Source organism: Rutilus rutilus (genome assembly GCF_951802725.1).
Source record: "Rutilus rutilus genome assembly, chromosome: 4".
Taxonomy (NCBI): domain Eukaryota; kingdom Metazoa; phylum Chordata; class Actinopteri; order Cypriniformes; family Leuciscidae; genus Rutilus; species Rutilus rutilus.
The window spans coordinates 36,818,702-37,101,951 of record NC_140212.1 but is presented as its reverse complement, the minus strand read 5'-3'; the positions used below and the strand labels follow the sequence as shown (position 1 = coordinate 37,101,951).

General features: G+C 39.8%; 5 protein-coding genes across 6 annotated transcripts; 2 read left to right on the top strand and 3 right to left on the bottom strand.

The window, feature by feature from the left end:
• Positions 1-17,129: 17,129 nt before the first annotated feature.
• Positions 17,130-20,793, bottom strand: LOC311289227 (uncharacterized protein). Its single transcript, XM_084407063.1, has 4 exons — positions 20,223-20,793; positions 19,998-20,048; positions 19,485-19,616; positions 17,130-18,861 (listed from the first exon to the last, which is right to left on the bottom strand). Exons 1-4 carry the CDS (start codon positions 20,761-20,763, stop codon positions 18,560-18,562), a joined length of 1,026 nt encoding a protein of 341 aa, XP_084263189.1. The 5' UTR covers positions 20,764-20,793; the 3' UTR covers positions 17,130-18,559.
• Positions 20,794-54,894: 34,101 nt separating this feature from the next.
• Positions 54,895-268,215, bottom strand: LOC311289228 (uncharacterized protein). 2 transcript variants are annotated; one of them, XM_084407064.1, is made up of 4 exons: positions 267,643-268,215; positions 56,527-56,577; positions 56,014-56,145; positions 54,895-55,385 (listed from the first exon to the last, which is right to left on the bottom strand). In XM_084407064.1, exons 1-4 carry the CDS (start codon positions 268,181-268,183, stop codon positions 55,084-55,086), a joined length of 1,026 nt encoding a protein of 341 aa, XP_084263190.1. In that variant the 5' UTR covers positions 268,184-268,215; the 3' UTR covers positions 54,895-55,083. The 2 variants fall into 2 exon arrangements, with proteins under 2 accessions (XP_084263190.1, XP_084263191.1); XM_084407065.1 differs by lacking the exon at positions 267,643-268,215 and adding an exon at positions 56,752-57,263.
• On the bottom strand, positions 107,995-108,968 carry LOC311290058 (uncharacterized protein). The gene is made up of 2 exons (XM_084408359.1): positions 108,901-108,968; positions 107,995-108,469 (listed from the first exon to the last, which is right to left on the bottom strand). Exons 1-2 carry the CDS (start codon positions 108,937-108,939, stop codon positions 108,158-108,160), a joined length of 351 nt encoding a protein of 116 aa, XP_084264485.1. The 5' UTR covers positions 108,940-108,968; the 3' UTR covers positions 107,995-108,157.
• LOC311289071 (CD209 antigen-like protein C) lies at positions 130,735-148,183 on the top strand (the record flags this gene model as incomplete). Its single annotated transcript, XM_084406830.1, has 5 exons — positions 130,735-130,860; positions 146,222-146,452; positions 147,544-147,686; positions 147,755-147,861; positions 148,054-148,183. The coding sequence occupies exons 1-5, from the start codon at positions 130,740-130,742 to the stop codon at positions 148,181-148,183; spliced, it is 732 nt and encodes a 243-aa protein (XP_084262956.1). The 5' UTR covers positions 130,735-130,739.
• LOC311289322 (uncharacterized protein) lies at positions 165,886-173,514 on the top strand. Its single transcript, XM_084407192.1, has 5 exons — positions 165,886-165,961; positions 170,812-172,131; positions 172,401-172,537; positions 172,655-172,770; positions 172,946-173,514. The coding sequence occupies exons 2-5, from the start codon at positions 170,823-170,825 to the stop codon at positions 173,070-173,072; spliced, it is 1,689 nt and encodes a 562-aa protein (XP_084263318.1). The 5' UTR covers positions 165,886-165,961; positions 170,812-170,822; the 3' UTR covers positions 173,073-173,514.
• Positions 268,216-283,250: the final 15,035 nt, after the last annotated feature.

Sequence of the window (283,250 nt, the reverse complement as noted above, 5' to 3'; positions counted from 1 at the left end):
GAAGAAACACATTAAATGGGAAATGTCATCATTCTCTTGTTCCATCACAAAAGCCTTTATAGGGGAAAACATTTAGAAACATTATGTGACGTTTATCGGTTTGCGTTCTATTTTTGTTATATACATTATATATGTGTGTGTGTGTGTGTGTTTGTGCAGTGCCGGCCCGAGCCTTTTGGGGGCCCTAGGCAGAATTTGATTTTGGGGGCCAACCACGCGGAGTCACCTGTGCTTGACGAATTTTGACACAAAATGTCACGCTATAATGTTATATTATAAATTAATACAATGAGGTTATGTATTAATAAAAAATAAATACTTAAAGCTACACTGTGTAATTTTTGTTGTTGATTCTTAGCAAAAAACACTTAGTTCTTTCAAAAATATATGTGCTCATTAATGTATATTTACTTATTTCAAGTAATAAAGTATTCTCGTAAGTTTATAATCTGCCATTGAAAGTACATACGAGTGAGGGGTTCGAATGCCGGTCGCCATGTTGCCCCTCCATCTTGAAACTACATTAGCCAAAGAGGGACATACCTGTAAATTCAAGCTTCGCCTTTCGCGCTTTACACTCAGTGACACCGTGACGAATGCGAGTGGGAGATTACTCGCGACTGCCGGCAGATTTGAAAGATTGCTGATGGAGGATCACGCCTATTTTTGAGGACATGTAGCAGAGTCGCCAAGGAAGCGAAAGAGAGAATTAAAACGTCAACGCAACAGGCAAATCAGCAAGACCAAAGTCAATATTGGAGTAACTTTTCCCAGATGGAAAGAGCTCAAGAGGAGCAAAGATTTTAAAACGGACGCCGAAGTTGCCTGCTTTCTTCTCGGCAGGTAATTCAGCCTATTTGTGTAAATTCTACGTTTTATAGTTGCTTGTCTAACCATAGCATGGTTGTGCATAACGCCACAACGACCTCTAGTATAACTTGCGTTACTTTTCCTCACGTCAATGGTGAAAAAGTATTGTTTACTTTGTAACATAAATCTGTGCTGCGACGGATCACAGGTGATAGTTTTAAAGGCGCAATTGGACGAAGTCGAACTGGAAGCCATGTTAATCTTGGAATAATGCGGCCACCGTAGGAGTTAAAACGCCCTCGAAATTGAAAGGAACAGAAACTAATATTCACTGGGTAGCCATATACAATTTCACCGCTAGATGGGGGAAAATATCACACAGTGTAGCTTTAATAAAAATGAGATATTTAAATAAAAAAGTTTTAACTTTTACTTTAGTCTTTTACTAACTCTTTGAAAATTCCAAAAAACAAACGGTCTCAAAACATCAAATAAAATTATTTGCTAAAATAATGACAAAACTGAGAAATCAGACACATAATAACAGCAAGGGTTCAACAATGACAATTATTACTGTCTCAATACAGTGTAACTGTCCTCAAAATCTGTCCTTCCTAGCTTTTCTGGAGGCAAAGTCACTGATGACATCATTGTATGGTATTGCTTGGCCAACTTTGTTGTTAATACTAATAACAGCAAGTCCTCTTAGGTGGCTTTCACTCTTTCTGCTGCGGTCCGAGCCCGAGCGCGATTGTTCACGTGGATATATATATTATATATTATACATACAGAGAGAAAGTATTGTTTATTGTACTCTTTTCTACCTTTTTAATTGGGACTTTTAGGAGTGTGTGGATTCAACCACGCCACGGCTATCTGTTTGGTGGGAGGAAATAAGTGACCATTGGACAGACACAGAATGGCTACTGAACTTCAGGATGAGAAAGTCCACATTCCATCATTTATGTAACATTCTTAGGCCCTTTCTCACTCGACAGGTCACAAGACTCAGAGCACCAATCCCTGTGGAACATCGTGTAGCAATTTGCCTGTGGCGGCTACAAACCTTGAGTACCGTTCCATTTCACATTTGTTTGGAATTGGTGTATCTACTGTTTGTGAAATCACACATGAAGTCACAGGTATTATTTCCACCCATATGCTTCCAAAGTGGATTAAAACACCTAAGGTTTCGGGACATTGTGAAAGGCTTCAGGGAACGCTGGGGATTTCCACAATGTGTGGGTGGCATAGATGGCACACACACAGACATTATTGCCCCATCTGAAAACCCTGCAGAATACTACAACCGAAAGGGGTCATGCTCGATCATCGTCCAGGCCGTAGTTGATGACAAGTTGAATTTCTGGGACATTAATGTAGGCTGGCCAGGGAGAGTGCATGATGCCCGTGTTTTTGCTAATTCCTCCCTTTACCAGAGAGGTCAGGGTGGCATGGTCTTTCCCAGCGTTACAGAGACAATGGAGGGGTAGATGTTCCACTTGTGGAGAGCTGGATTATCTCCCACTACAGGCTAAGCAGGGCACGGATGGTTGTGGAGCGAGCTTTTGGGCGCCTCAAGGGAAGGTGCGGTGTCTTCTTAAGAGGTGCGATAACAACATTATGTTTCTATGCACAATTGTACCAGCATGTTGTGTGCTTCACAATTTTTGTGAGGTACATGGGGAAGATTACCAGGAGAACAAGATGAGGAGCATGGAATGCACCATCCGATCCAAATGGACCACAGTAGCAATGCCATTCGAGATGCACTGGATAGGGGCCTCTTGGTGTTGTCATTCGAGGACAGTGTAGCTCACTCATATAGTGGCCTAAAGCAGGTTGAGGGGACCGTAGATCACACATGTACTGAGCTGACGTAGATGGAGGACGGTGCTGGTTTCTCATGTAGGAGCCCACTCCTGATGTAGATGAAGGAGATTGTAGCTGACTCATGTGAGGACCGATGGCAGATGTACGTGGAAGGTATTGTTGGTTACTCACAAAAGAGCCCATTGCTGATGGATGGGAACGTAGCTCACACATGTCGACACCTATGGCTGATGTCGGATGGCCAGCACAAAGTTCCCTAAAGATGTTGTTCATGAGTGTCACAAACATCTGAGTGGTAGCTGCCTGTTGTTCCTGCAGTGCTTTGTACCGGCACTCATCTGCCTCCAGTTGTGCTTTCATATATTGTGCTAATGTTGCACATTCCTGCCGGGCACGTGCCTGTTCTGCCCGCCTAAACTCCTCATACTGGACTTTTTGAAGATCCATAAAGGCATTTAGAGTATCAACCATGTCCTCTCCTTTCCTCTTTCTTTTATTTCCTCTGGGAATTGGGGTGTCCAGGTGCGGGCCCTCTTCTGGCACTGGTGCTTTGGCCTCTCACCTCATCTACAAAACAAAAATTAAACAAACTCAGCTGATGCAACTGCATTTATCAGGGTCCACCAAAGGTACACTGTCTTCTGCTCACCAAGGCTGCATTTATTTGATTTAAAATAGAAAAAAAAGAGTAATATTGTGAAATATATTTAAAATGTATAATAAATGTTTTCTATTTGAATATATTTTAAATAGTGCTGTCAAACGATTAAAATGTTTAATCGCGATTAATCGCATTAATGTCATAGATAACTCTCAATTAAAGCACACATTTTTATCTATTCTAAATGAAGCCTTGAGATGAAGAACCATATAAGTCCATATTTTCACATTTTGAATAATACTTTTTTTTTTTTTTGGACTGTGAACATTATATTATACATTTTTATTTTACTTGATGATAGACAACAGAAGCTTCCCAATTATAATGATCCCAGCAGGATCAGTAGCTTCATCTATGGAGACATTTGTGTAGAGTGACTACACAAATGTGCCTTGGCTGTAGATGTAGCCTTCCTTCGCTGATTTGAGTTCTTAATGTACTCAGAGTAACGTTCAGTCATTATGGCCAAACGATGGGAAAAACTGTAAAAAAAATGTAACACCATGAACTTTTAAACAAAAAATATTTATCAAATATCTTATAGAGAAAATGCAGATGTGATGTGTTAAATTGTGCATGTTTATGTTGGATGTTTTATTTAATTTAAATGTTTATTTATTTAAACATTCCAATGCCTGAAAATTACTAATTAAAAGTTGATAGCACTTTGAATAGGTTTACTTGCATTATTTTTCTGTTATATTATCATTATGTCAGGAACATAAATTAATCTTAATAGGTAAAATAATGATACTAATATACTTTATAATATATTTTAAGAAAGTAAACAAATTGTTAGTATATTTGCAATGTACTATTGAAAAGGGGAATCTATTTCAAATACAATAAAGTATCATTTTTTCATAAGCTTGGAACTTGCAGTAATTGGTCAAATTATGCGCACTGAATGTCTACACCGAAATTCAGATCCTGAAATAAATTAAATTAATAATGAATAATTGTTATTTGTACCGCTAAAACAGGCAGGGCTGCTACATCGGTTTTCAATGATTTATTAATTCTTAGAGTACCACGGGTCCTACTTGACCAATCAAACAGTGGAACAAAATTAATCTAAAGAAAATATGTCTGATTTCAGTATCCTAAAAGAAAACGTATATTTACATGTCTACTCTATAGCAACATTTAAGATTCAATTACTTACATGGATGAAAACTTTCCAGATGACCTTGACAAATCTAGATGACAAAAAAAAAAGAAAAAAAAAAAGGGCCACATTACACTAGGCACATATATACTGTTTAATTACATAATAAAAGTTCACTCACCACAAAATACATTTTTAAATCCAATAATCAGATGAGATGATCCTATACTTAACAATTATTTGTCTTTATTAAGCCATGATTAATGACTAACTGCATGATCTACATAGCTTTACTGAACCTAAACGCAAATATTTAGAATGTGACTGACAAATATATGCATATACTTACAAAGCCAAAGACGCACTGTGCTGTGGCTCTTAAAGGAGCCTTTGGGTGTAATTAACAGCTATTGACAAAAAAACAAGGGAAGGAAAATGTGAGAAAAAGAAAAACATCACTGAATTTGATTCAGAAATATTGGATTTACAAATCGAAATGTATTGATTGTTCATCAATGATCATTGACTAATCAATTTTTTTTTTTAAGAAGATGGCAAATCATACATGCAGATGACTGCTAGATTGATCACTTACAACGATCAGATGAAAATTGACACTAAATACAAAGAGAGAAAATAATTATTTTCATGCCATTCACCATAAAATCAATAAAAGCTGTTATTTATTAATATATATCAAAACATCTGAAAATGTCTAAAAGAAACTCTAACAAATAAAAGGAATATTAAGTCACAATACAACGTATTTTCATTATTGAAAATAATTTTACTTGAATATGATTCATATTTTTTTCCCTGGTTGTATAATTGTTGTACCCTTACTGTATTTTTTTATTATATAAGTGCAATTATTATTAATATTATAATCTCACACGGGTAGGCTACTGTATGCTTAGTCATTTCTGTCTCTCACTCATTCTCTCAATGTAAATAGAGAGAGCGCTTGCGCTCATAGTGCGTGAGAGAGGAGTTCACGCGCTCCTGAGAGAGCGAACTCCCGCACTTTCACGCAGCCAAATATTAGAGTAAAATATTATTAATAATTGTAAACTTACTTTAAAAAAAACCTAACGTTAACTTTACCAACATGAATCTGAAACGAAATAGGTTTTCTCAGCAAATCTGCTCCATATAGTGTGAATGACGTCAGACAGATATAACGGTATTAACGGTAATTAGCGGCGCTAAAAAGTGTACCATATGGGAAAAAAGCCACAAAAAAGCCACTGTTTATGAGAACAGTAGATATAGATGTGTACGTTTAAAATACAGGCCGTCCATTTTATACTTACAGTATGTATACAAAAAATACTTTACCTCAGTAAAACTCTCAGTCCAGCGATGACCTCTCATCCAAAGGGGAGTCCGGCACGTATCCCTTGCTTATATACCCTCGATCTGGTTCTTTCACGGTCTTTGCACTTGGTGTGAAATAGTAACGTTTATATATTTTTTTCTTTATTATTATTATAAGCAAAGTCCATTTGGATGGGATATAATAATAATAATAATAATCATTATTATTATTATTATTACTAAATATTACTAATTATTATTATTATTAGTAGTATGGCACATTTAATAATAAAAAATATATACTAAAAGTCAAATGTTTTGGTGTAACTTCAGTTCGTAGTATACCCATCAGATTTATTTAACAAAAACATGAACAAATACAAAATAAACAAAAAATGTATGTCATTCCAATTTTTTATATACAGTATAGGCTATTTATTGTTGTTATTTTAAATTTTTTTTTGCCATAATCCACCTCTCTCTATTTTTCCTCACATTGAAAAATCATGGGAACTCAAATATGGTTCTTCCATCACAACATGGAACATGGTCACTTCTCCACCCTTTGCAAAGCTGAAACCTCCTACTATTCAAGGCAAAATTGGCCTTTGCCATGTCATGCTGGTCGGCATTAGTAGGCTTCAGGAGGACTCCCTCATAGGTGTCTGTGTCCAGTACTGCTCTCAGCTTAGGCTCAGGTCTACAGTTGTGCAGAAATAGATGGATGGGTGTCTTTTTATTTATACTGAAGTGAAAACACACCAACACAACCTAAAATCAAACGATAAATTGTAGGATATATGATACATACCTTGACTTGTACTTTTCTATGACAGCCTGAGTGGAGGAAAGGCAGCTCTGAGCTTCAGCCAGGGTTGACACTGACCTCTGCAGTGACTTAGAGAGGTTGCTCAGTTGATAGATGGTGTCATGGTGAAGGCAGCAAAACCTGAGCACTCCACCATCCTTGCATATGTTCAGGAACCCCTTGGCTTTTGCCCTCAGAACAGCATTGATGTTCGTGGCCTCCTGGGACTACAAACAAAACAACATTATATCAGACAGCATTTAAAACTGATGAAGAGAAACATTAAATAATCCATCTACACTGCTGGTTTTAGTAGGCTATAAATTAACATACCTTCTCCTGTAAGTGGCGCACAATGCCAGCATATCCCCTGAGAAAATGGTCAAGTGCTTTGAAGAGATGTGGTAGCCACCGGGTTCCACCTACTCTGGTTGGCATCAAAGCCTTCATGTGGAGCTCCCTGAAGTGTTGCTTTAGGCTGGCCCTGTTCACTCCACTCTTATGATATAAGGTGTAGAGTCCACTCAACAGGTCCTCAACTTTCCTGGCCATCACATTTGTCCTTATTCTGAAAAGGCAAGCTCTAGCTTATGGGCCATGCAGTGGATCCCCAGCACATTTGGTCTGTCTGCACGCAGTTTTGTTACTACACCATTGTTTACTCCTGTCATTACAGATGCTCCATCTGTGGTGATTGCCACTAGCTTGTTTTTCCAATCATTGCTGACTCCACTTTCCATTATACTGCACACTGCTCCAGCTATATTTGTAGCATCTGGCTTTGAGACAGCTTTTACCCCGACAAAATCAACTTTGACCTTCCCCTCACTGGCACTCCTGACGTAGACCATTTCTTCTTCTATCACTGCACTGTCCAGGGATCCATCTGACATGACCGAGATGAACTTGCCATCTGATAATCTTGCCCTCATCTTTCTTCTCTCATCCTCTGCTATGTAGTGTATGAACTCTTTTGCCTGGTAGTCATTTGTGTATGTCTCTCTTATCTTCAAGCCTTTCTTCCTGTCCACCCTGAAATTAATTTTCGTGTAAATGAAGCCACTGTTAGCACCTACAACACCGTAGATTTCAGTGCGATTTTTCTTTTTCTTTTTGAAACCCCCAAACGTAAAGTTTCATCTGTGTCCATGGAAGTACTCTGAATCAAATTAAATGCACTGTTTCTAAAACAGGTAAATAGTAACGTTAATTCACTTACTCATTTCCATGCGAAGTCAGTGAAAGGCCTGCCCTTATTTCCGATGGCGTGGGCATTTCGAAAAAGTAGCTGCATCTTCTCCCAACTCAGACGTCTTCAATAAAGCAAGGTTTATGCCAGTGTGGCATGACGAAACCGCAATTAGTGGCACTAGGGCCTAGCTATTTAGAATAGAATAACTGCAGCTTTAAAGGGGCAGTACTCTATTTTCACATACATGACGTAACCAGATGAAAAGCTCAAAAATAAATTAAAACACATACAAAAACAATTTCTTTTCGTTTCTTTCTTTTCAGAAATATTTTTTCTTCTTGTTTTGTAATCAAATAAATTATGAATTTTAATAAAAACAACATAAATGAGCACTATTGTGTGTTATCTATTGTATCTCTTGTCCCTACTATGTAGCTAAATCACCTGTGCTACACAAAGCTCCGGTCTGTGATATTCAGACTACTCTGAGAATCCAGGGAGCCCCGGGACTATGACAGAGTAGTCACGGGCGAATAGCACAGCGTTTTAAATTGGGTTCCCACAGCATTTGCAACGAGAGAACGTTCTCGTAAGGGAACGTACTTGGTTACTTACGTAACCTCGATTCCCTTAGAGATAAGGGAACGAGTACTGCGTTGCCTTGCCGTGCTATTTCGCTCATATCAGGTGTTTCGCTTCAGTCGATATAGACCTGTCATATGGCAAGTTTTCTCTGAATTTCGAGTCTGGCAGGGCGCCAAGTGCTCCCATTGGATTGCTCACTCGCCATAGGTATGTGAAGTTCCCGCAGCACAGCCAATCAGCTCACTCGCTCTCGCTATGATGCTCTCGCTGTGCAGCTGCAATGTGTTTTAAAATAAAGTTTATAACTGTCCCACAGCGTTTGCAACGCAGTACTCGTTCCCTTATCTCTAAGGGAACGTCTCGGTTACGTATGTAACCCTCGTTCCCTGAGTAGGGAACGGAGACGTTACGTCGGATGACGACGAATGGGGTTTCGCTTAGAAAGCCTATCATCTTCGAGTATATAAAACGAGCCAATGGCAATGAAATGCCATGGGTCTGCGGAATTTGCATAGCGTATCTCCGCCCCACGCAGGGGGTATATAAGGAAGTGCGCGAGCAACATGCAGACTATGTCTTCGCTGAGGAGCCGAGACTGAACTCAGGCGTTCCAGCGGTACAGCGGAAGTGTCTACGTAAGCACGGTACTGGACAGAGCAATGCCAAGGCTGGGTCTGCCTCCTCCAAGGGCAGCGCTTGCAGGTTCACCACCTGGTCTCGAAAGGGTGTGGTGGGAACCTTGGGCACATATCCAGGCCGGGGTCTCAGGATCACGTGAGAGTTAGCCGGCCCAAATTTCAGTCACGCTTCGTCAACCGAAAATGCCTGCAGGTCCCCTACTCTCTTGATGGAGGCCAATGCAACCAGGAGCGCTGTCTTCATTGACAGGAACTTAAGCTCCACTGATTGCAGAGGCTCAAAGGGAGCACTCTGCAGGGCAGTTAAAACCACTGAGAGGTCCCAAGAGGGAACGAGAGGAGGGCGGGGAGGATTTAGTCTCCTCGCTCCTCTCAGGAACCTGATGATCAGGTCGTGCTTCCCCAGAGACTTACCTTCAACTGCATCGTGATGTGCGGCAATAGCGGCAACATACACTTTCAGGATGGAGGGAGACAGCCTTCGCTCCAACCCTTCTTGCAGGAAGGAAAGCACGACACTGATCGGGCATTTCGTGGGTTCTTGCTGTTTAGAAGAACACCAGTTGACGAAGAGGTTCCACTTCAACGCATAGGCATGTCTCGTGGACGATGCTCTAGCGGAAGTGATGGTAGCCACCACCGCTGGTGGTAGGGTACTCAAACCTACCTCGTCCCATCCAGGAGCCACACGTGGAGGTTCCAAAGATCGGGACGAGGGTGCCAGAGGGTGCCCCGTCCCTGAGAAAGCAGGTCCTTCCTCAGAGGAATTGGCCAGGGAGGTGCTGTCGCGAGGAGTACTAGTTCTGGGAACCAGGGGCGGTTGTGCCAATACGGGGCAACCAAAATGACCTGCTCCTCGTCCTCCCTGATCTTGCGCAAGGTCTGCGCAAGAAGGCTCACTGGGGGAAACGCATATTTGCGGAGGCCCCGCGGCCAGCTGTGCGCCAGTGCATCCGTGCCGAGCGTGCCCTCGGTCAGGGAATAAAACAGGTCGCAGTGGGACGAGTCGTGGGAGGCAAACAGATCTACCTGAGCGTCCCCGAACTGATCCCAAATCAGCTGGACCGACTGGGGATGGAGTCGCCATTCTCCAGCGAGAGGCCGAACTCGAGACAGCTCGTCGGCCGCCTGGTTCAGGTGTCCCGGAATATAAATGGCTCGAAGCGACCTCAGATGCTTCTGACTCCATAAGAGGAGGTGGCGGGCGAGTTGCGACATACGGCGGGAGCGTAGACCACCTTGACGGTTGATGTACGCTACTGTGGCGGTATTGTCTGATCGGACTAGTACGTGTTGACCCCTGAGCAACGCCCGAAAGCGGTGCAGGTTAAGGCGTACAGCCAGCAACTCGAGGCAATTGACATGCCAAAGGCGCTGGGGTCCTGTCCAGGAGCCCGCGGCAGCATGTCCATTGCACATGGCACCCCAGCCCGTGGTGGAGGCATCTGTTGACACAACAACATGCCTGGAAGCTCGTTCTAAGGGCACTCCGGCCCGTAGAAAACTGAGGTTCGACCACGGGGTGAAGGTCTGACGGCAGGTCGGAGTCACTGGAACTCGGAGCGTGCCGTGTTGCCATGCCAACCTCGGGACTCGATCGCGAAGCCAAAGCTGAAGCGGTCTCATATGAAGACCGAGTCGATTTCCATACCGAGAAAAGAGATCCTCTGCACTGGGCAGAGTTTGCTCTTCTCCCAGTTGACCCGAAGGCCCAGACGAGCTAGGTGCCGGAGCACAAGGTCCCTGTGTTCGCAATCCTGATCTCGAGAGTGAGCTAGAATCAGCCAGTCGTCGAGATAGTTCAGGATGCGAACCCCGTGTTCCCGGAGAGGAACAAGGGCTGCCTCGACGACCTTCGTGAAGACGCGAGGAGACAGGGCTAGCCCGAAGGGGAGAACCGCGTACTGGTATGCCTGCCCCTCGAAAGCAAACCGAAGAAACGGTCTGTGTCGAGGAAGAATGGAGACATGAAAGTAGGCGTCCTTCAGGTCGATCGCTGCAAACCAATCCTGTGGCCGTACGCATTCGAAAAGGCGTTTGGCCGTGAGCATCTTGAACGGCAGCCTGTGAAGGGAGCGGTTCAAGACGCGCAGGTCCAGGATAGGTCATAATCCACCGGATTTCTTCGGTACAATGAAGTAGGGGCTGTAGAAGCCGGACCTCATTTCGGCTGGAGGGACAGTCTCGATCGCACCCTTCGCCAGTAGGGTGGCGACCTCCGCTCTCATGATAGGGGCATTGCCACCGACCATAGTGGAGCGGACTCCCGCGAAGCGGGGAGGAGACCGCGCGAACTGAATCGCGTAGCCGAGCCTGATGGTTCTCGCGACCCAGCGGGACAGCCTGGGGAGCTCTAGCCAGGCCCCCAGAAACTGTACCACCATGCTGTCATCCGAGAACTCTGTGTGCTCAGAGATGAGTGAGTCAGTTCTGTCTTTAACCACATTAGGGTGCTGCCCGTCGAGGGACGAGCAGCGGGAGTGGGAAAACCAAGGATTCTCCCCCGGCCCTCCACCGGGGGAAGGAGCGGCCCTGCTACCGTCTCCTGCACAGAACTGGGTGTCATCTCTGAGCAGCCACCCTCAGGAGCGCCGCTTGGCCTGGCGTTTAGCGGGGCGCGGGGCTGGAGGGGGCTGTGACGCCTTCCTACGGCTTCCTCCACGACGCGACCCGGGAGCAGCGGACTGCTGGGGCCGATCGGGAGGGGCGGGAGCCGTAGGAGGGCGTCCTCGGCGGCGCGCAGGCTGAGGCACCTGTGCCGACGGCTGCGCTGCCGGAGCAGCGGGCCGCCGGGGCAGGACATGTTTTAAAGCCTCAGTCTGCTTCTGTGCAGTCGAGAACTGCTGGGCAAAGTCCTCGACTGCTCCGCCGAAAAGGCCAGCCTGGGATATGGGGGTGTCGAGGAACCGGGTCCGCTCGGCCTCCCGCATATCAGCCAGGTTGAGCCACAGGTGTCGCTCCTGGACCACACAGGTGGACATCACCTGACCCAGGGAGCGTGCGGTCACCTTCGTCGCCCGGAGAGCGAGGTCGGTGGCGGCACGCAGCTCATCAAAGAGCCCTGGGTCAGTCCTCCCCTCGTGCATGTCACGCAACATCTGGGCCTGGTAGACCTGGAGTGTCGCCATAGCATGCAGTGAGGAGGCCGCCAGCCCCGCAGCTCTATAGGCCTTCGCCACAAGCGTGGAGGAGAACCTACAGGCCTTGGAGGGGTGCTTAGGGTCGCCGCGGGAAGAAGCACTCTGAGGACACAGTTGCATCGCAACAGAGCGTTCAACCTGGGGAACCCCAGTGTACCCTTTGGCGGCCGCCTGATCGAGAGGAGGCAAGGCGGAGGAGGTCGCCGAGCGATCACGGGAAGACAGGGGTGCCTTCCAGGACCTCGTGACCTCCTCATGCACATCCGGGAAAAAAGGCATTGGGGTTGGACGCCGACGAGGGTCAGCGGCCGCACCCAAAAACCAATCGTCCAGCCGCGAGCGCACTGGACCAGGTGGCGGGGACCACTCTAGTCCAATGGCCGCGGCTGCCCGGGAAAGCATGGCCGTCAGCTCGGGATCTGACTCGGGCAATGCTGGTACACCCGAGGGTGGCAGCACAGCCGAGCCATCACTTCCCGAGGACTCCTGCCCACCTTGAGATGGAGCGATCGACATAGAATCTTCATCTGGAGCGCCGAATGAGACCCGCGGCAAGTCAGAGGACTGTACCGCGGTCACATTCGGAACACTCGCGGGTTGCACGGAGGTAGAGGGGGGTGTGGAGCGTGGAATAGTCGGCGCTTGGTTCCACACCGTCACCCTCAGGTCACCCTGGCCGCCAGCCGAAGTACCAGCTCTCGCGGAGCTCGTAGATCGGGGTGCGGATGAGGGGACTCTACTATACAGATCATTGAGTCTCGACCGTAACCGTGCGATGGGCATGTTCCCGCAGTGGGAACATGACTCATCCACAAACGCTGCCTTAGCGTGCTCGACACCCAGACACACAAGGCAGAGATTGTACCCATCAGAATCAGAAACTAATAGACCGCAACCAGAAGTACACGGGCGAGGCATCTTTAAAAAGACGTGCACCGTGTAAGCTCTTTTAGAAAGGAGATTTCTCCGCAAATGCTGAAGCGACCAGGGAGAGAACACACACACACTGGCAAATCACTGCACAGATAAGCAGGGAATGTGCACTCGCTGGAACTCGCTGTCACACCAACACTTGGAGAGAGGCTCGTCTCGAAGAGAAAGAGATGATAACTCAGAATTGGCTGTGGAGTGAAGTAATGAACTTGGCTCCGAAGCGAAAACATAGTCTGCATGTTGCTCGCGCACTTCCTTATATACCCCCTGCGTGGGGCGGAGATACGCTATGCAAATTCCGCAGACCCATGGCATTTCATTGCCATTGGCTCGTTTTATATACTCGAAGATGATAGGCTTTCTAAGCGAAACCCCATTCGTCGTCATCCGACGTAACTCGGAGTGACAACGAAAGGGAACCGAGGTTACGTAAGTAACCAAGTACGTTACTTTTGAAAGGACAAAAATAAGGTGTCAGTGTATTTCATTAGACTTAAACTTTGTCAGCTATAAAAAAATCTAGCATTTCCTCACGTTTTACCACTGATATTTGGTGACAGTTGATATGCATGGGCCACTGGCGATCGATGACAGTCCTCCCCCTCCTCCCCTGCCGTGCCATACCACACCCACTCCCCTCTCTTCTTCTCACAGCCACCACGCCCAATTAAGTTGCATTTTTCAAAAAGTTTGTGAGCTAGACTTGAGCTGAAAGAGGGGGGTTTCATGACCCTTTAAAGTTTGTTGTCATACCTTGACAGTTTCGACTGCTGACTCTGCAGTCATCTTCAGAAGCGCCACGTGATGTTGCTGTGACGTTCTACTGTGGGTGTGATATATTTAGTTTTTGTCACACCTGTGTGATGGACTGGTGATGTGTTGTTTTGATGTGTTGTTTTGGATGTTATGATCAGTGATGGATGAAGCAATAATGAGTTTTGGATGTTAAACAGTGTGATACATGGATTTTACTTGGACCTAAAGCATATTTTGTCTGTAATTCATGGCTTTCAATAGAAATTAGTGGCATTTTGCCATAAAAATAAAAAGGCCGTTTTCTCAAAATGATTTTTTTCTCACAGTCCTAGTGACGATTGTCCACTTCTGTAGCACCTTCATACACCAAACTTTAGTCGTATTCCTAACTATATTGTGAAGATTTGTTCAGAGGGATTTGTTGATATATCATTCTTGGCCTGATTTATATGACATTTTATGGCTAAAAATAGGCGGAAATCAATTTTTTAAGGCTATTGGCAGTATTTTCTGATTTACAGGGTAACAAAAGGGGATATTCATAATAGAGTTGAGCCGGATACTCGGCTGAAACGAGTATCCGGTACGGATAAAGCACTTTTGTCGAGTACGAGTATTATACGAGTAATACGAGTCAATATCTGTGCTCGGATTGAAAAAAAAAGAAAGTTATGTTGAGATTAGGGCTGGGCGATATATCAATATATATATATATATATATATATATATTTTTTTTTTTAATGCGATATGGAATTAGACCATATCGCATACCGATATAGTTCAAATTTGCGCTGTGATCCTTGCTCCAAGCAAGCTGCTGACCCGGAGCTCTCTGCACTGCTCCCCGCACCCCGCCCCTCCTTTTCCACTTTGCGTGCGTGTTTAGAGCATGTTATGTTATAACATGAAATAAAGTCTTTCACCTCAGAAAAACGGACTTTCTTGTCCTGTCAGCTGTAGTCGTAGCGCACACTCAATTGCACGCGCAAATGCGGCGTTGCGCGCTGTGTATCGCCTCACTGTATATAAAGTGCAAAAGAAAGTACGAGCATGCAACGCCGTTACGTTGTAAATTACACGAAATAAAAGTAATGCAGGTATGATTTTCATTCTATTCACCAGGAGCAGTTTCCATGTTTCATTAACAGTTCTTGTATTGTGTAGGCTATTCACCATGGTAACTGTCGTTTCCATATTAACCCCAAAATGCCACTATTTTTCTTTGTGTTATTTTTTATATTTTTAAATGACTGTGGTGGCTCATACCAACATTGTATTAACAAAAACTAGTTTGGGACTGCTATTTAATACCTTTAGCATAGGCCTAATGTTTATTTATTAGTACTAGTCTTTACTATTAGTCATATTCTTACAATTTATGTTAAGTAAAGGGGGACAGTACTTGTGTGTGTGTTAACAAATTTTGAAAAAAATAAAACATGAAAAATAAAAAATATTGGGATATATATATCGTATATCGAAATTCAGCCTAAATATATCGGGATATGACCTTTGGTCCATATCACCCAGCCCTAGTTGAGATGAAAACTCTTGTTCATTACATTTTACTTCATAATTGCAACCGCTTGTGTTGTATTCATTGTTGCAAAACTTGTTCTGTAGTTCGTTTGTTATCGTGATCAAAACCATTGATCTGAAGCTCAATGCTGATGCTGTCATGTAAATATTTTTTTAATCAGCAATAAATATAACAATTTCTGATCAACCCATATCAATTGCATGCTTAAAATAACATACCGGTTAAAGCCCCGCCCATTTTAAGACAACCCGACTCACTTCCGGGTTAAATCCCGCCCACTTCCGGGTTAGGCCCCGCCCAGTCCGAGTACAGATACAGATACAGATAATTCATATGGTTAACAGATACAGATACAGATACAGATAATGCTGTACTCACTCATCCCTAATTCATAATCCCCTCTGGTAATGTCTTTTCATTGAATATATCAACAAAATGCAAAAATAATTTTGAACCTTGTTTTTTTCAATGGTCAGATTCGTCACTTCAAAATATATGCGAATTAGCGCATATTTAATTGGATATATCCTTATTAGCATATTTAAACATAAAATTACAGAGAACTTGCAATACATTTTTTTCTCATATTCATGCGAGTAATCAGCTGGTAATGTTTCATGGTGATATCTCTAAGTTAAAAATGTTACCCTATTCACATGTAGTGTCTCGCCTTAATTAAACAGTTTAATTGTTCAAAACTAATGTAAAATAAATGTTCAAATGTTAATGATGTTCTACTAGTAATCAAATAAATGTTAACATGTACAATTTCAAATTTGCCCAAATAACATTGAGATTAGTAAGTTGACAACTAAAATATCTACATTGCCTATAAATAGGCTACTTCAAGTTCTTTTCTGTTGTTGTATTTAAAATAGCATAATTCTCAGTAGTTTTTGTTCTTTATGTTTCAATGTAATTACTGTGCATTATATTTACATTATTATTGTTACTCTATTTGTATTGTTACTTATTTTTTAATAAACTGTTTTTACAACTCTTATCTCGTGCTGACTTTTATTAACACATTATAGACTACTCATCTGTTCTAGACATACACTATTTTAAGGTACAATGGGCTACAGTCACACCTTAAGAAAAACAATACTTAAAAATACCATATTAATTTAAAATAATTTTCCGTATTTATATTTGACAAATATTTTACCTGTATTTTAATTAAAATTGCATTGTGGTAATGATTAATTGCTTGATTAAGTGAATTAAATGATTAAGTGAATTAAAGCTTTACGAAGAAATGACTTTCCCCTCAACTGTATCATAAGTATCATTATAATGTAATCAACACATTAGACACTAACAACATCTTGTGGTCAAAACATGGAAGAATCCGCCTTTCTCTCCGAGATGACCCAGCCATTTTTAGCCTATTTCATATAATAAATCCAAATAAAAAATACTCTTTCAAATATATTTTTACTTAAAAATGTTTATTAAATCAGTCTCTTTATAGGGGATGAAAACATTGTTAATAGCAAAATCCGTCTTGTGAAACGTATTGTAAAATACAACATTTAATAAATAAACACTGGGAAAGTCATTTAAAAAGCAGTTGTTTTCCACGGTAGGTGCATTACACTATTTTACTGTAATTGTAGTTGACTAATAGGGGCACAAACACATTTATACATATTTATTTCATCAAATAAACATTAGAAAATACTGCTCTGAAACAATTTGTGTTGAGAAGACCACTATATAATGACGTAAAAGTTGATGATGATGCCAAAAAGATTTGCATGTGCAGGGTAAGATTTGTGGAAGTGTACGTAAGATTGTAAATTAAATTTAAATTCATATTTATGTTTATGTCGTTAGCATGAAGCTGCAGTTTCACAATACATGAATTACACTTACAGTACAGTACAAAACAACAGTAAATGTTGCAAATCTTTTTTCTTACGCTTGAAACACAATTTACACCTTTACACCTGCCATTTTATAATCTTTTAACATACCATACCAACATTTTACATATGATTTTTGTGGCCCTCCAGAGGACTAATTGTTGATTAAACATGATGAATGTATTTATGATTATTAATGTCCTGCATTAAACACTTTCATTTAATCTATAAACAGTACTATTATTATTGTTGTTATTATTATTGTATATATATATATATATCAGTGGCGGCTGCTGGTCTTTCAAAGAGGGGAAGCTCATTTTCGGCCTACATCATAAAAATTGTCTATTTATTTAAACGTAAATTCAACGTTCCTTTTCAGGAACCAACTATCTAGTTGTCGTACCAACTAGGCGTCTTTTCCAGTGACTTGACCAGTGTCCTCTCAATGGCCAGCAGAGTTAAATATAATAAAGGTATAAATAATAATATAATATAGTATAATAATACTACTACTAATAATATATATTTTTTATTATCTTAATAATTATTTTTTAATTATTACTACTAATAATAAAAAGATATAATAAGTAATAATATAATAAAGGTATAAATGTATAATTGTTTGAAATGTATTATGAAAATTGGCTAGCAATTTCGACAAGCAAATACCAAGAAATAGTTTGCAGCAGTTTGTCTTTCGACTACACTTGAAAAATCCGTGATGGGACTGAGCTCGAACAGCTTCAGCATCAGCGACTTTTTATTGTATGAAATCGCTGTCAATCAAAAGGAGACGCAGCCTTTCGACAGACCCTCCAATCATCACGCAGAAGCCCAGAGTCCAGCCCAGCCCACTCCTCATTAACCCCAGAGACGCTGAGCGTCCGCGGGCGGGACATAATCACAGCATTTATCCAATGACTGTCTAGTTTCGAAGCACTGAAAAAAACTGTTCAAAGCTGCCCCACTGAAGTCAATGGACGCTGGGCTTCAACAGGGAAATGCACTGTGGCACTACGGGAATGTATGATAAGGAAATCGAGTCAGCCGACCTGCTATATGTAACTGATTCTGAACGAACTCGTCTTTGAGATGAACATTTTCTAACGCATTTTTAGTCAATAAATGTACATATTTGACCATTAATTTTTTTTACATTATAGGGGAAGCCGAGCTTCCCTAACAGTCTTAAAGAAATCCCCACTGATATATATATATATATATAACCCAGCATTTTTTTGAGTGTACAGTAATCTATTGCAAATTTCAAACACACACATTATACCTCATTAATACAGGTTCATATGTTAATGATTCTTCATGATTTTCATCTTAAATCATACACTGAAGGTTCAGAATTATTGGAATCACATTCTGCAAAGCTCCTGTTCTCTTAAGGGAAAAAGCAGGAAACCACTGAAAGTGCTGTGGTTATTCTGGTTATCAAATATCCTCGTGTCAGGCCAAAGTCTCACATAGACAACATCTCCAACCTCCAGGATCAACACAACTCCATTCGAGGAGTTTAACACACTCTGAGGCTGATGAGCATATGCCAAAACCATACGCTCTCCATTCTTATAAATGGCTGCACCTGCTGCAGTTGGTCCATGACTCACTACAGAGATTCTGAACATGTACGCTCCTTTCAGCGGGGCTATGAAAACACCTAAATCAAATAACAAGAGATACAGAATCAGCTGTTTCCTGTATTATTGTTTAATTATCAAGCACACTGTGTAATATTTTCAAAAGATGGCAGATCATTTCAGGCTGTTTACATGACAACAATGTACTAAAAATGGACAAGTTTTTTCTTTGCATTTTTCACAGACAGTCAAAACAATCCCCATTAACACGGATTCGTGGAAACTACTTGAAACGCTGTATTCTGCTGCCTGGCCAGTAGGTGGCAACATCACTTTGTAAAGAAACACCACGCACCTATTAGACTGATCACGTATTACGCATGACATCACAGTTTTCACAAATTCACGTTTTTGTTGTTTACACAGAGACGATAATGGTATTGTTTCCAAAAACTTGCACTCTGAAGCCCAAATTCAAACGTTTGCGTTTTCAGTCCCCCAATGAATGAACGTGTGAATGAACGGCCAAAGCGCATAAACCTGAATCACATACAAATTTTTACGAGTTTAATTGAAACCGGTGTCGTGTAAACAGCCCCTAATTCTCTTATACACATTACACAACTGCAGAGAGGTCTGAATGGAGCAGAAGGGTTTTCATTACTATAAACTGAGTTTTATGACTCATTTAATTGATCATTACCTGTAACTGGGTTGTAGGCGTTCCCTACGTTTGTGAAGACGTTCCTGTAGGTTAGTGTGATTTCAGTGGTGAAAGGACCAGTATGTCCACTGCCAGATTGCATCAGTGCAGCTGAAAAAGCTATTTCTCTGTCTGTTATTGAAAAACATAAGCAATATTGTGATATATTACTCTATTGCGCTGAGAATGTACAGGTGAAACTCGAAAAATTCGAATATTGTGCAAAAGTTTGTGTATTTCAGTAATTCAAATTAAAAGGTGAAACTAATATATTTAGTATATATAACTATATACATATGCATGATTATACTATTCAGATGGCTGACATTTCTGTATTTAAAATCCTTTTTTTTATTGTTTTCATATAAAATTCAAATTTTCTGAGATTTTTAATTTGGGGTTTTCATAAGCTGTAAGCCATTATCATCAAAATTATAACTTTTGCAGATATTCTAGTTTTTTCGAGTTTCACCTGTATAGACTGAATTTAACATAATTCAAGCACACTTTCACCTCTATTTTCCTTTCTCAACTCCACTTGACCCAGAGTAAGATTTGATATTTCTGTGAAGGAATAATGATTCTGTTAAATGACATTTACACTGATTATTGTAATAGATAACACAATTTACACAGTATACATTAAATTTTACACTAACATTTACACTATGCATCGTATTGCATTGGTGTTTTACTTTGAGGATCATTGATAAAAGAATGAATGTTTTGGTGAGGTACCGTCATTTTTCTTGTTCATCTCTTCCAGGATAAACGTCTGTTGTTCACTCAGTCGCGTCTCTAAAGCTCTGATGTTTATTTTCTGCTCTGTATCCGTGGCGGTCAGTTCTCTGATGTTCACTTTCTGCTCTGTAACTGTGGCGGTCAGTTCTCTGTTGATGGTTTTCTGCTCTGTAACTGTGCTGGTCAGTTCTCTGATGTTCACTTTCTGCTCTGTAACGGTGGCGGTCAGATCTCTGATGTTCACTTTCTGCTCTGTAACGGTGGCGGTCAGTTCTCTGATGTTCACTTTCTGCTCTGTAACGGTGGCGGTCAGTTCTCTCAGCGCTGCATGGATGTCACTGAAGCACAGATGGTAGTTTTGTTGGCTGTCAGTTGAAGCTTCATCTCTCAAAGTGTCTGTTTGAGGTGGATTCTGTCTTCCGTCCTCAGATCTGAGCTGTTGACTGATCTCATTCTCATTGAGTCCTCCATCTACCTGATGCTGTACGACACACACAAAGGTTTCCAACAGCAGCAGTAAACATACTAAACCCTTCATTCTTCACTGATGTTTGTTTCCAGCTCTTGCTCTGTCATGCTCACAGCCTCTCATGTTCCTTTATAGTGTCCTGATTTACTGTCTTTTGTACATGATTTACATTGCTTCAGATAAAAATGTAGTTCAAGTTAATTGTTAATCATAATCAAAGGAATGTTCCGGGTTCAGTGGATGTTTATCTCTATTCACAACATTTGTTGATCTCAACAGAAAATAACTTTGACTATATATATAATAACTTATATATATATATATATATATATATATATATATATATATATATATATATATATATATATATATATATATATAATTATTATTTTTTTTTAATAAGATCAGTGGAGGGATAATCACAGAAGCACACACCTCCGGTCGTTGAATGGTTAAAATCTCACACTTTAATAGTATTTATCAGCACCTAACAAAATAAAAAAGGCTTTGACTGTGAGGAATGATTACCTCAAAATGTACATCCATATGCAAGTTTGAGTGACTTTATTTGAATTAAATATATTAGCTATTATCACATGCCCGTGATTATGCTGACCTCTGGTATATTTCTGGCCTCTGATATAGATGGTCACATGACAGGTTTATCAGATTTATGTTGACAAAATGTTGCTGATGGATCAACTTGTTGAATCCACAAAATTCCTTTAAATGTCTTTCTTTCCTTGATGCTACTATACAACATTTACATATAATTTGAATGACATGTATTACATGTATAAAACATTAAATGTAATTATTAACCTGATTTACAGCTTTTCATGTACAAGAATGCCCTAGATTTTGGGTTTCCCAGTAACTGGTTTACAATAACTTGTTTTATGGTACAATAATGTGAGCTGTTGTTTTGTGGTGTGAACTTTGATCTTAACACCTTTAACCTTATTATTTATTATTACACGGCTCTGTGGAATACTTGATTCTGATTGGTCAATCGCACCATCCAGCGGTAAGTTATTCCCAGATAACAATCGCTGAAAACAGAAACACAGGCTCATCCAGGTTACTGAAGTCAGCAGCGCTATACGCTTGCTAGGAACAGTTTTTCTTTGTCGAAGTTTTGCATTTGGTAATCTTATAAAATATTAAAACTTAGTCCAATCAATATTTTGTGTACAGTTATTTAATTATGCCATCCAGTATCATGGACTCGCTCTATCGTTTCATACTAACGAAGCCGCTGCCATTTTGTGACTATTGTTTTGTACACTGTCAGATTATAAGAAACAAACAGGTACGATTTTAAAACAGTTTAATCTGAAATCAATATCACTTATCTCCATAATTATTTATGTGGTGAACTGCTGTGTAATAAGTAATATGAATGTGTACCGTATCTCTTAAATGTCTCTAGTTTGAACTTGCCGCCTTGCAACTGCTCTCTCCGTGAAGCTTTGCATTTAAAGACCTATTATAATATTTCAACTCAGATCAATATTTCAAGTAGCCGTGTAATAAGTGGGATAATGTACATCCAGCCGGTGGTTCTCTCAAAATAACCCCCCTTCAGTCTGATGGAAGACCTCATGTACATCACCTTGTTGGGGGTTTACATTTACATTTATTCATTTAGCTGACGCTTTTATCCAAAGCGACTTACAATTGCTATATATGTCAGAGGTTGCACGCCTCTGGAGCAACTAGGGGTTAAGTGTCTTGCTCAGGGACACATTAGTGTCTCACAGTGGATTCGAACCCGGGTCTCTCACACCAAAGGCATGTGTCTTATCCATTGCGCCACACCACCCCATAATTCTCAGTTTATTCTCAGGTTAGGTAAAGTCAGTCAAATCTTGCTGTCACAGACACTCATTCTTAGGGGCGGTTTACACGACACCATTTTCAGCAAAAAATGTATGCATTTGGGGCGTTTGTTTACACGACAACAGCGTTTTGGTTGCCTGAAAACGCAAACTTTTAAAAACGGGTTTCAAAGTGCGAGTTTTTGAAAATGGTCTCTGTGTAAACAACAAAAACATAAGTCTCTGAAGACGATGAGGTCATGCACGAGTATTACGTGTTCAGTCTATAGTGTTTCATCGTCATCTAATGGCCTGGCAGCAGATAACAGCATTTTTTGTTGTTTTCGCAGATCCGTGTGAATGGGGATCGCTTTGAAAATGGTGTGGTTAGTTCATGCGTTCATGACATCAAGGCTAGATTATTGTAATGCTCTTATGGGTGGTTGCCCTGCACGCATAATAAACAAACTACAGCTGGTCCAAAATGCAGCAACTCGAGTTCTTACCAGAACCAGGAAGTATGACCATATTAGCCCAGTTCTGTCAACACTGCATTGGCTCCCTATTAAAGGGTCATGAAACCCTAAACCAAATTTTCTGAGATTTTAACAGAGGTATGTGTGTTGAACAACATTGAAGACAATGTTAGCATCTGTTAGATTTAATAGTAGGGGGAAAATGGTCAAATTTTAGTTCTCTTACGAGAGGTCTCTCGTACTGCGTAATATCTTACGCTAGGGGGAAAATCTCTTTTCCGCGAGATATTGGAGCCAAAAATTATCCTTAATTTAGAAATATGCAGACATAGACATGCAGACATAGGCAAGACGGTTCGCGCGCCTATTGGCTGTCCTGCGGCAACTGCAGTAGCCTATCGAGAGAGGCCCCTCGTGACATCAGATCCAATGGGGGCGCTTCGCGCCTACTGCGTAACGTCCCGCCTAAACGGGCGTGGCTTGGGCCTATAAATACAGCTCGACAGGCTGATAGAATCTGATTTTTCATCTCTTCAGCGAAGCTCTCGCATCGCTGGATCCTGAGAGGAAGAAGCCGCGCCGTTAGAGAAAGCCTTCTGCGGGACGAGCCTTTGCATCTGAAGCCGCTGGTCGACAACTCGTCGCCTTCAGTCGCCGTTCCTGCTACGCTATCCAGTGTATTATATCCTTTTTCTCTGCTAGTGTGTGTTCGCCGCTGCAACACACCCCTTTTTGTATGAACCCCTGTCTTCAGACAGACGGAGCAGCTCTTTGTTTCGTTCAGCGGACGTTCTAAGGGACTAGCTGCGTCGAAACAGAGTCTATCCAGGTGGATAGTGGATGCTATAGCGCTGGCTTACACTTCTAAGGGCCTGCAGTGCCCGTTAGGTGTCAGAGCGCACTCCACAAGAGGCATGGCCTCGTCGTGGGCTTGGTCTAGTGGTATTGCCTTGCAAGATATCTGTATGGCGGCAGGCTGGGCCTCCCCATCTACATTTATAAGGTTTTATAACCTAGAGGTTCCGGCCTTGCAGGCTAAGCTGCTTTCGGTCTAATAAATCAGTATTGTCTGCCCCGATGCTATCGGCTCAGAATACTGAAACTGCTTGAGCGCCGCTCGCTTATCGATTAAATAACTCTATGGGCAGTGTGTAAGACCCATAATATTCATCAGTCCAGGCCGAGTTTTTCGCCCTGACTGTGTGGAACACTATTGATATAATTTGCTCCTTATAGGACACTACTTATTACGGGAATGATGCTGTTCTAGCCCCTCTTTCCCGGACTCTCTGCGAGTCACTGGTGATCATGCACTGTATGAGCCCCGGGCACCTGCCCTTGGGACTTTGGTGTTGGATCTCAGCACGGACGGCGTTTTACACTGTGTTCCCCTAGCATAAGATATTACGCAGTACGAGAGACCTCTCGTAAGAGAACGTACTCGGTTACTAACGTAACCTCGGTTCTCTCTAGAAGAGGGAACGAGTATCTTTGCCGTGCCTGCAACACGCTCTGGTTCGCTTCGGCGATGATAAACCAGATTCTATCAGCCTGTCGAGCTGTATTTATAGGCCCAAGCCACGTGACGCAGTAGGCACGAAGCGCCCCATTGGATCTGACGTCACGAGGGGCCTCTCTCGATAGGCTGCTGCAGTTGCCGCAGGGCAGCCAATAGGCGCGCGAGCCGTCTTGCTGCATGCTGCCGCAACGCGTTTTACATTATTTCAAAATTAAGGATAATTTTTGGCTTCAATATCTCACGGAAAAGAGATTTCCCCCCTAGCGTAAGATATTGCGCAGTACTCGTTCCCTCTTCTAGAGAGAACCGAGGTTACGTTAGTAACGTTTTTTTCCGCTATTTTCATCTTCTGGGTTTAAAATCTTCATCGTTTCCATGTCACAGGCTGTCACAGGCTCCAATGAGAAGACACTTTCTCTTAATTATTCATGACACCACGTGGATCTTTCCAATGACAGACATGTCAAACTGTGATATCGCGTAGTAGATGAGAGAGGCAATGATGGGATGCGCGTTTGTTTTCGTGTTGCAAAAAAACGCGTCTCTGTGAGCAGCCTAGGCTCTGAGATCTGCACACAAAAACAATTGGTTTCACCACCACTCAAAACCCCCAAAAAATAGTGTTCCAACCAATCACCGACAGGGTGGGTGTTGTGAGGTTTTGCAAAACCTCACCCTCTCAGATGCCGAAAAGCTGGTTCATGCCTTTGTCTCCTCTAGACTGGACTACTGCAACGCACTTCTCATTGGGATTCCTAAAAAGAGTCTGCAGAGTCTGCCCCCCCCTACCTCAAAGAACTTATCAACCCACAAAACACAACCCGTTCCCTCCGTTCCACTCACTCAAACCTCCTCCACATACCCAGAACCAGACTCAGGACAATGGGAGATAGGGCCTTTTGTACTGCTGCCCCACATCTGTGGAATGCCCTCCCTGACTCCTTGAGGGCACCTCAGTCCACTGACTGTTTTAAAAAAAGGCCTTAAGACATTTCTTTTTAGCAAAGCTATTGGTTCTTTTTTTAAAAGAACTGCTTATCTTTTTTGTTTTTAACCTGTAGCACTTTGAGATCTCTGATGAAAAGTGCGTTATAAATAAAATGTATTATTATTATTATTATTATTATTATTATTATCTCTTTGACCTAGCATACACATAACACATTATCAACTTCTATAATTCAATGTTAGGCTGCATAGATTAGATCAGCCGGAACCGCAAACACTTCCCATAAATTCTGATGTACTCGTTACATCATAAGAAGAATGGCGTCTATGCTAATATTAGTCTCTCTGTTTATCCTGAGGTTTACCGCAGTCCGCCGGATCCAGTCCGTATCCAGATCTGATGAAGGACCTGCGCCTGGACACGATGATAACACAGTCCTGAAGTGTCAACTAGTTTCTCCCCTGTGAAGGGCTCCTTCCGTTCCCTTTACCTCTGTTCAAATAAAACGTTGTCAAAATTATTCCAGTTCACATGGATACGCGGAAGCGACAAAAAAAAAATTGTATTATGAATTTTTAAGGCCAGACAAGTAATTTGGTGAGGTCAATTTGTAAAGAGACTACACGCCTGCGCACATATATATTCGAACGTGCATACCTATAGACTAAACACGCAATACACGTGTTCTCTGTTACTGTAATTTCCGGACTATAAGCCGCAACTTTTTTCCCACGCTTTGAACCTCACGGCTTAAACAATGATGCGGCTAATTTATGGATTTTTCCTGCTTTCAAAAATGTAAAAAAAAAAAAAAAAAAACATTCTGTGACGTGCTCAGTTTTTTGCCGGCATGAAGCTTTCATTAGACCAATGAAATTGCCGAATGGGTTAAGGTCAAACAACTTTTTAGTTTACTGTTTAGATTAAATCAAGCGCGCTCAAACTTCCTATCATTCTGATTACGGTAGTCATTTTGTCACCCTCATCATGGCAAAGACACAGAGAAATGCATATGATGCAGCTTTCAAGTTGAAGGTGATTGATCTGGCTATTGGAAAAGGAAATAGAGCTGCTGCACGGGAGCTTGGTCTTAATGAGTCGATGATAAGACGTTGGAAACAGCAGCGTGAGGAATTGACTCAGTGCAAAAAGACAACTAAAGCTTTCAGAGGGAAGAAAAGCAGATGGCCCGAACTAGAAAATGAACTCGAAGACTGGGTCAACACACAGAGAGCAGATGGCCGAGGTGTTTCAACTGTGCAGATCCGACTGAAAGCCAAAACAATCGCCACCGCAATGAAGTTTGAGGACTTTAGAGGTGGACCATCGTGGTGTCTCAGATTTATTAGACGTAAAGGCCTGTCCATCAGGGTACGGACGAGTCTGTTTCAGCAGCTCCCTCCCGACTACGAGGAAAAAGTTTCAAACTTCCACAAATTCACTGATGCAAAGATAGCGGAGCATTCCATTGGCCCGCACGACATCATAAATATGAATGAGGTTCCTCTGACGTTTGACCTGCCTCTCACTCGGACTGTCAACAGGAAAGGCGAATCATCCGTCACGCTGAAAACAACTGGGCATGAAAAAACGCACTTCACCTGTGTTCTGAGCTGCACGGCATCGGGAGAAAAGCTTCCACCGATGGTGATTTTTAAACGCACGACGATGCCAAAAGAAAAATTCCAGAGAGGAATTGTTGTGAAAGTCAACAAGAAAGGATGGATGACGGAAAGCCTAATGCATGAATGGCATACGGAGTGTTACGGCAAGCGACCGGGAGGAACAAGGCATTGCTCGTTTTGGACAGCATTAGGGCCCACATAACAGATTCGGTGAAAGAAGCCATCAAGAGGACAAACTCAATTCCAGCTGTGATTCCTGGGGGCACAACAAAGTATTTGCAGATCAGTGTAAATCATGCATTTAAGGTGGCGCTCCGTGTTCAGTGGGAGGCTTGGATGACAAGTGGGGAGAAATCCTTCACTAAAACAGGCCGCATGCGAAGAGCAACTTACAGTAGGTACTCAACCAGAATAATACTTTTACCGCCGCCGCTGCCGCGGTATTTTTATTGCGGCAGTTTTCGGGGGTGTATTTGCTGCCTTTGACCGCTAAGAGGCGCTACACTAGCAGACTTTGAAAAGTGTCCGTTTATTCTCTCTGTTGCGTAATCTGCCGCAGCATCACGGCTCATTGAGAGCGATTGAAAGCTGGTAACAGATAAATTCAAGTGAAAGACTCTAGTTAAACTGATTTATAATCACAATACTAAAATTAAATCGAAAAATCAATGAAAACCTTTCAACATAGAACATTGCAATGGAAACATATTAGGCTAATCTATGAAGCTTTACATGCTTACATGCTTTACATGCACAATACTTTACAGCAGTCAGACAGTTAGCTCAATGGATAAGGCAATGACACGAGCCTTACGGGTCTTCAAGAGAGCCGTGATCGAGTCGGTGGCCAATAAAGTTTATATCTTACCGTTCTCGTGGCTTATAACTCTTTATTAAAGTCAAGCGTCAGGCCTATGTTTAATTATCTATTGCACATGTTGTGGAAAAATTCATCTTTTCTTTGTATTTTATTTTCAACGATTTAACAAACGAATGCCATGCGTTCTTTGGCTGTATTTTGAGTTTCTTTTATGATATTGATACAGCTGCAGGGTGTGTGTGTGTGAGATTTCAGAGGTAAGGAGATTCCCGTGCTGGGGAGGGGTCAAGGGGGGTCCCTTTTGTTCCTTGTGCTGTGAAGGGTTCAAGGGGGGGTCCCTTTTGTTATTTTGTTTAGTGGGGGCTGTAGGAGATAGCTTTTGAATAGAACACTATAAAGTAGCTGGTCAACCTCTGCTCTGAGTCTCACTCCGCCTGCAGCTGGACTGTGGATGGACTGGGAACATTCTTGCAAGAATAAATATCTTTTAAGGACAATTTGAATCCTGATGTCTCTTATGCCTGATGCTATTTTGTTAGTTACTTGTTTTTGCCTCAACACACATTACAACATACATTTGCTAAATTCCAGTAAACTGATGATGATTGTCAGCCGATTGCGAAGAAGATGAAGAAGCTCCTCTAAATTATTTTTTTATGAATCATTCACGAAATTGAGATGACTGACAGTGCTACCCGGACATGGACGGTATTTTTCAAAACAGATCCATACATTGAAAAAATCGGAACATTTCAAGGTTTAAATAAAGCGCCTGAACAGGTTATTTATTTAGGCTAAAAAACAGAGTTGCAGTTCATTTTCTTCGCGATGGAAAATAAGAACAGAATCTTATTCTTATTTTAATTTTGTATTGCCAAAGAAATTGCAGCTAAATTAAACAAATAAAACAGTACAACACGAAAATACTTCAAAGCAACAAAACATGTATTTTTCTTTGCCCCTCTCGCAAGACTCCTTTGCCTGCTCCGACCTATTTTTTACAGTCTATGGCTCCGACACTCTACATATGAAAGACGGAACATTAACACCTCTGCACCCCCACGATAAAGCAACTTCTCCAAACCCCCCACAGGCTAGCTGAGTTTGCAAAACAAAACAAAGAGTTTGCCACTCATCGTGGTGTGCCAAAACACTTCATTATTAACTTCAATATTTCATTCAAAACAATCTCAAAACGCTTTGACATTTTGAAAAGCCGTGTATGCATTACTGCCACTGGAACCATGAACGCAACAGAATACTGGTTCTGATTTTATTGTTTGTCGTTTAAACGTCATATATATATATATATATATATTATCATTTGTTTTAACAGAACTGCTTTTGAAATACGATTGGAATTATGATAGGCTACAGAAGTAAAGTCATTGTATAATATTTGTTCCTTAAAATGGAAATGCGTGGTGATTTTATTTTGTAAATAGGCTATAAGCAAAAAAACTATGGTTTAGAACTAGACAAATCTCTCTGCATCAACAATAGACTATAAAATGCATTAATAGGCTAATATAAAATTATCAATAGTCCAAGTTAGTTCGGGATTCGAACCCGTGTCATCTAAATGATCGTAACGTAAGTTCAACCACTCGGCCACGCTTCACTCGATGCGACACGGCCTAACGTTCCAGTGTCTCTTCATTCAAATGAACGCGCCGCCGCGTTTGTCGAACACTAGCCTTGAACACTGGCCTTTAACACAGCCTTTTTCAACATGCCAGAATAAAACCTGGCTTTAGAACAATACATAGCGCCACTCGTCGTGGTGTGCCAATTTTTTTTTACAATAATTTAGTTTAATTTATTTCAGTGTTAATGTTTGAGTTAAAAAAAAATCCTCTACAAATTATATTAACACAAAGTCGGCTATAAGAGTCCTTTATAGGCTACGTAAAAAAGCAAAGGGCTTATGTCTTAACATTTAGGCTACTTTGCTTAAATTCGATACATTTATTTTCAGTAGGGCCTAATAAATTTGTAGGGATGTAATTTCAGTATGCTTTACCAACGCTATGTATTCAATTAAAGTTCCAAGAGGTCTGGTCTCTATATTTCCTTCCCAGCTGACACTAATATGCAAGTGCACAGCAAAAATCACAACTTGTGCTTGCTGCGAACGCAAGTTATTTAAGGTGTCTCAACTGTACACAGTCTACCCTACAGTGTGAATTCGTTACAAGGTTTCATTTAATTAAATTAATGTGCAGCAATTTGTACAAATAGAATCTATAGGCCTATGTTTTAACAGTTTTAGACCCAAATCTCTCTGCATTAATAATAGGCTAAATGCATTAATAGGTTCATATAAATTAACTCCTTGATTGTGCGGGTTTCGAACCCATGTTATCGAAATGATTACAACGTAAATTCTACCACTCGGCTACGAGTGTACTCAATTGATAAATGCCCAAACGTTGATTTCTACAGCGAGCACCGTTTGATTTCGCATATAACCTACGTGTGAACACGCTGTATTTTTAGAATAGTAAAAATAATCAGCTATCATTGCACCTCATTTATTTCTCTTTTTTTTTCATTCAATAGGCTTATGTTGGGAATAAGAGTAGCCTACTGTATGTTGCCAACGTCTACAGGCCTACAATATGAACTAGGCTACTAGCTAATAGGTCCATTATTCTCTTCTTGATTATAACTTTTGATTTTATTTTTTTCTGTCCTAAAATGTTTGTTTAATACATTTGTAGTATTTCATCCTTAGTGTTAATGGATATTAAGCCCACTTACGTTTCGAAACGCAGTTGCTTTCAAAATCCCGCTGTATCCCACAGTATCCCTTTGCGCCACCTGGTGGTCATTTCGCAAACAACTTTGAAATCCCACTGGAATAATTCTGCCGCGGTGATTTCGCCGCGGTGCCTGACGCGGCGGTAATAGGCAGTTTGGATGAGTAACTCCTGTATGGTCAAGTCTGCCAGTGGGTCCTGACAGCGTGGAGCATTGTCAAAAAATCCACTATCATCAACGGGTTTCGAAAGGCTGGACTGCTGCGTGTTGAAGAGGGCAGCACGACCTCAGCGGGGAATTTGCCTCCGGATGAAAGTGACGAGAGCGACAATGAAAACGATCCAATATCGGATTAAGCAATTCTGAGGCTATTCAACTCCGACACCGAAGGAGATGACTTCAGTGGTTTCAGTGCACAGGAGGAGGAAGATAGTGACCAATGACTTTCTTGGTAGGCTACGGTTTACTGCTAATTTTTTATTTTTTGTTACAAGCCGTGTTGTTAAAGCCCCACTAGGTAAGATTTCCGTTTTGGTCAAACAACGACCCCTACAGTCGCTGTGGAATACTTGCAATTAACGTTACTGTCGTAAATACCACTCACGCAGCAGTCTCTTCACTCACGGCCTGATCCCCTGTATACCGGTCCCTGTTCAGTCGGATGGAAGCTATAACGAGTGGAAATAAGGTGTGGCCCCTTTAAGAGCTGCGCGCGCCCTGTTGAACTGGCAGTCTGTATTGTATGTGCGCCTCGAACACCCCGTAAGCGGGTTGTTTCTGTTTGATGCTCATTCTTGTCCTATTTTTGTCTATCAAGTAATGCTGTGGACGGTAGAACATGTGACAGACAGTTACACGAGTTCGATTGGGGAATAAACACAACGCGTTACAAATCGTCGGACATCGAACAAGCACAGCTAGCCTCTGAAGATGTCTACTTATCCATCAACAAGAACGCCAGGTGCTTTTTAGCTCACACCAACCAGTGAAAGCTTGTCCGAGTGATGTACAATATAAGCAATATAACGTTATTTACAAGTCCAACAGCATGTGAGGACGTGTTGTGGGAAGTGAGGTAGCCTTTGCCGTAAAGCAGTCGAATTTTGTAGTTCTTTTTGTGCTGCTCGGGTTACTACCCGAAACCCGAAGTTTTAAAGTACGATTAAAAACGATACAGACCCCGTCAGGCTATGGCAGACGTGTCATTCAACCTATTTTAAGTCGATGTACCATCACAAGAGTCTTGGAAATATACTATGAAGGTTGAAAAGTTACCTAGTGCTGCTTTAAAGCCTATTTATTTTTGTTACAAGCCGTGTTTCGTTAAAGCCTATTTATTTTTGTTACAAGTCGTGTTTTGTTAAAGCCTGTGTAAAGTTCATTTGTTTCAATGTACCGGTAGGCACCTGCGGCTTATAGACATGTGTGGCTTATTTATGTTCAAATTAATATATATTTTTTAATTCAGTGGGTGCGGCTTATATTCAGGTGCGCTCAATAGTCCGGAAATTATGGTACTTAAATTTCGGTACTATACGGTTATCCGGACCACACGTGACCACGCGTAAATAATTTATCCGGACCACACGTGACCACACGTAAATTCAGAAATAGGTGTGGTCCGGATAACCGTATAGTACCTAAATTTCCTATTATCACTGTAGCTACTTTGAAACAATCTATATTGTTAAAAGCGCTGTATAAATGAACTTGACTTGACTTGACTTAATTATCTGAAAGTGTTTCTCCCGAACTTTGTTTACAAAACATAATTTTACGAGTTCACGCTTACATATAATTAAATAGAGTAAAGTTTATGCGTATTTGCCGTGCTGTCCGGGGGGGGAGGGCTCCGAGCTCGGAACCTGAACCCATTGTACTCCGCCAAAAAGCAAATGAGCTTGTTAATGAAAATCTGCTTGTGTATTACAGGTGCTGTGAGAGAGTCATGCCTCCCGTGCCGTCACTGATGACAACAGTGTGAAGCATGCAAAATGGTGGTTCAGCCTGGCAGCAGAAAGAGGAAACTCAAGGAGCCGTCCCACTGGCAGCATCCTGACCCAACAGAAGCCTGTTTTGAAATGTGTTCGTTTTGATTTAGTAAAATGTTTTCCATTAAATAAAACTGTACAATTTATGATTGCATTTAATTTTTCATTGAGCTGTTTTTATAGTTTTATTTTTACTGGTTAAAAAGGATGAATTTAGATTTTCAAGTTTTTAATGATTTGTTTTACTAATATTAATAGAGCAATCTAATGTTGGTCACTTAGGGTGTATTCACACCTGACTTGTTTGGTTCGATTGAATCGAACTCAAGTTCGTTTCCCCCCTTGGTGCGGATCTTTTGGGCAGGTGTGAATACAGCAATCGCACTGCGGACCAAACAACCGAACCGAGACCCAGCTGAAGAGGTGGTCTCGGTACGGTTCCAAACGAACTCTGGTACGGTTCGTTTAAGGTGTGAACATGAACCGACCCAATTGCAAAAAGCACTCCGCCTTTTTTGACAGGGTCAGATTTTTACTATGTAATTTGGGGTGATGAAATGCCTATAGGCTACATTAATCTGTGATCCGTCTGGACCAGCTGCCACACATTTCGGCACGCATGTGATTCGCGGATTAACTACTTTAACCATCATAGAGTGAAAGTTTATCATTTGGACGTGTTCAAACAATTTTAAACGCAAAAGAGGTGAAAATCGGGACTCACTCGTTACCCGAAGTGCGTACACGCACGCAGAGAGAGAGAGAGAGAGAGAGAGGGGTGCGTTTCAGACAGCGCTCGAACATCGAATTGATTCCTCTTTTGCGTTTCCTTGCCCTTGAATGGACACACATGCACACAAAAAAACTCGTCTAACCGTCTCGGCAAGTATTTTCTCGGTAATATGTCATAGTTGATGTTTGTAAAAAAAAAAAAAAAAAAATCGGTCCATGCATGTTCGGTCTTAAAGTGACAGCCGACACCCAATATTTCTACTGTTGTCTGTCATTTTTAATATTAATAAAATAACAAAATACAACTTTAAGAAAGATAAAACTATATTTAATTTCTTCAGTGAACAAATAGTGTTATTTTACATTTAGGCTTAATAATCTCTGTAGCCTAAATACTACTGTTAGACTTTGTAACTTTGTCATTTAGTATTTTTCTCTGCTTGTAATTTGTGTATTTGTTCTTATTTTATTACTGACTGTTCACTTGTTTTTAATAATGTTTGAACTTTATCAGTTAAGAGTCTGCTCTCTCCGCCAGAACCGTCTTGCAGCACATCTTCGTCTTCGCAAAATCCTAATTACAACATCCTATAGATGACATTGTGTCATATGATGCTCATTAGTTTCTTCATATTGCGTTTGTAGAGAATAACACCAAATCAGTAAAAGAACAAATATTGCATTACTAAATATCTTCATGCTGAGTCTGTTTTTGCACTTCCTGCTTTTCCCTGCTTGAGAATTCCTGTCCAATGAATGGATGACCTTAGCACACGTGTGGTTTTGTTTACAAATTTTGGTTCACTTGCAAAAAGAGCAGTGTGAAAGCGAACCGTACCAAAAAAAAATAAAAAATCAACATTGTATTTGGTCCGGACCAAAGCAAGTGAACTATCGGACTTTCCTGGTGTGAATACACACTTAGATTTTAAATATTTCTGTAGCTAGTTTGGACAGATTACTAGTTTTGAAGGTAACCAGACTGAATGACCCACTAAATTAACGGGATAGATAGATGGATACATATATAGGTAGATAGATACCCTTACGAAAAAGAAGTTTATTCAAGTGTTCTATTAGTATACTTCTTTTAAACTAAAAATAAGAAAGTATACTTTCAGTCTACTTTTTATATACTTCTCAGAAATATACTTTATGTACTTCTCAGAAATATACTTCAAATTGCACTTAAGTATACTTGACTTATACTGACAGAAACGTCTAAGTATATTTGGCCTATACTTGTTGATCGATATATACTTAAATGTATAATTAAGTATTCTAAGTATTCTTGGCTTGTACTTGTGTTTACTATTTTGATTGAGTAGCTTATTAAATACTTTTTTAAAACATAATATTACACACTGTTGTATAAACTAACATGTTCAGCTTTATATAGTAACAAACTTTCGGGTGGAATAGCTTATAGAGTAAATAAAATAAGCATGGAAAATAAGTTTATTCAAGTGTTCTATTAGTATACTTCTTTTCAACTAAAAAGAAGAAAGCATACTTTCAGTCTACTTTTTATATACTTCTCAAAAATATACTTAATTACACTTAAGTGTACTTGGCCTATACTTGTACTCAATCTTTTGATTGAGATATACTTAAAAGTTGAATTATTCAAAGTATACTTGGCTTGTAGTTGTGTTAACTCTTTTGATCGAGTAGCCTATTAAATATACTTTTTTTACATCGTTTTTCATATACAGTCTTATGAAACTTTAAGTTTCAAAATAATTAAAACATTGATATAAAACAGATATGTTTCTAATTCTGCGTATCTGAATTATTGTGTAGGCTAGTCCACTGGTGTACATAGGAATTTACTTTAATTCAACTTTTCCCCACATTGACTGATTTTTCCAGCTATCCATGTTTTCTCTGTTATACGGTAGGGGGCGCTATGACACATCTTCTAGTACAGAATCTCCAGATCAAAACACAGGAGAAGAAGAAGCTGAAACAAGTGATAGGAGATTGCTCACTCAAATGTAAAATAATGTGATCATCAAACATTAAACGGCTTGTAAATCAAAACTGCTTAATGTTTCCAAATGAAGCGTAACCCATTAAGAGAAAACGACTGAAGCTGTGGGGGTGTTGGACTCGATTTACTCCATCTGTGTTTGATCATCGTTCTGAATCTGATCAAGGCGTAGTCTTTGACAAAAATGTGATTTTCTCAACTATTTTGTTTAAAATGTTGCCTTTCTTTATGAAACTTACCGACATTCAAGTGTTGATAAAAAAGGATGCATGAAGCTAATAAAAGGTTTTTAAAATTAAAGTAGAGTTAAAGGTATTTTTCAAGTATAAAAAATAACATTTGAACATAGTAGTATAGGCCTACTGCAAGTGCAAAAATTGTATATAAATAGTAAACTATAAGTATAATGTTAAGTTCACTTAAAGAAAACTTGTAGTATAAAACGTAGTCGGTTACTAACGTAACCTCGGTTCTCTCTAGAAGAGGGAACGAGTACTGCGTTTTATCAAAACGCTACGGGAAAAGTCTCTTTTCACGAAACACTGAAGCAAAAAATTATCCTTTAATTTTCATATATGTAAAACGCGTTGCGGCAGCAGCAGTCAGCTATGGCGAGACGGCTTGCTCGCTCATTGGCTGCTCTGCGGCAACTGCTTAAGCCTATCGAGCGAGGCCTGAGATGACGTCAGGCCAATGAGGGCGCTTCGCGCCCTCCTCGCCACTTCCCGCCGAAACGGGCGTGGCTTACCTCTATAAAAGGAGCTCGAGAAGGCTGATTCACTTGATTTTGATCGCTGAAGCGAACCAGAGTGAACCGTACGCACGGCAGAGAACGCAGTACTCGTTCCCTCTTCTAGAGAGAACCGAGGTTACGTTAGTAACCGAGTACGTTCTCTTACGAGAGTTCTCTCGTACTGCGTTTTATCAAAACGCTACGGGAACCCCTTGCAAAACGCCGTGCGTGCTGGGATAAAAACACTGATCACCGGAAGCTATTTCAGGCACACAGTGCATAATCACCAGATTGACTCACACAGAGTCAGGGAATAAGGGTGGGAGCCTTAATTCCCTATACTGTAGCGTCGTAGAATAGACATGTCCACAGACGCAAGTATAACATCACATAGACAGGGTAGGGAACCTGAACTAATGTGGGAAATGTGGGTCTTACACAGTTCTGCCCAAGATAGTCGGTAGCGCATTGCGCATGGGTTTCAGTGGTCTGACTAGACGGCTGAACAGATTACACCGACAAAAGCTTAGCCTGTAAGGCGGGAACCTCTAGGTTATAAAACCTGATAAATGTAGACGGAGAGGCCCAGCCTGCCGCCGTACATATATCCTGTAGGGAAATCCCGCTGGACCAAGCCCACGAAGAAGCAACGCTTCTCGTAGAGTGCGCTCTAACTCCCAACGGGCATGGAATGCCCTTGGCAGTATAAGCCAGCGCTATGGCGTCAACTATCCATCTGGATAGACTTTGTTTCGAAACAGCCATTCCTTTGGAACGTCCGCTGAACGAGACAAAGAGCTGCTCTGTCTGTCTGAAGACAGCAGAGCGGGACATATAAGCTCTTAAAGCCCTAACAGGGCAAAGAAAACTCGAGTCCCCTTCCTCACTCGATGCCGGCAGGGCAGCCAGGGAAATAACCTGAGCCCGAAAAGGCGTGTTGAGGGATTTCGGCACATAGCCGTGCTTAGGTTTGAGTATGACTTTAGAGTCATTAGGACCAAACTCCAAGCATGCCGGGCTCACAGAGAGCGCGTGCAGATCGCCTATGCGCTTCACTGAAGCGAGAGCCATCAAAAACACTGTTTTGAAAGACAAATGTTTGAGGCTAATAGACTGGATAGGCTCGAAAGGGGCACCTTTCATGGCCGCCAGGACCGTAGAAAGGTCCCACATAGGGACTGAAGGAGGTCTGGGTGGATTCAGTCTCCTAGCTCCCCTGAGGAAGCGGATGACTAAATCATTCCTTCCCAGTGACTGACCCAGCGTTGAACCGGAGAACGCTGAAATAGCCGCCACATACACTTTGAGCATGGAAGGGGATCTGCCCTTATCCAACAGCTCTTGTAGGAAGGAGAGAACCTCCGTTACCTCACATTCGAGGGGTGAAAGGCTCCGAGCTGTACACCAGCCGGAGAAAACCGACCACTTTGAAGCATAGAGTCGCCTGGTCGACGGCGCTCTAGCCTCCGTGATGGTATTCATGACTCCCTCTGCGAGACCAACGGGTATCCGTTGAGCGCCCACACATGAAGGGACCATAGTTCCAGGTGTGGGTGCCAGATCGAGCCCCTGGCCTGCGAGAGGAGATCTCTCCTCAACGGCACTGGCCATGGAGCGATGTCTGCTAACTGCATCAGAACTGGGAACCATGCCTGGTTCTTCCAGAACGGTGCTACAAGCAGCACTGGGCATTTCGTTTTCCTGACCCGTTCCAACACCTGAGGCAGGAGGGAGATGGGGGGAAAAGCGTATAGCAGGCAGCGCGGCCACTTTTGGGACAGCACGCTGTCGGTCTTTGAAAAGAATGCGGGGCAGTGAGCGTTTTCGCGGGACGCGAATAGGTCCACCTCCGCTTTGCCGAATCTCTCCCACAACAGCTGGACTGTTTGTGGGTGTAGAGACCATTCGCCCGTAGGAACGTTGTTCCTGGACAGTCTGTCCGGGCCCACATTCAGCAGCCCGGGCACATGTACTGCTCTCAGCGAGCGCAGGTTGTGCTGAGCCCATAGCAGGAGGCGTTTCGCCAGCCTGTACAGGGGTATGGAATTCAGACCGCCCTGGCGATTTATGTAGGACACCACTGCCATGTTGTCCGAACGGACTATGACGTGTTGGTCCTTGATGTGGGGACAAAAACGCGTCAGCGCGTTGTGCACTGCCAGCATTTCTAGGCAGTTTATGTGTTGGAGCTTTTCCCGTTCCGACCATAGGCCGAAGGACGGTCTGCCCTCGAGCAGCGCTCCCCATCCCGAGGTGGATGCGTCCGTAGACACCATCCTCACCCTCGAGGAAGTCCCCAGGCTTACACCTGATTGGTACCAGTCTTTCGCCATCCAAGGCACCAGGGCTGTGACACAGTCCTGATCGACCTTGAGGCGTAAATGACCGGACACCCACGCTCTGCGCGGAACCCGCGCTTTCAACCAGAACTGCAGCGGGCGCATGCGGAGCAAGCCCAGCCGGAGAACTGACGATGCTGAGGCCATGAGACCCAGCATCCTTTGAAATTTTCTGAGCGGGGTGAAAACGCCGCGGCGGAAAGACATCGCCGCGCGCTGAATGTTCAGCACGCGCTGTGGCGACAGCCGCGCTGTCATAGACTGTGAGTCCAGAACTATACCCAGAAACGGAATCGTTTGGCTGGGGTTCAGTGAACTCTTCGCCCAAATGACCGTGATACCAAGATTCTCGAGGTGATCGAGTAAAATGGCTCTGTGCTCTATGAGCTGAGATCGTGATTGGGCTAGGATCAACCAGTCGTCCAAATAGTTCAGCACTCGCATGCCTCTGAGTCTGAGAGGAGCGAGCGCTGCGTCCATGCATTTCGTAAATGTACGAGGTGCCAGGGACAAGCCGAAAGGCAGGACTGTATACTGGTATGTCTGACCCTCGAAGGCGAATCTCAAGAATCGCCTGTGATGTGACGCTATCTGTATTTGAAAATACGCGTCCTTCAGATCTATCGACATGAACCAGTCTTCTCGGTGAACATGCGCGAGAATTTTGCTGGTTGTGAGCATTTTGAAACGGCGTTTCACTAATACTCTGTTCAGTCGTCTGAGATCCCGAATGGGTCTGATACCGCCGTCCTTTTTGGGGACTAGAAAGTATCTGCTGTATATCCCCTGTTCGCTTTGAACTCGGGGAACAAGCTCTATCGCCCCTTTGCTTATCAGTTTTGATATTTCGGCGCGAAGTAGGTGTGCTACATTCAGCGGAACCGAAGTTTCGACGCGCGCTGTGAAGCACGGAGGGCGTCGACAAAACTGTAGCGAGAAGCCTCTCTTTATAATGCCTAAGACCCAGTCCGAAACCCCTGGAAGCGCTGCCCATGCATCTGCATGGTTGGCTAAGGGCCGGATACAGAGCGCGCTCTGTTCGCCGTGCGACAGAACGGACTATTGGTACCAGTCTTTCGCCATCCAAGGCACCAGGGCTGTGACACAGTCCTGATCGACCTTGAGGCGTAAATGACCGGACACCCACGCTCTTAGCCCAGAGCGTGGGTGTCCGGTCATTTACGGTCATTTACGCCTCAAGGTCGATCAGGACTGTGTCACAGCCCTGGTGCCTTGGATGGCGAAAGACTGGTACCAATCAGGTGTAAGCCTGGGGACTTCCTCGAGGGTGAGGATGGTGTCTACCTGCGGCATTTGAGGCGGGGGGCGCGCTTAATACAGCGGGCGGAGCGCTCGCCCTCGACCTTACAACAGTGTTTGGCTGAGTGAGGGGGGGGCCGCGCGAGTCCCGTGGGACTCATGTGTGCGAGTAGATGTGGGCTGTGAGCGGGCACATTTACTGCTTGGGGCGCGCTGCTTGTGTAAGCAGCGCGCGCGCTGACAGGTCTCGTTTTTACAGTGCCCACGAACACTATGTCTATCAGATCACAGGCTCTCTGAGTAGTGGGCACTTTTACTATGTGGGGAGCGCAATCGACCTGAGTCGATTTTATTTGCGCGAGCCCTAAGTGCAGGGCTGTGCTTGTGTGTAGGGATGGGCACTGAGAAGTGGGCATCGACACTACATTTATAGCACCATCGGCCGTGGCCGGGACACCAGAAATACCGTGAGTAAGTGTGGGCGCGGGAGAGCGGGCAGTTACTGCAATGAGTGCACTGTCTGTCTGAGCAGAGTGAATGCACACAGGTTTCGTCTTTACAGAAACCACAAGGCATGCAGAACATAGTGTTTGTGGGCACTAGGCAGTGGGCACGTTCACTGTTGCGTGCGTGATCGACCCAAGTCGAATATATGAGTGCGGGCCCTGTGTGAAGGGCTGTGCTAGTGTGTAGGGATGGGCACTAGCAGTGGGCATCTTCTCTACACATATAGCATCATCGGCCGTGCTCGTGGGCAGCAAAAAACACGTCTGCAGTTGCCTCTCGGGGAACAAACAGAGTGATTTGCATTCGGCGGCATAAATATTTTCTGCCGGCCGGCCTGGGGTTCGAACCTCCGATCGCCCGCGTGCAAGTCTAAGAATCTACCACTGGACCACAGTGAAGATACATTGTCAAAGTCAGCGCGAGTATTATCCGCACTGGCGTTTGCTTGTCAGGCATGTACCACGTGCTTGTGGGCAGCAAAAAACACGTCTGCAGTTGCCTCTCGGGGAACAAACAGAGTGATTTGCATTCGGCGGCATAAATATTTTCTGCCGGCCGGCCTGGGGTTCGAACCTCCGATCGCCCGCGTGCAAGTCTAAGAATCTACCACTGGACCACAGTGAAGATACATAGACGGCATGTACCACGTGCTCGTGGCCAGCAAAAAACACGTCTGCAGTTGCCTCTCGGGGAACAAACAGAGTGATTTGCATTCGGCGGCATAAATATTTTCTGCCGGCCGGCCTGGGGTTCGAACCTCCGATCGCCCGCGCGCAAGTCTAAGAATCTACCACTGGACCACAGTGAAGATACATAGGCACAGTCAGCGCGAGTATTATCCACACTGGCGTTTGCTTGCAGGCCTGTACCACGTACTCGTGGGCAGCAAAAAACACGTCTGCAGTTGCCTCTCGGGGAACAGACAGAGTGATTTGCATTTTCAGAACGCCTGCAAAATGGCAGAATGTGAGAAGAGTGGAAATCGCCCAGATTCAGCAGGGCTGAAAACACTCCATTCTCTTTTGCCAGTGACGCGCGGGAACCGTAGAAACGGCGTTCGGTTGCAGGCAAGCGGGTACTACGCGCTCGCTGGATCCGAACCCCGGTCTCCCGCGTGGAGACACTATAATTCCACCACTGAGCCACAGGGGGATACAGGCTTTGAAAGCGGCGTCAACATGTATTCTTCGGCGTTTGCTGGCAGGCAAGCGTGTAACAGACTCACTTTCTGCAATAATATTTCCAGTCGCCGAACAGGGAACTGAGAAATGTGAGAGAAAAGAGTTCAGACCGACCAACGGTGGGACTAAGAACACTCTTTTCTCCTTCGCCGGTGAATGACGCGTGCAGAGGCAGGGTAGCTTTTCTTGTAACGTAAAGAAAAACTAATCCCGCCGTCCGCTTCCAGGAAGGGCAGCCTCGGAAAGGATGCCTGGCGAGTCCTCAGAGTCACCGTAGGCAATTGGCTCGGAGCGAGCGCGAACGCTGCATGAGAAGGCGTCTTGAAAAAGACGCAGCTCTTTTAGGGGTGAGTGTTGCAGCGAACACACACACACACAGAAAACAGAGCAATAGCAATAAAGGATATAGGCATCGGAAAGCGCAGCAGGTACGGCTGTAGAAGGCGGCGTTGGCCAGCGGCTTCGAGGGCTCGTCCCGCTGAAGTGCTTGCTTCGAACGACGCTTGCTTCCGTGATCCAGCGATGCGTGCGCTTCGCTGAAGAGATTAAAATCAAGTGAATCAGCCTTCTCGAGCTCCTTTTATAGAGGTAAGCCACGCCCGTTTCGGCGGGAAGTGGCGAGGAGGGCGCAAAGCGCCCTCATTGGCCTGACGTCATCTCAGGCCTCGCTCGATAGGCTTAAGCAGTTGCCGCAGAGCAGCCAATGAGCGAGCAAGCCGTCTCGCCATAGCTGACTGCTGCTGCCGCAACGCGTTTTACATATATGAAAATTAAAGGATAATTTTTTGCTTCAGTGTTTCGTGAAAAGAGACTTTTCCCGTAGCGTTTTGATAAAACGCAGTTAGAGAGAACTCTCGTAAGAGAACTACTAAACTAGTAGTTTACTGACAGTACACTAAAAGAAAACTTTCTAATATACTTGCGGTATAAAACTACTAAACTAGTAGTTTACTGAGAGTACACTAAAAGAAAACTTTCTAATATACTTGCGGTATAAAACTACTAAACTAGTAGTTTACTGAGAGTACACTAAAAGAGCAAAAATAATATATAAATGGTAAACTATAAGTATGATGTTAAGTTCACTTAAAGAAAACTTGTAGTATAAAACTACTAAACTAGTAGATTACTGAGAGTATACTTCAAAGTTGCTACAAGTATTAAAATAGTAAACTACTAGTATACTCATAAGTTCACTTGCAGTACAAATGAGAAACATAATTATGAACTAGTTGTGCACTTAAAGTTTACTACTGTTACACTGTTACTTTACTTTTATGAGTGTCTGCAGAGCTGTTAAGAGAGGTGGGGGTCTAGCTGCTCTTTTTAAAGATATCTATCAATGTAAGCAAATATCATTTGGGAATTACTTGTCTTTCGAATATCTGGGTATTGTGTTAAAAGGTGCTCCACGCATTTTACTTTTCATTATTTACAGGCCTCCAAAATACTCTCCAGCCTTTGCTGAGGACTTTACAGAACTGTTATCAACAATTACCTCAGAGTTTGACTGTTTTGCCATTACTGGAGATTTTAACATCCATATAGATAATGCAGAAAACAATATGGCAAAAGAAATCAAAAGTGTTTTAAAAACTTTTGATCTGACTCAGCATGTACATGGACCCACACACAATCGTGGACACACTTTAGATTTACTTATCAGTAAGGGTCTAAACATTTCATCGATTGTTATTAAGGATGTAGCACTGTCTGATCATTTCTGTATTTTCTTTGATATATTGATCTCTCCTGCCACTGAAGCTAGATCTGTGTCTGTCAAGAAGAGATGCTTAAATGAGAACACTAGTGTCCTATTTATGAAGGCTATATCCTTAACACCAAGCATATCTTTTGACTCTGTTGATTTTCTCCTTGATTCTTTTAACTCAAAAGTTAAAGGTGTAATTGATGATATTGCTCCTGTGAAAGTCAGGAAGAAGAGTGGCAGACAAAAAGCACCTTGGAGAAACTCAACAGCAGTGCAAAATATGAAAAGACAATGCAGAAAAGCAGAGCGCATGTGGCGGAAGACAAAACTTGTAGTCCATTATAACATCTACAAAGACAGCCTTCATGCTTTCAATATGGAACTAGGCAAAGCTAGACAGACTTTCTTCTCAAATATTATAAACAGCAATTTAAACAACACACGCACTCTTTTTGCTACTGTAGAGAGACTGACAAACCCGCCAAACCAGATTCCCAGTGAAATGCTCTCAGACAACAAGTGCAGTGAGTTTGCTTCTTTCTTCTCTGAGAAAATCAATAATATCAGAAAGGTGATCAGCACATCCTTGACTTGCGCTGGGGTCAGACAGATCAAACCACCTGAGAAAGTAGTTACTATGTCTGATTTCAAAGAAATTGATGGGAAAATTTTGGAAGAAACCGTACAGCACCTTAAAACATCAACCTGCGCTCTCGACACACTTCCCACATCGTTTTTCAAAAGTGTGTTAAACAGTTTAGAAGCAGATCTTCTAGAAGTGGTAAATGCCTCACTTCTCTCTGGGAGTTTTCCAAACTCCCTGAAAACTGCAGTTGTCAAGCCCCTCCTGAAAAAGAGCAATCTGGATAAGACCATATTAAGCAACTATAGACCGATCTCAAATCTTCCTTTCATAGGTAAGATCATTGAAAAAGTTGTCTTCAATCAGCTGAACAAATTCTTGAGCTTGAATGGATACTTTGACAATTTTCAATCTGGTTTCCGACCGCACCACAGCACAGAGACAGCGCTCATAAAGATAATAAACGATATTCGCTTAAATACTGATTCAGGCAAATTATCCGTGCTGGTACTACTCGACCTCAGTGCTGCATTTGACACTGTCGATCATAACATACTTCTGGACAGGCTGGAAAACTGGGTGGGGCTTTCTGGGATAGTCCTAAAATGGTTCAGGTCATACTTAGAAGGGAGAGGTTATTATGTGAGTATAGGAGACCATAAGTCTGAGTGGACATCCATGACATGCGGAGTCCCTCAAGGCTCAATTCTTGCACCACTCCTGTTCAACCTGTATATGCTCCCAATGAGCCAAATAATGAGAAAGAACCAAATTGCTTACCACAGCTATGAAGACGACACACAGCTCTACTTAGCCCTATCGCCTAACGATTATAGCCCCATTGACTCCCTGTGCCAATGCATTGATGAAGTTAACAGTTGGATGTGTCAAAACTTTCTTCAGTTAAACAAAGACAAAACTGAAGTCATTGCGTTTGGAAACAAAGATGAAGTTCTCAAGGTGAACGCATACCTTCACTCTAGGGGTCAAACAACTAAACATCAAGTCAGGAATCTTGGTGTGACACTAGAGTCAGACCTTTGTTTCAGTAGTCATGTCAAAGCAATAACTAAATCAGCATACTATCATCTGAAAAATATTGCAAGAATTAGATGCTTTGTTTCCAGACAAGACTTAGAGAAACTTGTTCATGCTTTCATCACCAGCAGGGTGGATTATTGTAATGGACTCCTCACTGGCCTTCCCAAAAAGACCATAAGACAGTTGCAGCTCATACAGAACGCTGCCGCCAGGATTCTGAGCAGAACCAGAAAATATGAACATATCACACCAGTCCTCAGGTCTTTACACTGGCTCCCAGTTAAATTTAGGATTGATTTTAAAGTATTATTACTGGTATATAAATCATTCAATGGCCTAGGACCTAAATACATTGCAGATATGCTCACTGAATATAAACCCAACAGATCACTCAGATCATTAGGATCATATCAGCTAGAAATACCAAGGGTTCACTCTAAGCATGGCGAGTCCGCTTTTAGCTATTATGCCAGCCGCAGCTGGAACCAGCTTCCAGAGGAGATCAGATGTGCTCCTACTGTAGTCACATTCAAATCCAGACTCAAAACACATCTGTTTAACTATGCATTTAATGAATGAGCACTGTGCCAATGTTAGTCCGACTGTTTGTACTGTATTTTATTTTGTATTTTTCTAAACTGTTTTAATTATTCTTATTTCTTTTTATTATTTTAATTTCTTCTATGTAAAGCACTTTGAATTGCCATTGTGTATGAAATGTGCTATATAAATAAACTTGCCTTGCCTTGCCTTGCCTTGCCTTATAGTACACTTAAACATATACTTTTATATACTTCAAGTGGGCCAATTTAGTCCCAAGCGGTATTAAAATAGTACACTTACAAGTTTACTACTAGTACATATTGACATTAGTATACTTACTACATAAAGTATACTTAAAAATATACTTGAACATTACTCAAGTATACTTCATAAAATGAACTTGAAGTATACTTTCATAAGTACACTCATATAGTGGCCTAAAGCAGGTTGAGGGGACCGTAGATCACACATGTACTGAGCTGACGTAGATGGAGGGGGGTGCTGGTTTCTCATGTAGGAGCCCACTCCTGATGTAGATGAAGGAGATTGTAGCTGACTCATGTGAGGACCGATGGCAGATGTACGTGGAAGGTATTGTTGGTTACTCACAAAAGAGCCCATTGCTGATGGATGGGAACGTAGCTCACACATGTCGACACCTATGGCTGATGTCGGATGGCCAGCACAAAGTTCCCTAAAGATGTTGTTCATGAGTGTCACAAACATCTGAGTGGTAGCTGCCTGTTGTTCCTGCAGTGCTTTGTACCGGCACTCATCTGCCTCCAGTTGTGCTTTCATATATTGTGCTAATGTTGCACATTCCTGCCGGGCACGTGCCTGTTCTGCCCGTCTAAACTCCTCATACTGGACTTTTTGAAGATCCATAAAGGCATTTAGAGTATCAACCATGTCCTCTCCTTTCCACTTTCTTTTATTTCCTCTGGGAATTGGGGTGTCCAGGTGCGGGCCCTCTTCTGCCACTGGTGCTTTGGCCTCTCACCTCATCTACAAAACAAGAATTAAACAAACTCAGCTGATGCAACTGCATTTATCAGGGTCCACCAAAGGTACACTGTCTTCTGCTCACCAAGGCTGCATTTATTTGATTTAAAATAGAAAAAAAGAGTAATATTGTGAAATATATTTAAAATGTATAATAAATGTTTTCTATTTGAATATATTTTAAATAGTGCTGTCAAACGATTAAAATGTTTAATCGCGATTAATCGCATTAATGTCATAGATAACTCTCAATTAAATCACACATTTTTATCTATTCTAAATGAAGCCTTGAGATGAAGAACCATATAAGTCCATATTTTCACATTTTGAATAATAATTTTTTTTTTATTTGGACTGTGAACATTATATTATACATTTTTATTTTACTTGATGATAGACAACAGAAGCTTCCCAATTCTAATGATCCCAGCAGGATCAGTAGCTTCATCTATGGAGACATTTGTGTAGAGTGACTACACAAATGTGCCTCGGCTGTAGATGTAGCCTTCCTTCGCTGATTTGAGTTCTTAATGTACTCAGAGTAACGTTCAGTCATTATGGCCAAACCATGGGAAAAACTGTAAAAAAAAATCTAACACCATCAACTTTTAAACAAAAAATATTGATCAAATATCTTATAGAGAAAATGCAGATATGATGTGTTAAATTGTGCATGTTTATGTTGGATGTTTTATTTCTTTTAAATGTTTATTTATTTAAACATTCCAATGCCTGAAAATTACTAATTAAAAGTTGATAGCACTTTGAATAGGTTATATTATCATTATGTCAGGAACATAAATTAATCTTAATAGGTAAAATAATGATACTAATATACTTTATAATATATTTTAAGAAAGTAAACAAATTGTTAGTATATTTGCAATGTACTATTGAAAAGGGGAATCTATTTCAAATACATTAAAGTATAATTTTTTCATAAGCTTGGAACTTGCAGTAATTGGTCAAATTATGCGCACTGAATGTCTACACCGAAATTCAGATCCTGAAATAAATTAAATTAATAATGAATCATTGTTATTTGTACCGCTAAAACAGGTAGGGCTGCTACATCGGTTTTCAATGATTTATTAATTCTTAGAGTACCACTGGTCCTACTTGACCAATCAAACAGTGCAACAAAATTAATCTAAAGAAAATATGTCTGATTTCAGTATCCTAAAAGAAAACGTATATTTACACGTCTACTCTATAGCAACATTTAAGATTCAATTACTTACATGGATGAACACTTTCCAGATGACCTTGACAAATCTAGATAAAAAAAAAAAAAAAAAAAAAAAAAGGGCCACATTACACTAGGCACATATATACTGTTTAATTACATAATAAAAGTTCACTCACCACAAAATAAATTTTTTAAATGCAATAATCAGATGAGATGATCCTATACTTAACAATTATTTGTCTTTATTAAGCCATGATTAATGACTAACTGCATGATCTACATAGCTTTACTGAACCTAAACGCAAATATTTAGAATGTGACTGACAAATATATGCATATACTTACAAAGCCAAAGACGCACTGTGCTGTGGCTCTTAAGAGCCTTTGGGTGTATGTAACAGCTATTGACAAAAAAACAAGGGAAGGAAAAGGTGAGAAAAAGAAAAACATCACTGAATTTGATTCAGAAATATTGCATTTACAAATCGAAATGTATTGATTGTTCATCAATGATCATTGACTAATCAATTTTTTTTAAGAAGATGGCAAATCATACATGCAGATGACTGCTAGATTGATCACTTACAACGATCAGATGAAAATTGACACTAAAAAAGAGAGAAAATAATTATTTTCATGCCATTCACCATAAAATCAATAAAAGCTGTTATTTATTAATATATATCAAAACATCTGAAAATGTCTAAAAGAAACTCTAACAAATAAAAGGAATATTAAGTCACAATACAACGTATTTTCATTATTGAAAATAATTTTACTTGAATATGATTCATATTTTTTTCCCTGGTTGTATAAATGTTGTACCCTTACTGTATTTTTTTTTTATTATATAAGTGCAATTATTATTAATATTATAATCTCACACGGGTAGGCTACTGTATGCTTAGTCATTTCTGTCTCTCACTCATTCTCTCAATGTAAATAGAGAGAGAGCGCTTGCGCTCATAGTGCGTGAGAGAGGAGTTCACGCGCTCCTGAGAGAGCGAACTCCCGCACTTTCACACAGCCAAATATTAGAGTAAAATATTATTAATAATTGTAAACTTACTTAAAAAAAACCTAACGTTAACTTTACCAACATGAATCTGAAACGAAATAGGTTTTCTCAGCAAATCTGCTCCATATAGTGTGAATGACGTCAGACAGATATAACGGTATTAACGGTAATTAGCGGCGCTGAAAAGTGTACCGTATGGGAAAAAAGTCACAAAAAAGGCAGAAAGCCACTGTTTATGAGAACATTAGATATAGATGTGTACATTTAAAATACAGGCCGTCCATTTTATACTTATGTATACAAAAAATACTTTACCTCAGTAAAACTCTCAGTCCAGCGATGACCTCTCATCCAAAGGGGAGTCCGGCACGTATCCCTTGCTTATATACCCTCGATCTGGTTCTTTCACGGTCTTTACACTTGGTGTGAAATAGTAACGTTTACATATTTTTTTCTTTATTATTATTATAAGCAAAGTCCATTTGGATGGGATATAATAATAATAATAATTATTATTATTATTATTACTAAATATTACTAATTATTATTATTATTAGTATGGCACATTTAATAATAAAAAATATATACTAAAAGTCAAATGTTTTGGTGTAACTTCAGTTCGTAGTATACCCATCAGATTTATTTAACAAAAACATGAACAAATACAAAATAAACAAAAAAATGTATGTCATTCCAATTTTTATATACAGTATAGGCAATTTATTGTTGTTATTTAAAAAAAAAATTGGCCATAATCCACCTCTCTATTTTTCCTCACATTGAAAAATCATGGGAACTCAAATATGGTTCTTCCATCACAACATGGAACATGGTCACTTCTCCACCCTTTGCAAAGCTGAAACCTCCTACTATTCAAGGCAAAATTGGCCTTTGCCATGTCATGCTGGTCGGCATTAGTAGGCTTCAGGAGGACTCCCTCATAGGTGTCTGTGTCCAGTACTGCTCTCAGCTTAGGCTCAGGTCTACAGTTGTGCAGAAATAGATGGATGGGTGTCTTTTTATTTATTTTTATTTATACTGAGGTGAAAACACACCAACACAACCTAAAATCAAACGATAAATTGTAGGATATATGATACATACCTTGACTTGTACTTTTCTATGACAGCCTGAGTGGAGGAAAGGCAGCTCTGAGCTTCAGCCAGGGTTGACACTGACCTCTGCAGTGACTTAGAGAGGTTGCTCAGTTGATAGATGGTGTCATGGTGAAGGCAGCAAAACCTGAGCACTCCACCCATACACAAAAGAAATATATTTTCTGGATATGTTTTGGAATATATGCACATATTTGAAATTGGCCCAATAAATATATTTCATACTTATATTTCATATATTTTTGTTATATTTCAGAATATATTTCAATGTATTTTTTTTTCTGTACGGGTCCCCAAAAGTGTCAAAAATATATGTGGCATATATTCCAAATACATTGAAATATATTCTGAAATATAACAAAAATATATGAAATATAAGTATGAAATATATTTATTGGGCCAATTTCAAATATTTGCATATATTCCAAAACATATCCAGAAAATATATTTCAAATATAATTCTTTTGTGTATGGGCACCATCCTTGCATATGTTCAGGAACCCCTTGGCTTTTGCCCTCAGAACAGCATTGATGTTCGTGGCCTCCTGGGACTACAAACAAAACAACATTATATCAGACAGCATTTAAAACTGATGAAGAGAAACATTAAATAATCCATCTACACTGCTGGTTTTAGTAGGCTATAAATTAACATACCTTCTCCTGTAAGTGGCGCACAATGCCAGCATATCCCCTGAGAAAATGGTCAAGTGCTTTGAAGAGATGTGGTAGCCACCGGGTTCCACCTACTCTGGTTGGCATCAAAGCCTTCATGTGGAGCTCCCTGAAGTGTTGCTTTAGGCTGGCCCTGTTCACTCCACTCTTATGATATAAGGTGTAGAGTCCACTCAACAGGTCCTCAACTTTCCTGGCCATCACATTTGTCCTTATTCTGAAAAGGCAAGCTCTAGCTTATGGGCCATGCAGTGGATCCCCAGCACATTTGGTCTGTCTGCACGCAGTTTTGTTACTACACCATTGTTTACTCCTGTCATTACAGATGCTCCATCTGTGGTGATTGCCACTAGCTTGTTTTTCCAATCATTGCTGACTCCACTTTCCATTATACTGCACACTGCTCCAGCTATATTTGTAGCATCTGGCTTTGAGACAGCTTTTACCCCTTGACCCAACTTTGACCTTCCCCTCACTGGCACTCCTGACGTAGACCATTTCTTCCTCTATCACTGCACTGTCCAGGGATCCATCTGACATGACCGAGATGAACTTGCCATCTGATAATCTTGCCCTCATCTTTCTTCTCTCATCCTCTGCTATGTAGTGTATGAACTCTTTTGCCTGGTAGTCATTTGTGTATGTCTCTCTTATCTTCAAGTCTTTCTTCCTGTCCACCCTGAAATTAATTTTCGTGTAAATGAAGCCACTGTTAGCACCTACAACACCGTAGATTTCAGTGCGACTTTTCTTTTTCTTTTTGAAACCCCCAAACGTAAAGTTTCATCTGTGTCCATGGAAGTACTCTGAATCGAATTAAATGCACTGTTTCTAAAACATGTAAATAGTAACGTTAATTCACTTACTCATTTCCATGCGAAGTCAGTGAAAGGCCTGCCCTTATTTCCGATGGCGTGGGCATTTCGAAAAAGTAGCTGCATCTTCTCCCAACTCAGACGTCTTCAATAAAGCAAGGTTTATGCCAGTGTGGCATGACGAAACCGCAATTAGTGGCACTAGGGCCTAGCTATTTAGAATAGAATAACTGCAGCTTTAAAGGGGCAGTACTCTATTTTCACATACATGACGTAACCAGATGAAAAGCTCAAAAATAAATTAAAACACATACAAAAACAATTTCTTTTCGTTTCCTTCTTTTCAGAAATATTTTTTCTTCTTGTTTTGTAATCAAATAAATTATGAATTTTAATAAAAACAACATAAATGAGCACTATTGTGTGTTATCTATTGTATCTCTTGTCACTACTATGTAGCTAAATCACCTGTGCTACACAAAGCTCCGGTCTGTGATATTCAGACTACTCTGTCATAGTCCCGGGGCTCCCTGGATTCTCAGAGTAGTCACGGGCGAATAGCACAGCGTTTTAAATTGGGTTCCCACAGCATTTGCAACGAGAGAACGTTCTCGTAAGGGAACGTACTTGGTTACTTACGTAACCTCGATTCCCTTAGAGATAAGGGAACGAGTACTGCGTTGCCTTGCCATGCTATTTCGCTCATATCAGGTGTTTCGCTTCAGTCGATATAGACCTGTCATATGGCAAGTTTTCTCTGAATTTATACCCTCCTGTCACGTCCAAATTGGCGCGCTCAAGTCTGGCAGGGTGCCAAGTGCTCCCATTGGATTGCGCGCTCCTGCTCACTCGCCATAGGTATGTGAAGTTCCCGCAGCACAGCCAATCAGCTCACTCGCTCTCGCTATGATGCTCTCGCTGTGCAGCTGCAATGTGTTTTAAAATAAAGTTTATAACTGTCCCACAGCGTTTGCAACACAGTACTCGTTCCCTTATCTCTAAGGGAACCGAGGTTACGTAAGTAACCAAGTATGTTACTTTTGAAAGGACAAAAATAAGGTGTCAGTGTATTTCATTAGACTTAAACTTTGTCAGCAATAAAAAAATCTAGCATTTCCTCACGTTTTACCACTGATATTTGGTGACAGTTGATATGCATGGGCCACTGGCGATCGATGACAGTCCCCTTTTTTCTCATTTTTTCAACCATTTTTTCTCACAGTCCTAGTGACGATTTTCCACTTCTGTAGCACCTTCATACACCAAACTTTAGTCGTATTCCTAACTATATTGTGAAGGTTTGTCCCGAGGGATTTGTTGATATATCATTCTTGGCCTGATTTATATGACATTTTATGGCTAAAAATAGGGCGGAAATCACTTTTTTAAGGCTATTGCCAGTATTTTCTGATTTACAGGGTAACAAAAGGGGACATTCATAATCCCCTCTGGTAATGTCTTTTCATTGAATATATCAACAAAATGCAAAAATAATTTTGAACCTTGTTTTTTTCAATGGTCAGATTCGTCACTTCAAAATATATGCAAATTAACGCATATTTAATTGGATATAGCCTTATTAGCATATTTAAACATAAAATTACAGAGAACTTGCAATACATTTTTTTCTCATATTCATGCAAGTAATCAACTGGTAAAGTTTCATGGTGATATCTCTAAGTTAAAAATGTTACTCTATTCACCTGTAGTGTCTTGCCTTAATTAAACAGTTTAATTGTTCAAAACTAATGTAAAATAAATGTTCAAATGTTAATGATGTTCTATTAGTAATCAAATAAATGTTAACATGTACAATTTCAAATTTGCCCAAATAACGTTGACATTAGTAAGTTGACAACTAAAATATCTACATTGCCTATAAATAGGCTACTTCAAGTTCTTTTCTGTTGTTGTATTTAAAATAGCATAATTCTCAGTAGTTTTTGTTCTTTATGTTTCAATGTAATTACTGTGCATTATATTTACATTATTATTGTTACTCTATTTGTATTGTTACTTATTTTTTAATAAACTGTTTATACAACTCTTATCTCGTGCTGACATTTATTAACATTATAGACTACTCATCTTTTCTAGACATACACTATTTTAAGGTGCAATGGGCTACAGTCACACCTTAAGAAACATTTTTTTTTTAAATACCATATTAATTAAAAAAAAAATTCCGTATTTATATTTGACAAATATTTTACCTGTATTTTAATTAAAATTGCATTGTGGTAATGATTAATTGCTTGATTAAGTGAATTAAATGATTAAGTGAATTAAAGCTTTACGAAGAAATGACTTTCCCCTCAACTGTATCATAAGTATCATTATAATGTAATTAACGTATTAGACACTAACGACATCTTGTGGTCAAAACATGGAAGAACCCGCCTTTCTCTCTGAGACGACCCAGCCATTTTTAGCCTATTTCATATAATAAATCCAAATAAAAAATACTTTTTTACATTTTTACTTAAAAATGTTTATTAAATCAGTCTCTTTATAGGGGATGAAAACATTGTTAATAGCAAAATCCATCTTGTGAAACGTATCGTAAAATACAACATGTAATAAATAAACACTGGGAAAGTCATTTAAAAAGCAGTTGTTTTCCACGGTAGGTGCATTACACTATTTTACTGTAATTGTAGTTGACTAATAGGGGCACAAACACATTTATACATATTTCTTTCATCAAATAAACATTAGAAAGTACTGCTCTGAAACTATTTGTGCTGAGAAGACCACTATATAATGACGTAAAAGTTGATGATGATGCCAAAAAGATTTGCATGTGCAGGGTAAGATTTGTGGAAGTGTACGTAAGATTGTAAATTAAATTTAAATTCATATTTATGTTTATGTCGTTAGCGTAAAGCTGCAGTTTCACAATACATGAATTACACTTATAGTACAGTACAAAACAACAGTAAATGTTGCAAATCTTTTTTCTTACGCTTGAAACACAATTTACAATTTTACACCTGCCATTTTATAATCTTTTAACATACCATACCAACATTTTACATATGATTCCCCCTCCAGAGGACTAATTGTTGATTAAACATGATGAATGTATTTATGATTATTAATGTCCTGCATTAAACACTTTCATTTAATCTATAAACAGTACTATTATTATTGTTGTTATTATTATTGTATATATATATATATATCAGTGGCGGCTGCTGGTCTTTCAAAGAGGGGAAGCTCATTTTCGGCCTACATCATAAAAATTGTCTATTTATTTAAACGTAAATTCAACGTTCCTTTTCAGGAAAATGCTCTGTGACCCTGTCGTACCAACTCTTCAGCTCAGTCTTTTCCAGTGACTTGACCAGTGTCCTCTCAATGGCCAGCAGAGTTAAATATAATAAAGGTATAAATAATAATATAATATAGTATAATAATACTACTACTAATAATATATATTTTTTATTATCTTAATAATTATTTTTTTATTATTACTACTAATAATAAAAAGATATAATAAGTAATAATATAATAAATGTATAATTGTTTGAAATGTATTATGAAAACAGAAGCCCGGAGTCCGGGCCAGCCCACTCCTCATTCACCCCCAGAGACGCTGAGCGTCCGTGGACGGGACATAATCACAGCATTTATCCAATGACCCTCCAGTTTCGAAGCACTGAAAAAACTGTTCAAAGCAGCCCCACTGAAGTCAATGGACGCTGGGCTTCAACAGGGAAATGCACTGTGGCGCTACGGGAATGTATGAGAAGGAAATCGAGTCAGCCGACCTGCTATACGTAGCTGATTCTGAACGAACTCGTCTTTGAGATGAACGTTTTCTAACGCATTTTTAGTCAATAAAATGTTAACACAATAGTACATATTTGACCATTCATTTTTTTTACATTATAGGGGAAGCCGAGCTTCCCTAACAGTCTTAAAGAAATCCCCACTGATATATAAATCATCTTAAATCATACGCTGAAGGTTCAGAATTATTGGAATCACATTCTGCAAAGCTCCTGTTCTCTTAAGGGAAAAAGCAGGAAACCACTGAAAGTGCTGTGGTTATTCTCGCTATCATATATCCTCGTGTTAGGCCAAAGTCTCACATAGACGACATCTCCAACTTCCAGGATCAACACAACTCCATTCGAGGAGTTTAACACATTCTGAGCTTGATGACCATATGCCGAAACCACACGCTCTCCATTCTTAAAAATGGATGCAGCTGATACAGTTGGTCCATGACTCAATACAGAGATTCTGAACATGTACGCTCCTTTCAGTGGGGCTGTGAAAACACCTAAATCAAATAACAAGAGATACAGAATCAGATGTTTCCTGTATGATTGCTTTATTATCAAGCACACTGTGTAATATTTTCAAAAGATGGCAGATCATTTCAGGCTGGTTACATGACAACAATGTACAAAAAATTGACAAGTTTTTTCTTTGGATTTTTCACGGACAGATGTTGTCAAAACAATCCCCATTAACACGGATTTGTGGAAACTACTTGAAACGCTGTATTCTGCTGCCTGGCCAGTAGGTGGCAACATCACTTTTGTAAAGAAACACCACGCACCTTTAGACTATCACGAATAACGCATGACATCACAGTTTTCACAAATTCACGTTTTTGTTGTTTGCACGGAGACGATAATGGTATTGTTTCCAAAAACGTGCACTTTGAAGCCCAATTTCAAACATTTGCATTTTCAGTCCCCAAATGAATGAACGTGTGAATGAATGGCCAAAGCGCATAAACCTGAATCACATACAAATCTTTACGTGTTTAATTGAAACCGGTGTCGTGTAAACAGCCCGTTATTCTCTAATACACATTACACAACTGCAGAGAGGTCTGAATGGAGCAGAAGGGTTTTCATTACTATAAACTGAGTTTTATGACTCATTTAATTGATCATTACCTGTAACTGGGTTGTAGGCGTTCCCTATGTTTGTGAAGACGTTCCTGTAGGTTAGTGTGAATTCAGTGGTAAAAGGACCAATATATCCACTGCCAGATTGCATCAGTGCAGCTGAAAAAGCTATTTCTCTTTCTGTTATTGAAAAACATTAGAAATATTGTGATATATTACTCTATTGCGCTGAGAATGTACAGGTGAAACTCGAAAAATTTGAATATTGTGCAAAAGTTTGTGTATTTCAGTAATTAAAATTAAAAGGTGAAACTAATATATTTAGTATATGTAACTATATACATATGCATGATTATACTGTTCAGATGGCTGACATTTCTGTATTTAAAATCCTTTTTTTTATTGTTTTCATTTAAAATTCAAATTTTCTGAGATTTTGAATTTGGGGTTTTCATAAGCTGTAAGCCATTATCATCAAAATTATAACTTTTGCAGATATTCTAATTTTTTCGAGTTTCACCTGTATAGACTGAATTTAACATCATTCAAGCACACTTTCACCTCTATTTTCCTTTCTCAACTCCACTTGACCCAGAGTAAGATTTGATATTTCTGTGAAGAAATAAAGATTCTGTTAAATGACATTCACACTGATTATTGTAATAGATAACACAATTTACACAGTATACATTAAATTTTACACTAACATTTACACTATGCATCGTATTGCATTGGTGCTTTACTTTGAGGATCATTGATAAAAGAATGAATGTTTTGGTGAGATACCGTCATTTTTCTTGTTCAGCTCTTCTAGGATAACATCATTTTTCTTGTTCAGCTCTTCTAGGATAACATCATTTTTCTTGTTCAGCTCTTCCAGGATAAACGTCTGTTGTTCCCTCAGTTGCGTCTCTAAAGCTCTGATGTTCACTTTCTGCTCTGTAACGGTGGCGGTCAGTTCTCTGTTGATGGTTTTCTGCTCTGTAACTGTGCTGGTCAGTTCTCTGATGTTCACTTTCTGCTCTGAAACGGTGGCGGTCAGTTCTCTCAGCGCTGCATGGATGTCAGTGAAGAACAGATGGTAGTTTTGTTGGCTGTCAGTTGAAGCTTCATCTCTCAAAGTGTCTGTTTGAGGTGGATTCTGTCTTCCGTCCTCAGATCTGAGCTGTTGACTGATCTCATTCTCATTGAGTCCTCCATCTACCTGATGCTGTACGACACACACAAAGGTTTCCAACAGCAGCAGTAAACATACTAAACCCTTCATTCTTCACTGATGTTTGTTTCCAGCTCTTGCTCTGTCATCCTCACAGCCTCTCATGTTCCTTTATAGTGTCCTGATTTACTGTCTTTTGTACATGATTTACATTGCTTCAGATAAAAATGTAGTTCAAGTTAATTGTTAATCATAATCAAAGGGATGTTCCGGGTTCAGTGGATGTTTATCTCTATTCACAACATTTGTGGCACTATGTTGATCTCAACAGAAAATAACTTTGACTATATATATAATAACTTATATATATATATATATATATTTATTTATTATAATTATTATTTTATTTTTTTAATAAGATCAGTGGAGGGATAATCACAGAAGCACACACCTCCGGTCGTTGAATGGTTAAAATCTCACACTTTAATAGTATTTATCAGCACCTAACAAAATAAAAAAGGCTTTGACTGTGAGGAATGATTACCTCAAAATGTACATCCATATGCAAGTTTGAGTGACTTTATTTAAATTAAATATATTAGCTATTATCACATGCCCGTGATTATGCTGACCTCTGGTATATTTCTGGCCTCTGATATAGATGGTCACATGACAGGTTTATCAGATTTATGTTGACAAAATGTTGCTGATGGATCAACTTGTTGAATCCACAAAATTCCTTTAAATGTCTTTCTTTCCTTGCTGCTACTATACAACATATACATATCATTTGAATGACATGTATTACATGTATAAAACATTAAATGTAATTATTAACCTGATTTACAACTTTTCATGTACAAGAATGCCCTAGATTTTGGGTTTCCCAGTAACTGGTTTACAATAACTTGTTTTATGGTACAATAATGTGAGCTGTTGTTTTGTGGTGTGAACTTTGATCTTAACACCTTTAACCTTATTATTTATTATTACACAGTTCTGTGGAATACTTGATTCTGATTGGTCAATCGCACCATCCAGCGGTATGTTATTCCCAGATAACAATCGCTGAAAACAGAAACACAGGCTCATCCAGGTTACTGAAGTCAGCAGTGCTATACGCTTGCTAGGAACAGTTTTTCTTTGTCGAAGTTTTGCATTTGGTAATCTTATAAAATATTAAAACTTAGTCAAATCAAAATTTTGTGTACAGTTATTTAATTATGCCATCCAGTATCATGGACTCGCTCTATCGTTTCATACTAACGAAGCCGCTGCCAATCTGAAATCAATGTCACTTATCTCCATAATTATTTATGTGGTGAACTGCTGTGTAATAAGTAATATGACTGTGTACCGTATCTCTTAAATGTCTGTCTAGTTTGAACTTGCCGCTTTGCAACTGCTCTCTCCGTGAAGCCTTGCGTTTAAAGACCTATTATAATATTTCAACTCAGATCAATATTTCAAGTAGCCGTGTAATAAGTGGGATAATGTACATTCAGCCGGTGGTTCTCTCAAAATAAACCCCCTTCAGTTTGATGGAAGACCTCATGTACATCACCTTGTTGGGGGTTTATTCTCAGGTTAGGTAAAGTCAGTCAAGTCTTGCTGTCACAGACACTCATTGTTAGGGGCGGTTTACTTGACACCATTTTCAGCAAAAAATGTATGCATTTGGGGTGTTTGTTTACATGACAACAGCGTTTTGGTGATCGAGAGAGGCCCCTCGTGACGTCAGATCCAATGGGGGCGCTTCGCGCCTACTGCGTCACGTCCCGCCTAAACGGGCGTGGCTTGGGCCTATAAATACAGCTCGACAGGCTGATAGAATCTGATTTTTCATCTCTTCAGCGAAGCTCTCGCATCGCTGGATCCTGAGAGGAAGAAGCCGCACCGTTAGAGAAAGCCTTCTGCGGGAAGAGCCTTTGCATCTGAAGCTGCTGGTCGACAACTCGTCGCCTTCAGTCGCCGTTCCTGCTACGCTATCCAGTGTATTATATCCTTTTTCTCTGCTAGTGTGTGTTCGCCGCTGCAACTCACACTCTCATTCTAAAAGAGCGAGCGTCTTTTTAAAGATGCCTCATACCTCCTGTGGCTTGTGTCGAGCCCCACTCAGCGACGGGGACCGCCATGTCATCTGCGTTTCCTTCCTGGGTGAGAATCACGCACCTCTCGCGCTCGCTGACGGCTGCTGCCCTGACTGCGAGCTGATGCCCATGGTGACTCTGAGGACTCGCCTGGCATCTTTCGCCGAGACTGCACCTCCGCCCGCTGCGGTGCCGCGCCGTAAAAAGCACCGTGCTCAGCGGGTCCCGGAACATCCTCCAACCCGCAAAAGCTTGCCGGTTCGCCCGCCAGCTTCGCCGCGGTGCAGAAAACATCACAGGCCATGAAACACTTCCTGCCTAAGCGCTCCAGCTCCGCAGCAGGCCGCTCAAAACAGCCGTCTGCTCGAAGCTCCCAGCCGCAGCCTCCGCCCGCCGCCGCTTCTCAGCGTCGACAGGCCCGGGGACCCAAGACCACGCTTTCGCTCTGTTGGCCTTCGCCCCCCTCCACGTGGGCCCCGGCCTAAGATTGTGATAAAGCCCGAGGCCCCAAAGTCTTCCTAGCCCGCCTAGGAAAACGACGGTGTTCAAGTCCTGCTGCGGCCAGACTTCCACCAAAACTTCTCGCTCGTTCAGTTCCAGAAAATGCGACTGTTCCAGTGTATTTTGCAGAAAACAAGCCGGTACCACAGCCCGTTTGCCTGCACACAAACGCCGTTTTTACGGCGACCCAGATAAATCTCATAAAGAGTGTAATTTCTGGTATTCCGACCACGGTCGATGGTGTTATGAGTGTAGTAAAAATGCCCACGGCCCAGTGTTCATTCCAACACACAAGCACAGCCCGCCACATTCCAGGGCTCGCACACATAAAATGCGCATTAAATGTAGTGAATGTGCCCAGGACCCAGTGCCCACAAACACTACACACTGCTCTGAAATCTTGGAGAGCGACCGACTGGTACCGGTCAGGTGTAAGCCTGGGGACTTCCTCGAGTGTGAAGGTGGTGTCTACGGACGCCTCCACCTTGGGATGGGGAGCGCTGCTCGAGGGCAGACCGTTCTTCGGCCAGTGGTCAGAACGGGAAAAGCTTCTACACATAAACTGCTTGGAGATGATGGCAGTCGACAAAGCGCTGAGGCGCTTTTGTCCCCAGATAAAAGGACACCACGTCTTGGTCCGTTCGGACAACATGTCGGTGGTGGCCTATATAAATCACCAAGGAGGTATCAGGTCCGGAAACCTTTACAGGCTGACGGAGCGCCTCCTGGTCTGGGCTCAGCACAATCTGCGCTCGTTGAGAGCAGCGCACGTGCCAGGCCACCTGAATATGGGACCAGACAGACTGTCCAGAAACAATGTTCCGGCAGGAAAATGGTCTCTACACCCGCAGACAGTCCAACTGCTGTGGAAGACATTTGGCAGAGCGAAGGTAGACCTGTTTGCGTCTCAGGAAAACGCTCACTGTCCAGAGTTTTTCTCCAAGAGCAGGGATGCGCTGGCCCACATCTGGGCCCGTTGCCCGCTCTATGCTTTCCCACCCCGTCACGCTCCTACCTCAGGTATTAGAGCAAATCAGGGAAAAGGAATGCTCAGTGCTACTTGTGGCTCCGTTCTGGAAGAACCAGGCTTGGTTCCCAGTTCTGATACAGCTGACAAGCACTGTCCCATGGCCGATACCAGTGAGGAGGGACCTCCTCTCTCAGGACGCGAGCTTCCTTTGCCCAGTCAGGGCATTAAGGGCATATGTGTCTCGCTCGACTGTCTTCAGACAGACGGAGCAGCTCTTTGTTTCGTTCAGCGGACATTCTAAGGGACTAGCTGCGTCGAAACAGAGTCTATCCAGGTGGATAGTGGATGCTATAGCGCTGGCTTACACTTCTAAGGGCCTGCAGTGCCCGTTAGGTGTCAGAGCGCACTCCACAAGAGGCATGGCCTCGTCGTGGGCTTGGTCTAGTGGGATTGCCTTGCAAGATATCTGTATGGCGGCAGGCTGGGCCTCCCCGTCTACATTTATAAGGTTTTATAACCTAGAGGTTCCCGCCTTGCAGGCTAAGCTGCTTTCGGTCTAATAAATCAGTATTGTCTGGCCCCGATGCTATCGGCTCAGAATACTGAAACTGCTTGAGCGCCGCTCGCTTATCGATTAAATAACTCTATGGGCAGTGTGTAAGACCCATAATATTCATCAGTCCAGGCCGAGTTTTTCGCCCTGACTGTGTGGAACACTATTGATATAATTTTCTACTTATAGGACACTACTTATTACGGGAATGATGCTGTTCTAGCCCCTCCTTCCCGGACTCTCTGCGAGTCACTGGTGATCATGCACTGTATGAGCCCCGGGCACCTGCCCTTGGGACTTTGGTGTTGGATCTCAGCACGCACGGCGTTTTACACTGTGTTCCCCTAGCGTAAGATATTACGCAGTACGAGAGACCTCTCGTAAGAGAACGTACTCGGTTACTAACGTAACCTCGGTTCTCTCTAGAAGAGGGAACGAGTACTGCGTATCTTTGCCGTGCCTGCAACACGCTCTGGTTCGCTTCGGCGATGATAAACCAGATTCTATCAGCCTGTCAAGCTGTATTTATAGGCCCAAGCCACGCCCGTTTCGGCGGGGGGGCCTCTCTCGATAGGCTGCTGCAGTTGCCGCAGGGCAGCCAATAGGCGCGCGAGCCGTCTTTCTGCATGCTGCGTAAGATATTATTATTTCCCCCCTAGCGTAAGATATTACGCAGTACTCGTTCCCTCTTCTAGAGAGAACCGAGGTTACGTTAGTAACCGAGTACGTTTTTTTTCGCTATTTTCATCTTCTGGGTTCAAAATCTTCATCGTTTCCACGTCACAGGCTGTCACAGGCTCCAATGAGAAGACACTTTCTCTTAATTATTCATGACACCATGTGGATCTTTCCAATGACAGACATGTCAAACTGTGATATCGCGTAGTAGATGAGAGAGGTAATGATGGGATGCTCGTTTGTTTTCGTGTTGCAAAAAAACGCGTCTCTGTAGGCAGCCTAGGCTCTGAGATCTGCACACAAAAACAATTGGTTTCACCACCACTCAAAACCCCCCAAAAAAGTGTTCCAACCAATCAATGACAGGGTGGGTGTTGTGAGGTTTTGCAAAACCTCACCCTCTCAGATGCCGAAAAGCTGGTTCATGCCTTTGTCTCCTCTAGACTGGACTACTGCAACGCAGTTCTCATTGGGATTCCTAAAAAGAGTCTGCAGAGGCTTCAGTACATCCAAAACTCTGCAGCTAGGATCCTGATGAGAGTGTGGAAACATGAGCATATTACCCCCATTCTTCACTCACTCCACTGGCTTCCCATCCCCACCAGGATTGAGTACAAGGTTTCCCTCCTCACACATCAATGCATCCATGGACATGCCCCCCCCCTACCTCAAAGAACTTATCAACCCACAAAACACAACCCGTTCCCTCCGTTCCACTCACTCAAACCTCCTCCACATACCCAGAACCAGACTCAGGACAATGGGAGATAGGGCCTTTTGTACTGCTGCCCCACATCTGTGGAATGCCCTCCCTGACTCCTTGAGGGCACCTCAGTCCACTAGAGATGCGCGGTTGGCGGTTACAGCCGCGGACTCCGCGGATAAACCGCGGATTGGGCGGATGACGTGACGAAAAATAATATTTTAATTAAATTCGGGCGGGTGGCGGGCGGTTGAACCAATCAAATGAAAAATATATGTATACACAAATCAACGGATGGCGGGCGGGTGCGGTTTTGAAAATTGGTCAAAAACGTTGGTGCGGCTGGATGGCGGACGGATGATGATTTTTGTGATGCGGTTGCGGATGAAATAATAGCCCATCCGCGCATCTCTACAGTCCACTGACTGTTTTAAAAAAGGCCTTAAGACATTTCTTTTTAGCAAAGCTTTTGGTTCTTTTTTTAAAGAACTGCTTATCTTTTTTGTTTTTAACCTGTAGCACTTTGAGATCTCTGATGAAAAGTGCGTTATAAATAAAATGTATTATTATTATTATTATTATTATTATTATTATCTCTTTGACCTAGCATACACATAACACATTATCAACTTCTATAATTCAATTTTAGGCTGCATAGATTAGGTCAGCCGGAACCGCGAACACTTCCCATAAATTCTGATGTACTTGTTACATCATAAGTAGACTGGCATCTATGCTAATATTAGTCTCTCTGTTTATCCTGAGGTTTACCGCAGTCCGCCGGATCCAGTCCGTATCCAGATCTGATGAAGGACCTGCGCCTGGACACGATGATAACACAGTCCTGAAGTGTCAACTAGTCTCTCCCCTGTGAAGGGCTCCTTCCGTTCCCTTTACCTCTGTTTAAATAAAACGTTGTCAAAATTATTCCAGTTCACATGGATACGCGGAAGCGACAAAAAAAAATATTGTATTATGAATTTTTAAGGCCAGAAAAATAATTTGGTGAGGTCAATTTGTAAAGAAAGACTACACGCCTGCGCACATATATATTTGAACGTGCATACCTATAGACTAAACACGCAATACACGTGTTCCCTGTTACCGTAATTTCCGGACTATAAGCCGCAACTTTTTTCCCACGCTTTGAACCTCACGGCTTAAACAATGATGCGGCTAATTTATGGATTTTTCCTGCTTTCAAAAATGTAAAAAAAAAAAAAACACATTCTGTGACGTGCTCAGTTTTTTGCCGGCATGAAGCTTTCATTAGACCAATGAAATTGCCGAATGGGTTAAGGTCAAACAACTTTTTAGTTTACTGTTTAGATTAAATCAAGCGCGCTCAAACTTCCTATCATTCTGATTACGGTAGTCATTTTGTCACCCTCATCATGGCAAAGACACGGAGAAATGCATATGATGCAGCTTTCAAGTTGAAGGTGATTGATCTGGCTATTGGAAAAGGAAATAGAGCTGCTGCACGGGAGCTTGGTCTTAATGAGTCGATGATAAGACGTTGGAAACAGCAGCGTGAGGAATTGACTCAGTGCAAAAAGACAACTAAAGCTTTCAGAGGGAAGAAAAGCAGATGGCCCGAACTAGAAAATGAGCTCGAAGACTGGGTCAACACACAGAGAGCAGACGGCCGAGGTGTTTCAACTGTGCAGATCCAACTGAAAGCCAAAACAATCGCCACCGCAATGAAGTTTGAGGATTTTAGAGGTGGACCATCGTGGTGTCTCAGATTTATGAGACGTAAAGGCTTGTCCATTAGGGTACGGACGAGTCTGTTTCAGCAGCTCCCTCCCGACTACGAGGAAAAAGTTTCAAACTTCCACAAATTCACTGATGCAAAGATAGCGGAGCATTCCATTGGCCCGCACGACATCATAAATATGAATGAGGTTCCTCTGACGTTTGACCTGCCTCTCACTCGGACTGTCAACAGGAAAGGCGAATCATCCGTCACGCTGAAAACAACTGGGCATGAAAAAACGCACTTCACCTGTGTTCTGAGCTGCACGGCATCGTGAGAAAAGCTTCCACCGATGGTGATTTTTAAACGCACGACGATGCCAAAAGAAAAATTCCAGAGAGGAATTGTTGTGAAAGTCAACAAGAAAGGATGGATGACGGAAAGCCTAATGCATGAATGGCATACGGAGTGTTACGGCAAGCGACCGGGAGGAACAAGGCATTGCTCGTTTTGGACAGCATTAGGGCCCACATAACAGATTCGGTGAAAGAAGCCATCAAGAGGACAAACTCAATTCCAGCTGTGATTCCTGGGGGCACAACAAAGTATTTGCAGCCACTCGAGATCAGTGTAAATCGTGCATTTAAGGTGGCGCTCCGTGTTCAGTGGGAGGCTTGGATGACAAGTGGGGAGAAATCCTTCACTAAAACAGGCCGCATGCGAAGAGCAACTTATGGTCAAGTCTGCCAGTGGGTCCTGACAGCGTGGAGCATTGACAAAAAATCCACTATCATCAACGGGTTTCAAAAGGCTGGACTGCTGCGTGTTGAAGAGGGCAGCACGAGCTCAGCGGGGGATTTGCCTCCGGATGAAAGTGACGAGAGCGACAATGAAAACGATCCAATATCGGATGAAGCAATTCTGAGGCTATTCAACTCCGACACCGAAGGAGATGACTTCAGTGGTTTCAGTGCACAGGAGGAGGAAGATAGTGACCAATGACTTTCTTGGTAGGCTACGGTTTACTGCTAATTTTTATTTTTTTGTTACAAGCCGTGTTGTTAAAGCCTATTTATTTTTGTTACAAGCCGTGTTGTTAAAGCCTATTTATTTTTGTTACAAGTCGTGTTTTGTTAAAGCCTGTGTAAAGTTAATTTGTTTCAATGTACCGGTAGGCACCTGCGGCTTATAGACATGTGTGGCTTATTTATGTTCAAAATAATAATTTTTTTTAAATTCAGTGGGTGCGGCTTATATTCAGGTGCACTCAATAGTCCGGAAATTATGGTACTTAAATTTCGGTACTATACGGTTATCCGGACCACACGTGACCACGCGTAAATAATTTATCCGGACCACATGTGACCACACGTAAATAATTTATCCGGACCACATGTGACCACACGTAAATAATTTACGGATAACCGTATAGTACCTAAATTTCCTATTATCACTGTAGCTACTTTGAAACAATCTATATTGTTAAAAGCGCTGTATAAATGAACTTGACTTGACTTGACTTAATTATCTGAAAGTGTTTCTCCCGAACTTTGTTTACAAAACATAATTTTACGAGTTCACGCTTACATATAATTAAAAAGAGTAAAGTTTATGCGTATTTGCCGTGCTGTCCGGGGGGGGAGGGCTCCGAGCTCGGAACCTGAACCCATAGTACTCCGCCAAAAAGCAAATGAGCTTGTTAATGAAAATCTGCTTGTGTATTACAGGTGCTGTGAGAGAGTCATGCCTCCTGTGCCGTCACTGATGACAACAGTGTAAAGCATGCAAAACGGTGGTTCAGCCTGGCAGCAGAAAGAGGAAACTCAAGGAGCCGTCCCACTGGCAGCATCCTGACCCAACAGAAGCCTGTTTTGAAATGTGTTCGTTTTGATTTAGTAAAATGTTTTTCATTAAATAAAACTGTACAATTTATGATTGCATTTAATTTTTCATTGAGCTGTTTTTATAGTTTTATTTTTACTGGTTAAAAAGGATGAATTTAGATTTTCAAGTTTTTAATGATTTGTCTTACTAATATTAATAGAGCAATCTAATGTTGGTCACTTAGGGTGTATTCACACCTGACTTGTTTGGTTCGATTGAATCGAACTCAAGTTCGTTTCCCCCCTTGGTGCGGATCTTTTGGGCAGGTGTGAATACAGCAATCGCACTGCGGACCAAACAACCGAACCGAGACCCAGCTGAAGAGGTGGTCTCGGTACGGTTCCAAACGAACTCTGGTACGGTTCGTTTAAGGTGTGAACATGAACCGACCCAATTGCAAAAAGCACTCCGCCTTTTTTGACAGGGTCAGATTTTTACTATGTAATTTGGGGTGATGAAATGCCTACAGGCTACATTAATCTGTCATCCGTCTGGACCACCTGCCACACATTTCGGCACGCATGTGATTCGCGGATTAACTACTTTAACCATCATAGAGTGAAAGTTTATCATTTGGACGTGTTCAAACAATTTTAAACGCAAAAGAGGTGGAAATCGGGACTCACTCGCTACCCGAAGTGCGTACACGCACGCAGAGAGAGAGAGAGAGAGAGAGAGGGGTGCGTTTCAGACAGCGCTCGAACATCGAATTGATTCCTCTTTTGCGTTTCCTTGCCCTTGAATGGACACACATGCACACAAAAAAACTCGTCTAACCGTCTCGGCAAGTATTTTCTCGGTAATATGTCATAGTTGATGTTTGTAAAAAAAATAATAAAATCGGTCCATGCATTCGGCCTTAAAGTGACAGCCGACACCCAATATTCCTACTGTTGTCTGTGTCATTTTTAATATTAATAAAATAACAAAATACAACTTTAAGAAAGGTAAAACTATATTTAATTTCTTCAGTGAACAAATAGTGTTATTTTACATTTAGGCTTAATAATCTCTGTAGCCTAAATACTACTGTTAGACTTTGTAACTTTGTCATTTAGTATTTTTCTCTGCTTGTAATTTGTGTATTTGTTCTTATTTTATTACTGACTGTTCACTTGTTTTTAATAATGTTTGAACTTTATCAGTTAAGAGTCTGCTCTCTCCGCCAGAACCGTCTTGCAGCACATCTTCGTCTTCGCAAAATCCAAATTACAACATCCTATAGATGACATTGTGTCATATGATGCTCATTAGTTTCTTCATATTGCGTTTGCAGAGAACAACACCAAATCAGTAAAAGAACAAATATTGCATTACTAAATATCTTCATGCTGAGTCTGTTTTTGCACTTCCTGCTTTTCCCTGCTTGAGAATTCCTGTCCAATGAATGGATGACCTTAGCACACGTGTGGTTTTGTTTACAAATTTTGGTTCACTTGCAAAAAGAGCAGTGTGAAAGCGAACCGTACCAAAAAAAAAAAAAAAAATCAACATTGTATTTGGTCCGGACCAAAGCAAGTGAACTATCGGACTTTCCTGGTGTGAATACACACTTAGATTTTAAATATTTCTGTAGCTAGTTTGGACAGATTACTAGTTTTGAAGGTAACCAGACTGAATGACCCACTAAATTAACGGGATAGATAGATGGATACATATATAGGTAGATAGATAGATAGATAGATAGATAGATAGATAGATAGATAGATAGAGACAGAATGATAAAGTACAACAGAACAATAGATAGATAAGAAATGCTTTGAGAACCTGGTGAGGATTTACATAATCTCTAACCTCCCACCCACGCTTCACATACACCAGTTTGCTTACAGAGCAAATAGGTGTACTGAGGACGCCATAGCCACAACTCTCCACACTGCTCTGACTCATCTAGAGCAGCGGGGGAGCTACGCTAGGCTGCTGATTGTGGACTTTGGCTCTGCTCATACTTCCTCACAGACTGTTTACTAAACTGGTAAATCTGGGTCAATCTCACTCAATCTGCTGCTGGATTAAGGACTTCCTGTCAGATCGCTCCCACACTCTAAAAACTGCTGGGTTAAAAAATAACCCAACCTTAACCACACCGCTGGGTCACTATTGGACAGAACACGCGCTGGGTTGGTTTGACCCAAGTGCTGGGTTTTACCATTTAACCCATATTTCTAGGTCATTCATTTGACCCAACCAGTGGGTGAAATTAACCCTCTTGCTGGGTTAAGTCTTACTCATGTGCTGGGTTATTTCTTGTCTCATTGCCTTAATAAAATTAGTAACAAATATTTGTTATATTACGAATGTATTATAATTATTATCTCTGTAATACAATAAAGCAGAGAGGCCACTGTATATGTGATTTCAATCTCATTTTTATTTATTTTTATTTTATACATTTCTTTAATACTTTTCTTTATCGAATACAAATGTTAATCAATGTCAAAGGTCTGACATGTCCCCCTCGTCTCATCCCTGATGCACAGAATGTGCAGCAATTCTCCAGTCATCTCATTTTGTAAATATTCAACCATGTTGGTCCTCACCTGTTGATTACACAAGTCAAGTCAAGGACATCTTTATTTATATAGCGCTTTTTACAATACAGATTGTATCAAAGCAGCTTCACAGTGATACTGTAACATGAAAATAATACAACAAAGTTTGTTTCTAGAAGAAAATTGTGTCATCGTCCACCTTAAGGCAAATCAATAATATTGTTGAATATTAAATGTCCCCAACTAAGCAAGCCAAAAGCCAAGGCGACAGTGGCAAGGAACAAAAACTCCATCAGTGACAGAACGGAGAAAAAAACCTTGGGAGAAGGCTCAGTCGTTCAGTTCTCCTCTGGCCATCGAGCGAACAGTGCATAATTATGATTCAGGCAGCATTACAGGTCAGAGGTCAGATTGAATAAGAACATTCAGAATATTTATCCAGTTCCATCTGATTGGAAGTCGGAGTCATCACACCGGTATGGAGACGAGTTTGTTGAGGATCAGTCATGTCGATGAGGCCTTCACAGGGCTGATGAGGCTGGCACTTAAGGGATGCGTCATGGATGGGTCCAGGCGCAGGTCCACCTTCTGATCTGGATACGGCCCGGATCCAGCTGACTTCAGTAAACTTTAGAATGAACAGAAAGACAAACATTAGCATAGATGCCATTATTCGTATTAAATATGAGTACATCAGGTGTTATAGGAAAGTGTCCCTGGTTCCGGCTGACCTATGCAGCCTTATAATCATTTAACTGATTTGAATAATAGAAATGTATAATGTTCTATATGAATGCCAGGTAAAAGAGATGCGTTTTAGTCTAGATTTAAACTGATAGAGTGTGTCTGCTTCCCGGACAATCACTTAGAGTGTTGCAATAAAACTGACATGCAAGTTAAGCTTTTTTTGTGGAAGTATCAATTTATTATTGAATATGCAATACAAATTATTGCAAACATTACCAAATGACCAAATGTGAAAAATAAACAAAATGTGTAGGCCTATTCAGTATTTGCAAACTGAATTATAGTAATAGTAATAAAAGAGTAATTTGGACAAATATTATCAACATTAAGGCATTAAAATAATAATGTTGATAGTGTTAACATTAAAACTCACAAACCCACAAATCTGCTCGTTAATCTCCTGACTGGCAGCGCTGATGATCGCCTCGTTTAGATGTTACACAATAAAATGAAAGATGACATGCATGGTGATAGGGTAGGCTATCATGTAAGTTTACATTTTTTAAGTTTTAAATATTGACGATCATTCGTTCAACTAAGCGGGTATAATTTTCTTCTCAAAACTGGCGCCTGTCCATTTATTTCTCCTTTCCTCAGTCGCTGTTTATAAAGATTGCAAGTCATACATTTACAAAAAAAACTAGGCTATATCAAACTCTTGAAAGCCTTTTTTTTTCCCAGAAACGATGGTTCGAGACATTACAGAAGACACATGCAGACTGTGCTGGAACTTACCTCAGTCACTTCTTCTGACGAGTATTTCTAAAACTACGCCAGCAGACTTTTCACTCACAACTCACTAGCTAGCCTACATTAGAGCTCATTTCCCGCTGATTTTACGTGCCAGCCCTGTGAGGGAAACTGCGCGTATGGATTTCATACAAAACGCTTTTCTCACTTTTAAATACGCAACGTCCACAATGAATAGGCCTACGATAATTACATGATGAATTTAGAATTTAAACTGCATATTTCAAAAAGGCTGCATATATAGCTGGTTTAATTTCAACTAAGGATTTAACGATGCGGCATTTTGTCAAAAATTCTAACCGGCTAGCTGTGGATATCTAAATGTTTCACAGAATAAATACGTTACCCCTCACACTTCAAAGACTGTATGTTGAACAGTGAAATTAGCTTGCTGCTACCACCACAACTTATTAAAAATATAGGTAAACATTCATATTAACTTACCATAAAACACTGCCTGCTCTGAGTGGCTTGCTCCTCGAGTCAGAAGTGAAGAATCCAGAAAGTTCCGCAAAGAATGGAAAAAAGTAACCAGTTGCTGGGTCAAAATAACCCAACCAGCGGTTTATTTGTGAATGACCCCCTTACAACTCATTTGACCCAGCATGAGCAACCCAATAATATGTTTACAGTACCCCAAACAACCCAACTTTTTGACCCAGCACAATCAACCCAACAATTTGTTTACAGAAACAACCCAGCATTTTTTTGAGTGCAGAGGGTGAGAGTAGGCCCCCACATCTCATCAGCTCTCAGTCTCAGCACTGGCTCCCCACAGGGCTGTGTGCTGAGCCCCCTGCTCTACACCCTGTACACCCACCCACGACTGCACCCCTGTCCACTCCAGAAATAGCATCATTAAATTTGCGGATGACACCACCGTAGTGGGGCTCATCTCTAGGGGAGATGAGTCCGCTTATCGGGATGAGGTGGAGCGGCTTTACAGGAAGAATAATACTGATATTCAGCCCCTTTTCATCGGCGGGGAATGTGTGGAGAGGGTCCCGGACTTCCGGTTACACATAGAGGAGGACCTAACCTGGAGCACTAACATCACAGTATTGGTTAAGAAGGCACAGCAGAGACTTTACTTCCTGAGGATTCTTAGGAAGAACCACTTAATCCAAAAAGTGCTTATGTCCTTCTACCGCTGCACCATAGAGAGCATACTGACTTATTGTATCTGTGTGTGGTTCACGAGCTGCACAGAGACAGAGAGGAAAGCGCTCCAGAGGGTCATCACCACCGCCCAGAAGATTATTGGCTGCCCTCTCATCTCTCTGAAGGATCTTTATAGTTCCCGCTGTCTCAAAAAAGCACAGAACATACTAAAGGATCCATCTCACCCCCGGACATTTTCTGTTTGAACTGCTGCCCTCTGGGAGACGTTACAGGACAATGAAGACACGAACAAATAGATTAAAAAACTGTTTTTATCCAAAAGCGATAGCAGTACTAAACACGATTTAAAATGCAGTATTAGGAGATGTATCGTGTATTGATCTGTTGTGTATGGGTGATATGATGTGTTTTATTCTCTTTAGAATTCTATTTATTTATTTTTATTTTATTTGTATATTATATTTGTACTTAATGTTGCACTGATTAGATTGCATCCAATTTTGTTGTACAGTACATGTATAATGACAATAAAGATTCTATTCTATTCTATTCTACTCTAAATATATTGATGGATAGATAGAGATAGAACAACAGAACAATAGATAAATAAGAAATATTAGATATAGAACAACATAACAATAGATAAATAGATACAGAATGATAGAGACAGAACATCAGAACAATGGATATGCAGTATATACAGTATAGATTAGAAATAGATAGATAGATAGAACAACATAACAATAGGTATGTCACCGGGTGACATAGAAGGAACTTTGGGAGCGGAACGAGTTGCCCTGGGGGGAGACTTCCGGTGCGACACCAGGCCGGTTCCGGCGGCCTGTCATGGCCGACCGTGTTGACAAGCGGCAGCTGCAGCGGCTAATCAAGCAGCCATTGGAGCGCATGTCTCCAACGGGGGATTTAAAAGCGGCGTTTTGAAGAGGCAGAGCGGTCGCGATCAGGCAGAAGGCGAGAGAGAGCCTTCTTTTCTTGTTTATATAAATGTATTCATGCATTTGTTTACAGATTGATTATTTGTGTATGTAATGTCCATTTATGTAATGGCCAATGCTTTGGCAATACTGTAAAAGTCATGCCAATAAAGCTCAATTGAATTGAGAGAGAGAGAGAGACAGAGAGAGACCGAGAGAGAGAGAGACCGAGAGACAGACATGGGACCAAGTCACACATGTGCAAGTCTCAAGTAAGTCTCAAGTCTTAACCTTCAAGTCTCAAGTAAGTCCCAAGTATTTTTTTCTTGGGCAAGTCAAGTCAAGTCAAGTCACAGGCTATGTCAAGTCAAGTCAAGTCCTGTTGTAGGTCAAGTCAAGTCCAAGTCAAGTCACCTTATTATTTTAATTTTATCTGCAGAATCTGATCTTAATAAAGTGAAAAGACAAGATATCAGTTACTGCCAGTAAATTACAATAATTTGGATTTGCATTGTAAATACTCATGTTCAGTAAAATACATAATGGGATCAAACAAAATTGTAACTTCATAAAATTATTTATTTTTCACTTCTGCCACAGTGTTTGAAATGTTTTAAATTTTCAACATTGAGTCCATAAAACAAATAACAGCTTAACATCTAACAGACTCCTCTCTGAACACCTCCTTCTCTATCTCTCAAACACAGTTTACGTACAACATTAAACTTTGTTACATTTCTCCTCTCTCTCTCTCTCACACACACACACACACACACACACACATTCTTGCTCTCTTTCACTCACTCACTCACTCACACACACACACTCTCTCTCTCTCAGACACACACACACACACACACACACACACACACACACTCTCTCTCTCTCTCTCACACACACACACACACACACACACACACACACACACACACACACTTTCTCTCTCTCTCTCTCTCTCTCTCTCACACACACACACACACACACACACACACACACACTCACTCACTCCCTCACTCTCTCACACACTCTCTCTCTCTCTCTCTCTCTCTCTCTCTCTCTCTCTCTCTCTTGCGTTTTTTTTTTTGACGGCCTGCTTAAGCCTCTGTTATACTCCAGTTTGGACGCGTACACGACAGAGCAGTGCACAGCTCGGACGCGGACTACTTGTATTTATACTTTCTGCTGAGGTCCGCTCGGTGAAAGCGTTCAACGCATGCGCAGTAGGTCGGCTTGCGCTGTTAAGCCTAGTGACCGCGCATACTTGACAGCGCAGTCATAAAAAATGGGAGGCACGCGGATGTCCGCAAGGAGCCTGATTAACACTCAAGTCATTCAAGTCATCGTGTCTCAAGTCAAGTCAAGTCCCGAGTCTTCAACTTCCAAGTCCGAGTCAAGTCTCAAGTATTTTATTTTTTGTCAAGTCAAGTCACAAGTCATAAAAACAGCGACTCGAGTCGACTCGAGTCCAAGTCACCAAGTCACAAGTCCCCATGTCTGCCGAGAGACGTTTAAAATTCTTTACTCAATCAAAAATTACATTACACACTCAACAGTAATACAATAAATGTTCAAAAGTATTCACCAAACAAATGATAAAGAGTTTTCTTCACAAAACACAAACAAACCGCTATTTACACACCATTTGTTCATAAATTCACGGTAGTTTAAAAGAATATATATTCTACCCTTATTCTTGATTCAACAAGTGCTGTAAACAGAGTTAAAACTTTAACAATTCTTCCTTCCAGAGCAAGTCTGCAACTCTTCCACATAGCTAATTTTGCTTGCCCAAGTATAAAATTAGCAACAGTACAGCGATCCTTGTTCACTTTAGAATACCTACAGCCATAAATAAAAAGTACTTTGTTAAACTCAAAACCCAGCCCATCAATAATTCTTTCCAGCAATGCCAAAAGTGGCACTAACCTTGGACATCCAATAAAAACATGAAAAACCGTTTCATGACTATTACAGGCATGACATAAGGGCAGAACATTCAAGTTGAGTTTGGACACAAAAGCATTAGTGGCTATCACACAATGTAATATTCTCCATTGCAAATCACCTGAACGTTTTGGAAGAGGACTTTTATAAAAGAGCCTGTGTAGTGAATGTGAAAGACATAATTCACCTTTGTTATTAAGTGTAGTTCTGTACACTGTTTTTCTGCATAACTGTTCAGGGATCGCGGTCCCTTTAAGATGTTGGGAAGGCGTGATTACAGAGGACGCGGTTCAGCGCCATTCTTCCGTGGTTTTGTTTACCTTGAAAAATAAACGACACACGCATTCGTGTGCTCAAAGTGAGAAGTTGTCTCTTGCAAATTACTGCAATTTCCACACTGGTGACCCCGACATTAGTCTGCTGGACGTATCCAGAGACACGACGCGATCATGACCGCGAACGCTGTCACCCTCAAACTCCCCGAATTCTGGGAATCGTCAGCATCTGCATGGTTCGCCCAGACGGAAGCGCAGTTCGCGCTGCGTGAGATCACCGCGGATACGACCAAATATTACTACGTTGTGTCTGCTCTCGGAAATTCAACAGCATCCAGGGTGGTTAGCCTTCTTACAAATCCTCCCGAAAACGAGAAGTATACAGCACTTAACTCTTCGGAGTCTTGGGCTATTTTGGCCGTTTTTGAGTACTTTTTTTATTTTTTTATTTTGCGACATAAACAAATGTTTACCATACCAATGTTTGGTATTGTTTTTTTCAGCACAACATCACCTATATGAACAGACAATTATTTTTTCACTTTTATGTACTGTATCAACATACTGGACCCAAAATCACACAAAAAACACAAAATCCGAATAGAAAAATTATAGTTTTTTTACTACAAAAAACACAAACATGCTCAATGAAGCATTTTAAAAGGTTTAAAATGTAAACACAAGTTGTAAATGTCAACATATACAGGTAAAATTCAGATATAATCAAGCTATATACAAAAAAAATATGATTTACAAAAAAAAAGCGAGTGTAGCCATAGGCTTTTTTTCCTCTTTTTAGCTTTGCCACTTTTTAAAAGTTTATGCACACAATTATACAGAGAGCTATATTTAAGGCCTTGCATTCCCAGAGTATGAGGGTTCCCACTTAGTGCAAATACAACATAAAAAAGGTAAAATTTAGATAAAATCTAACTAAGCAAAAAGCAGGTGTGGCAATAGGCGTTTTTTTCTTTTCTTTTTTGCTTAGAAACTCTACAAAACACTTCATGTACAATTACACAGACAGCTACATTACAGGGCTTTCCTTCCTTGAGTAAGAGGGGTTCCTAAAAAGTGCAAATATACTATACAAAAGGTAAAATGAACACAAAATCAAACTATACATACAACTATTTACAACGAATATCAGGTGAGTTTTTTTTTTTTATCTGTGCCACTCCTCAAAACAGTTTCTGTCAACAATGAGACCAAAGACATTCGCTTCATTTTCCTTCCACAAAAAACTACCTAAACTACCTAAACTATCTACACTACTCCTAAACTACTCTCAAAATCTATTCAAACTTTTCCAAAAACTAGCAATAATATCTCTCTCTCTCTCTCTCTTTCTATATATATGTCTCTCTGTCTACTCCGTCAATCTCCTGACTCCCGCGGGCGCCTTTCAATTTCACTTCTTTGCTCAGTTGGCTCCTCCTCCACTCCCTAAAATGTGCAGCCTGAAGATCTGAGTCAGCAGATTCACACATTTTTCTCCGTTTTGTTTTATGACAAAAACCGACGAAGTTATGAGAATAAATGCAACGCCTGTCACATCCCATCTTGCGTTCCTTTACGAACGCGTCAATATTTAAAAAAAAAAAATTATATAAAGTTTAAATTATCATATCTCCGTTTTTACTTGGTCTATCAACACAAAACAAAAAGTAAAATAGAGTTTCAAGCCAGCACTTTCGACAGAAGTGGACAGCAGCGCTCAACGTGACTTTGTTTTTATGCTTCGACGTCTTAAACTGGTCATGTGATTTGATCATGCCGGCGTGATCGGCGACTCGGAAGAGTTAAAACCCACCTGTTGAAAACGTTTGAACTGTCGGACACTGAGAGAGCCAGCAGGCTTTTCTCACTTCAAGGACTGGGTGACAGCAAACCGTCCGAGCTCATGGACCGTATGCTGGATCTTTTGGGCGAACACAGACCTGACTTTCTTTTCATCCAGCTTTTCCTGCGTCAGCTGCCTTCCCAAGTGAGAGCTGCATTAGCCAACACCACAATCACTGACTGTCGTAAACTAGCTGAAGAGGCTGATAAATTTTTCCTGGCGAGTCAGGGACATTGTGTGGCCGCGTTTTCCCCTGCACATATTTCTTCAGTGACACAGGACGACTCCACACTTATTGCTGCGACTACTTCTCGTCGGCAGCAGTTTTCTGGCACCCAACAGCTCTCTGGATTGTGTTTCTATCATGCAAAGTTTGGAACCAAGGCCAACAAATGCCGTCCACCATGCAGTTTCAGTGTTTCGGGAAATGCCAGGGCCGGCGCTCAGTAGTGGCCATGAGTGTCGGCCGAGTAGGCAGGCTGCTTTTCATCCGCGATAGCATCTCCGGTCGCCGTTTTCTGTGCGACACGGGAGCACAAAGGAGCGTTCTGCCTGCATCCCGTTTGGACATGGTGACCGACAGCCACGGCCCCCCTATGGAAGCTGCGAACGGTAGCCCCATCCGCACATATGGAACAAGGTATGTCGAACTGTGCTTCGGAGGACAGCAGTTCGGTTGGGACTTTGTTACTGCAAAGGTTGCCGTTCCCCTCCTCGGCGCCGATTTTTTGTGTGCACATGGACTGTTGGTAGATGTTAAGAACTGCCGTCTGATTGATGCTGTCACGTTTTGTTCTTATACGTGCACGCTCAGCGAGGCTGACCCCATCCGACTGTCTAACATGCTCTCAGCTTCCGATGACTTCCACCGTCTACTGGCCAGTTTCCCAGCCCTCACTCAGCCCACTTTCTCTGCATCTACTGTGAAGCATGGTGTGGAGCACCATCTTGCCACTGCTGGTCCACCCGTTTACGCCCGCGCTCGGCGCCTCGACCCGACCAAGCTTGCCGTTGCAAAGGCTGAGTTTGCAAACATGGAACGCCTGGGCATAATACGCCGATCCGACAGCCCATGGGCATCACCCCTCCACATTGTCCCCAAACCTGGTGGCGGCTGGCGCCCGTGTGGCGACTACCGGCGGCTTAATGAGGCAACGGCACCTGATCGATACCCAGTCCCGAACATACAAGATTTTTCAGCACACCTGGCTGGCAAGGTAATTTTTTCCAAGGTGGACCTCGTCCGGGGATATCATCAGGTGCCGGTACACCCACGGGACATTCCCAAAACAGCAGTAATCACGCCGTTTGGTCTGTTTGAGTTCCTACGCATGCCGATCGGCCTTAAAAACGCCGCCCAGTCTTTCCAGCGCCTCATGGACTCTGTTTTGCGGGACCTGCCTTTCCTTTTTGTGTACTTGGATGACATCCTGGTAGCAAGCACATCCAAGTCTCAGCACCTGGCACACCTCCAAACCCTTTTTGAGCGGATTAGCCACCATGGACTAATTGTCAACCCCGCCAAGTGCCAGTTTGGTCTCTCCACCATCGACTTCCTAGGACACAGAGTCACTAAGGACGGGGCAGTTCCTCTCCCATCAAAGGTGGAGGCAGTCATGCAGTTCCCACGCCCACCCACTGTCAAATCCCTGCAGGAGTTCCTCGGCATGGTAAATTTTTATCACCGCTTCATCCCTCAGCTCATGGGGCCTTTGCACGAGGCCCTGAAGGGTAAACCCAAACACGCTGTGGACTGGACTGAGAGCAGAGTCAAGGCTTTTGATGCCACTAAAACAGCACTAGCGAACTCCACCATGCTGGCGCATCCTTCTGCGACAGCCCCCATTGCCATCACCTCGGACGCCTCGGATTACGCTGTCGGCGCTGTTTACGAGCAGTGGGTGGGCGGGGCCTGGCAGCCGCTGGCTTTCTTTAGCCGTCAGCTGCGCCCTTGTGAGCGGAAGTACAGCACTTTCGACCGGGAGCTGCTGGGTCTCTACCTCGCCATTAGACACTTTCGTTCCCTGCTAGAAGGCCGACACTTCACTGCTTTTGTGGACCACAAGCCGCTGACTTTTGCCATGGCCAAGGTGGCTGAGCCGTGGTCTGCCCGCCAGCAACGGCATCTGTCTTACATTTCCGAGTTCACCACGGACTTGCAGCACGTTGCCGGTAAGAGCAACCACGTGGCGGACTGCCTATCACGGGCCGTGGCAGGGGCAGTCCATCTTGGTTTAGATTACAACCACATGGCCGCGACTCAGACCACAGACCCAGACGTGCAACATCTGAAAAACTCTACCACTGGACTGCAGATTGAGGACGTGGTTTTTGCCGATGCCGGCACAACGCTCCTGTGTGACATCTCCACAGGTAGTCCACGGCCAATCGTTCCCTCAGGGTTGAGACGACAAGTGTTTGATGCCATCCACGGTCTCTCCCACCCAGGTGCGAAAGCTTCACAGAGACTTGTTGCAGCTAAATTTGTTTAGCACGGCCTCAAGAAGGACGTTAGGGACTGGGCTAACACCTGTGTTGAGTGCCAACGGGCCAAAGTACACCGCCACACTAAAGCCCCATTAGAATCATTCCCGGTTCCTGAGAGGCGTTTTGACCATGTAAACGTGGACCTGGTTGGTCCTCTGCCCTGCTCTCAGGGTTTCACATATTTGTTAACCATGGTTGACAGGACAACCCGCTGGCCTGAGGCTGTGCCACTGACATCTGTGACGTCTGTCGAGATGACTCGGGCATTTATTGGCACCTGGATTGCCCGTTTTGGTACCCCTTCGGACATTTCCTCTGACCGAGGTGCGCAATTCACGTCTGAGCTTTGGGACGCTGTCGCACAGAGCCTCGGAGTGAAACTCCACCGCACGACTGCATATCACCCGCAGGCTAACGGACTCTGTGAACGTTTTCATAGGTCGATGAAGGCTTCCCTGCGTGCCAGCCTCAAAGACAGCAACTGGGTCGACAAGCTCCCGTGGGTGATGCTGGGCATCAGGACTGCACCAAAGGAGGACCTTCAGTCCTCATCCGCGGAACTTGTTTACGGTCAGCCGCTGCGAGTGCCAGGGGATTTTGTCCCTAACACCACCGTTCCCTGGTCTGCTTCTCTCCAGCTGTCTACTCTACTGGATAATGCGAGGCTTTTTGCACCCATCCCCACTTCCCGTCACAGCCTCCCTCAGTCACACATCCCCGCAGGACTTCAAACAGCCGACTATGTTTTCATTCGCCACGATGCCCACAGGGGACCACTACGCCCACCCTACGAGGGCCCATTCCGGGTTCTGGAGGCAGGGGACAAACACTTTGTGGTGGACAGGGGTGGCAAACCGGAGCGACTCTCCATCGACCGCCTTAAACCGGCTCATTTGGACGTGGCTAGGCCCATTGACCTGGCCCAGCCCCCACGACGCGGACGGCCTCCTGCTCTACCCCCACCCTGTGCTCCCATCCCACTCAAGCCTCCCACACTCCATGCCCCTCACCCGTGTAATGACGTTACACCGGCTGCATTGGGGTCTCCTCGACCTTCGGTACAGCGCAGTCGTTGTGGCCGGTTGATACGCCCACCTCCACGTTGACTGTTTGGTTTTTCTGTTATGGTGAATTCTGGGGGGACGTGTGTAGTGAATGTGAAAGACATAATTCACCTTTGTTATTAAGTGTAGTTCTGTACACTGTTTTTCTGCATAACTGTTCAGGGATCGCGGTCCCTTTAAGATGTTGGGAAGGCGTGATTACAGAGGACGCGGTTCAGCGCCATTCTTCCGTGGTTTTGTTTACCTTGAAAAATAAACGACACACGCATTCGTGTGCTCAAAGTGAGAAGTTGTCTCTTGCAAATTACTGCAATTTCCACACCTCCAAGAAGGAGAAATATCATCTGCAACTGTGAGTTTTTCTCTCCATTTTGTATCAATTCTGTCATGAAGATCCTTAAAATACGCAGTTTTTACACAGGCCTGATACATGTCTTTTTTTCCCACAGAATGAAAAAGTAGCCCTTTTAATCTCTCAAAATTTAGCAGCTTTCCAACCTGCCTGGTTTCAGCACAAACTCCAGGGCACACACCTAAATCAGGAAAATCAAGATGTGTAGGCCCACCCTCTAGAGAAAGCTCTACAAACTGCAAAAGAGGAAACGGAAGAGCAGCTTTCAAACCTGAAATCATCCGCTCTACCACCCTCACAGACCTCAAATCCACCTGACTGGCAATATCTTCTGCTGATCTCCACTCTTTTGAGTCTACATTAATCAAGTTCCCCACTTTAGTAAAGCCTTTCTTCATGCATAACTTAACTATACTATTAGACACGCAAACATTTCCTAAAAAAGGATTAAAAAACAGTGGTTCATTCAAGCCATAATGATCATTTTCAGACCTATACAACCTAAACACTTCCCAAGATTTCAAAACGATGCATAAAAATTAGCACCAAATGTGACATTTTCAATAAACGGTGACATCAAAAACAGTTGCTTATCAAGATCACTACTACAAAGAGATCTTAGTAAAGTTAGTCCAAAAGACACCCAAGGGATAAAATCTCTAGAAAAAAAGCAGCCTTTGGGCAGATTTTAGTCTCATGGCTCTGATTTTAGCTGACAGTTCAATCAGTCCTTGACCTCCTTCATTTACTGGCAAATATAGGATTCCTGAAGGAAGCCAGTGGAAACCATCCCAAAAAAAATCCACAAAGTCCTTCTGTAGTTTTTGTAGTAGTTCTTTCGGGGGGTCGATAACCGTCAAGCGATGCCACAGCATAGATGCTGCTAGATTATTAATAACAAGAACCCTTCCTCTGTATGACAATTGTGGGAGAATCCATCTCCATTTCTGTAACTGACCAACCACCTTTTCATAAACGCCTTCCCAGTTTTTCTGCATGTATTGCTCTGTTCCAAGAAAGACCCCCAGCACTTTAAACCCCTCTGAACTCCAGGGGCAGCGCTGAGGAAGTTTGGGAACAGGCCTACCTTCTTCCTCCCATTGGCCTAATAACAACGATGCACTTTTTTCCCAGTTGACTCGAGCTGAGGAGGCTTTTTGATACATGTCAAGAGCCACTTCCAGCTTACGCACATCTTCATTGGATCTTATTATTACAGTGACATCGTCAGCATAAGCACTGAGTTTAACGGATACCATCTCTGATATAAAAACACCCGCCGTTGAAACTCCACAAAGTTGACGCCTCAGAACAGTTAGCAGCGGTTCAATGGCTATGGCATATAAAATACCTGACATACTGCATCCCTGCCGTATGCCTCTGCCAACTGAAAAAGGTCTTGTAAGTGAACCACTTATTTTTAAGAAACTATAAATATCAGTATACAATAATTTAACATAAGAACTAAAAACAGAACTAAAACCGAAAGCTTCAAAACTTTTAAAAAGAAACTCATGATCCACACGATCAAAAGCTTTCTCCTGATCTAAAGATAAAAAACCCACATTAACATTATTGTCTCTGGCAAATGAGATCAAATCACGAGGCAGAAACAAATTATCAAATATTGTGCGTTTTGGAATACAAAATGACTGGTCTGCGTGAATTATTGTCGATATATGGAGTTTCAATCTATTAGTTAATGCTTTTGACAGTATCTTATAATCCACTCCAAGCAAAGACACTGGACGCCAGTTTCTTATATCCGCAAGATCACCCTTCTTGGGTAGCAAGGTGATCAGTGCTCTTCGTAAACTCAGCGGTAAAGTGCCTCTTTCAAAGCACTCTAAGAAAACTGAGAACAAGTCTTCTCCAATCACTGACCAAAACTGTTTATAAAATTCTGCCGTTAAGCCATCCAATCCCGGAGCCTTTCCAGAAGACATGTCTGTAATAGCAGCAGTCAATTCACTTAAGTGCAAAGTCTGATCAAGCTTGGCCTTATCACTCTCCATCAGATGAGGTAGATCCTGGAGAAGTGTTTCTGTTATTTCTCCATCACATGGCTCTGCTTTGTAAAGGTTTTCATAAAAAAGCAGTGCTTGAGCAATTATTTCATGTTCATCAGTTGTTTCACCTCCTTCCGGAAGTTTCAGACGACTTAAAGTTTTTTTATCAACAACTTTCTTCTCCAAATTGAAAAAAAAAGATGTTGGGGCATCTATGCAATTAAAGGATGTAAACCTTGCCCGAACCAGAGTCTCTTTTGCTTTCTCTTCCAGGAGATTGTGGAGAAGAATTTTCCTAGTTTCCAACACTTCAACAGTACTTCCATCAAATTGTTCAATGTTCAGCTGCAAAATGTCCTGTTCAAGTTGTCTCATTTTGTTTCCAAGAGTATTCTTATTATGTGCAGTATACTTCTGGCAAAACATCTTAACTTGAACTTTACTAATATCCCACCACTGACTCAGGGATTTATACTGAAACTTACTCTCTCTCCACATCTCCCAGAAAAGTGTAAAAGAGTGCACAAAGTTGTGATCCTGCAAAAGCTTATTGCTAAAGCGCCAGTAGGGACATTTAAATGTGCTCTGTGCAGAAGTGATATTGACAGACACATAATGATGGTCTGAGAAAGGAGTAGGAATAATAGAACTATCAAGAAACTTTTCACAAAAACTTCTTTGAACATAAATTCTGTCAAGTCTTGCTGCAGAAACCCTATTCGAATTTACTTTTGTCCACGTATATTGTTTTACATCAGGAAAAGCTTCTCTCCAAACATCCACAAGATCTTGATAAATTATCAGTTTTCTAAAAACTTCTGCTGACGGCCTATGAGGTTCTTCATGATTTCTGTCCACTGTGTGATCTAAAGTGCAGTTAAAATCTCCAGCCAACACAATAATTCTCCCCTGTGGGACACTGCTTAATGCTGTATGAAGTTTTCCAAAGAAAAGTATACGTTCAGTCCCAATATTGGGGGCATATACATTGAAAAGTGAAAAATCGAGCCCATGTAACGCAACATCTACTCTCTGCATTCTACCTGGTAGAACTTTCACATTAGAACGCTCACATTTTGTTCCTTAAACTCAGCTCCAAGAAGAATAGCCACTCCTGCACTTTTACTTGAACCATGACTCAAAACAACCTGTCCATTCCATCCACTCTGCCACTGGATTTGATTATTAACATCCGTGTGAGTTTCTTGTAGAAAAACAACACTACTCTTTTTCATAAAAATATAATCAAAAAGACTAGTCCTTTTCAAAGCCTCACGACACCCATTTATATTTAATGAGCTAAATTTCAAAGGTGCCATGAAAAAGAGTAAAAGATAACCACACAAAGGGTTATTTGACAACCAAACTATACTCATTTTTTACTTTGCAATTTCAAAGAACTTCTAACGTTGCTAAGAAGTTTCTTGAGACGGTACCGTTTTGATTTATCAAGCTCATCAATAGAAGCCTTCTTCATAGCCAAGGCGCCGGACAATAAAAACAATTTTACATCAGGGAAATATTAATCAATTCTCGGTTTACGTAGTCCTTTATTATTATCTAAAAAGTGATTAATCTGCTGAAGTGAATAAAGTTTGATCTTACCTCCAGAGATGAGCTCCGGATCCTCACCGTAATTACTCATTAAGGCCCCGTTTACACGATAGGAAAACGCAGATATTTCCCTGCGTTTTGGCCTGTCATTTACACGAAAACGCCGTTTTTATCGCAGAAAACGATTATTTCTAAAAACTCCGGCCAAAGTGGAGATTTCTGAAAACGCCGGTTATGTGTTGCCGTGTCAACTGGGAAAAACGGGGTTTTAGGTTCTCAAACGTCACATTATGCGCCAGAAAATGCTTAACGTCATGTGAGCGCCCTATGTTTAGAGTTTGTTTGGGTAACGTTACTGTTTGATCATGGATGCTGTTAAGGTGGTACTCATTTTTACGTTTGTGCAAACGCTTTTGGCCTGTTTGCATTTGCAAACACAACTGCTGTATTATATCGAGGAGCAGAGGCGAAGGAGTACACGAAGGTCAGCATTTTTACAGCAGCTTTCCCTTCCAAGACGCCGGTATATTGCCTGCCAACGTCGCCGTCGCCGGTTTTGGATCCGACCTGGGCGAACCGCGGTCTGGTGGGAAAACTTTGAGAAAGAAGTCGTGCTACCGGAGGAATGGCATGAGAACTTCCGAATGTCACGGTCATCTCTACTGACGCTTTCGGAGTTACTACGTCCCTCCATAGAAGGTCAGACTACTGTCATGCGGTCGCCGGTCAGTGTAGAGAAAAAAGTCGCCCTCACCCTATACTATTTAGCTGATGAGGGTAGACTACGTAAGACGGCCAACGCATTCGGCCTGTCTAGATCGGCAGTTTCAATAATAATCCGAAAAGTGTGTAGAGCAATAACTGTCCACTTGGGTCCTAAGTATATAACACTGCCGAAATCCGAAGATGCTGTCCAGCAACTTGTGCAGGGTTTTGAAGAAGCTCATGGCCTCCCTCAGTGCCTAGGTGCTGTGGATGGGACGCATGTAGAGATAAAGCAACCACCAGCCAATTCCAGTGACTACATCAATAGGAAAGGGAGGTTTACCTTAAACATTCAAGCCATCTGCGATTATAAATATGCCTTCATGGATGTGGTAGTGAAATGGCCTGGGAGCGTGCACGACGCACGTATTTTTGCTAACTCCACTCTTAACACGTCCTTGAAAGATAGAAGCATCCCTCCCTGTCCAAGGCAAATCATCGAAGATGAAGAGGCCATACCGGTTTACATACTAGGCGACCCTGCATATCCACTGCTCCCATATCTTATGAAGGAATATGTCAATGGGGGAAGCACTGCCCAGGAGCAGTATTTTGGACTATCTTTGTGCCGAGCAAGGATGGTGATAGAATGTGCGTTTGGGAGACTAAAAGCCCGGTTCGGAGCCCTGAGAAGGGCCATGGACATTAATCTGGCTGATCTTCCCTTTGTAATTTATGCATGTTTCGTGCTGCACAATTACTGTGAGGCTTCCAAGGACACGGTAGATGACAACACTGTTGCTGAGGCAATTCAATATGACAGGGAAAACCAGCCAGACACACAACCACATGCCAGAGCTGATTGCATGACATCAGAAGGGAAGAGGGTCAGGAGAATCCTCACTCAATTCCTGGATCCATAACAGGGACAATGTTCTCTCCATTGTGTGTGGGGTATCAGACAGTATGACATTGTATGACATCTCAAAGTTTAAAGTTCTTATTGTCATAGTTCACAATATTTTGCTTTTGCTCATCACAGACCTAAACACTGTGTGCTCCTTACATGCCAGCATTTAGGCAGTATGTTTTGGCTACATTTCAATGTGTTAAGCATTTAAATTTACAACATGTTAAAGCAAATATGTTTAGTTTTCTATTCTTTACATTGTACATGTTTACAAGTCACTTGGATGTAATGTATCGACATTGCCAAGTGTAAATGTTATTTGTTTGTTAGAATGCCATTATCCACATAAAGAATGAGAAATTCTAAATGGTCCTGTGTGAACGCTTTCTATAATAGGTTGATCTGGTTTGAACCATATTAAATAAACACAAACACACGTCTTAATTTTTCAGACATTTTATTTCTGAAGAGATGTTTGTCATTAATCCAGAAAATCAGACAAGCATAGAAGTGCAACAAAGTGGCATTTGTAGTGCAAATGGTCAAATAATAAATAAAGGCATATTTCAAGTAAACTTAAGACTTCAAGAGGAATTCACAAATTGACTAAAGTAGTGCATATAAGCTGCCTCTTCAGTACTGCTTTTTAAGCAATGGGCACTTTAAGTAAAAAAAAAAAAAAAAAAAATCAAGAGGCCTTAACTCAAGGCTACCTATATAGTACCCATTTTTAAACTCTTGGTACAAAAATATTGGAACTGCTCAGGGTAACATTTCACACTATAAAAACATCCACAAACATAACATAATAAGGTTATGAACAAAATACAGTACCAATATACAATACCAGTATTGGAATTTTTTTTCTACAAATTACAATTGCACATCAATTGAAACTTTGTATGTCTCAATATCGCTAATCCTCCTTAAGGGCTTGGGTATATAAAAACTGACCCTGCATGACCTCAACAGGTGTGTGTGCCAAATCAGTTATGTTGATGGTGCTGAGTGGAACTGCATTGGGTGGTCTGTTGTCAGCTGACGAGTTGGGTGGGAATGAGTGCTGAATTGGTGCTGAATTTTGGAAATAGGAGTGTGTGTGTGTAGTGGTGGCGTGTGTGCATAAACTGGTCCATAAGGACCTCTTCCATCAAATGGGATATTGTAATGTGGTGGTGTCTGCACAACTTGCCGCATTAGAGCAAACCCATCTGCAATTGATGATGTTAGCCTATCCAGGGTATTTGTTATTTTAGAGAAATTTTCGGATGCCTGCTTTTCTGAGGTCTCAATAATTTCCACAAGTTTCTTCTTGACATTTTTGTCATCCTCAATGGCATTCAGCCACTGGTTTTCAGCTGGCAGCTTCCTCTTGAACCGTTCATGCCGGTGTCCCTTCAGTTTAGCCTTTACAGAGTAGAACAAAGAAAATGTATTAAAACATGCTCATTTGCATAACTAAACCTATACAAAAATAATCACATTTCATATTACCATGATGAATGATGGCCTATATTCCCTCAGCATAATCAATCTATGAACAAGTACTTAACAGTAAACGAAACGTCACGATTCACAACAGACTATAGGAATACAGAAATTAAAACATACTTTCAATGGAAGGCTAATCTCCCCAAAATGTACATGACAGACACAGGATTTTTTTTTTTTTTTTTTTGCCAATAGACATTAAACTGTGCAACACTTCCCCGTTGCTGTAATGTTGTATGAGAACGACTGACGTGACTTCTCTTCATTAGCCTACTTTTTTTTATTTTTGCCTTTCACCACTACTTTTTTTACGTGTATGTTTACAGACTATGGACGGAACTATTGTGACAAAAATTTTCTTCAGGATGAATTATTTTGCTGAAGGATTTCTTATATTATCTTACATTTCACAGATACATACACTCATTTAAACAAAGCCAACAATACATACATGACAATAAATACATACCTGAAGAAGGTCTCTCCTCTGCTTCACTGTGGGGGTGATGGTCACACTTCCATCAACATCTTGAACCTCTGCTTCAGACTCGGCGTCCAAGAATTCCACCAAGGACGAAGCAGATGTGGCGGGGGAAGGAGAAAAGGAATCCTCCAGTTCATTGGTCTCGATGCCGGAGGCAATGGTCGTAGTAGCTGGGGAACCACCCCAAACCTGCTCGCACAGTTCAAAGTAGAGGAGCACCACTCTTCCGTGGCCGCTCCTGCGTCCAGTGTCCACTGAATTTCTGTATTTCCCTCTTATTGCCTTAAGTTTAGTTGTCAGATGGGCTCGCGTTATCTCCTCCTTTACATGAGGAAACTCATCGTTGGTCTCGGACGGGTATTGCTCCAAGAATTGCGCCAACATATCGACATATTTGGACTGGCAAGATTCCCAGTCAACATTGTCTTGGGATTTACTTGCCTTGTAGTCTAACGCGACTTTAAGGAGTAACTCAACTTCGCTGTCTGTCCACACAAACGAACCTCGCGCCATATCTGTTGTTTTGAAAGGAACAGGAAGTCGCTCGTGCTATTCGTTGTTGTCGATTTTGAGGATTCTGATTGGCTTGCATGGCTTTTTCCTTCTCCCTACACTGCCGCCCATAGGTTTGGCATAGTTATGATGGCGCTCGACGGCGTATTTATGCGGGTTGATGTAAACGACAACTTTTTTGAAAACGATGTTGTGTGCACGATGTTATTTTTGAAAACGGAGGGGGGGAAATATTCGTTTCTCTAAATACCCGGCTATGTGTAAATGTGGCCTGAATCCATATCATCATGCTCATTTTCAGAGTCATCCATTAAATCCAACGAGGCTTGAGATGAAAAGTCATCTTTACCCTGTTTGAACAATTCCTCAGTAGTAGTATCACTCTCCATTTTATCAGGCTGCGCCTGTCCTCCATCGCAAATCAAATCAGTTTCGGGCATGGGCTGCAAACCCACCTGTCCCGAGCTCGTCTCCGGCTGCGTTTCGCATGACTCGGGCCGGCTTCCTCCTCAACAGCCTCCGCCAGGTCGTCTCCAGAGGCCTCCAGCACCCCAGTCCCCTCGGACAGATCGCTCCGTCCGGCTGCGGTTCTGACGCCACAGCGGTCGCAGCATCATCCGCGCCGGCCACCCTCTCGATGTTCTCCGCACCGGCAGCCGGTACCAGAGCCGGAGCTGGTTTATCTCGCCTCGGGCAAGTTTGTCTGACATGTCCAAACTCACCGCACACAAAGCACTTCATTAGCTCTGAACTTATAAATACAGTGTAATCCTTTCCCTCAATACTCAACTTCGCTGATTTAATGGATCACTCTGAGAATTCAGAATCATTAAAGCCTGACGCCGAAAAGACATCACGTGTCTAATCTCCGGACTTTTACATCCAAGAGGAATCATTTTAATTGGACTTACTATTTTTCCATACCTCTGGAGTATTTGCTCTAGTTTTTCATTTTTTTACAAACGGCGGTATGTTTGATAAAATGTCTTTCTTGGCTGGGCTTGACAAAGGCAAAACAGGCACAAAAATGTCTTTGATTATCAACCCTGTTTCAATTAATTTGTTTACCATGTGGCTTTCACTGAGAAAAAACACAATTGCTTTGTTCATACGGGAGGCAGATTTGATATTTGAAAAAAACCTAAACCTAATAACTATAAATAAGTGAAAAGAAAATAAATAAAGAAATCTCACTCAACCAAGGAGACACTTCCACTCCCAACAACCGCACATGCGCAGAGAGAGAGAGAGAGAGAGAGAGAGAGAGAGAGAGAGAGAGAGAGAGGGAGAGAGGGAGAGAGAGAGGGAGGGAGAGAGAGAGAGAGAGAGAGGCTCAAAAAAACATTTATTTACCAAAAATTTTAAAATGCAATTTTACATTATTTTTCCAGGACAAAAACAAAACAAAATGCATCTAAAATAAATAAATAAGTAAATAATTAAAGAGAAATAAATCAAATTAAATATACAAGTCCAAACAATCATCACTATCAATATCACAAATACACTGATTCACAGCCCATCGGTGTTTAAACTTCTCCATGTCATTTACCAGTTTATGATATGTGAACTCAATTTTAATGCGAGATTTTACTAGTCCTTTTAAAATGGACACAATATCATCTGACCCAGCCCCGTTCAAACGATATTTTCTTGATAGCCAAATTGCCAGTTTAGCTTTTCCAAAAATAAAATGTATTAACACATGCACTTCCCTCTGTCTTCTACTGTATTTTGGACCATAAATAAAAGAAACTGGTGTAAAAGTTTCTCCCAATTTATGAGACCACTCTTCTAAAATACAAAAAACTGGTTGAAGTCTTTTGCACTTTAAAAACAAATGAAAAACGGTCTCCTGTTCCCCACAGAAAGGACAGCCCTCCCCTACCTGTGGATCAAGGTGTGCTATGTGTCTGTTCGTAGCTATTATCCCGTGTACGATCCTCCACTGCAGGTCTCCAGACCTCTTCTCAATGGGAGGTTTGTACAGGGACCTCCAGCTGCCTTTGGGGGAGGCGCCTGGCCCAAAAAACTCTTGCCATTTGGACTCGCTAACAGTCTCTAGTGCTTTAAAATGCCATGATTTCACACACATAGTATATATGTCCGTCTTATCAGCATTGCAAAAGTACTTCGGCTGATGAGTCTTAAAAGACAGCAAGCAACCTTCTTTCTCTTGCCATGTACCATTCTCTGGTGAAAAAAGCAGCTGAGGAAAGCTACAGTGAGCAGTCTCTTTTTCAAAACTTTCCATTGCCAGTTTGTAATCCTGAGGCAGGGTCTCAATTATCTGAGTCAGCACATTTTTTATCAATTTTTCAGCTAAATTCTCAGGGTTAATCCATTCTTTATTGACTCGCAAATGTCCAATCTTTAAAATGTTTGCTGCCCACATGGCTTTTCTAAGAGTGTCCGATTTAAGAACATCCACATCCAGAGCAGGATTAAAGAAAAGCGGCTCTTCATTCAGCCACAAGTTCTGAATGTCACTTCCATCCCGTGAGAACTTAAAAAGTGCCCATGATTTAAAGAGTGATCTGTAAAAGAGACTCAGTCCAGACAAATCCAGTTTGTTAAGATCCATCAGAAACAGGTGACGGTCTAGTCCCATGTCTCCTACTCTTCTCAGGAGAGCACATGCGATCTCAGCCCAGCTCACATCCACACCATAGATTAATCTCCTTGCTGTCTGGATTCGAAAAGCCTTTAGTCTCGATTTGATGTCAATCAGCCCCTGGCTTCCTTCTTGCCTTGGTAAGTATAGCACAGCAGCCTTCAGCCAATGCTGTCCCGACCAGAAGAAGTCTACTATCCACTGCTGTATTTCTTTCACCAGCTTTTCGGGAGGTTCTAGTATCATCATTTTGTGCCATAATGAAGAAGCAACCAGGTTGTTACATACCAGAACCCTCCCCCTATAGGACAGCTGAGGTAGCAACCAGTTCCAGCGAGACAACCGAGCACACACTTTCTCCACAAGGCCTTCCCAATTTTTATCTCTATACTGCTCTATTCCTATAAAGACCCCTAAATACTTAAAACCTGTTCTCCCCCACTGTAACCCACCAGGAAGTAATGGACCTTTACAAACCCTTCCACACCACAAAGCATCACTTTTGCTCCAGTTGACTACAGTGGACGAGGCTTTACCATAACACTCTAAAGACTCTTTAAGTACCTGAATATCACTTTCCTCTCTGATTATAATTGTGAGATCATCAGCATATGCAGATAATTTAATAGAGTAATTCATGGTATTAACCTGTAAACCCATTAGTTCCCTTCTCAGTTTACATAGCAATGGTTCAATTACGATACTGTACAATTGTCCTGAAATTGGGCAACCCTGTCTGATACCTCAACCCTGTCTGATACCCTGTCTGATACCTTAACCCACCACCCATTTTAATCATACATGTTGCTTTGGTATAAAGAAGTTTGATCATTGAAATAAAAATTTCCCAAAACCAAAAGCATTAAGGGTATCAAACAAAAAAACATGATCAACCCTATCAAAAGCCTTTTCTTGATCTAAAGACAAAAGACCCAGATTAAGATCATTACAATTGGCATAATCAAAAACATCCCTAATTAAATGAAGATTATCTGTAATTAACCGATTTTAAACACAATATGACTGATCTTTATGTACAATTTCATGCAAAACTTTGTTTAACCTATTTGCTAAAACCTTTGAAAATATTTTATAATCTGTACACAGGATTGCAACAGGTCTCCAATTCTTTAGGAGTGTTAAATCACCCTTTTTCGGGAGCAAAGACAAAACCGCTCTTTGACAGCTGGTTGGAAGAATTCCTTCATGACAACATTTCTGAAACACTTAAAAAAAGTCCTGACCTACAATTGGCCAAAAAGTCTTGTAAAACTCAGCTGGTAGTCCATCCATTCCCGGACAACGGCCTGAAGATAGACCCATCACAGCTCGAGAGACTTCCTCAAAAGCGATATCGTTCTCTAATGACAGCTTTTTTTCTTCAGATAAAACAGGTAAATCTCTTAACAGCTCAGTCCTGGAATATTCATCTGAGCTTTCAGCAGTGTACAATTTAGAATAAAAGTCAACAGCAATTATTCGCATCTCCAGTGGTTCTGATGTGACATGCCCATTATTGTCCTTCAGTAAAATCATTTGTTTCTGCTGACCCACTTTACGCTCTAGGTTAAAAAATTAGAAGTGGGAGCGTCCATGTCCTTCAAATGTACATAGCGGCTTCTTATAAGAGCCCCTTTAACTTTTTCATCCAGTATTGAACTTAAAACATTTTTTCTTTTCAGTCCACAAGTCTTTTAAATTAGCATCATCATTAACAGTCATATTTGTTTCAATGTCAGCAATTTCTGCTTCCAGCTGTTTTAATGTATTTTTCAACCGTACAGAGGAGTATGCAGTATATTTTTGAGAGAAATCTCTTATATGGGCTTTGCCAACCTCCCACCACTGAATAATATCTTCAAAATTACTCTGTTCTATTTGCCATTTCTCCCAAAGACACTCAAAATCTTCACAAAAAGACTTATCTTCTAAGAGTTTAGTATTCAGATGCCAATAGTAGCTCTTATGTACACTTTTAGACAAGGTAAACCCAACTGTAATAAGCTTATGATCAGAAAGAATATTGGGGATAATTTCTGTGTTAACAACTCTATTTTTCAGGTTAGAAGATATATAAAAACGGTCCAAACGTGCAGCATAAATCCTCTCATTATTTACTTTCACCCATGTATATTGTTTTATAGAAGGGTTATTCACTCTCCACACATCTGAGAGACTGAGCTTTTTTAAAACACTAGCCAAACAGGAGGCTGACTGTGCGTGTGGTTCTTCCCCGTTTCTGTCTAGAACAAAATCTGTAGTGCAGTTCCAGTCCCCTCCCACAACAATAAAGAAATCATCACTTTCTTCTTTGATTATGCTTTCTAATTTAGCAAAGAATAACTTTCTTTCTGCTCCAACATTAGAAGCATAAATATTTACAAACAGAAAATTTAAATGACTGATTTCAGCCTTAACAATTAAAAACCTCCCTGGTACTACTTCTTGTTTCGATAAAATTTTGACATTAAATGTAGGAGAAAAAAGGACAGCTACACCAGCACTTAAATTAGTACCATGGCTAAGAATATAGTCTCCCTTCCACCATAGACCCCAGTCAACTTCATTCTTGCAATTGCTATGAGTTTCTTGCAAAAAAGTAACACTCAAGCCTTTCAATCTAATCACTTCTGAAAGTAGTTAATTCTTTTTTCCATCCCTCATCCCATTAATATTAAGAGATCCCACCCTTAGAGTCTCCATAGAGAGAAGAGAAGAAAAGAAAAAACAAAAGAAAAGAAAGGAAAACTTTGCAGCCATAGTGATTATCTAAATTTTCCCCTCGCTTTCCCTAGCTTTTTACCTAGGTTTGTTACATGCTTTTTAAGGCGGTATCTTTTTTGCATAGTAAGTTCCTCATAGCTGCTGACCTTCCTTGCCCTCATTGCAGAAACAATAAATTTCTCTGTATTCGGGAAGTAATCACTTATCTCAACCCCTGTTTTACCTTTTGTTTGATCTAAAAAGGAATTGATTTGTTCAACACTTTACAAATCCTTCTCAGCCTCCTTAGTCATCTCAAGCCACTCATCATCTTTCATTCCATTGTCAGTGCACTGTGATAAACACTCATCATCCAACTCATCATCCATTTTCTCCTGAGAGCCAGCTACCTGTACAACGTCACTGTTCGTACCTTTATCCTCAGCATCAACCACATTATCAACACTAGCACTCACATCTTTATCAGGTAAATGACTACCTCCAGGTTGTTCCACACATCCAGCACTATTAACATTAGAATCACTCACCTCTTGCTGTCCCTCCACTTCCTCTGTAGCACCATTATCTTGTTCTTCATATCTCGGAGTTTCTACGATATTTACATGGTGTTCGCTGTTATCATCAGCGCGAGATGTGGAAGCGCGCACTTCGTTTTTTTCCGGACATGAAAAACGCTTATGGCCCAAGTCTCCACACTCAAAGCATCTCAAACTCTCCGAGCTAGCATAAACCATGAAAGAGCTCTCTCCGTGAGTTACACGGAAAGAAGCCTCCTGTGTCCTCTCCGGAGAGCTGAGAAACATATAAACCATACGCCTAAAGGAAAGCACGTGCTTTAAAGCGGCGTCTTTACATCCCAGAGGTACCGCTTTAATAGGGCTCGCAATCTTACCGTATCTTAACAGTTCTTTAACAATGGCTTCGTTTGAAATGAACAGAGGTGCATTAGAGACTATAACTTTAGTTGCTGGAGCGGATAGCGGGGTTACTGGTACAAACGTCTCTTTTACCCATATTCCACTCACAGTCAACTCATTAACAAGTGCTTCAGTTTTTAAAAACACAACCACCGCTTTATTCATTCTGGAGGCCGAAATGATGTTATTGAACCCTAGTTTATCACCAATAATCAACAGCATTTCTTCCACGGTCACCCCGGGCTCAGGTACACACCTGCAGCCATTCCTGAGGGACAGGTTAGACGTGCCCTGCGTGTTGGCAGTCGCCATGCCAGCGGCTACCAACCACGCACGCACACAGAGAAACCTTATGCCTCCCTACCATAATAGCGGACGAATCTAGCGAGGGGAAAAGAAAAAAGAAAGAAAGAAAAAATAAAATAAAATAATAATAATTTTGAAAAGAAGACAACAAAATGAAAAAAAAGAAAACGCCCTCAACACCAGCGCTCTCAACTCGCTCCACACGTTCACCCCCAACAATCACACCGGAAGTGAGAGAGAGAGAGAGAGAGACAGAGAGAGAGAGACAGAGAGACCGAGAGAGAGAGAGACAGAGAGCCAGAGAGAGAGACAGAGAGAGAGACCTCGGTCTGACCATATCTGCATCAGGGAATTTCAATAAAGCCATACATTCACTTAAAGAAAAAGCATACAGGGCAATGTATGCATTCAAAACCAAGCTGTTCAACATTAACATCCCAATTAGAATCTGGACTAAGATATTTGATAGGGTAATTGTACCGATAGCACTTTATGGAAGTGAAGTTTGGGGCCCACTCAGTAGATTGGAGCATGACTCCTGGGACAAACACCCGATAGAGCCCCTACACACAGAATTCTGTAGAAGAATTCTAAACGTTCAAAGGAAAACCCCAAATAATGCCTGTCGAGCAGAACTGGAACGTTACCCATTACTGATAAATATACAGAAACGAGCTATTACATTTTGGACACATCTTAAATTAAGCCAAAAAGACACACTTTATTCTGAAGCACTTAAAACCCAAGAGCTGAATCCTGAAAACAGTGCCCTGAGTCAGCTGATGGTGAAGCTAACTAATGAGACTCCCATTAGCACTGGTTTAAAACAACTCAACAGAACAAAACAGATTATGAATCATTCAAAGGATCAATATTTAGAACATTGGAAAAGTCAAACAAAAACACAAAGTAGACTAAATTGTTATTTAACTCTTAACAGAGAATATAAATTGGCTGAGTATCTGCACACTGTCAGAGATGTAAAGCAGAGACGGATCCTGACTAAATACAGGCTCAGTGACCACCAGCTGGCCGTAGAGACAGGAAGACTCAGGCAGACATGGCTGCCCAGAGAGGAGCGTATATGTGCTCACTGCTCAACAGGAGAGATAGAAACAGAGATACACTTCCTCCTCAACTGTGAAAAATTCTCTTCACTAAGAGCCTTACACTTTGGAGGAATAGCCAACAAAGTAGTCCATTTCCCAATGTTAACTTCAGAAGAGAAGCTGGTAGTCCTCCTAGGAGAAGGGGCAGCAGCCCCACTGGCAAATATGTTTCTGCCTGCCACAGCCTGAGGGACTCCCCACTATAAGATCACAACATTACACTGGTTTAGGATTGTACAGTCATTATATTGAAAAAGGAACAACAGAGAAAGGGAAAGGGGAAGGGAAAGGAAGGAGGAAGGAAAGGGAAAGAAAAAAAAAAGAAGAAAAACGGTTTATTACATTGTGTTGTATAATTTTTTTTTTTTTTTTTTGTAATGTAGTATTTTATATGTTTATGACACTGTATACAATATATGTGACACCTACTATATGTATTTCTATTTGTATTTGTATTTTTTAATATGTGATATGTACATGTATTGTAATGTATTTTCTGTAAACTGCTTTGGCAACAACATGTTTCTTTGTTCATGCCAATAAAGCAAGTTGAATTGAATTGAATTGAATTGAGAGACAGAGAGACCGAGAGAGAGAGAGAGACAGAAGGCGTTTCTCAATGTCAAGGAATGATCCTCGGAAGCCAGAATTTCGAGGATGCTACGTCATCGACATCCGTCGAAGGACTGTTCCAATGTCGAGGATCCTCGGAATTTCCACCAAGGACTGAGTCCTTCGTTCGAAAAATATCCCATATACAGGAAAGGATGCATATGTGTAGCCTTCGCGCTCTTCACGCTCTCAAATCACCCACAATCCTATGCGCGCAGCTTTGCTATCTTGTTCAAAAAATTCAAAATGTTGGACGTTAACGGAGTCGGAGCGTTAACGGGTCAATATGCTTTCAAATGTAAATATATTTACGTTACCAAACATTTGTTTTAAAAAAATAATTACATCCATTATGTTATGGATCAAATTGACCTGCACTGTTTAAACACACTTGACAGTCAAATAATCAATATGATTAAAAAGGAGTTTATTGATTTAAAAACGATTATATTGCCAGAACTGCGTCCATAGCAACGCTCTGTTTTTCATTTTCACTGACGTAATGACGCACTGACGTGCACTTGCTAGCCTGTTCCAAAGCCGTTGAAAAACGTGTTCTCCGAATGCTAAAGAGGAGCCTCGCCTAGCCTCTGAAGGAAGTGACTTGGAAGGATCAGTCCTGCCAAGGAAGTATCCTTGACATTGAGAAACACCTAGAGACTGACTGAGAGAGAGAGAGAGAGAGAGAGAGAGAGAGAGAGAGAGTGTGTGAGTGTCAAGGAGACAAGTCACACTTGAGTTGAGCTCCAGATAAATTGCAAGAAAAATAAGATTTATTTGCTAACAAGCTAATGAAAAGAGAGGATTCAACATACAACAACATCTAGACAACATCTAAACAAAGATTTTGTTGAATCTGGACAGGTTTTTTTTTTTTTTTTTTTTTACACTGTCACACCTGAATTTGAGGAAAAGTTCAAGAGAAGCTGATCACAGGATAACCTCTGCAGAAGAGGATACTCATGTTGGAAAGGGATAACATCAAGCAAAACAACAACAACAGCCACTATAAGAAAACTTGGAGGAAAAGAGAGGTAAAAACATTTTGAATAGACAGTGCTATTTATCTCTCTTTGGACTTTTGCTTGATTCCTGTTTGAAAGAACAGCACAGAAAAAACATTCTTGGACATTTTGGACACAACTGGAATTTTAAAGAAATCAGTGAAAGTCATATTTTGCCCATTTTTGGCTTATTTACTCATTTTTACCAGTTTTATATCTCCACTGGGAGATGATAAACAAAAACAATTCAAAACAGTGGCAGTTATTTCAGTTGATTGTTTACATTCCAAATCAATGATGGCCAACGCATCATCCTGGCCCCGCCCCTTCATCTACCCTCAGAAGAGCTCTGAGGCCTCCAGGCTGATGCTCAGACACAAGCAGATGAAGGAGAGGCCCGACACACTGTTTGCAGATCTACAGGACCACAGTGCCATGAACAACCTGCTCTTTTACACCGAACACAGCCCTTTATGGCACACTGCCTTCTGTCAACATCTCACCTTTACTAAGAAAAGAGGCATCTGTAAAGGCAGACAGATCTTAGCATTTGAAGATGCTGAAAAAAATGATGAAACAAGATTTTTGACCCTGAACTTGTATCAAAATGGCACTGTCATGGTCCAGGGATCAGAGTCTGCTCTCAAGGTCTTCATTGAAGACTTTGAATTAATAAAAAAGCTGGCACTGTCTGATGAAGTGGACAAGATTATGAACATTGTTCCCTCTCCTGAAAAATCAGTTCTAAAGACGACAGTGACTTCAGCAACTACCATTCCATCTCCAATGTCAAGAATGAAAGACAACTTTTCACTTCTGGAAGTAGAAGTCGTGGAGATAAAAGAATTAATACTATCCCACCTGAAAGACAACAACATGGAACAAGTGACAATTGACATAAATAACTTAAAACAAGAAGTTGAATCTCTGCAGAGACACAGAGAAGAAATGACAGAAGAACTTCAGAAAACCAAAGATGAACTAAGGGAAGTCAAATCAACTTTAGGAAGACAACTAACGGAAGTTAGAAAAGAAATGCAGGAGGAGTTATCGGCCTTGAAGTCAGTACTCCACACCAAAGATGAACTCATCACAGATCTGAAAGAAAGACTCGATTCTGTTTCAGCACCTAAAGAGTCTTCTGCCAAACCCTTGACTCGTCCAGAGATGCTCATGGAAAACCCTCAACCTGAACAGCTGCCAGTGGAAGAAGAGCCTCACTGCTCGACTGATCCAGCACCCCAGATCCACAGCCCTGCTGCACAGGACCCGGGAGAAACACATGCTCTTATCCTGACGGACTCTAATGGGAAATATATCAATGAGAGACTTCTACTACAAACATGAGAGCCAAGAAAATCTGGTGCCCAAACACAAGAAGTGCTTTTCAGATCCTGTCTGAGAGTAAACATGAAAACTACAAGCACATCGTAATCCACACAGGGACGAATGATTTAAGGGCCATGAAGGGCCGTGTGGCTCCTATGATGAGAGAGGTGGCGATCAGAGCCACACAACGCTTCCCAGAGGCTAGAGTAACCCTGTCCACACTGCTGCCACGCACCGATGTGCCGTTCCACGTGATCCACGGGAATAATGTGGAACTCTCCAGAAGCTGCGCACTCATTCCCAATCTTCATCTCGCCCATCACAAAGACATACAGCCTCATCATGAGTGAAAGTCTTCGCCAGAGTGTTGAAAAGCACAGCCCTTGGAAACACAGCAAGAAACAACAGAAACTCCGATAACAGGCGAAGCCCTCGTCCTCCAGCAGAGCCCAGACGGACCACCGGACCTCCATCCCAACACAAGCTACACAACACAGAGAAGTCCTCGTCCTCCAGCAGAACCCAGACCGGCCGCTGGACCTCCATCCCAACACAAGAGCTACGCAGCGGCCGCTCAACAACCACAGAACCCTGCAGCTGCTGAACTCAACCAGATCCGACATCTGCTGAACATCATCTGCTCCAGGCTGAGGACATAACCTGCATAACATACACATACCTATTCATGAAATCATTTAAAATCAGTTGTTGGAATATACAAGGTCTGCACTCTTCTACTTTTGGTAATAAGACTGCAGACCAAGACTTACTCAGCAGTGTAACAGACATGGACATCTGTATCTTTCATGAGACGTGGTGTTGTAGTAATGAGACCTTACATTGTCCAATAGGATACAAGGAAATTATGGTTCCTTCATCAAAAAATTCAAAAATTAAATGTGGCCGAGACTCAGGTGGAATACTCATATGGCACAAAGACGATTTAAAACATTCAATTAAAATTGCCAAAAGTGGAAAATCATCCATTTGGCTTGAAGTGAAATCCGTCATATATCAGTCTAATCTTTATCTCTGTGCAGTCTATATTCCACCTCATGACTCTCCCTATTACGAAGAGCAAACCTTCCCAACATTACAGACTGACACTTTCAGTCCAGAGGAAACATCCTCATCTGCGGAGACTTAAACGCCAGAACAGGGCGAGAAATTGATTATGTAAATATTGTAGATAATGAGCACATCCCCAATGACACCACGTTTCCACACCACATCCCTCATCGAATATCACACCGAGAAACAGCTATGATACTTCAGTGAACATTAGTGGAAAACAAATGTTAAAACTCTGTAAAGGTTTAGGATTATACATTATTAACGGCAGAACTCGTGGAGATACATTAGGTAGATTTAGGGCTGTGACGGTATGGGATTTTTTCTTACCGCGGTGAAGAAGCAACACATATCGCGGTTTGGTGGTTAACCGACACCCCCCCCCCCCCCCCAAAAAAAAAAAAATCACCCGCGGCCGCATCACACACTGCAGACGCGATCAAGACCATGTAGCTTGTAAATGACAATGGAAATGAATAATCATAAAGCAGTATTCTTTATTAAAAAAATAAACAAATTAACATTTATATTAAATTGTAAATATTAATAATTAACTATTAATTAGGTAGTCTTAAGGCCGGCGACACACTGGCTGTGTGGTGTGAGTGTGGCGTTTCTGTTGCGTGTCAGTTGCGTGTCTTTTTCTATGTCTTTGCACACCAGAAACAGCGCTGCTGCTGCTAGGTGACATATACGCCTCATTGGTGATATATTCGACATATGGGGAGAGAGTTGTGGAAGGCCTAGGCTACTTAATGTTAAACATAAATATATAGCAGCAAAGACAGCGTCGGCACTCGGAAGTATTGACGGCAAAATAGGCTACAGAATATTTCGTTCTGTATTGACAGTGCAATATTTGAAAATCGATAATATTTTTTTAATTACATTTATATCTACATTTATGTCAAAACCTTAACTTTCAAACATCAAAATGTAATTTATTAATATGTATTCATGTCAAAATGACATACAAACATATTTCCCTATTATATTTTGCCAGGAAACGCTTCCAACAGGCTTGCGTGTCGCGTGAAAAATAGGCGTTGGTTCTATTTCTGGCATGCACGCGTTTTCAGCGCGGCTCGTGCCGCACCTGAGAAGCGCGTCTCACGCTCTCAAGCTCTAACCTGTTAACATGGGAGCCGAAATAAAAACAGACACGCCACGCAGCCAGTGTGTCGCCGACCTAAGGTAGGTGTGCTGCACTTAAGTCCTGCAAACGCCACAGGACGGTTAATTTGGTCTAATAACGGTAAAAGTGGTCTAGTTATTGGTTAGTGGTATTTCCTCACGAGACGGATACTTTTGTGCGCCTTGTCCAAATTCACCGGCTTCCCCTTAATTGTCACCTGCCTCGAAGGCGACACAGTATTTGGCTTAGACACTAGATTCGTGGCTATTTTTTTAATCATTCGGCTAGCGCCGTCAACTATTATTTCCTATACCATATAAGAGAGATCGCTACTTGCAATATAAATCTAACTCCAACTGTTTACGTTATGCTTGTCTTTTATTCCTGTGTTTGTTTGTATTTAATTGAACATTATCTGTAAACATCACAAAACCTAGCAGTTAATTAATAATAATCAGACACACACACACAAAAATAAATCCCCCATAGGCTATGTTTAACGGACTGTCCCTCGACTCCCTCCCTTGCACAGGAAGCATTTTTTTTTCTCCAAAAGCCCTTGAACATGGGACTCGCAGAATACAGTAAATTATATAAGCAAAAATATGAATGTGTTTATAGTTCATATCACACACCATATGCACTCCAGTAACTTTCAGCAAAAAAAAAAAAAAAAACGTGCGGTGATGACCTCACACCGCGGTAGGCATCTCATCAACGCGATATTGCGGTGATGCGGTTATCGTCACACCCCTAGGTAGATTCACTTACTGCTCCAGATTAGGAACCAGTGTGGTTGATTATTCAATAACAGATATTGATCAAAGCTTTATTAATGCCTTCACAGTCAGACCTCAGCTCCCGATGTCCGATCACTGCCAAACTGTGCTTTATCTGAAAGCCCCATGTCAAATAACCAAAACTGCTCCACCTGAATCTGAAAAACTGTTTCCTCTGAAACATAAACTCAAGTGGAATCAATCCAACTCAGAACAATTCAAAGAAAATATGAACAATCCGACTATATTAAAAATGCTAGATGACTTTATGTCCACTGATTTCACCTTAGATATTAATGGAATAAATTTAGCAACAAAAAACTTAAATTACATATTCATAACATTGATAACTCTATCTAATATTAAACAGCAAACCAAACATAGAACCAATCAACAGAGAAAGAGAAAGGATGTCTGGTTTGATGATGAATGTGCCGGTCTCAGAAAAGAACTAAGGAGACTTTCCAACAAAAAGCACAAAGATCCATCCAGCCAGACATTACGGCTTTCTTACTCAGACTGTCTGCAAAAGTACAAAACACTTCTGTGGAGCAAAAGAGAAAAAATATTTTCAAACTAAAATTGAAGAAATTGACGATTCAATAGATCAAAACACTTTCTGGACCTTATATAAAAAACCCGGAAAACCCAAATTAGAGATGTCACTCCAGAATGGCACAATTTGGAAATCTTACTTTGAAAATCTGTATCAAAAAATTGACCCGGCCGACCTCAACCAGCCTCAGAGTAAAATAAAGAAAACACTAGAAGACATGGAAAAAACTATTAAGAATTATCAAAATCCATTAGATAAATCAATAACAATATCTGAAATATTAGAACATATTAAAAATCTTAAATTAAAGAAAGCATGTGGACAAGATCACATTAATAACGAAATGCTTAAACTCAGCAGTCCCAGCATGATTCAAACAATAGCCAAATTATTTTATCTGGTGTTCTGGTCTGGACACTTCCCTGAGATCTGGTCTGAAGGACTCATCACCCCCATATTTAAGAGCGGTGATCGATTCGACCCCAATAACTACCGCGGGATAAGTGTGGGCAGTGTTTTGGGAAAACTGTTCTGCAGTATCATACACACACGCATCGTCTCACACATCTCAGCACACGACATCTTAAATAAAGCTCAGATTGGCTTTTTACCAAAACATCGCACATCCGACCACATCTATTCTCTCCACACTCTAATCAACAAGAACATCAGTGACAAACAACGGAAAATATTCGCATGTTTTGTAGACTTTAAAAAAGCATTTGATTCAATTTGGCATGATGGTCTACTGTACAAAATCCTACAAATTGGCATCGGCGGAAAAACATTTGACATTATAAATTCTCTCTACACCAACAGCAAAAGTGCGGTGAAGATCGGTAACCACAGAACCGCCTTCTTCCAGCAGGGCCGTGGAGTGAGGCAGGGCTGCAGTCTGAGCCCGACTCTATTCAACATCTACATCAATGATCTGGCATCAGCGCTGGAGAGCTCTACTGCGCCCGGCCTCACTCTACAGGGGTCAGAGGTCAGATGTCTGCTGTACGCGGATGACCTGGTCCTGCTGTCCCGCACACCTGAGGGCCTTCAGCAGAGCCTGTCCCTGCTGGAACAATACTGTCACGACTGGGCCCTGACAGTCAATCTGGACAAAACCAGAGTCATGGTGTTCCAGAAGAAAGCCCGATCTCAGGGACACAAACACCAGTTCCTGTATAAAGGCCAGGTCCTGCAGCACAGCTCTAGCTACAGCTATCTGGGCATCGACATCAGCGCTTCGGGACGCTTCGGTCTGGCTGTAAAAACACTCGGTGAAAAGGCTCGGAGGGCTTTCTATGCTATAAAGTCAAGATGTGGACACTTAAAATTACCCATTAAAACCTGGATAAAATTATATAATTCAATAATAAAACCAATTCTTTTATATGGATGTGAAATTTGGGGACCAGTACTAACTGATAGTACATTTGTTTACTGATTGATTGATTTATTGAATTTATTGATTATTTGTGTATGTAATGTCCATTTATGTAATGGCCAATGCTTTGGCAATACTGTACAAGTCATGCCAATAAAGCTCATTTGAATTTTTTTGAATTTTTGAGAGAGAGAGAGAGAGAGAGAGAGAGAGAGAGAGATAGAGAGAGAGTGTGTGTTGGAAGAAATACAAATACTGACACCAATGACCTGATCCACATCAAACACATGCTGAAAATTATATGTGACAATATGTTAGCTTGAATACTTAGTCAAAAATGATCATTATTACTTAAGGACTTTTTTAAATATTTTTTTATTTTTTATATTTTTTTATTTAACATGTAAAATTGACCGACTCACTATACTTCTATATATCCTCTATATTACCTTTATAATTGTTTAATCTATATTTTAAAACATGATTGGGTCATGAATTTCATACATTTTTCTGGTGAATCCGATATTTGTCAATGTCATCGTTTAAAATAACATGCTATAACATTCAGGGGATGTTCTCTTCTGCTTTTGGAGAGAAAATTACTAACCCTGATCTTGTTAATATTGTATATAGTTCAGATATAATTATATTACTTGAGACATGGTGTCGTTTAGACTCCAAAATCTGCACTCCCCCAAACTACAGAGAGCTACGAATCCCTTCAATCAAACAGCCTAACATTAAAAACGGAAGAGATTCAGGGGGAATCATAGTTTGGTTCAAAGATCATCTGTGGCATTATATTCAGCCTGTGAAAAAAGGGAAAACACATATTTGGTTAAAACTTAAAAAAGAGCTGTTGTGTTTAGATGAGGACATGTACCTGTGTGCCACATACACTCACCTAAAGGATTATTAGGAACACCTGTTCAATTTCTCATTAATGCAATTATCTAATCAACCAATCACATGGCAGTTGCTTCAATGCATTTAGGGGTGTGGTCCTGGTCAAGACAATCTCCTGAACTCCAAACTGAATGTCAGAATGGGAAAGAAAGGTGATTTAAGCAATTTTGAGCGTGGCATGGTTGTTGGTGCCAGACGGGCCGGTCTGAGTATTTCACAATCTGCTCAGTTACTGGGTTTTTCACGCACAAACATTTCTAGGGTTTACAAAGAATGGTGTGAAAAGGGAAAAACATCCAGTATGCGGCAGTCCTGTGGGTGAAAATGCCTTGTTGATGCTAGAGGTCAAAGGAGAATGGGCCGACTGATTCAAGCTGATAGAAGAGCAACTTTGACTGAAATAACCACTCGTTACAACCGAGGTATGCAGCAAAGCATTTGTGAAGCCATAACACGCACAACCTTGAGGCGGATGGGCTACAACAGCAGAAGACCCCACCGGGTACCACTCATCTCCACTACAAATAGGAAAAAGAGGCTACAATTTGCACGAGCTCACCAAAATTGGACAGTTGAAGACTGGAAAAATGTTGCCTGGTCTCGATTTCTGTTGAGACATTCAGATGGTAGAGTCAGAATTTGGCGTAAACAGAATGAGAACATGGATCCATCATGCCTTGTTACCACTGTGCCGGCTGGTGGTGGTGGTGTAATGGTGTGGGGGATGTTTTCTTGGCACACTTTAGGCCCCTTAGTGCCAATTGGGCATCGTTTAAATGCCACGGCCTACTTGAGCATTGTTTCTGACCATGTCCATCCCTTTATGACCACCATGTACCCATCCTCTGATGGCTACTTCCAGCAGGATAATGCACCATGTCACAAAGCTCGAATCATTTCAAATTGGTTTCTTGAACATGACAATGAGTTCAATGTACTAAAATGGCCCCCACAGTCACCAGATCTCAACCCAATAGAGCATCTTTGGGATGTGGTGGAACGGGAGCTTCGTGCCCTGAATGTGCATCCCACAAATCTCCATCAACTGCAAGATGCTATCCTATCAATATGGGCCAACATTTCTAAAGAATGCTTTCAGCACCTTGTTGAATCAATGCCACGTAGAATTAAGGCAGTTCTGAAGGCGAAAGGGGGTCAAACACAGTATTAGTATGGTGTTCCTAATAATCCTTTAGGTGAGTGTATATCCCCCCATATGAGTCTCCTTATTATAATGAAGACATCTTCTCAACCCTACAGTCAGAGATTGTTAACTTTCAATCTCTAGGATCGGTTCTGTTAATGGGGGATCTGAACGCTAGAACAGGGAAGGAAGCGGATTACATTACCCCAGATGGAGACAAATATATGAACAATTCGCATATATATCAACAGAAACACTTTACGAAAGCACGTCAGAATTATGACAACACTGTAAACAGGCACGGAAAACAAGTCCTGCAGCTCTGCAAAAGCCTGGGTCTGTACATAGCTAACAGCAGAACAAAGGGGGATTCTCTGGGTCGCTTCACCTACTGCTCATATCTCGGCAGCAGCACAGTAGATTACGCCATCACAGATATAGACAACAAGAAAATCAACTATTTCACAGTGATGCCACAGCTGCCGTTATCAGACCACAGTCACACAGTCCTCAGCCTGAACAGATCCGGGAATCTCCGGCCTTATTCAGATCAGAAGGTTAAACTGCACCCCCTCCCCGCCAGATTCATATGGAGTAAAGACAGTCCTGCCCAGTATGAAGCCCAGCTCCACAGCACTCATGTTCAGAACATGATAGATGCTTTTCTATTTACTTCATTTAGCGAAGAGAAGAAAATGATCAATTTAGCAACTCATCAATTAAATGAAATATTTTCTACAGTTGTCAGAAAAGCCCTGAGAAAAAGAAAAAAATATAGATGTAAGAAAGAAATGGCTAAAGATGATTGGTTTGATAAGGAATGCCAAAAATTAAGAAAAGATTTACGATCATTATCAAATATAAAACACAGAGACCCTGCAAACCTACAAACACGAGACGAATATCAGCAAACCCTCAAAACATATAAGTCACTTCTAATACAGAAAAAAGCTGATCACATGAAAGCAAAGCTTAATAAGATTGAGGAGGCAGTCGATCAGAATAATTTTTGGGAATTATGGAATAATTTAGATAAATCAAAAGAACCCAAACACATTCCCATCTATGACTCAAACATCCGGACAGAACATTTTGGAAAACTCTATTCACAAAACGAACCAACCCTCACCCAAAAACATCTGACCTCTCAACTATACACCCTGGAACGCACTGTAAAAGACCAGCTCAACCAGTTAGACCAGCCCATATTACTACAGGAACTGACAGACAAGATCAAATCCCTAAAAAATAAAAAAATCCTGTGGCGTGGATTTAATATCTAATGAGATGCTGAAACACAGCAGCTCCAAACTGAAAGAGGCAATTCTGAAATTATTCAATCTTTTATTAAAATCAGGACACTTTCCTGAGATCTGGAAAGAAAATTTGATTACACCAATTTTTAAACAAGGTGAGAAGTATGACCCAAATAACTATAGGGGCATCACAGTGAGCAGCAACCTGGGCAAACTCTTCTGCTCCATCATCAACGACAGACTAGTCCAGTTCATTCAAGAACACAAGATCCTCAACAGCTCTCAGATTGGGTTTATGCCTAAACAGAGAACATCAAATCACATCTACACACTCATACAAAAACACGTCCAACAAACAAAACAAGGGAAAATATTCGGCTGCTTCATTGATTTTAAAAAAGCCTTCGATTCGGTTTGGCATAATGGACTTTTCCTAAAACTAATTCAAAGTGGAATAGGAGGAAGGACATATGATATTATAAAGGACATTTACAATGGGAACAAATGCGGCGTCAAAATTAATGACAAACGTAGTGATTATTTCAGTCAAACTAAAGGAGTCCGTCAAGGCTGCAGCCTCAGCCCGACTCTATTTAATATCTACACTGAAAAAATATTTTCATTCATCCAATTAAAAAAATTTAGGGTAATGGTTCACATCTATATTTTATAACTTGAACCAATGAAAAATAAATAACTTACTCTAACCAATATTTTCTATGTCTGTGAAAACTATTTTATAAAACTTGGTACAAAGTAAATTTTTCATGTTGAAGAAAGTCAATTAATTTAAATTCAATTTTTGATCTAAACAAAAATATATAGATTTAATCAAAACAAAACTTCTCATTTAAGAAATATGTATTAGAAATTATTTGTTTTCTCCAATCAAATATATATAGATTTAATTAAACAATTATGTATCATTTTTAAAAATAAAAGTTTTTAAACAAACAAAAATATATGGATTTAATAAAAACATGTTTCCCATCAGGGAACATTGCTTAATATTTGATCTGATCCAAAATCTAATAAATAAAAAAAGACAAATAATTTACATTGCATAAAGATTTATTGACTTTCAAGTACTCATATTTTGACTTCAAGGGCTTGCAAACATTGAGAAAACAACAGTCTTATCAGCCTTAACTGAGAACAATGCAGTGAATTAGGGAGATGCAACAATTTCTCAGTTCACTATCTCTATCACTATCTAAAAAACAACACATTGTTGAAAAGTTTCGATTTCAACTAAACTTAACGCAATTTTATCTGAACTGGACTGCTTCAAGACATGGCAGGTACTACTACTGAAATACTGAACCTATTACTTTAACTATAGCCAGTCACTTAAACAAAACATTCTTTACGGGTATAAACTGGAATGTGTGGGAACCCTGAATTAGTCCTTTAATAACTAGAACTATTTAGAACTAGTCCTTTAAGCTCTATTGTAGAGCTGGTCATAGAGCCTCTTTACTTTGTTCGTCATGCTTTTTGGGTCCAGGTCCATGATGACTTTCTGGATATATTCAAATGTCAGTTTCAATGTCTTGGGATATTCCAGGTTGAAGGCATAAAGGAGGCCCAGGAGAATGGCAACAGCATTTGTGACAGAGGGCAAGCCGCTCAGAACCTCTTGTCCCTCTAGAACGATTCCAATGTTTGTGGGAATAGCTTGTGCATCTCTGATGACAAAGATGGCCATGGTTTCTTTCTGTAGAATTAGTTCAGCCTCTTCCTTTCCTGACACCTGGAAAATAATTTAGGAAGAAAAAAAAAGAATAAGGAATCATACAGGTTGGGTTTCCCCCCAGACTAAAGGTTAACAGAGCCCAAACTATTAGACTACATTCAGATGCTATTTTTTTTATTTAGATAACAAATAACTCAAAACAAATTGAATGCAAACACAAAATGCACAAAATTTTATAATTAGCATCTACTTCTAACTAATTATAAAATTAAGTTTTTACTCAAATTCGTTTTTGAAATATAAATATAACAGTCGCATAAACTTACCAGCGCATGGAACTCTGATTTTAGTGGAAAGGTATTGTATCTCTATTTGAAATTTGCCTACAGACTGTTTTCAGACATATATCTGAACATAGTCTGATGGCTAATTTTGAAGTTGACAGCCTTAGCTAGAATTTTCACATCGCTAAATTAATCTTGCCTTACCAGGAAATCCTTGATGAGGTCCTCCACTGCTTCTCCCATGTAGAGAATGAGACTTTTTATAGCAGTCTCTCTCTTAACCGCAATGTCAGTATCCTGCATCAAGATAGTAAAAAATCTAAAATGAAACTGGTTAAGTCGATCCATGCATTTACTGTGAGTCTGTGAAGGTTTGTTAAAGGTGCTCCAAGTCAGTGGTTCCCAACCTTTTTCCTTGGGGCCCCCCCTATGTACATATTTAACAATCCGTGACCCCTAATATATATTAGGGGTGTAACGGTTCACAAAATTCACGGTTCGGTTCAATACGATACACTTATGTCACGGTTTGGTTTGGTACGTTTCGGTACGTTTTTGATACAGCAAAAAGAAAGAAATACCAGAGAAATTTCCTTGATTTAATTTTTTTAAATTCTTTTTTATATTAAAACTAACATCATAAAGTATGATATTTTTTTACTTTGAGCAATTCTAGAGCTATAATTCACTCTTCTTATGAGTAGGGCTGTCACTTTTGTGAAAAAATCCTGTTCGATTTTTGAGACATAATTGTTCATTGAATCGATTGTAAAATCGATTTTCCCTGTCTAAAGACGTTTCCATTTTAAACGCAAAATATGGGCAAATCCACGGACAACAAACAGGCATTAGGACGAACGTAAAGAGGGCGTTTGAGACGTGCTCAAGTCTGCAATATTTCTGATGATTTATGGGCGTGAATTTTCGTGCACAATGACAAACAGGAGTGCAACATTCTCGAAATCAATAAGCAGAGTGGACTGCCATAACATCAATGAAAAACATTACCTCAGTCTTCAACATGGCTGCGTTTACGATTAGAAATGTCAAACAAATTTTGCCTACGTAGGCGATTGTAGACGCGTAGCCCGAATTTGTATCTGAATGCATGAGACTGTCATACCGGCAGAATTCACAGTTTTGTAGTAAAAAGAGACGCATTATGCAGAAGTATAATTTGCTGTTATGCGTGTTTGTCAGAGCCTGCAGTTGCTGTATGACGCGCGTTCGCTGCGGGCGTATCGTGACGAGCTGGACGCGCTCCGAGAAAAGACCGTTATAATCGATTCCCTATTTTCATTTTCGAAACTTGCGTTGGTTGGTCCAATCGATTGTGCAAGCGATTTTCGAACGTAAAGTGACAGCTCTACTTATGAGCATATAAAACAAAACAGCTCCTTGGTAAAAATTAAATGTTATATTGTAGTAGTTATAAACAAAGGTTTATTTTATTTCAGATTAACATTTGAGGGCAGCAATTGTATTGCTGGGTTTCCCGCAGCACTTTGGAACTAAGGCGGCCGCCTAAGCAACACACGCAAAAAAAAAAAAAAATTGTTACATCGCTTTTAAAAAGTTGGTGCTTAAATTAGCGTCAATTCATCCTTTGCAGGGAGTTTGATTGACATGCGATCTGAGTCAAACCAATCAAGTATCGAGTTCTCTTTCGGGCTTGAGACCTCGGAGACCTGGAGTGTTATTTAAAAAATGTATTTAGTTTTAGTCATATTTAGATTTTTAATTAGTTTTTTTTTAAACTTTCGGATTCAACCCATGTTCTCAAGCAGTGAAAAATAGAGGACACTGACAACGCGTTGACAGACAGACAGGACCGAGCAGGTAATATTTAATATGAAACAAAGTCTCAACTTTCAAATTTGGGCAGTATAAAACAAAACAGCTCCTTGGAAAATGCTCCGTTTGCTCCTCGAAATGAAACTTCCAGAACTTCTGAGGCGTTTCAGAATGGACTTAACTGACAGAGAGAAGGCAGAACTCGCTTCGTGTTTATTTTTCTTTATTTGGCAAAAAGCACAACACTTTGTTTTTATTGTGAGTATACACAAAAATAATACACACTTAACAGGATCGATTGATGTATGAAACTTGTTTGTAATATCAAAGTCAACAGAGCAAAATTAATCTCTTTTGAACTGATAAGAAAAAAAGCGAGCTGGTATCGCCAACGATACCGCCGACCCCAGGGGGTTAAGGATTTGTATAGATTCATAAAGATGAACAATAATGATGGTTAAGGATTTGTACAGATTCGTAAAGATGAACACTTTCTATTCAAGGTTGGAATACATTTGTGGATATTAAGATTTCATTTGTAGAGATTTACATAACATTGGTAGATATTTACATTAACATTACAATTTTAAAAGAGAGGACCTTGAAAATTAGTTAAAAGGGCACAGACGGCCCACAGTTGGTTAACGGAGCCCACCAGTGTCATGGGTAAGACTTTATCATAAATATGGTACTCTTTAATCCGCCTAATAGCACGCTCTACATGAATTCGCAGTCTTGCTATCGCTTGAGTCTTTCGTACTTCGTCTGCAGTGAAGTGTCCACTTGGGCCTAAAAAAGGAGGAATTACAAGGGGGACATGTCTTTCAGAGAGAAGGTCCTTGATGAGAAAGCCTTTATCAGCCATTACCATATCTCCTTCTTCGAGAACAGAAAGGATACCTGATTTTTTGGTCATTTCTTTGTCAGATATTGAACCTGTATATAAGTCACTGACAAAAGTCACTTCACCTGAGGGGGCAATGCCTATTAGGCCCTTAAATGTGGTGTTACCTTTGTAGTGTGAATAAATCGCTGAGTTAAGGACCTTGGAGCTAGGTTTCTGTACATGAATTTCTGTGCAATCCAATATAACTCTAGTAGCCGGGAACGTGCATTTAAAACAATCTGGCATAAGTTCATCCACAGTTATCCTTGAAGGCCACATTGGAAGTGATCCCAACATAAAATACAAAAAATTGACCCAGGTCACACAGATCCTGCTTACTGTTGACTGTGATACATGGAAACGGGTTGCAAGATCCTGCTCAGGAAATCCCTGCCTTAACCTACAAAGAAAAAGAAAAAACTGGTCCATAGTGGACAATTTAGAGGCGCTAAAGCCTTGACAAAGTACCTCCCCACTTGTATGTTTAAGTCGCTGAGCCTGACTCCATCCCACCATATTTTCTGCAGTAGGTTGCAGGGCCATAAACACAGCTTTACATGTATCATAATCTGGGAACCCTGTATAAAATGAAATCTGTTTATCATCACCTTGAAAATGTGAAATCCAAAACTGTTTTTGTTGAAGCTCTAAAATTAAAAGTTCTTGATCACCGATGGTCTTGCGGGCTTCCTCAAGTTGATCTTGAAGTGAGGGAGGCAGTGCAGCATATTCATGGCCTGGGTGCGGAGGGGGTGTCTCTTCACTGGAAGTATAAGAGAAACATATTGATGGACACATTAGGTGTTTTACAATGATACTCATGCTCAATTCATGTAACCAATTACATCTTTTACGTACCTCAACACATTCACACCATGTCGATCATCGAGATCCGTGGAAACATGACTGGAAATCATCAACAGAGAAATACTGTCACTACACAGTTAATAAATGCATTACAAACTAGTAACTTAATTCATCTAAATACTACCTTGCAGTTCTAACAACACTCCTCCTCTCTGGTCTGACAGAACTCCATGCACAGCTCCCTGTTTCAACTTGGTGATGCCAGTCTTGCTTTTCACAAGGCAGTCTGGGAGGAAATGCTCCGAGCACACTTTTGTGTATTTGTTTATCTGCATCAGCAAATAAAATGTAATCATATAAAAATTTTTACATGTATAATTTTATTGATCAGACTCAATCTGACTCCTGTACATCCTCCTCCTAGCTAGGAAAACTGATGTGATGTGTTCCCTAGGTTAGCTTATGACTAGAAGCTAATACAGGGTTCCAGACTGCGACCAAAATGGTCGCATATTCGACCTTTTTTGAGAAATTTTATGTGGTCGCATTTGTGCGAGTGCATGGTCATGTACTACTCGGTTAGAGGCGTAAATCATAAGTCAGCAGCCATGTCACCCTGTAGCCCAAGACTGGTTGCCCACTGAAGCTAAGCAGGGCTGAGCCTGGTTAGTACCTGGATGGGAGACCTCCTGAGAAAACCAGGTTGCTGCTGGAAGAGGTGTTAGTGAGGCCAGCAGGGGGTGCTCACCCTGTGGTCTGTGTGGGTCCTAATGCCCCAGTATAGTGATGGGGACACTATACTGTCAAAGAGCACCGTCCTTCGGATGAGACGTAAAACCGAGGTCCTGACTCTCTGTGGTCATTAAAAATCCCAGGATGTCTTTCGAAAGAGTAGGGGTGTAACCCCGGCATCCTGGCCAAATTTGCCCCTTGGCCTCTGTCCATCATGGCCTCCTAATCATCCTCATATACTGATTGGCTTCATCACTGTCTCCTCTCCACCAGTAAGCTGGTGTGTGGTGGGCGTTCTGACGCAATATGGCTGCCGTCGCATCATCCAGGTGGATGCTGCACATTGGTGGTGGTTGAGGAGATCCCCCCTTCTATGTAAAGCGCTTTGAGTGCCGAGAAAAGCGCTATATAAATGTAATGAATTATTATTATTATTATTATTAAATTCACGCATGAATTTTCCTGCATTGAACTTGTTTAAGCGCCTGCCAAAGTGAATTTTTGTCCCGCCAAAGTCTTATTTGATCGGTGAGTAATGTAGATGAACTGCTGCGCTTGTGACAGGGTGCATGAAAGAACGAGCAGAGAGAGAGAGAGAGAGAGAGAGAGAGAGAGAGAGAGAGAAAGAGAGAGCTGGTCGCGCGCTCTCTCTCTCTCTCTCTCTCTCTCTCTCTTCGGAGCCAGGCGAAAGTGTAAACAAGACTTCACCGTCTCCAAACTAAGCGCTGTCTTGCTCTCTCTCCCCCTCGCACATATTAATCAAAATAAATCGACACGGTGGTAAAAGGTCGGAAGACCAAAGTTCCATGTGGAGCATTCGGAGATATTTTTTTCCTGAATTACCGCTGGGTGTGAATTGTGCTAAATAACTTGCCTTATCTTCTCTGAAAAGCATTACGGACATTCAGCTGACATAAAACAACACTTTAATTAAATGAAAAAAACTATCCAGTGATGAAATGTTTTCTGTGTTGACACAAATCTTGGATGTCCATGTCCTAACTGCTGGGATAATCACACAACGCGATTCATTTTAATGAATGGTTAAAACAACTGATCTTTCCAACAGTGAACTCAGGAGACGTCTGAATTGGTGTATAACTAATCAGTAACACTTTACAATAAGGTTCTATTTATTACATAAATTATATAAAAAGTACAGTTTGCTTAGTCAAGCTTAAGATTTAAAATACATAAAACCACTTGTGACTACAAGTATATACAAAAGCATATGACTACATTTTTCCACACAGTGCTATCAAGAATCGATAAGAGAATCGTTAAAGAATCGGATCGATAAGCAGAATCGTCAGTGGCATTATTATTGATAAAATCGTATCAATTCCCATCCCTATGTGAAGACAGTAAAATTATAATCAAACATTAAAGAACATACATGTTTTTTAATAGTTTTTTGGAGAGTTAAAAGATTAAAACATTTTGCTAACATGAGGTCTTGTGTCACTGTCAGTCTTTTTACATCAGTGCAAAACTAGGGTATGCCTATGCAGATTAAGACCACTATTCATCAGCATGCATTGATTAATCCCATGGCATGTAGCAAAAAAAAAAAAAAAAAAGGTGCGACCAAATCATATGCTGGTGCAATATCCAGGAGGCGTTCCTAGGAGGGGGGGTACTGTCACGGTTCACAGATTCATTGTTTCCTTCTTGTCTCGTGCATCTGTTGTTGTGTGTGTGCGTGTGTGTGGGCGTGACCGGATCGTTACCACTGATCAGCAGCACAGCTGATTGTCAGTAGCAGCACCAGCTGAAGCTCATCAACTCATCCTTAAATACTCACTGGTTTCTCCTCTCCACTGTCAGATCGTTGTTGTATTCCCCGGGATGTGTTGTGTCCTCTGATCCTGTGTTGGCATTCCTGTTCCGTGCTTTGGTGTCGTGAGTTGGTGTTCCTGTTTGATGTCTCCATTGTTCTTCATTCCTCGTCTGGATTCACCATCTTCATCAGCGCACTTCACCACTCACCACCTGCTTTCTGTGTTTGGCCATCGAGGTCCCTGCGCCACTCATCATCACCTGACTCAAGTCTTACGAACTTTACATTTTATAATAAAGAGCTGTTTGATTACACTCGCGCTTGCTTCCTCGCCTTCTGTCGTGATAATAAAAGCATACATCTAGCTTACACATTTACCCAAATTATCATACGCCTGTTTAACCGAAGTTAATTTGGGTGGGTTTCTCCATCCCCAATGTCACTTCTCTGTGTTTTACGGCCCTGACGAGAACGTCAGTCTCCTCGGCTGTGAACCGCTCCTGGCGTGCGTCTGGCAAATCCGCCGTTATAATAGCAATCCGCCATGGAACAAGCGCGCCTGCTCTTAAAGGGAATGTGAGATGATGCTCTGATTGGTTTATTCCACGTTACGCCAAAACCACACCTATGAATAATGAAGCTACTTCAGACCAACCCATTTTAGATTTGCGTCGGGCGCAAGAGTCATTTATCCCGCCGGTATAATAGCAACAGCGCCCACAAAGACCCGCCCACAAAGTTACTTGCGTTTCGCGCTTGATACTTGCGTTTCAGGGGTCTCATTTATAAAACTGTGCATAGGAACTTTACTAAAAGTGTACATGCGCCCGAAAGCCAAAAAAGGCGTACGCAAAAAAATATTCAGACTTATAAAACAGTTCGTACGCCAGAACCTGCGCAGAATTCACTTTATAAATACCAGTCAGCGGAAGATTGTGCGCACATGTGTCTCCACCCCGAAATAACCATATATGGAGCTTACAACGCCTAGTTTTACTATGCAGATCCTCATCTGCATATCATTTACATATGATTATTCATCCACGTTAGAGCCCGAAGCCATTTGTTTTGAGAATAATGGCTGGCTGATGAAGTTATTGGCTGGCTAGCCGGCTCAGCCAAAACCTAAATGGCTGCTGCAGCCGCCAAACTTTTCATAGCTGCAAATGGCTGAAGCCATGTTTTTTGGAATAAAATTTTATATATATCAGGCTAGGAATAATATATTTACAAATCCCTCTGTAAATGTCTTCATAATATAACTAGGTACTACTGAAGTGGAGATTTCGGACTTGGAGTATGAGAGAAAGGTCATTTTGAGAAAACGGGCTTTAAAGATTTATCATCAGCCAATGAAATCGCGCATTCAGTCTTTTTTACTTTCAAGATTGGTTGCTGATAAAAAGGAAATGACCATATTTGGATCTGACAGCATTGTACAGGAGAGAGAGAGAGCTGCCTAACGATGCATGTGATGAGAGGGTGACGGAAGAGATCACGGAGATGTTGATTAAGAACGCAAACTTTTGTTGAATGTATGAGAAATCTACAGACGCAAACAGACGAAGTGTAGTAAAATAAAGACCTACTGTGTATTTCGGACTTTTTTTCACCACAAGTCTGAAAGAAGACATGTATTTGAAGACAAATATCCAAAAATCTCAAAATTGACCAGTAAAAAAAAAAAACGATGTTTTTGCCTGCAGTGTCTCGCCTTAATATAAACACACACTGTTATCAGTATTATTATGGACAAAGTTTTGCACATTTCACTTCAATGTACACTGAAGCATGCGTCGTGAATTAGAAACGGTGGTTTGTTACTGCAGTAATATCACGTTCAGTGCTATAAATCTCTCCGTTCCAGAATATTTGGTTCATAACGTCAATCTTTGTTTCAGGTGTTTGTGCAACCGTGCCCTGAAGATTTAACAAAAGTCTGGGTAACGTTAGGCCTAAGTAAAAAAAAAAAAAGTAAGTAGGAATTAGGAAAGTATGTGAGAAGTGAGATCAAAATTACCTTGCTTACTTCTTTCCGCCATTTCACCTCAGTGCGAGAAAAAAATGCATTGCTTCTTCTGTATGGAAACCGAGCAATTTTAATTGGTCGTCAGTTCACTGTGAGTCTGTGTATCGTAGCAACGAGCACAAGACTGCTGTTATGAATACAGTGGGAAAATAGATCTCGTGTATTGTTTATATATTTCGTGTGTGTATGTCTCTATGTGATAGAATTATTATTTGATGCAAATAATTCTAGCCGGCTCAGCCAAACTTTATCAGATGGCGGCTCAATTTGGCTTACGAAATTATTGGCTGGCGGCGGCTGAAATTCTAAATGGCGCAAATGGCGGCGCCTGGCGGCGGCTTCGGGGTCTAATCCACGTGATAACGTTTAACGGTACAAGACACATTACATTAATAAAAATCATGTAGTTGCCTATCCTTGCCTTGTTTTTGAATACATAAATCAAATAATGTATAAAATACATTCACATTTTTCTCAATCTTTTCCACTGGCCGAATTGTATTTTTAATGGAAACAGATAGGCCTTGGGCATTATTTGCATGAATCTATTTTCTCAGACAATCTGGTATTATCATGATAAGCAATTATCTCTGTGGTTAAAACATTAAAACAGCACGCCACAGTGTTCGAAAACATCGCATCCACAACAAATATTTCTATTGATTGAATTTGAATATAAAAAATGTTGTAACTTCTCAGTAATGATTTCATGTTTAAGTGTTTAACTCCATTAATTTGAATGGCATATTTAATCTAAATGTTTATATCAGAAGTAAAACATAGTTTAAATCATTATTTTATTTATTTAAACTGTTATTTGCGTCAGTTTCACTAAACGGCCCAACGCGCTCGCTGGCACGGACATTTAAGAAGGGATGGATATTTGCTTCAAGTGACAGGCTTGGTGAGTGAAATTATATTTGTATTATCTTTCTGTATATGTTTAATTTTCTTTAGATTTTCTGTCTAAAAGTGACCAAAAAGACACTTAACTCCAGCTCACCATCGGTGTCGCCAACCTGCTCCATCTCCAAAACGTTCGTACGCATGGGTCAGAGTTTGCGTGCAGGTGCGCAAATTTTCCCGTCAAGTTTGTTTTTATAAATCACAACTTATGCGTCGGAAGTGGCGTACGCCTCTTTCAGGGCCTGTTTTGTGCGTACGCAACGGTTATAAATGAGGCCCCAGATCGTTAAAATAGGGCCCTATAAGTATCTCACTAGTTCAACTTTCCTGTATGATCTGGCCTGCATGAAGGACATCTTAAGAGAACTGCAGAGCCTTTTGCTGAAATTGCAGCAAAGAGACTCCTCACTTGTCAGAAGTTTTTCCTATGTGCAACACACTGTCAAAATCCTTTCAGCAATGAAAACATGGGCTGGGAAGTCTATCTCCAAGGCTGAGCAGTGTGTGTCAGTTGGCCAGTTCAAAGGTGTCACCCTTGTTGGTGACCGTGCAGGAAAGATCAATAGACATCAGTTTTTTCAGGCAGTTGTGGACAACTTGACTGCTCACATGCCAGCCGATGATCTGGTGCAACTGATCCAGCCCCTTGATAAATCTACCAGGCCAGAAAAGCTGGAAGACCTCATTTTATATGGGGAAGCAGAGGTCCACTTGTTTGCCAAGTTGCTTGGAGAGCGAAGCAGAGAGGCAGTAGAGGATTTCAGGGATTTAAAACATGGCAGAAAGGAAGGAGACACACTTAAACGGCTTATAACTGCAAGCAAGACCTATATGGCAACCTCTGTGGAATGCGAGAGAGGGTTTTCTGCATTGAATGACACTGACAGGAAAGCAAGTAATAAACTGCGTGTCGACAGTCTCACCGCTCTTCTGTTTTTGGATTTGAATGGGCCACCAATAGACAGCTTTGACCTCACTCCATTTGTAGAGTCTTGGGGGAAAGCTGGCCATCGCCTTTCAACATCACGGGTTTAGTGATGGCAAAGATTGCCAGCCAAGACCACTGTGGTCAGTTTTTTCAAGATAATTTAATGAATGAGTCTTAGCTTTTCAGTGTAACATGATTGATTGATACCCTTAACTTGTAAAAAATACATAATTGGTTGATTGATTTAACTTTTCATTGTAACATGATTGATTGATACACTTAACTTGTAAAGATACTTAACTGGTTGATTGATTTACATTTTCATTGTAACATGATATATCAATCAATAAAAGTCTTACCTTTGAATGTAACATTTTTGATTGACAGTCTTTTAAAGCTTTCAAAGGTGATGTTGTTTGCTTGACTTATCATAGTAACATGACTGATTGATTGATAGATACATACTCTTAACTTAATATATACATAATTGGTTAATTGTCAAAACTTTGTCAATGTAACATGATCGTTTTATTAATATCTTAACTTTGAGAAGTACCTTGATTGATTGATTGATTGATACTCTTAACTTGTAAAGATACATAATTGGTTAATTGTCTTAACTTTTCAATGTAGTTTGATTGATAATAATAACTGTTGAGGTTTACATGATGGATTGATACATTCGTAATCCTAAATTTTTATAGTAAAATGATCTTGCTTTGCAAAGCACATACACCCTTCTGTGTTGTTGCATATGAATCTACACAAAACTGGAACGTATATGCTAAGATGAGGCATCGATCGAAATAAATATGGTGGAAATAAATACTGACGAACTAAAAGAAATGCACAGTGTAGGCTGCAAATGCCTGATATACGAATGGGTTTAAAAGTGGTGGCCATACATTTGTCTAATATTTCACTGCCTATGTAACATAGTGATAGCCAACATTTGAAAAACATTGAGAAGCAAGATCGCTATGGTTTAACCTGATGTCTCTCTTCCACTCAGCTGCCATGAGCAGCGCTGCTGCTTAACTTAAAAACTTTAGGCCTACAATCGCACACCATAGCTATACTGTTATATATTACTATATATATATGTAACAAGTTAGCTCAAAGGGGAAATGTTAATAAAAACTCATAATTATCAATTATGATTAATTATTAATATTTGGGTCAGTTAATTGGATTAACTTGAGGTAGCTAAATTAATATTACAATCAATTAATCAGTTCCAACAAACTCTTCTGATTATTCATTTATTCTAAGAAAAGTGTATCTTTCATGGCCACCGAAAAATAATTATTCCTTAACATGTACAGCACTTAGAGCATGTAACAAGATCAAGATCGTAAAATGGACTTTGTTGCAAGCAGAGAATCAGAAACCAAATACATATTGTGCACAAGTTTTATTAAGTAAATCACAAACATAACTAAACTAAATGGGGGTCCCCACAGTGTCATTCAGAGTGTCAACTTGAAGAAGCAGCAGTAGAGGCCAGAAGAGAAGAGAGGGAGTGACTTTGAATTTGTCTCTAATAAAGCCTGAGAAAGGCCCCACCTCTCCGGGTTTGCTTGACCAATGAGATGGGTGGAATTTCCAAGCGGGAAATTCCTCTGTGGTTGATTTATGAATCTTGGTTCTCATTGGTTTCTGATGAAGAAACTAAGAAAGATTCTTGTAATACTAATATGTTGCACAGCTATCGGCATATCATGTACACAATCATTTCGATCTTCAAAGTACCAATTTATAGAGACCAAACATGGTATAAGTGAGGTTACATTGACCGTTGGTTCTTTAATAAAATACATAGTATCAAAGAGATGTTTGGTGTTTGGGATGCATGTTAATTTCATGTTAATCAGTTCATCTATAAATGAATGCAGGAGAGTTTGTTCTAATGTCTGTGGGTTTTGTGGCAGGGGCCCTGTTCACATTGCTAAGAGTCATAAAAACAACTTATCTGATCGTGGTCATGGTAACTAAGACCTTCTTGCCCTGTTTGGGGGGATGGGGCCACAGATCCCAGAGTGTGTTTTAAATATCATTTGTTATATTATAACATATATATATATATATATATATATATATATATATATATATATATATATATATATATATATATATATATATATAGTTCCATAGATATACTGACACGGGGAGAGGTTTAATGAGGCGATTTATCATTTTGTGCAATTTCATTTTTAATGTCTTAACAAGAGGGAATCTACACTAATATTCAGGGAATTTTGCATATTGATCATGTGTGTAGTAAGCCTATATAAAATGGAGAGTAACGTCATCAGTCAAAATAGATGTACCCCCCCCGAAGCTCACGGTATAATTCGAACACTGGGGTGGATGATTTGTTTTTTGGCTGTGGATTCGGGTGACATTAGAGCTGATCCGCGCATCTCTAACGTCCACACATGCGCACTGTTCAAAAACAACAATCTCTTGATCAAACTAAAAGACGTAAATTACATTTGTATGTATTCGCAATAAAAGATATAGATTGTATTGAATGTCAGCTTGCTTATTTGGCTCAAAATAAGGATTTATTGAGTCCACATGTCATGCATAAAAGAAATTATGCTTCTAACTAAACAAAAAAAAAAAGATGTATTATGAATTTTTAATGCCAGACAAGTAATTTGGTGAGGTCAATTTGTAAATAAAGAGTACACACCTGTGCACATATATATTCAAATGCGCATACCTATAGACTGAACACGTGATGCGCATGTGCATGCCATCAGCGTTTTCACAAATTTGCAGGTTTTTAAGTTTACACTGAGATGATAACCTTTTTTAAAAATTTCAAGAACCTATTTCAAGGTTTGCATTCTCGAGCCACCAAACACTGTTGTTGAACAAATGAGCGGGCCGAACGCTTCTGTTAGAGCGCTGTTGTGTTAGCGGCTTTATAGTTAATAACTAATGATCTTTGCAACGGAAGTGAATCAATCAAAACTAACTTTCGTTAGTAAATAACTTTAATCCTACATCTTTATTTAGCAATCTCTGTTACTTTAATTTCCTATTATCACTGTAAAGCTGCTTTCAAACAATCTTATGTTGTTAAAAGCACTATATAAGTGAAGGTGACTTGACTGTTTCAACCTCACAACTTTGCGATGCTTTTTGTGAATGTTCATTGAAACTATGGTTTCGGGAAACACAGAAAAAAGTATGGTGGATTATATCATACATATTTTACCTATGACAAGCACCACTAATAATAATAACAATAATAATAATAATTATAATAATAAGTACGATGGACCACTAATGAAAGCGTTTGATAAAAGTTGTATTCTCCTGCCTAATCCCTTCGTGTGAAGAAAGAGCTGTAGTTTTATTTGAAATGTCTTGGGTTGAGGTTGAGCAAGTCAAGCTGATATTACACAAACAACATCTGCAGGGTTGCCAACTCAAGCAATTGACACTGTTCTCATGCTCACATGCCAAACATCCGTTTTCTCACGCAGTGAAAAATCTTAAAGCAGAAGACCAGAGAAATGTGGCTTTCAAGTGAAAGATATTAATCTTTCGTTTGAAAGCCACATTTCTAGCATCAGTAAAAACACATTTTTCCATCTGTCGCCTCTGGCTTGCTTAGTTAGGAACACTTACATTTAAACATCTGACTTTATTGATGCTAGTATACGAGAACTGAACTGAGCTGGATGATGAATTTTATTTTTGCAAACTGGTTATAGATGTAATGAACTAAATTATTAAATTAATGATCTTAACAACTCAACTGAATCAACACTAAAGTACAACAGACAAAATGCCTAATTTTCCTGTTAAGACTGTAAAAATGCTTTGTAACAATCTGTATTGGATAAAGCGCTGTATAAATAAAGTTGACTTGACCGATGCCGACAGAAAAAGACAGAGCAGGTTACTTTTGATATGAAACAAATTCTCAGCTTTCAAATTCTGTCAATTTTACTACAAAATGAAACAATAAACACTGTTTTCGCACTCTTTAATGACCGGCACATGAACCGATCATCTCTTCCTCTTTACTGCTAGTTAATAGTAAATAAACATGAATGAATATCAGAAGAAATGTTGAAAGATACAGTACAGCTTACTGAAATTAATCATGTCTCATGTAACTATATACTATATGTAGTGTTATATTTACCTTAGTATGCAAGAAAAACATCTCAGGTTATGTATGTCACGGTTCATGAATCCACTGTCTCCCTCTTGTGTGTGTGTGTGTGTGTGTGTGTGTGTGTGTGTGTGTGTGTGTGTGTGATGTGTGCCCTTGTTTATATTACATTGTGGGGACCAAATGTCCCCATAAGAATAGTAAAACCTGAGATCACCTACATTGTGGGGACCAGCCAGCTGTCCCCACTTTTCAAAAGGCTTATAAATCACACAGGACGAGTTGTTTTGAGAAAGTAAAAATGCAGAATGTTTCCTGTGATGGGTAGGTTTAGGGGTAGGGTTAGTGTAAGGGGACAGAATATACAGTTTGTACAGTATAAAAACCATTACGTCTATGGAGAGTCCCCACAAAGATAGTGAACCAGACAGATAGTGTGTGTGTGTGTGTGTGTGTGTGTGTGTGTGTGTGTGTGTGTGTGTGTGTGTGTGTGTGTGGGTGTGGTGGGTGGGTGGGTGGGTGGGTGTGGTATCCAATCTCAGGTTGATTATTAGCACCAGCTGTAATCACTTCCCTTTCCCTTTATATGTTCAGTGATTACTGTCTCATGTTGTCAGATCGTTGTGGCTTCCCTGGTGTCCTGTCCTGTTTTGTTCCAGTGTTCTTCTCTCACCTTCCTCGTGTGGATTATCTTCGTTGTGCATCGTCTTTGTTTGGATTGTTTGTTCCCTGGATTCCTGAGCACGCCGATCACCGCACACCATCACCGGGTTGCCCGTCGAAGTCCCTGCGTCATATTTCACCTAGTGTTTGTCCTCTGACCTGTTGTCTTATTCTACGAAGGTCTTATTTTTTCAGATGACGCTATGGGGAACACCATCCACGTGAACCGGTGTCTTAAAGTTGATCCAGTCACAGCAATCGTTATTGACCGGTGACAGCCTATGATGTCACTACTAGTGCAACCCAGAAGTATAAAAGAGGTGCCTAGAGAACATGTTATCCACTTATTGTCTGAAGGGACTGTTCAGCAGGCAACCCCGAGGCATGGCTAGCGACGCAGTGTCTCGTTCCCTGTTCTCAGGGACCAAAGGTTACAGTCGTAACCTGAGACGTTCCCTTTTGACGCACTGCGTCGATGATGCTATAGGGAATGATATACAAACCCACCATGCTGAGGAGAGTGCATGCCAAATTATGGCTATGACAAAAACATCAGAAATGGCAGTTTTACTGAAATGCCAAAAACACTCTTCCTTCGGGTCACATACAGGCTGTCGGTGACAGTGTTCCCTACGGTCACTACCCAAGCTATAAGCCTCAAAGAAGTCTCTGATACAATGAAGGCCTACCAAAGCTGCACAAAGGCTTGGAACCAACCGCTTCCTTGGAAGGGGTTCCTTTAAGGGAATATGGACAGGGGGTCCGAAAAGGAGTCCCGTCTAGTCACTTTCTGATTGGGACTAAAGTCAACCCCACATGCCACCAGGGAGGCCGATCTGAGTCTCTCACATTATCTGCCTCTACCTGTGGAGGCATCCAATAGGGAGAGCTGCGATTAGTAGCAGTAGTTCACTCACAAAACGGATGTAGATAGAGACGGGCATCCTGGAGAGTAGAACTCAGCATAGCGCTTTATAACCCTTGCAAACGAGTAACTCTACTCGATCCTGGATCTACACAGTGCTTTGAAACATTGTGGTGGCTGGGCACTCTAAAAGGACCATAATAAGGTGAGCGCCTCCAGCTTAGGGTGGTCCTTATTTTTAAAGTCTCCAATTGTCATGCTCTTAACCCTTCAAATTGTTCCTTTATATAAGAAAATACAGCATGCCAATTTTTATGCCAGTAACATAATAATTACTGGTAGCTCAATAGCTTTAAACTTTCTGAGATTGATTTTCGTAAAAAACGATCATTTGAATTGGTATTGTACCTGGCTAGTAAAATTCCCCAAAAAATCTCCACATATTCCAAATGCTCCATATATTCCTAAATATGTATTTTAGATGCATATCTCAGTTTACTTATTGTAGAAACTAAATCCAAATTAATCCATCCATGACCTGGTTTAGCAAATTTACCTTTCCTGGTGGAATCAATACATATTTCTATTGATGATCACCTTGGTTATTGTTTGGGTTTAGGGCACATTTTTGGGTTTAAAAAATTACATTATGTTCCTTGAAATTGACCCGGAACTTTGGCCGAATCAAGCAGATTATCAGGAGGTACAGGCAATTATACATGCAATGAAAGTAGTCAATGATCACGCCGAGAGAGGAGTGGCTCTGATTCAAGAATACAATGGCTATCTCACACACTCTGAAGAACAATTGCAGTTTCTCCTTCATGTGGTGGAAGATCAACGACGGATCTATCCAGACTGCAAAAAGTCAACACTGGCTGCTGAGCATCAGAAATGAGGGATTGTTGAAAACTTTGTGCTTTTTTTGAGATTGTTGTCATGTCAGTGTTGCTCTGATTTCAATAAAATGTAGTTCATTTGCAGCAACTTTTAATATTACTTGCATATCACAATAACACCGCACAGCTTAACATAGGCAATCTTCCACATGATTGAGCTACCTCTAAATATCATTTTTTTTGTCAACATTTTTGCATATTTCCAATTTTGAAGTTAAAAGGAACAGTTTAAGAGGTTAAGACACTAACATTTTGCAAAAAAAAAAAAAATTAGACTTGATAAGGACCACCCTACTCCAGCTCTAGGACTGCTCTAACAGGGAGGCTCATGAGAGTTCTTCAACCTTCGGACCAGACTTAGGGCTAAACCCCGGCTAAAGTCTCAGAATCTAATTATGAGTTAAGAGGGTCAAAGTAGTCCAAACCATAAAAATGACAAAAACAGGTCATGTGTGTTTATTGCTGTAAATGGTAAGATTATACCAAGGGTTTTGAGATGCAATATTCAAATTTTAATTTATAACATGATAAATACTGAAATTAATGATTTTATTGACACTACATTATACTTTTGCGCAAAAAAAAAAAAAGAGATTCCGGACATGGGCTTCTTAAAGATTGATTTCAATCGTCTCTGGGTTTATTTCGGCGCAACAACACCTGCTGTTTCTTATATCATTCGGTTCAGGAACTTCTTTTCTACTTCTTTTCTATTAGAAAGCGTAAACAGACCGCACGAGCTGCAATCAGGTCAACACTAGTTAAGGCAAAAAAACAAAAAAACACTAAAGCCGGGTTCAGATGTCTGTGGAGATTGTTTTGCGTCATCACCATGTTTTAAGAGCATCTTATTTGTTTTGTAGCTCAGTATTCTACCAATAATAATAATCTTATTTTAAGGACATTCTAGGCTACATGTCATGTCAATATAATTCGTTTGCTGGATGGTGATGCGTCGTGTTGATGAACTACAGTATCTGACATGGTGACACCGAAGCATGAGCAGGAACGTAATCTCGGTGGAATTGCCCCAAATTATGATATAACCTGTTTTATAGCGGATTATTTTCTGGAGGATGATGGTGATGATGAATGGGATACAATCTTGGACGAAACTGACGAGGAATTTGACGGTAAGTTTTTGTCATTATTTTTTTTATGCAAAATGTATGTATACTGTAAATGTATACTGTCAGTGTTCAGCCAATGTAATGGTAACACAGAATTCATCCTGTGATGCAAAAAAAGTGTATTTAAATGTTTATCACATATTTGACGATTGGGATTGAGTTAATTACGTTTATGACATGATGTTTGTTTGATAAATTACACTCTGAATTGAACGATCTGCTTACCACCTATAGCCTTACCTGTTTCTTGTCCCTCTGCCTCAGAGTCAGACCGCTGCCTTCTAAAAATCAGTATCCTTACAAATGCTTTGAACAATTTAGAAAGTTGGTTGGAGAAACATGAGAATGAACCTCATTGGTTCTTGCTCAAGTGCGCTGCGTAACACGAGAATGAACCTCATTGGTTCTTGCTGAAGCTCAAACGTGCTGCGTAACACGTGAATGAACCTCGTTGGTTCTTGCAGAAGCGAGAATGAACCTCATTGGTTCTTGCACGTCAAGCGAACATGCTTGAGCTTCTGTTTACCACAACTGATGTGAGTTGATGAATGCTTATAAGTGATTAAAAGCACAAATTCAAACTGTTCATCATATAAAGTAATCTAATCTCTTCAGAAAATGTGGAATAAACCATTCAGTTCATATGGATTTGTTTTACAATCTCTTTATGAACTTTTTGAAGAGTCAAGGTGGTAGTTGCATGGCTGTCAAGGAGAGAGAGAAATCTCTCAGATTTAATTTATTTAAAAGATCTTCATTTGTGTTCTGAACATAAACGAAAGTCTTAAGGGTTTGGAACAACATGAGGGTGAATAATTGATGACAGAATTTTGAGTTTTGGGTAGGGTTGCCAACTCTCTGAAATGAAAATAAGGAACAGGGGACACGCCCCCGTGACAGGCCCCCCAAGGAATAATTAAAAAAAAAAATAACTCCTGAAATGATGACTTCTGGTGAATATTGTGGAAACTAATTGATATATTTAGATAAATATATTTAATACATTGTAGCATATTATAATACAACTTATAGGCCTATAGAATAGCAAAGTAGGCCTAATCAATATACAAGACTGAACCACATAAGTTAGCCTAGATGTGAAATATAAAGCCTATCATGATCATTTTGCCAACAATGAACCATGGATTTGTTTAGTTTATAATACATTTTATTTTTAACTTAAACAAATACAACATCTAACATTCAAAACTTCTGTAGCCTTGTGCAAACTTATTCAATAGAATTAGACTTCTAGAATGTTCTTTCCAGTGCAAAAAAATATATTTTTAATTTAATTAGACAACATTTTAAGGAGGTGTAGTGCAAATATATTTATATAATTATACTTCCATTATAGTTAACTTTCTTTCCAGTGCAAAACAATAATATAAAAACATAAATAAAAAAAGCTAATAAAGAAAATCTAAAATATTGCACTCAAATACTGCATTCAAGCAATACAACACCTGTATGTATGCACATGGAAAATCTCACAGAAATAAATAAACCTCCAGACTAAGCACATTGTGCAGCTATTTTTTCCATGTGTACTTTTTTGATTTCTTTACAATGTTAGGCTAAACTTGTAATATCTCTTTTAATATAATCACTTTCTTATGAACTAATTTGAGTCTTAAAATTACATAGCCTACCATATCAGCTGGAGACGTCTGACGGACAAGGAACCGTGACATCGCTCGGCCGTGTATTCATTGTCCCTCACGCATTCCAGCCACGGGTAGTCATTTTCCCATTCAATTCTACGGAGCCCCCCTAGTCCCACTTTGGCAAAAAAATTTTATTATAACTATCTTGTGGCCTCAAGATAGTAACTCGTGGCCTCAAGATACTAACTCGTGGCCTCAAGATAGTAACTCGTGGCCTCAAGATAGTAACTCGTTGCCTCAAGATAGTAACTCGTGGCCTCAAGATAGTAACTCGTGGCCTCAAGATAGTATATCTCGTGGCCTCAAGATAGTAACTCGTGGCCTCAAGATAGTAACTCGTGGCCTCAAGATACTAACTCGTGGCCACGAGAAAGTAAGTTTTTTCAAGGCGAACGTTCCCTTTAATGTTTCCATGGCGACGCGTCACGCGATACACTGCAGCCACAATATTAGATGTGTCGCTTTTATTTCGCTTTTCCTTTTTTATTCAAAATATTCACAAACTTGCTTACCATGTCATCAACTAGCCTATCTGAGAGTACGGCGCCACATTTAGAATGTTCAGCACTGCCAGATTCAAACTGTGCTTTCGCGCATTGGCTGGCGCTGAGCCAGAGTCAGACGCGTTCAGCGCTGTCATCACAACTAAGCAGTTTTTTCAACTTCATAATGTTTATTTTTGGTTTCAGATATTTAAATACACATAAGCACGAGTAAAACAATACATTTGGAGTTTGTAAAACACACTGATGTCTGTGAAGCAGCAATAACAATCTATTCAAATATAATTTGCCGACATGTGTTATTCATATTAGACAAACATAGTGCAAGACAAGGAACTATAAAGTTTACTCTATTCTTCTCAGTTCACGGGCCACTTTTTTGCATTTATTTCGGGAGAAACTGATGAATTTACGTGCTGTAAATCCGACTGACAGGACAACATTGCAGCGCCCATTTCATGTTATTATAGATCAAGATTATTTATAAAGGTTTTTAAACGAGCCCAGAGTCGGACGCGTTCAGCGCTGTCATCACAACTAAGCAGTTTTTCAACTTCATAATGTTTATTTTTGGTTTCAGATATTTAAATACATAAGCACGAGTAAAACAATACATTTGGAGTTTGTAAAACACACTGATGTCTGTGGAAGCAGCAATAACAATCTATTCAAATATAATTTCCCGACATGTGTTATTCATATTAGACAAACATAGTGTAAGAGTCAAGACAAGGAACTATAAAGTTTACTCTATTCTTCTCAGTTCATCGGCCACTTTCTTGCATTTATTTCGGGAGAAACTGATGAATTCACGTGCTGTAAATCCGACGGACAACATTGCAGCGCCCATAACGTTATAGATCAAGATTATTTAGAAAGGTTTTTAAACAACACACTCACTTACACGTACTGTATGTGAGAATCGGAATATCAGATAGGCTAGTTGATGACATGGTAAGCAAGTTTGTGAATATTTTGAATAAAAAAGGAAAAGCGAAATAAAAGCGACACATCTGTCATACAGTATTATTGTGGCTGCAGTGTATCGCGTGACGCGTCGCCATGGAAACATTAACATGGAAACGTTCGCCTTGAAAAAACTCACTTTCTCGTGGCCACGAGTTAGTATCTTGAGGCCACGAGTTACTATCTTGAGGCCACGAGTTAGTATCTTGAGGCCACGAGTTACTATCTTGAGGCCACGAGATATACTATCTTGAGGCCACGAGTTACTATCTTGAGGCCACGAGTTACTATCTTGAGGCCACGAGTTACTATCTTGAGGCCACAAGATAGTTATAATAATTTTTTTTTGCCAAAGTGGGACTAGGGGGGCTCCGTACAATTCTATATGTTTGTGCTCTTTTCTTTTTCGCCGGCTGCTCGGAGGAAGTAATTTTTACATTTCCCGCTGTTGTCACTTGTCGCCATCGTTGCTACGATACGTGACTCACAATGACTGAAACGACCAATTAAAAGGGCATTCTCTGATGATGTTCCAAGATGTTAAAAACGCTACGCTGATCATAGACAATCCGGGGGAGAAATTAGTAGCCTATCTACCGCACCGTCGGGTTTTTTTTTCACTGCACTGAATTGATTCTCAAAAATACGGAACAAAGTGTGTTCCGTATCAGTTCAATACGGAACAAGACTTTTATGTGTCAAATACGGAACGATTCCGTATTATACGGAACGGTTGGCAACCCTAGTTTTGGGTGAACCAACTCTTTAAGCTTTAAGGAAGTTGAGTAATAACAACCCCCATTATTTTTGCAGTGTGAAGTGACATCCCACATCCTTATTTGCGTTGCATGCAACGCAACACTTATTAAGTGCATGCATGACAGTCACTAAAAATTAAAGGATGGAAGACGGACTGAATGAAGGTATTTTTGTATAATTTGAAACAGTTTGGACTATATTATATTGCTGTTTGAATTTTTTTGCATTGAAAAATTACAATAATTTTGAATTTAAATATTTTTTTGACTTGTATGAGATAAAATCAGCAAAATTGTATGTTCAAACCCCTAGTACTCCTTGTGCTATTTTATACTGTTGCTGGGTCATTTACAAAGTACGATTATAAAACTGTTAAAAAGAAGAAATGGAGGAGGAAATATTCAGAATTTAGAACTTAAATTTAGTAAATTGGCCTCAGCGATTCTTTTTCAACTACGCTTTGTTCACAGTTTGGATGCCACATTCTCTTAAAGGTAACACTTTTTATTCTCACCTTCTAAAAACAGTATTCTCTTTCAAAAAATACATTCTTTCTAAACCAAAGATATAAATTCTACTGGGAAACCAAAGATGGCAAGACAAGATAGCAATGAGATGACCATGGTTACGTTTGTTAGTACGAATGCTGTAGAAGTACCCCATGAGTTAGATGACTTCAACCATCCTGAAGCAGAATGGAGAAAACAGATAAGTATGATTATGTTCTTCAATGCACATCTGAACGTATCATCTTACCTTTCTTATATACTTCCAATATTTCTGTGCCGTGACAAATGGAAGAAGCTGGGCTGAGAAAATGGCTGTGTTCAAAATGGCACACTAACTTTCTACTTACTGCTTATTGCCCAGTGCATGCTGCCTACTATTTTTTTAAAGAATAGTTTGTGAAATAGTTTACAATATACAACAAATAGTATGCTACAGTTTCAGAATAGTATGCTACATTAATTCAGCACAGCTGTCCTATTACATTTTTTCCAGTTGAGAACGGGTTTAGATGCATAAAAAGTAGGAGGCTAAAGACTGCAGTCTCTTGCGTCAGTCACTAGAGCACCAATTGGGATCAGAGGAGTGAGGTTTACTCGCACAGCGACTACTAGCTGGCCTCTGTTTAATATACTGTTTATGTAGTACCACTCCCATGTATGTAGATACTCACTTTAACTTTTCAAAAACAATTAGTTATGTATAATTTTTATGTTATATAAAGTGTCAAAATATCATGTGGTGCGACCATCCAGAAACGTCGTTAAAATCACTCTAAATTTATTCAAATGTATTTTCTGCACTATTTGGTATGATTTCAAAAGTGATTTATAATCATTTACAAAATTGTAAAGCACTTGTATTTATATTTCCGACAAACAAACGTTGTCCAAAGATGTCCATTATATGAAATATCATTTGGCAAGGCAAGGCAAGTTTATTTATACAGCACATTTATGGATAATAAATGTATATTTACGTGGCTACTCTCGCCGATCGGTTACATCCAGCCGCAGCCAGTGTCAAACACACCTAAAGGCGGGCATACACTGTGCGATTTTCATCCAATTTTGAGCCGAATTCTGACTCGTGCGACAAGTTTTTTCATTAACTAAAGGTTACAGTGAATTGGAAATTAGTTAATTTTGTTGAAACACATGACTACATAGGCTACATTATGTATGAAATATAATATGGTACTCGTTGCTTTGAAAGCAAGTTTCATGTTTACAGCTTGATGCATGTCATTTAACTTCTCTTAAGTTAAGCTTTTTTGTTATTCAGTTATATGGCAGAATATATATATTTTTTGTTATTCAGATATGTAGCAGAGGAATTCTGTTTAACTAAAGGTTACATTTGTTACTAAAATGTTTAAGAATTATAGTATGTTTTAATTAGTGGTCGACCGATATTGTTTTTTTGATGGCCGATGCCGATATCTTAGAGAGCAGGGTGGCCGATATAAAGCCGATATTTTTATATATATTTATTTTAATCAATATTTAATAAATTATAAATAAATTATAAAACAAATCTTTAAAATAAACATGCTTTTATACTTTAGATGGCAACTTCTTGAATCTGCAATCCTATTACAGTATTTTTCACATAGTAATTGTTTAGAAATATATGAATATGTGAATAAAAAGAAGGTAAACACTGTAACAGGGCACTCAGTAATCTGGTAATTTTGTGCTGGTAATCATATTTTTTCAAATAAAGACAAGGTAACGCTAATTTTACACACAGCACAGTGAAAACGATATGAATATGACACAGTTGGCAACTGGATATCACAGATATGAATATGACACAGTTGGCAACTGGTTATATATCAGCATATTTTAAAATGAAGGATTTAAAGTTTTTCGCTCGCGTCTCCTGTGAAGCTGATCTTCTGTTCGCATTCACTCACTTCGCACGGATCGACCGTCACTCGCAGACAGTAATGCACACTTCACAAGATATCACAGCTGGATTCCATTAAATTTGCAAGGTTTGTGAAATTAAATGTTTATTAGATATTCAGAGATTTGTTTAAATGACGTAGATTCTCATTTGCCGTCAACATTCAGCAAATGCGCAAGTATTTTAGCCTGATTGTTTGCCTTTTGTTACAAACAATATAAAAGCAAACGCTTTACTTTACTTACTTCACATACCATTTACTTTCTTTGTTTACCAGTTCTGTCTAACAAAGTATTAGATATGACTGACAGAGATCCTAAATTAATGAAGACGGAGAATATGAGTGAGCGCTGTTTGATCTGAGGAGCTGCGTTGCAGTTCTCTTCTGGCACTTGTGTTCTCAGCGCCGCCCGTCAAAATAAAAGTCCCGCTTCCAACACATCGGCCAATCAGAAAAACGTATCGGCCGATACCGATATTTCAAAAATGCCAAATATCGTCCGATATATCGGCCTTGGCAAGTGATAAACAAGTGATAAACTCTTTTGAGTTTTTCATCTTTTGAATCACAGATGGTCAAAGTAGGTTCTTTTAACGCTTTTTACAGTGTGTTAATTTACCGTCCTCCTGTCCCGACAGGCGTCTTTCTTACTGATTTTACTGACTTTCTATCATCTATCATCACACTTGAGAAGGTTTTAATTATTGGGGACTTACCTGTATATTGATGATTCTACATGTAACACAGCTGTTGATATCCTTTCTATCACAGACTCTTTTAATTTTATTCAGCATGTTACTGGACCTACACACATTAAAGGGTAACTAAACCCCTGGTCAGAGCCTGACTCCACCCACTGGCAAATTTTGAAAAATGCTGGAAAAGTAGGCAGAACCTAGCAGAGGGGGGGGCGTGCATCTGAGACGCATCTCTCTGTAGGCAAGGGCGTGGTTAGCTTCCAATCGGAAAATTCAACTGCAGTAGCCACTATTCAACCTGAAGAGGGCAGCACTCAGACATTTTTACACCATATTTTGTAGAATTAAAACACTTTAAACACAAATGTCAAAAAAATTACTTGAATCAATGAACAGCATTAATAAAGCCCCAGTCTTACAGATCATTAACTAAAAAAAGTTGTTTTAGGGTTTAGTTACCCTTTAACCCTCTGGGGTCTAAGGTGTTTTTGGGGCCCTTGGGGTGTTCTGACATGCTCTGACATTTGTGCTTTTTTCAGTTATTTATAAACATGTTAATGGCAAAGGTGTAAATTCACTCTATATAGCACAAACAGGGCTACCATAATATGTGACCCGTCACGGAAACCAGGGACACAAGTCGGCAGCACAACTTTCGAGCAAAATGAGAAAGAAGCGTTTTTTTGCAGAATCTGTTAGTTGAGATCACGAAGAAGCCTCTCCATGTTTGAGATAGCAGTATTGGTATATTTAAAAGCGTACATTTTGATGTTGAAATCGGCTTGTTTTTCGGAGATTCTAGCACGCAGTAGGGGCGTGTCATTGTCGGTGTGTATTTCCATACTGAATAAGCCGGCGTGGCTACCTATTATGCAGCACTCTGGCCGGCTCTATCTGATTTCAAAATTCAATGAAGATGGACGCCAATAACATTACGATGTCCAGCAATCGATTTAAATAGTAGGTTACATGGGGTTTAATTTGTCGTTTAATGAGATGTAGCCTAATACATGTTGTCAGTGCCAATACATAGATCCGCCTTTATAATTAATGTGTATATGAATGGTACAGTGGTAGAACTTTCGCCAGCCGTGTCAGAGGTTGAGAGTTCAAATCCGCCCTTGTATGGATTTTTTTTTTTTCTCGTATAGTTTTTTTTCTCTCATCAAAACGATTATGTTCATCAGTGGTTGTATATCAAGCAGGGACACGCAAACGTTTGAATTATTTTGTTATTTCAACAGAACGAATAGAGAGTATCCAACCGCAACGCAACGGATTGAAGCGTGCGTTGAGTGAAGACAATGCAGTGTGTGCGCGAGCCACACGAGTAAACACTGTATCTGCGCCACTGATCGCAGCGGCAACGAGCACTTTGATCACTTGATAAAAAAAAAAAACACATTTCAGCGCTAGTATCTTATTTAAAAAACGAACGAAATGAATGCTCTGCCAGTTAACTGGAAATGGTTTATTTAGAGAATTTGTAGAATTGGTACATTCAGGGGGGAGGGGGAGACGGGGGAGCTTTACAGGGGGTATGACTTATCTAAATGAGATGTAAATGAGCCCTATTGTCATTCCCAGAAGGGCGAGAACTTGCCAATCTTTAGAAGCAGATTTCTACCATTTCAGTTTTTTTTGAGTGCCTACCTTCAAATGGCCACAACTTCTCCAAATATTATCAGATTTCCATGTGTTACACATCGTTGGAAAGCTTGGAGACTACACTTTCTGTGAATAACTCAAAATGCCCCAGAACCGACTTGTGTCCCTACTTTCCGTGACTGGTCACATATGTGAGCAACATGTATGTACATGTTTGTATTTTTAAGAGAATAATGTTTATGCGTGGTTATTGAAAAACAAAAAAAGAAAGTTGCTGAAATGAGACCACAAAAAACAAACTAAATATGTGTCCACAAGACTTTTGACTAATGGATGTTGTCGCTTCGAGTTCTGGCTTCAAAATTATGTGAAAATAGTCTTGCTTTATCGTTCACATAAAACAATAAATTGATTTAAATTGTGTAAGACAGGTTTTGCTTGGAAAGCCAATATGCAAGGGGGGCGTAAAGGGGGAGTAGTTTACACCTGAGAATACAATGTCCCACCCATTATGCATAATGACTTGCATAGCCATTCATTCAGGTGTGACACTGACTGAGCCACAAGAATAAATGCAAGGACAAAAGATATATTTAGAAAAAGACTTATATTGACCATTTAAGATTTTGCTTACATCTATCTTGTAAATATGTTTTGCTGTTTTATTAAAAAGGTTACAATTACAACAATAATTACAATTTCAACAATATTTCAAGTGTACTCTTTCTTTGTAAAAAAAATTATTATAGGTTTACATTTTATCATATGTATTCATTAGTTTGAATATAGCTATATATATATATATATATATATATATATATATATATATAGATATATATATAGAACATATGAGCAGAAATTGCTAAACAAAAGCTTATTTGATGTGGCAGTATATTCTACAGTAAAAACTGTACCCAAATCTAGTCAACAAAATGTTCTTTCATATTTCGCCTGACTGTAACGTTGTTTTTATGAAATATTAGGGCATATAAATGTTAATTTGCAGTTTAATACATTGCTTATACAAATAGCCTACATTTTATTTCAACATATTTCAGTCGATTTTTACTCATCTCAGTATAGCAAAGCATTTTAGTTGATTAAAGCGGTTTATTCTTTCACACACAGACACGCGATTCATATTTAGGCTAAACAGTCTTTACAAATATGTACCCTTCATTCATCTCACAGAAACGCGATTCATATTATAGAAACGCGATTCATCTTTTTGCGGTTTACGTAGGCCTACACTAACGTTATTTCATAACGTTATTCCACATTAACACTTGAGAAAAGATAACTTAGCCTACCTCACTCCTCAGCGGGATCTATTGCTCCTCATATCAGCACTGTTCTGAGGAAACTTTTCTCCAGGATTATTAGGTAGGCTATATTATGCCTCACTCGCGGCGCGCTGTGTTTACAGCTGATGTTTCACAGGTCTGAAATGGTTCTCAGAATTTGCGTTTGAATAGCGCGCGCTCTCTGGGGCGTGGTCACATTACATTTGAATGAGCTCTAATGAGCTCGACTGGAATCGCTCTCTTTTAATACAGATTTCACAAGATGAGAATATTTGTTTTTTATATAAATTACTTCATTTAAAAGAAGAGAATTCAAGCTTCATGCCTGTGCGTCTGTATGCCTGTTTGACTGAGTATTCGCTGAGTTACAGTTCAGAATGGACTTAACTGACAGAGAGAAGGCAGAACTTGCATCATGTTTATTTTTCTTTATTTGGCAAAAAGCACAACTCTTTGTTTTTATTGTGAGTATACACAAAAATAATACACACTTAACAGGATCGATTGATGTATGAAACTTGTTTGTAATATCAAAGTCAACAGAGCAAAATGAATTTCTTTTGAACTGATAAGAAAAAAAGCGAGCTGGTATCGCCGGCGATACCGCCGACCCCAGGGGGTTAACGGTCACACCCTGGACCTTGTCTTCTCTCTTGGTCTAGATATAGTAAATGCACGTGTGGAAGATGTACATGTGAGTGACCATAGCTGTGTGTTTTTTAATATTAACTTTCCTCGAGATCCTCCGCCCCGAGAATTAGGGCCCAAAGGCGGATTATCAATCATGACACTGCTGAGAGGTTCTCTGCCTTGTTTGACCTATGTTCTCTGATGGGATGCACTGATGTTGATGTGCTTATCCAGTCTTTTAATAGTCAGTGTTTATCTATTTTAGATAAAGTAGCACCAGTTAAATCAAGCACTGTCTCCCATAAAAAACCTTGTCCTTGGATTGATGAAGCAATCCAGAGTTTTAGGAGAAATTGTAGAAAAGTGGAGCGTCTTTGGAAATCTTCTAAACTCGAGGTTCATAGGCTCCACCTTAAAGAACTAAGGGTTACCTTGAATGAAATGCTGAGGAAGGCGAGAATTTTCTTTTCTCAGCTTATATCCTCCAATAAGCACAATCCCAGAATCTTATTTGACACCATTAATAAAATAGTTTCTCCTTCTAGCCCTCAAGCAACTGTGTCATCTAAATCTGATTGTAATGATTTCCTCCACTTCTTTGTTAATAAGATCAGAGATGTTAGGGCAAACAGTGATGTCTCAGATCTATGCCTGTGACTTGGCTCCTGGTCATTGTTGGTCTACTTTTACACCTGTGACATTACATGACATCACCTCTCTGTTACATTCTTTGAAACCCTCATCTTGTCCTATGGATGTTGTCCCTACTGTGCTTTTTGACTCCATTGGCCCCTGTATTGTTGAGATTAGAGATGCGCGGATGGGCTATTATTTCATCCGCAACCGCATCACAAAAATCATCATCTGTCCGCCATCCATCCGCACCAACGTTTTTGACCAATTTTCAAAACCGCACCCGCCCGCCATCCGTTGATTTGTGTATACATATATTTTTCATTTGATTGGTTCAACCGCCCGCCACCCGCCCGAATTTAATTAAAATATTATTTTTCGTCACGTCATCCGCCCAATCCGCGGTTTATCCGCGGAGTCCGCGGCTGTAACCGCCAACCGCGCATCTCTAGTTGAGATGCTTAATACTTCACTTTTAACTGTGGTCGTTCTTAGTTTTTTTAAACATGCTGTTGTTAAGCCTGTACTTAAAAAAACTAGTTTGGACCCGCTACAACCTAAAAGCTACAGGCCAATATCCAAAAAAAAAGTTGTAGCAGAGAAACTCACCCTCTTTCTAGAGAAGCACGAGTTGTTTGACAATTTCCAGTCTGGTTTCCAAAAAAAACATTCCACGGAAACGGCATTACTTAAAGTTTCTAGTGATATTATGATGTCAGCTGACTCTAAAGAATATACAGTGTTGGTCATATTGGACCTCTCATCTGCTTTTGACACTATTGATCATAATATAATGATAAATAGACTTTGTGATCTGGTTGGGATGTCTGGATCAGTTTTAAAATGGTTTTCATCTTACCTTTCTGGTAGAAGATTTAGTGTTTATGTGAATCAGATCATGTCTGAAACTGCAGAGTTGTCGTGTGGGGTACCTCAGGTTTCTGTCTTGGGACAGAAAAAAGAAAAAAAAACATATCTTACCATTTGTATGCGGATGATATACAACTGTACAGCTCCTTTAAGGAAACTAAATTATTTAAACTGTCTTCTCTAATCAACTGTCTGACTAGTACCAAACAGTGGTTAGGTGACAACTTTTTGCTTCTGAATTCAGACAAAACAGAAACACTAATTATCGCCCCTGAAAGTAAAATCCCAAAGATAAAACAGCATATCGGTAACTTATGCTCGTCTGTCCAACCGAGCCTCAGGAGCTTAGGTGTTGTTTTTGATTCAGCTATGTCCTTGGAGCTCCACTCTAAACAATTAGTTAGAAACTGTTTCTTTCAACTGAGGAATACACTCACCTAAAGGATTATTAGGAACACCATACTAATACTGTGTTTGACCCCCTTTCGCCTTCAGAACTGCCTTAATTCTACGTGGCATTGATTCAACAAGGTGCTGAAAGCATTCTTTAGAAATGTTGGCCCATATTGATAGGATAGCATCTTGCAGTTGATGGAGATTTGTGGGATGCACATCCAGGGCACGAAGCTCCCGTTCCACCACATCCCAAAGATGCTCTATTGGGTTGAGATCTGGTGACTGTGGGGGCCATTTTAGTACAGTGAACTCATTGTCAAGTTCAAGAAACCAATTTGAAATGTTTCGAGCTTTGTGACATGGTGCATTATCCTGCTGGAAGTAGCCATCAGAGGATGGGTACATGGTGGTCATAAAGGGATGGACATGGTCAGAAACAATGCTCAGGTAGGCCGTGGCATTTAAACGATGCCCAATTGGCACTAAGGGGCCTAAAGTGTGCCAAGAAAACATCCCCCACACCATTACACCACCACCACCAGCCTGCACAGTGGTAACAAGGCATGATGGATCCATGTTCTCATTCTGTTTACGCCAAATTCTGACTCTACCATCTGAATGTCTCAACAGAAATCGAGACTCATCAGACCAGGCAACATTTTTCCAGTCTTCAACTGTCCAATTTTGGTGAGCTCGTGCAAATTGTAGCCTCTTTTTCCTATTTGTAGTGGAGATGAGAGGTACCCGGTGGGGTCTTCTGCTGTTGTAGCCCATCCGCCTCAAGGTTGTGCGTGTTGTGGCTTCACAAATGCTTTGCTGCATATCTCGGTTGTAACGAGTGGTTATTTCAGTCAAAGTTGCTCTTCTATCAGCTTGAATCAGTCGGCCCATTCTCCTCTGACCTCTAGCATCAACAAGGCATTTTCGCCCACAGGACTGCCACATACTGGATGTTTTTCCCTTTTCACACCATTCTTTGTAAACCCTAGAAATGGTTGTGCGTGAAAATCCCAGTAACTGAGCAGATTATGAAATACTCAGACCGGCCCGTCTGGCACCAACAACCATGCCACGCTCAAAATTGCTTAAATCACCTTTCTTTCCCATTCTGACATTCAGTTTGGAGTTCAGGAGATTGTCTTGACCAGGACCACACCCCTAAATGCATTGAAGCAACTGCCATGTGATTGGTTGATTAGATAATTGCATTAATGAGAAATTGAACAGGTGTTCCTAATAATCCTTTAGGTGAGTGTATTTACAAATTAAGATAATTTTTGACTAAGGGTGAGTTGGAGATGATCATTCAAGCGTTAATTTCCTCTCGTTTAGATTACTGCTGCAGTCTTTTTACCTGTTTGAGTATGAAGGAGCTTTATCGTCTCCAGGCTGTTCAGAACTCTGCTGCAAGGCTTTTAACTTACATTTAGAAAAGAGCAAGCATCACACCTGTTTTAGCAGCACTTCACTGGTTACCAGTCCAGTATAGAATTCAATTTAAAATCCTGGTCTTTACTTTCAGAGCCCTGCATGGTCAAGTTCCTACCTACATCACTAACTTGATACAGCTTCACACTCCCACCCGGAGTCTCAGGTCATTAGATCAGAGGCTATTAGTGGTTCCCTGCACTCATTTTAAAACTAGAGGGGACCAATCATTCCAGGCAGTGGCTCCTAGGCTGTGGAATGCTTTGCCTCTCTTTCTGCGTTGTGCGAACTCTGTTGATTCTTTTAAAAAGCAACTGAAGACTCTGCTCTTCAAGCAGGCTTTTAGTTAATCGAGGTTTTTTTTTATGGTTGTTTGTTATGTTTTCTATTTGTATTTAATATTCTTATATTTTGAATTTGTTACTGTATTATATTTTATTGTGAAGCACTTTGATTTTCAGTTTGAAGATCTTACATAATGAATCGTTATTTTTTATAACCTTAGAATGAGCCATTTCTATCTACATACACCACGGGATTGAAATGCGCCGACTTGTTTCTAGTACAGGAGCCCTAAACGGACAAACGCATTTCGTCACCATGTTGTTCTTTGTGACTACCAAAAGTCTACCAAAATAAAACACTAACAGAAAGATGAACAAGTAACATTCATATGCACAATAACAAATCGTTTACTGAATAATTAATTAAACATAGTTTCTTAATTTATCTTTGTAAAGAAACCTCATTGCTGAACTGGCTACTATGGCCCTGACCCAAATGGCACACTTTATGTGCACTTTCGGTCTTGTGGACTTGCAATGGCTGCCGCGTGTGGGTGTCTGTTAAGTCCGTGAGACCGCAGTGTGTCCCATTTGTCATTTTTAGATCTCATAAGGGTGCTCGCGAGCGCCCCCATGTGGTCGATTTGCGCCCTTGATGCGCACTTTTGCCGAGCCCACGCTGATATGGGCTCCGCAGCAGACTTCTTCCCGACAGTCAAAACGGCATTACGTCACAAAAGTGCGGACTCAGATGAAGACCGCGAGTGCTTAGGGTTCCATTTGGGACAGGGCCTCTCTGCTGTCTCAGACGATGACATCATTTCCTGTCGGCCGCTGTAACTTCTGTTGGCTGCAGTTCACAACCTCACCACTAGATGCCACTAAAAACCTCACACTGCACCTTTAATTGACTGATATATTTATTTTAAATATCAGTTTAAGGAAAAATAAGTCTTTTAACTACATTTAATAAACCAACTGAAATTATATGACAAAAATATGAGATCATTATTTACAAAAACTCAAAAGAAATGCAAACATTTTAATTATTGAGCACTTGTAAAAAATAAATGTTAAGGAAATGAATAATTTTAAGATAAATCATGGTCACACCACATGACATTTTTTTAAGGCTATGGCCAGTATATCTAGATAGTTAAACAATAAAATCACTTAGTTCAAAAATGTTATATGCATTTGTGTACACAACATTCTTAATGTTTAAACAATTGCAACAGATATTATTATTTATCATATTTTAAAATTGCTCTGTGGAAAATCTTTATATTGATCAAATGGCCAGCATCGAAATTATAATTGGAAGTTTTAGACCTGTTGAGGCGCACATTTTCCCAAAACAGATCATACCGAGACCTGTAATCGTTGAGGGAATGTATCTTTATAATGTTCTGTTCCAAACCAATAGCTGTGCACCTTAAAGGTCCCATTGCATGAAATTTTCACTTTATGAGGTTTTTAAACCTTAATATGAGTTTCCCTAGCCTGCCTATGGTCCCCCAGTGGCTAGACTTTTGATGGGTGTAAATCAAGCCCTGGGTATTTTTGAGAAAATGAAAGCTCAGACGGGCAAATCTAGAAATCTTCCCCTTATGTCATCATAAGGGGAAAGGTTACCTCCCCTTTCTCTGCTTTGCCCGCAAAGAGAATTTGGTCCGCCCATGAGAAAATGAGCTGCGCGAGCGCGATATTGGTTTTTCCTCGAGAGACATCATGGCTGGCAAACGAGCGAAGCATGGCAGTTGCTCAGTGTTTTGGATGTACAAATGAACACAAAAGTATTTTTTTAGTTCCTTCATCCGAGCCTCTGAAGAACCAGTGGGTTTTGTGAATTTATGATGTGTAATTGTTCAAGTTCAGACAGATAATCTTTCTTTCAAAATCGTTCAATATTGTTTATGCATCAGTAAATCAAGCCAGTGACTAAACTATCAACTTCACGTCGTTTCTCTTGGTAGGATGAAAATAATCTTATTTAAACTTTGATTAAAATACATACAGAAAGCGATAAAAGAACAATCCCTTTCCAATCGCCCAAGCTGTCAATCACACAGCGCGAGTTTGTCTGGACACTTGCCAAAACTCGTTATGAAATCAATGACGCTGTTACGCTGCACAACAAAGCTCTTACTGTACTTACCTCGTGTTTGCATTGGTGAAATCATTAGTGAGAGTGCAGAAACTGCGTTGCAATGATAAGATCTTCATTCACGTCACTTCATTCACTTCTGTCATCTGCTCAATGCTCATCACTGCAACTTTTTATGTGATGGGAATAGTTCTAAATATTTAAACAACTTCTCACGATTCATTAATCCCGATAGCTATAATAGTAAAAATGTATAATAGCTGTAATAGTAAACGTTTTCGAGAGAGTTCCACATGTAATGCTAGATATTTCATATGCAAGCATGTCAGCCAATCACAGCAGTGGGTGTTTACACTGAAGTCTCACAGCAGACACGCCCCTTCAAACAGAGCGTTCAAATCAGAGGCTAAAATCAGGCTAGGAAATATGCCTTTTATTTCTAAATTATAACAACTTTTGATCTAAAAAACATACTAACATTATAAGGGCACCCCAGGAAACATTCTAAAACAATAAAATAATCCATGCAATGGGACCTTTAAAACTTGAGCTACTACGGATACACTTGGTGCATAGATCATTAACCATTACTATTGTTTATTTTAGGACAATTTTGTCTCTGCTTAACCCTCAGGTCTAAGGGCATTTTTTCACTTTTTCTTCGATTTTACATATCTTATTAAATTCACCTTTTAAAGGCAATTACATAACATAATCCCATGTGTTTTATATCAAAATGTGCAGAGAAAACCCAGCTCTTTCTCTGATGAGCTCAGCACTTGTCCTAGAGCATTGTGTAAAGAGAGAGAGAGGGATAATTTGGCTCTAAAAGGTGAAAAATATAAGTCTGATTTTTGAAATTCTTCAATTCTTATCTAATCTTATCTATCAAATCTAATCTCTATCTCTTGTGGAAACATACCATTACTCATGTGGACGAATTATTTTGGCCCTTGATATGGGTTCCCCAAAGTCTTAGGGTCACAAAAGTAGTGTAATATATGAATAAAATAGTAGATAATGAATAATAATTGTCTAAAGTGACATTTTGAAAAATCATTTTTTAGTACAAGTTTTGTCTGTGACTCTACCTTCACCAAATGTTAGAGGGACTGAGATAAAATAGGACTAAAATAACTTCCTACTACATATCAAGCTTTATGGGATGTGTGCAAATGAAAAAGTAGCATTACAACAGGTCTTTCTTTCAAGCAAAACGTTTACTTTGTGAAAAAAAGCTCACTACAATATTCACAAAATGTAAAAAATTTCATGTTTTCTTGTCTACGACATGTCAACTTTTCAACATTTTTTTTTTCAAACCAAAGCTGAACTATATATTAGATATTAGAAATAGTGCTAGTTGATGCTGGGGGGGTACGGGACCTCTTGGCTGGCCGGGTTGGTGATGATGGTTGCTGTGTAAGGGCTGGTGGTGACCTGGTGACTGGTGGCAGGCACAGGTGAGGCTGCCTGTGTTACACTGGGCCCTGGTAGCTGTGAATCCTCTCTGAAAAAAACACAAAAACAAATAAGTTAGGACTTGCATTATCAATTTGGCCAAAACATATTGATTCATCACTACAAGAGATAATGTTATTCAAATTGTGAATTGAGTTGAAGAAATATTACATTAGTTATCAAAAGTAGACCACCAAAAACAGCCTACATGCCTACAACGTTACTATTTGTAAGTGTACGTTACCTCAGTTTTACACAAGAAAATAACTTTTACATAAAGTAAACACTTTGCTAAAGGCACAGTCAATTTGTCAAAGTTCAGATACACAAAGCAGTACAGCGCAGCTTATTTTAGCCAAGATGGTCACAGTTAGTCTAGCACAAAGTGCACCATGCGAACAAGGTTTTTATAAAATAAATATGCTTACCCGTCTTCAACTGGATCTCTTCTGTGATCATAATCCTCATCATCTAAAGTTACATCAGAAGAAAATCCATCAGGCTCGGAAACTCGTTCATCCTCGCTGCTCTCCAAAACCGCCGCAAGTACGTCTTTCAATACCAATGTCTTCGCCATTATCTCTCATCGTCTTCTTCTTACTTTTCCTCTTCTTTTTGTTTTTGCCATGTTTTTTTCGCGGTCTTTTTCTTTCGCTGACTTTTCTACTCTTTCTCTCTCCATGTCAGCTTTGTATTTTCATCACTGTGAGGAGATGGGAGGGTACTTAGGGATTTCAACCGCATCTATTGGTTAGTTTCACACAAAATGCAGACAGGCAAGCTAGCCCACCAATCATGCAAGGTGAACGGTCATTTTTTTTTTTTTTTTGTGAACGGTCATTTTGTCTTCCCTCTTGCTCTCTGTGTGAGTCACGTACGATTTCGCGAGAATAAGGACGTTGAAGCTGAGAATCTATCGATTACGGCAAAATCAGAACCATTTATGTGTGCTGCACAATCGCGGAGATATTAATAGAAACCTCAGGAGGTTAACTCAGGATGAGAACACAAAAATGAGAAAGATTTGTTCATATTGAACGTATTTGTCACGATGTGGTTTTGTGTCCTGTCATGTTTAGTGGTTCCCTGTCTGTCTATTAGTCATCCCAGGTGTGTCCCATTAACCACGCCCCCTTGTTATCCTGTCTAGCTCGTTTACCCCTGTATTTAAGCCCTGTGTTTCAGCCCTGTCTTTGTGAGTTCTTGTTTGACTGTTTTGTATTTACAGTGATGCTGTCGTTCGGTTGTTCTGTTCCTGAGTCCTGTGTTTTTGTTCTAGTTTAGAATCGAATTAATAAAGTGTGCTGCAACTGGATCTTGCTTCATCTGTGCCTCAACCAACACACACCTGAACGTAACAGTATTGGTCTAAATAGCAATTAATATAGTCTAAATAGAATTCAATTTATTGTACTATTAAACAACAGTGATTTATAGATGTATAATTAGCTATAATTATAATCATAATCAATGAACTTTACACAGTTATTGAATGGATTTGAATGGACACTGCACGGACTTCAGCTGAACAATGACACTAATTTCTTGTCAGTGGTTGTTTCAGTCCTCCTGATGTTCTGTTGTATATTATCCCTTTGTGGGCTTAGATCGCAAGTACCTTTATTTGACACTGACACGTACGTGCCAGCTTTGCAGGTACTGCATTCTGCTTCACACGGATCCCGATTGAGACGAAAACACGAGAATTTTCTCTGTAAATCATCTGTGAATTCACATTTGGGCTTTTTGTACGCAGTTCAGGAGCCATGTGCCACTGTTGACAAGCAAGCGCTGCTCTGTGTCTTGGCTGTTGCCGTGGTCCTGAGGGTAATGACTGAGATGCAGTTTGACCAATGTTTGCGTTACGCACATGACCGACCGACCAACCAATGGTGGCGTGCGAAAAGGCGGGACCTAAAGCAACGTGTCGACTGTAGAAAGCAAAAACCGAATCCCGGGCTTTTTTTTTAGGTCCAAAAAGAAGACATGCCCAGGAAAAAGAGGATGTATTGTATGGTCACCCTAATATAGTAGGAGTTTAGTAGTATGCCATTCCGAACACAGCAATTCCTTGTGTTTAGCAAATGCTGGCAAATATAGTAGCTCATCTGGGTAATCCATGCATACAGAAAATGTGCCAACTAGGCACAGTACACATACTGGATACTGCTGAAATAGTAAGAGTAGTATAATAGTATGCCATTTTGAACACATCCAATGTCATTAAATTTTTAGGAAGTGAGAAGAAAGGAAGTCACAATACCACCATGATGTGTTTGGGGCTGTTGTGTGTTCTTCTACTGGTGGCCGTCACAGTCCTGTGCATAAAGCTCACAAAAGAAAACAACCCGTTCCAATCCGAGAAAGAGGAAAACTACTGGCTAAGTCTGAGTAAAAACTTGACTGAAGAGAGAGAGAAGTTAAGGAAGGACTTGGCAAAACTCCAGGCCGGGCTTCATGAACATGGTAATCATTTTGGATTAATTCCACAAGCTAGAAATGTGCACAGTCTTTTTTTTCTAAAAAGTTTAAAAAGTTGCCTATCAGGAAGTGTTTGCACTTGAAGGTTCCTCACAAACTGATATCTGACAGACTTCTGAGGCAGCGTAACGATTAATCTGCAACAAAATAGAGCGAACTTGGGTGATAACTAATTGAATATTTAAGTAATACAATAGTAATTTATTGCTAGAAATGACATCAATAGTAGGGATGGGTGATACCAATTATTTTCCTTTCGATACGATACCAAGTACTTTCAAGACCAGTATCGTCAATATCGACACCGATGCTTCTATGAAATATTTCTATTTGAGTGATTGTAATGTATTGTGAAAGCCATCATTCTTCATATTAAGTAAACTGCAATTGACATGACTCCCTTTTTGTTACATTTATTGAAACTGACTGAGCATTATTCATCAAATAAACAGCACAGACACAGCGAAATAGTTCCCAATGACGTTCCTATTTAAATAAATATTTCTATACGGCTTACTACTAGTATACATTTTATATTCTAAAATCTCGTTTTTTTTTTTTTTTTTTTTTCAAAAAAGAAATCACAGGGAGGATCAATACTTCAATTTGAGAATCGATCCTTTCGATACAATGCCAGTATCAAAAATATCAATACTTTAGGATCGATCCACCCATCCCTAATCAAAAGTAGAAAAATTTGGTCAAAAACATACATTTATACACAAACTGATCACCAACACTTGACTTGACTTGACCAACAGCAACTTTCAGACGTGCCTTTATTTTTTTGTGCAAATGTCACGGAATCAAACGTACAGGATTGTGGGATATCAAAGGCAGCGAAAGGGTACATACTGTATACGGGGACATGCCTTGTTGGATGTCCTACAGAGACAGCATTTTTCAGCTTTTAAATGCAGCATAGTTGTCCATGACTGTCATATTGGTGCGCCCAAAAAAATAACAATAAAATAAAATCACTGTCTGCTCTTTATTTAATTATATAGAAAAGGCAGGAAATTAATGAAATTAGTTGATTGTTCAGGATTAAAGAGCTATTTTTCTAACATTAACAGATCAGTGCCCCAGCCCTAAGTGGATAACAAATGACTTCAGTTCCTACTACATTTCCTCTGAGTGGAAGAACTGGACTGATAGCAGACAGGACTGTTTGCAGAGAGGAGCACATCTGATGATCATAAACAACAAAGAGGAACTGGTGAGTGAGAGATTGTTTTAATATTAACTGAAAACAGTTTATGGTCTAAATAATATTTCATTCTACAGGAATTTATTACAAAGTTTACCAGTGTAAATATTATCTGGATTGGTCTGACTGACAGTGATGAAGAGGGAGTCTGGAAGTGGGTTGATGGCAGCAAACTGACCTCTGGGTGAGCAGTTTGCTTAATAATAATGTAAACCATACCTTTTAAACAAACAGTGCGTAATGACGTAGCCACATCTGATTGGCTAATACAGAACACATTATGTATACATGTGAAATAACTGTTACAAACAATGTATTTACTTAACTAACACTATAACAACATGTGACACAAACACAAGCTGTTCTGTTGTTGTAGGTTTTGGGCGCCTGGGGAACCCAATAACAAAATTTCAGAAGAGGACTGTGCTGTATTATACTATGACTTGGCTGATTTTCCATGTCATTACACCTTTGTATGGATTTGTGAGAAGGATTTAGAGGTTTAACGAAGCTGTCAAAGCATCAAATCTGTACATCCAAAGCAATGCAGTAACCAAATTGATTTCTTGTACTGTGCAAAACAAAAAGAAGAGACTTTTTAAAATAATTATTTTTATTTGTATTTGATGTTTATTTCAATAATATTCATAGAAAAAAATGAGATATTAAAACAAATGAAGAATCTAATTTTGCGCTCATTTGTCAATGCCTTTTTTGTGTAATAATTCTCATATTGTCCTTATGAAATGAAAAGGGAAGTCAGATATGATCAAAACAGCGGAGGTATCTTATTTTTGCATATAGTTTTACTCTGACACTGTGTCTGTGGTGTACACCGCTCTACAGTATTTTGAAAGTGATTGCAGTACCAGTTTTGGCCACAATCTTACATACGGTTCCTTTCAGTAATTTATGTTTGTCTCTTATCCAACTCTCAGTGCCATTTGAGTTTAGAATCAAAAGGAGGATGCAGAAATAAAATACAGTGTAATCAGTCGGACACACAGTGCTCATTCAGTAAATGCATAGCTAAACAGATGTGTTTTGAGTCTGGATTTGAATGTGATTACTGTAGGAGCACATCTGATCTCTTCTGGAAGCTGGTTCCAGCATAGTAGCTAAAAGCGGACTCGCCATGTTTAGAGTGAACCCTTGGTATTTCTAGCTGATATGATCCTAGTGATCTGAGTGATCTGTTGGGTTTATATTCAGTGAGCATATCTGCAATATATTGAGGTCTTAGGCCATTGAATGATTTATATACCAGTAATAATACTTTAAAATCAATCCTAAATTTAACTGGGAGCCAGTGTAAAGACCTGAGGACTGGTGTGATATGTTCATATTTTCTGGTTCTGCTCAGAATCCTGGCGGCAGCGTTCTGTATGAGCTGCAACTGTCTTATGGTCTTTTTGGGAAGGCCAGTGAGGAGTCCATTACAATAATCCACCCTGCTGGTGATGAAAGCATGAACAAGTTTCTCTAGGTCTTGTCTGGAAACAAAGCATCTTATTCTTGCAATATTTTTCAGATGATAGTATGCTGATTTAGTTATTGCTTTGACATGACTACTGAAACTAAGGTCTGACTCCAGAATCTCACCGATATTCCTGACTTGATTTTTAATTGTTTGACCCCTAGAGTGAAGGTAGCCTATGCGTTCACCTTGAGAACTTCATCTTTGTTTCCAAACGCAATGACTTCAGTTTTGTCTTTGTTTAACTGAAGAAAGTTTTGGCACATCCAACTGTTGACTTCATCAATGCATTGGCACAGGGAGTCAATGGGGCTGTAATCGTTAGGCGATAGGGCTAAGTAGAGCTGTGTGTCGTCTGCATAGCTGTGGTAAGCAATTTGGTTCTTTCTCATTATTTGGCTCAGTACAGATGAAATATTAATTTCCTACTATTTGGATCAGTGCTGAAATAACCACTTCAGTATACAGGTACTGACACAAGCAGACTAAATGTTGCTGCACCTTCACATTCAAAATAAAGGTTCTAAAGGAGGTGTTTTCACATTGGTCCCATAGAAGAACCATTTTTTCTTAGCATACAGAACATTTTAAAATTCTGAAGAACCATTGTCAGCTATAAAGAACCTTTTTGTAATGGAAAAGTTCCATGGATGTTAAAGGTTCTTCAAGGAATCATAGATGCCAGTATACCTTATTCAGCACAGCGCCATGATAGGTATGAGAACGAAGCTGTGAGGAATAGACTTACAGTGTTTTCTATGGCATCCGCTGTAAAAAATAAAATAAAAACAAAAGCTGTAAAGCTCCTAGACCTTATATAATTTTCCACAGCTCATATTGTCGGGTGTTTTTGTCTACTGAAATCTATTGGAAAATATATTTTTGCAGTGTTTCATCAGCAGAACAATTAAAAAAAAACACATTAACCCTATAACAGTCACACTAAGAAATATTTTGGCAAAGAATTATTTATTGCTAAAATTGTGCTCTTGACACCTCATTTAGCAACTTTTCCAGGGTTTTTTCCAGATGACCCATTCACTAAGCAGACACATAAGTCAACCAGCTGGTTGGCTTGCACATTTAGGGTAATTCTCGGCATGAACTGACAAGTATTAAGCATTAATAGAATTTTTCATTTTTGCAACTGAAGTTGAAGTTTTTTCATGTAAAAACATTAACATTATCCATGAATTAGTAAAAAATTTATTAAAAAACATGTTCTCATTATAACATGTATACAATAAATGCATTGTAAAAAGTGTTACAGTCAACATAACATAATATAATAAAAATCTCGTAAAATGTAAAGTAAATAAACTAATACAACAAAACATAATTAATTATTAAATTTAATTCCAAATAATAAACATCATAGATCTAGTGACAATCTGTATTAAATTTAAGGTAATAAAATATATAATAGAATAAAACAAATTATTGATGTGATATGGTAACAAAGCATTGTTTTTTGCTCAAACAAAGGAACAACTTCTCATCCTTAGATTAGACGCATTTTAATATTTTAAATATATTTTATATCCAATGTACAAAAGAATAAATTAGAATAGAATATCAAACACATACACTTATATGGACAAAAGTATTTAGACACCCGACCATTACACCAAAAGGGACTTTATTCTAAATAAATAGACATTAATATTGAGTTGGTCTCCCCTTTGCATCTATAACAGCTTCTACTCTACTCGGAAGGCTATGTATTTAGTTATGGTTGTGTTGCCCAGTTTACCCTGTGTTCACTAAAGCGTTATAAGCCAGCTGAAAACGCTAGGCGCTCTGCTGAAAACGCCTAGCTATGGGCAACTATCCCTTCACAGCCTCGCTTTCATTCCTGTTAAATTTCAAAGATGGCACTGCTGTGAATAAGGTCTATAAAGAACTTTTATTTTTAAGAGGGTACATCAACATTCAATGATAAACTCTGACACAACTGGGGCCTGTACCATGAAGCCGGATTAGGTGGCTAGCCGGCTATGTTTCAGCTTAGTTTCCGCCAACCCTGGGTTTTAGGTACTATGAAAGTAGCTCGGCTTTAATCGGTGTTCGTTGCCATGGTATCTTACGCTGCACGGCTAACCTGCTCCGGGGCAGGTTATGTTCTGGATTCGAGATCTCAGACTGAAGTTTGACCAATCAGCTGAGAGCAAAGAAACATTTAGGTGACGTAACTTATTCCAAGTGTTTGTTGCAATGACTTCACCTTTTCTTCCAAATCCGGTGGACATCTCAGCGCAAATTGTTAGACGAGCACTTCGTAGAAGAAAGAGTTTTTAGCCTGACAAAATCCCCTTGCCTTTCCTGATAGTTACTTGTATGAAAGATACAGCTTTTCCGCGGAAGGAATGTCTTATTTTGCGAACTTCTTGAGCCGTACATAAATAATTTAACACGTCGAATTCATGCACTTACTGTACCGCAAATGGTATTGCGTTTGTGTTTTTTTTGCAAGTGGTACATACTGCACGGTGGGTGATGCACAGAAGCTAGGGGAAAACACGGTTTGTTGAACCATTCGCAAGGTGGTCCTCGCTCTGCAGGAGTACATGAATAGTTTCATTAATAGTGTTCCCCGGACATTTATCGACTATGTCCATAAAAGAGGGCTTTTATAAAATTGCCGGTAAGATATAGGTATTGATAGGGAACACTTTTTTTTTCTTTTTTTTCAAAAAGCACATTTCACAAATGTACTATACAATATAATACATGTTAAGAATTATTTTAAATCTTTATTATTATTCTGTTAATCTTATGATAGGATTCCCTATAATTGCTCCAGTCTCCACTGCTCTAAGAGAACATGAGGCAGATGTTAATAGGAAATCCTATCACTTCAGTTAGAGATGTGAATTTGTGAGATGATTATTTTCTGTGAGATGAATCTTTAAATTAGTAACATTAACAGATATAAAAATGATCTACTAAACATTTCATCTGCTGATGACTTGTGGTCATGAACGTATGATCACAAGTTTGGATGCTAAATGGCCTGGCTCCAGTGCTTGACTCACAAATTTTGAGTCTGTGTTGTGTCAGCGCTTTGAGGAAAGCAAGTTAAATTTGGTACAGTACAAAACAGTTAATTTGAACTGAGATAGAAAAACCTACACAATAACCCCCTGACCTCAGATAGGGCCACAGCACCGCTTCAATGTGGCCCTCAGTAAAACCAGAGTGAAGATCGAGATGACCTTTGGCCTCCTAAAGGCACGTTTCAACTGTGTTCAGCCCTTAAGAGTCACCAGAGCGGGCATCAGAGATAGTGGCTGCATGCATGTGCCATTCTGCACATTATAGCCACCAGTAGAAAGGAGCGAGAAACACCACAAAACCAGCTTCTCCCTGATGAAACTGACCCGATCACACTTGACCACTCAGCTGGTGCAGATGTAGATGCAATCACCATACAATATTACACTTAATAAAAGCACAATGAAACTGCAGATAAGTCTCAAACTGTTTTATTGGTTTTGTGGGATGAGAGGGAGAAAGAGAGCAAGAGAAAGTTTCATTAATAAATATTAATACTAAAGTGTTACTTGGTTAAATAAGTTCACATACTGAGATCAGTTTTATTCAGCTGTTTGATCTCCATTTTATTTTTTTCTCAGCTCACAGTCAGCTCCTAGTGAACAGTCTAGTTCAAGTCTCCTTTAGTGTGCAGTCTAGTTCAAGTCTCCTTTAGTGTGCAGTCTAGTTCAAGTCTCCTTTAGTGTGCAGTCTAGTTCAAGTCTCCTTTAGTGTGCAGTCTAGTTCAAGTCTCCTTTAGTGTGCAGTCTAGTTCAAGTCTCCTTTAGTGTGCAGTCTAGTTCAAGTCTCCTTTAGTGTGCAGTCTAGTTCAAGTCTCCTTTTGTACAGGGCCCTGACTGAGTCTGTTTCCACCTGAAACATAATTCCACCACAAACATGATCATTACAAGTTTTCTGGAGGCTCATCAAAATCACAAAAAGTTCCTTGACTTCCTACAAACACAGGACTGACTGTAATTTATGTCAAGGGTTTTAAATCCTTACACATTTCTTCTGAAGGCCATTGAGGTAGAGGCCTCAGTGTCTAGGGCAGGTTGTGAAAAATCCTACAATAAAAGAGATATGTAAGGGCCAGTCCCTTTTTTATGCCACACATTCAAATGTTTGCCATAGTAAAAAGCCCAGTGCATTCACATCAGCAACTGTCTGAGAACACACCACCAGAGTGTCTTCATTTCCTCCACCCTATAGGCCAATGTAAAGCATAACTGTTGTAAAGCAGGTTATGTTTCTGGTGTTCTGTCTGCTGCATACTGACCTCTGTGTGGGAGACTGTGTGTGTGTGTGTGTGTGTGTGTGCTGGCTTCAACAGGGACACATTTCTCTCTACTGCAGAACATACAGTCAGCCATATTTACAACTTAAAAGTAGTAATGTATTGCACACGTACCCAGTGTTACTTGCTTAGAGGACTCAGCACCAGGGTCAGATTGTACAGCACCTGTAATCCCATCCATAATCGGCCGCCCCTTATTGCCTACTAAGAGCCAACTCCTCCGCCAGTGTATTCTGGTTTTCTGAATTTAACTCTTTATTTCTGTTTGCTGCAAACAAGTGTTTGTGATCAAATGTTCACAAAAGTAATAAAAGGTTGTGGTAAATACTCACCACTTTGAATTATTATTTTTATATTTTGTCTTTATCTGCTGCCAAGAACATTTGGAGTTGGGGTTGCATCTAAAAATCAAGGAATATTAATCTTTCTTAGTACATACATGTACATTTTTTATATATTATACAAATAGGCTATAGGGTATAGTAAACATATAGGCTACACATACATATACATAATTTTACATAAATATAGAACGTATTTGTTTAACTTACACATTAACAATCAGCAATCTTTCTCCAACAGTCTTCTCTTGCTTTGGCACAGAGACCGTATTGTTTCGAGCTTGAAATACATATTTAAATTCATCGTAATTCTGAATAATTATCTCTTGCTCCTCCGCGGAAAAATATAACGCTCTCGCTCTACTACCCGCGATTGGTTGTTCAGTGTCGACGTCACTCTTTTATGTGCACGCGCGCGTGGATTAATCATAGCTTAAAGATCAAAGCCTGAGTTGACAGAGAAAGTTGATGAGCTGCATCATGGTACCAATAAAGCCTGATCGCATCGGTTTGGATTTGTCAACTCAAAACCAATACTGTAAACCCCGAGTTTGTTCAGCTACCTTCATGGTACAGGCCCCTGGTTTCTTCTAAAATTCAGAAGAGTTAAGAGCAGAGGAACTGGGTCAATTGCAGCACAATGACCTCTGGGTAAGAAATTACTGAATTTAACTGATTATTCAAAAATGAGGTCTCCAATAAGTTATTAATGACCTGATTATTAATTTGTATCTATTAACAATAAATCACAATCATTGTTGTTTCAGGTTTTGGGAGACTGTAGAGCCTGATGATAGGCTGGATAATGAAGTGTTGTTTCTATGTCATCTTTGGGCTGTGTGTGTGTGTGTGTGTGTGTGATGTTGACTTATCTAATCCTACGATTTAGTACTGAAGATCGTGTTGCATTTTATTAAATGTTTTTTTGAATAAACTGTTTTGTACTGTCATCGTTGTCTGCTATCTGACTCAGCCACTACGTATCTGCGTGCTTTGTGTACCTGAACAATCGGTGGGTTCCCGGACGGCGTAGTCGGACTTAACCTAAAATTGCAAACTGCCACATAAACACAAACTTTTATTTTGGATGCGATTAACTGCTGCACAGCCCTATAATTGAAATATATAGATTTAAAAAAAAATATGTTGTGAACGACTCTTAACCGTCTAGTATGAAAGCCCATTTTCACCACATAAAAAAAAACAAAAAAAAAACGATATTATGATATACTAATCCCTAATTATGAGATGAAAAGTCAAAACTGTGACTTGCATATTCATAATAATGCAGTTGAAATTGACATACTAAGCAGAAATCATGACATTAAGTCATAACTATGACATTAAAAGCCGAAATTATGACATACGACAATTTACTTAAACAAGGCGACATAATGAACAACACTCGTCTCATTCGTGGAGGTGGAAAAACAAGTTCTTTGTGACAAGCAAGATTTATTTTATTAAAATTTAAATGGAAAAGAAAAGGCATGAGAGTCGGCTGTTTTTGTCAATTTACAGTTAAATATTTGGCCACTTGCTTGAGCAACTAAGTAATGCGTTTGTAGCGATATGGCGGTGAGAGGGTAATAGAATTGAGAACACTTTAACAGAAATGGCAATATATGATCGACTACGCCACCCCGGAAAACCAGGGAAATAGCCCTAAGGGCACACAGGTTCGTTTTGAGTGGATGGGTGAGAGGACATGAGACATATATAGAAAAATAGAAGAGTTTATTTTGCTCGTCAGTGTTGAATAATAAATAGCTAGATATTTCAACATTTAAAAACTCACATTGGCATTATAATAAATGAACACCATCAATTAGCATCTACTCATACACACACTTTAAGTAACAAACGCAATTTAAAGAAACTCAGCAATCAAGAGCAGAGGTATCTGGAGGTCCGGGCCGGCTGCCAAATTGGAAAACAAACCCGCCCAAATAATCCACTACAAATGCCCGCACATACACGTGAAGGGTTAAATGCCAGAAGACACACAGCACTAGGTGTGAACACACCACACAAATGCCAGCTTCGCCTTCACCCTCCAGAAACCCCCAGCTCCTGCAACAAAGACAACAATGAGGAACACACAACAAACATAAATACAACTCAGGAAGATAAGATGTCAAATACTTCAAGGATCTAAACCACTTGACATTATTAGGACTCAGTACCACATAAAAACAAGTTGACATTAAACCAAATAATCAAACATACATTACTCACAGTTAAACATACATACAAGATGCTTCAAACCAATGGAATTCAATAGAAGGTGGCCAGAGGAGACAACCAACCAGCTTGCACAGTCAGAGGAATACACAGTACTCAATAGCAACGTGCGACAGAGTCACAGCAGTTAATAGTTGCCATTGTGATGAACGTCGAGGCAAAACAGCGACGCAGTCGCAATTATACACGATCGCAGTTCAGCATTGATACTCGATTCTCACAAATAGCCCAAGAGACCGTCAGTTATGCAGGGGGGGCCTGCCGAGCAGAAATATAATGTTATAAACAGAAACAAATTATTAACACACAAAACTATAATCTTACATACCGCAGAATGATCCCGGCACACAAACCGCTTCGCAGTCGCGCACCATATTGCAGTACAGCAGCTCAGTCAGGAACACATGCTATCAATGCCACCGAAAACAAAATGTAAATAATCAGCCGCGGTCAATTTCTTCTTGTTATATAAAAGGGCTACTCATACCTGTGAGGCGTGGGCAGCCAGCACACAGCAGACAGCAGACGAGGAAGCCAGCTTACAGTCCAAGCCTGCGGCAACCACGGATGACGTCACAAGGCCGATACCAAGACGCATGCCATGTGGCAAACACACATCCCTTATATCAAACAAGGAAGGGGCGGGGGCTTAAATTAAGCACAAGTGAATGAAATCCTCATTAGTGGATTCAGTCACCCTGCTACACATGGAATAATAGCCCTACGTTGTTTAAATTGTGCTTAAACGTGCATGCGTCCATTAAAGAGTGTATATGTGTACAAAGAGAATCACAATGCTGACAAAACTTTTTTTAAATAAAAGTTGCAGCGTAACTTCTGGATTTTAAATAAAAATAGTAAGTGTTTGTGATACTGCCGTGAATCAGTTATTCACTACAAACGCATCATAGGTGAAGCACTATAGCGTGTGCTGCTCCTGCACCGCACACACACTGCACACGGAGTATGTGTGAAACGGCCGTTAGATCCACCTACAGTTCTTAGAAACTTAGATGTGTCACACACATTATATATCTTTATTTCGTACAACAGCAGCACTCATCTTGTTTGTTTATAGCGGATGCCGATGAAGACAGTCGTAAACCGGAAACTGATATGCCAACTTCTGACAATAGCGGAAGTTCGTCACGGAGCTTGTGCACATAGCCCATAGTAGATGGCACAGAGTTTGTGTTTATTTCTGTTAAAAATGAAATTTTAGCATAAGTTCTGCTGGGAAGATTCAATTATGTCACTTATTACCTTCTCATATATCCAATCGTGCTCTAATACTTGTAGTATAAAAGATCGGTACTTACATATGTCTGAGTTCACAGATACTGATGCCTACATTCCCCTCCATCCTCCCCACCACCACCAGGATGGTCCCTTCCTCATACCTCCCAGAGGGTCGGCTGCACCCCTGCTTTTGTCTTCAGGCTGGAAATGCAGAATCCGTTACCCTCGGACTGCGAGCTACAGACGGGGCCTACATCAAATAATTTATATCATAATACTTGCTTGCTGGGCTGTTAATAAATGCATACTTGTTACGTTATTTTGCCTCCCGGGTCTTTCTAGTAGAACTAAGACGATTAACCATTATGAATTCATCTTCATAGATGAGCAGACGTCATGCACCTGGATAATGCATGTTTCTCATCGCTGTGTTCCCTCAGCACATGCACATCTCTAGGCTCTAGGCCGAGTGTTTTATGTCTGTATAGAGTCTCATACATCCTCATGGCTGCAGGATATTTTTGAGCATTATCAAAGACGGGAACATAAGCAATATTTTAGGGCTGTCCCTGACTAAAGATTTCTCTAGTTCACTAGTAGTTTTTCATTTAAGTCTTTATTCAACTAATTGCACGTTTATATCACGTATATATAATTGAATTATTTAAATATATACTGCAGGGCCGTGCATAAAGCTGGCCACAAAGCACAGACAAAAGTTATGATTGTGTCTGAAAAAATATCAAGGAGACATTTTAATTATTTATTAACCCTCTGGGGTCTGAGGTGTTTTCTGGCCCTTGAGGTGTTCTGACATTTGTGCTTATTTCTGTTACTTGTGACATTTTCATGGCTAAAGTCTGATTACACTGTATTTAGCACAAACTCTGCTACAATAATATATCAGCAGCATGTATGTAAAAGTTTGTAGTTTTGAGATAATGACATTTATGCGTGGTTTGTGAAAATACAAAAAAAAATTGTCACTGAAATAAGGCCATGAAACCCCTACTGATTATTTCTTCACAAGACTTTTGAAAATTGTATGACGTAGCCTAGAATATTTGCTCTAAAACTATGTGAAAATCACCCTGACTGCTCATTCAGATAAGACAATATATTGATTTAAACATTGTAAGACGTGTTTTGTGTGAGAAAGCTTTATGCGGGAGGTGTGATCACATCATTATTATGTATTGTTTTCACACCTGAGAAAGACAAAGACACTCCCTAATGGCCCTATTAGGAGCTATCAGGCCCTGTCATTCTGAGCAACCTTGCACAAAGAATGAGGAGATTTAAAAAAGAATGGCTTTTTGATTGTTTGGATTTATTTACAACACAACATAATCCAAAGATACACAATAAATGACAAAAAATTGAAAACAATTGAAAAATGATTGAAAACAATGATCCAAAGACAGAGACCTTTGTGCCATTCCTAAAAACAAAGGGTCTCATTCATGAAACATTCGTAAATATACGAGTAAATATGTGAGTGATTTGCGCGTAAAGAGACATTCCCGAAAATTCTTCTCCTGATTCACAAATACTTAGTAAACGTCAGATTTGATAGTGAAATGTGTTTGTGGGTTAATGAATTCCAATCAGTCGTAAATGGGACGTGCGTGCACGCTCATTCTTAATTACCATAAATCCCGCCCATTAAAACCGACTGACAACTATATATGGGCATCATATTATGACACGAAACGAAGGATTTCAACATGTCTTCTCAAAGCGAATGAAGAAGAGAAATTTCTCAGATGCAGAAATTGAAGTTTTACTATCAGAAGTTGATTAAAAACGCCACATTTTATTTTCAAGCGTATACATAGTGGCGTATCAGGTCCTAAAAAAAGGATTTTTTAGGTAATACCTAAATGCTTTAGGTAAAAATGCTTGGCAGCATATTACAGATGCAGTTAATGGAGTTTCATCTGTTAATCGAACAGTCCCAGAAGTGAAAAGAAAATGGTTTGACATGAAGCTTGACTGCAACACTTGTAACTTGCGCCGCGGACTTGTAATTTTTTTTTTAAAGAATAAACAGCTTGAATATAATAAATAAATAAAAATAAAATAAAAAAAGACTTGCGGACTTGTGTTCCGTTTGCAGATGCTATTACTGGCTCTCGTAATAAAAGTAAAAAGAAAAAACGTATGTAATTACTATATATATTTTTTCAAAATGCTGTGTAAATATGTACCCGATTATGCTGAATTAAAAGGCAGCCTTATTAATGAGCAAAACGTTCGGATGTTAAACGCACTATTTACGCGTGGCTGGGAACAGGTGTAGATTTCTTTCGTACCAACTAACATTTGGGAAATACGAACATTTTAATGAATCCGAAAATTTACGCCAGAACCACTTTACACACGATTTACACAAAAAATCGTTCTGCTCGTGTTTCATGAATGAGACCCATTGTACATACCTTTCATTTCCAAGGTGTTTGATTTTCACTTTACCATGTTCATGTACAGAGACTCATGTGAATGTTGAAGTCAGCAGGACTCTGAACATACTGATATCAAGAGAAACTAGCCTATATGCCTGCACGATTTTGGGAATAAATTTGAGATTTTTCTGGTTAAAATTGCTTTTTAAAATTCACAGAAAACACACACACACACACACACAAATGTTTCCAACAATATATCATATAATGAACACCAGGTTTGTTGTGCCTTGTAGGCATAGGCTATGCGCAGTGCTGCATAAAATAATAATAATAACCTATAGCAGCATATAAATCTTCCAAAAGATTTCAGTAACTACGCTAGAGAAAAATATATTGATTACCATATGTTACTTCAAATGTTTCCATTCGTTATGATGATATGAAATGAGATAATAGTAAAAACATGAACCCTAATGTTTGGTGCGTTTTGCTTTTCAAATGCGATCACGCTCCAAAATATGAAACATTCAAACGCACGGCGCGCTCCAAAATATGAAACATTATGGTTACCATATTATACATATCTACGTTTGAGCAGATATCCACAAACAGTATTTAACAGTAAACACGGGTCTAAATATTATAATATTCACCATATATCTAGCAACAGTTCAACTGCAATGTGAAGTTTATGCAACAATAACATAAACTAATAAGTAAGAATTTCTTACCTTACATCTTTCTTGTCTTCAAATCGCGTTCTTCTTCTTCTGAGGTAAATCCAATGTAAGCTCACGGCGCGTCTTTCAAACTCGACGAAAAGCCGAGACTTGTGTAGTTTGGTGCTTTGTTTTTGAGGTAACGAGCGCGTTCGCGTTCCATGTGGAGATTTGCATGTGAATCTCTTTTGCGCGAGTGGGTGTGGTCAAATTAAAAATAATGAGCAAGCGTTTGAGATACTGGACATCTTGTTGGTTTTATACAAATTACTTAAACAGAGAATATTTGTTTTCAGTTTGAATCCGATTATTTAAAAGTACACACTTAAATGTTTATAAAGGTATATGGCTCATAAATGTGTGACAAGTATTCGCTGAGTTTTGTTTCAGTTTATAGATGTGCTCAAGAAAAAAAAGTTCACCGCGACGGAGAGGCAGAACGCATACCCTGTTTATTTTCTTTATTTTACAAAAGCACAATGTTTTGATTTGATTGTAAGTGGACACATACAAAAGTAGAAATATCACAGATTCTTTTTTTATATTTCTTTTTTCTGTATGACCATAAATGACGGAGTAATTTAAGTTTATTGTGCTACAATGTGAAGAAAATCCAGCAAAACGCACGGGCGCGTTTGCCGACCTCAGAGGGTTAATAAACTAGTGTTTTCCGAGTCAGTGTCTGCTGCAAAGATGAAGTTGATGATGCAGAGTCTCGTCATCTTCAGCATCATTACTCCAGTCTTCAGTGGCACATGATCCTCCAGAAATCATTCTAGTATGCAGTGTTAATTTCGTTAACGAAAACTATGACGAAAAATGTTTGTTGACGACCTTTTTTTCCCTGACTAAGACAAGACGATGAGAGACGACACCCACGTCATTAAACGATAACTGTGACTATATCAACACATGCAATATCGTTGATGAAAAAAGACGAGATTGAAATGTGTTTAAACATTTATTTATTTTTTTAAACCACTTGTTTGTGTCAAATAAAGGAGATGACAACACATTGACTGTTTTTACGAGCGTTCAGGCTTACGGTTGCCAGATTTCAATAATTTAACCCCCCAGTCAGTGCTTTTCTGTTAAAAGAACACGTTTTCTACCCGGTCTTTTCAATAGTATCTGGCAACCATGCGCGTGCGCCCTCTACACTCACTGCTGAAGAAGCCCGGATGATCTGAAAACACAGACAAGAAAGCTGGAGTTCAGCGATCTTCATTTGAGATTTTCTACTTAAAGTGTCATTCAATCCGTCTGTGTTCTGCCATGAGCATCTGTGCGACTAAATCTGCGATCAAAATGCAGGCTGATAATCCAGCAGTATTTTTAATGTTGATCATATTATACGAGCAAGAATGCAATGTTTTCTGAATATCCACACGATTTCAAATGTGACATTGATTGTATTCAACAGTTCAACAAACAGAAGGGTAACATTAAGTGATGTACTACATTTAAAACAGTATTGTCAGTAGGCTTATTGCTCTATTTTGCAACAAAAGCCATAGCAGAACTGCAGCACACAGCGGTGATTCGTGAACGAATCTGTGGCTTTGAACGAATCGTGAGATTCAATGACCCGGTCATAAATATAGTAACTTGCTTCGTTACTGAATGAATGAATGACTCGATGACTCACTCATAAAGACAGTGACTTAACGCCACCTACTGGCTGTTTTAATTTAATATTTAAAAGTATCACTCCGTTTTACCATCATTGCATATTTATTGAACATTGTTTAATTTAAAGCATTATTTATTTTATAAAGGTACTTACAAAGGTAAAAAAAAAAAAATGACCTGGAAAAATCGATTAAAGGGGGCAAATATTGTCCCTTAATGGAAAAGGTGTGGAAGAGAGGGGGTACCAGGTGGTACGGCACTCTAAAAACCACTGAACTAAGGAAAAGGGGTATGTAGAATTGCACAAGTGCTACTGCTAAAGAGTGCAATGTCAATACAGCCTGTTACCTTAATTTAAAATTCTCATAAGCTTAATTGAATTGGCCTAGACAGAAAAATTATAATGATTTTTTTTTGTCTAAAGACTACAGAAAAATGAATGTTGGTAACTGCAGTTTGACGAAAAGTTGACAAAAAATGCAATGACTTTTCGTCAACTAAAACTAGACTAAAACTATGAAAGACAAAATGACTAAAATGTGACTAAGACCAATAAGCATTTTCGTCTGAAGATGAAGACTAAAGGCCATTGCACACTGAGTCCGAAATTTTCGTATGCGTTTTTTCGTGTTCGTCAGCAGTAAAATTCGTCACGCACAGAAACCTTGCACACTGAGTCCGATGCGTATTTATTAAACCTTTGCGGAAAAAAACGCAAAAAAAACCTAAATGGATTCGTCAAGCAGTGAGGATGAATTTGTTGCCCTCTTTCTTCTTAAAAAGAGAAAAAGAAAGAGGAAATATTGGGTCCATCCAATCCTGATTGCGCCGAGAGGAAGGAGAGTTTCACCTCCTTATCAAGGAGTTGCGAAATTATCCCAAACGATTCAAAATTTACCTCAGAATGTCAGTGGAACAGTTTGATGCTTTGCTAGCGATGCTGGAGCCACATATTAAAAAGAAGACCACCAATTTCCGTGAACCAATCGATCCTGAACAGAAACTGGCAGTATGTCTATGGACGGACACACACACACACACGCGCGCGCGGCAGACAGAACAGCTGTATACAGGTTATATTTTATTCAGTGTCTTTGTAATCCGCATTTTGTTTTTCATACAGTACTTGTGCTGCGAGACAAAGTGTATCAACTTGTCAGACGTCATTCTGGATTTTGTCGTTCGCTTGTACGGTGGCTCTGAATTTTCAAAAAACCTCACAAAACACTGGCTGTGGATGCGAAAAACGCAGAAAATCGAACCCAATCCGAATTTTTTTTTTACGGACGAAAGTTTCGTAGACAGTGTGCAAGCATGATTGACATAACGTGAGGTCGAATTTTTTTTTTACGTGCGAAAATTTCGGATGCGAATTTCGGACTCAGTGTGCAATGGCCTTAAGACTAAATCAAAAATGGCTGCCAAAATTAACACTGCTAGTATGCTGATTATTATTATTATCAATGCAACTTTTTTGAGGATTCTAGCCACATAAAGCTACTCTCAGACATGACCTTGATTTGCAAATTTCTATAGGATTTATTTGAAATAATTAATATAATACTGCTTGCCCTCTTAACTTTTTCACTTCATATTGTCAGAGGCTAATATTTTGAGGCAGGCAACACTGTGTTTCTCTCTTCATTACCCAGCGTTGTACTGGTGAATCTGAGGGTGGGATATGACTCGTCATATTTTCTTCACTTTTCACCACGATGACCGCGCCACAACAGAGACCGTCTACTGGACGTGGCCAAACGTTGCAAACCCATTTGTCCTTTGTGTCAGAGCGCTGAAATCGAAATAGAACGGGGCAGCAGTTTACCATCATGGATTTGTCGCGTCGCACCGATAGTGTCTGGTGTAGACGCCAGGGTGGGAATTATACCGCGGCCACGCGGCCATGGCCGCCGTTGCCCTACACTTTGGCCTTCATGCCCCGTGAAAAAAAAATCATCGTACGGCCACAGTGGCCTGTGTGCCCTGGCCCTGTCCAAGTTCCACCCAAGTAGTCTCTGAACTTCAATTAGTTTGTGGATTCGCGCAGGTGCAGTGTCATAATCACATCGATGATCTCACGCATCAAAACAGCAGTGCAAGAAGCATGTAACGTCAGCACCAACAGAAGAACGACACTCTGTTGTCGAAACTGGTGCATAGATATATACACTAGATTTCGCCTTGGCTACGGCATTCGTTCATGAACTGCCGTGGCCAAGGCGAAATCTATATGTCTATCTATGCACCAGTCTGCGCACACGTCACACAGCAGGAAGCGCGGGCGCCCTCAGATCACTTGGACGTCGCTGTGTTACAAGAGGTAAAAACGATATAAATACTGTTCGTTTTCTCACACAAACCGCTCGTTTCGTGTCTTAGGCCATCAATGTGTACTTACGATGGGGAATTGTTTAATTTGGACGATGGGGAATTGTTTTAATTTGGACTCTGTGGATGCTCGACCGTGACCATAGACCTGCATTATATGACTGACAGACAAGAACGGCTTGACCTAAAAATATCAAAATCTATTTGCTAGTAGATAAGTGCCCTTTTCAGAAAAGGGCCCTGTGCAAGGTTCCAGAGGTAACGGCGTCGGTGCACTGAAGCGTATTTTATTTATTTATTTTAATATTTCAAAGTTACTATAAGATTTAATGTTATTACCTTGACAAACTATAACTTACATCATTAAAAAGAGATAAGACTCACGTTTCAGTATTTGACCACTATTGTATTCTGAGAAATTTATATTGACAGTTATGTCTTAATTTGTGTCAGGAGTTATGAAATGCAAAAATGAGTCGATACCTTTAATATGAATTATGAGCGTCAGACGCTCCCATTCATAAAAAACTCTGTGCTGTCGTCATGAAAGCGATTCACAAAACAACGTCCCTCACGGCTTTTAGCTCAAAAGTGTGCAGATTTGGAGAAATATTGATATATTCTCAGTTTACATCAGATTTCTATTGACAGGAATAATATTTTATTGAATTTATAGCCAAATGCGTCGATGTAATCATTATGAGCGCTGTATACTGATGTGCTGTGTTTTCAATTCATACCAGCAGCCTGAGGGCGCTCTACTGAACATTATAGTCCATATTTGAAACACATGAAGAAGAGTGTTCACCAATGCAGGAAATTATTAATTTATTGGCATTTGTGTTGTTTCTGAATGCTTTTATTGGCATTTGTGTTGTTTCTGAATGCTTTTATTGGCATTTGTGGTGTTTCTGAATGCTTTTATTGGCATCTATGTTGTTTCTATTGTTGTGTGAGGGTGTATACCTTCTGGATGTAATGGCGTTTTTTTTTTTATTAAAAAAGTCATAATCCATGTCTTATTCCAAATTAGGATGTTATGGTATCAATCTGAATGGGAAAACCATCGAATTGTACGATGGCCTTTGTGCCCTGTCATATGGCCTTGGTGCCCCTAAAAAAAATAAAAAAGGTTGAGGCCAAATGGCCTTGCCCCTAAAATTACATAATTCCCACCCTGGTAGACGCATTGTTTTAATATTTGTTAGAGCTATGGCTTGTTCACAATCAGGAAAGGCCAAGTGGAGCAAAATTTAAAGCTTTATTAAATGTTCTGACACCTCAAATCTTGTCCCAGAAATCAGCAGCCATGGGTGACGGTGTTATCTGTCAAAGACTGAGGAATTTGCAAGTTGAAGTTAGAATTTTAATTACTGCCATGAATTACAAATGACCACTAGAGGTCATTGTGTCTGTTTCATGCTTCCACAAACTCTATTATCAAGCTTTGTTTTAAACCTCGTCTTCCTCTTTTTATTGTCATGTGATTCATTATCTTTAGTATAAATAGTCCAGTGTTGGTTCTGGTCTTTGTCTGGTTTTGTACCTGTATGATCGTGTTTTCTGGTGAGTTTCTGCTGTTTTATTGTTTTTCTCTTGTATCTCAACATCATTCCTTTTCCTAAAATGATCAGTTGCTCAAAGCTTTTCAGTAGCATGTATGTTGCAGCAATCTGGTAGTTAGTGGTCTAGTAGTCATTGTTTTTACATCTGATCCTGTGACAAAATTTTTGTGTATTTTATTTTATAGACATCTACTTTCAAAGCTTAATGTTAAGGATTCATTTTTACTGGTCCGTTTGTGCCAATGGTTCACATTTTGACTTGCACTGCCAAAATTTTCACTGGCCCCCCACCATAAAAAAAAAGGAAATAAATAAAAAATCTTGTTTCACATAAGTTCTTTGTGATTTTAATCCCATCTGAATCTGCCAAGGGTTTTTCTCACACAACCTCTGTAAAAATTCCTGGGTGAGTTTTTTTTTTTACGAGTTTTTTGGCAAACTAGACGGTCCTCTGAGAAATCTAATCCCGTCTGAATGCAAATGTCTCTGATTGCTGATGTTGTATTATCCTAATGCTTTTTTGACCTACCTGAGCTACCATTTTAATATCAGTGTATTAAGAGTAAGATGCTTGTCAAGATTTTTCTGCTCACTTATGTGGGTTTATTATGAATACAGCCACTTCTCTAAACTCGTGAAGTTTACTTAAATAGGGTTTTTAGAATAAATTAAAATTATATCAATAAATAACTTATATTTTATAACTTATATTCATAGATGACCTTCTGTAATGGCCACATCTGGAAAACAAGCACCCACCTCTGTAATAAACACTGAGTTGTTAGTCCCGTCTTAATCTCTAAATGAAATCACAGACGCCCAGTGATAAGAATTATAACTTAAATGTTTAACTTAAAACGAGCCCTGTTCGAACAGGGTTTATGACACCAAATTTTAGATACCAGTGAAATTTCATATTTCTCAATTCCAATTTTGATATCAGAGCTAAAACTTCTAGCCTAACTAATATAAATTTCAATTGTTACTAAAGACAAGTAATCAGTCAGTAATAAAATAAGAACAATAATATAAAAAATAATACAATAAATATCAATTAATAATAAAGAGTGCTTTTCAGGTTGTTAAGTTGGCCTAATTGAATAATCAAATAAATTAATAAAATTAAATCTGTCCAAAGCAATCACTTGGATTAAATCACTCGATTCAAATGGATTTGTTTTTCGACACCTTTTAAAATTTATCAAGATTTAACTCCAACAACATATCTGACACGCAGGGCCGGATTAACAATTTCCTGTGCCCTGGGCAACAAGACTCAAGAACTTGGTGGCTACAGAGTAATTATTAAATGTTTCAATATAGCCATTCAATTATCTTTTGACTGCAACAGTGAAATAAAGCAGACAGCTATGGAAGCCTTAACTTAAAACCAGAGATTATTTCTAAAATGTGAAATTATCACCAGCCATGAAGCAGGCAATGAGTGTGTATGGAGTAAAAGTAAACCATTGGCTACACTGTTGCATGTAGTTCAAAGTCAAGATCATGTTTATTGGGTCATAATCAACTATATCAACATTTAATGTTGATGCACTACTATTCTTATTATTTTATTTTAAAGAGGCTATATGCAACTTTTTCCCCAAAATAAACGTAACAATGGCCTTTTTATTTTACCATTTATGACTCAAACATCTCCTGATGAGCAGAACATTTTCTGTCGGGTCGGATTTTCCCGCGCTGTCTGCGGATGTGACGTCAAGCGCGTTCATGTTAAACGTTTCAGATCACTCTGCCACCACCGCTAGTCAGCAAACAAACTTAGTTTCTCAAACAATATATGTATTTGACTGTTCTTACCTCTGTAAACATAATGTTGACTTCTTTGCAGCGGATGACTTGTGAAGTGTGCACGTATGAGAGCGAGCAGAAAGGAAGAGCAGTTCCGTTTTTTGGCCACAGGTGTCAGTCACCAGTTTAAATTTCAGAAAATCGCATGTAGCCTCTTAAACAAATGGGCCTTACAACTGGCCTCCTTTCAAGACTGAACTCATAAACACACAGACTTTTTTAATTATTAGGCCTAATGGCCTATCTTTGCTTTAAAAGGTGAGTCTAACAACACACTGGCATTCCAGACTATATGTGAATAACTCTTTCCACTGTTCCCTTACAATTCGTACAATTCAGCGCAAGCACCGTTCCACTGTGATGTTTCCAAGCACATTTTTGCGCATGTGAAGAGGATGATTTTTTCTGTCGATACTGGAACTTAAGTGAAGTACAAAGCCTATAATAAAGAATAGTTTACCATCCAAATACATGGCGAATGTTGAAAGTGTCACGGGACGGAGGAATCAAAAACGGCAGGCAGAGGTGAGGGATCCAAATGTGGAAATTTGTGGCAAATTTATTGTGGAATATTTTTAGTGTATTTTTTAAGCATGCAGCAAACGATAGTTCTTACAATTGGTTAATGGTTAACCGGTTTATTATCATTCCTGTATATATAACTAGATCAAATTAGTGCAGAATTGCAATCACGTCAAGGAGGAGTCTTCAAACTTTTGCTCTCGGTTGTTCTCCATGTCTCACTGCTAGCTTCAACACTGGTGGTAGCCTGACTGCTAGCACTAACGTTAACATTAGCTGTTTCCACGGCCACAGGTGCAGGAGGGATTTCAGCATTATCGCCTTTTCTCAGAGAGCACTGATTTGAAGTAAAAAATTTGGCTATTTTTGGAACATGTTTCAAATTGTAGACTAATTAAAATTTTCTCTTTTTAATTTTCTTTTAGCGCTCCCGCTTAACTGCTACTCCATCTTCCCACTGATTTCAAATTTCAGAGCGTCAAGTCACGTGAGTCGACGTGACAGCTCGCCCTCGCTCGCTGCGCAGAAAGCTACAGACACTGTTTTTGACGTGATTTAACAGTATTTTGATCGAACGGGTTGCAAAAATCTGTATATAATTAGGAAAGTGAGGACTGCGTTTAAAACGTGATCTAACATAATATTTGACGGTGCCCAGGGCCCTTTAGATGTCCTGTGCCCCTGGGCAAGTGACCAGTTGCCCTAATGGTAAATCCTGTCTTGGTTTTTGGTTTAGGACTCTTATTTTGATGTGATGTCCATCTTGATCTTTCTGTTTTCCCATTCCTTCTGTAGTTACTGTTTGACTGGTTTCCATGGTGTCTGGTCTGTTCTTGTTTGTTTCGATGGTTACCAGTTATGTGTCAGGGTGTGGTGTAGGTCGAAGAAGACAAAAAGGCCAATGGCTCCAATACATACGTTTTACTAACTCACTCTGATAGGCACATACAAACAGAAGGTTTACATACACCAAACGTGACGTGACGTAACTATGACTCTGAATCTGACTATGACTAAAGGCCATTGCACACTGAGTCCGAAATTTTCGTATGCGTTTTTTTCGTGTTCGTCAGCCTTAAAATTCGTCACACACAGAAACCTTGCACACTGAGTCCGATGCGTATTTATTAAACCTTTGCGGGAAAAAAATGCAAAAAATACAAAATGGATTCGTCAAGCAGTGAGGATGATTTTGTTGCCCTCTTTCTTCTTAAAAAGAGAAAAAGAAAGGAAATATTGGGTCTATCCAATCCTGAGATTGCGCCGAGAGGAAGGAGAGTTTCACCTCCTTATCAAGGAGTTCTGAAATTATCCCGAGCGATTCAAAATTTACTTCAGAATGTCAGTGGAACAGTTTGATGCTTTGCTAGCGATACTGGAGCCACATATTAAAAAGAAGACCACCAATTTCCATGAACCAGTCGATCCTGAACAGAGACTGGCATGTCTATGGACGGACGGACACACACACACACACACACGCGGCCGGCAGAAGCGCTGGGCAGACAGAACAGCTGTATACAGGTTATATTTTATTCAGTGTCTTTGTAATCCGCATTTTGTTTTTCATACAGTACTTGTGCTGCGAGACGAAGTGTATCAACTTGTCAGACGTCATTCTAGATTTTGTTGTTCGCTTGTACGGTGGCTCTGAATTGTCAAAAAACCTCTCAAAATACTGGCTGTGGATGCGAAAAACGCAGAAAATCGAACCCGATCCGAATTTTTTTATTACGGACGAAAGTTTCGTAGACAGTGTGCAAGCGTGATTGACATAACGTGAGGTCGAATCTTTTTTTTAACGTGCGAAAATCTCGGATGCGAATTTCGGACTCAGTGTGCAATGTCCTTAACCATAGACGAGAACGGACAAGGACTAACTGAACTGAGAGAACTAAATACAGACACTGATGAACACTAATTACAGAAACACAGGTGGAACAGATAATTAACTAGACACAGGTGAATTAACTGAACTGATAATGATGGAAAGACAAGTCCAATATAAAAACAAACTAAACAGAAACACAACACTGACATTATGTTCACCGGAGTCTTGTTTAGTTTCTCTTTTACCTTTGTGTTATGGCCCTTTAGTTTCCTCAGTTCATTGTCTGGTATTGTTTGAGTAAGTCTATGCTGTTTTTGCCTTGGATTACTCCTTGAATGAAGATGCTGCACAGTTGGCTCAAATCTCATTTGCTCCTCTCCTGCAATATTACAATATAGGCAGATCCATTAAGATATTTATGTAAAGAAAAAGAAAAAAAAAAACACTCGGCAGAAGCAGACTCAGTAAGGGAAGCAAACATTACACTAACTGTAGATATTATCTAGTACATAATGTGTTATACGGGTTATGATGATAATGATGTATGTCTGTTTTGCAGTAAATTAAGAAAATAACAGCAAAGAACAGACAGTGCATGACATTATAAGCAGATTGTGAATCAAGTGACACTAAGCCACATGTTCAATGCTTCTAATAATACTTTTAATGCTTTCATTTTTAAACAGGTTAAGCTGTCATGGCTACTGTCAAGATGATCCTCACTGTCCTTTATCTGCTTCAATACAGCTGTTTCGGCTCAGATGTGAATTGTAAGCAGGGAGACTGTAAACCCATCCAGGACACCACACAAGTGTTCTGCGAGTGTCATAAGATGTTCCGCGGTCCAGCATGTATTATTCACTATACAGGTCTTGAAGATAAAATCAATGTTATGGTCTATAAACCAGTCCCTGATCTGACAGCAATTTATTTCAGTGTGAAGGAGCTGAAGGACTTCACTAAAGAAATAGTTGAGTGTGTTCGACATGACATCCAGTGGACACAAATCTTTGTGAAATACAGCAATGTGACTGAGAAGTTTCGAAACATCAGCACACTGCATACACAACTTAAAAACGGTACAATAACTCAACGCCACTATGTTTCTGAAGTTGGAGCTGAGTTCACAGGGGGAAGCTCTTTTCAACTTTATCTCACAGACTTTCACCACATGATGATGGGCACTGGATTTGGAGACAAACACAACATTCTGGATATTTTTCGCAAGTCACTGGTCTCACAAAGTCAGTCTGGTGAGCCAGTAGAGTGCACAAAATACTACAGTGATCAGATTGATTATTTTGTGCGCTACATGTTTGCTCTTGAAAAGGAAGCTGTTTTAGCTTGGTCGAAATATCTACTGGTCACTGGAAAATCAGAGAACATTGATTTACTCGAGAAGATTTTTCAGGATTATGTCTCACAGCAGTGGAGACTCTTCAATAAAAATGGATGTGGCCCTCTAAAGGCTGGGGATCTTCAGAACAGCCACTGCGAGAAGCTCTACCACACAGCCCAGCAGCGGGTGAAACTGAAATGTGGTGGATCATACAAGCCCTTCCAGGAGATCGTGGTGTGCTCTGGAGGACAGTGGAGTGCCTCACCTGTGTGCTACGAGGAGCAGGTGAACGGGAGAGTCGAGTGCAGATCTGAAGGTGGAGCCACTGTCTGCAAGGCCACATGTTCTTCTGGCTGGGGCTCCGCCACACACCCTGAGCCATCTGAGTACAAATGCTCACAACCGCCCTGTCCTTCCTTCATACCACACCAGTGTAACAACTGCACACAAAACAGCGTTTGTAAGGACAATGAGGTCTGCACTGGAGCCTTTGGCACATGTCGTGACACATGTCAGGTCAGGTCACCCTGTGGAGTGAACGCCAAATGCTCGTCCTCCTCCAATCACGGCAGTAGCTGCACCTGTGAGAGCCCATGGAAAGGAGACCCATACGGCGGCTGCAAGAGTCAGGACCTCCAGTGGGTTCAGACCAGAGATGTGCCCAGCAGTATGAAAACTCTTTTACTCTACATACACTCACATTAGATTAGGCTGATTCTTAATCTGAATGTGCTTGAAGATTTTTATGACTGAGCTTCTTCTTACAGTTCAATTCTGTATTTGATCCCATGTAATGGAATTACAATGCAATGGACTGATAAGCACGGAAAACTAAAGTTGTTGTGCACTTCATCTTTTTGCTCATCTAAGACAACAGCCTTATATCTTCAAGCTACAAAAAACTTTGATTCACCCATAAATCCTTGTTTTTTACAGATGCTGTTCGTTCTAAAACCCAACTTGCAGTGTGCAAAGCGATCGGACCAGACGGTGGGTGGCACAGTGGATATGTAAATTCTCAAAGCTGCAACTTTGAATATGATGGGAAAAGTAATCAGGCCAGTAGCTATGAGGTAACTCAGTGCGGCACATTATATTTATATTTAAAACACTACGGATAACAATTACATGCAGGACAGTTAACAGACACCTCTCCTATTTCTTCAGAAATTACTATTAATAATTTGCAGGTTCTGGTTGATCCGTGTGGAGGACGTGGTTGGATATGGGTGGATGGGGCACAGGGGAACATGGTCTCGTATGATGAATCAAAGAGGTTTCAAGGAGTCATATACTACGTGTGTAGGTTAGTGCCAATACAAATGCAATTCATAATTCTTAACCTGAAGAAAAGTAAATCTTTATGATAATTGAAAAATAATTGAATCCATCTCAGAAATGACACATCTTATTGAGATTACAATAATTGTCACGTTGTGCACGTCTGTGCTGGTGTTCTAATGTGCTCTGTCACCCAATAGTGTAAAGAGTGATGGGCTTGTTGGGAAGCTTTTCAGCACGCGAAATGGCTTTATGTGCCATATTCCCAGGAATGGAGGTACTAGAGATGGAAGTTTCTATGCTCTGGTTCCACAACCATGTCTCTGAAGACTCTTCACCGTGATTCACTCCTCAGTGCTTAAGTTCTCTAGTTAATTTTTAACCTTTGGATTGGTGGAGGTGCTGTATTCATCTTTCGAAAGACAGACTGAACCTACACACACAGATGGAAAGGAGTCGCCAACTCTCGCAAAACATTTATGCAAGTGGTACAAACGCATATGGTTGTTGTTCATAATTTTATTCAGTTGTTTTGCAGTGGGATCTTTTAAGGATTAAAATGAGTTCTAAAAAGTATTAGACATTAAAATTTCATGAGTGAGCAAGTGGAGTACATTTCCACCTACAGGATGTTATGTACATTTTAAGTAAAATCCAATGTTCTCTGCACAGTTACTATGAACTTTGCTTTGCTGCCATCATGATGTAAAATTTGACAGTGTGCTAATTTCAATGACAAATAAATGCTTCAATGAATGTTACTAAATTCACATTGGATGTCTGCGTCAGTGTTACAGGCCAAAATAATGGTTGTGGGTTAAATATTTAGTTGTTGACATTGTACATGTGTTTAAATCGAGAGAAGAAAATGCGTATGATGCAACTATTTACTTGATGATGGTCCATGGGTAATTTAAAATAATGTTGCCATAAATAATCTAATGAGCTGCATAGAGTTCTTTTTCACGCTTGCATTGACAAGACAAACACAAAATTGTCAAATGGCCGTTTTGTTGAGTATACTCATAAGCATAGTCTTAAATGAGTTAAAAAGTGTTAAATACACGCTAAGAGTTGAGAAAATGTGATGTGCGTCAGATCCGGGTCATGTGGGGCAGGTCTTAAAGTGACAGCAGCCTAATAAACCTACTGCTGTCTGTCATTAAAGGGCCCCTATTATGAATTTTTGAAAATGACCTTTTATGTAGTGTGTAACATAGCTCTAAGTAAATGAAAACATCCTGCAAAGTTTTAAATCTGAAAGTGCACCGTATATAAAGTTGTTGTCTTTCAAAAGTAAGAGTCTATGAAATTAATTGTTTTTCAAACGAGTCATAAGCCGTTTCGTCGTGATGTCAAGACGAAACATTAGCATATTGCCCGCCCACTTATTGCGCGCGCAGACACCATGGAAAACTTGAAACCCCAAACACTGCAGCTGATTCCTGTGGACACTGGAGAGCATCATGTCGAGAAGACGCTGTGATCTACAATGTGAAGGTAAAGCCCGTTTTTTTCACTGCCCAAGGACGAGCATGTGAAGAATCAGTGGTTAAAATTCATCTTTACCACGATACCACAGCAGTATAATCCTAAACTTTAGCTGTGTTCCCTTTATTTCACTGACTGCTTCTTAAATCTCGGAGTTCAATGCAAACCACTTGCTTTTTAAAGATGGTGTTCAAAATACTTAGTTTTGAGTTTTGTATTGTGTAGGTCTCCTGTTAACTGGCTCATTAACTCTAGAGTTCGGCTAATGTATTGCATAACTTACATGCACTGTTATTGATACAGTTTCCACGTCTTCACCGCAATATGTGAGAAAAATACTCTGTAAATAAATTAGTACAAGTAAAATAATCGGTTGATGGACATGCACTTGTTAATGCTGATGGTGAGGAATTACAGTTGCAACATCTCATGTACCTCAAACTGAGTAACGTTAGTGTATCACTGAGAAACGTCCTGCTCGAGTCATCCTTGCGATGGAGGTTCGGGGTGAATAACTAGTTCTTCCAGTGTTTCATCATCGGACTCGCTCTCATATTGATATGGTAAAATCATCGTCATTGTTCGTTACTGTGTTTAGTTTACGGTATAGGAAGCCTCAGGACATGAAGAGCTGACGTTGTTATGGCAATGGGAGTTTTTGTTTTCGATGCATGCAGTACGCGGTAAACATATAACAACAGACTGAGCTGTCTGGCCAATCAGAGCAGAGTAGCTCACGGAAACGAGGGATTTATAGAGAATGATTCATCTGACGAGTCGTTTGAGAATCATTGAAAATCTGGTGATGTGCAAATGTATATTATGAGAAAATGAACCAGTTTTTTGACCTTTGATGCATGTAAACCTGTTATAGGAGACTCCAAAACAACATTAGGAAACTTTAAAATAGTATAATGGGGCACTTTAATGTTAAACAAAGAACAAAAGATAAAGAGAAAATCACTCACTGTAGTGATGGGTTGTTCGCGAATGAGCCGGATCTAAGAGCCGGCTCTTGTAGGTGAACGTCGGGAGCTGGCTCGCATATCTGAAGAGCCAACTTTATTTTTAAAAATATAGCCTATAGAAATTAAATCATTATGTAGTCTAATAATGAAATAATGAATGATTTTAATTGTATTTAATTCAAAGACCAACAAAAAAATAATTATATAGGCCTAAAGGTGCACACACATTTGTTTTGACTGTCTGACTAGTCTCTTAAAAATGTGAATATTCACATTGCACAGTTGTGCGGCGGACTTTCAGCGAGTTAAAACATATATTTTTTAAAGAGTCGTTTGTGAGTCTCTTTTCAGTGAGCTGAGTCAAACGAGCCGGCTCACGAAAAAGAGCCGGAATGCCCATCACTAACTCTCTGCTCTTGACTGAATCACTTTTGTATATTTAATAATGGTAAATATACACTCACCTGAAGGATTATTAGGAACACCTGTTCAATTTCTCATTAATGCAATTATCTAATCAACCAATCACATGGCAGTTGCTTCAATGCATTTAGGGGTGTGGTCCTGGTCAAGACAATCTCCTGAACTCCAAACTGAATGTCAGAATGGGAAAGAAAGGTGATTTAAGCAATTTTGAGCGTGGCATGGTTGTTGGTGCCAGACGGGCCGGTCTGAGTATTTCACAATCTGCTCAGTTACTGGGATTTTCACGCACAACCATTTCTAGGGTTTACAAAGAATGGTGTGAAAAGGGAAAAACATCCAGTATGCGGCAGTCCTGTGGGCGAAAATGCCTTGTTGATGCTAGAGGTCAGAGGAGAATGGGCCGACTGATTCAAGCTGATAGAAGAGCAACTTTGACTGAAATAACCACTTGTTACAACCGAGGTATGCAGCAAAGCATTTGTGAAGCCACAACACGCACAACCTTGAGGCATTGTTAGAAACCCAGTCATACTATTGAATGGTCGTGCAACACTCTCTCATTTTCCCCTGAGACGGGAGAAATCCGTTATTTACCTCTTACACTTCCTCCTACAATGACGCAAAAATCGTCATTTTGCGTCATTGCAGGAGGAAGTGTAAGAGGGGGGGATTTCTGTTGAGACTACAAGCACTCGTTCCTCATCTTTCCCAGGGGGCGGGACCCGCTCACGCTACAGACCTATTACAGATCAGTGGGTGGGACTTTACTCTCTGAAACTGAAAGCAATATCCTCCATCTTGTTTGAAGCTAAGCTAACAGGCGCTGTGACGAGGAGCCCGGACTGGCTCGAGTTAGGGCGGACTGGTGGCGCCGGTGATCTCACTATGCAACTATGAACCACTACGAACACAGAGATAGAGTCCGTCTGTGGCAAAGAATTTCAACGAGGACAATTTCTCCTGGACGAAATCTCTGAATCAGACGAGGACACGGACGTTTGTGTTGTGAACTATCCTAGTTTCGCACCGCATATGTTCTGACTGAACATCCAGGTACCATGCAATAATTCACCTTTTCGAAAGAAATACAAACGAGGAGTAATGCACTAATGAGTTCGCCAACTAACTAGACATTTTGTGTGAATGTGAAATGAATTTCAAGCTCTGGTGGTAGCTAGCCTTGTAGACGGAAGAGTGATTTCTCTTATAGGCAGATATGCGCTTTCTGGATTAGTGGGAGTGGCTTGCAGAGCTGTGCAATGTGGTGCATTGTGGGAGTTGTTGTCTTTCATACAAATGCGTCCTGAAGTTATTTTTTGTCTTTTCTCGGTCACAAAGGCACCAAATTCAAAATTTCTTTTACATTTCGACTACATATATGACCCACTTTAAATAAAAAACAATGTTCAAATTGGTGAAATGCCCCTTTAATTTACAGTACTACTTAGAGCAAGTAGTCAAGATATATGATTAGAGACTCCAGATATGAGCTTGAGACATAGACAACTCTACGTGTGACATGAACAAGATTTTATTAACTATTCTAACATACACACACATACATGCATACAGTTTACCAAGGGAAAGAGAGCTGAAGCTGAATACAGGAAAGCAAGAAGTTATAGCATTGTTTGAAATTCAGCAGATCAACAGCCTTGAGCAAACCATCAGTTTAGTTGTAACACGCCCTTCTTTAAAAGGGGTAAGGATACTTAATGTGTCAAATAATGAGACTAAGTTTGATACTTGCATGTCTCGCCCATTTGAATTAAACTGTCCTGATGCAATTTGTTGAGGCTCCAGTTGATCTTTGCTGATGTTGTCTTGATGAGAGAGAACCAATGGTTTCCAGAGTATCTTTGGTGAATGGAAAGACAAAGTCGCAGCCTGGCACAAGCTTGGTGGTCCTTAGAAACTTCTAGTTCTACCAGAAAGACTCGGGAGAATTATTTCAATAAACCATACATTTATTGACAGCTCAGCAAGCTGATAATATACAAAGTCATTTGGCGTAGGCCCCGTCCGTAGTGCATAATCCGAGGGTATCGGATCTGCAATTCCTGCCTGAAGACGAAGGCAGGGGCGCAGCCGACCCCCCCCGGGAGGTATGGACAGGACCATCCTGGTGGTGGTGGGGAGGATGGGGGTGATCGTCGCTTCAGTATCTGCGAACTCAAACATGTGTAAGTACCGAGCTTTTATACAATGAGCCAACGAATATGATTGGATAGAAGTGAAAGCAATAGGTGACATAGTAATTGAGTCTTCCCGGCAGAACTTATGCTAAAGCTTCATTTCAACATCATCTTCACATCAGCATTTCAGAAAAGAGTAAGAGAGCTCAGAGAGAGCTGATCTTGTGATCATTGATCTTTAAAGCATGAAGATGTCACACCCTCTGGAGGTGTGTGAGCCAACGAGAGGATTTTCCTTTGGAGAGACATTTTTACGACCTATTGTTCAAGCAGGTCTTTGAACATGTCATTTGATTGGATGTTTAACACAAGAATCTTTAAGATGCTTATAATACCAATGCGTCACAGAGTTAGCAGAATGTAATGTAAATTAACAAAACGGGGATGAAGATTGGAGTTTATAGAGACGAAACATGCCACAAATATGATTTTAGTTAACCATAGTATGCAAAGTCTGAAACATTAACCCAATAGAGTTTACAAGAATACAAAAGCCAAACCACATAAAAGGAAAATCATGAGATGGGAAAATTAGATACATGTTTACACATTTATCAAGTGGTTATATATAGAATATATAGGATTAACCCTCTGAGGTCGGCAAACGCGCCCCCGCGTTTTGCTGGATTTTTTTCACATAGAAGCAACATAAACTTAAAAAAGTCCGTCATTTACGGTCATATTAATAAAATAAATACATGATTATAAACTATAGAGGGTCTTCTTTTTTTGTGTACACTCACATTAACATCAAAACCTTGTTTTTATTTTTAAATAAATAAAATAAACAGGGTGCGCTTTCAGCTCACTCTGTCTCCGCAAAAATCTTTTTGAAACAAGTCTGGAAAATGAACTGAAACTCAGCTAATACTTATCACACAACCATGAAACATGCGTCTAAAGAAAGCTTTAAATTTCTACTTTTAAATAAAACAATTCACATTCAAAACAAATATTCTCCTGCAATGTAATCTGTAAGAAACTAAAGAGAAGTACAGTTTCTCCCGTCTCACCTAATTATCGGTAATGAGTTCACACCCACTCGCAGAGCGCGCTATTCATAAGATAATGAGCTGAGGTGATCTATGCAAAATAAGGTAAACGCCCCCTGAAATGCCTTAAAACCAGCAAGTTTCATTTATTCACTTTCCTGTGCTGTTGGAAGATGACACGAGTTCAAATTTTGCTCAGAAGAAGAGCAGGACTCTGACGACGAACGTTTGTATTTTGAGCGACGAACGTTGAGCGACTTGATCCAGCCGTGGATAATATTTCGGGTAAGTCTTTTTAAATTTACTTGCATTAGTTGACACATGTTCGCATTTATGAGGAAAAAACAATATTACGTGACAGTTCTCCATTATGGACGCGAGCGCTCTGAAGCAGCACTAAAAGACTTTCAAACTTTCACAGAGACTTCAAAACAGAAAGCACAAATCCATTCTTTAAAACGAATTTCGTTTTGTTTTAATTGTATCTTAATTTTAATATTATTTTCATTAACAAATGTCCTGGATTTAATACATAAAAAGTAAATAGGCTAGCAATCACAACATATTTTTTTTATTTTGGTCACATTTGATTTGCTTAGAGCAAATTTAGAACATTATGTTCTCCGGTAAAGACGGTCTTCAGATGATCCTGGACAGCGAGGAATAACTCACCTTGGCTTTTCCTCAGAGGAAGATTGTAACTCAGACGAACGGCAGCATGTTCAAGAGCGAATTGATCACGCCGAGTAAACACCGAGTTTTCACGTGAGTAAATACGTGAACTCAAGTGGTCTAGTGGTAGAACATTTGCCTAGCGTGTCAGAGGTTCTGAGTTCGAATCTGCACTCATAGTTTTTTTTTTTTTTTTTGTCAAATCAGATTATGTTTATCAGTGGTTGTATATCAGGCAGAGACATGTGTGTGTGTGTATTTTGTTTTGTAATTTCACTGGAACGAAAAGAGAGTCTCCACAACGGATTGAAGCGCGCGTCCGAGTGAAGACTGCGCGAGCCTAAAACAAACACAGTATCCGCGTCTGACTCGCGGGAATCCACGGCGCAAACCTGTGAGGGGCTGTGTTTTCTCGAGCCCCATATCAGCTCAAGAAAACACAAGTTTATTCAGATCATTACTTGTTTACACCGTCTCGCAGCGCTGTGAGGAATAATAATAATAAGGGAAAATGTCCCTCAAAAGGTAGATGTAAACAAACTATTAAAAGGTAAATATAATTTTTTTTTCTTTAAATAATTTTTATTGTGTTTTATTAGTAACAAATTTGGGGAGAGGATAAATATTCCAAAACTGAAAATACAGTATGAGAATTTACTGCACAATTACTAGACATGTTTACCTTGGATATTATACAATTTACAAGCACAATTTGTGGAAAAAAAAATGTATATAAAAAATATAAATAAAATTTATTTTTGTGTATAAATATATACACATGTATATGTGTGTGTGTGTATGCACATATATATATTTGTATAAGCAACGTATTAAACTGCAAATTAGCATTTATATTCCTTATAATAAAAATGAAAGACCTATGTTACAGACATATGAAAGACAACATTTCGTTGATTAGTTTTGGATAGATTATACATTTTTACTGTAAAATATCTGCCACCTCAAATAAGCTTTTATTTGCCAATTTTTTTTGTCAAAAATAATCAAATAATCAATCAAATCCTTAACTTTGAAATATGTATGATAAAATGTATACTTTAGTTTGTACAAAGAAAGATTACACTTGAATTGTTGTTTATTTAAATATTTACAAGGTAGATGTAAACAAACTATTAAAAGGTAAATATAAGCCTTTTCTTTAAATAATTTTTATTGTGTTTTATTAGTGACAAATTTGGGGAGAGGATAAATATTCCAAAACTGAAAATACAGTATGAGAATTAACGGCACAATTACATGTTTTCCTTGGATATTATAGGCCAAATTGCAAGCACAATATGTGGAAAAATAAAAAAGAATTGAGATGCTTCCAACTGTTGCTCTTGCATTCTTGTGGCTCAGTGACTCACCTGAATGAATGGCTCATTAAGTATGCGGTCCTCAGGTGTGAACCACTACATATGCATGATCTGTGACGCCCACTCCGCATATGGCCTTTCCAAACAGAAAGTGCTTTGCAAAATTCAAATCAATGTATTGTGTTATGTGAAGGATTAGGCAGGGTGATTTTCACATAATTTTGAAGAAAAAACACTAGGCGATGACATCCATTAGACAAAAGTCTTATTGGCACATATTTAGTGTGTGTTTTGTGGTCTTATTTCAGAAACTTTAGTTTTTAGTTTTTTCAATAACCACGCATAAACATTATTCTCTCAAAAATGCAGACATGTACATTCTTGTTGCTCACATATTATGGTAGCCCTGTTTGTGCTAAATAGTGTGTAATTTTTTTTTGCCATTACTATGTTTATAAGCAACTGAAAAAAGCACAAATGTCAGGGCATGTCAGAACATCTCAAGGACCCCAAAAACACCTCAGACCCCAGAGGGTTAACAGGGTTTATTTCTCTTCCTCTGCAAGAATTTAAGTGAGAGTCGCAGCTCTCTGGAAATTCCTTTTGGAGTCATAAAACTCTTATCAGTCTCAGTGTGTCCTGTAACAAGACACTGCATTCTGCCCAGTGTGTTAGCTTCATTTGGGATGTTAGTTTTTGGGGGAAGTTTCACAGGCCTTTGTTGGGAGAGTGAGTTTGCTGGATTATTCATTAATAAAATGAAATAAAATTCAGTCTTTTGAGATACAGGCAATTGTATCTCTGAGAGACAAAATGATGCCTGAAAAAAGAGTGCAGGGAGCCTGACAAGTCAAAGAATCTTTTAGCACAAGGTTCACTTTGAATCCAATGTATGACAGTGAGGTGAAGCTGGTGGTCATAGCAGTGGATGTAGGGGATATGCCTGCCCAACCTTTGTTGTAATAAAGCCTGAACACCACCTCGCACCCCACTCATCACTGATGCTCCATCATAGCACTGGCTCATTATATTATAAGCACTGTATCCTGTTTCAGACAAGTGTTGTAATATTTCAGTAGTGATGTAATCTGCATCAAGCTGCTGGAGTTCTAACAAGCCAATCAGATGTTCCTCTGGCACACCATTGCACACAAAACGAATTATAACGGACACATTTTCAGTGTTGCACCGATCCCTTGTGCCATCACTTTTCAAACAGAATGCAGCTGAATCAGCAGTGTCATATTTCTGTTTTATTTTTTTCAGAACCATGGATGCCAAAATTTTAATCACTTAATTCTGGATGGTTTTGGAAGTGTACTTTGCATTTTGTGGGATACCTGATGTAATGTCAGCCAGGTTTTTATCTTTTTCCAAAGTGTATTTAAACAACTTAGCAAAAAGCCCCGCAGCTATGCAATCTTCCTCACTGTCACGTTTCACAATCCCCGTGTAGTGGAAGCTCATTGACTGCTATAAACTTCACAACACCTGCCATGCTTTTTATGTAATAGCAATTATTTTCTATCTGTTGGGGGCCGAGCAAACATGCTACGGTCTCCCCCAACACCTGTCGGCGGCAAATCTCTGTCCATGAGGTCGAGGCTTGTAAATGAGCTTGGCTGCACGCATGGTTTTGAAGACAACGGTCACGTTCTAATGCTGCTTTCCAGTTTCGAAAACCTGTCGAAACGAACGTGTCGTTTTCAGAGAAAGCAACACCGAACATTCGACACGGAAAACAAAAGCATGTATCGCGATCTACAGAATATTCAAGCCATGGCCGTGACTGATACCAAGCGGCCGAAAAGCATCTCTCTCTCCCTCCAAAAAGAGTTCGGGAGTATGATTTCAGAACCGGCTGGTAAGGTTTCGCCCTGTTTAATCATTTGGGACAGAATTGCTGCATCTTTGAGTGGGTGTATTTTCATCTTTGTGCTTTTGACACCATCGAAAGCTGCTGATGAACTCAAATGGATAAAGTGGTTTTCTTTTGTCCTTTCGGAACATTTATTGCTTTATAATCCAGCACGTCTGTTTACCTCAAAGGTTGCAAAGTGAATGAGCTAAGTCTGTCTCGGAGGTAAAAAAAAGAGGGGGTTGGGCAGAAATTAGAACATAATGTATCTCGAGCTAAACTGAATATCGCACCAATTTTGTGATTGGCTGTTATGTGGTGTGGGGCCAGGGAGGGCCAAACCTCTGTTGGCGTTGCATGAGCTCTATCACGTCTCCTGTACTCTCCGTCTACCAGATTCTGTAGTTTGTGCCGCTCCTGCTGCATCTCCTGGAGTTCCTGGTCAGTGTACCCCGGTTCAAACAAATCTCCTCTTCTCTTATATCGAAATCCTCCAACATTTTTCTTTAAAAATCCTCATTGTTGACTTCTAATTTGTGACTGGCGTTTTGTTTTGCTCTATCCTCTGCGCTTCCGCATCCGTCACTTCTCACCAGAGCTTATGATACACATATGCCAGAACTCGACTCTCTCGTGAACGCGCGGATGTACGTTACCGGAAGCCAGTGATCATAATTTTAAAAAGTTATAAATATGGATTTTTTTTACTCACAAAAACACATCGCTTCACTTCACAATGTCTTTATTACCCACTGGAGACCTACAGATTACTTTTATGATGGATGGATGGATGGATGTGCTTTTTTGGGGCTTCAAAAACTAAGATACCATTCACTCCCATTATAAAGCTATAAACCCTCAAAACATCTACAAATGTTAATGTCGAGCTTTGAGGTTTGACGTAAAAGCATCAAATAATGTAAAAACTTCAAACGTCAGTCAATATGTGCATTAAAAAAAAAGTTTTTATATCGAAATGTGTGTTTTGCACAGACTATTGCAAACAAATTACACTTGTTGTGGCAAAAATTCATTAAACAATCATCAACTGCGTAAGAGACACTCTGAAATTCAAATGATCATTAAAAAAGTATTTTATTCTTGCAAGAAGGCCCAGTTGCCACACAGAAGTCATTAGTACAGTCTGTGGAACAAGTGCGACAACGAGGGAGGAAGAAACAGAGCCTTTATATCTTTTCCAAGGTCTCTTACAGGCCGGCTCTTATCTATAGAAGGACAGGTTTTCTAGTGATCTAATTCTTCTGAGTTTATTCCTACAAACTCAGAAGTCCCAAATGGGACCACCTCTGATCCCAAGGGGTCAGAGGTTCCCTTTTCAGCTGTCTCTTCCTTTGTCTCACAGTGTTCACATTAGTTCAGAAACACAAGTCAGCTATAATATTATTTCAAAGTCTTACTGCAAATGGAGATTCATACTGCAGTCAATGAAAAAAAAAAAAAAAAATTGCATTACACACTCAAAACTAAACAATTTAAATGAATTTATAACAGTGGCCCCCAGCACTTCAAGTTGAGTATATTACCAGCAAAGAGTATAGAAGCCCAAGAGGCGAAACTCAATAGAACGCCCCATAGCAACAGCTGCCCCCATGACGTGACGGCGCGGCCGCCATTATGGACTGAAAACTGAAGGAAAACGCCGAAAAATAATGGGAGTCAATGGCACTGAAAAACTTGACATAACAAAAACTTAACATAACGTACTCGGTTACTAACGTAACCTCGGTTCTCTCTAGTAGAGGGAACGAGTACTGCGTCTTAGCTAAGACGCTGCGGGAAAAGTCTCTTTTCACGAATATTGAAGCAAAAAATTATCCTTAATTTTAATATTTGTAAAACGCATTTGCAGCAGTATGCAGCCATAGGCAAGACGGCTCGTTTGCTCATTGGCTGTTCTACTAGCAAATGCATAAGCCTATCGAGCGCAGGCTGATGCAACATCAGACCAATGAGGCCACTTCCCGCCGACGCGGGCGTGGCCTAGCCCTATAAAGGTAGCTCGAAAAGGCTGACTCACTTGATTTATTTCATCGAAGAAGCGAACCAAAGTGAATCGTACGCACGGCAAGGAACGCAGTACTCGTTCCCTCTACTAGAGAGAACCGAGGTTACGTTAGTAACCGAGTACGTTCTCTTACGAGAGTTCTCTCGTACTGCGTCTTAGCTAAGACGCTGCGGGAACCCAATGTAAGACGCCGTGCGTGCAGGGATTAACAACCATAAACCTGGAGGCGAACCCAGGATTTACAGTGCACAATCACCAGAGGGACTCACAGAGAGTCCTAGAACAGGAGGAGGAACTCTCCGTTCTGATATGTGGCTGCGTCCGCAGACGCAATATATGACATCACTTAGACAAGACACCCTTGACTAAAGTGGGAATATGGGTCTTACGTAATACTGCCCGTAAGATAGTAGTAACGCACTGCGCTTGTATTCTCAGTGTTCAATTACACCGATAACAGCTTAGCCTGCAAAGCGGGAACCTCAAGGTTATAAAACCTGATAAATGTAGATGGCGAGGCCCAGCCTGCCGCCATACAAATATCCTGTAAAGATATCCCACTAGACCAGGCCCACGAAGAGGCAACGCCTCTCGTGGAGTGCGCTCTGACACCCAGTGGGCACTGAAGACCTCTGGAGGTGTATGCTAACGCTATGGCGTCAACTATCCATCTGGATAGGCTTTGTTTCGAAACAGCCATTCCCTTGGAACGTCCACTGAACGAGACAAATAGTTGCTCAGTCTGTCTAAAGACAGCAGAGCGAGACACATAGGCTCTTAAAGCCCTGACAGGGCAGAGAGAGCTCAAGTATCCTTCCTCTTCTAACACCGGCAGGGCGGACAGGGATATAACCTGAGCCCGAAACGGCGTGTTGAGGGATTTCGGCACATAGCCGTGCCTAGGTTTGAGTATGACTCTCGAGTCACTAGGCCCAAACTCCAGACACGACGGGCTCACCGAGAGCGCGTGCAGGTCCCCTATGCGCTTCACTGAAGCAAGGGCCAGCAAAAACACTGTCTTAAATGACAGATGTTTGAGACTAATCGTCTGGATGGGCTCGAAAAGGGGAACCTTTCATGGTCTCCAGAACCGTAGAGAGGTCCCAAACAGGAACCGACGGGGGTCTGGGAGGGTTCAGTCTCCTAGCTCCCCTGAGGAAGCGGATGACCAAATCGTTCCTTCCTATCGACTGACCGAGCGTTGTCTCAGCGAACGCTGCGATAGCCGCCACATATACTTTGAGCGTGGATGGGGCTCTGCCCTTATCCAACATCTCTTGAAGGAAGGAGAGAACCTCCGTTACCTCACAGTCGAGGGGTGAGCATCCCCGAGCCACACACCAACTGGAGAATACCGACCACTTTGAGGCATAGAGCCGTCGAGTCGACAGTGCTCTAGCCTGAGTGATAGTATTTAGCACTCCTACTGAGAAATCAGCGGGTAACCGTTGAGAGCCCACACGTGTAGGGCCCACAACTTTGGTTGAGGGTGCCAAATCGAGCCCCTGGCCTGCGAGAGAAGGTCCCTTCTCAATGGCACCGGCCATGGGGCAGTGTCTGCTAACTGCATCAGCTCTGGAAACCAAGGTTGGTTCCTCCAGAGTGGTGCTACAAGCAGCACTGAGCATTTCGTTTCCCTCACTCGTTCTATCACCTCTGGAAGGAGGGAGACGGGGGGAAAGGCATAGAGCGGGCCGCGCGGCCACCTCTGGGACAGCGCGCTTTCGCTCTTGGAAAAGAACGCGGGGCAGTGAGCGTTTTCGCTGGACGCGAAGAGGTCCACTTCCGCTCTGCCAAATCTCTCCCACAGCAGCTGGACTGTTTGTGGGTGTAGAGACCATTCGCCCGCGGGAATGTTGTTCCTGGACAGCCTGTCTGGACCCACATTCTGTATCCCAGGCACATGAGCTGCTTTCAGCGAGCGCAAGTTGTGCTGAGCCCATACCAGGAGGCGTTCCGCCAACCTGTACAGATCTCGGGATCTGAGACCGCCCTGGCGATTTATGTAGGACACCACAGACATGTTGTCCGAACGGACTAAGACGTGATGGCCCTTGATATGGGGACGAAAACGTATCAGCGCGTTTTCTACTGCCAGCATTTCCAGACAGTTGATGTGTCGGAGCTTCTCCCGTTCTGACCACAGGCCATATAACGGTCTGCCCTCGAGCAGCGCTCCCCATCCCGAGGTGGAGGCGTCCGTAGACACCACTCTCACTCTCGAGGAAGTCCCCAGGCTTGCACCTGTTTGGTACCAGCCGTTCACTGTCCAAGGTTCTAGAGCTGTAACACAGCTCTGGTTGACCTTGAGGCGCAGTCGACCAGAAGTCCACGCTCTGCGTGGTACCCGCGCTTTCAGCCAGAACTGTAGGGGGCGCATGCGGAGCAGGCCCAGCTGAAGAACTGGCGACACAGCCGCGCCGTCATAGACTGTGAGTCCAGAACTATGCCCAAAACAAAATCGTTTGACTGGGGTTCAGTGAACTCTTCGTCCAATTGACTCTGAGACCGAGTTTCTCGAGGTGATCGAGTAACATGGTCCTGTGCTCCACGAGCTCTGATCGTGAATGAGCCAGAATCAGCCAGTCGTCCAAATAGTTCAGCACTCGCATGCCTCTGAGTCTGAGAGGGGCGAGCGCTGCGTCCATGCACTTCGTAAATGTGCGAGGTGCCAGGGACAGACCGAATGGCAGGACTGTATACTATGCGCGAGGATTTTCCTGGTCGTAAGCATTCTGAAACTGCGTTTCACTAATGCTTTGTTCAGCTGTCTCAGATCCAGTATGGGTCTGCAGCCCCCGTCTTTTTTGGGAACCAGAAAGTATCTGCTGTACAGCCCCCGTTCGCTTTGAGCATGAGATACAGGCTCTAAGCCCCTTTGCTCATCAGTTTTGAAATTTCGGCTCGGAGTAGGTGTGCTACTTCCGAATTCACCGTAGTTTCGACACGCGCCGTAAAGCGGGGAGGGCGTCGATAAAACTGTAGCGAGTAGCCTCTCTTTATAATGCTTAGCACCCATTCCGAAACCCCTGGAAGCGCTGCCCATGCATCTGCATGGATGGCTAAGGGTTGGATGCGAAGCGCACTCTGTTGGCTGAGCAACGGAGGCGCTTCGATGTGCTGTAACACAGGCGTTATGTCTGTGGCATTCGAGGCGTGGGGCGCGCTGATGACAGCGGGCAGAGCGCTCGTCCTCGACCCCGCTATGGCGCTTAGCCGAGTGAGGGAGGGCTGAGCGAGTCCCGTGGGACTCGTATCGTCTGTGAGTAAATGTGGGCTGGAAGCGCGCACCTTTACTACTTTTGGCGCGTTGTCTGTCTGAGCAGAACGAACGTGCACGGGTTTCGTTTTTACAGAAACCGTCAGACGTGCGTGACATAGTGTTCGTGTGCACTGAGGAGTGGGCACGTCTACTATGCAGTGCGCGCGATCGACTTGAGTCGATTTTATGGGCGCGAGCCCTGTGTGAAGGGCTGTGCTTGCGTGTACGGATGGGCACTGAATAGTGGGCATCAGCACTACATTTATAGCACCATCGGCCGTGGCCGGGTGTAGCCGTGAAACGGCTTTTGTGTGCAGGCAAACAGGCACGGGTTGTACCACGTGGTTGCCTGCTGCAAAATACATGTCTGCAGTCGCCTCTCAGGGAACTGGCAGAGCGATTTGTATTTGGCGGCATAAAAACTTTTTGCCATCTGAGCGGGGATCGAACACAAGTCGCCCGCACGAAAGCCTTAGAATCTACCACTGGACCACAGTGGAAGACACATTGACTTTCTGTTAACGCGAGTGTTTGTTTGCAAGCATGCGGGTAGCATGACGTGCAATATCAACATTCTCAGACGCACTCGACCTCGCCGCGGTGTTTAACCGAGTGAGGGAGGGCTGGGCGAGTCCCGTAGGACATGCAATGTCTGTGAGTGAATGTGGGCTCGGAAGAGCGGGCACATTTACTGCATTGAGCGCGCTGTCTGCCTGAGCAGAGCGAGTGCGGAAAGGCCTCTTAGTAGTAGAACGGTTTTTGTGTGCAGGCGAACGGGCACGGGTTATACCACGTGCTCGTCGGCTGCAAAAATTCACATCTGCAGTCGCCTTCCAGGGGACTGACAGAGCAAATTGTATGCGACGGCATAAATTTTTCAGCCGGCGGACCCGGGAACTGAACCCGGGTCGACTGCGCGATAGGCTATGAATCTACCACTGGACCACAGGGGAAGATACATAGACTTTCAGTTATCGCGAGTATTAACCACACTTACTGCATTGAGCGCGCTGTCTGCCTGAGCAGAGCGAGTGCGGAAAGGCAGTAGAACGGTTTTTGTGTGCAGGCGAACGGGCACGGGTTATACCACGTGCTCGTCGGCTGCAAAAATTCACATCTGCAGTCGCCTTCCAGGGGACTGACAGAGCAAATTGTATGCGACGGCATAATTTTTCAGCCGGCGGACCCGGGAACCGAACCCGGGTCGACTGCGCGATAGGTTATGAATCTACCACTGGACCACAGGGGAGGATACATAGACTTTCAGTTATCGCGAGTATTAAACACACTAGCGTTCATTTGCAGGTATGCGTGTAGCACAACATGCAATACTGACATTTTCAGACGCCTGAAAAGTGCCAGAATGTGAGAAGAGAGGATAACGCCCGGTCTCAGCGGGGCTAAAGCACTCCATTCTCTTTTCGCCAGTGACGCACGGGAACCGTAGAAACGGTGTTCGGTTGCAGGCAAGCGGGTACCACGCGCTTGCTGGCTGCAAAAATGCACCTCTGCAGTCGCCCTCAGGGGAGTGACAGAGCGAAGCATTAGCGGCATAATTATATGCGGCCAGACCGGGAATCGAACCACAGTCGTCCGTGCGAAAAACCTAACACTCCACCACTGAGCCACAGGGGAATACAGGTTTTTGGATGCGTTGAGCGTCAACATTCTTCAGCGTTTGCTAGCAGGCGTACGCTTGCTGCAAATGACATTTCCAGTCGCCGACAGGGAACTGGGAAATGTAAGAGAAAAGAGGCCAGTACACAACGAACACACTTTTCTCCTTTCGCCGGTGAATGACGCGCAGAGGCAGGGTAGTTTTTCTTGTAACGTAAAGAAAAACTAACCCCGACCGTCCGCTTTCAGGAGGAGCAGCCTCGGAGAAGGATGCCAGGTGAGTCCTCAGAGTCACCATAGACAATTGGCTCGGAGTGGGGGCAGTCGCCGCCAGCGAGCGCGAGAGCTGCGAGATCCTCTAGGAAAGGGAGGGCGTCTTGAAAAAGACGCGAGCTCTTTTACGAGTGTGTGTCGCGGGGCGAACACACACACACACAGAGAAACAGAAAGGATATGAGCGCCGGAAAGCGCAGCAGGTACGGCAGTGGAAGGCGGCGAAGGCCAGCGACTTCAGATGGCTCGTCCCGCTGATGTGCTTGCACTCAGACGACGCTTGCTTCTATCCGAGATCCAGCGATGTGAGAGGTTCGCTGAAGAGATGAAAAATCAAGTGAGTCAGCCTTTTCGAGCTACCTTTATAGGGCTAGGCCACGCCCGCGTCGGCGGGAAGTGGCCTCATTGGTCTGATGTTGCATCAGCCTGCGCTCGATAGGCTTATGCATTTGCTAGTAGAACAGCCAATGAGCAAACGAGCCGTCTTGCCTATGGCTGCATACTGCTGCAAATGCGTTTTACAAATATTAAAATTAAGGATAATTTTTTGCTTCAATATTCGTGAAAAGAGACTTTTCCCGCAGCGTCTTAGCTAAGACGCAGTACGAGAGAACTCTCGTAAGAGAACTTAATTTTTTTCTGGCCGTCATATCTAAATATGAAAACAATTTAAAATACATTAATGAGGATGACTGACGTTAAATGACGTTAAATGACAGAAAATATTCGTCTATGTGTTGGTTATGCATGGCCTAATTACCCTTAGGAAAATAGTATTTTGGGACAAAATATTACTATAGAAGTACTATAAGACTACTATAGAAATACTATAGCAGCTCTAGGATATTATAGAGGTATTACAGAACATAACATACTTCTGTGATGTTCTGTAATACCTCTATAATATTTTAAGCTGCTATAGTATTTATATAGTAGTCTTATCGTACTTCTGTAGTATGTCCCAAATTACTATAGTATTCCTATAAGATTACTATAATAATTTGTCCCAAAATACTATAAGATTCCTATAGTACTTTTTAGTAAGGGTATGTCCCCCACTGAATCGGCTTCATTAGCCTATACGGTTTGCAAAGATACAATTATAAAATTACTGCAAAACTTTAATCAATCAATATTTATGTTCTATTATGCATTTTCCTTGTTATATGACTAACATAAATTCATGAAATAATATAGGCTAGGCTATAGGCAGACACACAGTAATTAGATATAAGTAATAAGATATGTATTCAATGTTGATTTTGAAATTAGTGAACATCACCATATATATGATTTGAAAAAATTATAAATGAACATTTCTAAAGACAGTTAATATTTTACATAGAATATCACAAAAATATGAACAACTTGTTTTTTCAACATCTTCAGTGAAAGTGCACACAGTGAACGTTTCAATGGCAAGAAAACAATCTATGAATGTCCTATTACAGGCGGAAAGGTACAAAAAAGATGTGCAATCTAGCAAGTGCACACATGAACTATAAACACCTACTAAAATGGATTTTGCCATTGACTGGCGCTAACGATTTCAGCAGCTTTCAGACCATAATGGCGGACGCGCCTCCGCAGCGCCATCTACAGACTGTTACCCATAACACAACAGAGTTTCGCCTCTTGGACTTCTATACTCTTTGTTACCAGTGAAACATTATTGTGCACTGAGGAATGTTGTACCAAACATTGTGCCAAACCCGAACTCCTGAAGACTCGAATAAATCATTTCGTTCTTCCTGTCAGTCCCATAGAGACTATGCTGTCAGTCATGTTACTGAATGAAATGTCGACCCAGGACAAGCTTTAGGACTGTGAGGCATTAGGGGTGTTGATGGACTCAATGATCTGGATGTAGTCTTTGACAAAAACAAAATGTAGCTTTTTTAATGAAACTTACCCACATTGAAGTGTTGATAATTGTTTCTTATTAATCTATTAATAAATTATTTTTATTTAAAAGCAGAAGGTCTGTTCTTTTGATATATTGCATGTTCAGATATTCATACAACAAAATATTTTACGAGATACGGCGAAAGAGTTAATGAGATAATTAAGTGCATTTAAGTGTCATCAACATTTAAATATTTTTTCATGGAATTTTACTTAATATTTTCCACATTCTTAAAATAGGATTTGGTATGTAAATATTGCAGTATTTAAAAATAAATATGTTTAATAAGTTTCCATTTTAGCATTTAGCTCTATTTTAAAATCATAATACCATTTTTATTACTATTATTAATATCACTGTTTCAGGCTGTGGATGACAAAAATGTGCCAGGGATGGATTGGGTGGATAGTCTAGTAGATTACCTAGTGTAGTTGAGTGATAAAACTGGACTAACACTCTTCCCTCAGCAGGTCAGTCTTTAAAATGTGGACAGAGAAACAATGCTAGAGTAACCTTTGACCAAGGGTATGATAAATTAAGAAAGCAAGACAAGCCACCTAGGGGATGTTATCGACCAGGAAAATAAGGTCAAATAAATATTCTACCCAAATGGTCACAGTAATATAAAGGATGCTGCAACTTCATATTAAATTGAAAAACCACAGACATGACCAATCATCCAAACACAAAAGGATGATGTGAAGGTCCTAAAGACAATGTTGAGCAGCTTATTGATTCCTCCTGTCCAAATGAGTTTGATGCCCGCTATGATGCCTTCACAAAAGGATGGTCAGAAGGATTCCTGTGATACTTTGACCATAACCAGAAAGCAGACATTTTTAATAAAAATGTAGCTATAGCTATAAACTACAATCAATTCTGTGCATTCAAAGACAAAACACTGGCAAGAACTGCACTATGCAGTCTTAATTCTTATTTGAATTTCAGAGGGCAAAATGTGTCTTGGGAAGTTAATATGCAATGAAGCTGAAACTTAGAGTAGCAGTGACGAATGTGAAAATGCCCTCTTTACTTCCAAAAGGATCAAGGCAAACACAGGAAATGAGGCATGCAAAGTTGAACGAGTTAACCTTCTGTCATCTCAGACATCTTTGGCCAAGACAGTCATTGAAATGGGTCTGGTGAGTCTGAATCCATCATTGAGAGTGTTTGTCGTGAAAAATCCCTGAAATTAATCTGTTCATGTAGTTTTAAATACTGCCAATGGTGCATCATTCTCTTGTCCCAGCGCTGGGAAATGCCACCACATATTTGCAGTAGAAATGGCTACAGGACTTCACTTCGCTAGAAAGCGAACACACAGCCTCTCGGTGATGCGGAAGAGAGGGAGAGGCAATGAAACAAAATCTGCTGGCTGGAAGAAGCCCCAAACTAAAGACTAAAAAGGCAGTTAATGTCTTCATTCACCAACAACAAAAGTCAGACTCAAAATCTTGATCTTTTGTTCACATTCTTTTGATTACTATAGAAAAGTCAGAATGAGTGGTAACAGAGATTAAACCTATAATCACCTACAATCCACATTTTGCAATAAACAATTAATACATTTCATAAACTGTCTCTTTAGGACGACCACAAGTCAACATAAGGTATTCTGCAGAGAAAATATGATGCTGAAGAAATGTATGGCACTATGGGTAACAGACCAAAGGACCAATAGAATGTCAAGAGTGTTGTGAAATGCCCATTTTTCAAATCCTACTTGCAACTCTACATTTAAATGACAAATTCTTAGTGATTGTTTTGTTACAATGTCTTTTTTTCTACACATTTACAGTACATTCAAGCATATAAATGAGGCTGTTTCGCCACTATATGGTGACACTGTTGAATCTTGTGTACCGTATTTTCCGGACAATAAGTTGCACTTTTTTTCATAGTTTGGCTGGTCCTGCGACTTATAGTCAGGAGCGACTTGTATATCAATTATATAAATTAATTCATACTGACTGACATGAACCAAGAGAAAACATTACCATCTACAGCCGTGAGAGGGCGCTCTATGCTGCTCCTGTAGCCTACCCCTGAAATAATGTACTGAAAACAACTGAAAAAATGTTAAGTGAAACCTTGAAGACAACTGAGAAAAACACAGAGGATGAAGAATTCAGTGGATTCAGTGATGTGGAATGAGATCGGGAGCTTGGTGAACTTGCTTACTGGTAACTTTACCCTTTGTACAGCACTGTGGTCAACTTCTGTTGTATTATTATGTGCTTTATAAATAAATTGAACATTGAACAACTTATGTTAATTTAGCCTATTCAGCCTCCCAGGTATGTTCTTTATGTTATTGTGTAGCTGAATAACTGTTAATGTGTTACGTCAACATACCGGACACCTAATCAGCCTGTGTGCTATTGTGTAGCTGAATAACTTGCGTTTCCAGATTAAATGTCTGTTCTTTTTCTTGGATTTTGCTAAATAATTTCTAAATAAATGCGACTTATAGTCCAGTGTGACTTATATATGTTTTTTTCCTCTTCATGACACATTTTTTGACTGACTCGACTTATACTCCGGAACGACTTATAGTTCAGAAAATATGGCATTTGTGTACTGTTCCTTTGCCCATGTAAGGGTCAAACAGGTCAGTTTAGCTCAAAGGGAATTGTTAATTCATTTTTAGGGAAGTTTATTTTACGGCTGAGCAAATGACTTGTCCAGCGTTCACTTGAACGGGTCGTAACTATCAGCTCTGTAGCAGATATTAATTTCCAAACTATAGTGAAAACACTATTTATTAGCAAGGTAACTTAGATCAGCAGTTTAAGACATTAAATTCTTAAATTTAGATTATTCTAAGACATAAAACTAATATCTAACACAAACACATGCAGACACACATTCATAAGAGTTGCAGAAAGAAAGAAAGTGAGGAAAGAGTTTTAAGAGTGAGATGATGAAATCCCACTTTTCTAGCAATATATGCACTTATAAGACATGACCTGAACAAACCATCAATCATTAATTTAACCATTCTGTCGTTTCTTAGCCAGGGTTATTGAATATTATATCAAAGCACCAGTTCAGCTAAGAGCCTGGGCCCGTATTCTTAAAGCTTCTAAGAATCCTCTCACAAAACTCCTAATTTAGCTTAAAAACTTCTACGTAGGAGTCTTAGCTTAAGAGCGATTCGGGACCGATCTGAGAGCAACTCTGAGCAAGGAAAAGACATAAACTTTCATCTTAGTGAGGAGGCGGGGCTGACCCTGTAGCTACGTATGACACAATCTTTTGAAGACTGTTATTGGTTGGTTGTCCAAGAAGGAAAAAAAAAGACTAATTTTAAGTATAGGGTCTACTCTCACTCTCTCTCTCTCACACACAATATATATATATATATATGTACAGCGGGGGAAATAAGTATTGAACACGTCATCATTTTTCTCAGTAAATATGACACAGGGAAAAAGTATTGAACACATGAAGAAAGAGAGGCGCAAAAAGGCATGGAAAGCCAAGACGACTGCTGAAAACTTACAGTAATTAAAAAGCAATCCAGCGGTCAGTGGAAATTAATAACAGCTGGTTCAGTCCCAAATGATGGCCTACAAAAAGGTCTCATTGCCAAGGTGTCACACAAGACACATCTCATGATGGGTAAAAGCAAAGAGCTGTCTCCAGACCTTCGCAACCTAATTGTTGCAAAACATAATGATGGCATTGGTTATAGGCGCCATTCTAAGCTTCTGAATGGTCCAGTGAGCACTTTGGGGGCCATAATACGGAAGTGGAAAGACAATAATTTCACCATAAATTTGCCTCGACCAGTGCTCCTCGCAAGATTTCTGATAGAGCCCACTGCGCATAGACACGTCGAAACGACGTCTTTTCTACGTCGTTTTTGCACGTCCAATTTTGCTCTCCTGAAGGTGCAGACTATGACGCCAGATGACGTCTTTTTTCCGACGTCTTCCGGATGTCTAATGTTGACGTCCGTCCACAAAAGTTCGTTTGTGGGAAGATGGAAGGAGACGGGGGCGGCTTGCTGTGGATCGTGTGTTTTATTAGATACGTCTTTTCCAAACAATAATTGCGCTCAGTGCGCTCAAACAAAACAGCGGCTTCTTTAGGCTTCTCCTCATGAGACGGCACACACACACACACACACACACACACACACACACACACACACACACACACACACACACACACACACACACACACTTCTTGTTCTTGCTTTCCCTGGGAATCGAACTCATCATCTTAGCGTTGCAAGCGCCAACGCTCTATTGATTGAGCTACAGTATCACACCTTTGTACGCGTCTCCAGTTATCACCTGATGCTGAGACAATCAAATTAAGTTTTTGGAAATCTGTAGGCCTATTCATATGTATTAATCATGTTTATAATAACAATGTTGATATTTGAGGAGCACTTTTCCAAAACGCTATAAATCCATTTAAATAGTTTTCAGGAAAATAGTTAAATAGTTTTCATTTTTTACCTAGACCCACACATTTTGTGAATATTCAATTTATCCTGTTAAAATGTTTTTTTGGCTCAGTCTAAACATGTTGAACAATGATTATTAAATCAAACAACAAAATTGTTGATGATAAATTCAAAGTTATAATATTTTTTTCGAAACGCTATAAATCCATCAATTTTTTAATCATCTGGAGGTCCTGCGGCGCGAATGAGGCGTTTAGCGCAGCGCAGGCGAGCGAATGAAGCGTCTGGCGCGATACGCGCGAGTGATTTGAGGGTGAGAGAGAGTGAAAATAATTCTGTTTTGTCCAGAGGATATATCGCGTTTAGGCTAAAAATAGGTTCGGCGCTTATCGCGGTTTGGAAAGAAACTGCATCTTGCAGTACATTTTAAACAAGGAAATATAGCGATTTGGCATGAAACGTGGATGGAGCGAATAGGTTCAGTACACAGCAAAATGACATGACAAACTCTTTTTTTTTATGGCGTTTATCGCGTAAAAAAATAAATTACATAGTAATAATCATGTAAATTTCCTGCACCTGTCATAGACGTCCAAAAAAATTACCCAGTTCAAAGGTCCAATGTTGAACGTCAATATGACGTCCAAGTTGGGTCATGGTTGGACGTCGAATAGATGTCCAGAATTGGTCATGGACCGACAGACCCAATATAGACATGATCTGCACGTCTATCCGACGTCCAATGTTTAGTGGGAGGAGTGAAAAGAATAGAGTTGTCCAAATGCCAAGGACCACTTGTGGAGAGCTTCAAAAAGACCTGCAGATAGCAGGTAATGTGTTCTCAAAGAAAACAGTAAATAATGCACTCCACCTCCATGGCCTGTATGCACGCTCACCACGCAAGACTCCATTACTGAAAAAAAAGCATGTTGAAGCTCATTTAAAGTTTGCTGCACAACATTTGGAAAAGCCAGTGAAATACTGGGAGAATATAGTGTGGTCACATGAGAGCAAAATTGAACTGTTTGGATGCCATAATACACACCATGTTTGGAGGAGAAATGGCAGTGCACATTACCCTAAAAACACCATACAACTTGGTGTTGGCTCTTGGACAACTCTTCTGATTATTCTTTGTATTCGCACACTCTGCCTTAATGATCCGAGGTTTGGGCATGCTGTGCTGAGTTTCAAATATCACGTGTGAATTGAGTGTGTTGTAGTGTAAACACGAGTGTGGGATGTCGCAGAGTATACGGGTGACCAGCCTATAATCCCAGCACGAGTCTTCAGTTATTCCCTCTCTCCAGTTCCTCTTTTCCCCGTGGCTTCTACGCGGTCACGCCAATTACTGCAACAAAACACGTGTTTGTCATCTGCACTAGACCGGCGGGGTCTGGTTCAGACCTCCTGTTTGCAGACCTCGCTGAGCCACTTGATCTCATTTCATACAATAGGTTTCTTTTTAAAAACTAGCCCTGCCCTCACAGGCATGGCAGAATGAAAGACTTTATTAATCTGCAGAGCAACATACTTGCTTCACTTTTTCACAAACAGTGACCAACAGCAACACAATTTGCCTAAACCTCACAAAATGGCAGAGACAAGAACGACAGATAGACAAGAAAGAAAAGTAAGTCATTTTTTACAATTCATTTCTAACATCAGTCACAAATAAATGTAATACGGAGATAAACAAATATTAAAGCATTTGATAATCATTCAATAAACGAGAAGTTATTTTTTTGTTTTATTAATTAAAATGAACCTGTAACCCTCCCCAGCCAGGTACACTCGTATAGTACCATTAAAGGAGCCCTGGTATCCCAGCAGTAGTAAAGGGTAATGTCTGGTCCTTCCCCTGAAGAATGGATAGTTAGCTATAAGAATACTACAAGAATAATTTGTTTTCCTGCTTACTAAGTCCTTCTCTATATGATTTCGCAGCTTCCATGTGTTTTTTCCGTGGTTTAGACATCATAAATTAGTGTAACAATGTGTTCAGTAGTACATAAACAGTGCAATCCAAGCCGTTTTTTACATCTGAGTACCTCCAATATGGCCGCGCATCCAGGTAACTGACCAAATTGTGACGTAGGTGCAAACCCTCTATTAATATCAATTAATACTTATTTGAACATATATGACTCTTAGGGAGGGAGATATTGCACACGTTGCGAGTCAGTTTAACTGATAATCGCGTCAAAGCAGCTGGTACACGGCACGGCAGCAATCACGTGAGCTTTCGCGCTAAACACAGACACCGTCAATGATGCATGCAGGCAAAGCTTCAGATAGAAAAATGACAGAAATGTGTGTGCAAATGATTTGTTGAAAAGCAGAGAACAGTAGCCATTCCTTTCAACATAAAAACTTATATATAATGTGATATAATTTCATTACCATGTCATTCAAGGTTGATACGCACAATTTGTATCTCCTTAAAACAAAATAACGATGATAAAATAAAAAATAAAATAAAAATACATTTTCCAGGAAAACAAATCAAAACAGGGCAATAATTAAGGAGAATTAGCCAATATGACTAAAATGTCCAGGTGGACACTGTCAAAACGGCAATCAAGAAATGAACCGTGACTTTAACCCTCGGAAGTACACATTGCAGAACATAACGCAGAATTTAGCAGTCAAAACAGATTCATCGTTGAGTCAAACCTTTTTCAGCAGCTGTCAGGGTCGAGTAGAGTGCATGCAGTCTGGATGATGGTGTAAAAGTTGCAAATGTCTGGTTAGGCTAGTGTGCACATTAGCATGGACAGGAGTCGTCCCATATTTGATTTCAATTCAAGCCATTCAACTGTGCTCTCCTCAGAGTTATATTCACCATCGAGTCATCTCCCACCACGTGTACGTTTTTAGAGTTGCTCACTATCTCACTCTTTACTGTAGATACAACTTACTGTATAGTAGGCTATTAGCATTAGCGATCACTCGAATATACAGGTACAACTTATCGCGCTCAATCGCATCTGCCTGCTGATCACTGATTGGCTAAAAGTGCGTGCTCGTCGGTGATGTCAACACCAACGCCAGCTGACTCTACATGGGCGTGTGTGTACAGTAATGTCATGATAACTGATTTTATGGACTACATGCACACTTTAGTTTAGTTTTTTAACCAATTAGACTTTAAAATGTAGATGTTTGAAAACCGCCGAACTGACCCCAAACAAGCCCAAATTTTGTCCACCCGCCCAAACAATCAAATTCAAATCCACCCAATCTGGCAACACTGAAGGGGATCCCCCTCAATACCCAGCATCACATACTCTCATTGGTTAAGAGCAGACACATACAATTTCAACACATTTTTACCTGACTTAACATACACACGTGTGTTACAAAGTTTACATTGAATTAACTTTTAAACAAACATTTTTAAAGAGAAAACAAAAGGGAAAAAAATAATACAAATATAAAACTCATTATTTTGCCAGTGTATTTTTTTTTTTTTATAGCCCTGAATTTTTTTAAAAGGCTACATTCTCTAATGCTATGTTGCAAAAGCAAATTATGATTAATTCACTGCGTCACAGAGATGGTCTCTGTTTGCTGTAGGAAAGCTGTAACAAAAGGCTTGTTTGAGATGCGCCTCGCCTCGCCTGAAATGTATGCGAGAGTAGGCTGCAGTGAGGGGAGGAGTGAAAAAAAGCGCAGGCAAGCCGGACAGATCTCTCTTCTCACAGTGGATCTGACACCTGCGAGATCAAAGATGGATATCGCGGGATTCACGCTTGTGCACAGTGTTGCTAATAAACTGGATGTAATTTAAAGGTCCCGTTGTTTTTATATGAAAATAAATATAATGAACAAGAAACCCAAAGTACTTATTTAATTCCATTCCAAATATATGTTTATCAATCATTTTTCATTAATACAGACATATCTGTTTTCTTTTTAAATAAAAATTACAATGCATAACCCATAGAGATCGCACTGTCAGATAGTTTGGGAATATTCACACATAAAGTACACATAAAACATGATATAAGAGTTTTAAAATCGAAATTTTTAAAAGAGAACAATAGGCTTGTTTGAGATGAGCAAAATCTGCGCAGAACCGATGACCGGTGATCACCGCGAGATGCATGCCAGTTAGAAATGTGTCCGAGTGCGTTCCGCCTTGCTCTGATGTCATGCTGACGTTTGTCAAAAAACTCTCGCGAGCGCAAGGCAGACGTGTCGAGTTCTGCAGTCGAGCGCAGTTGCTCTCCACCGACTGCGCTGATCAAATGCATGATGGGAAACTTGCTGACAACACAGCTTAATGCTCATTTTTGGTTTTATGTTTTGTATCATAATTGATAGTTTACGCTTTTTATGCCCTTTATAGTATGATATAGTGAGAGTATGGAGCTTTAAACTTAAGAAAAAAATAAAAATAAGCAAAAATATGCAATATGTAGTAAATCAATTCTATTTTCTATAAAAGCATAACAGTCTACTTGCATAAAAAGTTCCTTAATATCATTTGTCACTCTCTATCTCTCAATAATATGTCTTTAGTCAGATGATATTTACATGCTTAGTTTTATAAACAAAGTTCTGTAGTTTTAATTGTGAGGGTCAAAACACATGCAATGCAATACAATGATGATTGAGAGATGTACAAATAAACATTCCTCAAAAGCCTGTTGTATCAAATTATGATACATTTTTAACAGTTAAGCTAAAAAAAATAAAAAAAAAAATAAAACATGATAAAAACAATGATGTTTGAAAGATATAGGGTCCTCAAAAAAAGGTTGTATCAAATTATGATGCATTTTTAACTAAAAAAAAAAAACATGATAAAAACTAAGTAATTTTTTTGTTTACTCCAATCATTAAAGGTGCAGTCTGTGAGAACGCACATTTCAACTGGCTATAGAAGTGTATTTCAGAGGAACGAGTATTTGAACTCAGCATGTTAATATGAAGATATTTAATATCTAAACATTGTTACCAAACATATTATGGTATTTTTATGATTTAGTAGAGTGAAAAAGTTACAGAGAGCACCTTTAAAGATTTTACAGCAAAAAAAGAGACCTCTTTAGAATTATACTAAAAGGCCTTTTAAAAAAAAATAATACTGCTGTGAAATTTGTTATTTTGGGCAAGTATTTAAAACTGATAAAATTAAGATATGACATTTTTTTCTTTCCAGTATGACTTCCACGGGAGAATAAATAAACGCAAATGTCCTGAGGTCAGCCATGACGGATACATTAGCATAAACGATCTGAGAAATGCACTTCAGGATGATACTAATGTACAACAAATACGGCGTGACTTGAGAAATTATGATCTTAAAATTCTCCGTTATCTGACTGGAAACATCCCGGAATACCCAAACCCCGTTGAATTTCACATCTCAGAAGTGACTCATGTCACAGACAAGAATGGTTTTGACCAAATCTGTGAGTCGGAGGGATTCAAGGCTTATGGTAATGATGATGAGAAGTTATCGTGGTGGAGCCTGAAGATTGATGAAAGGAGTATAGAAGCAGCTGAGCAGCGTTATCTGGAGAAGGTGTTCCCAAACAGATCTGAAGAACAAAAGGAAAAACAGGATGAGTTCCTCAACAAATTCACCACATCTCCTGCATTCCACATTAAAGAATCACGCTATGGAACCATTCGATTCTCTTTTCCTCTGATTGAACTGATGAAAACATATAAAGAGCAGGTGTGTGGAGACCAAGGAGACCCAGTACTCAGGGAATATAAGACAATGTTTTACCAGAAGGAGATCATGTATGTTGTTCTTGTTCACAGCCCCGAGCACAATGAGAGGTTCAAGAAATTCCCAAGGATTAAAAATGAAGATTATGAGGAAAATCAAATTGTCTGGAAAGCACAAGAAAATGTTATTGTCTGGAAAGCACAAGCCATTGGTGATGCCATTGTATTTAAATTGAAACTGAATGAAGAGGACAAAATAACAGAGACTGAAACTGCGCTAAAAGAATATTATTATGTATGGGATCATGTTTGCCTGGCATTTCATTTTGATGGTGTCTTAAAGTTCACTGAAGAAGATCTTAAAAAGAGCGTCACCCGTTGTGAACTGTCTAAAAAAACTGTTCAATAAGAAATAATAATTTACAGCAGTCGTAAGAGGACAATGGAAGCAAGCACAACTGATTTCGATGTGTGAGCAGGAAATAGACCTCCACATCAGCATTCATACAAGGGGTGAAATTAAAAATGGGTTTAAATGCACATTAACAATTACTGGTAGAGGGAAATTCTGGAATCCCTGGTCTCTTCAGTATATCTGTTGAGTGATTTACATATATGGTTTACAAACAAGTTATTAATTAATGATCAATATTTTTCCTCCTACATTATATGAGTGTGATTACCAAAAATGTTCTTTTCATGTATTCTTTTAATGTCTGTATTAAATATCTGAGAGGTGACTGAAGGGTCTGGCCCATGCCAGGAATCCAGTAAAAGTGCTTGCTCATTTAGCCAGAAATGAAATTCAGAAATTCATTTTGGACTTGTTTAGACATTTGTCAATACATCCATCTGCTTTCCTAGGGTACCCTGACAGCTCTGGTCATAGGGGTCATTGAAATCCATAGTTTAAGTGACAATTTCTTACTGTTCTATATTAAAGTGTCCTCTCCTTGAGAGAAAGAACATGTTATCTGTTTGTTTTGGGAAGAGTCTCCTGTTTGAAGTTAGAGCCTGACCAAATCCAACCCTGAACAAGCTGTGTTTCTGTCTCGGTTAGTATTCTTTGTTACAGTTTAAGGAACAAGTGGCATTATTAGAGATTGATTGACTTGTTTCCGGACAAGCTGGCGCCCAGAAACCCAGATCTGCGGCCTGTGAAGGTCACAAAGTGGCTACCTTCAGGGTCCCAGTGTCAGCTGCATAATCAATGGAGATCAGTTTATCTGTCTATGTGTGGAAAATGTGTGTTTATCTATTTGTTAGCCAATCAGAATAATCATTCAACCTGAACCAAGGACTTAGTTTAGACCTTGGTGAAGGGTATAACTGCTGTGATCCTTGTAGCATCTGGACCAATCAGACACACACAAATTATGTATTATATTTAACCTTCACTCTAATTTCTACTAATGGCTACATGTGTAAAATATCACAATGTTATTTACATTAAAGACTAAGACAGAAATGTGTATGTGGACCCTACAAGACATGTATAATTGTGCATAAATCAATATAAAGATATGACTAATGTGTGATTAACATGTTGTGTGTGTTACTTGCATTGACAGCCAAAGCAGCCTCATAAATTACAAATGACCCTAATAAATGAAAAGAAAAACAACTATTGATAGTGAATCACATTCTCAAAAACAAAAAGAAAACAAACCATGCAAGAGAGACACTGCTTATTTGTATCCGAGTATTAATGAGGGGAATGTGAATAAGTGAATTACCTTGAAATGAAGGTGCTGATGGCAGTTGGCGGTGGGTATGAGGCAGTGGATATTTCGGCAGAGGAGATACGAAACCTAATGGGTAAAGTAAAGGAGTTATCTTGATTCCAAAATTGTTATTCAAATCTTAAGAGCTTAATAAAAGAGGGATATTACATGTTGTGAAATATGCTGATGTAGATTGCTATTCCATATCTATTGTAAATGCAAATACTGAGTATGTAACAGTCAGTTAAAAATATTACTTACCGCAATGGATGCAATGAACTGGCAAGATTTTTACAGACATGTGTTTACATAAAAGAAAAAGGGAGAAAAAAAAAAAATCGCATATGAATCACTATTATACAAGTCAAATATTGCACAGGCCTGCATGGATGGACATGTACAGAAGAACTGTAAAGTCTTAAAAAATATCATTGATTAATCTGAATCATATGAATATGTAAATTTGAAATTGATGTTCAAAGCCTATGCCTTGCACTGCCAACATTGAAGCCAAGTAGCTCTCCAAACAGACAATGCAAAAATCTGCAAATGCAAAGAGTCACTGTCCTTCTCTGTATGCTTTTTCTTCTCGGTTTTGGTTTGTTGGCTTGTTGCCAGTGTATTTTTTTTGTCAGTTTTCTCTTAACTTTTGTTGGCTTTCTCTTAACTTATGGCTTTCTCCCTCTCCAAAGCATCCTTTCCGGGGATGTCTGTCAAGATGGCCGATTTGCATTTTTTCCTACCGTTTGCTTTCGTTATCTTGTGGTCCTGCTCTGGGGTGAGGTCTAATGGTGCGTTCACACCAAACGCGAATATGCGTCTGGCGCGAGTGATTTCAATGTTAAGTCAATGGTAAGACGCGTTTACGCGCGTCTTGCGGCGCGAATGAAGCGTTTAGCGCGGCACGGTAGACGCGAATTCGCCTCATTCGCGCAAATTGAGCGTTTGGTTACGCGCGAAATTTATTAGTGCTATTTGTGCATTCACGCGTTTGACGCGAATTCGCGTCTGCCGCCCGAGTTGAAAAATCTGAACTTCTGCGTCAATTCGCGCCGCGTTAACCAATCAGGAGCCTGCTTGATGCTGTCACGTGGTGAACTGACAGTTTATAATGTTATTTTATGTTTGGCCTCAATAAATTATTTTGTAATATGACTAAAATGCACAACAAAGCAAATAATCTTTCACATAAAAACTCGATTTCAATGAGAGATACTCATTTTGTAATGAATGCTATTTATTTCATATCTATTCTAGATTATATGAAACTTTATTAATCTAATGTAAAGACAACAAACACAATATAAAAACTTTTCAAAAAATCACAGGACAGGTTTCACTTTTGGAGGCTGGCTCCATTTATTATCAAAACAAAAATAAATGACAGATTAGGTGCGGGAGAGGGTGAACCTCGCGCCGGGCTGTACAGCGCGAGCTCGTCATGCAGAGACCACTCGAGGCCGAGGCTTATACGGCCTACGCTGTCCTCGTCAGCGTCCTCACCGTTAGGTCCACCAAACCTACCTCCTGAAGCAAATTGTGAAACTCCTGAAACCCTCCGGAGGGTTTGGTGGACCCGAGTACAGCCACGATGTCCCCTACGCAGCTGTTTCTGCTCTCCAGAGCATATACAAGCGGTGACTCTCTCGATTAATGCTATTGCTAATGCTCGATAAACATCTAAAAAAGATGGCCGCCAACAGGTTTCGAAACTCTCGCCCCCGGAATTCGCCTTTGACGCGCGTAAATTTTGCTTCAAACTTTTGATTTTACGCGCGTCAATTTCGCTCTGACGCGCGAATGCACACAAAGTGGTCACGCGTATAACTAGACGCGGCAGGCGCGAATTTTGACGCAGATTCGCGTTTGGTGTGAACGCAGCATAACAGTCTCAGGTGAGAACTCAGCTTGCACTGGAGGAACTGTAGTAGAGGCAGAAGTCCCAGCATGCACTGGAGGAACTGCAGAAGAAGCAGGACTCTCAGCTTGCACTGGAGGAACTGCAGAAGAAGCAGAAGTCCCAACGTGAACTGGAGAAACTTACAAAGGAGCAGATGTCCCAGCTTGCTCTGGAAGAACTGGTGGTGGCGGCCGGTCTGTCACCAAAGATGGTGCAAAGTCACTGCCTTTGAATTTATCACAGCCAAATTCCAGTGCTGCTAAAGCCATTCTGCACATTGCCTGGTGTTTCAGCCAATGGGAGGGCCAACCTAACAATTCCAGGAATGTCATAGATGAACATCGTCAGGCCTGGGTGACTTCTCATCCAGGTATCGCAAAATGTGTTGACATGACATTTTAGGGGGCCATAAACGGTCCGATCCAGTGGCTGTAATTTGCGGGAGCAATGGGGTGGAAACGATAGCATGACAATGCCATTTTCTCCCAAAGATGGGAGGAATGATTATCAAGGATCAAGAGGATTTTGGCATCCAATGAGGCCCTTGTGTGGTGGTGGAAATGTTTAAGGAACTGAAGGAAATGGTCCTCCATCATCCACCCTGATTTATTGGCGGCTCCAATGCATCCAGGCGGGCCATCGCGGATGAAATGGTCCTTGAAGGTAACCTGCGGGAATATAAACATAGGTGGAATCATGTTCTCTAATGCATTGCCTGCACATGCAACTGTTACCAGTGTTCCTCTCTCTCCGGAGGTTACTGCCCCCACCTGTCTGACGCTGCGCCCGGCAACAACATTTTCTAGTTCTTGAACAGTTGTGACCCCGGTCTCATCCACATTCCAGATGTCCTTCCCTTCAAATTTGTTTTTGTCAAGCACATTGGCAAGATTGTCGTAAAACAAGGATACATTGTGATGGTTGAAGACACCGCATGGACAGACTGGGCTGTCTTTTCATGAACCCCCATAAACCAATCCCGGCCAGCCAGGGAGCACTCATTCCAGGTTTTAGGGTAGGAGCACTTGTAGTAGACAGCCAGTTGGAAGGCCAATCGACGAACCTGCGAAATGGATGGTAAATGAAAATGGAGGTAGAATGGTAATTTCTCTTATCTTATTATTTCAGTCTCAATATTCTTATATAATTCTCCCTACCAGCCCTCCCTTTAAGCCTACACTCTGCTTTTATACCTTCCGCATGCTTACCTCTTTAGTGCTGAGACCATAGAAAAGATCAGCTGCTCTTTTTAGGTATTCTGCCAGGCTATCTTCCTGTTGGACTGAGAAGACCCTCCTCAGGGTCCAGTAACCTGTCCTCATCTCCTCTCCTGGACATAGCCTCTCTCTCTTTTTAATAAAGCGGTAGAGGGTTGTGTGGCAAATTGAATACTGTTTTGCCGCCATTGATTAGCAGACCATCACCTGCTGTTAGCATTCCATTGATTCCCATTCATTTTGGCGTCACTTTGATAGCGAATAACTTTACATCTGAGGTGTTTAAAGACTCCATTTGTCCATCATTTATTTCTAAAAAAACACGAAAATGTATAAAAGGCTCCATTACCTTGTACAACATGTCCTATCCTACATAACCTAATGTGAAATAAAGAAAAACGTTTCGGTTCAAATGTTTTTGTTTTTGACCATGATTTATTAGCAAAAACTACATGATTTAACACCTAGCTCACAATTCTTTATAAATTGGAATATTATATATGGTCAAATGTTTTACGAGAAGAGATTGAAACGTCAACGGGTTGAGGAAGAAGACAATGGTAAGCGAAGTACAAAAATAACAAAGGTTTATTTACAAGAGGTAACTCCAAACAAACATGAAACAGTGTGCTGGTGCACAAACAATAACCGACCAAGACATGAGTGAGAAGGGGAACTAAATACAGACACAGATGAACACAAGACAGGTGATGCAGATGATAACGATGAACAGGTGGGTAATTGAGGGAGTGAGTTCAGGTGTGGGGACAAGGAGGATTCTGGGAACTGTAGTGAACAGGACGATGACAGACGGTGAATGTGACATTACTCCCCCCTCGTGGGCATCATGGTATCGCCGCCACGGCGGTGCAGGACGAGGAGGTGGCCATGGCGAAGCAGGCCCTTCGGGCGGCCATGGCGGTGAGGACCCTTCGGGCGGCCATGGCGGTGAAGACCCTTCGGGCGGCCATGGCGGAGAAGACCCTTCGGGCGGCCATGGCGGAGAAGCATGTCGGCATGACCTCCACGGTCCCCTCAAAGGACATATAGCCCCCCCCCAGTCCGACATCAAAGAGGGTCTTGGGCTGGGCAGGACCAGCGGTGAAGAGGGCTAAGTGCTGGACGGGACCAGCGGTGAAAACGCCTTTGGGAAGACTGGCTCTGGCTCTTGCTCGACAGGGCAGGCGACAACTGGACTCGGAACTGTTATTTATTTTAAAAACTACTGTTCAATGTTTATTCATGTTAGTTCACTGCATTTACTAATGTTAGCACTTACAACTTTTGATTTTAACAATGTACAGTATTAATAAATGCTAAAAAAGTTAAATGCAGGAAAAACCATGGGTTTTGTTCAAAGATATATGATTTGATGTAAAAAGCTTTGATTTTAACGTGCATGATGGTTCTCAGAAGTGACAGAGCAAAAATGGTCTTTTGCCAGGCTTACATTTGACCCATCAACTATGCTGCTCAATAAGTCTTGGAGAATCAGAACAATTCAAATTAATTCACTAACATTATCATATATGTTTTACCTCTTTTGCCCTCAGGATATCCAGGGAGACAGATGCGCACCATTCAGCATAGAAACATTGGCATCTCCCATCTGTGCAGAGACGGAGTTCACCTGAGCACAGAGGGAAACCAGCTTCTCCTGAGCAACATCAGAGAAGGTCTGCGGGTGGAACTCCAAAAGTTGAAGCCAAATGTCTTTTTAAAGGCAACAACGGCTCTTTTCAGAGCTACCCGTACCCACTCATTCAAATAAAGAGTATTTTTACAAATGTATTCACAACAAAATTCTCTGCACTATAGGCTAAACTAGTACATAATAAAAAATAAAAAAATGCTTTTTATAATCTTAGGGGTAATGCTGTAAAGATCATTTTAATACAAATTATATCTAATAATTAGTACAACACTAGGATCTAATCCATTTGCTGGGTGGGATTTGACACAACAGGCGTTTACAAAAAATCTTTTAAATAAACATTTGGTTAATTGGCACATACTGTGTTTTTGTCTTTATGAATATTTTCTTGTGAACTTCAGAGAAGATCCAGGTATATTCACAGATGTTTCTTTAAGATGGTAAGAGGCCGGGTCATTTAAAAGCTTACATTTAAATGAGCTTTATATACTCAACATTTATAAAATCAAGACCACTACATGTACAGGATATCAACGATCAATTAATGTTTGATGCTTTGAAAAGAATAACATGCATTCATATTCAGACACACCTGTTATAACGTGTCTTCACATAGCTTCACTGAACAGCATCCAAATGGCATTTTAATCCAGAAGTGTGCATAATTGGAGGAATATGATACATTTAGAAGTTTATTTAATTTATTTAGACAAAATCATAATTTCTATTCATTTTCCAATAAGCTATGCGATCTGATGAGCAGAAGTGGCTTCCAGCCATTGCTGTTATGACCAAAGTAGGTAGGTGTGGTGTCATTATAATTTTAAACTACAGTACAGTTGTTTTTTAATTCAACAAATTTTTACATAACAAAAAACAATTTTAAACAATTATTTAAAAAAAACAATAAAATGAATTATAATTTAACACATTGAATGATTAGTTTAAACAAAAAAAGGAAAATGTGCAGTATGGTCGATGGGGTGACAGAGTTAAGTGCCTTTTATAAAGTAACTGCACATGCGTCCTCTACTTGGGTCCTTCACACAAACGAATCTGCCATTTAAAAAAAAAAATTTCTTTTAATTTGCTACGAGCTGCAGGATACACAAGAAGCATGTGCAGGGTCGTGGTAACTAACACAATATAAACACAATATAAAGTGTCTCTGCTCTATATGCAACCACTAATCAGCATATTCTGTTCGGTTAGTAAAAAAAAAAAAAAAACTTTTATGATTGCGGATTAGAACCCAGAACCAAAGACACGAGTGGCATAAGTTCAACCGCTGGCCTATTAACGTAGACAGACAGACAATATGCATTTATCACCCTGAAAATATTTGGTATTAACAGTAGGATCTACAACTAGTAGATCTCATTAAACGATCAATTCAACCCAATGCACTGTTTCTAGATTTCTGGACATCGTAACGTTATTTTTTTTATTTTTTATTAATTGTTATTGGTACTTTAAAAGAGTAAGAGGGTCATTTAAACGCTAAAAATCAGTATATATTACCATATAAATATTAAAACGTAAACATTAATGGTCACAAATCATAAACATTAGTTTTATAAGCAATAATTTGGCATACATATACGTTAATAATTCTTTGATTATTCTGAAGTGCTGTTGGGTGGGGCCTGTAGATTGTGCAAAAACAGCCAATCAAACGTGCAGCACTCATATTAATACTGGCGGTAAATCACAATTCTCCTCAGTCGTCTTTGAGATGCCACCACGAGTTTTGGATAGTTGGCAGTTCAATTATTCGCAGGTTGCATTCTCACATATGTGAGCAGGGCCTGGATGCAAACCTCGATCTTTCTTGTGAGATAACCTGGGATGGCAGAGGAGGTAGACTCTGGGAGCAGCTTCTTCCAGCTCTGCGTTCTCTTTGGGCCAGAGCTCCAGCTCCGGACATTCTGATAATCCACCTGGGTGGGAACAGTTTGCTCCAGGAGGGACCTGGGCACATGCTTCGAGATGTTTCCCAGTACCAGGCTGGTGTTCTCATACATTCTGCCCCGTCTGAAATGGAGAGGTCAGATCGGCAGGTCTGCCTACGGCGTGGAACGCAGCCGGAGGTTTATCAATGGGAAGGTGACCGGCTTCTTGGCAGGGAGACAGATGCGCGCCATTCGCCATCGAAACATCGGCCTCTCCCATCTGTGCAGAGACGGAGTTCACCTGAGCACAGAGGGAAACCAGCTTCTCTTTAGCAACCTGAGAGAAGGTCTGCGGGTGCCATAGTGATCTCAGGAAAGGTCTTGAAAATCGTTCATAATTGCCATCACACATCAACTCAACAAACATGTAAGTAAAATTACAGATGTGACAAGGCATTGTCAGGTATTAATGGACGACGGCGAGGCGTAGTTAACGTTTAAACCAAGTCCATTAGCAGCTAATAATCGGTCAAATCGGGCAAGTGGCATTTTAAAATTCCCCAAATTATGAAAGGTTGCCCAGATTGTGTTGAGCCACAGTCAAATGCGGATGCTGAGCGAACCTTTTCAGTTATTGGCCTAAACAAGACCGGCACCAGGAACAGACTGTCACCTGATGGCACCCTGTGAGTGATGGGAAGTTCGGATCATTTTTACTGACTCGCTTGTTCTACCTCGTTCATTAAAATGAACGAATCTTTTTTTGAGTCATTTCGTTCATTTAAGGGGCTTTAAATGTTATACTTTTAACAGCCAAATTCCACGAACACATCCACCTACGCAGTCTTTATCATATTCTGAATTAAGAAATCATTATAATGCAGTCAAAAATAATTTACAGGGAACATAAATACTTACTTTACCTTCCGAGTCTTTCGTTCATTTGTCACGTGACAGACGCATTACGGTTCATGAACGGATCGAACCCTGCTTCAGATACGAGCTCCTGCAGAGGTGGTGAAGCAGGCCAACACTGCCACTGTGGCATAGGTTGTCATTGTGGTTTTCTGGGAAGGTGGAGTAACTATTGTGTCCCTTTTGTTTTGAGATTTCTTATTGTTTTGATGTTGTTGTTTTACATAATTTAATTTTAATTTTATTTTAAATTTTCATTTAATTTTTTTTATATCAATCGATCAATCAAATTAATTGTACATTTTGAAAACACTTTTCCATTCTATTAGGTTTTTTTTCCCGTTTTTTTCCCATAAATCAGGGTTTATACTAAGTAAACAAGTACTGACATTTTTAAAATTAGGGTTGCCAAAAATTCTCCACGCGCGCGCACTGAAGTTTTACAGAGTCTCACTCCAGCCAAAGTCCCAAAGTTCAACCCTGCTGAAACCTTCCGTTCGTCTCAGTATTATAAGGCTGATCTGTACAACAAAAGATAAAAAAAAAAGTAATTACTTAATAAGTTAGTTCACCAAAACATAAAAATCAGCCATCAATTTTTCCCAACATATTATCAAATGATACCAGGGTGAGAAAATTATGGGGTTTTTTTGGTGATATAAAAAATTCAAGTACATATTTGTACCAACACAATCCCATAAAATGCGTACCTCAGGAATCAATTCACACATTAAAAGGTCGATATGTTCAAGCTTTTTGTCCTTCTTTTGCTCAAACACAATGTTGTCGATGTGTCCTAGAAGTTCCTCAACATGTGCTGACAAGGCTGGATGAAAGCTCTTAGGTTTTGTCATTTTCCCAGTCTTCATTTGCCACCATTTGTTCCACGTGGGTTTCAGTGAGCCTTTCACAATTCCTTGAAACAACTCCTGAAAAAAATACTTAGTATAGCAAACAATATCTAGCCATTTTAAATGTTGTAAAGTCTTATATGTACCTGAATTTCAGTATCACTGACAAGAGAACAAATTCCTTTTTTTTTCCCACCTCCTCGACTGTCCTATATTTTAAAAATCAACGATCTACTTGATTTATTAAACTTTTAAGTTGATTTATATGAATGAGGATACACATTTGACACATACCTTTTATACGTCATATGCTGCCATTAATGCGTGATATCTTCTCAGATGCCACAGATCTTCTCCCTGTATCACCTCGTTTTTCATAGAGGTCCATTTGTCCCTCACCTCCATTTCTGCCATCTAATGCAATAAACAGTTGTTAAAGTAATGTAGATAAAAATAAAATAAAAAGCATTTATTTACCTTACTGTACAAACCAAAACCCCACAGTTGTTAGAGTCAGCCAGCCTCCACTGTTCTGGGTACTCAACAGTCCATTTTCCCCAAGTCCCAAGTATTTTCAGAAATTGACTTGTAGGTGCCAGTGGGGTCGTAAACTCGAATACGATTCAGCAAACCATCCAAGACCTTTACAAAATAAACAGAAACCGCTTTAACCAGAGTAACAACTGTTGAGTAAAAATGTATTTTTTTTTATCCACACATACCCACAAAATGAAGTGGTTTCCCTTTTCAGGGCTCTGTCCACCAACAATTCTTGGAATAAGGACCGTGTCATTCTCATCAAGGTCCTGTAAAATATTTTAAAGTAAATAAGTAAACGTGTCCCCTGCCCCTGAAATTTATTTCATAGATTTTCCACGTTTCTTGATAGTGAAGGATCGCCACCAGAGAACAAATATGGGGGGTTGTTTAGGCCTGGCGCTGTGGCTGGAGTGTTCAGAACTCTTCTGGGGGCGGGGCCAGGAGGATGCACTGGTCAGAGGTGATTTAGGATGTAAACAATCAACTGAAATAACTGCCAGTTTTTTGTTTATTTTCTCTCAGTGACGATATAAAGGGATAAAAATTAATAAAAAGAATAATTATGAATAACCTCTTCTGTAGAGGGTAATCCTGTGATGATCTTCTCTTGAACCTTCCTCAGATTCAGATGTGACAAAAGTAAAATAAATAAATACAAATCTGTCCCAATTCAACAAAAACTTTGTCTAGACGTTGTTTAATGTTAAATCTTCTACTTTTCTTTCATTTTGTGGTAAAATTATCCATTTATCAGCTCAACTCCACCATCAAGAATAGTAACCCTGCTTCAGGCTGTGGAGCAATTTCAGGCCACCACAGCCATTCTCAGTACAAATTACTGGTGGGAGAACGTAAAGGTAAAACAAGGGAGTTCAGCTCTCATACCATGCACTCTGTGATGGCCGCACTAGCAACCACACATGGAAACAATAACTTACGGTGGTAACTCTTTCATTTGTTTTGAGCACATTACATATTATACAGAATAAATAACTGGACACACTTTAGGTTTAAAAAACGTTTTATTAGTTATTTGACTTAGTTTTCTTTTTGGGTGCACACATTTAGTTAACTTTGTCAATTTAGCTAATTTCAGGTTCATTAAGTTCATTAAGTTGTGTTCTGTGAAATTAATACCTTTCTCTTTGAGTTACCAGTTCTTGGAGTTGCTGATGGGGGTCTCTGGCTGGCTGACAGGCAAAAGGACTTTCAACTGACTCTCAGCTGTTTAAATAGGGGAGTGGATAATTGGACTGCGCCATGTTTTCCCATATCATGGGGGTGGCAGAGTATTCCATTTTTGAGATGTGTTCTTTTCTTTGTTAGCTATATTTTCTTGTTATGATTATTTAATTGATTTATCTTTGGTTCATATCAGGTAGCGTTGGTTTAACATGTGTTGTAGTTATTGTGGTTTGTTTATATATTATGTGTTTTGTTTACCCCCTTTTGTGTCAGAATGGCCTGATCAGCCACTATGTAAGTTTTCCCCATGTCTCAGTCTAGTAGGAAACAGTCAAGCTGAGAAATTGGGACTTGTTGAATTAAACTACAGTTGTACAGTGGCGTTACCTGTTATTCCTCCTTGGATATTTCCATTACCAGTTGTGGATCTAGAAATCGCAAATATGTTAAAACAATACAAGGAATATGGTGTGATAAATGATTTGGTAAAACAATATCTAGGTATCAATTATAATGATAGTATTCAAATATTTACAGACGGATCAAAAGACCCAAGTACAGGAAAGACAGGAGCAGCAGTATATATACCACATTTTCAGAAATCAATTTTAAAAAGAACTTCAGATCATTTAGCAGTGTACACTGTGGAGCTTTTAGCTATTTTACTAGCACTCACATGGATAGAGGAGGTTGGGCCTAATCAATATATTATATGTTCAGACTCAATGGCATCATTAATAAGTATTGCAAATTGCAAATCTGTTTGTAGGCCTGACTTGATTTATGAAATCTTTCATAGTTTATATAGATTAAAAAATCTTAATATTACAGTGTGTTTTATGTGGGTCCCATCTCACGTTGAAATAGAGGGTAATGAAGAAGCTGATCGTTTGGCTAAAAAGACTCTCAAGTCAGATATACAATGGACAGTTCCATTAAGTAAAATGGAAATTAAATGTATCATTAAAACAAGAATCAATAGGTTATGGCAAGAACAATGGGAAAATGAGACAAAAGGTCGTTTTTTATATAAAATACAGAAACAAGTGAAAACAAGAAGGCAGGGTGGTTGGACACGAAGGGGGGAATCTGTTATCACAAGACTAAGAATTGGACACACAGGTCTTAATCATAATCTCAATCGTTTAGGGAAACACGCAACAGGACTATGCATTAATTGTGACAGGAGAGAAACGGTAGAGCATATATTAATAGAATGTGAAGCATACAGAACAGAACGAATCATACTGTTAGAACAAGTTAAAGAATTAGGTTTCACTCATTTATCAGTAGAGGGTTTACTTTCCTTTTCTACATCAAAACCATCAGCATGGCCAGCTATCATGAGATATCTTAAAGAAACAGACCTTTTTGATCGAATTTAAGAATAACAAGAATATATATCTATTATTATTATTTTTTTTTTATTATTTTTTTTATTTTTTTTTTATAATACATGTTAGTAGAAATCCGCATTGAAGCTCCACACCCCAAACAGTTGGTGGCGGTAATGCACCAAAATGGTATGCCAACCGCCAATAAAAGAAGAAGAAGAAGAAGAAGAACAGTCTAGTAGGTCTGTTGGTTTGTCCAGGTTTGGGTTGTTCAGCCTATGTTAAGGTTATGTTACCTGAGTTAAGTTCTGTTAAGTTGACCTCTTTTATGGGCCCAGAATTTTCTGTTATTCTATAAATTAGTGTTTTTTTGTTTTTGTAAATAAAAACTTATTTTTTTGGAAACCTATTTTCTGACTCCTCATGCCTGCCAGCTTGGTCTCTCACACACTCATTTAGTTTAAATGCGTTTTATAATAGATATTAAGGCTTCAGAGATGATTGGAAGTTTTGTTCTTCATGCAGCTGTAATGTACCCTGGAAATCCAGAGTTCTTGCGAGAGCACAAGTTGAAGTTGCTCAGCGAGTTACTCTGGCGTCGAGTAATGATGCTCATTAAATATGCCCTTGTATCCGAGCTGCACCAATCACATCGGGTTATCTGATATAGGCGGGCCAGAGGCGAGCTAAACAGATGACGACAGCGCTGTGATGTCGAAGTCATTAGTAAACATTGCAAGATGGCTATGGATGAACACCAGTTGTTTGAAACGTCTTTTGCCGCTACAATGAACGAGTTAGACTTGGCTTTTTATCTAAAACAGGAACAGAAGACGCCGCTTGAATCGTTCCTTTGCAAGAAGGGCGTTTTTGCTGTTTTGCCGACTGGATACGGCAAGAGTCTAATCTACCAGTTAGCTCTACTGGAAGCTAAGCGTATGGGGTTTATTGTTGTGATTGGTCGTAGTGCTATCCAATTGCGTGCAGTGAGATTTTCAAATGCATGCTTGGTGCCGCCCCTCGAGCTGGGCGATTTTCATTAGTCGATGCCAGACCATTAATCTTTCAGATTTAGGTCTGGATTTCCAGGCTAGCTGTAATCAGTGGCGGTTCTAGACCATTTCAACTGGGGGGGCCAAACTGGGGCCAGTTGTACTGTTAGAGGGGCCAGTTACATTTAGACCTTATTGTTGTCATATCATTTTCTGCACTGCACTGCCAGGCATTAACAGGCAAAATACCATGTTTACAATCATTCAGCAATGTATTTGCATTTCCATTATATTTTTACATTTGCATTACATATTCAGTACATATTACTGGCCCCCCCTGGCCCCCCTCTAGAACCGCCACTGGCTGTAATGGATAAATATCAGTAATAATTAATAATTTAAAAAGTATAAATATTAACAAATACATATATTTAAAATATAATACATAATTATTCAAAATAATATAGTCAGAGAATTACTTTTCCTGTTTTCCATAAGCTCAAAATACTCATATTCAAAAACAGAGAAACTAATATGCAGCCGATGGTTAAAATACAGTGAGATTTATTTTTGTTGTTCCAAAACGTCATTACATTCAAAGTTAAAAATATAGGAAATACAACGACATACAGTATTTAAAAATAAATAAATAAATACATACATACATACATACATACATACATACACACACATACACACACATATATATATATATATATATATATATATATATATATATATATATATATATATATACAATATTAAAGAATTGAGATTAAAGCAAAGCAGGTAGCAAATAATATATTAAATAAATGCATAAGTGATCTGAAAGCGCCATCATAGGCACTAAATGACCATGTATACTTGTTTGTTGATTTTGCAGATGTGGGCCATTTTGATTGCTGTGAATGTGTTCATCTTTATAATTTTTTTTATTTATTTTTTATTTATATTTTTAAACAGGAAAAGATTAAAGACAATAGGGCCTAAAACTGATTTTCAGCAGGTTCCTGCTCTGCAGAACATAAATACCACATACACAACAAAACTTCAAGACAAGACAGCAACAAACACACAAACCAAGACAATGAACATCAGGGGGAGGCCATGAAGCCATCTCAGTGGTCACAGATATACCTGTCCATTACAGTAGATGGCGAGCAAAAGTTGTTTTAAATAATCTTATTGATGTTATAGTTCTGATGTGCTGTGGAATCTCATTCCAGGCTTTAGTGAGCACATGAAAAAAAGATCTCTGTCCATAGCAGTTCCTAAAAGCCGGTAAAGGCAGAAGTCCATTTGTAATAGATCTCGTAGTGCGCTCGTACCTTGAGCTGAGTTTTGGAACCAACTGCACTTATTGCAGTGCTGCTGAAGTGTGTCCATTTAAGATTTGATTATACAGATTTATCCCATGGCTTATTTTATAATAAGCTGAAATGTCAAGGCATTACACAAAGATAGTGCAATACAGTGATGAGTCCAGCCTGGAGTGCATCTTATAGGCTCTATTATAAAGTCTTATTACTGGTTCAAGGATCTCATTTGTTGTGAGTGACCAAACAGGTAAACAATACGACAGAGTGGACATAATGATGGCATGAAGATATGTTTCAGAAACAAAAAGCAACAAATATGGTCTAATTTTACTATAAACAAATAACTTTTGGTTTAACTTTCTGGTTAGGGTTTGGACATGCTCACGATAAGTGAGATGTGAGTCAAGAGAGACTCCCAGATATTTATACGTGGATACAATTGAGAGCTTTTGATCAGAAAAGGTGATGGGATTGGATATGGATAGCTGTCTCCTAGATGAGTAAAAATACATACATTCTGTTTTCTTAATATTAAGTGTTAAATGGTTATCTTGCAGCCAGTTATGTAAATGCTGCAGATCTGTGTTAAGTTTGTAATTAATTGTGTCAATGTTTGGGCCAGACAGAAAAATAACAGTGTCATCAGCATATAACAAAGAACTAGAAAAATTAAGCACATAAGGAAGATCATTAATGTACATAAGGAAAAGTAAAGGACCCAAAATGCTGCCCTGTGGAACTCCCATAGAACACACTCGTGGCTGTGATGTTACTGACCCGATTCTTACAGTCTGAGATCTGTCACTTAAATATGATATAAACATATCTATTGCAGAGGAGGACAAATGAAAAGAAAGAAGTTTATTTAACAAAATTTGATGATTAACTGTGTCGAAGGCTTTTCGAAAATCTATGTATATAACTTCGGTAACCTGACCCTTATTTAAAGACGCACGTATCTGCTCAGTAAAAAGCAGCAAAGCCGACATGGTTGACCGCAAGGGTCGAAAGCCATGCTGGCAATCACTGAACAGGTTATTGTTTTCAAGGTAATTGATTAGTTGATTATATAATGTTTTTTCAAGTAACTTGGAAACAGTTGGAAGAATTGCAATTGGGCGGTAGTTGGAGACATTGGTCGGATCATCAGACTTAAAAACCGGGGTGGATCTGGGCCGTTTTCCACACGACAGGAAATACTGATTGCCTAATACACAGATTAACTAAATGATGAAAAAGTGCTATAAGAGTACTGGCATGAGTTTTAAGAAAAATCATGTTTAAATTATTTACATCGCAAGCATGGAAAGCATTCAAAGAACACAAAATATTAGTTATATCATTTTGTGCGATTTCAGAAAAAGGCAGTTGTTTTCAGAAGTTTAGATGAATTATCAATCCAATTCAAATTAATGTCACCAAGAATAACAAGCTCCTTAGTTTTAACAGATTTTATTAAGTCAGAGAACTGCAATAAATATGCAGTTGGACTGACATTTGGAGGCTTGTATGTGACAATAATTGTAACTGAGAATTGATTTGTAAAGTGAACAACTAGTTGAAGTGACTCTGAAACTGTTGAAAGTTTTACTATAGAATGTGCATATTTTTTATTTACATAAAGAACACCACCACCACCAATTTGATCAGTCCTGTCTCTGCGATATAATGAATAGTTTTCAATCGCAAGGAAGGAATCTGATATAACAGGGGTCAGCCATGATTCAGATATTGCCATGACATGAGCCTTAGTTTGGGCAAGCATGATTTTAAATTCATCCAGTTTGGGAACAAGGCTTCTCATGTTTAGATGACAAATTTTGAAACCTCTAATTCTACCAAGTTGGCATAAAGTAACTGGATTTTTCCTTAGACACGATGGTCTTTTTTGTGCTCTAACAGAATTAGAATTAAAGCCTGGAATAACAGGAGGAGATTTAAATAGCAACTGAGGTATAGTCGATATGCCTACAGGTTGTTGAATGCACTGCAGTTGAGATAGGTCCATGTGTGGGACACCTGCATGTAAACCCAGGCCCAGAGTGTTATTTAAAACATGAGCATAAAATCCCAGGAAATATAGAAAAGTTGACAAAGGCATTTTTGCCAGGACCAGGGTTAAGTTCAATATTTCCAATGAATAAAAGAACAGAGAGTAAGAGTCTTGATGAGGACTGTCGGCGCTTATTTACAGTAGCGTCTCTCGTGCCCATGGGTTTAAACTTAAAGTCATTTACCCACCGGTGGAAGATGACAGCGCGGGTTGAAATGACTGTTCGTTCAAACTGGGGAGCAATGTTAAGACGAGAAGAAATACTTGTATGCAGGGGCGGAGCCAGACGATGCAAACATTCGGGGCTTAGCCCAAACCTAGGGGGTCCGGGGGCATACTCCCCCGGGAAGATTTTTTTCCCATTTACGTCAGCTAAATGCACTATTTTTCAGGCTGTTTGAGACAATAGAATGCCTAAAAATCTATACACTATCTGGGAAAATAAACACAGTGGTATCTGGTGGCGTGTAAAACTTATAACAGCCCTTGACTGGGGCCAAAACGCCACCATAACTCGCTGATAATAATTTAAGTCTCATGTGTGCAATAAAAGTTCCAAAGACCTGTGTCTTATTATTAAATTTATTAAATTAGCAATACTCTGCTGCTACTATTTATTCATTATTACTGTTCACCATAACAATTCCTTTAATTACGTAAATACTAATACGTGTATTACATTATTACAGGCGCATCTCAAATTTTGAATATTGTGGAAAAGGTCATTGTGCTGCACCACCAGAACAAGAATGACAGATTAAATTCTCAGGAAACCTTTGCAGGTGTTTTGAGTTGATTAGCTGATTAGCTGTCAGGTCGTATAAAAAAATCTTTGTTCTAAAATTCTAATACTACATTTTGAGATAGGCGTACTGGAGTTTTGATTTCCATGAGCTGTAAGCCCTTATCATCAAGATTAAAACAATAAAAGGCTTGAAATATTTTACTTTGTATGTAATGAATGTAGAATATATTAAAAAATTACTTTTTAAATTAAAGTATGGGGGGAAAAAAATAACTTTTCCACGATATTGATGCATCTGTACTTGGAATTGTTGTCATCAGGAGGAGGAAATATACTTTCTCATGTCTTTCTAATCTTCTTTATCACTATATGGCAATGGCAATGGCAATTTATTTATATAGCACAATTAAGTACAATTTACATTGTCCAATGTGCTTTACAGTAATTAATAAAAAAAATCATACAAACTAACAACAATAAAACGACAGTACAAATATAGATTTGAATAAAATATCATAAAATAAGTGCTTCACCAATTTAAAATAATAGTGAGATACAATGGAATGGTGCGTCAGCATGTGTTAAATGCCTTATCAAACAAATATGTTTTTAACTTGGATTTGAAAACAAATAACGATGAGGCCACTCTAATTGAAACGGGCAAGTCATTCCATAATCTAGGGGCAACTACGGAAAAGGCACGGTCCCCCCTACCCTTCAATTTTGACTTCGGGATAGACAGAAGTCTCTGGTTTGATGACCGAAGTGATCTAGTTGGATGATGCTCGGTCAATAGAGCAGACAAGTAGGGTGGAGCCAGACCATTTAAAGATTTGAAAACAAAAAGTAAAAGTTTAAACTCCACTCTATAATGCACTGGCAACCAGTGTAAAGAACGTAAAATTGGCGTGATATGACTACGTTTTTTTGCACCCGTCAGAAGTCTAGCTGCCGCATTTTGTACTAACTGTAATCGTGACATTGTTGAATGACTAATCCCAACGTAGAGAGAGTTGCAGTAATCCAGCCTTGAAGAAATAAATACATGTATTACTTTTTCGAAATTTTTAAAAGAAAGAAATGTCTTTACTTTTGATAATAGTCTTAGCTGAAAAAAGCAGGATTTCACAACTAAATTTATTTGCCTCTCAAATTTCAAAGTTTCATCAAATACTACACCCAAATTTCTCACCCACGGCTTCACACAAGAAGACAGACCACCAAAATTTACTTTAGGAATGGTGGAGAAGTCAGAGGGTCTAAATAAAATATTTTCCGTTTTGCTCTCATTAAAATTCAGAAAATTTGAAGACAACCAAGTCTTTACTTCGGTCAAACAGGCCATAAGAGTTTCCAGATCATCTGAAGAGCGTTTTAAGGGCAGATAAATTTGAGTGTCATCTGCGTAAAAATGGAATGACAACCCGTGTTTTCTAATAATAGAACCTAGTGGAAGCATGTATAAAGAAAAGAGAATGGGGGCCAAAATAGACCCTTGAGGAACCCCACACGATAACACAGCCTTACTAGAGGAATATTCCCCAATCTTCACTGAGAAGCTTCTGTTTGTAAAATAAGATATAAACCAGTCCAGTGCACTGCCAGTAATGCCTGCACACTGTTCCAATCGGGCAATAAGTACAGAGTGATCTACAGTATCAAATGCAGCAGTTAGATCTAGAAGCACAAGAACTGCATAGTCGCCAGAGTCACAGGTTATTAGTACATCATTAAAAACCTTAAGCAATGTAGTCTCTGTCGAGTGATGTTTTCTAAACCCAGATTGAAAAGTTTCAAAAATAGCATTATCAGTTAAGAAGCTTTGTAATTGTTGGAGGACTATTTTCTCCAAAATTTTAGTCATATATTATCAATTATCCCACTAATGTGCCGAGATTAGCTGTAAAACATGCCCTGAGATAACTTACCATTTGATACAAGGGGCCCTATTTTAACGATCTGAAACGCAAGTGTCAAAGCGCAAAGCGCAAGTAACTTTGTGGGCGGGTCTTGGCGCTGTTGCTATTTTCCCGGCGGGATAAATGACTCTTGCGCCCGACGCAAATCTAAAAGGGGTTGGTCTGAAGTAGCTTCATTATTCATAGGTGTGGTTTGGACATAACGTGAAATAAACCAATCAGAGCGACATCTCACATTCCCTTTAAGAGCAGGCGCACTTGTTCTAAAGCGGATTCCTATTATAACGGCGGATTTGCCAGGCGCACGCGAGGAGCGCTTCACAGCCGAGGAGACCAACGTTCTCGTCAGGGACGTTGGGGATGGAGAAACACACCCAGATTAACTTCGGTTAAACAGGCGTATGATAATTTGGGTAAATGTGTAAGCTAGATGTATGCTTTTATAATAAACTATCTATCTATCTTTCGTAATAATGTATGATTTGCAAAAATGATAACTGCTTCGTCTGTGTGTAGATGAGAGAATCAAAGTGTACATGCGCGTTGTGCACACGCTACATTGATTAAGGCCAAGCATGCGCCCTTAAAATAGCATATGAATAACATGCGCAACGCGCCACTGACTTTAAACTGTTTTTTTTCGGTTAGTGGCGCAATTGTTTTCTAAACCTGTAAAATAGCATGAGGGAATGTTTGCGCCGGAACACGCCTCCTCTTTGCGCTGAACCGCCCCGGGGAGCGCAAGTGTATTTCTTAGTTAACTGACGTGCTTCTGTGGAGGGAAAAGTCCGCTTTGCGCGGGTGCAAAATAGGAATGATACATGCGTCCGTGTACAAAGTCAATTGCGCTGGGTGCAAGATAGGGCCCAAGATGTGTGTTTTGGTTTTACGAGCCCCCCTCCCCTCGGTTACGTCCATATTAACTTCAGCCGGTTAGCCAGTAAGCTCGCTACGACGCTGGTGAAACATACAACAGCCCGCCAGCCCCTGATGACAACGACGAAGAAGAAAATTTATATTCTTCTTCGTTAGTTTTTATTGGCAGTTGGCAAACAAGCTGAGTGAAGCGCGATGAATTACCGTCCGCCACCACGCACGGTAATAGAGCTTTTGTTTCATTTTTTGCCACTCCAGTCAGAAAGACTGAGAGGAAATGAAACAAAGTTGAAGTTATTTTAAAAAACCTAAAAGATTTGGGGCTTTTGACAAAACATTCGGGGCTTAAGCCCAATTAGCCACCCCCCCGCTCCGCCCCTGCTTGTATGATCCTCCGGTCGCATATACAAGGAAGAGTATTGCAGAGCTGGAGCAATGCAAGGCCGGCCAAACGAAAGCCAGGCTTGCTCTCCAGATACGGCTCGTCCGTGCCGATCATTGGGCACACACCGCAACCCGCCTGGACCGGCCGCAGACCAAGGTTATAATCGTTAACGAAACCGAATGAAAAAACGAAAACTAGGTGGGAAAAAACATTGTCGTTAACTGAAATAAAAATAAAAACAAGGCATTACAAAAAAACGATACCTAACTAAAACTGTAATGTGTGTTTGGCAAAACTAACTAAAATAAAATTATAGAGTAAATGTCCTTAGTTTTCGTCTTTGTCAAGGTCTTTAATTTTTTAACGCTATTTAAAACACGCAGTGTAATCGTTCAGCTGCATTTCCTTTCCCCATGCATCTCTCACATGCGCGCACGTGCACACACACACACAGCCCCTCCCCTCCGTGCACACCATGTCTCCATGAGAACGAGTGTTCGTTCGACGTTGAAAGCAAGTTCGCGAAAGGTTGGTATCTATCTCGTGAACACCTTTACACAATCACACATTAAAAAGTGGTATAAAAATATTTAAAATTCTGAATATAATTTTGTCAGTGTGTTAATGTCGACCCGAGAAGCGATTGCGCCTTCTTTAGAAAGTTAACTAGTCGCAAGTTTGAGGTAAAATGCACTTTTTGGTTGTGGTTGTCGATGTCAAAACAGTATAAGCTGTATTAAATAATGTTATGTCATTTTTATGTCATTCTCATGGCCGACGGGGTTTGGAGAAAAACATTTATTTCATAATGTGATTTACCCCCCAATTTCAATTATTTTACTTCAATGAAAGGTTAGATTTTTGCGAATTTTTTGAAGGAAAGATCAAAAGGATAAACAGTGCAGGTTTATTTTTTTACAACCGTTTTTGTTCATATTTACCTGGGGTGCCATCAATTCTGACCACCACTGTAAATGGTGATAATACTGCATGTTGCGCTATTGAGCCACTCAAAATTACGCGGGGGGACGGAGTGGGGGGAGTGAATTTCGAGGGGGGACGGAGTTCCAGTTGAAAAAAAAAAGGTTATATTATTATTATTATAATTATTTTTTTGTGGACATTGTAACGATTACTATATTTTATCTACAATATAATAGCTACATAAACGTAGCACATGATAATAAAAACTTCGAGGGATATTGATATTTATCAATGACATTCTGTAAAATTGGCTGCGCTATGTCGTCTTTTGTTATTGGCCAATGCCTTCAGACTGCAGCCAATGGAAATGCTTCTCTATCAGTGCGCGTCTTTCTTAATACTCACAGAACTTCACAACAGACCGCTTGAGGTAAAAAAAAATAATATTGGATGATGAACTGTAATATTGTTCGAAAATCTGAATAGAAACCGTTACTTTAACAGATGTCATAACAGAAACTTTCATAAGCTGTATTAGCTGAAATGATCCGGTCTAAAATAATAAATAATGGCCATCTTAAAATTAACCGGTTGTTTTGTTCGAAAAGAGCTTTTCGGGTTTCGAAATCGAATTTCCGTTACACATATCGAGTAAAAAAAAAAAAAACAACAACAAGTGACAGATCCAGAAACGCACACTGTAGGCTAATCCAGAAATACATGCGTGAGATGCACAAAACAGGCACGGCGCCAGGATTCCAGTTTTGGATGGGTCAAACCAATTGTGGTAGGCCTTAAATTAAAAACGTTATCCAATCACTGTTTAACCTAAGAAAAATGACTGACTAATATACTGTTATATTAACTGTGAGTACATAATATAGATTTTAATAGCTTGATGCTCTTTGAATATTTTGTTGCATTGTAAAAAGTTTCTGTGCATAGGACGGACCGATCCACGATCGCTCTCCATGGTTCTGACCAAAGAAGAGCGCTTTGGAATCTCAATTACGCATCGCATCATACCTGGCGTTGTCTCTTAGTGCGCTACGAAGACTCTTGAGGTATAACTTAACTAAAGGTATGCTACCACTAAAGGTATACCATTGCTAGGCGTCTTCAGGGCTATCATCCACTCGCGAGGCAGAGGTGCTGGCGCCCTCCTAGCAACGGCACTGGTCGCGAGACAGATGACATGGATAAGAGTTTTTTTTTTTTGTAGAAAGACTCTTTTTAAAAGATTTTCGTTTAGTATAAATTGTATCTTAATTTTGATCAATGTTTTATCAAACAATTAGGCTACCTGTATTTAATAAATAAGAAACAAATAGCCTATATACAATGTAATAAGATGCCGGCACGATCACTTGCATTTCACGTGAATGGAGGGCGCCGAAACTCAACTTGTGCCTCACAGATTTTTGAAATATAGGCTATCTATTATAGAAAGCTTGAAATGTCTACTTTTAAACGAAAATATTCAAAACCAAAAGAAATAGGCTACTCTCTGATTATAAAATCCATATGAAGTGTGCATTTCTCTCTGGCGTTCATGGCGAGTCCGCATCGTCAACTTCATCTTTGCAGCGACACAGAAAACACCAGTTTATTAATAAACAATTAAATGTCTCCTTGCTAATTTAGACACATTCATAATCATTATTACCGGTTCTTTGTGACGCTCATTATCCTGTGTAGGCTATATAGCCTATTTAAGTAATTAAAATAATATACGATTTGTCCACGAATGGCTTTATGAAAAACTCGACTAGAATTTTTTTTTTAGTCGGAGGCAGCCCATATTCCTCATATTTTCGAGCCAGGCTCAGGCCATTCTGTGTTGAGCGAGCGACCCTGCGGAATGAGCGAGCTGAGCGAATATTCAGAAATGCGCTCTCCGCTCACGAGCTCTGATCGGAGCAAACCCGAAACTCTGCTGAACTTGCGCAGAAACATCACAATAGACATAACCAGCTTTTTAAATATGTTTTTAAAACTAAACATTTAGACTATTTTAGCACAATGATGAGCTTATTGCCGAATTTTTATAATTGTTGACAAAATTAGAATATATTATAAGTTTTTTTCTTTTTGAAGAAAGAATGGTGAAGCTGCTCTCTCTTACATAATTTGTTAAAAAAGATAAATCAGCTACATCAAAAACAAAATTGTATTGATATAATAATGATTTTAGAAATGTCTAAACTTAAATCTAAAAGAGATAAAACACATTGAGTAATCCTCCGGAGCCATATAGTGGTTGTAGGTAAAACTAGTCTTTGATCATAAAAGTTTTTGTTTTGGCAAATAAATAATAAAAATGCCATAAATCCCCATAAAAGACTGAGTGGCAGCATTTGTTTGAAAAACACACAAAAAGGGAAAGAGCTTTACGATTGACTGCACAATTAGATTTGACAACAAATCTGAAGTATATTCTTTACAGAATGGCGAAAGCTACGCAAATGGATCACTGCAATTCTGAATTCCAGGCAGTGAAAGGTGGATTTGCAGTTATCATTTTGAAAAAAATATGGGTATTTAGGGGTAAATTTATGAAAAACACAACGTTTTGTTTTTATTATTTGCAATAGCCGACCCCAGGGGGTAAAATGAAACATAAAATAAATAATTTATATAATTTAGTTATTATAGATTATAAAGGTTTTTAAACATCTGAAAGGTCATCTAAAGCCATGACCTCTATTTATTTTTAATTTTTTTCAAAATAGAGTCCGCCCAGTGAATTTTGCCCATTTCCACCACTGCGTACACGGTGCGATTTTTGCTGTTTTTACGAGCTCGCAGATGATTTTTTTCACTCGGGAGAAATCGTGTGGAATCGGTGATGCTCGCATGGTCGCGGCTCGCAGCGTGTGAGATGAATTACGAGCCGAGCCGAGCACATTATGAGCACCTCCCGACCTCCCGATAATTTTTAAACACGTTTAAAAAATTCGGGGAGTCGGCCCGATTTTCACCAGCTGTCCCCTATTGCCAAATCATACACAACCACGTCGATGGGGCTATACCTCAGTGGCAGCAACCATACAGCGTGCGCATACACTGTCACACACACACTTCTCTCTCTCTCTCTCTAGTTTTTATGTTGAAAGGAATGGCTACTGTTCTTTGCTTTTCAACAAATCATTTGCACACACATTTCTGTCATTTTTCTATCTGAAGCTTTGCCTGCATACAACATTGACGGTGTCTGTGTTTAGCGCGAAAGCTCACGTGATAGCTGCCGGCTCGGGATAAAATTCGTGCAGGACAGTCGTGCCGTGTACCAGCTGCTTTGACGCGATTATCAGTTAAACTGACTCGCAACGTGTGCAATATCTCACGACCTCCCGAGTGTCCGAACTTGAAACCGTGTACGCCGCCATTAGTAATGCAATTCTATTTAACCCAGTCAATATAGTGAACCGCTATGGAGAAAATAGCAAAAATAGCGAACAGAAAAGTAATACTCGTCTCATTCGTGGAGGTTGAAAAACAAGTTCTTTGTGACATCCAAGATTTATTGTATTAAAATTTAAATGCAAAAGAAAAGGCATGAGAGTCGTCTGTTTTTGTCAATTTTAAGTTATAATTTAAAATGTTTGCCATTTTAATATAACTACATGGCTAAATATTTTACCACTTGCTTATAAATCTAGATAGAAGTAGCGCATTGAATAATACGTTTAAATTGTGCTTAAAAGCGAATTACGTCTATTAAAGAGTACACGTACAAAGAGAATCGCAATGCTGACAACTTTTTTAAAATAAACGCAGCATATGTGAAAGCACTATAGCACCTGCTGCTCCTGCACCACACACACACTGCACACGGAGGATGTGTGAAACGGCCGTCAGACTTAACTTTGTTTGTTGTTGTTTACGCTAACTCACCGCAGCTGCATCTTCTAAATAATGCTGCGAGTGGGGCTTGAGGAAGTGACGTCGCCTGCGTCTGCGCAGTGCGACCTGATGCAGCCCCTGGAGTGAGACACGGGAAACAGAAATACTGCAAAATAATAATAATAATAATAATAATAATAATAATAATAATAATGCGACTAAATGAGACGAAATAACAGTCTCGTTTTGGTTATCGAAAATGAAGAGACATTTTAACATAGTTTTTATTTTGTAAACCACATTTAGTCTCGTTTTTATTCGTCAACAATATTGCTTTATACATTTAATTATACTTAACGTCACATGACCAGCATTTATGGTGTGTCTCGTTTTCGTCACGTGATAAAGGTTCGTTGACGACGATATTTAGTCATAATTTTCATTGACGAAAGAAACACTAGTAATCAGGGGTCCGTTCTTCGTACGTCGCTAACTCACTTAGCTGGATTTGATTGTTGGCGATTTGGCATGATCTTGGATTGTTTGGTTCTTCAACGCTCATCCTGGACTTGCTGTCATAGCAACATGTGCGCAAACTTAAACCTGCTCGGGAGAAGGCTTATTTAATGTTAACAGGATTAGACTGCGGCTTCATAAGCGGAGCTGATACGGAAGTCCAGCGCAGCGCGATAGTGCACTTTCTTTCTGATATATATTTTTTCTCGTGATTCGTGAGATTGTCGTTTTTTTGTCGCTTTTATGTTTAAAAAACAGTTTTAGTTTTTTTTTTGTGTGGCATTTCCAAGCCACTTAAGACCCAATGTTGTAAAGCCACTTAAGACCCAATGTTGTAAAGCCACTTAAGACCCAATGTTGTAAAGCCACTTAAGACCCAATGTTGTAAAGCAGTTTTTTTTTTTTTTTGGCTATCATAATTTTTTATGAAGATCATACAATCATGACCATGCCGATTACAGATATGTCACTCAGGCTTCACTAACGTGATTGGTACCATAGACTATAGGCTACCATAGACTGCCATCAAGGCCTCAATGAAGGGGATTATGTGAACAGAAAGGGGATTCACAATGTAAATGTGCAGCCCAGTTACTATTGTGATTATTAATATTCCAGATTAGTAATATTATATCAAATAAAAAAAAGGCAGTTGACTAAAATCTTCCATATCACAAATGTGAAAGCAAAATGGCCAGGATCTGTGCATGACTGAAGAATTTTCAGAGATTCACATTTATGCACATTATTTGAAAGTGGTAAGAAAAGTTCCACAATTAAATATCAAGCTCACTGTATTACATACACTTATGCTGATCCTAACAGAACTGCATTTGTTCATAGGTGATTATGACATGTTCCTGCAGACAGGTGTTTTATGACCCCATTCACTGACCAAAACCAGTTACAATGCAGCTCTAGCCAGGACAAGGGCACACAATGAAATGAACTTTGGCTAACTAAAGGGAAGATTTCAGTGTCTGAAAAGTCTGAGGGGTTGCACACCTGACAGGGCCTGGGACATTGTAAAGAAAAGCCAGTGGTCAAGTGCCTGCAACAAGTGATATTAGACACATGCCTCATGCAACAAATAAAAAGGAAAAGTTGGCTATACACTGCCCACCTGTAGGCCTATGTCTCCTCTGTCTGTGCAGACTCTTCTGTAGGCCTTTCTGTAGATGTGGAATCCTGCCACTTAAATTGCAGCCATAAAGCATACAAGTATAAATTAAGTAAAGTTATTTATGCACTTGCAGGTAGGCTAGTTCCTCCATATGACAGTTATCTGAGAGGGTTTATTCACTGTCCAGTGCAATGGAAACAAATGGACATTACAAAGTCTTATACTTTCTTTCCTTTGGAAAGTTAGAAAATGTCCACTTACTGCACATATTTCAGCCACCACTTTCTTGGGAACAGATACAAGTGTTGGTGTATTATGTAAAAGTGCACACAAGAGGAAAACACAATGTCATTACAATGAACTACACTGTGGAAAAATGTGATCAATAACTCATGGCAAAATAGTTTTACATTAACATAAGTTTATCAGTTTTCACTTTCACAAGTCAAAGCAATTCATCATTACTCAAGATTTAACAGTTGAAATGACTATACGGCCTTAATTTAATGCAGCAAAAATGATTTTACAGTGTAGGCTACTAAGATCTTTTCAATTTTTTTCTCAGCCTTTTTCTTGGTTGCTTTTATAATCAGACAACCATTTATTTAACAGTGCCTTTTAGAAAAGAGACTATAATATAACTAAAAATTACCATTATGTAGAATATTTTTGTACTTCACTTTTATTTGTTCCCATGTTCTAGTATGGTGACTCTGACATTACAATGAACAAAGTAATTATGCAATTATTAAAATACAAAAATATAGGCTAATAAGTGATAAAAACATCTAACATGGCCACTTCTAACGGATTTAAATTGTCTGCTGCTTTTTGCCAGCCCTCTCTCCTGGCTTTTGCAGACTTTGAGGTGTTCCCTGGCGTTTTGATTAAACATTAAAATTCCGAATAAACTTCGACTATTAGTTCTTGCTCTGCTGAGGAGAAAAACTGTGCGCGCTCTTTGGCCTCGCTGAGCAGCCAATAGCAGCGTTGCTGATCAATGTTTCTACTATCGATACATATCCCCTTTTAACCAGCGCATGAACGCGCAATTATCTCAGATAACTCAATCCAGCGATACTAATCATATCCGGCAAGTGTGTTCGAAGAACCGAGTTAGCCAGATCATGATCCGCACGATGATATCATCTTGGATGTGTCATTTGATCTCGGATGTAATAAGCAACGTACGAAGAACGGGCCCCAGATATCGGATTTGACTCCAAACACAATGTGATTCATAATTCCTTCCAATAAACCACCTTATCTTTCTATAGTAAAATAGTATGTTCAACAATATGAATTGGAAATGCTGGAGAGATGAATTTATTAAGTTGAACAAAGTTCGTGAATTAAACGCATTTGTGCATTTAATTGCATTCAAGGCAGACGATTCACCTCCACAGGATTATTTATGGCACAAAACAGGATACACTTGCCGATCACGTTCACATAGGGAAAACACAGAGAACAGGAAAACGCAGCCTTGGAAAACACAAGGCACATGTACAATATTTAATTTCTGATTCAACATTTCAGTAACAAATCATATACATGCGCAGTTCAAATGACACATTAATCCAACTTTTCGACAGTTATTTAACACATCGACACTCATTAATCACTCACTGTCTCAACTCATGATAAAAAGAGCATTGTTACACGTGGTAGCTTTAGCCCACGGCTAACTAGTTCAGCGCGCTGTGAGTGCGGCCTAAGTTACTCAACTCAGCTCATATCAAATCAGTTCTGAAATGGACATATCTTCCATAAGATAACATATGGTAATTTTTTTTTTTTTTTACTCACTCATCAAAACGAGATTGCATCACATATTCAATTAAAGAAGATTATTCAATAAAGATTATCACTCTGGGATCCACTAAATCTTTACTCCGATTTCCACTTCACCTTTCTCTCTCTGACGACAACACGCCAGGTTGACGCATCCAAAGTTTCCAAGTGCACACAATCACAGTTCTCGATAGATTATGATTATCATTTAGTACAAGGAGTTTCTGGAGAAATGCTCCGTCCTGTTGTCAGTGTTGCCAGATTGGGACGGTGATTTCCAGCCCAAAAGCTCACCAAAACCCGCCCACTACAAGAAAAAACCGCCCAAAATTTTACTGCCGCCAAAATAATATGATATAAATTCATTACCATGTCATTCAAGGTTGATAAGCACAATTTTTATCTCCTTAAAACAAAATAACAATGATAAAATAAAATAAAAAATAAAATTCCAGGAAAACAGATCAAAACAGGGCAATAATAAAGGAGAAGTAGCCAATATGACTAAAATGTCCAGATGGACACTGTCAAAACGGCAATCAAGAAATTAACCGATGACTTAAACCCTCGGAAGTACACATTGCAGAACATAACGCAGAATTTAGCAGTCAAACTCATTCATCGTTGATTCAAACCTTTTTCAGCAGCTGTCAGGGTCGAGTATAGTGCAATCTGGACGGTGTAAAAGTTGCCGATGTCTCTGGTAAGGTTAGGTTAGTGTGCACATGGCCATGGACATATTTCACGTCCCATATTTCATTTCATTTCAAGTCATTCAACTGTGCTCTCCTCAGAGTTATATTCACCATCTATCTCCCACCAGGTGTACGTTTTTAGAGTTGCTCACAATCTTACTCTTTACTGTGTAGATAAAACTTACTGTTTAGTAGGCTATAGCTAGCTAGCCTATCACTTTGGCATTAGCGATCGATCACTTGAATATACAGCTACAACTTATCGCGCTCAGTCGCATCTGCCTGCTGATCACTGATTGGCTAAAAGTGCGTGCTCGTCGGGGATGTCAACACTAACGCCAGCTGACTCTGCATGGGCGCGCGTGTGTGTACAGTAATGTCATGATGACTGATTTTATGGACTACATGCACACTTTAGTTTAGTTTTTTAATCAATTAGACTTTAAAATGTAGATGTTTGAAAACCGCCGAACTGACCCCAAACCAGCCCAAATTTTGTCCACCCGCCCAAACCCTTTTTTACCCGCACAATCAAATTCAAAACCGCCCAATTGGGCGGGAACCCGCCCAATCTGGCAACACTGCCTGTTGTCTCATCTGATCTGCTCTCTCATCTGTTTATGCTGACAGCGGGCGCGCAGGCGCGACCAGTGGGCGGGCCTTATGAATATGCCGCTACTGTTGGCTCTCAGGGGTGTCAGTCACTGCAGCACAATCAGTGATTGGATGAATCGCGTGTTATTGCACAGTGGTGTATAGTAGTGGAGTGCATCAAGTAAAGAAAAAAAATTAACTAATTGAAAATTTAAATTTGTCCAGAACAGAGCGATAAGACTGAATTTAAACTGTTATAGAAGAGCTAATATACTAAGAATGCACTGGTGAAGGATAGTCTCTCTGCTTTATTTTATACTAAATATTTCTGTGTCTAGAGTTCCTAATGTACTGTACTCTCAACTTTTGTATAATAGTACTAGTCATAATTTTTACACCAGGCATGCATAAAAGGTATGTTTTTTATTTTATTTCCTGTTTCGAAAACCACTGCAAAACAACCAACTGTAATGTATAGAGGAATGAAAATATGGAATGATTTACCATCGATATTACACATTTTTACAAGAAAAATTAGTTTTAAAAAAAATATTTAAAGGAACATTTAATGGCAAAATATATAGTTAATTGTTGATTTTGATATTTGGAATGGATGTTGGGTTAGTATGTTTCATTGACTTTACTTTTTATTGTTGTTGATTAAATGTAGTTTTGTATATTTTACTTGTTGGGACCCTAGGAAGAGTAGCCACTGCCTAGGTAGTGGCTAATGGGGATCCAAATAAACAAATAAACTTAGATCATTGATGGAAAATACCATTTACAGCCAATACAGGCAATTTACTTAAAGTTTTTTTTGACAGTTATAGCACCACATCTTGCCTGATCTCCACCACTTTTATTAGGTGTCCTCAAAAGGTGCCCATACATGTCTGTCAAATTTGTTGTAAATATCTCATTTTGTTTTGAAGTTTATGAGAGCATAAAAATGATCCATTGGTGACAATGATAATTCCTATCATAATTTTGACATTTGGGCATTATTGTTTAGCTATTGACCTATGTTTTCAAATTTCCTGTTGTGTTTTCCATATTTCTCGATCGGAATAACGTTTTTATCGCAAGTTTTTTAAGTGCTAAATGACAATGATACACAAACTGTAAGGCGAAACCTGGCATGTTTGGTATTGTTGAACTCGGGAAGGATTCAGGATTTCAACGGACTAATGGTTGGGTACGTTTATAGCCATATTAATGACTTTTTTCCCTGTTATAGCACCACCAAGTGGCCAATCATCGCAATTTCTTTCAAGTGACCTCAGATTGAGCTCAAGAACATGTGTCCCGAGTTTAGAGAAAATATCTCTTTCCGTTCACAAGTTATAATAGTTTTAGTAAAAGTGGCCCTGGTGCCATCAAACATTTTGGTTCCCCTTAGCAACCTTGAATTTAAATTGAGAATTTTTTTGATGATTATTGGTAGTCACTGTCCAGAGAATATTTCTGCAGTGGTTTGGTTCCAATCAGGCCAAAAACCTAGGAGTAGTTTGCAAAAGTAGGTTTGCCTACTACGCCTAACGGTTGAGGAGTTATGAGCCGTTTCGTACTTTTGACCGCTGTAGCGCTCCCGTCAGGCCGATCGGGGCGGGCCTTGGTGACGTTGTAGGCGGTGTGAGTACTATCAGCCCCCAAATTTTCAAGTCTCTACAACCTACGGTTCGGCCTGCCCGATCAGTTTTACGTGGGTGTTTCAGCACTACGTGCTTGAACCCCTAAAAATTTCTTATTGCTCTTATGGCACTTTCACGTAAATTTTTACAGGTATATTAATATTTTAAATATATATTGGTTTTTTTAAATATTTTACATTAAAATATTACCTTTCACACAAATTTTTACAAGTCTTTTAATATTATATTTTGATGTTTTACTAAAACTAAGTATTTTAATAATTAATACGATGAGGGGTTTCAAAGATGGCGGCTTGAAGGGAGGCTGTATGTAGTTGAGTGGTAGTGTCTCTCTGCTAAGTTTCCTACTAATACAACCCAAATATTATCATTTTAGCACGCTCATGTCTTGTGTTTGCCATTATGAGCATAAATAACTACTTTCTGAGGCAAACAGAACATGCCACGTAAGAAAACGCCTATTGTCAACAGCTCTGACGAGGCCGATGAGCGAGCCGACGTTGCTAATGCTAATACGAGCTCGCCCGGGTCTCCGCTTTGTGACGCGGTTGCGGAGATTACAGCCAATATCTCTAAGCTCATTGATGAAAAAATGGATCCGATATCGCAGCTGTTACAACTGCATCGTTCTGAACTAGACAAGCATAATAAGCGGATCACTGAAGCGGAAACGAGGATATCTGCTATGGAGGACGTGGTAACCCCGATCAAGGCTAAGCTGCAGTCCCTTGAGAAACTCGTACATGACATGGGCGAACGGGCTGAAGACCTTGAAAACAGAGGAAGGAGGAAGAATATCCGCATTGTTGGATTACCTGAGGGCGTGGAGGGTGACAACCCGACGCGGTTTTTCGAATCATGGCTTCCTAAGACTCTGTATTGCTTCGAAAGCGGGTCGTATAAAGCTAGAGAGAGCGCATCGATCACTCGCCCCTAAACCTTCTTCTACACAGAGACCACGACCCATCTTGGTGAGGTTCCACAACTTCCAAGACAAACAGCGAGTGTTAAATGTCGCGCGGGAGCTGGGGATCAAAGGTTCCCCTTTAAAATTTGGAGACAGCACGGTGATGTTTTTTCAGGACTTTTCTGCGTCTGTCCTTCGCAAGCGCAGGATGTTCGACGAAGTTAAGAAACGGCTAAAATCCCTAGGCGCGGAATACAGGCAGATTTACCCTGCCCTCCTCAAGGTGAACATCCGTGGCTCGGTGAAGGTGTTTCATGAACCGGCCGCTGTTGAGGCGTTCCTAAATTCGCTGGAAGCGGAGCCTGTTGGTAATACTTGATTGCCCAATGTACATTGTATGCTTTCCAGATAATCATACACTGGTGCGAGTTTAAATATTGAACATTTAATTGAGGCATTGAAACGTGTGCTTATTGAATTGTTTATTAAGTTCTGCGGTCATTAATGGTGGCACTACCGCTTGACGTTCTGGGTGGATATTCTCTCGTTTCCTTTTGTCGTTAGGGGACCTCTTTTCACTGGGACTCACGTTATGCAACGGGAGGTAAAGTGTGTAATTCCGTTAGTGTTCAATAATTCCTGTTCAAGTTCTTTGTATCTGTTAATTCCTCTTTATTTTATTTTTCTTTCGGCTTACCACTTTTCTGTTTGGCTGCCATTTACATCATTCAAATTGTACATTTAGACTACATTATGTATGATATACAACTGGAGTGCTGAAGCTTAAAGTGTGTACGTGGAATGTTAATGGTATTCATACACCTATTAAGAGAAGAAAAGTTTTAACCTTTTTAAAAAAGGAGGGGGTACAAATTGCTTTACTACAGGAGACCCATTTAAATGATCAGGAACATGCTAAGCTATCACAGGGGGGGTTTGGCCAGGTCTTTTTCTCATCTTTCACTTCGAGGTGCAGAGGCGTAGTTATTTTAGTTAAGAGAGGTATGCCATTCCAATTAGTAGAAGTTGTCAAGGACACAAGAGGGCGCTATATATGGCCAGCAGCCATATCACCCTGTAGCCCAAGACTGGTTGCCCACTGAAGCTAAGCAGGGCTGAGCCTGGTCAGTACCTGGATGGGAGACCTCCTGGGAAAAACCAGGTTGCTGCTGGAAGAGGTGTTAGCGAGGCCAGCAGGGGGTGCTCACCCTGTGGTCTGTGTGGGACCTAACGCCCCAGTGTAGTGATCGGTACACTATACTGCCAAAAGAGCACCGTCCTTCGGATGAGACGTTAAACCGAGGTCCTGACTCTCTGTGGTCATTAAAAATCCCAGGATGCCCTTCGAAAAAGAGTAGGGGTGTAACCCCGGCATCCTGGCCAAATTTGCCCCTTGGCCTCTGTCCATCATGGCCTCCTAATCATCCCCATATACTGATTGGCTTCATCACTGTCTCCTCTCCACCAGTAAGCTGGTGTGTGGTGGGCGTTCTGGCGCAATATGGCTGCCGTCGCATCATCCAGGTGGATGCTGCACATTGGTGGTGGTTGAGGAGATTCCCCCTTCCTTGTAAAGCGCTTTGAGTGCCTAGAAAAGCGCTATATAAATGTAACGAATTATTATTATTATTATTATTTAATTGTGAAGGGGGTATTATATGGGGAGGAAATAGCTTTTTTGAACATTTATTGGCCCCCTGGCCACCCAGGCGATTTTCTGACTACAGCGTTTGCCAAATTAGCATAGTGGGGAGTTAAGACACTGTTTATTGGGGGAGATTTTAACTGTCATTTATGCCCCATTATAGATAAATTCCCAACAGGTAAATCATTATTATCAACTCAGGCTAAAACTGTTAGGGCTCTCTGTGAAGATTTTGACTATGTAGATATCTGGAGGGCCTGCCACCCTGCAGAACAAGAGTATATTTTTTTCTCTAGAGTCGACAGCAGCTATACTAGGATAGATTATTTATTTTCTCCAAAAAACATGTTGCAGCATATAATGTCTTGCCATAGGTAATATATCTATATCCGACCATGCAGCAGTTTTTGCTGAATACTCCTTCGGGAACCAAAATATTACATCTAATAGTTGGAGATTTCACCCATTCATCTTAACTGATCATAATTTTATATCAATTTTACAGAGGAGTTTAACTCTTTTATGTCCATTAACTCTGCCTCAACCGAAGATTCATCTTTACTATGGGAAACAGCCAAAGCTTTTTCTAGATGGCCTTATTATAGCATACACACTAAGTAAAAGGCGCAGACAAGCCAAACAAAAAGAGATCTTAGAATCAAAGCTTAATACTGTTATATCTGTCTGATGTCATTCACACTATATGGAGCAGATTTGCTGAGAAAACCTATTTCGTTTCAGATTCATGTTGGTAAAGTTAACGTTAGTTTTTTTTTAAGTAAGTTTACAATTATTAATAATATTTTACTCTAATATTTGGCTGTGTGAAAGTGCGGGAGTTCGCTCTCTCAGGAGCGCGTGAACTCCTCTTTTTCTCACCTTTTCCTTCCCTTGTTTTTTTGTCAATAGCTGTTACATACACCCAAAGGCTCTTAAGAGCCACAGCACAGTGCGTCTTTGGCTTTGTAAGTATATGCATATATTTGTCAGTCACATTCTAAATATTTGCGTTTAGGTTCAGTAAAGCTATGTAGATCATGCAGTTAGTCATTATTCATGGCTTAATAAAGACAAATAATTGTTAAAGTATAGGATCATCTCATCTGATTATTGCATTTAAAAAATGTATTTTGTGGTGAGTGAACTTTATGTGCCTAGTGTAATGTGCCCCTTTTTTTTTTTTTTTTGTCATCTAGATTTGTCAAGGTCATCTGGAAAGTGTTCATCCATGTAAGTAATTGAATCTTAAATGTTGCTATAGAGTAGACGTGTAAATATACGTTTTCTTTTAGGATACTGAAATCAGACATATTTTCTTTAGATTAATTTTATTGCACTGTTTGATTGGTCAAGTAGGACCAGTGGTACTCTAAGAATTAATAAATCATTGAAAACTGATGTAGCAGCCCTGCCTGTTTTAGGGGTACAATTACAAATAACAATTATTCATTATTAATTTAATTTATTTCAGAATCTGAATTTCGGTGTAGACATTCAGTGCGCATAATTTGACCAATTACTGCAAGTTCCAAGCTTATGAAAAAATGATACTTTATTGTATTTGAAATAGATTCCCCTTTTCAATAGTACATTGCAAATATACTAACAATTTGTTTACTATCTTTAAATATATTAAAAGTATATTAGTATCATTCTTTTACCTATTAAGATTAATTTATGTTCCTGACATAATGATAATATAACAGAAAAATAATGCAAGTAAACCTATTCAAAGTGCTATCAACTTTTAATTATTACTTTTCAGGCATTGGAATGTTTAAATAAATAAACATTTAAAAGAAATAAAACATCCAACATAAACATGCACAATTTAACACATCACATCTGCATTTTCTCTATAAGATATTTGATCAATATTTTTTGTTTAAAAGTTGATGGTGTTACATTTTTTTTTACAGTTTTTCCCATGGTTTGGCCATAATGACTGAACGTTACTCTGAGTACATTAAGAACTCAAATCAGCGAAGGAAGGCTACATCTACAGCCAAGGCACATCTAGAGTCACTCTACACAAATGTCTCCATAGATGAAGCTACTGAAAGACAACTTCCTGAGTTCGTTGAACAAATTGCTGAGTGTAGTGGTCAAGCTGAATTTGATGATCTTAGTGAGCAGGATTTGGACACAACCATGGAAACTGAATGCACAGCAGAGGCTTATCCTTGGACAGTGGGTGATTGTGGAAATGGGGATGAGAGCGATGACGAAATTGAACAGCCAACTTTGACTACTAGCTTGATGAACTGGGCCTTAGAGTATGGTATCACTCTGGTTGCACTGACTGCCTTGTTGTCAATATTAAGGTATCACCACCCATCCCTGCCAAAAGATGCCAAGACACTCCTCCATACAAGCAGAAATTACATTATCAAGCAAGTTGCAGGTGGTGCAAACTTTTACTTTGGAATTGTAAATTCTCTGTCACGTTTCTTGAACAATGCTTGGTTTAAAATTCCAGACAGGCACACAATAAAATTACAACTAAATTTTGATGGGCTTCCTCTTTACAAGAGTTCATGTGTCCAGTTATGGCCAGTTTTGGGCTTAGTCCAAGGATTTGCCATGAAACAAAAACCTTGCTTGATTGCCCTGTTTGGTGGAAGGTCAAAACCACATCCTCTGGGAGACTACTTAAGAGATCTAGTGACGGAGATGAAACACTTAGCAGCTGGATTTGCATTTAAAGGTAAAACATTGTTCATAAAAATAACATCAGTAATGTGTGATACCCCTGCACAGGCATACTGTATATAAAAGCCATAAAGTACCACACAGGATATGCAGGTTGTGACAAGTGCACATCACATGGGTTTCATTTAGACAGTCGTATGACTTTTCCAGACAGCAAATGACCTGCTAGAACAGATGAGAGTTTTAGACTTCAGATAGATGAGGAACATCACAGAGACATCTCCCCACTTACAGATATTGGAATGGTTTCCATGTCATTATATGCATCTTGTTTGAGTCACAAGGAAGCTCCTAGGTGTCGCTTGCCATCCAAGAAGGTTACACAGTTGACAAACACTTTTGTCTTTCAAATGTCACATTCCCAGTGAATTTGCTAGAAAGCCCAGATCTGCTGCAGAGAGGCATAGATGGAAGGCAACTGAATATAGACAATTTTTGTTGTATACTGGGCCAGTTGCACTTCTTGATGTCCTTGCCTCTCCAGTTTACAACAACTTCATGTTGCTCTATGTGGCCATATCTATACTGGCATGTCCAAATCTCTGTGTGATCTTCTGTGACTTTGCAAAAACCTTGCTTATGTCTTTTGTAGAGCACTTTGGACAGCTTTATGGCAAGGAAAATCTTGTGTACAATGTGCATGGCCTTATACATCTCAGTGATGATGTAAAAGAACATGGGGCAGTGTCTGGACAACATTTCTGGTTGGAGAACAAACAAAGAAATTGATCCGCAACCCTCAGTTCCCAGTTGCACAAGTTGTGAGGCGCATGTCAGAGCTTGAAAATGCAGAGTGCAGTGTAGATACAAATAAAAATAAAGCCAAACTCAAAAAGCCAGTGTCCAGTCACGCAGTACAAAGAAACTAGTTTCCCACACTTTTGTGTCAAGATATATCCACGGGAGATAACTGCATATACCATAATGATGTAGTAGGCATAGTCCGGAATATCACTGAGGTTGATGGCGTTCTGCATTTTGTGTATAATGAGTTTAATCATTATTCAAGCTTCTTTGACTACCCTATAAATTCATGCAAGTTGGGTGTGTTCCTTCTCAAAGACTTGTCCCAGGAATTAAAATGTGTTAAGATTGATGAGACTGTGAAAAAGTATTAACTCCTTCCATACAGGAATACATTTGTAGGTATGCCTTTTCTCCATTTGCAATAACATGAACGTTGGAGTATGTTGAAGGAAGTGAGCCTATTGTGGTCCAAACCTATGGCAAAAATGTATAAAATGTAAATATTGTACCAAACAAAATCCATCTATAGATTAGATATTAGTTTTAAAAAACAGTGTCATATTGGATTTAAAAATTGTTATTTGTATTTTTTACATTAATTACTTTATGAATCGAAAAACAAATCAGCATGTTAATTTGTAATAAAATCTATGTCTCGTACAATCAACAAATCAAAACATTTGCAGCCCTAAATGATTTGTAGGCAACTCAGAATGTTTAATTTTTTGTTAATGTAAAAGTTATTTTTTACACAGATTTTTCTTATGGTTTTTGTCTTATGAAAGACCCTGAACTTGGTCAACAGTAAAACCCAATACAAGTTGAATATAAAAACCTAATTTTTATATTTTTGCTAGTAGTAGCTTTTCTGGGTAGGTTAAGCTAGAGGTTATAACATTTTAAGTGAAAACCAATTTAGTGTTATTTGTTTATGCTTAAAAAAATTATAAAAAAAATACTTATATAAAAAATATTTTCAATACTAATAATATTAAAAATAATAATAAAATAAGAAATGCTTATTTTTAGCAGCATATTAGTATTATTACTGAAGGATCATGTGACAATGAAAACTGGAGTAATGATGTTGAATATTCAGCTTTGCAATTATTAGCATATATATATATATATATATATATATATATATATTGCTTGTGTAAGAAAAGAAGAAAAGAAAAGCTGGCTCTTAACACATATGAGTGATTTATTTATTTTTTGTATCTCAGAAATTTACGGAAGCCCTGAACCGCAACGTAAAAAAAATAATAATAATCTGTAAAAAAAAAAAAGTATGTAAAAAAAAAAAAAATTATGTAAAAAAAAAAAAAAGCTATCATTTCGAGATTAAAGTCGAAATGTTTTGAGATTAAAGTCGAAATGTTTCGAGATTAAAGTCGAAATGTTTCGAGATTAAAGTCGAAATGTTTCGAGATTAAAGTCGAAATGTTTCGAGATTAAAGTCGAAATGTTTCGAGATTAAAGTCGAAATGTTTCGAGAATAAAGTCTTCCGTAGAAGTTGTGTGTGTGCTTGCCGTTATTTCACATTGCCGCACAGGCATTCATGCGTGTGCGTGCGTGTGTGTGTAAACTGGATCTACACAAAATAATAGCTTTTTACTTTTATCTGGGCTTTCAACAAAGGGATATTCTACAGGTCTACCAACATGACATTAGGCTATAGGACTTTATAAAATATACTGTCAGACTGGATCAAGATATCCAGCTTTATGAATGAATGAATGAATGCATGAATGAGGCATTTAGCGCTTTCATATACTGTAGGCCTACACTTAAAAGCGCTTTACAATCATTTCAGGGAATCTTTCCTCAACCACCAGTGGTTATCATATTTGAGGAAATCACGGGATCCGGCCAAATGATTGGATACAGAATGATGCACTTAAAATGTATCCAGAACGTACAGTGTCTATTATAGACGGCAGTTCGACTTCACAAGCGCATGTATTTACACACACACACACACACACACACACACACGCACGCACACGCATGAATGCCTGTGCGGCAATGTGAAATAACGGCAAGCACACACACACAACTTCTACAGAAGACTTTATTCTCGAAACATTTCGACTTTAATCTCGAAACATTTCGACTTTAATCTCGAAACATTTCGACTTTAATCTCGAAATGATAGCTTTTATTTATTTTTTTTTACATAATTTTTTTTTTTTTTTACACATACTTTTTTCTTTTTTTACATACAATTTTTTTTTTTTTTACACATACTTTTTTTTTTTTTACATAAATTTTTTTTTTTTACATACTTTTTTTTTTTTTTTTACGTTGCGGTTCAGGGCTTCCGTAGAAATTACTAGGTGTCACAGAATAATCATGCAACCTCTGTATTATGTACTATTGTAAATCATTGTCAATCAATGTATCACAGTGTCAACTTCCTCGACACAGGAGACACAGAGGTTGTTCCAACCTCATGGGTAAAGGATGGTCGAAGCCTCTGGCCTTCATTTAAAGGGATACTCCACTTTTTTCGGAAATATGCTCATTTTACATCTCCCCCAGAGTTAAACAGTTGAGTTTTACCGTTTTAGAATCCATTCAGCCGAACTCCGGGTCTGACGGTACCACTTTTAGCATAGCTTAGCACAGATCATTGATTCTGATGAGTCCAGTAGCATTTCTTTCAAAATGACCAAAGAGTTTCAATATTTTTCCTATTTAAAACTTGACTCTTCTGTAGTTAAACCGTGTACTAAGATCGACGGAAAATGAAAAGTTGCGATTTTCTAAGCCTATATGGCTAGGAACTACTCTCATTCCGGCGTAATAATCAAGGAACTGTGCGGCTGTACCATGAGTGCAGCAGGCGTAATGATATGACGCTGCGCCTGAAAATAGGTCTAATAGGTTAGACAAACTTAGTCCCGGTCACGTTGGAAGAAGTTACCGAGCTGGGGACTATTTTCAGGCGCTGCGTCATATCATTACGCCTGCTGCACTCATGGTACAGCCACATAGTTCCTTGATTATTACGCTGGAATGAGAGTAGTTCCTAGCCATATAGGCTTAGAAAATCGCAACTTTTCATTTTCCGTCGATCTTAGTACACGGTTTAACTACAGAAGAGTCAAGTTTTAAATAGGAAAAATATTGAAACTCTTTGGTCATTTTGAAAGAAATGCTACTGGACTCATCAGAATCAATGATCTGTGCTAAGCTATGCTAAAAGTGGTACCGTCAGACACGGAGTTCGGCTGAATGGATTCTAAAACGGTAAAACTCAACTGTTTAACTCTGGGGGAGTTGTAAAATGAGCTTATTTCCGAAAAAAGTGGAGTATCCCTTTAAAGTAAGGGAGAAATGCAACAGGGTAGTGATGAGAGGCGACCCTCCTGACGAATCCTGGCCAAGTCACACCATAAGGATAAGGGCAACAAAAAGTAGGATTAAATTATGATTTAAGTATTAATCAACTGGCATTAACTTCAAGAATAAATATATTATTAGAATTTAATGAGTGGAAACATTAAAACTATTCTAAAATGAATTTATTTTCTATTTTTTTTTTTTTTTTTTCTCAGATACATTTAGTGAGGCTTGGCTGTTGCTCCCCAGAGCACTGCAGACATCCGATCTCCAAACAGAGGATGACGAGGACAACCGTCCAGCGTATAAAAAAAGGAAGAGAAGGTATAGCATTCATTGTGATAAAACTTTTTGTATTTTTTCCGAACCAAAACCGATCAACTAAGATCACTATAAGTGCATGACATCAACACATCCTGTGATGTCACTATTTTGCGGATATGCTAAAACGTTATATTGTGCTGCCCTAATCATGATTGCTATATTGACTTAACTTCTTTTGTTTAATAGTCACTTACAGAGACTGGTGGCGGTCTAGCTACAATTTTCAAGAAGTCATTTAAATGTCAACTACTGCCTGTAGATGCTTTTTCTAGTTTTGAAGCACAACTCCTGCACATCGACCTTAATGGTCCTCTAATTTGCATCCTGATTTACAGACCACCCAAAGTTAGCACAACGTTTATCCATGAGCTCTCAGACTTCCTGTCAAATCAAGTGTCGCGCTGTGATAGACTGTTGGTTCTGGGGGATTTTAATATCCATGTTTGCTGCCCCTCTAAACCTATGGTTAAAATTTTTATGAATCTCATTGACTCGCTCAGTTTTGCACAGTGTGTCTCTTCTCCCACTCATAACCTGGGCCATACACTAGATCTTATTTTGACTCGCGGTTTTTCTATACATTCATGTGAAGTAATTGATACTGGTATCTCTGATCACTATTCTGTATTATTTGAACCTGCAGTCCCATATGTACAGCCCATCCTCTCTCAGCCTGTGTGCAGCTCCCGTGTTTTTCATGCCACAACTGCACTACAATTCTCTACAATTTTTTCTTATTGTGAGGTCTCTTTGTCACCTGATATGAACACTGACCAGCTGGTTCTCGCCCTCAATTCTGCCTGTTCTACTACATTGGATACTGTTGCCCCTCTAAAGCCTAGAAGGCAACAACCTAAATCTAATTCTCAACCTTGGTTAAATGCCTCTACCCGTGTGCTCAGACGGGAGTGCAGAAGGGCTGAACGCAGGTGGAAAAAGGATGGGCTTCAGGTCTCTTATCAAATTTTAAAAGATTGTCTTGCCTCCTATCAAAAGTTGGTCAGTGATGCAAAATCTCAATACTTTTCAAATTTGATTTCCATGAATGCAAACAGGCCAAAAGTTCTTTTTAAAACTATAAACTCAGTTCTTAATCCAGCCTCTTGCTCAGCACCTGTTGGCAATCTCGAGACCTGCACAGAATTTTTAGGTTTCTTTGTACAGAAGATACTAGATATCAGATCTCACCTCTCTCCTTCTGACATGGCTGTTTCTCCCCCGATCTCTCCTCCTAGCAATTTCACTAGTTTTAAACCAGTGACTCCAACTCAATTAAGTGCATTAATTTCTAAGATGAAATTGACTTACTGTCAATCTGATGTACTGCCTGGCCGTTTGCTTAGAGAGGTATTAGACACCATTAGCCCTGCGCTTTTGACTATTATAAACAGTTCTTTGTCTAGCGGGGTTTTCCCTGAGTCTTTTAAACATGCTTCTGTACAGCCCCTGCTAAAAAGATCTCACCTTGATCCATCTGTTCTTAGTAACTACCGGCCAATTTCTAAACTCCCATTTATTTCCAAGGTTTTAGAGAAAGCAGTGCTTTCACAGTTTACTTCTTACCTGGATGCGTTTAACATTTTGGATAAGTTCCAATCTGGTTTTAGAGCGCTTCACAGTACAGAGTCAGCCTTGCTTAAAGTTACGAATGATCTTTTGTTGTCAACTGATTCAGGGTCATCTGTCATTCTGTTACTGTTAGATCTGAGTGCAGCTTTCGACACTATTGACCATGACATCCTCTTGAATCGACTTCAATATGCAGTAGGGGTTCAAGGCACGGCATTACAATGGTTCACCTCTTATTTAAAGGGTAGAACGTTTTCAGTAAATATTGGGTCGTTTACCTCACTTACTGCACCCGTCCCTTATGGTGTTCCTCAGGGATCTATTCTTGGCCCTTTATTGTTCTCACTCTACATGCTTCCCTTGGGCTCCATTCTCCAGAAATATAGTATAAACTATCACTGCTACGCCGATGACCTACAACTTTACCTTCCAATCAAACTTGAAAATGACTCCTCTTTTCAACTTCTTTTCTCATGTCTTGACGAAGTGAAAATTGGATGGCTAACAATTTCCTGCAACTAAACACTGAAAAAACTGAGGTGCTTCTGCTAGGCCCCGCTGCACTCAATACCACTCTGACAAGTAGGTTAGGCTCCCTTAGTTATAGCGTACAACCCCATGTAAAAAATCTAGGGGTTCACTTTGATCCTTTATTACAATTCGAAAAACAGGTAAACACGGTTGTAAAGAGTAGTTTCTTCCACCTCAGATCTGTTGCGAAGGTAAAACATTTTCTTTCTCAAAAGGATCTTGAAATTGTCATCCACGCACTCATCTCTTCAAGACTGGACTATTGTAATTCTCTGTATGTCGGCCTTTCTCAAAGCACTCTATCTCGGCTTCAGATGGTTCAAAACGCGGCAGCCAGATTGCTGACAGGAACAAAAAAGCGGGAGCATATTACTCCTGTTCTTGCTTCTTTGCACTGGCTCCCTATCAAATTCAGAGTTGATTTTAAGATCCTTCTTTTTGTATATAAGGCACTGCAAAAATCAGCCCCGGATTATATCTGTGACCTTATCCAGCCATATACAACCTTTAGGTCATTAAGATCTTGTAACCAGCTTCTTTTATCTGTCCCTCGTTCACGCTGCAAATCCAAAGGTGATAGAGCTTTCGCGGTTGCTTCCCCTAAACTTTGGAACAGCTGACCCTATAATATCAGGGCCTCTCCTTCACTCAACGTTTTTAAATCTAGTTTAAAGACTTATTTTTATACTCTTGCATTTGAGTGATGTTGTGTATGCATTTTTTTTTTTTTTATATATATATTCTTTTATTGTTATTATTATTATTACCTTTTCTCCATTAACCTTTTGACCGTCTGTAAAGCACTGTGGATCAACAAACGTTGTGTTTATGTTGTGCTCTATAAATAAATTGACTTGACTTGACTTGACCTCAGCAGCAGCAGGAAGGACAGAGGAGTAGTGTGACAGCTCCAGAGAGGACACAGACAGTCATTGAGCAACAGTGGCAGTAAGAATTGGGAGACCATAGCAGTCCTGTCTGGATATGAGTGTGCAATATACCTTCTAAAGCTAAGTGTTAAAAGATTTTGCTTCAGTCGGTGTACTACTGCTTTTCATAACCGCATTTGAATGGAAATGTTATATTTGAATCTAATTTTGATTTTTATGTTTTTCAGGAACCAGCCAAATGAAGTCAGATTGTCTGAGAAGATCACATGTGCTACATTAATGACGATGACGAGCTGGATACCAGATTATGTGCCAATTTCTTTCCGTAAGTTTTATTTCTGAGTTTTATTTTGTTTATTAGTACGGGTGTATTAGTCAAGTCAAGTTTATTTATATAGCGCTTTTCACAATACAGATTGTATCAAAGCAGCTTCATAGCAGCTTCGTATGACCAAAAGCCTTGAATTTAGTGATCTTAAAGAGCACGATGGATTATAGGGCGATAGAAGATCCGTTAAATAGACTGGAGCTAAGCCGTTTAGGGCTTTATAAGTCAGTAGCAATACCTTGTAATTAATACGGAACTTTATAGGTAACCAATGTAGTGATGATAAAATTGGTGTTATATGATCATATTTTCTTGATCTAGTAAGAACTCTAGCGGCGGCATTTTGGACTAACTGTAGCTTGTTAATTGAGGATGCAGGACAACCAGCTAATAAAGCATTACAGTAATCTAGTCTCGAGGTCATGAATGCATGAACTAACTTTTCCGCATCAGAAACTGATAGCATGTTACATGGCTTAGCAATGTTTCTAAGGTGGAAAAAGGCTGTTCTTGTAACATATGAAATATGATTTTCAAAAGACAGGTTGCAGTCTAGTATAACACCCAGGTCTTTTACTGTAGAGGATAAAGTAACAGGACATCCTACTATGTTAAAGTTATAGAGTGAGAGGTTTTGTGGGCGGTTTGTTGAACCGATGATTAGTACCTCTGTCTTGTCTGGATTTAATAAAAGAAAATTGCGCGTCATCCAATCTTTTATATCTTTAACACACTGTCAATTTGGATAATTTAGCGTTTTCATCTGGCTGTGATGAAATACAGATTTGAGTCTCATCAGCATAACAATGGAAACTAATTCCATGTTTCCTTAAAATATTTCCAACTGGCAGCATATATATTGACAATAATAAAGGGCCTAACACAGATCCCTGTGGCACTCCATAGTTTACTGGAGTTATGATCGATTTTTCTTCATTTAAATACACAAAATGGTAGCGGTCAGATAAGTATGATCTGAACCAGCTTAAAGCTTGTCCTTGAACACCAGTATAATTTTGTAGTCGATCTAAGAGTATTGTGTGATCTATAGTATCGAACGCAGCGCTAAGATCGAGTAGTATTGATGATCCCATTGTTCATTTATTAGTTTCATGGCCAGAGAATAGGTCCAAATATCTATGGCATTGAGGACAACACTGAAGAATGAAGAAGCAGAGAAAGAAGCACACTGAGGTAAAGTTTGTCAATACTACTAATAAGGTCTAGTGTTTCAGTGCATTTTATTATACAATGGTTTCAGGGTTTTTCCCGGGTCAAAAATTGTCTTCGTTGGTGGCCAACAGACACTGTTGTCCTATCTTGCCCTCTTATTTAAAAAAAGAGCAGATTTTACCACTGGATTTCATAGTTTTGTAAGATAAAATTATAATTTTGTTATATAATCATATTGATATTAAAAAGTTAAACTAAAAAAAGTAGCATCAAAAGGTTTATTTTAAGTAATAGTCTTTATTTTTCTACCATATAGATAACAACTGAATAAAATTAACAGCTAGCTAACAACAACTTGCTTTGCGCTTTTTTGGTTTTAATCACTCCAGTATGAACTTAATTTTATTTATTTATTTTTGACAGTGTTATTTATTTTAAAAAACTGCTGTTCAATGTTTATTCATGTTAGTTCACTGCATTTACTAATGTTGGCACTTACAACTTTTGATTTTAACAATGTACGGTATTAGTAAAAAGCTTTGATTTTAACGTGCATGATGGTTCTCAGAAGTGACAGAGCAAAAATGGTCTTTTGCCAGGCTTACATTTGACCCATCAACTATGCTGCTCAATAAGTCTTGGAGAATCAGAACAATTAAAATAAATTCACTAACATTATCATATACAGTCATGGTCAGAATTAATGGCACCCCTGGTAAATATGATCAAAACTGGCCGTAAAAAATAAATCTGCATTGTTTATCCTTTTGATCTTTCACCCCTAGAATTTTTTACGAGTAAAATATCTCTGAAGTATATTGCCATTAATATTTACCTTTTTTTAGCACACCAGGGTGACTAGGAACATGAAATTGTCCAGCCATGACTTCTTGTTTCACATGATTTTAAATATGAGGAAACACAAAGGCCAAATCCCCTTAATCATCCATCACAATGAGTAAAACCAAAGAATATAGTTCTGATGTGCATTAAAAGATCGTTAACCATCACAAAATAGAAAGTGGCTGTAAGAAAATAGCTAAAGAATTGAAAATCCCCATTTTGACAATCAGGGCAATAATTAAGAAGTTCCAATCAACTAAAGATGTTACGAATCTGCCTGGAAGAGGATGTGTGTCTATATTATCTTAATGCACGGTGAGGATGAAAGTTTGAGTGGCCAAAGACTCTTCAAGGATCACAGATGGAGAATTGCAGAGATTAGTTGAGTCTTGGGGTCAGAAAGCCCAAAAAAACCCTGAAAAAACCTACATCACCACATGTTGTTTGGGAGGGTTTCAAGAAAAATGCTCCTCGCTCCTCCAAAAACAAACTCCAGCATATTCAGTGGTCAGACACGACTGGAACTTCAAACGGCACAGGGTTCTGTGGTCAGATGAGACAAAAAAAAAAAAAGAGCTTTTTGGGAGTAAACACGATAGATGGGTTTGGTGCACACAAGGATAAAAAGTGCCCCATGTGTACAATTTAATATACCACTGGATCTTTAATGTTGTGGGCCTATTTTTCTGCTGGAGGTCCTGGACTTCTTATTCAGATACATGGCATCGTGGATTCTATCAAATATCAACGGATAAAAAATCAAAACCTGACGCCTTCTGCTAGAAATCTTATAATGGGCCGTGGTTGGATCTTCCATCAGGACAATGATCCAAAACAAACATCAAAATCAACACAAAAATGTGTTAGGGAGCACAAAATATAGCTTCTGCCATGACCATCCCAGTTCCCTGATCTGATGAGTGGAGTGAACTGAAGAGAAGAAGCACCAACATGGATCTGGGAATCTGAAGGATCTGGAGAGATTCTGTATGGAGGAATGGTCTCTGATCTCCTGTCAGGTGTTCTCCAAACTCATCCGGCATTATAGAAGAATACTCAGAGCTGGTATCTTGTCAAAAGGAGATTGCAAAAAGTATTTAATAAAAGGGTGCCAATAATTGTGTTCAACGTGTTTTGGAGAAACACATTTATTTCATGATGTGATTTCGTGATGTGATTTCGGTACCGCCCAAAATGGCATACTTTTACAAATGTGTAATTATCTTAAAAACAATTAATGATAGAGAGATGTGGTCTTTTTTGCCGTCTTCCTCAGATTCTGCTGAAAACAGTGTTATATGGAATACACACTTCCTTGTTGCTTAATACCAATTCGTTTAAGGCCAATGAAATCGATGTTGTTAGGAATATTCCACGCGCAAAGGCCAATGGAAAAATTGCCGCTGGGAGGAATATTTTTCTTACCCAATCAGAGGAAGGTTACCATGACGTATTCTAGCTAATCAGAGGACTCTTTAGCCTTGCAAGGGGTGGTACTGTAAGTGATATGACGCAAACAGCGTCGAGTGGAGAAGGAGACAGAGAGCGAACGGAGCGGAGAATTACACAACACAGATTTATATGAGAAAGAGACAGAACGATTATAATATATATATAGCATATTAGCAATTATAGCATTATTATTTTATTGTTTTAGCACTTTTATGATGGCAAGCAGTAAAAGATTTACCTCAGAACAAGTTCTGGAACAATTACTGGAAAGTGACAAGGAGAAATCCGAAGCTGACAAAACGCCTGGGACTGTTTGTATATAAAGTTCATTATTTCATTGTTCTTTACACTTTTGATTGAACAATTACAAATTTATGTCAAGCAAAGGGTTTGAAAAATATATATTTTGTTCAAAAACTGTTCACTATTGTTGTGAGGTGTGATTTTCAGTAATAAATGACTAAAATAAACTTCTCTAGTATATTGTAAATGTTTTACCTATACTTGCTTTATAAACACATTACATGCATTCTTATGTTAGCTTAGGGTCTTCTGAATCCATAGATACCAAACACATGGTGTTCCATCTCCATTACATATGGTTTATAAGCCCAAATGTAAAAATAGAGAAAACGGACCAAAAAGGGCTTAGTCCCCAGAGGGTTAAAGGCAACAACGGCTACCCACTCATTCAAATAAAGAGTATTTTTACAAATGTATTCACAACAAAATTCTCTGCACTATAGGCTAAACTAGTACATAATAAAATAAAAAAAGCTTTTTATAATCTTAGGGGTAATGCTGTATAGACCATTTTAATACAAAGTATATCTAATAACTAGTACAACACTAGGATCTAATCCATTTGCTGGGTAGAATTTGACAACAGGCGTTTAAAAAAAAATCTTTTAACCCTTAAGCCCCGTTCACACCGCCAGCAACACGCAGCGACATGATCCCATTCATTTCAATGGAGCGCTGGCGACTTCCGGCGACACGAGCGACAGTGACCGTTGGCGACAGAATGTGGGCGTGTCAAGCGACACGAGACGCGACAAAAGTTCAGAAATTTCAACTTTATGCAAATGAGAAGCGATTTTCGCGAGCGACAACCAATAGGAAAGAAGATTTTCAGTGGAGCTCAGCTCACGTCACTATCTCGAGTCCAGGCAAGGCAGAAGAGTTCGAGGGCGATTTCACTGTTTTATATGATTTGACTGTAACCACAAACATGGATATAGTAAAATGATGCATGGAAAAGAAACCGTCGACAGTCTCAGTGAGTTTAATTCACACATTTAGTTCGAGTGTTGTAATTTTATGATGCAAGTTTAAGTTTAGCAGCACTGCTGCAGTTCATTTTACAGTTTCCCCTGCATTATGTTGACTATTAGGGACAAGAAAATTGATTATTTGTCAAATTCGAATGACGTTTTAGTAATTTGACAGTATGAGTTAATCTGTTGATTGATCAATCGTTAATCCAGTAGGCTAAATGATTTAATCCACTGACTGAACACTGCTGTGGTAATATAAAAACACTCTCCCAACAGCATACTGTTTCTTTTGAGCCTAACTCCTGGTCTAATTAAAATGATATAGTTGTATATATCACTTGTGATGGTATTTTGTATAGATATGGCCAGACGTGCAGTCTACCAATAACATTAGGATACCAGAGGATACCAAGGATACCAATAACATTAGGATACCATTAGGATACCAATAACAATAACACATCTTTGATGCGGCCATTTCAAACTCGACAAGATGAAGAAAAGCTACACGATCACTGAAGTAGTGGACTACGTTACTGCTGAACCAACAGACAGCGAGCCGGAGTCTGATGGTAGTGAAACGGAGAGCACGTCAGAAGATGATGTGGTGTTTCAGCTGACTTCGGATTCTGACTCCTCATCTGACCCAAGTCACCCAACTCAGAGTGAAGAACTGGATGACACACAGGAGACACCCGATCCTATGTGGACATCAAAAAATGGACTTCACTGGTCACCCACTAACACCGAGACGCTCCGCTTCGTGCCACCCAAGATAACGACACCCGGACCGACACATTACGCAACAGCTCGCACCGTGGACCCTAGGTCTGCATTCCAGCTACTGGCCGATGGCGCTCTTCTACAATCTAATAGATGTCTCTGCTTTCAACGCCTTTGTCCTGTGGGTGGCTGTTGACCCTTCCTGGAACCAGGAGAAAACCTTCAAAAGGAGGCTGTTCCTGGAGGAGCTGGGGAGGATGCTGGTGTATCCCCAGATGGAGAGGAGAGAGCGCCTCCCCCGCACGCCATCCGCAGCAGCCATGGTGCATTCACACCGTGTTATCCTCTTTTTAAAATTTGCACCCTGTTGACTTCAATGGGGCAAGTTTTAAACCTGCTTTTAGCCTCTTAACATCCTTGATGTGTCATTACAAGTGCACAGGTCATGTGAGTGATTCCTTCAGAGTGAACGCGGTGAATCTGACTGCAGTAGATGTGAAAGATATGAATAAAAGTGATGTTAATTCAGCCAGCGCACATACCTGTATTTACATCCTGTTTTCGGTCGAAGTCCACAGTAGTCGATTGTCGAGTTCACGCGCATAGGTTTAGTACCTATGATCACGCGCGTGAACTCGACAATCGACTACTGTAGAGGATAACACGGTGTAGGCAACACCGATTTTTGTCGTTGTTCTCTGTACTGACAGCATTCCAAATGTACAAAAAACATTAATCCTTCGAAGGCTCCTTCAAAATGCGGCCTGCTAATGCGTCCTTTTCTCGTGAATGCAAGATACATCAGAAGGATCCTTGGCAGCCTTGCCTACCCCACAAGTCACTGCACGCCAGAGACTACAACCTTATTGTAGGCTAATTTATTTGCCCAGAATCTCAATTTATTTTAGTAAAAAATCTAAGTATTATATTTATGACAAAATGTTGTTGTTTTTATCTTAAAATTACTTAAATATCCAACATTTAGCAACACTATATTTAAAATGTTTTTTCTTATTTTGCTTCTACAAGTCATCTCAATCCCTGTCTAAATCTGATGTGTGATCATTGCACCACAGCTAGTGCTTGGTTGACTGTCTCCAACTTCATTTGATTAAAAAAAAGGGGGGAAAAGTTTTAAACCTCACAAATGGGCAGACATAATTTTCCAAATTGTCTAACAAAATGTTATTGCATTATTTTTTGTTGATGTCTGCACTATCACTCCTGTCTCCCTGCTCCCAGTACCTACCATATAAATGGTAATATTTGTCTGCTAAATTACTAATGTAACTTTACACTAAATAATATTAATCTCCTTCAGAGTAATAGGGGCGCTACCGCTTACATTTGCTAGCAGTTCAATACTAAGTTAACTAAGATAAAAAGTACAGCATTTACAGATGAAACTGACCTGCACTTGAAGCCCTGAACAGGTCAGTAATTTTGCAACATTTGGCTGCTTGTTCTTGGAGTGCTTTCTTTTTCTTTGTCCTTTCCCTCTCTGCTCCACCTGGTCGTTTTCTCTCCATCATCGGGTGCTGCTCGCATTTTCTGTTTAACCGTTTGGCTGAGGCTTAAATTGAATCGTAGCCTTGCCAGTCAAGACTAACAGATTCATGATTTTATTTTATAATAATAATTTTATTGAATGACGAATTCGAAAATGAGCACTGGAAAAAGTAGTAATATAAAATAAATAAATAAAAAACGCTCGCTGGTAGCAGGCCAAATTAGTCGCCAGGCCACCGGGAATTCTCCCGGTGCTCCCGATGGCCAGTCCGGGCCTGGTGCTGCGTATGAAATTTCTTTGTTCTGCTTTCATTTTAGACTCTCTGATATTGAAACCTAACACTCCATCCACTTGTCACGTACAGTAGCCAGAATTGTCCTTTAATGAAAAGAAAAAGATGAATCGGTTAATAAAATTACATCAAATATCAGCAACGTACAAACAATAGCTCTGCATTAAGAAAATGTACTGTACCTGGTCACCTCTGCATTGTGGTCACTTATGTCTTTACGTACCAACTTTGGACTGACATTTTGACACAGGCTTTTAGTTAAACCAGTGGCTAGGTCCAAAGCCTCTCCCTCTGTTAGTGCACTAGAAAATGGTTGTCTTAGTCTTAATTTTTGGGGGAAGATTGAGGATTAATTAAGGCAGATTTTGTTTGCGCCCCGTTGCGAAAAATGAACAGTAGTGCATTAGAACTAAAATAAAACTAATAGAGAGATGAAAACAAATATAAAACACACCTGATAACTAAATGTCACAGTGTCTGGTTTGTGTTTCCCTGGGTAACCACTAGAGGCCCTCTTCCCCCACAGTGTCATTCACTCATACTACATTTCCCATCATCCTGTTCTGTCACTCATTGATCATTGCACACAGCTGTTTCCCGTCACCTTGTTATTATCTGTGTGTATATATACCCTGTTTGTTTCAGTGTTTGTCACGGAGTTCTTGTTTAATGTCACGCCACTTCCTGAGTTCTTGTTTTGTTCTTGTTTTGTTCTTGTTTTGTTCTTGTCTTGTTTTTGGATTGTTTTTGGATTGCATGTATGATTTTGACCCTTGCCTGGACTGGATTACGAATACGGATTACCCCAATAAAGCTGCACTTGGATCTTACCTGTTTGCGTACCGTGACACTAAATAGATTGACCTTATCAATTTAAAAATGAACTTACTCCTAGCAGATCTGAAAACATTAGAGGACATATTCTCCCCTTCCTTTCTGCGCTGAATTTCTCCTTTTGTGACAACATATGGGGACTTTCTCTGACCAGTGACACAGTCGTCTGTGGGGTTATTCAAAGGACAATCTCCACTGTCTCTTGCTTTTATTTCCACATTTTCAAAACCTGCATCCTTGCCAGTGTCAAAGGTTTGTGGCTGTATTTCTTCCTTGCTGTCTTGCTGTTTTCCTCTATCTGATGCATTACTTTCTTTTTCTTTTATTAACCCTTTTTTTTCACCTTTTCTGTTTTGTGAGTTTCCCTTTTCTCTTCTTCCTCTTGTTTCTTCTCATCATCTGGAGGTCTTCTTGTGCTTTCCTTTATCTGCTTACTTTCTCCTTTTTTATAGATGTTCGAACTAGGGATGGGTATCGTTAAGGTTTTAACGGTATTACTACTCTTACCGATACTCCTTATCGATCCTGTACTTTAACGGTATTCTTATCGGTTCCTTTTGTTATATAAAAAAAAAAAGGAAAAGTTTTATATATATATATATATATATATATATAATTAATATTGCTTTATATTTTGAAATGTAAAATAAATATCTACAGCAAAAGAAAAAAGAATGCTTTAACAAAACGTTATGCAGAAGGGTGCAGGCTTTTGTGTTTTATACAGAAGACATAGGACACCAAAAACAAAGTACAAGACATCTAATAAAGTCAGATGTAAAATAAAACTGCATAAGTTTATCATAGATAGATAAAAGCTTATAAAAGCCGAAATTATTCATTCAAGAGCTGTGAGTGATTTTCTCTTCGCCTTTTGTTGTTTGATTCACATTAATGGAGCAATTGTCAGCAGGATTATTAGACTGCTGCCTCTTTAAGACCAAATGCAGATCTAATCATTATTACGCATCATATTTTCTCCCAACTATTTACGTTCATTTAAGACATAAACTGTGTTTAAGTGAATCTCCAAGACGGCCATTTTGACATATTTGTGTGTATATTTGACCGTTTAGACGCGCACACGAAGCCCAAAATATACGTTGCTTGTCTCGTTGCGGTGTGTTTCGGAGCGCGCGCCGCATTTGGAACAGCGCCTATCGTGTCAATTTTGGTACTTTTAATAGGTTTTATTATCAAACGTGTCCCTCAGTTTTGCAACAGTAGTTAGACTACATTTTACAACAATCACCGATGGTGCAGATTCTGACTTTACGTTTGGGTTTTAGGGAGAAATGACAGCGCACCGCTGTGAAGGGAAGGAAGTTGTGCAAGACAGAATGGCATGCATGCGGCTTTAGTTTTTAATGGTTATACCTCAAATATCTTCCTTTTTATAATCATTGGAAGTCTAAATCTAAAATAAAATTAGTTTAATATCAAAGATCTAAAGTGTAACCGTTTGAATGTTTAGTTCTGTCCTCATCGTCACTCGTTAAAGCTATAGTAGGTAATCCTGTTCAGAAACACTTTTTTTTATACTGGGTGAAATGGTCCTTCCATCCTGAGAGTAGTCAATACATTATGTGTTCAGAAAAAGGAATGAAAACAATCAGACCTCTGTAGCAGCTGCAGGACAGTAAAAACTCTGACCAATCACTGCCACTCGGTGCGAATGTAAAGAACCAATCAGATGCCTTCATGTCTCGTGCCCGAGCCCCACTGCGTGCGCTGCCCTGTGTGCACTCATCACATGTCACCGTTCCCGGAAATATTCAGCTCACTACACCGAGTAAGCAGGAGTTTGCGGCACAATGGACTGTCACTCTCCCTCACTACCATGGCAACCACCCCTGCATGCACGCGCGCACCCGTTTGACTTGAAGAGGGGAAGAGGCACGGATAGCAAGGAAGAATCACAATAATGGCAGAGAAAGAGCAGTCACAATTCCCAAGTACCTGCATAAAAAGTCTACTAGTAAGGTAGAAAGGAAGGCTACTTGTCACCGGAGTGTAACGTTTGTCCTCTTCAGAGCCAACAGTGCTTTCATCGTGGAAGCGCTTACATGCAAAACACCGTATTATGTTATGAATCTTACACGAAATTCACCTTCATCACAGAGGTAATGGTAAAACGTGTATCAATGCAACCTGTTTTTAGCTTTGCTACCGAATCAACCTCAATATATTTTAAACTTTACCCGTATCGATATGCTAGCTTGATAGTGAGTACTAACAACAGCCATGAAAGTTGTTTATATTCATAATGATAAAGTTAGGTATTTTATTACATGTGATTCTGACATGATGTCACTACATGCACTGCGCTCCTCTCCTCCGCTTGGCACTGGCAAACGCGTCCTCCAGCTGCAGACGTCGGCATCGCGCGTTCATGTGTTTTGGGGGCGTGGCTTTGGAAGGAGCCCAGAAGGGAGGGGGTGGGAGCGAATGGAATAAGTAGCTGTGTTTATTGCAGTCCTGAGAGGACTACAGACACTCGATTTTTATACTCTCTTTTTCAGAGTACTTACATTTGAATTATGTATTAATATATAAAAGAAAGTTTAAACAAATTTGGATTTTTTTTTTTTTTTTTGAAAATTCCTGCCTACCCTACCTTTAAGCAGGGCTGTTGTGTTGTGCGCGCCATGGCTTCGCGTGAAAGATCGCTCTCTCTCTCTCACACACACACACACTCTCTCTCTTTAGCCAAAATGCATCACAGAAAAATGGTTCAATATTATTATATATAGAAGTTGCTGGCGATATTAAATTAGCAAGATAATAATTTCTTAATAGCAATAATAAATAGCACATGTAGCCTACTTTCTTAATTTCTCCAGTACCGACAGCAGAACCGATAACGTCCGAGCTTATCGATCCAGCGGCCTTTCATAATTCAGCATCGGGGCTCGTTTAATACCGGGTTTCGGTACCCATCCCTAGTTCGAACATATTGTTTCCTTCACCTGCTATTTGAAGCATCAGCATAAACGGCAATGCTATTCTAATCTCAGGAGGAATAATTATTACATCTATAGAAAACATTAAAATGGGTGTACTGTTACTCCTGTGTGTTATGTTAACAGCATATCTTGCCGTAAGGGGGCACTGTTGCGTGGGGTGTTTTCCCCTCTCGGGGGAAGCGAAGAAGACTGTTACTTTTGTTTTGGTTGTTGGGATGTGTGCATGGCGGAGGACTCAATAAAAATGTTATTGAACTAAACGTGAAGTTATCTTTCGGTGTATCATGGTAGCAGAGGATGGCTGCTAACTACAGGGTTCCACCAACGTTTGAAGAAGGAAAACCTTACGAAAGCTGGAAGAATGAAGTCAACATTTGGACCAGAGTTACCGATTTGGAAAAAAAAAAACAAGCTCTTGCAGTCGCCCTGGCGCTATCAGGAAGGGCACGGGATACGGCGATGGAAATTCCGGTAGATGATCTAAATAAAGACACTGGAATGACCACTTTGTTAGCGAAACTGGATGCTTTGTTCCTTAAAGAGGAAAAGGACAGGATCTACGATGCTTACTCAGATTTTGACCGGATTATGAAAGAAGCGAACATGTCCATGGCGGACTATATTATTGATTTCGAACAGCGCTATTCTCGGATGAAAAAGTACAACATGGAGCTACCCGACGCAGTTTTAGCTTTTAAGCTTTTGGACACTGCGTGTTTGGATATGACGGATAGGCAGTTGGCTCTAACTGCATGCACTGACTTAACTTATGCCTCGATGAAGTCCGCTCTGAAGAGAATATTTGGCGGAAAAACGAGCGCGGCAGCACAAAGTATTAGCCAGGAGTCCGTGTTTGTGACAGAGCAGCGACGGCAAAAAAGTAAGTCCTGGCAGCAAAGCGCTCATCAGAAAACTCCACAGCCCGGTACTAACCCGCTAGATAAGTACGGACGGCGATCGAAATGTGCAGTGTGCCAAAGTACATATCACTGGGTCAAAGATTGTCCCCATAAAGGTGAGAGTGTTAAGATTACAGAAGATAAAACTGACATGGAAGAGTGTAATATTACTCTGTACACCAAAGAATCACCGACAGATGCAGAAATATTCATGACCGAATGTTTTGGCTCAGCAATAATAGACACTGCTTGTACTAGGACAGTCTGTGGACAAGAGTGGCTTGACAACTACAGTACTGTGTTACAGAAGAAAAGTGTAAAGATGATGAAAGAAACAGAAGCAGAAAGTCACAGGCCTTTCAAGTTTGGAGATGGAAAAGTAGTTTACTCAGGAAAAAGAGTCAAGATTCCTGCAAAGATTGGCAACATGAAGTGTAATATTGAAACAGAAGTGGTACCTGTAAGACATCATTAAAAAGGGCAGGGACCGTTCTGGACATGGAAAATGACAGCGCAGTAATGTTCAACCAGCCGGTCAAACTAGACTTTACAAGCTCTGGACATTATTGTGTGAACATTGTGGACAATGACAATAAAAATCCTGCTCACTCTGATCAGATATTAACGGTTGAAGATGAAATATTGTCAATCACAGACAAGATGAACACAAGTGAGAAGATGAAAGTTTTGGAAAAGCTTCATAAACAGTTCGGGCATGCCTCTGCAGACAAACTACTAAGACTTATGAATAATTCTGGCAACAAGGACGCAGAATGCCCCAGCCTGTTGCAAAAGATCATAAACCTGTGTGAAGCGTGTCAGAAATACTGTAGAACCAAACCAAAACCTGCTGTCGGATTACCACTGGCATCTACGTATAATGAAACAGTTGCTATAGATTTGCACGAGCTTGAGCCAGGGGTCTGGTACCTACACATTATTGACCAGTTTACTCGTTTTAGTGCTGGTAGTGTTCTCACCACCAAGAGGGCTTCTGAAATTGTCAAGCGTTTTATCCACGATTGGATCAGTGTACATGGCCCACCACAAAAGCTATTCAGTGACAATGGTGGCGAGTTTAATAATGAAGAAGTGAGAGACATGGCCGAGAACTTTAATATTGAAGTTAAGACAACACCTGCCTACAGCCCCTGGAGCAATGGACTGTTGGAGCGCCATAATCAAACCCTAACTGAGATCATAATGAAAGTGAAAGCTAGTACTGAATGTGACTGGAGCACTGCAATGGACTGGGCCTTGATGGCAAAGAACTGTATGCAAAGTGTCCATGGGTACAGTCCACATCAGCTGGTGTTCGGGCAGAATCCTAATCTGCCCTCAGTGTTAATTGACAAAGCACCGGCTCTAGAGGGGACTACCAAGAGTGAATGGGTTGCTAAGCACATTTCAGCCCTGCATGCTGCAAGAAAGGCTTTTACAGAAGCTGAATGTTCGGAGAGGATACGGAGAGCTCTAAAGAAACAGTTACGGCCCACTGACGAGCGATACGAACCTGGAGATAAGGTTTATTACAAACGAGTGGACTGTCCAGAATGGAAAGGGCCTGGAGTGGTCATTGGACAGGATAGTGCAGTTGTTTTTGTCAGACATGGAGGCACCTGTGTCAGAGTGCACCAACTTAGGTTAAGAAAAGTTACTCATGAAAATGAAGAGCCTCAGATTGTCTCTGAGGAGAATAATCAAGGAAAACCTACAGTGGACACCATTGAAGAAGAGACAAATGTAGAAAACACAGAGAATGATCCTTTACCTGCTCTTGAAAATGCAGAAGCAGAGAGACCAGACATTGGAAACATTAACATAAAGACTGGACAAATTGTTACATTTAAAAACCAAGCAAGTGGTGTTTCACAAACAGCAAAGGTGCTAGGACGTGCTGGAAAAGCCACTGGAAAATATAAGAACTGGTATAACTTGGAGCTACTTGAGCCTGCGGAGGTTGCTGGTAACAGTGAATCAGCAGATCTGTCACAATTAGAGGATCTTCGTGTCCAGAAAGAGGTTCCAAATTCGGATACTCATGAGGATGTTTTTGTGACTAAGGATGTGTCTTTTGATGAAGCAAAAAAAAAGGAAATACAAAATTGGAGACAGAACGAGGTGTTTGAAGAAGTTGAGGACAAAGGACAAAAGTGCGTCTCCACTCGATGGGTGTGCACTTTGAAAGAGACTGAAAATGGATTAGTTCCCAAAGCAAGACTTGTTGCACGAGGATTTGAGGAGCTACAAGTTTCTGAGCTGCAAAAGGACTCGCCGACTTGTGCCTCAGAGTCACTGAGACTTCTAGTGGCAGTGTTATGTCAAAGACAATGGGAACTTCACTCAATGGACATAAAATCTGCCTTCCTACAAGGCATGGAGCTGTCCAGAGACATTTTTATCAAACCACCACTGGAGGCCAAGGGCACAGGGACACTTTGGAAACTAAGAAAATGTGTGTATGGTTTAGCTGATGCCTCATTGTATTGGTATAACAGAGTTAAAAGCATTATGACTGAAGCAGGAGGTATTGTGTCTAAGGTTGACCCTGCAGTTTTCTACTGGCTTGATGAGAACGCGAATGTAACTGGTGTACTTGCTTGTCACGTTGATGATTTCATATGGGGAGGTTCACAGCTGTTTTCAGAGAGTGTCATACCTTACCTTAGGTCAAAGTTCAATGTAGGTCGTGAAGCTCACAATAACTTTTCCTATGTGGGTGTGGATTTTGTGACTTTAGGCAAGAAGGTACAAATACACCAAATGACATACATTCAGCACCTGCAGCCCATACATATCACGCCTTCACGAGCAGCAGAGTCCGCTTCACCTCTCACAGAAGAGGAGAGAGAACAACTTAGGTCAAAGATAGGTCAACTTCTGTGGGTTGCGAGACAGAGCAGGCCTGATGTCATGTTTGATGCAAGTAATTTGGCATCTTGTCTCAAACAAGCTACAGTACAGAACATTAATGAAGCTAACAGGGTAGTCTGTAAACTCAAGACCAAGTCAGTTCAGTTGAATTTTCAACTGCTTGGGAAAGACAGTAACTTAAAGATGGTTACATTCACTGATGCATCGTTTGCAAATCTTTCAGATGGGGGTACTCAAGGTGGGTACTTCATCGTTTTGATGGGCGAAAATGGGCAGTTCTCTCCTATTTCATGGCAATCTAAGAGAATTAAGAGAGTTGTCAGAAGCACTCTTGCAGGTGAAACGCTTGCTATGTCTGAGGGGATTGATAATGCAATTTTTTTGTCAACTCTGTTTTCTGAACTGAATGCTGGTTGTACTGCTTCTCCTGTACCCATAATCTGTGTCACCGATAATTTCTCTCTTGTTGATGCACTTAAGTCTACTAAGTTTGTTGCTGAGAAAAGACTGCGTTTGGAAATCAGTTCGATAAAAGAACTGATCCAAACCAAGAGGGTTGATCAAGTGTTATGGTCTGAAACAAAAGATCAACTTGCAGACTGTCTTACAAAAAAGGGAGCTTCCTCAACCTCACTTCTTAGGGCTCTCTATGAAGGATGCTGGACTGTTAAATGAACTCAAGCATGAGTTCCCCCCCCCCTTACTAATAACCTTTTATGTTGTATTGTTGTTCTTATTTAATACACTATGACAGGTTAGCTGTTTTTTGTTTTGTTTTTTTCTCTTTAGAGAGAGGGAGATTGTTACTCCTGTGTGTTATGTTAACAGCATATCTTGCCGTAAGGGGTCACTGTTGCGTGGGGTGTTTTCCCCTCTCGGGGGAAGCGAAGAAGACTGTTACTTTTGTTTTGGTTGTTGGGATGTGTGCATGGCGGAGGACTCAATAAAAATGTTATTGAACTAAACGTGAAGTTATCTTTCGGTGTATCAGTACAACTAAACTTGTACTGGGATACATCATCCTCTATACATCTACAATTTTTGGACTCTACCAACAGTTCTGAAGTCATACATTATAAGAAGCAGACCAAAACAAAATATAGCTTTATGATTATTAATAAAGATTTATACCTTTTAGTCCAAGTATCCAAGTCTCTGGGTCATCTTGTGAAAAATCGAACCTGTGGGCCATTGGGTCTTTCCTGGGTATTTAATCCTGGGTGGCGCAGTCGTTCCTTTTGGAATCAGTATAATAGAGTACCAAATCTCTTTAACCCTTTATAACACCACCTTTGCCACATGAGGAAAAAGAAAATGCCACAATGTCTTTTTATTCTCTTGTTTATTTATGTAGGATTGAGAGATACAGATCAAGGATCAGTTACAAAGTACACTTAAAAAGATAATATTTAAAAACAAGATTTGAAACTTTATCACTTTTAAGTAACGTGAAATTCATGGATCCGGTCTCAGTGCTGAAACTCTATACAAAGTTACATTTATAGACAGCTCAGACTTTTATACACTAATCTATTGCACATTTCATACACACATTAGTCCTCATTATTACAGATTCATATGTCAAAGATACTTCACGATTTCCATCTTAAATCATACGCTGAACATTCAGAATTATTGGATTCACATTCTGCAAAGCTCCTGTTATCTTAAGGGAAACAGTAGGAAACCACTGAAAGAGTTGTGGGTATTCGGGTCATCATATATCCTCCTGCCAGACAAAAGTCTCACATCTCCAACCTCCAGGATCAACACAACTCCATTCGAGGAGTTTAACCGATCATGAGCCTGAATATCATGTGCCATAACCGTACGCTCTCCATTCTTAATAATGGCTACATATGTTGGAGTTCCGCCAACACCAAATACAGAGACTCTGAACATGTACGCTCCTTTCAGTGGGGCTGTGAAAATACCTAAATCAAATAACAAGAGACACAGAATCAGATGTTTCCTGTATGATTGTTTATTTACCAAACACACTGTGTAATAGTTTTGAAAGATGGCAGATCATTTAATTCTCTAAGGCTGTGTTCACACTGCAGGGCTTAATGCTCAATTCCGATTTTTTGCAAGGCCGTTCACATTTCCAATTAAATGCAACCTTTTGTGATCTCCTGTGTGAACGTGAAATGACCCAGAAGTGACCCGCATGCGCAGAAGAGTACTCAACGGTCAACGACGTCACTTGTTGTTTGCGGAAGTAGCTAAACTTCAACTAGCTGTGATTCACTCACACACACACACACACACACACACACGAGCGCGCGCAGCGACCGTTACACAAGAGCCAGACAGCAGCCGCTGACCTATCTAATATCAGCACAAACAAGTTAACATAACGTTAGTCATTGGATATATAATGATGGTGGCCGTGGGCTTTTTTTTAATTTATTTTTTTATTAACGGGCTCGTCGAGGTCGACGCGTTCGGCAGATTTACCTCAGCCCGACGAATATGCAGTCCGTTTTCAAACCGACGACTACTTCAACGCAGAATTATGACGATTGTCGCGTATCAATGACGTGCGGGTCGGATACATGCGACCTGGCCGTTCAGACTGAAGTCGCATTTCAAAAGATCGGATACGTATCGGATTTGGGACCACATACCCAAGTGGCCTGGGTCGCATTTGAAAAGATCGGATCTGTGTCGTTCAGACTGTCATGAAAAGATCAGATACAGGTCGCATAGGGGCAAAAAAAAAAAAAAAAAATTCGGAATTGGGTCATTTCAGAATGCAGTGTGAACGTAGCCTAATACACATTACACAACTGCACAGGTCTGAATGGAGCAGAAGGGTTTTCATTACTATAAACTGAGTTTTATGACTCATTTCATTGATAATTACCTGTGATTGGGTTGTATGCGTTCCCTATGTTTGCGAAGATGTTCCTGTAGGTTAGTGTGATGTCAGAGGTAAAAGGACCAATATGACCATTGCCAGATTGCATCAGTGCAGCTGAAAAAGCTATTTACATTTACATTTAGTCATTTAGCAGACGCTTTTATCCAAAGCGACTTACAAATTAGGACTAAATTAAGCGAGTCATCATGAAGAGGCAAAAACAACAACAACGCAAGAAGTGCTCAGAATACAAAGTTCAGGCATTATTCAGAGTAGCATAAGCCTGATAAGTGATGTTTCGAAGGTTTTTTTTTTATTATTTTTTTTTTTTATGAGGTTAAGTACTCACGGAAGAGATGGGTTTTTAGCTGTTTTTTGAATGTTGCCAGTGATTCTGCATTCCGGATGAGGCCGGGGAGAGCGTTCCACCAGCATGGAGCTGTGAATGAGAATGTTCTGGAAAGTGATTTTGTGGCTCTCTGTGATGGAACCACGAGACGTCGCTCGTTGATCGATCGTAGGCGTCTGGTAGGGATGTAGGCTCGTAGGAGTGAGTGAAAGTAGGAGGGAGCTGAGCCTGTGATAGATCTGTAAGCAAGCGTCAATGCCTTGAACTTGATGCGAGCAGTGAGAGGTAGCCAGTGCAGAGAGATTAACAGAGGGGTGACGTGGGCCCTCTTGGGCTCGTTGAAGACAAGACGAGCTGCAGCATTCTGGATCATCTGTAGAGGTTTTGTTGCACATGCTGGAAGTCCGGCCAAAAGAGCATTACAGTAGTCAAGCCTAGAGATGACCAGGGCCTGGACGAGAAGTTGTGTTGCATGCTCAGTTAGGAAAGGCCTGATCTTCCTGATGTTGTGCAGCGCAAACCTGCATGATCGAGCTGTCTTTGAAATGTGATCTGTGAAGGACAGCTGGTCATCAAGCGTTACTCCGAGATTTCTGACCGACCTTGATGGGGTGATTGATGATGACTCTAGCTGGATGGTGAAGTCGTGTTGTATAGACGGATTGGCAGGGAGGACGAGAAGCTCAGTCTTTGCCAGGTTGAGCTGCAGGTGATGTTCCAACTGAACCCTGGGGAACCCCTGTATTTCTCTGTCTGTTATTGAAAAACATAAGCAAAATTGTAATACTATCCTTTTACACTGATAATGTATACACTGAATTTAACATCATTAAAGCGGTTTCACCTCTATTTTCCTTTCTCAACTCCTCCACTTGACTCAGAGTAAGATGTCACAGGTCGGGGTGGAGCGCCAGCGGGCCGCCCACCCCTTCGCTTGCGTGCCGCCCCTGAGGAGCTGACCGTGAACACGAAGGAGACAGACACAGAATTAAAAATAAATGTTCTTTATTAAATAAATAAAAAGTTGCTTAAAAAGTCTCTTCTTCAGCGTACTCTTCGTGTATCTCGACACCTTCAGACAGAGAGAGGAATGAACATAATTCACAGCTTCCGCGTTCTCTTCTTCAGCGTTCTCTTCACGTATCTCAGCACAGGGTTCAGGCAGAGAAGAGGTTAATGGACATTTCACCAGCACAGCTGTACACTCACAGGGTTCAGGCAGAGAAGAGGTTAATGGACACTTCACCAGCGTAGCTGTACACTCACAGGGCTCAGGCAGAGAAGAGGTTAATACTACTTCACCAGCACAGCTGTACACTCACAGGGCTCAGGCAGAGAAGAGGTTAATGGTATTTCACCACTGCAGCTGTACACTCACAGGGCTCAGGCAGAGAAGGAGGTTAAAGTGGGGTTTCACCAATACAGCAGATTCAGGCAGAGAAGAGGTTAATGAACAGCTGTGACTGCGAGTGAACAGCAGAAACAATTCCCACACTCGCATATCCACCACACACTGCAAGGTTCCACTCGTGCTCATTTCCACAATAAAACTGCAATTCAACAGACTCACGGTGCAACCAAGGCTTACACCCACAATCCAGCCGAAGTTTTATCTCTGTCTCTTTCTCTCTCTCGCGGCCTCCCTCCGCATCAGCGGCTACGGCGCTCACGTGCTGCGTGCCTCACATCTCTTCGTGTCCTCCTCTCCTCTCCTCGTCCCTGTTCAAAATGCCTTTTTATCTCCATTATTAAGACACGTGTCCCAATCGCTGATCGCCTCCCTCATCTCTCGCAGCTGCCACTCGTTTCTTCATTCATTACCCCGTGATTGGCCATGAAAACCGGAAATGCTCCGACGGGGAAACACCCCCCTAAAAAAAAGGTTCCGCCCTGCCTTTTTGTCACCCCGTGACAAAGATTTGATATTTCTGTGAAGAAAATAATAATTCTGTTAAATGAAATTCACACTGCTTATTGTAATACATATATAACACATTTTTACACAGTATACTATGCGATGTATTGCATTTGTGTTTTACTTGGAGGATCATTGATAAAAGAGTGAATGTTTTAAAGTACCATCATTTTTCTTGTTCATCTCTTCCAGGATAAACGTCTGTTGTTCCCTCAGTCTCGTCTCTAAAGCTCTGTTGATGGTTTTCTGCTCTGTAACTGTGGTGGTCAGTTCTCTGATGTTCACTTTCTGCTCTGTAACGGTGGCGGTCAGTTCTCTGATGTTCACTTTCTGCTCTGTAACGGTGGCGGTCAGTTCTCTGATGTTCACTTTCTGCTCTGTAACTGTGGTGGTCAGTTCTCTGATGTTCACTTTCTGCTCTGTAACGGTGGCGGTCAGTTCTCTGATGTTCACTTTCTGCTCTGTAACGGTGGCGGTCAGTTCTCTCAGCGCTGCATGGATGTCAGTGAAGAACAGATGGTAGTTTTGTTGGCTGTCAGTTGAAGCTTCATCTCTCAAACTGTCTGTTTGAGGTGGATTCTGTCTTCCGTCCTCAGATCTGAGCTGTTGACTGATCTCATTCTCATTGAGTCCTCCATCTACCTGATGCTGTACGACACACACAAAGGTTTCCAACAGCAGCAGTAAACATACTAAACTCTTCATTCTTCACTGATGTTTGTTTCCAGCTCTTGCTCTGTCATCCTCACAGCCTCTCATGTTCCTTTATAGTGTCCTGATTTACTGTCTTTGTACTTTAACTGTATTGCTTCAGATGAAAAAAAAAAGTAGTTCAAGTTAATTGCTAATCAAATCAAAGGGATGTTCCGGATTCAGTAGATGTTTATCTACTCACAACATTTTGTGGCACTATGTTGATCACAAACATTAACCTGAATGTTTTCCTTTTAGTATGATCATTAGAGAGCATAACAAGCAGTATTGTTATGTCCAGGGCAGGTAGTAATGTGTGACTAAATGGCTGGTGATTGGAATACATTTACATTTAGGGCATTTAGCGGATGCTTTTGTCCTAAGCAACTTACAATAGGCAGACAGTTTTGTCTGCCTGGAAAACATTTCTACTCTGACCAAGTCCACCACCCTATTACTTCAGGTTATGTACTACAATATAAAAATCATTATAATACATGTTAGTTAATTGATATTTTATTTTCAGAATGCCACCATCAAGGAGAAAGCTTATTATTAGTGAAGCTCCTCGATCGGGGAATTCATTATGTGGGAACAGCCAGGCAGGTGCGCCTACCTAACTGTAACCTTAAAGAAGAAGGGGCGAGGAAGCTATGATGTCAGAGTGGAGGGGAATCACAACATCTGAATGAAAGCATTGCTTTAGGTCCCGCCTTCTCGCACGCCATTGGTCAGTTGGTCATGTGCGTATTGCAAACATTGGTCAAACTACATCTCAATCATTACCCTCAGCACCACAGCAACAACAAGAGACAGAGCAGCACTGGCTTGTCAAAAGTGGCACATGGCTGCTTAACAGTGAGAAAAAAAAACAAAAAACAAATGTAAATTCACAGATGATTTACAGAGAAAATTCCTGTGTTTTCGTCTTGGTAGGGATCTGTGTATTTAAAGTAATGTAATCCTCTGGTTTCAGCCAGGTTTCTGTCAAACACAACACATCTAGGTTATAGTCTGTGATCATATCAACAATAAGTGCTTTTGAAGTAAGGGATCTAATATTCAGCAACCCGAGCTTTATCATTTGTTCATCTGTATTATATCTATTTTTTATTTGTTGAACATCAATCAAATATTTACCCTTCAATGACTTTGGGAGTTTATTGTATTTCATAGTTTGGGTAACAGACACAGTGTATATGTGATGATATCTAGGTGAAAGAGGCTCTATGTGATGGGATTTACTCTTGGTGACGCGAGACAGCTAGCAGACGGTCGGTTTAGCCAGTCTGTCTGCTTCCTGACCTGAGGAGATATCAGTTATAAAAAGACGAATAACAGCAACTTAAATGGATTCAGATAAATAACTGAATTATGCACATCATCCTTCAACTGCTTTTGTTCTGATTATTAGTTCAAAATAGCAGCACAAGCTTTTAGCCTTACACCGAGTTAATAATTATATGTGTGGTTTTCCTTCACATGCAAAAACATCCTAAGATATGCACAAGTACAAGATTTTAGCCTTACATCAAGTTAATAATTATATGTGTGGTTTTCCTTCGCATGCAAAAACATCCTAAGATATGCACAAGCACAAGCTTTTAGCCTTACATCGAGTTAATAATTATATGTGTGGTTTTCCTTCACATGCAAAAATATCCTAAGTTAAGGGAAAGTGGGAGAATCGGCACTTTGTTTTGTTTTTTGGTGCTGCCAGTGTGTGTAAACCACCATAAAGTATATAGTGGTAAATCAATAAAGAAAGTGCATTTTTTGACACGTGCAGAAGCAAAAATGACAGTCAGGCTGATAAACAGGCCTGCAGTAAAAGCTTCAGATCAGACCTAAACACACACATACCGATTCACATCACAGAATGACTGTGCAAATAAATAGTTCTTTATTTCTGAATCTGGATTTATTCAGATTGGGAGCCACAGACCTAGAAAAAAAAGTATATTTTGCCTGCAATTATGGTCACGTTAAAGGGATACTCCACTTTTTTCGGAAATATGCTCATTTTACAACTCCCCCAGAGGTAAACAGTTGAGTTTTACCGTTTTAGAATCCATTCAGCCGAACTCCGGGTCTGACGGTACCACTTTTAGCATAGCTTAGCATAGATCATTGATTCTGATGAGTCCAGTAGCATTTCTTTCAAAATGACCAAAGAGTTTCAATATTTTTCCTATTTAAAACTTGACTCTTCTGTAGTTAAACCGTGTACTAAGATCGACGGAAAATGAAAAGTTGCGATTTTCTAAGCCTATATGGCTAGGAACTACTCTCATTCCGGCGTAATAATCAAGGAACTGTGCGGCTGTACCATGAGTGCAGCAGGCGTAGTGATATGACGCAGCGCCTGAAAATAGGTCTAATAGGTTAGACAAACTTAGTCCCGGTCACGTTGGAAGAAGTTACCGAGCTGGGGACTATTTTCAGGCGCTGCGTCATATCATTACGCCTGCTGCACCCATGGTACAGCCACACAGTTCCTTGATTATTACGCCGGAATGAGAGTAGTTCCTAGCCATATAGGCTTAGAAAATCGCAACTTTTCATTTTCCGTCGATCTTAGTACACGGTTTAACTACAGAAGAGTCAAGTTTTAAATAGGAAAAATATCGAAACTCTTTGGTCATTTTGAAAGAAATGCTACTGGACTCGTCTGAATCAATGATCTATGCTAAGCTATGCTAAAAGTGGTACCGTCAGACCCGGAGTTCGGCTGAATGGATTCTAAAACGGTAAAACTCAACTGTTTAACTCTGGGGGAGTTGTAAAATGAGCATATTTCCGAAAAAAGTGGAGTATCCCTTTAACTAAATGATACTTCTCATAATCTTACAGATGGAAAAAAGACACTTGTGTAATAATTTCAAACAGACTTTGGACTGACCAACACTGAATTGAAGCATTAGAGTAAGTGCTCATGGGGTCTTTAATCTCCACTGAAATTAAGATAAACAGCGTTTTGAAGGATTATATGAACACACATAAACTGATAATGTACTGAGAATAAAATTTCCAGTGATACATGTCCAATTAATTGATGTTCAGCTTTCCAAAAGCAATTCCAACACACAGGTGTGAAACTGCAGATAATGTACAAAAATGATAGATCTTGTTTGTGTGTGTGTGGTCCAGTTATTTTTGTTGTTGTTGTGGGGACCAAATGTCCAAAGGATAGTAACTGTTTGCCTGTTTGTTCACGAGACGTTTCGCATAAAGCCTATTGCTTGATGCTTCTAGTGTCTCTACAGCAATGATAAGACACAAGTCATTATTGTGAGCAGCTGTGCTGCTGTAGAGAGAGAGCTCAAAAGCTGTGTTAAACAATGTGTCAATGAATCTGAAATACTCACAGCAAAAAAGCTGCTGGATATTCAAAGAATACAGCCTTCTCTTGGATTCTGTTTCTATCTTCTCTTTCTTCCTGAACATTTTTCTTCTTTATTTTGAGGCAACATTGTGGTCTCTCTTCATTACCCACTATTGTACTGGTGAATCTGATATGCCTCATCAAATCATTTTCTTGACTTTTCACGGCAATGGACACAATGGTTGATTGACCACAACAGAGGCTGTCTACTGGACGTGGATAAAGAGAACATTGGAAACCCATTTGTCCTTTGTGTCAGAGTGCTGAAATCGGCTACATCCGAAATAGAATGGAGCATCAGTTTACTGTCGGGAATTTGTCATGTCACACTGCATCCAGTAGACAGCACCACTCATCATAACGGGTTCTGTTTGCTTTTGTGCTGATAGCGTCTGCTGTCAAGTCAAGTCAAGTCATCTTCATTTATATAGCGCTTTTAACAATGTAGATTGTTTCAAAGCAGCTTTACAGAGATAAACGTATAATTTAAGGTAACAGAGATTGTTTGGGGTTTATAGCGGTTCTTTAATAAAGTTATTTTCCAGCTAAAGTTAGTTTTGATTGATTCGCTTCCGTCACAAGGATCATTTGTTATTAAATTAGGGGCCGCTAAGACGACACCATTCTCTCTACACAGACTTTAAACGCGAACCTGTGAGAAACGCTGATGGCCCATTAAGAATTGGTTCTATAGTTATGTGCGTTTGAATATATGTGCACAGGTTTGTAATTCCCTATAAACCAAGCCTAAACAAATTACTGGTGTTTCCTTATAGTTTTGATTCAGGATTTTATTTTATTTTATCAATTCGGGGTAGATACGCGAATTGAGTTTCCCGACGACGCTTTATCTGTATAGTGGTAGAGGGATCCTCCATAGGGAGAGACTAGTTGGCACTTCAGCACTGCGTTGTCATCGGGTCCAGGTGAAGGTCCTTCATCAGATCTGGATACGGCCTGCATCCGGCAGGCTGCGGTAAACCTCGGGATAAACTAAGACGCTAAAATTAGCGTAGATGCCATTCTTCTTATGATGTAACGAGTACATCAGGATTTATGGGAAGTGTTCCCAGTTCCAGCTGACCTAATCTATGCAGCCTAACACTGAATTATATAAGTCTATAATGTATTATGTGTATGCTAGGTCAAAGAGATGTGTTTTTAGTCTAGCTTTGAACTGACAGAGTGTGTCTGCTTCCCGGACAATGGTAGGAAGGCTGTTCCAGAGTTTTGGTGTTAAATAGGAAAAGGATCTACCGCCAGCAGTTGATTTAGATATTCTAGGTATTATCAACTGGCTGGAATTTTGAGAACGCAATAGACGTGACGGACTATAATGCGTTAAGAGCTCGCTCAAGTACTGCGGAGCTAAACCATTTAGTGCTTTGTAAGTGATCAGCAATATTTTAAAATTGATGCGATGTTTAATAGGGAGCCAATGCAGTGTTGACAGAACCGGGCTAATATGGTCATACTTCCTGGTTCTGGTAAGAACTCGAGCTGCTGCGTTTTGAACTAGCTGTAGTTTGTTTATTAAGCGTGCAGGGCAACCACCCAGTAGAGCATTACAATAATCTAGCCGTAGACACGTTGTTTTGGCATTTGTGAATCTTACGTAGATTCATCGTCTGCTCTAGGTTTACCTGGCACTGGCAGTCGTTTAACAAACTTCTCCATTGTTTAATGCAGAACCATCCATCTTTCATCTATATTGTTACACAGCTCCCTGCATTACTCCATTCAGATTCTTCAATAGTAGCATCTAGTGGTCTGATATTGCATGACAGCTGAACAGACTGCTCAAGCACGTACTGCAGGTCATTTTTAGGTAATCAAATATGTCAAATTAATATTTTGTGTTCAATTATTTAGTTATGTGTCAAGTAGCCAGAATAATAAATGGTGTGGATGGGTTTATTACGCAGGAGAGTCTTCTTTTGTATAACAAAATGCTGACTGTACACTACCAAACAGACCAGGGCTGCATTTCCAGATAATGATTGATCTTAGCGCTTAAGAGCGTTTTCTACGAGTCATTTTACGAACGTTCATTATTGTTCCACGTGCATTTCCCAAAAATGCACTTAACACAGTCGCACGTAGCCGTGCTTTAAGTGCTACTTAGGAGTCGCTATCCGTTGGTCAAGTGCTGAAATGTCACGTGCAGAATGACTCGTCATTGTTGCACATGCTGTTATAGCAATCAATCTAATTTTTGATTTCCGTTTCTTCTTCTACTTGTGTGAATGTATATTCAACTCGAATAACATAAAAAGTCCTTTAATTTCTTCTTGAGCAAGTTTAAAAACATAAATTAACTGGAAATGTTGCACTGTAAAAACACTGTTTTGCTCCAATCTTGCATAAAACAAATTCTAACGGTCCTTGCCGGAAATGACTTCAGCATCATTTTCGAAATTTATATGAAACCTTAATTATTTAAGTAGAATTACTTATCAATTTCTTTATCAACAATTGCTTATCTCACATCAAAATAAATAAGTAAATAAATAAGCTCTTACATTTATTTTTGAAAAAGTTTAGCCTAATTGTCTTCACCTGATGTGCATTTGCTATTAGGAGAAAAATGTAAATAAGCACATACCTAGGGGTGGAGACATGGCTGAAACCAAAAAACAAAGAAAAGACATATTTCAAAAAGATGAAATTAATATTATTTTAGAGGAGGTGGAGCTACAAAAACATATCATTTTCAGCAGGTTTAAGGGCAGTCATACAAATAAAGGAAAACAAAAAACAAAAAATCTGGGACGATATTGCTACAAAACTTACTGCAACAAGGGCCATTAAAAGATCAGGGAAGGAAGTCAGGAAGAAGTGGCAGGACTATTCAAGCTGTTGTATAATATCAAGAAAATGCAATTACCTGCCTCCCTGTTTATTATAGATGCCTTTTTGTTACACATATTTAGCCAGTGTATTGGATATAATGCATTGCATTCAATGTTATTATTTATTTTGTTTGTAAAAGATGGCTTATATTGTTTTGGCATAGTTGGTTTTGTATGTATATGTGACTGTGCCAACCCATGTTAAGAGGAGCAGAAAAGTGTGATTATGTGTGTGCGCTAGACTCCTAGAACTTTAAATGGACTCAGCCATCTTAGTTGAGTTTACTGTAGTTCAAGGACATGAAGAGGTGGACCGCTTGCACATGCCTGGAGAAGGATCTGGGAAACTTTGGAGGAGTGTCAACCTAACGTCTGTTGAAAACAACAGGAGTATAAAAGACTGAATGGACTGACTGCCTCTGGGGATACTGATACGCCAGAGCCCCCGACGCCTAGAAGCCCAGAGCTGAGGACAAGAAACCCCAAGCAGAAGATGAGAAGCCCAGAGCATACTACACCTTTGATTCAAAGCGTGATTATTGTATTTTATACTTAAACGATGAAGTTTTATTTGCCTTTATATTTTTGTTTATTATAAAAGAAAAGTAACCAATTAAAATAAATTTTATTGATTACAAAATCTGCTTACCGAGACTTAAATTTATGATGCTGGAAGACTTTTAATGCGAACATACCACAGGGGAGTCTTCTGACCAAATTGTAAGTACTTTTTGAATGCTTATGGTTTAGGTCAGATTTGACTCTCTTTACCTTACCTGAGAATAATAAATAAATAGGTAAAAGGTGTTAAGATTAAAGTATACACCGTAAAACATGGCGCCCAACGTTTTAGGGGCATTGATCCATCGACCCCTGGCCACGGTCGATCGAGCAATGCTTGCCCATTCGCTTCCGCACTCGTACGCTTGAGTATAGGAGTGCGAACTTTGAAAGCTAGTAAATTACCAACTAAAAGGCAACCTGTAAGACCCCAAAAATGTTAATAATCCAGAAAAGATTATTCAAAGGAACAACCCAGAAAGGGTTAAAATAAAAGACGTCTAAGAGAAACTTCTGGAAAAGATAGTATTTAAAAATACAACCCAGAAAGGGAGAATATTACTGTTATAATAAAGCCCAGAAAGGGCAAAGATAAATATAAAAATAAAATTCCGTGAGAGTGGAAAATATAAAAATAAAATTCCGTGAGAGTGGAGAAATGAATGCTATAATGCATACCCAGAAAGGGCAAAGATTAATGTAATAATAATAAAACCCAGAAGGGTTAAAACAAAAGTCGACTAAGAGAAATTTAGCCAGAAAGTAATAATCTAGAAAAGATTATTTAAAGGAAAATCCCAGAAAGGGTTGAACAGAGATTATTTATAGACAGCCCAGAAAGGGTTGAACGCGCGTAGAACAAATAACTTTATGAGCGAGAGAGCCGTAAAGATTGAGAAAGCCGTGAAAAAGGAGAGACAGAAAGTCTCAAACGGCTAGCCTCAGACAGTAAGAGGCAGAGACTGGCTAAAAGATAAGACCTGTTAGTGGAGGACGCTTCGCTTATGACAGGGCAAGCAGTAAAATCCAGCAATCTAGATATTTAACATGAGGAGATTCTCATGTATTAAACTGAAAACTAGCCTCCCAGGCAGACACACAACGGTTCTAGAAAATGGAATAGTAGCTTCTCTATAGAGATAGACCAAAATGGTTAAAACTTAAAGACTGAGGTAGGTCTAACATGAAGTGGAAAAATGTGTACATGTAATAACATTACAGAATAAGACTTCTAGACAAGGAATAATGGTTAATACTGATTAATGACTGTTAACAAACAGCTAAGAAATGTTTTTCTAAATATTACGAATGATAGAGTGCTAAAAAGAATTTAAACCACCAGACCTGGATAGACAGGCTATATATCAAATTGATGATAATATCTTTAAACAAACAGAAGAAATGCACCTATTGTCAGATGACAGTTTTATGAAGTGGAATTATGCAGGCTAAAAGTACAGTATAATCTGTAACAATATGTGTTGAGAAAATGGGATGTTATCTGGCATATTAAAATAAAAAATAAAAAAGTGTAATGAAAGTATAATTATTGGTCCTGGAACAGCCAGGATGATTTTATTGTAAAATAGGTGTAACGGTTAAAGAGACAGAGTCTGTGAGCATAGCTCAGTCTCGAAAAGCCAGCAGTGGTGCGTGCCAGATCGCCTCCACACTGTATTACAGAGAAGAGCTCGTACTTCAGAACGCTAGAGGCTGAAAGACCTGTAAAACGATAGTTATTAAAACTTAAGGGAGGCACTGACAACAAAATAAGTCAGGTAAACTTTATTTTATTGTAAAGTTAAATAATAGTTTATGATGGAGTGAAAATGGTAATTGAAGGAATATAATTGCAAATAACAAACAATGAAGAAAATGGGAGATAAACTATTAACAATAAACTTGTTAAGTAACAATGCAAAGAGTAACAACTTTAGAAACGGGAAAAGATGTCCCGTAAGGACTCTCTCGGCTGTCCACGCCTCCGTATAAGAGTTTTACAACAGAGTCAGGGTGAGTTAGAGTCCAATACCTCTGATACACAACACAGAAAGTGAAAGCAGGTAATCAAAAGATATTGTGTTAAACGTAGCTAGTATATACTTTTAATATTGAATGATTAGTCAGAGGTTAGTAAAAACAGAGGACTTAATACAAATATTCAGATAGAAAGAAACAAAGTAGGATGCTATTAAGAGGAAAACAATAAAAATAATTAAAAATAAAAATAAAAATAAATGGTGCCTATATAAATTTTACTTACAGAGATATAAAGACAGCCAGTCTAAAATGGGAACCCATTACTGAGGGTTTAAGTAGAAAAGTGACTAAATATTAGAACAAGTAATAGTGTCATTAAACACAAAAATTAGTTTCTGAAGCGAGACTTAGGTACCATAAGAAGTTAGTAAGAACTTCAAAAGACAAGAGAGCGTTAATATTGGTAAAGCGAAGTTTCAGAGTCCAGAAGAAGAGATGGAAAAAGACACTGGGACTTTGACTATGCTAGTCTGACTTTTAACCCAAAATTCAATGAAGAATAGTTTATAAGCAGGAATATTAGACTTAAATCATGTCAAGTCATACTGCAAACATAAGAAAACAGGTAGGAGTTAAAAATTATATAACCACATAGTGCCTATGCTGACAGGAGGTTAAAGCATTAGAAAATGCATATAGGTGAGCCGAGATTTCGCTACAAGACAAACGTGTATCTGTCTTAGATATAAGGACAAATATAATGACCGATTACTGAGAGAGATATTCCTAGGTCAAAAAAGGAAAAGATAGTAATAACTACATAATATGAATAATAAGAAGTGATAAATAAATATGTAAATTACATAAGTGGACAAACAAACAAACATAAATAGAATATTTCATATTTTATAGGCTACTTTAGTCTTGAACAAAATAATGAATACAGCAGAGAAGATGCTAAATACTTCAGTAACTTAGAACAGGGCTTGGTACGCTGATAAAGGTTCAACAATGAGACTGAACTATAACGGGTTTTCTACAGGAAAACTTTGCTACTTTAAGGTAAGAAAATATAATTTATTTAAAAATATGGAATTAAGGGCTAGCAGCAAGAAATTGTTAATTCATTTATTAGAATAACAAGATAAGGCAAGGCAAAGCAAGTTAATTTATATAGCACATTTCATACACAATGGTAATTCAAAGTGCTTTAGAAGAAAAGAAAATAATCAAAAGAAATAAGAATAAATATTACAGTTTAGACAAACATTAAATAAAATAAAATACTGTACAAACAGTCGAACGAACATAAGCAAGAAGGATGAGCTATACTTAGTAAAAAGTTAATTATAACTATACATGAAGTATGGATTTTTATACAGAAATGTATACAAAAACTTATATTGTAAACTTCTTAGATTAGGAGAGCTGTTAAAAATAGTAAATTCAAAGAGTATTATTAAATGGAATGTTTAAGTTAGGGACAAGATACAATGTTTTGGACTGGAGGAAAAAGACTGATAGATGTTTTATTAACATCTGAGAAACTAAGAATAATAGATGGAAAATTGATCTAATAAATACGTTTAGATAAGAGAGGTCTATACCAATTGAAGAAGTTGTGAAAGAAGGCAAAGCTGTTTTTATGTATATATAGGCTATATATATATAATTTTTTAATATTATTATACTAATGGCAGAAGGTTTTAAAGGAGTCGAAATGCCTACCATTCCAGCCGCTCAAGATAGCTAAGGAAACACCCTGGACAGTGAAATTTAGAATTAATAAGTTGATTGAGGACTCAATAAAGCAAAAACTGCTTAAAAGCTGTAGAAGTTGTGTTAAAATTGCCTAGGAAGTCAAGTTTGAGGATTTAATGAGTATATATACAAAAGATTATTAATGTTTAACGAGTTTGAGTTTAAGAGTTTTAGATTTTGGAATTTGAAGTGGTTTATACGCATAAAATGCATAGCTTAATGGGATACATTAAAATATGTTATTGCTAGCAAAGGATGAAGCATAGTTACATACTAGAAAAATAAAATGTATTAAACTAAACAGGAATAAGCTGAAATGTTAGTGCAATTAAAGCAGCCATGTGAAAGACGTCGAGTTCTGTAGAGAAAAAAAAAAAAAAGTGATTGTAGTTTGTGCCGAATGTTGAATATAAAACCAGCTTTACCCAAGTATTAATGATAATACTTTTATTTTATATTGCACCTTTAAAAGTTGCTTTCTCAAAGCGCTTTACAGGCAAACACAAGAGGGAAAACTACATATTTTAAATAGAATTATAAACAAATAAAATGGAAAATCAAGTAAATCCTAAAATAAAATGCTTTAAGAAGAGATTTAAGTCACTAAAGTGTTGCTTCACTGCTGTTGTATTGTCAGTAACTTTACCCGAAGTATCTAGTGCAATTATAACTATAAAAAAAAAAAAAAAAAAAAAATTTTTTTGAGCCAAACTTTAAGTTGGCTTGAGAAAGCCGGACCAGAGAGTTTGAAGTAGTTAAAAGTAATTAAAAGTTTAAAGTAGTTAGAAGTTTTAAATAGTTTGAAGTTTAAAGTAGTTTAAATTTTGATTGATGAATTAGGTATAAAGAAAGAAAGAAAGAAATATTAGAATTGATAAAATATGAAAATGATATCAATTAATAAAATAAAATAATAATAAAAACATACCTTGCTTTTGAGCAAAAGTTTAGCAGTTCTGTGCAAAAGATATTCCAAGTTGGAATTTTTGACCGAGGTCAAAAGATATGCTTCATTTGACAAACAACTACAGTTAGAGAGCCTCAAATGTGGAACCATTGCAGTGAGGAAGAAATATAAAAATAAACGCAAAACATTATAATAAAAGGACGATTGATATCTTAAATTGTAACAACTATTAAAAGCCAGATAAAAAGTCATAAAAAAGGAAACAGGTTTCTTAAAAAAACGTACAATTGTTTGTAAAACTATGTGCACTGAAGACTGAAGATTTCAGTTTGAAGTCAGACACAGAAGCATGTTAGGGGGAGTCATTTTTCTCCTGGTACAGCCTAGCACGCAGAGCTCACGGGAGTATCTCAAGGTCGCTCGACAGGAGTTTTACCAGACATCCCAGCAATACATGGAGAAACAGGGTTTGATTTAAACTGTTTTGTAAAACGGGAAAATAGACTGCCAGGTAAACTAACTGATTTAGCTCTAAAGCTTTAAAAAATGTTGGGAGGACTTAACCTCTTGTATAGACTAAACCTTTTTCTGAACCTTTTAGCAGACAATTTTAAAGAAAACACAGTGATATGATATTAATACAGCTGATAAGCTAGCTTGACTTAAAGAAAAGTAATGAAACTGAAACAGAATGTATAATATATAACAGATATTTGACCAAATTTAACATTAGTGAGAATTTAATTTTTGAAGTTTTGACTGATAACAAGATGTTCCTAAATGGGGACAGACATTATAATATTACTATTGTAAATGTTAAAGATATAATACTATTGTATATGTTAAAAGATATGCAACAATTATAATGTTTAAATTAGAGTTATTTAAAAGTCAAATATGGAGGTTGACTATAGTGAACAAGAAATAAGATATTAAAATAATTAAGTGGTTTACATATTATAATAGTTCATGGATTTTTAGGAAGTCCTAGCGACTGGCGTTGCATGAGTGCACTCTCAATGCTGGGGCGTGCAAGGAAAGGAACTTGTTGTTAACCCCAATGCCAAACAGATATGTGGATGATCCACCGTGGTGACCCCTATAACGGGAGAAGCCGGAAGAAACATAGAGAGAGAAAGTGGATGGATTGTCGGATTTAATTTAGAAAAATTAATTTAGAAAAATTATAATGATAAAATAATAATGTACATAACAAAAAGTAAATGTATAATTATTACTACAGTGGAAGAGATCGTGACTGCTTTAGACTGACCACGTACAGTAGTTTTAGGATATTAAGAACAAAGACAAGGTTTGAATATTGATTAACTGAAATGAGTTTTAATATAAAGTATTAAGATATGCAGCAGAGTGATCAAAATGCAAGAACAGCTGTTAATAGCCTACTAATAAACGTTGCAGGCAAGATGTGATAAATGAAATTAATATTTTTCATTTTACAGCTATTTAACAAAATGCAAATCAACAAAGTACTGCATACAAAGTGACTGTAAGAAATGTCTGAATAAGCTTACATGGAGATTAGGCATTTACAGATGTAAAAATAATAAAAGTGAGGATAGTTGACTAAGAAACTTGGAGTTATTAGAACATTTCCTCTGATTTAAAAGGAATTTAATTCTTGCTATAAAAAACGGTGACAAATGAAATTTAACAATGAAAGTATGATTAAAATAAAGAAAAGCTTAAGTTGAAGATAACTAGAGAGGTATTATCAGGACTGAGGCTAATTTAATGATAAATTGACAAAGATGATTGTCAACAAACAATGAAAGAACCTAGTGTGTTGTTGTCTGCCAGGAATGTAGGATGAGTTATCCTCAGAGTAATAATGAATGTCCCAGTGGCTATCGGCGAGCACATGGATGCATAGGCCTGTTTATGTCAGGGTTGCAGTGGACTAAATGCGATGAATGTTTGAAAGACATTAACCAAAGTAATTTGCTGGTAAATATGGTAGGCAATAGGCATAGAATTTGGGGCATGGACCTTTGGTGATTTAACCATTTAAGGCAAAATTACGGAACAAAGGTGTACAAAGAAATCAGACTTGGAAACAGCTGGGTATTTCTAGCGTCGTAAATATGGTCATAATGTATTGAAATAAATACAAATGACATACAAAGCAAGTGGCTGCTGGTTTTGTCCCAGGAGACTTGGGAGAAAACTAGAGAGCCTAAAATCTTGCTTTGAAGAAGGCAAAATATTCCAACCAAAGTGAGAAATGGTTAATGGAAACAATTGCTAAAAGCTATTTACAATATAGCGTAAGAATGTATCACAATAAAAAATCTACCCAAAAAGGGGGAATGTGATTAAATGCATAATATATAAAAAAATAATATTTTTTTTTTAAAAAAGTCCCAATGACATGATTGAAAGGCAGAGCTGATCCTGTGTGCCAGTGAACTTCTGGAAGGGGGAGAGCCTGCTAGCAGAGGTTCACTCAGCACCACAGGCTGGTCTTCAAGGAAATAGTGAACAGGACCACCAGCAAAGCACCTCGATTGCCTGTGCCAAGAGAAAGAGCTGGCACAAGATTAACAAAACAGTAAAATATTAAAAGTTTTTGATGTGGGTTGAGTGATACTTTGGAATTTACTTATCAAAAACAATTAAAGGAAATAGTCCAAAAAGAGGAAGAATAATGCTGAAATATAGAAAATCCTGCTAATATAAATCAATTGCTGTGGGTAAATGAAAATTATTGATTGTTTAAATTATTATGAATGTAGCAGCAATTTGGAATTTTGTTGATTTTATTGTAGCCTAACTGTACAAGCGATTTAAGTGAACTAAAGCTTTTTGGGAGCAAAAGAAAGCAGGAAATTGTGCTATAAAGCTAATGTGGAAAATCTACAAGTATAAAATATAGAAAGTGGAAAAATATATTTAATAGTACATAAAGGAAGAACATTTGAATAGTGCACTATAGAACTACTGAAATTATGGGATTCTAATATCTGCATAAACTCCACAAAAGCCTCCACCGTATAAAGCACTAGAATATAGGTGAAGTAAATTAGGGTAAAAAATTGGAGGAAAAAAACCCAATGATATTAGTATTACAAACAGAAAGAACAAGATGTTTTAAAGTGAATGTCCTGATAGAAATATTTAATAGGAAGGTAAACAAAGATTATTCACTGTAAGGTGAATATACCCTAAAGGAACATTACAGGAAATTAAGATTTTGACGATAAGACAGAAAAGTAGACATTTGGTTAGAACTGAAATATTTGGGAAAAATGGAAAGAGATCAGTAAACACTGCAAAAGTATAGTCAGTCTTAGCAAAGTTTAAGAAGAACATTCATGGACAAACTAAATATGAATTGTGTAAGAATGTAATTTAGAAAATGGCATAGAAGCAAATCCTAGAAGTCTTAATACAGTTATGGAGACTTATTTGGTGATGATGAAACTAATATTTTGAAAACTATTAAATGATGTGAAGAATATTGAAGAATATTCTAGCATTGGCTAGAAGGAAAAATAACCAAGAGATAATGTTAATATATGATAAAATAATACATGAATAGGAGACTAATTCCTTCTACTTGTAGTAAGAGTGAGAAATGATAAATGATATAAAACATGGGTTAGTTTTAAA

Excerpts from the sequence above, each read along its gene's own strand:
- LOC311290058 (XM_084408359.1), bottom strand. The coding sequence starts at position 108,939 with ATGGGAGAAGCAGTGGAGGACCTCATCAAGGATTTCCTG. Across the intron at positions 108,470-108,900 it reads ACCTCATCAAGGATTTCCTG|GTGTCAGGAAAGGAAGAGGC; the intron begins GTAAGGCAAGAT and ends ATTATTTTCCAG.
- LOC311289228 (XM_084407064.1), bottom strand. The coding sequence starts at position 268,183 with ATGAAGAGTTTAGTATGTTTACTGCTGCTGTTGGAAACCTTTGTGTGT. Across the intron at positions 56,578-267,642 it reads GATGAACAAGAAAAATGATG|AAATATCAAATCTTACTCTG; the intron begins GTACTTTAAAAC and ends ATTTCTTCACAG. Across the intron at positions 56,146-56,526 it reads GTTGAGAAAGGAAAATAGAG|AAAGAGAAATAGCTTTTTCA; the intron begins GTGAAAGTGTGC and ends TTTCAATAACAG.
- LOC311289322 (XM_084407192.1), top strand. The coding sequence starts at position 170,823 with ATGGCTACTGTCAAGATGATCCTCACTGTCCTTTATCTGCTTCAATAC. Across the intron at positions 172,538-172,654 it reads ATCAGGCCAGTAGCTATGAG|GTTCTGGTTGATCCGTGTGG; the intron begins GTAACTCAGTGC and ends AATAATTTGCAG. Across the intron at positions 172,771-172,945 it reads GTCATATACTACGTGTGTAG|TGTAAAGAGTGATGGGCTTG; the intron begins GTTAGTGCCAAT and ends GTCACCCAATAG.
- LOC311289227 (XM_084407063.1), bottom strand. The coding sequence starts at position 20,763 with ATGAAGGGTTTAGTATGTTTACTGCTGCTGTTGGAAACCTTTGTGTGT. Across the intron at positions 19,617-19,997 it reads GTTGAGAAAGGAAAATAGAG|ACAGAGAAATAGCTTTTTCA; the intron begins GTGAAAGTGTGC and ends TTTCAATAACAG. Across the intron at positions 18,862-19,484 it reads CGCCTACAACCCAGTTACAG|GTGTTTTCATAGCCCCGCTG; the intron begins GTAATGATCAAT and ends TATTTGATTTAG.